Raw genomic sequence first — 271,921 nt, forward strand, 5'->3', positions numbered from 1 at the left:
TTTTTTGTGTGTGTGTGTAATCCAAAGCACTTCTTACACATTCAACTTTTGTACATTAGATTTTGTCTGTATGAATAAACTGTTTGTTGACTTGCATGCTTTAAAATTCCCTTGTGAGACATAAGTGAAGCATTTTGAATTGGACTGAAGATTGTGTGAAGTAAAGGTCGAGAAAAGTGCACAAATACAACTGCTACAACTGCTTTATCATAAATTTAATCCCAGGAAACGAGCCAAGTCAAGTCTACTTGTATTACTTTGTATGCATTTTATCTGTTTCTTGTGCTTTTTATGTGTTTCTTGTGCATTTTATGTTTTACCTCATTCCTTTCCTATATTTTCAAATGTTCCTTTATATCTGTTTTTATGTGAACCACTGCATGTAAGTATCTTGCTGTGAACCACTTTGAGCTGCATTGCATGTATGGAAGGTGCTATACAAACACGGTTTATTATTATATTATTAATGCAGGTGGAGTGCAGAAGAAAGTTTACAAATGAAATGGGTAACAGGAGGTCAAAATAGTTTGGAATGAGGGAAAAATAATAATTTAGAGTACCGGTTGCATGTAAGAGAAAAAGGCAGCAACTGCAGGATGGAAAGAGGAGGTGGCATTAGGAGAGAGGAGAAAGGAATGGATGGGGGAGCCAGAGGGGAGTTTTGTACCAAGGAACACTATCATAATTGTCACATTTGATCAGGGAGGAGCTCTAGTTAGCTTCATGGACCACTGCTTTTTTCTAAGCTCCCACCCCTCCAAGGATTCAGTAGGCTGAGCATTAAACAAACACACACAAACAAGCACGTATATCCTCAATTGTATGTCGGCACTCATGTATGTGGCTGCACACAAGCACACACATGCAAAAATACACTTCATTATACTCATATAAGCGTGCACATATGCTCATGGACAGATTTAAAGAAACAGAGTAAGTAAAAAGTATGATTTCTTAGTAATTTGGGGATGTTTTATTCAGATGTTTTTCTGCATGGATTTACCTCGGCACAACATCCCCGAAGCACAACATTCTGTTCTCCCTTGATTTGAAATATAAGCAGAGAGGAGAGGATTACTGAAGTGTAGCTCTGGAGAAGCGTGAATAGAAAAGAGGTAGCATGAAAACATTATGGTGTCTGTGTTATTTTTGATCAAAGTTGGTGCACAGGCGAACTCCAGAGAGAGAGAATAAATCCTAAAGGCAAGTAATAACTATGGACATTCAAACTGCTGATGCTTCACAGACTGCTCGGAGGTCCTGAGGGGAAAATGTACAGCTCAAATGAAATACCAGTTTGAAAATCCTTCTGTCTGTGTATGTTTAGCAACTTGTCAAAGTGACAGGGATTGAAGCGTACTCAGTTTTCTCCGATACTATTAAAAACATGAAAAACAACTGTGACAATGCAAATTCAACCCTGAAGCTTTGGCCTGTGCTCACTTTCCCTTATTAGTAGGAAGCTTATCAAATACGCCATTGTTGTGGAGTCATTTAGCCTCGACAAAATTAATCAAACACAGGCAATACAATTCTCTGACACGGCAGGCATTTTAATATTACAGAGAGGAATAGTAGAAAATTACCATGGTTCTGATTAGGGGACCTGTGGTGGAGGTTTTTTTTAGAAAATGTATGCCTTTTTACTTTTTCTTTTCTTGTGAGTATTAAAAACAGAGAAGTGTACATTCAGTCCTAGCTGCCCCAAAGGAAAATGCTTACATCCATTGCTACACCCAACCTCTTAATGATAAAGGAAAAATGCAAAGAAATAGATAGATATTCAGCATCAATGAACATGTTGGAATACCGTGTACCGAGTAAGCAATGATTCTGACACTCAGTTTACCTCCAATTAGCTCCTTGACGTTGGAATCCTGCTTTGAATGTTTCCTCCACTAGTTCATCCTATAGTGTCTATAAAGGAACACTCCCTCTGGCTACAGCAGCTGACAGCTAATCAGGTCAAGGGGCCCCATTGACTTGTGCTGACGTGTACGTACATGGTGCATTCATGGCATGCAGCTGCATGGACAGAGCCTGATCTAGCTGCTTTCCAAAGCATGGCCAGGAGAGGAGCAGGTCAATTCCAGAGCTGTGAAATTGTTATTACTGCTAAGTTGTAATGTTCATAACTGAATGTATAACAAGTAAAAGTGACAGTTGAAAGACAACAGAGTGAGTCAGTCATTTCAGTCATTTAGTTGAACCAGTGAGCTCTTTGAAAATGCTTCTTCCTTAAAATCGAATTTACAGAAACTCAGAAAAAAATGGATTTTTCCATAAATGCTGATGAATGTTTGACATTGTTCAAGGATTAGCTAATTGTCAGAGTCGTAAAACATCTGCAGATGGAAGATAATGCCTTTGAATTAAAGCTGAGAAAAATGATTCAATGTTAGTTAAAAAAAAAAACTGTCATTTCTCAAATTACTGAGGACTGCAGTACAGAATACTGTTACCCAAAAGAGGTTTTCAAAGGCTTTGTTTCTTATTCACTTTGTTTTCACTGGAAAAATCAAGAGACAAATTCATATTTAGAGAATGTTTCTTTGGTTCAATAGAATATAACATCTTATACGAAGAAGCTCTTTGTGTTCGTGCTGCCCTGAAATTGACTTATATGAGTGAGTATCTGTCTCTGCCCAAATGTAATAGTCGGCTCCATGTCACCTTTAATGTCTCTACTAAATAGTGATAGAGCTCTCCGTGGTGCTGAAATCTTCCAAGGTATTTGTGTATGTGACAACTACTCTGTTTCTCTTTTAAAAGTTTGCAGGAATGTGTCGCCAAATGATGTCGAGGCTTCGTTGAGCTCTTCATGGTGCTAAAATTACAACAACCAGCAGTTCATTCCATCATCCAGCTCCCATTATGTAAGTATTTCAGCTTCCCTTTCACTGTTTAGTTTGAGTACCAAGGTCATTATTAGGCAGTAAAACCAGGCAGGATAGCAAATGTTGTAATTCATTTGTACAGTCCAATATTACTATTAGGGCATTGTTTCAGTGGGATTTGCAGGCCAGCAGTTTTCAACCCCAACCCCAGCTCTCCAAGAGGACAGTGGCATTGTAATCCAATAATGGGGTATAATAGGCCCGATATTTAACAAGTCTATGCAGGTTTTGGTGTGAATGAATGCATCAAATTTGAATCCATTTGTAGTATTTTACTGTACTAGTCCACATCTTGTTTGTATGTGGTTTACTACAGTACAGGAGCTCATGCTTGAAGCACCTGCTAACCATCCTCATTGTACAACAGAGGGAAACATTTATAGTCCTGACAACAATTCTTCCATCTCTGCCAAGAATATTGATGCCAAACAACCCGTTCTAGTCGATGAAAAATCTCCTTTTCCAGTGATGTTGTTATTCTGAGCCCTTGTTTTGCCAGCTGGTTGATGTATGGCAATATGAGGAAGGCATGCTTGACTGATGTTTGCATACCATCCTGGAAGTTTGGTTTGGAGAGGAGTCGGAAGTCTGAGCATTGTCTGTTATGTGTTTTCTATTAGAATAGTTAACCTTATCATAATCCCGCTTTCAATTATCCATGAGAACTGACAAACTGTAAACAGATTGTTCTATCTGTCAGTAAGTAAATTAAAGGTGACAAATTGTTCATTGGTATACGTGGCAGCAGAATTACTTGTGATGGCGTGTTCTAATGCTAATAAATGAGAATGATTATCACAGTCACAGACAGTGTACCTTTTGGTCTGCTTTGTGCCTTCATTTGGTCCAATTTGGGAGCCCAACAATTTGATTCTCGGCAGAATCCTCTCAGGCGAACAGCAACATGTTAATAGAAAGTCTCTTATAAGAACTGTAGAGTGGAGGGAAATGTGACATTGACAGATCATTTGACAAAGGTACATCCAGGAAAAAACAGAGTTTTCGTTTATTGAAACCCAAGCAAATCAAAGAACATCTAACGCATGGATTCTGCCCTAACATTTCAGAGATTACAGTCATTTAATTTTCATACTGCAATATTCGTGTTAACACAAGATCATCACTCACTAATTAAAAAATGGACTTGCGGTACAATGCATGCCACTAAACTTAGGGAGACCATAAGGCTTACAACAAGAGTAGCAAAAAAGTCCAGATAGTGCACCAGGTATATTTACATGCAAGTAAAAATGTAGAGACAAATGTAGTGGCCCTTTTAAGCCACATTTTTGGACTTGCAGTACCTTCAGGTTTGGTGGTTAATATCTGTTCTCTGACGTGCTGTAATCAGCCAGACATAGTCTCGTGATAGTGTCTATTTTCTCCATATCATTTGCAGCTGTGTTCATTGAGCCCAATGGTGAGCAGCTTTCAAAGCCGGCCTGTGAAAGTAATATTGTCCACTTTTGTCTTCATAGATATGCACTTCATTTTCGCAGTGTTCTGGTGTCTTTATCTCGATGTTGACTGTTCTTAAATGAGAAAATTCAATTTGAAAAAAAGCAACTTCAAAGTGTACAAAAGATTTCGTTCCGTTTGGCTCACAGCTGCAGCACTCATCAGATCGAAATCTGGCAATCAAAGAGAAAGATTAATTCAATAAGTTTACTTGGATGACTGGTTACAGGACTGTAAGATGACTGAAACATGGATGATGGATGAATATATATACGGATGGTTAGTAATCTGCACCACTGTAGCTCCTCCTCCAAACCCATGCCTTCAGAAGAAGCACTTGAGTTGACTAATGTCCCACCACTTATGGTCATCCAAATGCAAATGTATGCAGCGAGGCACCTCTAAGTCTAATCACATCATCTACTGTATAGGGGGTGCCGTGATATAAGTATGAAATCTAATACCAAATCCAGGAAAACAATACGGTATGATAATTGCACCTTTGAATTTTTATTTTGGTTCATTCCCATTTGAAGGATCGGTAAGGAAAGAGTGCCTATTCTCTGTTTTAGAATATTTCAGGCAGAAGGTCTTAAGAAGGAACAAGGACATCTGTTAGCACTGAGATGCAGCGAGGTTGTTTTTTTTTCCAATCACAGCTACTATTTAAAGATCTGTGGATATAGTGCTAATTTGTTTAAGTTGTTGTTAACTGTGAAAAGTCATGCTCTGTATTGGATTTGGATTGATTGTGTATTAAATCAACCCAGATACATTGCAAATGTATCAGTAAAGAAGTCTAATCATTGTGAGTTGATGTCAAACAAACCGGAAAATCTGGCTCATGTTCCAAACATGCTGAATTTTTCCTTTAAAGAGCAAATGTGAAGACATCTGTGCTTGTGCACTTGCTGTATTTGGAAACTGCGCGTGCTGACGTCATTACGGGCGATGATAGTGGGGGTAGGAAAAGCAAGAGGGCGGGAGGGGGGCGTTCTGCTGTGAACGCGCCTGACGGATCCCCGGCGGAGGGCAGCGAGGGCGCGCATCTCTGTCCTCCGCTTGCGAAGCGACTGCAGGGGAGCCAGATGCCCGACTGTGAGCCGCTGCCTGTGGATACCTATCCCAAATGCCAGAGCAGGCAAGAGCACACACACACACACACACACACATTTCACCCTGTGAAAGGGAAGAGGAGAGAATAGGGGCAGTAAACGGAGTAAGAGTTGTTTTATCTTCCTTTTTTTTTTTCCACCACTCGCGCTCTCTGTTTCAACCTATGCTTCAAATGAAGAGCTTCCTTGGACTTGGAGTACCGGGCATCGGTAGAAAAAAAACCCGCTATCCCACTCTGCCCCTGCTGCTGCGGTGCTGCTAACTGTGAGCGCGTCCTCTCGCTGCTTTGGAATATACAGCGTGCCTATATGCGCAAAACCATGGAGATTATATGACGTGGATTTATTTTTTTGAACAAAACTGGACATCTACAATAACGACGATCCTTGTTTTGTTTTTTGTTTTTCCTTTTTGCTTTGCCTTTTTGCGTTCTTCTCTTCTGTTCTTTCCTTTGATCTATGGCTACTTTATGATTTCATGTCCTTAGCGATTCTTCCTTGTTTCAATTTATTTATTCATTTTTTTACACTTCTTTCCTCTCTCTTTTTTTTTTTTTTTTTTTTTGGTCCGTTTCGGACACGCAGAAGTGGGATGCCTCGCGGAGAACATTTGCGGGGAGAAGATTCCGCGCAGCAGCAGCGAGGATGAATGAATGATAGTCTCCCTCTCCATCTGAGACGTGCCATGGATGGGAAACTTAATTTGTATCCACGGAACCGATCGGGGAATAGCCGTCACATCAAATAACTACTGCTGACAGCGATCAGGTAATGTGATTTCCTCCAAAACTCAACATCTCAACATGGACTGTTTCTTTGCGTCATGTACTCTGCTTTGCAGTCTGCCGGCTTTTTATTTATTTATTTATTTGATTCTTGGCATCCATGTGTGAGGATCACTGTGTATAAGTCCGGTTTTACTGACGCATACAGTGTAAGACTCTGGCTACAGGACGGTTATTTTCGCCAATCCGGGCAGTTTCACTAGAATGAGCTACACCGGCATTAAGCCACGGGGATGTGCGATCTGTGAACCTGAACGAAAGTAGCGGTCACGGAAAAAAAAAAAAAAAAAAAAAAAAAAATCCCCAAATGCATCCCCTCATTTGAATTACAGCCAGTTAATAAGAGCACAGGTGGACAGCAGAAGCCTCCTGAATGCCGAGTCCCTCAGCGGGAGACACAGAGCTATACGATTGCTTCTAAAGCCGTTGGCAGACCTGTAACTTTGCGCAGTGGCCAAAAGAAACGCACACACACACACGCACACAAACACAAACGCACGCACACACACATTGCATATCGTGCGGACGTAGCCTACACACACACACACACACACACACACACACACACACACACACACACACACACACACACACACACACACACACACACCTACCTTAATTTCCTCCTTCCACACTGCTTCGCCTTGCTCAACACATTTACATGCTCACGTCCACCCACCCACCCCCCAAAACCCACCTCCCAAAAAACAAACACAAAACACGCACAATGATGGTTTTCTCTTTCCTCGTGTGGGGGGTTTCCACGATGCCATTTTGAGTTCGGAATTACAATAAATCTGAGCTCTCCCCGCGCCAATGCTTCTTTAACAGTGCCCCTAATGGCTGGAAATGATTGTTGGAGAGGGTATGTCTCCTCCGTGGTATGATTCACGTTTACCTTTAGGTTAGAGAGCTGATGCCGATGTTCCTTAACCCCCGTGTGCGCACTGTGCGCCTGGGTGAGTGGGTGCCTTCCCCCGTTGAATGTTAAAGAGCCAGGGATGTACCAAAGATGCCACTGAGTATGCACAGGGGATTGAAAGAAAGCTGCTTGACTAACATCCGTACTGGTATCTCACCACGCAGCAGAAAGCCCTTTGAAAGCTACCTGATCACGCTTTGAGGTCCGATTTATTTGGTGACGGCGATTTATGTGTAGGCGCCTCTTGACTGTGTTTGTGCGTCTGCCGCAGTGCTGCTTCTTGTTACCATACCTCTTCTAGTCTAGTCCGTGTTATTTTAAGTAAAATGATCAGTATGCGTTTTTTTATTTTTTTTAAATTTTTTTATCGGGTCTGAGAAAACGGTACCTCAGACGCGCGCCTTGTCTCCCCTCGCGAGCGAGCAGGTGGCTCCGGTGATGCTGAGTGAGAATGATAACCGGGACGCGACAACGGGAGTGCAAAGGAGCCTCCAAGCATTCTCTCTTTCTGTCTCTCTTTTCTACCCATCTGTTGAGCATGCAGTATGTGCGCTCTCTCCACACGCATCTCAGATCAAAACTCCCATCGCTATCAAACCCTCTTAAATAATGGAATGTAACACACATGGTAGCAGCAACCTCAATTATTTCGTTCCCCAAGTAGCCATCTGGGGTATGTTAATACATTTCCTAAGATATTGTACTAATTCCACCACTGAGCTGAGACAAACTCTGTTACAGCAGCAAAAGTAGGCTTTTTAACAGGGACTCTGGTCCATGAGAAGTCGCTGTCTCTTTGCTTCTTGGCACATTTTAGAATGTGGATTAATAGGTCAGACACAGCCAGTAGTATCACTGACATTTTATTAAGGGAGTTCAGTAGTCGTGTCATGGATTTTTAAGAAACAAATCATTAGAAATCGCTTTAGTATGACCACAGAATCACATTAAAGCAATACCGACTTTTCATTTGGAGAACTCTGCACTGTATTCCTGTTTTTACCCTGTGAGCATGGAGCAGTGAATAACCATAACCTCCCCTCCTCTTTTATTTAAACACAGTGAATAACCTTGTTTGTTGTATTTCCCGGGGCTGGTTTTGTAGCTAATGGAGGTGGCAGGGCTGCTTTTAGCCAAGATGAGCAACGCACGGATGATGGCTGATGAGTTGGATGTGAGAGAGGGCACCTTTTAAACCCTTGCTCGTCACAGGACAAAACGTGGACAGGGGCATCGGTTCACTAAAGGTTCTGCACTACGTTCACTTTGAGAACAGAAGAGACTGAGCTCAGATGAACACTGGTTTGGATTGGTGCACTGTTTTGAATTTTCTTATATGGCTTTCAGAGGAAGTTCTGAAAGCCATATAACCATTACTCAACCAATTATTTGTATTAATTATATTTGCTTATGCCTACAATGACAAAAAGTATGAGACTAAACTTCCTCTCACTTTGGTTAGTACCACAATTTTCCACCCTGTAGTTCCCTATGGAAATGATACTTGTATTCAACTTAGAGGATGTGAAGTGATGGCCAGTAGTCAGAGGACGCTCAAAATGATCCCAGATTCAGCACCATGGACAGCGATCAAGGCAGAATCGCATTAACAAAGCAGCAGACTTGGTAGTTTCATTCTGTACTCCCAGTAAAAAATGCAGGCAGTACGTTCTCCAGATTATCCAGATGGATGACACTTCTGGAAACAGATGCTGCTGTTTTCAGTGTAATTGTTTTCAGTACTGTGAGCACCGCGGTGATAATTTAATATAACTCTATTGTATGTGGTTCGGCAGCAGATTCTCAGGGACAGATAGCTTAAAGCCTGGTCAAACAAAACCAAAACTATCTCGTTTACCACTATAGGTAAGCGAGAAAACATGGTTTGCTCATTTTAAGAGAAAAGACACCATGTAATAGTGACACAAGAAATCTAATTATTAAGTGACTCCTAAAGATTGGTGTAGTGTCCACGCTAACACTATCCATCATGCTGCTATCTTAATAAGATTTATATCTGATGTAGCGTGTTTCCAATCAAGATGGATATTTTTATTTCAAACAAAATACACATGAACATTAATTGTGGCACCATTCTGTATTGATTCTGCAGCTGATGATCCTTGAACATGAATAGCGTCGTTCTGCTTCTTAAATCTCTAATTCAATGATCATGATCATTTAATGGACACGATTTGTACTATGTGCCATGTCGGCATGTACAGACCCTTAACAAAGGAGCATACTGCAGTTATGACACTTGATGCTAGTTTTCACAACTCTTTGAGTGCAGAAGTGGTGCCTCCGTCTTTGAGTTTGTGCTTTCCGTGCCAAACTGGTTGCGGCCATTGCCCACCAAGATCTGTCGAGATGTCTCTAGCTCCTTCATGAAAAGCCTCCTCGTGTGGAGCATCTTCCAGGGTTCATTTTTTCATTCTCATCGGGGCCGTGGTCCAAAATGAGATCAAGTGCTATGCTCACAATTGCAGTTTGTTGCTTGCTCATTGTAGCGCTACCACAGAGTGACATGTTGGCAATATGGCCCTAAAATATATTTTGTCCCAAGTGAGGTGTGATTGGTTGTAAGTGAAGGGAGAAATAAGGTATTGTTGCAAGAACTGGCTGTAAGTGGTTGTGAAAACATCATAAAAAATGTGAAGAAATCCTACAAATTGTGATGATCATTAGTTTTAAATTCCTGGTCGAGTGTGAAGGCAGTCAGATGAGAAAAAGAAACACATTTATTACAAGATAAAGCTATGAAATGGTCAATTGTTTTTTTTTTTACCAAAGCACAACAGGGAGGTTAAATAGCACAGGGAAATGAGACGGCGAGTAATGACTGCACGATCACGGAATGATCATCTGAGCAGCTGCTGCAAATGCAACATCAATGACAGTGTGACACATATCAGCTGAAGATGTATGAAAACCACGCAGCTCCGTGGCAGTTTTATAAGGCCTGTAAATGTGATACTAATAACATCTTCAATATCCACCCACATGTCATGCACTAATGCTGGCAATGCTAAATCTTTCTCCCCCTCTCTTTCTCACACACACACACACACACACACACACACACACACACACACACACACACACACACACACACACACACACACACACACACACACACACACACTCTAACCTCTCTCTCTGTTTCGCATCTCACTTTCGCTCATGTAACTGTGATGGGCAAATGTTTAAGAGCAGACATTAACACACACGCAGTGTGAGGGAGAAAGCACGGTACGCAAGGTGATGGTGGCCCATCAAGCCGTGTCTGTGTGTGTGTGTGTGTGTGTGTGTGTGTGTGTGTGTGTGTGTGTGTGTGTGTGTGTGTGTGTGTGTGTGTGTGTGTGTGTGTGTGTGTGTGTGTGTGTGTGTGTGTGTGCACGCGCGCGCACATGCATGCTGTTTAAATAGTGCATATGGACCGGGGGCCAGGCAACAGCTTGGTCTTGCCTGGATCACTGCACCCTGGCTGGGCCATTGTTCCTCTGACACCCCCCCTCCCCCCTCTTACACACACAAACACACACTTCCTCCCCTTCGCTGGCCTTTGCCTAATAAGCTTCTTGCTCTCTTCTCCTCCTCCCATCTCTCTTCCTTTGGTTCGAGCTCCAACACTCCGCTGTGCTATTTCCTTATTGAAATATTACTTTTCTGGTTTCAAGTTTTTCACATCTTTTTTTTTGTTGAATTCTTAAGTCTGTGATTTGATTACTCGTAGGATTTGTAGTTGTAAGGCTGAGCTTGGTTTATTATTTTAAGCTGGGCATGGCAATCTTCTTCTATCAGTGTGTTTGGCTGAACCCGTTCAAGTAACATGCCCCGACAACTAGGCTTAAGACTTTTTATCACCACATCTAGAAACTCTGCTGTCAGCTCTCTGCAAATCAGACATCACCATGCAGACTAGGCTACTGCTTAGCAAGGGAGAAAGGTCAAATGAGGAAACATTTTCTTTCATGTAATTGTAACATTTAGAGATAGATATGAACCAGTATCCTGAAGCTTCTTAGCTGACAGAGATTTGAAAAAAAAAAAAAAAAAAAAAACTAGAAGAGTTAAAAAGGGCCAAAACCAGCAAGTATCTACTTCCCTCCTCTTTGCTGTTCTCTTCCTCGTTGCATATTGTGCCCACCTACTTCGCATGCTCTGCCATGCTCCATTTGGAGTCACAGATGCCTCTGTCACTGGGGCAGCATTCATTTGGCACAGCCCCGGGTGACTGTGTCAATATTTGAGTTCCATTTTGGTTTGGGGCGCCTCGAAAAGCATGACTGGGCTTGGGCGAGGCTAAAGTTAAAGGAAAATCAACAGGAAACAAAAACCCCGGCCCTATATTGTCAGTCTGTACAATTAATTAAGCCTTTTGGCAAGAAAAGTGAAAGGATGAGCCTCTTTGGGAATAGATAGGTTGGAGTTGCAGGAGGATGAATGGTGGAGGGGAAGAGAAAACAAAACAAATTAATTGCCTTGAATTGCTGTGATAATTCACATCTCTGATTAATATTGATCGTGCGGGAGATAAGAAACTGCCACAATACAAGCATAGAGAGCGGTTAATTCAATGAGTTTTTGTATTAATAACTCGCTCTGTGCAAAGATGAACAAGGAGACTTCGCTGGGCAATGACTGTGCAATTTGAGGTTGTTACCCTGTGCGCTTGAAGCTGTGTGTTTGTGTGCGCAGGCTCTTCGTTGGTGACTGACTGTGTCCCAGCAGTAATATTTGCCTTTTATGTAATGTTTTTCATAATGTGTGGCCCATGGGGATGGAGAAAGAGCTGGAGCTGGCAGATTGTATTGATTCAAAGCATCTAAAGCTGCTGTTTTATAGTGCAGTACAGGAGGGCCCGCGAGGATTCCTTAAGTTTTCATGATTGCTTTTTTCTCAACAACTCACTGGACAAGTCTTACCTTTTCATTGTCAACCCATATGCCTCTATTACGGCTCGTATTTTTCTCTCTTCGTGTCTTTGCACATTACCATGCACACTCTCCAAAACGCCCTCTTCTTTATTTTTTGCTTAATTATTTTATGTAATGTGAAATGTCCAACTTCCCCCTTTGTTTCCACATATATGTATATTTAGCTACCCTTTGCAGCTCACGCACAAACAGGCGGTCAGTTCCACTGCTTAGCACAGTCTTCAAAGGGTACAGACTCATCTGCCTTAGCTCATTGGCTTTATCATGAGTGCAGTGCCCTGCTGTTACACCCATCGGCCCCTATTACAGCTCCTTATAGAAGAGGATGCTTCGTGTTTGCAGGCCAACAAGTCAGAAAGCTGTGCTCTGCCGTAGCAGATGGAAGAAGCCCAGACTCCTTTGTGGTGTGTTCTAATGGGATCTGATGAGTGCATTTGTGTCCAGTGTTGCATGTATGGACCGTGTAAATATGATGTCTCCTGCACCCAAGTGCTTTTAGCCAGAAGCAATGAAATATATCAAAGGTTGACCCTAGTGCGGGGTATTATTTTAGAAACTAGGAGGAAAAAACTCATTTATATTTCAGTGGTAAAACTCAGAGAAAACTACATCATTGTAATAAGTCACTACGGTGATGTTTCCATTAACTTCCAAGGTCAAAAACTTGCATTTGTTTCAACACAATTGTTAATTTTCAAGAAATATATAAATTCTAGTAATACTCAACACTTTGTTCCCTAAATGTTGCCCAGCTCTTTTGATCACTGAAAGTCCTGACTTGCAGTCATATCTAGCCAATCCAATACTTTGCTGAGGAAAACACACAAAGGCCTCCGACTCTTGACAACTCCTAACGTCTTCACACTTATGCATGGTGAAGGGGAGAAAAAAAACAACCTCTCTGACAAAGTAAGAGACAGAAATTATCTTGAATAAGGGCATCTCATCTCCCTAGGCTGCTGTTGAGACTAAAATGTGTTCTTGGAATGTGCTCAGCTTGCCTGTTTGAATAAAGGTTGAAAGGGAAAAAAAAACTCTGACAGGCATTCAGGGGTAGTAACATGCTGCGATTTTATGTGCTGCCAGTTTTCATGTTTCATTAGTTGTGTGTGAGGCTGTGTGCTAGATTTGTGTACGTTGATGCATGTGCAATTATCCATGCCTGAGTTGTGTGTTTGTGTGTGTTGGTGTGTGTGTGTGTGTGTGCTTGCGTGTACGTGGTCCAGTCGCTTGTCAAAGCTGCAGCTTGTGTGGTTTTGGAGGAAGCAAAATGGACAGGTGGAATTCCAGCCAGAGGCACGCTGGGTATACTCACGGTGTGACAGGTGTGGGACATTGACAGTGCAGAGTTGCCATGGAGACGACTTGCTGATTCCCCGTGTTACATACCTTTTATCATGTTTTGGGTGCTTGTTAAAATATTGACATGGGGACTCGGGGATTGATGGTGTCTAAAGTTTCTCTGTATGGAAATTCGGATGTCTTTTCAATGAGTCATTCAGAAATGCAGACAAAAAGGGAAGGAAATTAAAAAGATGGTGAATAAGTGAGTGAAAAGTTTGCAGGTTCACCTGTAATAGCTTTGGACTACACACGATGTTGCATTAAAATGTGGCCCTCCACAATGGTTAAAAGTCTGCATATATTAATGATGCAATTATTGATGACATTAAACAGGCTAGAGAGAGAAGAAGAAAAACCTGAGATTGTGTGTCAGTAAAGAAAAAAGCAATCAGCTGCATCCCATAAAAAATAATTCACCAATTTAATATGAATCTCAAAAATGTTAAAATTGATGCATCTTAACCACAGATATGTTTTTTTTTTCTACACATTATCCTTTCTAAACCTGATGCCTACACTACCCACAATGAAACTTGAGCCAGTTTATCAGATGTTGTGCATCTCTCTGTCAAGCTCTATTAGGATTATACTATGCACAATCTAAAAGTAACTATTATTATTGTTGGATATAGGAGTTGTATAGTTAGCAATTGTAAATTTACTCTAAATAGATGTTTGGCTACTTTGAGTTCAGGTAGGAAAAAGTGACAGATTTAACTTAAAACTGAAATGCTAGGCTTTCGAATCATTTTGCATTCAAGCTCAGCTATGTCTAACTTCCAGCTTCTCTCCAGTCTAAATTATTAGATCTCAGGTTTGTCAGTTTGCTTTTATTTTGAGAGTGTTAACATCTTTGTGGATTAACAAGCACATTTGAGTATTATACCTCGAAAAACCTGCTTTCTTTGTGCCCATAACACGTCCCAGTGCTGCATCTTCTCTGAGTCTCTGTGTGACAATCCATCTTTTATAGCCCAACACATTTAGTAGAGCTAGTCATAATGGTACACAGCCTGGAACACCTGCTTCAGAGGTGATGTCGGGGGCAAAATAATGATGAAAATATATGTAATGGCTCATGAAAGTCTTCATCTACTTCACCAGAACGTCCATTTTTGTCTGCAAGGTCCAGTTTGCAGATTATATACTGTAAGTGTGAGTGCAATTTTCTGTGGCGCAGTTCTTTTGATGAAAGTGGGCTCCCTCTCCTTTCTCATTCATGTGGTTGCTCATTTGATTTTTTTTTAGCCTGTGTCTTTGGCCACTAACATCAAGCGTGTGTGTCCCTAAATGGCAGTGCAGATGTTCGCTTTAACGACACAAAGCGACTGTGTTTGTGGCGCATGTTTGTGACAGTTCAGACTGACTGATTCCAGACTTTACAAAGAGCTCAAGTCGTTTCTCTTTTATTCCCCTCAGACCGTCATCTTCTGTTGTTGTCTCTGTACATTCATCAAGTGGAGTCAAATACTGCTTTACAGTTTGGGGTGACTACAAAATTGTGCTCAGGTTGAAATGTTTTCACTCTGAGTTGACACGTTTTTGTCTCAGATTTTGCCAAACACAACGTTTTCTGTGCTTCTCTCTGTCTGCATATGCTCGCTGACTTTGTATGCTTTTGTGTCGCCTTTTAAATTTCACTTTGCATTGTATAACGCAACTGAAGGGTGGCCTTTACTGGAGCTTCCTCCCAGGATCAGTGCTGAATAAGTGGAGAGCTGCAGCTGGGAATGGAGTGAAAAAAGATACAGTACGATCAGCAATGAAAACTACTGTTATTCCATATTACTCAAGCATACATCAAATCTAAATTTAAACTTTAATATTTGATTATAGCATCCCATCCTGTACAATTACATTATTGTGTAAAAGGTCCATCATGTTCAGGTTCTTCCAATTCACCATCTCTGTTGAAATGGTGCAAATATATGGGCGGCGAAAACAATAAAGCCAAATACAACAAACAACCTCAGCAAAACAAATTGACTTGAGCCTCGCAGCTTTAAAGACCTTAAAAAGGAATTAGTACGCTTAATAACACAGATCTGATTTTCATGGAGTACCACAGTGAAATACACGTCTTGTGGAGCGAGACTGTTGTTCTGTTCACAGATGCACTGTGTAATTTACTGTCTCCCACTAAACATTGTGACCAGAGACTGTGTCATCATGCGGCCCTCCCACTACCTTCACAGCAATTAGACAGGTAGTTGAGATGAGAGTGTTGCAGAGGCCAGCCATGTAATTAAACTTGGAGTAAAATGCCATGTGCTCCTATGAAGCAATGCCCCGCTCGCCCACACACTGTGTACAGGCATCGCCACAATCCCTATCAGGTGTGTGCTCTTCATCAAGTTTATCTCTACTGTCTAGATGCTGAGTGTGTATTCTAGTTAGAAGGAAGTGCATACCATGCATTTGATTCGTTAAAGGCCGGTGCCAAATGATGTTGGTTAGAGTGGTGAGACTGCAGTGAAACAATGTACTTAAAGGCTCTAAATCCAAAATAAGGCATTGAAAGACACTCCAGAGCCAACACCAACAAGGAAACTGGGCAACCTGTGAAGATGTGATAAGAAGCACTGTTAGATTTCCCAAGTAAGGTTGAGCTTCCTCATTAGGTTCACACACAACACTTCCAAGCCCCAGAAACCTGCATCTTTGGTGTAGCTCAAAGGAGACGTGCTGACTCTGTGAGTCCCAGAACCAAAGCTTGCAACACATTATCTCTGTCTGCAAGCCAGTGCTGACGTGAGGTTGGTACAGATGACACCATTACCGGTCTGACGCAACCCTAGCAGAGGTCTTGGAGGCAGGCAGACTCCCGAGACCTCTGAAGCAGAATTAGGGTGACTGGGTATCCCACTTTATGTGGGACTACAGAGCACTTTTATCCCTTGTCCCGTGTCCCATATATTGAGACCATGTTCCACATTTTGATTGGCTCTAGATTTCAAAAGTCAACATACGTTTCCTAAAATCTGTAAGTGTAGTTACAACAAAGACATTCCCACTGAAACCCAAAAATGATTGCAAGACAAATGAGGAAACAATAGTTGACATAACTCACTATACCAGACACTCCCAATCATACAGGTCAGCAGATTGTGGCAGTAATTTACCACCCCATAAGACCATTCGGTGTGTAACTTCACCTCCTTTTTATGCTTACTATTTCTTAAGAAAGTTGAATTCTAATAACATATATCTGTCTAGTCCTTCACATGCTTGAGGCCTAGCCTGTAACCTGCCCAGTATACTGTGTTTTTATGTGTTAAGATGGCTAGACATCTCAGCACTGGTGTTCTGTCCCACATTTGGTTGGTTGACTTGTCCAACCTCGTCCCCCAAAACAGGATGGACGGCAATCATCTGTCCTGTAGAAGTCAGCTGCAGAGGCTTCATGCACTCAGCACTTCCTCAAGTCCTTTAGACTAGACGTAGACACTGACGACCCTGCCGCTCATCGGATGGCAACATCGGAGGTGCATCAGGCACAAAAGCCTAGTTAGAAATATCTCTGCCTATACCTTTACAACTGACAGGAACTTTCACAGTTATTCAATGAATGGTTAGTAAATGAATATTGATTATTGATAGCAAGTTTAATATCTGTTACTAAACATCCACTGCATTATGAACTGCAACGGAATACATGTTTCCAATCGAACGTGCACGTACCACAAATTATGAGAATAATTATAACGTGGATCGAATATGGATCAAAGATGCATTTCTTTTCTGAAGATCTCTGACATACAGAAACATGTTGTGTATTCACAACCATGTCAGACAAATAAATCAAACCATAATAAGATTGCCACCATGGGGTCATGGGGTTTGTAGACAGTAAGATCACCAATACCAATCGGTGGAACTTTGATTTGTTTCATCATGTCTGGTATGTGCTGTGAAACCATTCCCACGAGTGTGCTCTGCTGACATGGAGCTGGTTTAGTCTACAGTAAATAGAGGCTGTAAAAGAGCACATTGAGCTGTTTGTTGGCCAAATGTAAAGGTAAAGCTTTGTGACATACCACTTGGCCAAATGGTGCTTGTCCTGTGCTCACTGGAAATTAACATGACCATACAATGTGAGCTGTTAATCAGTCAGCAGTTCGCTGCTGAAATTATAATGAGCTGCCTTAGGGTCTGGCAGAAGCTGCATAAGATTTTTTTTTTTTTTTTTAGATTTAGTTTTTACTGAAATTCAGAAAAACACAACGTGATCGTCATATGCCTTTATTTTTGAATGCATTAACTTCAGTCAATGCAGGATTATACAACATCTTACACAGCAGATGGCACAGTTAGCGCTAAAAGGGTTCCACGTGTGTGAAGGATTGGAGTATTTTTTTGTTGTTGTTTAACAACCAAACCATGAAACATGTTTAATATTCACGGTAATGGTTATTTGAATCAAGTAACTTCACCTCTAAGTTCTTATAAGGTTGTGCATTGAGGTTTTTCTGTGTTGCTTGTGTGTGATCCTCAGTGGCTATCCTGCACTTATCTTTAGGATGATTTTAGCCCACACATGTCTATCACCACCTCTTGTCTGGATATATCCTGTACCACTTATGGTCAAATCCATATTCCAGCAGTGTCACATCGTCTCACTAAAGAAAACGCAGTCTTTACATACGGAGTGGATAAGAAAATAAAAAAATCAAATCAAATCTTTTATCTTTATCTTTGTCCGACTGCAGGAAAATAACTACATGCATGTTCTCAGCATCTCTTCTATTTTCCGTTGCTGTTGTTGAAAGAACACTTTTCCTCCCAATCCTTGCACTGCTTGCACAGTCACACTCCATGCACGCTCCCTACTCAGCGGTGACAGCATCGTAAGCACACACTGAGGCACACTGAGACACATAAAATCTCATCCTGTTACAATTACACCGCAGCAAAACCATTATTCAAGAAAATATCCTGAGTTATAGTCTCTGCCAGAAGGGCCACCAGTGTCCTTCTTCCAGCTGGTTGGGGCTCCCAGTAGTGTAACCTTCTGATTCAGACTGTAAAGCTGTTACGAACAATGTACTGTGGAATACTGAAGGATGTCTTAAGATGTTTGAATGGCAATGTCTCTGAAAAGAACAGAATATAAATGTAGAAGCATTAGGAATAAAGACTAGACATTTCCCTTGGTATTCTGGTTTTAAATGTATTATCTACCTCAAACTTGACAGTAAGATGTTTTTACCTTAGTTGTGTACACTGATTCGGCCAACTTGCTAGCTTGAACTCCAACATAATCTCCTCTTTGATACATATGAAGCTTTTTAGTAGATTTTTTACTTATTACTCGGGCAGTAATACTTCACACCGCTCTCTATGTGTGCTCTAGTGAAGAAGAAAATCCCTGGTGATGCTTACATAGGTTTTATAGCTTGCGGCCCGACAGCATTTTAATTCCCCTCGCGGTTCCAGTATCATAGCAGCTCAATCTCCTGTCCCCACACCAACTTCACCTTTCTGCCGGACCCAATTTAGCCAGTGATCCTAAAACTAGCATGCTCGCAACCCTGGAGATTCAGAGCGGTTCCCTTCATGGAATAGCACCCTTAGTACCTTAAAGGAATAGACCGCCTCAGAATGTAATTAGACGCTGCCAATCTCTTGCGATCGCTCGGGAACGTAGGGGCTTGTGGGTCTCTTAATGGAGATTACTTTTCTGCATGGCCGTACTGTTTGGAAGTAGAGCAGAACCTCTTGCTTTTCAAACCAGCTAGTTAAACATCAAAGTCTCTTGTTAAAATGCCCGTTGTTCTGAATGTTCCCTGTTGGATCTGATCTCATTTACAAAACGATGCTTTGTTAAACTTTCACGTCTTGTCAAACAAATTCACAAAGTTAACAACACAGCCAGACTTCCTGCAATTAGGGAAGCACAGTTATCTGTTTTCTTCTCCAACAAATTATTTGATCATATTCAGGTTGGGTTTTCATGAAATATCTCACCTTTCTGTCACCGAATACTCATTCTGCATTTGTAAATGAGTATCACACAGCACACCATGTGCTCTATAAAGTGATAGTATCATAAGTATCTCAGCTCCAACTAAGTCATCTCATACTTCTCAACATATTTGATGACCAGTATGATTATCTGCAACGTATAGGAGCTGATGGTGTCTTAAACCAGGATATGAATGTGGCATATGGCACTCTTGCCTTTACTAAATCCACCATTAATGCTTTTCGGTGTTTTCATGATATGTAAAATGTACCAAAGATGAAGCATTGTTAAGTCCCTGCTTCTGGAAAATTGATATGCAAAGCCCTCAACCTATTGGGTAGTGTAATGCAGTAAAGACACTGGTGGAGATAGACACATCCAGCTAACAGGTGGGTGCTGTGGACATGCAATATAGGACTGGACACACTGCACTGCCTCTTCACTCAATATGTGGTCATTGTTCTTCCTAAAGGCAAGGTTAAATGGTTGTAAATATCTATTGAGCCAATCAGACTGCACGTTTGACCACATGAATGATCGTTTAAGTGTGTATGGCTGTGTTTGTTATAGTGCGTGGTTTCCACTGGATTTACCTGCGTGAGTGTGTATGAAAGCATCTGACAGTGCGGCGATAGGGCTCTTTCTGCCTCTTTTTTTTTTTTTTCTTCTTCCTCTGTATCCCATATCTCCACCGCCTAACACAGTTACAGGATTAACTTTAACTACATTTGTGTGCATGGACGGGGGTGGGTGTACTTTACGAGCTGTCCAGAGTGAGAGCCACTGTCAGCGCCGGACAGCAAAAGGTGACGCCAGTAATAAGAGGCTGCTGGCGTTATTAACCCCTCACCTGAGTCGAGTAGAACAGGCAATTACAGCCAGTCATATGGCTGTCAGACTGTTAGAGGGAGACAGCTCTAACTAACACACACGCACACACACACACACACACACACACACACACACACACACACACACACACACACACACACACACACACACACACACACACACACACACACACACAAACACTAGGTGACAGAGTGACATCCTTTACTTAGAGGGCTAACTGAGGCTTTTATTTTCATAGTTTTTATTTCCCATCACTAATAATCCCTTTGTATTCACCAAGATAATCGCTGATATCTGAAACATCAGCATCACCACTGGAGACAAGTCAGTCGAGGCAAGAAAAACATGAGCAGTAAGACAACCATGTTCTAAACAAACCCCCAATAAGACATCAAAGGGAAAACAGTAGGCCTCACTTTCATCTCCAAAGGATTTCACGGCTAAACTGTTGGCTTGTTTACAACTTGGTTTGTTTACACTGTGCATTCCACCACTGTGTACTAAGGGTTTAAGAAAACATCGATAAACTTGGCTGTTGCAAGATTATGTTTGTGACACTGTATCCATTCTCAAAAACAGTCGATTGATTTTGAATTGATATTTTACACGCAAAGATGTGTGGAAGGCGTGTGATAGATTGATTAAAACACTGCTAGGTAGCAGAGTTGTAATCAATCTTCATCCAACTCCAACATAACAACTCAATAAATCGAGACAGCGTATACTGCAGCACTGAGTGTAATATGATAAAAAAATTGCAATACATCACAATATATTGAATTGCAATCAATGTATTTTGATACTTTTTATGTAGAGAGATTGCTGCCAATAACGGCCCGACTGCGCACACAATCATGTGTAAAAAGTCTTCCCTCTACATAAGATATCTTTCCTGCTACATCTTCCCTCTGTGTGCAGCAGCCCTGGACACTGCTTCCCTGCTTCATTGCTGTTACTGTCTTATAAACACGCCACCCGCATCAACTCTTTCCTTCTCACTTTCTATTTCAGGGTGTTAAGCTGCTGAGCACGACCAAACCTGCTCACAGCAGTATATCTGTTCAAATCGATACCCATTTCTCTCTCCAACACTTTTTCTATTCTTTCCTCTCGTTTCTGACTGCGGTTAGCCATGATAGGATGATTGGAAGGTGATACATCCACTGGGTCTGTCTTGTCTTTGTGAGATGGATAGATTAGCAGGGGGAGTGGGGAGGGGGAGGGGGCGAGAGAGTAAAGATCAGCGAGAGAGATTTTCCATGCTGCACAGCAACAAGGTGTTAGCAGATCCATCAGCGCGCTTAGTGGAGGCCAACCCCAGCTCACTGGACTCGCTGGTGAAGCAATGTAACTCCTCCATCTCGCCTAGCCTTCACGTCCTTCCATTAACACCTCATGGAACCAATGATGGAACAGATTGAGATGCCTTGTAGCACCCATAAACAATCAGCATCATGTCACCCATTTTCCATTCTTTGCCTGCACCAGTTGTGTCTGTCAGATGCCCATATTTCTCAACAATCTCTTCTCACCTCTTTCTTCCTTCCTGTGTTGCCGTCCATTCGCTTCACGTTCTTCAATCTGCCACACTTGAAACTCTGATGTGCTAATTTATTTGCATGTTTTGTAAGAGCTCAATCTTTTTTTTTTTTTTATTTTTTTTAATCTTTATATTGAGCCTTTCCTCCCTCCCTTTGATGATTCTGTCCTCATCTCCCCGTGTGGAGGAAGGTTTATTATTGTCTGAGCACCAAGTAGGTGTGATACAGAGGGGTGTCAGTCTGCTGCATCTCCTTTCAGACTTGTTTTGCCCTCCTTTTCTACTGTCTTGCTGCATGCTTTCTTCAGCTGTGTTTTGATGCTTCTGCGCGCTGGCTCAGGTCCTGTTAGTTTTAGGAAAATGTGAGGATCTAGCCGCAGTATTTCATTAGCACAGCGGTCCTATCACAGTAGACTGAACACACACACACACACACACACACACACACACACACACACACACACACACACACACACACACACACACACACACACACACACTCAAACCATTTATTCATGACTCAGCCAACATAATGTGAGCGTGTGCGAGGATGTGTGCTGCCTTTTTTTCCTCCTCTTTTATGAACATCTAAAGATTCTCGGTCTTCACACACATACCTCTGTGTATAGCTGTCCATTCCCATCACTCTTACAGTCGCCTCCTAGATCTCACCCTACACTCAACACGTACTTAAAAGCTGTCTGGCCTTTCTGAAGCCTGGATATATGAGATGTTTGTTTCCCAGCATTTTGTTCGTTGTGTCTTTTAGTATTTTAATTTTGCAGACATGCTGTTATGGTTATGAGCTGGCAACCTCTGAAAATCCTGACTTTTGCATGTGGTTTTGAAACTCCCATGAGCCTGCAAACACACATACTTTTAAGTCTTTCTCCGTGTCTCTGTGTCTTCAAATCTCTTCACTTCCTTGTGAAGCCAGTGGGAAAAAAAAAAATCCGTTTGGGGAACAATAACATGCCTATCTTCTTTTTTTCTTTCCTTTTAGACACACACTGTGGAGGGCCCCCACACACCAATTAATTAGATCAGATGCCCTATAACTGGTAGTTGTACCCCAGTAGGTAAGGTGCTTTTGCAGCTGCCAGTGGGACTGCTTAACTAATCAACTCAATTAAAAGGGAACTTTATATTTTTATATTTACTTTGAAATGTATTTATACATCAAGATATCTCTGTGAAGGAAGAGTAAAATAGGCAAATAGTAATACAAATTGTCTTCTTTACTGCATTTACATCAGTAAATAGGTTCATACACCTAATTAAAACAGGTAAAACAAGTTAGCCAGTAAGTAGTAAATATGACACAATTAGCTAAAAGCAATAGATGAAAGTTTGATAGCTACCTAAAATTATGGTTGAACAGGCTTGAAATAACTTAATAGATAATTACCTTATTTAGCTAAAAGTAATGGATTTTGTGTGTATTTTGTCACGTAGAAGTTAAAAACTTCCCCACTTCGTAGCTGCTCATGAACGCATCATAAGCTGTAACCCCCAGCAGAATGGGCAGTGAAATATTGGATGAACACTTCATGTTGCTTTCTGAAAGTAAGCGGTTAAAAGCGCTAGCTAAAAGTAATGGATACATACATACAGCTTCTGTCACTAGTAGCACAAATATACACTTGAGCAAAGTAACCTATTCATGACTACTTAATTGTATGAGGCAACATTGAGCTCGACTGGCGGTACATCAGTCCAACAAAGTATGACAACAGCAGAATTAGACAACTTCATGATTTTATTAGTCATTGTTCAGATAAAATGCAAACGTTTGTCACCTTGTCTCCTCTCCTCCTCCTCCTCCTCCTTCTCGTCCTCCGTCACGACACCTCTCCCTACTTCCCCATGTGTTTCCTACCTTTACATATTTCACTTTGTCTAATGAGTCAGTGCAGGCTTTGTGGATTCAATCATCACGTATTTATGAGAAGCCCTTAAATGCACTCCAGTTCTGGAGGGGTGGTGCTGAAAGAGATTTTTTTATTTTTTTTTATCCCACTAATCCTTTTCACGGATTGTATCTTTGTTGGCCCTCATCCTCCCTATCACATTTTCAACTTTTATTCATCTAAGCGTCCTCTAATGGAACTAATGGCATGATTGAAGCATGAACCCAATCAAGCCAGAGCTCTGATAGGCTAGCTAACAGATCCCCCTTTGCTTGTTCACAACTTGGATTGACAACCTCCCGTATCGTGCTTTCAAAACGAGCTCACATTAAACGGATTTGTAGCCTTTCATTCGCGGGAACAGATTGTTGCTCGCTTTACCAGCGCAAAATTAATCTTAAATGTCTGTTATCGCTATGATTAAAATTGTTGTGATGGGTTCATTTTGTCTGTCGATAAATGGCACCCTTTTCTTTTAGGTTCCTCTTGGCTTGCTTGGGTTCTGGTGATCCGATGCATCAGAATAATGGGCACCCTAAAAGCAGAGGATGTCAGTTAAATGAGAGATGCAACCTATATATATACGGACACTAACTGTTAAAGACCTGTGTCTGTCAAGAACCATATAGTAATAACACTTTGGCAATAAAGGACAACCGTGTGTGAAATATATACAGTATATTTGGTAGAAGTTTGTTGTCTGTGTGGTGTCTGTAAGTACGACTTGTAAGAAAATTGAATATATTATCAATTATAGTTAGAAGGTGCTTTTAACATCAGTTCTTTGATCCTAAACCATCAGTGGGAATTAGCTCTGACATTTGAATTATTAAATCCAAAACTGTAAACCTTTAGTCTTAAACAGGGTTAAGGGAGAGTATAATCCTTCTCATTTAATATTAAAGTGTGAAAACAACATGATCATTAAGGCTTAAAGGAGTTAACCATTTGGTTGGGAGCGAGGTTGTTTCTGTCCAATTTACTGTTCAAGTACCCAAGAACACAAATGTTTTCTATATTTTGGTCTACGCATGTGTGTGTGTCTCTCAAGGCGATGGAGAGCCTCTGCATTGTTGGCTAATAGTGGAATTAATCTGCAAAATGAAAGCCAGTGGAAACAAAATCAAGTCTGAAAATGTCTGTGAGCTTATTTAAAAAAAAAAAAAAAAAAAAATCACTTACCCAGCGCTCACCCTGTAAATACTGCAGAGGGCACAAGCAGTATGGCAGCAGAGAAAGACATGAAAATAACTATTTTCAAAATGTGTTTTTGGCAACAAGTGTTCATTTTTTTAGTCATCATTGTCAGCTTCTTCTTTTTATTTACTTAGTAAGTCATACGATTTCCATCCCAATTGAATTTGTGAGGTTCAAGTGTTTATTTAATTTGAACAATCTTCTTGTTACTTTACTGATTTTTATTTTTACTGTATTCTTTCCACCATAACAGTTTCAGTTTCAGTTTTTTTTTTTTTTTTTTTTTTTAATATTTCCTCCAACTTTTTATCCCTTAGTCCCTTTGCTGTATATAAAATACAATTTTTATTTTTTTATTTGTTGCTATTCATTCCTCAGTAAAATTAAGATTCAGCCGAGGCCACAGAGTAATGAATTATGGCTCTAATATGCTTCCCCTGGCTGACGGCCAAATCTCATCGCTATACAGTTTTCAAGGTGGTGTGTGTGTGTGTGTGTGTGTGTGTGTGTGTGTGTGTGTGTGTGTGTGTGTGTGTGTGTGTGTGTGTGTGTGTATTTGCTGTTTAAGTGGAATGATCTTTCATCACCATCCCTTTCTCCTTCAGGGCAGACTGTTCAATCACATGCATACTGTATGTGTTTTAATGGAAATTCACCATCCCTTCACTTGCACAGTCATGATTATTACCCTCCAAAAACTGTAACCTAATCAATCGCTAAGGGTAAAGACAAATATATTTAAGCTGTAAACACATTTATGTTAAAGTAACAGATAACAATGTGTTAAATATGGTTCTCACAGAACTAAATTCATTGCATTATCACAGTGAATACAAAAAATCTGTAGGTGAAAACCTAGGACCGATTTCAAATTTGTCATTGCGTCTCAACAAAAGTGTCCACTTTTTTTCTGCACTGACTCTTTCAGCTGACCTTAATTCTTTATAACCAACATAAACCCTGACACTATGCAAGCAAATCATCTTGGCAACCAGGCCAGCTCTTCTACAGTGTGAAATATGTGCTGGGCTGCTGCTCTTCCTGGTAGATGTCTAAAATGACTAAGCCTAATTGGAGGAAAAAGGCCAATCCCAAAGTGGGTATTTAAGTCATTGGGTTCTCGACCGAAAGACAGAATGTTTGGCCGGAGAGGAGCGTTGCTGCACTCTGCTTTCATATGCCACACTCGCATCATTTAATTTACTAACTCATACAGGAGGTGTGCGATCCGGCATGTGTTGATGCATGTTTTCATTTGGGAACGCATGCGCATGTGTGTGTGTGTGTGTGTGTGTGTGTGTGTGTGTGTGTGTGTGTGTGCACATGTTTGTGTAAGAAAAGCAACCAACTGGATCTTACTTGTGTGAGCTAATGGGGGAACAAGACAGATTCATTATGTATTCCTCATAGATATTCTGCTCAGGGCTTTAAACATGAATAAACACTGACAACAGTGTAATTCATACCGTCAATTATGTGCCAGACACGTTTCTACAGGGTTAATGATTGTGACTGAGTGTCAATCATGTGTACGTACAACATAAAGAGTCCACGGGATTGCGTTCCTGTGATTTGTATTTTGTTCAGTGGACATTTTACCTTTCACTTTGATATTGTCACCGCACGAGTCCTCGTCGGACTCACGTCTCCACTTCTTTTCTTGTTTACTTTTGCAGTTGCATCTGCACGCAGGTTGCTTCCCAACAATTAGAGCACAGATTTTTTTTCCTCTCCCCGTTGAGTGGCTGACGCTAAAACTAAGAGCATGCGCAGCAGTCATTATGCAGCAACAACGATAAGGAAAGGCGAAGAGCAGAGTGTGGGAAGAACACAGCGCCTGATTTGGCTGTAGTGTTGCCTTCTGTCTGATCTTCAGCTAAAAAGGCCCTAACTCCTACAACAGGCTTATAACCCCTCGCTAATCCCCCCTTCTGACTCATTTCACTGCAGTTTGAAGCTCTCGCTTTAAATCTCGTCCTCTCGCAGCCGTGCATTTGCACGCACACACACACACACACACACACACACACACACACACACACACACACACACACACACACACACACACACACACACACACACACACACACACACACACACACACACACACACACACACACCAGAGTCGCTGAATAACAAAACCCTTCAGTTGAAATGGAAATGTCTCGCTGGACCGGTAAATTGCACTGAGAAATATCTTGAGCCAAATGTTCACACAGAGACACAAGCAGAGACACGGGCACACACTGCAAATCCATTTTGTGATTTTGTGTTTAATTATAAGTGCGTGCATGCTAGCCACCCGTGACCTTCATTACTGATAGCTTTTTTGTTTTCGTTCAGCTTGTGTTAAATGTTTTCTTGTTTCCGAAAATAATGCTTTTTATGGTAAGAGGACACCCTCAGCGGATATTCACAAAGGCATGGGCACACACACACGCACACACACACACACACACACACACACACACACACACACACACACACACACACACACACACACACACACACACACACACACACACACACACACCGTAAGGATTCAGTCCATTACATGTGTCACTATGCCTGTTCTCTCTCAGGTCCAGTCTAAAATTAACACATTTTCTTTTTTCCCTTTATGCACATCAAATTAAAAATAGTGAGCTGTTGAGTGAGTGAGGCTGTCAAAGGTTTTGAGGGGACAGGAAGTAACCCGTCCCCTCAACAGAAGGCCTTTATGTCATTATTAAAGATTAATGTTTTTACGAGCACTGGCGGAATTAGCATTAGTGACGGTTTTAGTGTCAAACGCTTGTTTCAGAGCTGTCACTCGCCCCCGCCTCCCTAAAATGAGACAGCTTAATATCATGGCACTAATAATACCACCTAATCACTGTGCCAAAATAGCAGATCACAGCCGTGGGTTTAGTGGTGGTGGGGCAGACATAGAGAAAAAGACAGGATTTTGTCACATTGCACCGTGATAGTATTCACAGGAGGCTAGAGCCACTTCTATTGATGTCTGCTTCACATTTTGTCAACACAATTGTCCCTTGATTACCGTGTTGGTCGGGATAAAAACAGATCCTCTTTTTTGCCACGCCTATTTTGGGATAAAGATAAGAAGTGTCAGCAGCTAATCGACAATTCAGCCATTTTGACAGCTTTAAGATAAATCATTTTCTTTAACATTGTTGCTGCTTATTAGTCTTCAAGTTATTTATTTGTATCTATTTATAAGAGGCCCCTGCCCTGACTATAATGCAGAATATTACTCAGCAGCTACACGTGTAAATCCACCAGCAGCTCCTACTGATAGATTGTTCTACGTATAATGTGCTGCTGCTGCAGCTGCACTCTCCATCTTCATTGCCCCATAGAATTGCATTGACCAGTCACATGTGAATAGAATGAGAATATGGTTATGGAGAGATGGATATTTACCATGCAGAACATATCACTGTCTCCGCATTTGGAGCCATTAGGCTCAGTACTCAAACAATATTTCAGCCCCTCTTTAAGGCTGACTATGACTTTTTTTTGTTTTTCTCCATATGATCCAATTACCTTTGTTCATCAGACAGAAGTGAATGGTGGTGATTCTCACTGCAATTGCTTCGCCGTCAGCCTCATGACACACACACTTGAACACAGATACTAGTATACAGTCTCCTGTGAGGCATGTAGGTTGAAAGAGTAATAGCTCAGTGATGAGGGCGGGCTTATCGCCTAACTGTATGGACCATTTAGGCCCCCATTACATACATTAATATATTGTGGGTTAAATGAGCAAAGCAGCCATAGTAATCTGTCGACTGAGATGCTGTGGGAAACTCTGTTTTTGAAGGATGGGGCCGAGCAATTCTCCGCCTTGAACCTGCATTAATGAGTGTTTTTGATCTTTTAGATTCAAATGGCTTTCGGGTTAAGGGTTGTTTGTTGTGCCTACAGTCAACCAGAGACTATCAACATTGGACTTTCGAGGTGTGCAAAGCATTTTAGGTTTAACTTTTTAGGTTACTGATATGGTTTCACAGCCCTCACATTTACTGTGTAATTGAATCTGAGCAACTTCATCAGGCCCTGATACACTTAAACCTTCCAACCAGTATGACAGTAAATGGCAGACATTAGCAACAAGCTAGTGAGTGGTGCATATAGCAAGCTGAATATGTAGTTGGTTTAGTTGGTGGGGACCAAAATTAAGCAAAAAGGCAATTCATATTTAGTGGCCAGCTGCGTAAGTAGGCAACAGGTTAGTCTCATGGCTTCATAAGATACAAATATGTTAGCAGTTGTCCATATCTCAAGTTCTGAGGTTTTGTCTACACTGTTTGACTTACTTCATTAATAATTTGATATATTTGGTGAAATGTTGGAAGTAATAATATGTAACTTCTACTCTGATATTCGTTTAACTACACTGTGTCGGCAATTTTTTTTATAACAAAAATTTTCAACAAGTTAATTGTTGGTCATTTGAAAGGGCAGGCCGAGTAAAAAGTAAACTCGATGTGCGAATTGACACAAATTTACAGCCGAGTATTTAAAAAAGATTTGTGACTGTGTTAGAGCTTTGCAGCCTGTGAAGAGTGTCTCAGACAGTCTTTTTTTTTCTATACTCAGGACAAGAAAGTTTAACGAAACACACTGAAATTGTACTCCTTTGGGGTGTGTTCCATTTAATTTCCTTCCTTGATTATTGCTAATTGTTCCCTGATTAATTGTTCCTTTTCAAAGGTAGATAACTAATATACAGTAAGACAGCTTCTGCTTAGCTTGCACAAACACCACAGAACTGAATGAGCTTTGGAGGCTTTCTGTAATTTATTATGTTCACATCCTTTTTTATTACTTTTGAACCTCCGTGTCTGCTTTCTGTCAACACCTATGCATTTTAAGTTTACAGAGGGTTTCCAGAGAAAATAGATTGTTTTAGTACACAGTACATAGATTAACAATCAGACAGATAAGCAGATTTCTGTGCTGTTAATTACATTAGTAGTGTAGGGGGTAGTGCTTTGCGCTAATTCTTCAATGTCCTTGCTGATGCACTTTGTCTAAACGACCACAATGCCTCAAAAAAAAAAATTCTGGTTTTATGCCAGGACAGTTAGTTTTATGCCAATTAGAAACTAGTTGACACCGTGCTTTTAGTATTCAAGTGGACACAAGTGATTGAGGTGCTTTCAACCAATGTCAGTCGATGTCAGTTAACAGCTTGTCCTGATTGAATAAACAGAGTAAGACGGAGGATGGAGGGATGAGAGGCTACATGTTTGATTAGCCTCTGAAGTGAGGGATGTGCCTTTAATCCCTCCTCTAACTAATCCTTCTTCTTTTGGAGGGTCCTCACAGCCTGGGTCGAAAAGTGTTGTAAGTCCTGAGTGCAGAGACAGCCATCATGCTGGAGGGCTCTTTTACCTCTGTCAGTCTTTTCATTGTCCACACTGTCTACTTTTTGTTCTATCACAGGGACCAGGATGCTGAACATTCAGTACAAAGTGGATATGTTTGATGACTGTGATCACCATTACAAACATCCACAAAGCTGTAATTAAAGTGGCGTCATTTTTAGAAATGCTTCTGGCGTAGCTCTAAGACTGGTGACACTGGTGTCCATCAATTTAGTCCAGATTGAAATATCTTAACTATTTAAAGCCCGCTGACTTTGAAGATTCCTGACTGTTCATGACATGTTTGGCTTTTAATGACATACAGTATTTTCACAAATACTAGGATTGTTGGCATAAAGTTGAGCACAAGAGATCCTAAGGACATTTCCTGTAGCATCACCCACTTTCCTCTGCTATTGTCAACCTGTTGCCCCAATGGGACCTCCGCCCCTGCCGAAAGAAAAACATACTCATAGAACTGGAGTTACATCCAGTACTATTTATTTACTTAGCTCCTGTGCACCCGTTTAACATCAGCTCAGCGTGAGAGTCGCTCATGCATTTGTCTATCATTGAGGCTCGCGCTCTAACACTGACACGCAGCAGAACAGAAGGTGGACGCAGGTTAACGTTACTTGAGTTTATAACAACTACACTTGTTACAAGACAATACAAAAGTTAAATAAAAGCCCAAAGTTAAGCTGTCAATGAACAAACCTCTACCCGATACTGCTTGACCAAAATATACAAAAACTGTTAAACGCACCCCTTAGCTGTATCGACAGAAAAGAATAGCAATATTTGAATTTATCTGAAAGGACTACTGTGCCTAAGTGCAGTCTAACAAAGGTGCAGGTGTAGGTATAGATGCTCAGCAAACGTTATTACATAAATGTATAGCCCCAATGTTTGCAATATGAACAGAAGGTGAGTACTCTTTCAAATAACAGGGGTTTTAGTTCAATGCATATATTTCCCCTGTTACATTTCTCATTCTCCTGCTTCAGAGTTATTACTTATTTCCTATCAAACACTTCTCGAGCTGCAATTACAGAACAAGGTCACAAAAGCAGTAGATGATGAACCCTCACTTGAGCCTGCACCATGTCACGAATTGGATAAAAGAATAAAAAAGAAAAGTAGTAGTACTGGCAGCTACAGCTAATTGTAATTCCCCAAGCACCAGTGGAACTTGAAACCTCAGCTTGTAGCTTTATCCTGAATACTGAGTTTCAGCTGCCTGTACCCATTATAGTCTAACATGCCAGTCCATATCTTGTGCTACACAATTCAATTTAGTCAAATGAATATCCGGGCTCCAGATAGCATGCTGTTGGAGCTATAGCAAAGCTCCACGCAGACAGCAGCTGTCATAAAGGACCGGTCGCTGCATAATGTACACCAACTCCTTCGCCGGTGGTATCAATGTGTGATCAATATGCAATAAAAACTCATTAAAGCAGTCTATGTTCTGTCATGGAAATTAATTCCGGAAGACAAATCTGCAATGTATCACCCTGGATATGATTTCAGTCCATCCATGTAGAAACAAGTTATTTAAAACCAGAAATTGGATATGAAGGGGGGGAGGCGGAGTAAGGAGAGAGATATATAAAAACAGAGATAGAGAGAGGAAAGTGGAGGATGAAACCAACCCATCTGGAAGAGAGGAGACAGAAAGAGTCCATGACAGCCCAGCATAATGAGATTCGGTCATCTGTGTGGCTTTCCATTCACCTGAAAGGGAATTAACATTAAAAAAAAACACACACACACACACACGCTATTCTCCATTCTGCTCACATCTCTTCAAATCATCATTGCTTCATATCCATCCTTCCCACTCACAGTGATTGCAGCATCTGGTGGATCAATCATCAAACTGTTTATTGCAAAAGGTGGCTTTTTACCTGGTTTAAAGGCAGTGAGACAAAAACAAAACCAAGAAATGTGACTGAGAAGTCAGTTCTAACCATATTTCACTGCAAACATGCAAGCTCATTGGATGTTTTCACCTCAAATGCTTTTTTGGTTTAATCTTGTTTAGTGAGGCCTTCATGCCGGGGCACTGCTGTGAGCTATGGAGGAAAAAAAATGCAGCGTGAGGTTTTCTGCTGGATAATCTATGTATTCCTTCCCCCTTTGTCAGTTAACAACACAAAAATACAGACATTACAAGAGCAGCTCAATCTGTATGATAAAATGTAGCTGCTGGGGGATACAGCCCCCCCCCCACACACACACACACACACTCTGCATGGACTTGTGTTTTAAGACAGGCAATAGGTGTGCTATTTGTATTTTTAGGCAGTTAAGAATACACATAGGGTTAGGGTTATGCATGTGCATTCACAACAGCCCACACTTGTACCTTCCCTCCCACTCCGTTGTATTATAATCACACATATTCTAATAATCATTTATAGCAAAATCAGAAATTGATTACCTGCATCGATCTGCACATTTACCTGCTGTAAGAGAGACCGATAATCTTCATTTTTCAAAGAGGAATTTGAGGATTGATCGAGACTTACTTTAGCTTTCATCTCCTCTACAGTACCACCAAGACAAGGCGGAGGCACACGCTTGCTAACTTATCAACGTTTCACTGGAACGTGGCTGAATGATTGAGTGGTTGTCGAGGAGTCGGGGGTCTTAGACGATTTGGATCATGTGTTAATGTGACACGCGCTAATTATCTGCTGTGCTGGAATAGTATATTGATCCGTATTACGTTAGTCATCTAGTTACCAGCTATTGAGAGCAATAACTCACGCTGGTTCCATTTACTCGTGATCAATGATTCATATGAATTACTGAATTAAAATCAATGTAACTGACATCTAATCATTACTTTAGACTGGTAAATTACCATAAAAGGCGCCAATTACTGAATAGACATGATGGTGCAGTTCCTTCTATTGTTAGTGTTGTCAATAAGCAACGTAATGATGCTCTCTAGTCTCTGCAATTTAGTTCATTGTTTGAATTGTTGTTAATTCTCGCAATAAAATGCTTGCCATTTCCTTTTAGTTTTTGTTTGCAGCATTATGCTTTTACTGTTTTTGTAATGCAGGAGGACTTGTAAGAGTTGTTAAGGCTGTATGTGTGTGTGTGTGTGTGTGTGTGTGTGTGTGTGTGTGTGTGTGTGTGTGTGTGTGTGTGTGTGTGTGTGTGTGTGTGTGTGTGTGTGTGTGTGTGCGCATGCGCACACTGTTGTCTGCTTGCTATGACTGCAGTATTTTGTTCGGAGTCAGATCCTGTGAATAGCTCGGCTAATTTTTCCATTTATCCCTGACTCTGCGTTTACAAATCGGCCCTGTCACATCCTATTCATCAGTTTCACTTATTCCACATTCTTATCACACTCTCTGGCTTGTGGTTATCCTTGAGCTCGTTTATTTGGGCCATTTAAACCCAGACCTACAGCATAGTGCCATAAAAAAAAATTGTCCAACCAAGTGGATGCTGTTTCTTGGTTTCTCTCTTCTTGTTTTATTTTGTTGTCTTCTGTGTCCCCTTTCAATCTCACCTCCTCCATGTGTAAAGTCAAGTCATTTGTTTTCCCATTTCCATAATACATTAGAATCGTTGGTCTCTATTTGCTTAGATTAAGCGAGGCCGCATGAATGACAAGCCCTGGGAAGGTTTTTAGCTCAGAAACACATGACAACGCACACCGGGTCCTCTCTATGTAAAATCACAGATGAATATTTATAATTCCTCCCATCTGTTCGATGAATAATCATCAGCACCATAATTGATTCTGACAGTGGACTTAGTAGAGCAGCCAATCACCGCCCACTTTGACTTCAAGGCCCCACAGTGAAAAAAACATATTTTAATAAGACGAGGAGAGCAAAGCCTTTGCTGTGCCCCAGATTTGTGGCTTTTATTCCTACCTGCCATCAGGAAGTTAAATATTCTTATCCGCTGCCATCTTTGTGGCTGCACATTCATGATCTTCAATATCATTCACTTTGGAAAGCTCACTGTTGGCTGGGAAATCATTGGAACTGTATGAATCACAGCATGTCTGTCTTTTTTGTCCCATCCGTCCTCCATTAGTCTGGGTTAGGACAGGGCTCAGTGGATTGATGAATGGGGGACGTGGCTTGCAGGGAATTTCCTTTACTACTCTTTTCAGCTATAGCATGGAAGCTTTGCCAAAGTGCCTTTCAACCGGTTCAATGGTTTATTGCTGCTTACCACTGAATGTGTGCATCTGTGTGTATGTGTACATGTAAACACACACACACACAAATAGACGAAAAAACACATCATAAATCTGCTGTGGTGTTTGGAGTGTGTTTCTCTAGTGGAGACTCATCGCCACTATGTGCTGGAAGACTGTTTCTGTCTATGAATAGGAAGTCTGAGTGGAAAGGCGGCTTTCTGTCATAGAAAACCCTGCGACAGCACAATGTATATGGCTCAGCTTTCACTGCCCCGGGCTTCATTTGAATTGACTCATATGCTGTTTGTTTACTCACATTTAAAAGCAGCGGGTAGCAATATCTGTCTGGTCTATGTGGTGTATTGTATCTGCTTTTTACTACCCAGCCTCTTCTTGAAGTGAATAAAGTTCAGCATATTTATCTCTGAAAGTGATATATATCATTCTCGCTGTCTTTTTTTGAAGTGAAGGTTGTAGATAAGGCGTTTAACTCTGCACTCGATCTGAGGATATTTGTGTGCATTTTTAAAGAAATATAAGCATTCTGAAGTTTATTAAAACTTTGAACTGCTATTTCCCTGACAGAAAAAAACACATTCATTTCACGTGCAAAAACTCATGATCTCATGTAAAACATGTATTTTGCCAAAGGGCAACATGTGGTTTTGGTACTTTTGTGTGTTTTGTTGGTGTAATGTGTGATTATATGTTGCCACATGTGGTAAACCTGTGTCGTCCATGTGATCACGTGTCCTATGTGGAAAACATGGGAATCCCGTGTGTTTTTTGTGTAAGGGTGGGATCCGGTCACCTGAACTAAAATGCCCCTCTCTCCTGTGTCCTGTCTTCATTCCAGGCACCGTCAGCCTGTTATATTTAAAACATAGTCATCATGTGAAAATAAAATGAGAACAGCAACAGCACAAGTTGAGAAGATTCAACAAATCAGAAAACGGATTCAGTAATGTAAGTGTTATCTAAAGTTTGCTCACCTTAGCTAGCATGAGCCACCATAAGCTACCATACCAAGTCAGGTTGCAGTGGACCACCTGAGTGCCCTCAATTCAGCAAGGGTCTTTTCTATTGCCAATGATCCTGCTTCTCATTTGTAAGACAAATGAAATGTTTTTTCTTCTTGTAAACTGCAGACTGTTGGAAATTACCATGACCACAAACATATTCCCCCAGCAGCTACTAAGCTTTGAACTATCAGCTTTTTAAAAGGTGCTGCACGACACTTACTTACTGAGTTATACTAAGCTTATTCTTCAACTGAAGTAGAAGTGCAGTTAAGAATAGCTGCTATTCATTTCAGATATGTTTTGACTACCTGTTACCTCGAAAATCTTGAACTATTCAGGATGACATCAGCAAAATGCTGTCAGTTTTATTTTATGCATCATTGTTATTTTCTACAAGCCCTATTCACTAAATAAACTGAATAAACATTTCAAAATTCCCCACGATGCTCAGGCTAGTCAATTCCAGGAACTCTTCCACTGTCTATTGTCTTTTTAAACATACTCTCTTCTGAGCCGAAGCTTTCTCGGGCTCTCCAACTTGATGGTCTTAAATGACTGGCTCATTGGCTTTCGCAGGTATACCTGCCTTTCACAATCTCCCGCCAAAACCTATAATCTGCCTGCCAGTGCTGAAAGTGTTTTCTAACCGGCATATGGCTCCACATGTTTGTGTCTGTACAGTGGGTACGGAAAGTATTCAGACCCCTTTAAATGTTTCACTCTTTGTTTCATTGCAGCCATTTGCTAAAATCAAAAAAGTTCATTTTATTTCTCATTAATGTACACTCAGCACCCCATCTTGACAGAAAAAAACAGAAATGTAGAAATTTGTGCAAATTTATTAAAAAAGAAAAACTGAAATATCACATGGTCATAAGTATTCAGACCCTTTGCTGTGACACTCATATTTAACTCACATGCTGTCCATTTCTTCTGATCCTCCTTGAGATGGTTCTACTCCTTCATTGGAGTCCAGCTATGTTTAATTAAACTGACTGGACTTGATTAGGAAAGGCACACACCTGTCTATATAAGACCTTACAGCTCACAGTGCATGTCAGAGCAAATGAGAATCATGAGGTCGAAGGAACTGTCCAAGGAGCTCAGAGACAGAATTGTAACAAGGCACAGATCTGGCCGTGGTTACAAAATAATTTCTGCAGCACTCAAGGTTCCTAAGAGCACAGTGGCCTCCATAATCCTTAAATGGAAGAAGTTTGGGACGACCAGAACTCTTCCTAGACCTGGCCGTCCAGCCAAACTGAGCAATCGTGGGAGAAGAGCCTTGGTGAGAGAGGTAAAGAAGAACCCAAAGATCACTGTGGCTGAGCTCCAGAGATGCAGTAGGGAGACGGGAGAAAGTTCCACAAAGTCCACTATCACTGCAGCCCTCCACCAGTCGGGGCTTTATGGCAGAGTGGCCCGACGGAAGCCTCTCCTCAGTGCAAGACATATGAAAGCCCGCATAGAGTTTGACAAAAAACACATGAAGGACTCCCAGACTATGAGAAATAAGATTCTCTGGTCTGATGAGACCAAGATTGAACTTTTTGGCGTTAATTCTAAGCGGTATGTGTGGAGAAAACCAGGCACTGCTCATCACCTGCCCAATACAATCCCAACAGTGAAACATGGTGGTGGCAGCATCATGCTATGGGGGTGTTTTTCAGCTGCAGGGACAGGACGACTGGTTGCAATTGAAGGAAAGATGAATGCGGCCAAGTACAGAGATATCCTGGAAGAAAACCTCTTCCAGAGTGCTCTGGACCTCAGACTGGGCCGAAGGTTCACCTTCCAACAAGACAATGACCCTAAGCACACAGCTAAAATAACAAAGGAGTGGCTTCGGAACAACTCTGACCATTCTTGACTGGCCCAGCCAGAGCCCTGACCTAAACCCAATTGAGCATCTCTGGAGAGACCTGAAAATGGCTGTCCACCAACGTTCACCATCCAACCTGACGGAACTGGAGAGGATCTGCAAGGAAGAATGGCAGAGGATCCCCAAATCCAGGTGTGAAAAGCTTGTTGCATTATTCCCAAGAAGACTCATGGCTGTACGAGCTCAAAAGGGTGCTTCTACTCAATACTGAGCAAAGGGTCTGAATACTTATGACCATGTGATATTTCAGTTTTTCTTTTTTAATAAATTTGCACAAATTTCTACATTTCTGTTTTTTTCTGTCAAGATGGGGTGCTGAGTGTACATTAATGAGAAATAAAATGAACTTTTTTGATTTTAGCAAATGGCTGCAATGAAACAAAGAGTGAAAAATGTAAAGGGGTCTGAATACTTTCCGTACCCACTGTATATTTGTGTGGTATGGTGTGTCCATATCACAACCAATCCTGGGGGTAGACCGCAGCTGTGAGATTATAATTGACTTCAGGGGGCTTGGAGGGTAGATTAGCATGTTGCATATGTGTGTGTGTATTTGCATGTCTCCGAACAGGCCCATTTATGGGGCGTTAACGTAGCTATTAATGTCACAGCTGGAGGGAAGCATCAGTGTGGTAAATGGAATTTGTTTACTTGTCTGTGCACACATGTATTTTTGTTCATGTGTGTACGTGTTTCCTCAGTGCAAGTAGGTGTTTGTTCAATGCGTACGAGTTGGGGATATGCGAAATGTCACACCTCACGGGTAGCAGGAGGGCTTTGATGTGGCGCATGAACCTTTTCCAATTTTAAGGCCTACAACTTCTCCTGGGCATCCAATCAGCTGTGAGGGGGTGAAGCGTGGGACTGGAGGCTTATGGGAAATATGGCTGGCCTTTCACGGCAGGAGATTGAAGCAGCTAGTATTTTCCACTTGGTAACACTGAGGTCTTATTACTGAGTCATGATCACTGACCACCCAACACAGTTTATACAAGGCGCACCTGAGATGTGCAATAAATCAGATTAGAGAATCTAAACCTCTTCTTTCATTTCATGATTGAAAAGTATGATGGCTGTGACAGTTTGTACGACAAGTCAGAGGAAAGTGAAATAAATAGAAAATAGGTCAGTCTGTGAAGCCTTTCACTACTGGAACATGCATGAGAGAAATGGGGATTGCACACATCCACACACACTCACATACACCCACATGCACGCAGACATGCAAACACAGTCACACATAAACATAGTCCAGCTGTTACGTTCTCTCCTCAACCTCTCTGGTGACCTGAAATGAAGTGACCCTAATGTGCTTATCTTCTCTTAAATGTATTCAACGCTCTCTGAGCCTCTGAAGTGAGTTTGTGTATTCATGCGTTTGTTTATGCACACAACTGTGGGAATACATGAGCACACGGCTCTGTGGCTGTTATAAACAATGCAGTGTTGTTGTCTTCAGACTACTGTTCCAAACTGTAAATGTGATGTAGGGGGTGATAAAAAGAAAGTGTGCTGTGTGTATCTGAAACTAATTAAACATGTCTGCATTTATTTTTTTTTAAGCTGCAGGGCCTCAGTCACTCAGTTAATCAATCAATGCTGTACATGTAACAGTGTTTAGCCCTACGACTTGGCTCTATGGAAGCTGATTGGTGTACTCAGTATTAAACATGATTTACACATGATGTATCACTCTGAATAATCTTTAGGTCTTAATTTATTTATAAAAGAGAAAATAAAACCAAAGAAATGGAACTAGCCCCTTAAAACTGGAGAAAATATACATATAACTATCGTTTTTCAACGTGTTGAAGTGTCTACAATATAACTTTTAACAGCAGCCACACACTTTGCTAAAGGTTTGTAAAAAGTTTGGTGTTGATTCAATGGACTTGGCTCAGGTCAGTACTGCAGGTGTGGTTGCATCAGTGACTCAGATCACTGAATTATTTGGATAAAAAAAAAAAAAGCACAGTTGCATCTTTCTGTCCTTTTCTCCAGAAGTCCCTGTACACCCACAATGTGCCAGATGAAAATACAGAGGCTGGCTGTATAATTTTGACCCCTTCAGCCAAAACAGAACTTTTTGCAACAATATGTTGACTTGGTAGTTAGTCTCTGTGTTTATCTTGCTAGATAGATCGAATAATTGTAGCATTTAGACGTGTTTTTACTGTGACGCATCAAAGTGACTTCACTGCAACAGGCCTAAATCATTATTTTTGGTTTTACAGTCATACTTCCCACCTGTCCATGGTGCTCTGTGGATTAAAAGATTTATTGTCTGTGGATATTGCATTTTTCATCGCTGTAAGGACCACAAATGAAAATCTGTCCACCACTATTATATGATGTCATAGACAGATATGTAAAAACCTGGTCAACACCAAACAACCCACAAGGTTTTAGACTCTACGACTACAAGTAAAAGAGCATACATATGTGGTACTTTTACTGTTATTGGTCACTGAAGTAGTTAAGCTCTTTCTGAACAACATACAAGTGCACTGGAAGTGCAGTAGTGTGAGCATCACACCACATTTCCATTGCAGAGGCCTTCTCCCTGTGGCTGTTCCGACTCTACTTATTAAAAGTCAAGCTGACATGAAGGTCCTCGGAGGTGAAGCAAGCACAGAAACGTCTGCGAGAGAGAGTGAGAAGAGAGGCGAGGGAAGAATGAAGCTGACAGTCGGCGTTCGGAGAGCGTTTTTCTGCCGACAGGTCCCACCTAGCCTAGGTCAAAAGCAGGAATTGAGATGAAAAGAAGGAGAGAAAAAGGAACGGGTGTCGGGGATTAGAACATGGTGAAGAGGTGTGTGTGTGTGTGTGTGGGGGGGGGGCATAAAAGCTGCAGCGGGAGGTTATGTGTCACACTTGTATCTCTCATTGTGGGGTATAGTCTGCATTTTGCTTAAGAACAAGCATAAAAAAAAATATATATATATATCCAAATAATAATAACTCAGCTTGATCTTATCACTCTAAGCTGTTGGTTTTTCATTTTTACAAACTGATATCACACAACCTTGTCACAATGCATTTTCCATTTTGGTGGGTGTGCCGCACCACTGAAATGTAATCCTCTCTCACAATAACACATTTATTCAATCCACAGCTAGTGGATCAGTTGACATTTTGGCTCTTATAAGCTCCTTCTTTCTCTCTGCGTCTCTTTGTCCCTGATTCCATCCTGGGATATCTTCAGCCTTCATATACATACTGCAGTTTTGTATGAGGAGTGAGTCACCTGTTACTGGTTACCTCACCTGTTACATTGGAGGAATCTTATGGACGTTACAGACTGAGTGAGTCCCAGTTGAATGAGAAGAGGGAGATGAGAGGATGGATGTCTCCAGCATTTACATACGAGAGAAAAGGGAGAGGAGAGATTAAATAGGTGTTGAGGCAAAGAGAGGAGGAAGGTGGGAAGTGAGCAGGGAGAAGACAAAAGAGGAGAGGAGGGAGGAGAGGCAGGCCTTATCAGCATTCATTCATCCCACACTGGATGAAATTACCCTTCTCTGTCTCGCTATGTCTGCGGTCACTGCTATTTGGCATGGGCTGGGGATTTGCAGTGGTCATAAATCTGTGTGTGTGCATATGTTTGTGTGTGTGTGTGTGTGTGTGTGTGTGTGTGTGTGTGTGTGTGTGTGTGTGTGTGTGTGAGAGAGAAAGTGCGAGACATGTGAAAGCACGGCTATGCTGTTGCAGGTGGGTGTTTGTGTTTAGGTGCCCTGTCGTTACGATGAAAGGACTTTGTGGACAGAATAAAATGTACGGAAATTAATCTGCAGCATGAGGAACAATCTCTCATAAATCATACCTGTGTGTGTGTGTGTGTGTGTGTGTGTGTGTGTGTGTGTGTGTGTGTGTGTGTGTGTGTGTGAGAGATACTGATATGGTAGTCAGCTAAAGCCAAAGCAAGTCCTCAGATCCCCTGCTTTCCTTAGCTCACTAATCAATAAGCAACATTAGTAACAATTAGATGTGGGTGTCTCTGTGTTCCTGGATCTTTGTGCTAGCATTCGTGTGTGTCTCTGTGTGTGTGTGTGTGTGTGTGTGTGTGTGTGTGTGTGTGTGTGTGTGTGTGTGTGTGTGTGTGCGTGCGTGCATGTGTGTGTGCGCGTGTGTGCGCGTGTGTGTGCGCGTGTGTGCGCGTGTGTGTGCGTGCGTATGCGTGCGTGCGTGTGTGCTCATTTGTGAGTGCGGATTAGCCTGCGCTGAAACACTAGTTAAAAGAGCCCTCCGGTTGATGAAATCTCTTTAGTGAAAAAGCTGATTTAATTGGGTTGCTCCCCAGTCCTTTCACCGATAAGGACGCCTTGATAAAAGATAATTCCCCTCTTTATTCTTTGCTTCATCTTCCCTTCTTGCACACCGCTCCTCATATTTTATTTGCAATGTCCCTTGATTTCTGTTTCTTCCATTCTTTCACCTTCAGGTTTTTACCTTCTTGTCTGCGTACACAGTACGTATATTCTCTCTGGCTTTCCAGCTTCCTCTCCCTCCCCATGCCCCTCTAATTTATTTCCTCTGTGTGCTGTGTGTGAAATGCTAAATTAGTAGTCGGGTAAAAAGAGGGCCTTGGAGCAAGAGACATCAATAGCTTCCTTTTCTTTCTGAGAACTCCCTCTCTCTCTCCTTCCCCCCTTCCTCTTCTCTCTCTCTCTATCTATCCTCCTTTCTCTCTCTCTTTTACCCTGCTAATAAAGCCAAATTGGCATGAAACCTAGTGGCCTCTCCCCTCGCCTGCACTCTTTTCTCTGCTTAAAGGGCCGTGCCGGTGAAGAAGCGACAATGACAAAAAAGATGATGTCATTTCCCCTCCAAAAATATACCCCGCCCTCATCAAGTTCCCTTTATCTTCACCTTTTTTTGACTCCCTTTCATGCAGCCTTATGTCTAATCTGTTTGCTTCAGGTGCCATTCTTGCGTGCTCGCCCTTTCTCATAAATGACCTCGATATTTCCTCTGCTCCTTTTGGTCTGACTTTTTTTTGGCATTCCCTTGAGAAAAGTGGGTTTGAACATTTAAAAAAAAAAAAATGTCTGAATCACTTGGTGTGTATTTAATAAGTCTGCCTGCCAGCCTTACTTACATGCCAATCTTACTGCCCCCCTTTTGAAGGAGTTGGCGCACAGCGACCCCGACATTGGCAAGGCTCTCACAGAGTTTAGATTTAACAACCGCGCTCCTTTTTTCATCTCTACGTCTTCCCTGACCTTGAGAAGCATTTTTTGTTGTTGTTTTTGTGCCGACTCCTTGATGCTTGCCTTGCTTTGTAAAAAGAAAGAAACTTCTTCAGACCCTAAACTTGGACGAGAGGCCCTTTTTAAATTCCCAAAGGGCAGGCGAGAGTTGAGCGCACCTGTCATCCGCTTGTCCTCTCCTTTCACAACTTTGGCTATGAATTATAAATACAGCGTTTCACTCTCTTTATCCTTCCCTGGACATGGAGCGTCCCATGCACACGCACGCACGCACGCACGCACGCACGCACGCACGCACGCACGCACGCACGCACACACACACACACACACACACACACACACACACTGTATTCTTTCCCTTTTGGGTTATTCATATAGTGTACATAGCAGTACTTGATCCATAGCTTATTTGCATTTCCTTTGTTCTCTCCCTCTTCTATTGCCCTCCTTTGGCCCAATCTGTTGTCATACTCTTTCTCGTTTTGCCCCTCACTTTGGCATCGCACCAAAGAGTGACATAGAGGTTGAAAAGTTTTGGATTGGCAACACCAACTTTTCCATAAAGTATGTATGACCCACTGTCACCAGTAGTGTGTGTGTTTTTTTCCCCCTTTTTCTCCGAATGATGAATTCAGTGAAGACTATGATCTCCCTTTCTGATCACGCCTCCTGGTGTTTGTGTGTGCGCCAGCGTGTTTGCATTCACCTGCTGTATCTATGCGAGTATGTCCTGTCCCTCTGGGAGTATTTACACATTAAGTTTGAGCCTGTGATTATTTTGACTTGGTAGCCGTCTTGTACTCAGAAGAGCCGAGGCACTAATATAATTGCCAATTAAATTAAGGAAGCAGGCTTTCCACACACCCCCCCGGTGAGTTTGCATAGTGGCTCCTGAAGTGCTCTACACACATTCACTGAATACTCGGCAAATAGACTCCCTAAAGTAATAAGGTTCAAAAATTGTTAGAACATAAGCTAAATGTGGAATGAGCAGATTTTTCTCTGTCAGTGTCAGACCTCTACTGGTAGAAACACAAGTTTCACAACAACACTTGATTATGAGCCAAAACCTATTTTTTTTGTGACTGAGTATGAAGCATGAACATCTTTTGACTGCTTTGAGTACAAAAATATTTTGTTTTTATTGTTTTGCTATACTTTGTTGTGTTTTTCAAATTAGAGATAGCATGTGAAGCTTTACAATCTGCAATGTTTCCAGTGATGGAGGAAGTAGATATCTTACTGAAGTAAAAGTACCAACACACCAGTCTAACAGTGCCCCGTAACATTTGTTTTAGACATTATAATTTTTAAGTATGATACTAATATCCTAAATTTACTTAAAATATCAGAAGCATAGACTGTCTATCAACATGGACAAAATCTCAGTGTCTGAAAAATAAAGCCAATGCGGGAGTGCAGTACCACTAATGCCACTAGGGGCTGGCTCCACAAACCTCTAGTTCCAATAGACTCCCATTCAAGAAGTGTCATGAATAGTCATTGTGATGTTACTAGCCAAATTCACTCCTTCTGATCAGTGTTCTGGTAGTCTTTCTGACAATGATTTCATAATTAATTAGATATTAGTCCTCAAGGAAAGGTATATTTGGTGGATGGTCAGAGATTCCTTGGGCACTCAGTCAGCTCATCCAAATATGATCGCTTCTAGCTTAAAAAAAACAAAAAACAGATAGGGAAAAACTAAATGCCAGACTGGAGTCTTCAAAATGGCAGTTCACAAACAAATGGTTCGGTTACCCACTGATCAGAAGTAAAAACACTCATCAGTGTGTAAATAGCACTGTTGTAGTTGGTTAAGATGTTTATGTAGAGTTAGGTATAGTACATTGGCTCCCAAACTTGAGGATGGTTCCTCCTCCTAAAAGTCATAATGGATATGTATGACGAAATAATGCAGAAAAGCTCAGCCCTGCTGCACAGAGTAGTAGTGATTTCCTAATTGTGTGAAATATTGGATCTTTTAACCTCTTTGTTATACAAATGAAACCATCTGATAGGTGTAGAGGGGGAATCACCCTCGGGTGCAAATGCAGACAAGTAATCTGACTCAAAGGGCCTCCCGAAGACACTGCTTTTTTTGGAAAGGCTCACAAGTCCAACAGGTTAAGATCCCGTGGTTTAATCTAATAAATAAATACATCTTGCAAATGTAGATATTATATTAAAACTATTTATGCAAAAATAAATACTTTCCTCCTACCTGTAGTGGGTAGAAGTATAAAGGTCAATAAATGTACTTGGTTATTTTCCACCACTGAATGTAAATTAAAAGAGTCAGAAGTAAATTCACATACAATGATAGTGTATATTCACTTGACACTGATGACTCCCTTTTTCCTTCTCACAGGAAGTGATTTAGGAATTCTGCATTAGTATGTGAAACATCCCCTCTCTTCAACTTTCTAAATTACACTCTGCTCTGCCCATTACTGCGAGCCCAATGGGAGCGAGGCTTGTTTAGCTCTGCTCCAATGGGAGTAGATGTTGTTTGAAGGCCTGCCATTTCAATCACGGTTGTTGTTCGGCTGTCGTTGTCTTCTGGGGAACCTGGCCAGGCTCGTCGCCAGGGGGACATATGTGGTTCATCACTCCTGTAATTGGATTTGATTTTGCGTTCTCTGCTTTTTCCTTACGTTTAATTAAGGGACTGTGCCACCGGAGACTTCTGGCCAGCGCGAAGCATCATAGAACAAAGAGGGAAGGACTGATAGGTAGCCCAAAGTGAGGTTGCTTGGTGATTAGTGTTTTGGGAAAAGTGGGCAAAAAGTTAATTAGTATATATAGTTATTTGTCAGTTTACAATTTGTTGGAGTCCTACTCGAGGGAATGGAAGCAGTTGTATACAGGCTCTAGGTGATTGTATTTGAGACCAGTATTTTCACCTTGTGTGTATGTGAGCGCATCAGTTCAATAGCAAGACTACGGGGGTTGAGGAGAGGGGAGGAGAGGCGGTGATATGCGCGAGTAGCTGCATCGATTATGACATGGCCTTCCTCTCAGGGGGAACCACGGCCAGGCCATTTGTTTGACAGGAAAAGAGTGGAGGAAGTCTATTAGCGTGGTGCCTTCATGGACTGATGACAGGCAGCTGCAGCGGCTAGGACTGAACCCACTGGGACCGACCCCTTCACCCACTCCACCCCCACTCCCTCCTGCTGGTGGTTGAGGCAAAAACACAGAGGAAGAGAGATAGCGGGAGATGGGATTTATGCTCCCAAACCCCAGGGGTGCTTTGAAGGTCAAGATCTTACAATTGCGTATTTAATGTTAAGGAGGGGAGAGGACAGTGTATGTGTGAGAAAGGGGTCATATTAATGGTTTTCACCTTATCCTTTTAGTATTTTACTGACAAGGAAATAGAAATGACCCCAGTATACGTAACTTGTTTTTGGCCTCATCTCTTACGAAGTGACTGCCACTAGTTAAAGTTAAATATATATGCTATGTATGAATTTGATGCTTTAAAGATTTTAAAGTTTCTTCAGGAGGTGCTCTTTTCACTGATGATGACTCACTACTCATAATAAGTGTCCACACTAAACACTATCCTGTTGGGATTTTGCCAGAAATATAAAGTGTGCAGAACCATTCGGTAATGTCTACCAGGGGTGCAAAATGTGTCATATTTGCTAGGGCATCAAGATCTATTAGCCCAATAACAATTCATCTGATTTCCATAGTCCTGCTGAATGAAACCTGTTATCAGGCTGATTTAAAATGTCTGGGAAGCAATGGAATAGAGAGAAAAAGTGCTCTTAGCTGAACAACTTTTGGATCTTATGTCATGCTTCCAACGGGAGATTATGTGTCAGGAGGCATGAGGTAAATAGATTAATGTTGGTAGCGCAACAAACCTATGAGTAACAGAATGAGTTACGGGAAATTTATGTTGGAAATTTTATGGATTTTTACATGGAAGTAAATTCCTTTGACTAGATTAGCTATGGATATATAAAAAAATAACAATACAAAATTAATTACATAAAATTATACGGGCTGATTTAATCTGAACACCCTGAAGTGGACGTGCTAAAAGACATGGGGAAAAAAAAAAAAAAAAAAAAAAAACATTTGTGGGAGAAAAATAAGAATGATTACATAAGGACAAATACAATTTAACTCCTGAATATTCTCCAAAATATCTTGCATACTGTGCACAAGAGGATTTTTTTTTTTTCCCACAGAAAGAGCTACCTGACACTTGAAGTTTACAACCTCATAAAGCTTCATTACTAACTACAATTGCATTGCATCAATTGAAAATAATGAAAAGCAAACAATTATTTATGAGACAATTGTGCAAACCAGGGCTTACGGCATTGTGAGCAACCCCCATCAGTCAGGCTACTTGGCTTTTGAAAATTGCTAAGCAGCTTCCTTTCTGACTGTGCAGCTTTCGCCCCAAGCTAAGGCAACACTCACTCGCTGCCTCCGCCGTCATAGATCAAATTTGAGCACTCATTCCAGCTTAGTTAAATTCCCCCACGTGATTGCCCATGCACATGAATATAGCCCTGAGCCAAGCTTGAGTTAGCAGCGCCGCTCCTGTTTTGCACAAAATGTAACGCAGCCTTCAAAAGTGCCTTGCTATTTTTCCCTCGCTGTCATCCTGACACCCCACTGCCCTCCTCGCTGCTACGCACAGCTCTTGAGTGGCAGTGGTTCGCCCACAGAATTCCACAACAATCTAATTCTGCCACTGATTGACCGTTAGAACACAATAATTATGTAAGCTAGGCAGCCATCAGCGCTGGCATACAACTGAGCACTCAATTGTGCACTTTTTGAGGCGTGGAGTAGAAGGTCGTAAGGCCTTGCTTCTTCTTTTTTCTTTGGACAATAAAAAACACCAAAGATGGAATTTTTTTTATTCTTGACTGTGCTATTGCGATACAGTAAAAATCTCACTCTCAATGTTTATAGCAGAGATGGACCTTGTTTACGGGTGTTCTTTCACATGTATGCACATGGTCCTAAAATAGCAAATAAACATGCAAGTGAAAACACAACAGAAAGGACCAAGCAACAAGTTTCACTTCAGGTTGCAGTTCAATAACAGTTATGTCCTTGGCGCCACCGTCTCTGTTGTTAACGTTCCATGTGGGCTGCAGGCGCAAGGCCAAAGAAATGAATCCATCCCAAGCCCTTGACTCTCCGAACAACTAACTGTCAGTGACAGAAGTGAGATTGATTTTTGTCCCAAAGGGGCAATTTGAGATTCGAGCAAAAACATAGTCATTTTCATTGCAATTCTGAAAGGTTACATTGCCTAAAAAGGAGCAGAATAATGAATAAATCTGAGGGCCGGTCTCTGGATAAATTGCGGCAGGTAAAGGGCTGTTAAAGAAATGGAGGGATAATTGGGCAGTTTAACAGACATAGGAAAACTGAATCTAAGCTACAGGTTACAGTTTGGAATGAAGAGACGTTGTCAGAAAAATAATGACAGTGGTAATTGATATGCGAGGACTGATGCAGGAAATAAAAAGTAGCATTTTTTTCATGGTCATTTCGACAAAGATACACTTTCTCTGTTATGATATAAAATATTTCAACTCGAGTGACATCTTCCCATCGTGGTTGCAAGATTTATGCAACGGCTTTTGCCAATGAATTTCCATATAGGTAGGCTGGTCTGTTCTGATTGAGTCTGATAAGGTTCCAGATCAACAGGGCACGGTGACATGAAAGAGTAATGAAAGTACATTTTTTTTCTTAAAGGTTTTCCTTCAGAAAATATAAAGATGTGCCTGTGTCTGAGAATTATATTTTTTTAAAGGGATGAGTTTGTTTCACTGAGGCAGACTGAGCCACCATGACACACACACACACACACACACACACACGCACGCACACACACACACACACACACACACACACACACACACACACACACACACACACACACGCACGCACACACGCACACACACACACACACACACACACACAACCATGCAGAACTTGTTACCTGATGAGAATTTTCTTATTTCTGTAGATTTTCAACGCCTGGAAGAATTTGAAGGTGGGCAAAGAAGGAAAAATGAAAGAGCAGATTGTGTGAAACTTGTGTGTGGAGTTTTGTGAGCCTCTACCTGTGTGTGTGTGTGTGTGTGTGTGTGTGTGTGTGTGTGTGTGTGTGTGTGTGTGTGTGTGTGTGTGTGTGTGTGTGTGTGTGTGTGTGTGTGTGTGTGTGTGTGTGTGTGTGTGTGTGTGTGTGTGTCTAGACTTGGCCTCCCAACTTGTCTGTAGCGAGCCTGTCATAGACTACTCCGCTCAGCAGTACTGTAATATCCACTCATTCCCTCCCAATCCTTACACGGAGCCACACACACACACACACACACACACACACACACACACACACACACACACACACACACACACACACACACACACACACACACACACACACACACACACACACACACACACACACACACACACACACACACACACACACACACACACACACACACACACACACACACACACACACACACACTTCTGCACACACACACTCATTCTCTTTATTCTGTTCATCTGGCCAATGCTGACTCAGGAAATATGGAGACCAAAAAAACAGACAAAGAGCTGACAACACCGGGTCATTTGGCCCGCAGCAAAAGGGTTGCATCGGTTGACAAAATGTGCAGCGTGCTGGCCGCAGCTCTTACGAGCACCTCATTGAGTGTTTTCATTTGAACATTTCCTATTCCTGTCTTCATCAAAAACAGCAAGAAAAGACAGTCCCCTGTCCTTTTCTGTCTTCACACTCAGCATTTCATCCATCTTGTCCTCCTTTGGCTGTGCTGTTAGTTCTATTGTGGAGGCCAGATGAAATAAAATGGAAGAAAAAGCCATTTACTTTATGCAGGGGACCTCACCAGTCAGCGCCTCCTTATCTCATCATTGATTGGCTTCTGGATTAGCCACCCGCTTTGACCAGTGTGTGGTATCGACGGGCTGCCTGTCACAGTCAAGAGACCCCTTCAAGCCAGTGAATAGTACTCAATGGACACCGGGCGGGGGGTATCGACGCCGACCTGGCAACCAGACGGGTCTTTTGGCTGATACCACAGGGTGTCATTCTCAGGGCCGCAATCAGGAATTCTGAGAAGGTGTCGGATGCAGCGGTTGGGATTATTGTTTTAAAACTGCAACACGCTGCTCATTACTCATTTCAAAATTGATATTGTTTAGGTTATTACTTCTCAGGAGGAGTCCATTCATCACACTACTGTGTATACCACCTCTGTGTTGCCCCCTCAAAATTGCCAATTGCATCTCGTATGACCTTGAGAAATTAGTATAATTCAATTACTTCACCTGTGTGAAAGTGTTCAGGGAATCCAAACAGCTTTTAATTTCCAACTAACTAATCTTCCTGCTGATTAATGAGTTGCATTTTGAAGCAAACTACCACAGTGAGCCATCTCCACTGAATGCAGCTGGACACACTGTGAAAGCAACGATGTTTGGATGGATCAAAGTTGGTGCATGATGGACAGGCAGTCCTGAAATGGTTGTTTAGCCCAGAAACATGCATGCAGGAGTGGTTGGGACAAAAAATAATTAAGATTAGTCCCTAAATTAAATTCATCTGTAGCCACTGTTACTGTTAATTATAAATCAACAAAATGCAATCCATGATTTCTTGAATTGTAATCAGAAGATTAATGAAGTAAATTATATTTTTTTTTAATTAAGAACAATGTGAGTGGACAGAAGTTGGGTTCCATCTGTGAATGAGAACCTAAACACCTAATGTGTCCAAAAAGGTTTGTACAGTCCTGTATGTCTTGGCAGAAACTGTATAAAAATACTAGTTCCATACACTGCGGCATTAATGTGCTGCTCCTGCGTTGGTTTGCAGGTGACATGCTACCTGCAGTGTGCAAAGTAGTTTATATTCTTCTCATCGGATTGCTTAAACATTTAAGTCTAGCAGGCATGCTTACTGTGAAGGAAGATATGTTGCCAGAATTATGAAAAAAAAAAAAAACATACATTCACCAGATGGTGGTGGGATTTTATTTATAACTGAATATTTTTGGAATTGGTCATATTTATTTTTAGGTAGTGCAAATATAAAAATGTAATTCAAAAAATGCAAATGCAATGAAGTCTGTGTGTTTGTGTGTGTGTGGTTTAGCGTGCTAATATTTGTGTTCATGTGCATGTTGCCTCGTGTGTCTGCGTGTAGAAGTCTGTGTATATGTGCTAGCGCTCATGCTATCAGCTCCTTGCAATCAGCAGTGTGTGTTTACAGGCTCTGCCTGCCTCCTCAATCACACCAGGTCGTCAGGCCTCTCTGGCGTGCGGCTGCCAGTCTGCAGCTGAAGATAAAGTTCTGGCCTAAAGGAGAGAAGGCAGGCCACATCCACCCTCTTTCTACTTAATCCGCCCTCTCCCCTTCTTATCCCCTCCCTTGTTCCCTCTCGCCATCTCACAATCTCTCCCCTTGCTTACCACCTCTCAGACCTGTGTCCTTCAATACGCCACACTCCCTCTCATTGTTCCCCCCCTCACTTTTTTTTTTTTTAATTCTCCCTTCTCTGCTCCCTCCTGCTGGTCTTTCAAAAAAAAATATTAAAAAAAATTCTCTCTCCATTTGCCCCGCCAAACCAATTCGATATCAGCCTCTCTGTATCTTGCTGTTTGTCCTTCTCACTTCACTACTGTCTCTGGTTGCAGTCTAATGTTGTTTTCTCCCTTCAGAAGATGAACCATTTTCACAACTGCATTCTTTGAATCGGTGATAGATTAAGTAACCCATGCAGAGGTTCTTCTCTCATTCTGTTTCTTCTTTTTGGATCATTATTCTTGTTAGTGTGTCGCTGAAAATGGTCTGATATGCTCTTGCATACTAAACAGAAGACAAAAATTCTGCATTTAGGAAATTAAATGTTTAACGTAATCCCAATTTTTTTTTTTTTTTTTTTTTTAGATTTCATTATTTTAATTTTTCATCGGGTAAATTCCTCTTCTGTCCTTTGCATGGCTTACTCATTTAACAGCCTGTAGCACAGAACCAATGTTGTAATCAAGGTTTTGTAGTGCTATTGCTGTATTTTGTGAGGGGCATTGCATCTCTGTTGCACTCATACATTTTTAACTATCAGGACCTGAAACATTCAAAGCCTTTAGTATCAGCTAAAATGTCTTCAACAATAAGAAATGGCCTCTCACTCTGAGAAAAATGAACATATTGCAGTGATTGGTATACATGATATGCCTTTAGTAAGCGTGAAGACGACTACGTCCATACTGGTGGACACATGACACAATACTAAACAAACAGTGTGGGCTCCTCAGGAGGAGGCGAGCAAAGAAGGCTCTGTTTACGTGCACTTTCTGCAAACCTGTTTTCCAGCTGCAGGGATACGATGATTTAATATTTTTACAAGCTAAAATCCCTCCAAGGCTTTGAAGATCACAGAGGAACATTTCCGTTATCACAGGCATTTAGAAATGCATTTTATTGGATTTATAATTAGAGAAATGGGCACTGATCTTGCCTATTGGGAAAAGTACAGCCTTTTCTCAAGCATGCCATTAGTGTTTACATCCGTTTTCCACCTTTCAGACTGCCATTAGATCTTATTTATTTAACTCACGGGGACTAAAATGTGTGTGTGTGTGTGTGTGTGTGTGTGTGTGTGTGTGTGTGTGTGTGTGTGTGTGTGTGTGTGTGTGTGTGTGTGTGTGTGTGTGTGTTACTGTGATGCAACGACATTCTTGTCATTTATTTCCCTTGTTGTTAAGGGTATACTCAAATCAGTGCTTTGAGAAGCATTTTTGTACAGCAGCCATCTTTTCAGTGCAACAAGCCACAAAATATTTTTTTGGGGATCTTATTGCAATGCTTGCAGGCAGCTATCACTCAAATATGCGATGTCAAGGATCTTTTGTACCACCGGAGAGGAATTGTTTGCAACAACCTTTCTAGCCCGCAATTATCTGACACAAAGTTGATGTGAAATGTGCACCTCGAGCGCGTCTCTGCAGGCGATTAAGTTAATGTTATGATAAACAAAACGTACATTATACTTTTGTAAATGGTCAGCAGCATTTTTAAGCATGTGACGTCTGCAATGTAGTGAAAAGCAGTGATGATTAGATATCTGTAACCATAGGTGATTATATAATTTGTTGCAGAGCAATATTTCAATTTCAATTTCAATGCACTAACAGAGGCACATATTTGCTACCATTAACTCTGCTGACATAACAGCTCGTGTCTGACTTCTGGATGAACTCAGCTCTCTGGCTATTGGCAGTCTCTTGAGTTTAAATGATGTTAATGCACCTCCAGCTTTCCCTTAAATGATGTACGTCTTCCAAAAGTTACGTCTTTAAGGAAGGTCTCCCCGAAACTGGCACCGAGTGTTTTTAGAATCAGAACAAATTGTGCACCAGTTTTCAGGCTAATCTGAAGCATCTTTAAAATAAATGGATCCAGACTGAGATTTGATGTCAGATCTGTTGGGATTGTTTAGTTTGCTTTCGTGACACCAATTTATTGTGTTCCTTTGTGTCCAAATATCCAGACACAGATTCCGCCTGCGTTAGGATGATTGTCCTCTGCCACTGTCATTAACATTTGCATTTCAATAGTCCTTGCTTGATTGAACACCAACAGCAGCACAAGTGCTCTGGCTGGGCAATTTCCTTTTTGCTTCAAAACAAGCATCCATACTTATTGACGTTTCTCTTTGTCAGAATCAGGCTTCAGACACTCTCTGTTGCTTTCAGTTTGTCTGTTGAAAAATATTTAATCTGTGTTTTTGTTTTCACATTTTATGTTTCCTTTATAGTTGCTTTCCCATGCCATCTTTTTTTATGATCATGCTTTTTAATGTGTAATTTCTTTCGCTATAGGGATGGAAATGTCTGACTGTCAGTCAGCAAACTCGTTGCTTCGGTCCAAACTGAAATATCTTGACAACCATTAAGTTTATTTCCATTCACTTGTGGGCAATCATCAATAATCCCTAGAAGGATGAATCCTACAGACTTTAATGACATCCTGACTGATCCTCGAGCAACAACAGGAGATCAATGTGAAATATCTTCCACAAGGATTGGCAACAAAATTGGTTCAGACATTTTAGCTTCCTGGAGGATGAATCACGCTGAGCTTGGTGACCCACTGCCTTTTTCGCTTGCGCTCAACGTGGTTTAAATGAAAATGTCTCAACAACTTTCAGATGTATTCAGCATAGACAATAGTCAGGATGAATTTGAACAACGTTGATGATCCTTTAAATTGTCATCAAGCAGCAGCATCACATTAACATTCCCTTTTGTTCAATACTTTAGTTTTTTGACCAAATGACCTACTCAAAACCAATAACTCTCCCATGAGCCTCCGCTGCACTTTGCTTTGATACAAATTATATGAATGACTTGTTGAACATATGCTTGTTAGCATTGTCAATATGTGCGTGTTAGCATTTAGCTCTAATCCCTGCTGTGCAAAAGCAGACTCCTACTCTCGTCTGTCAAAGCATCATTTCCTTTCTTCTGTCTTTTATCTCGTTTCTTTTCATGTTATATTCAGGTTTGATGAGGTTATGGCTTTGAACATGCAGAATATTCAGTCATGCAAACACGCAAAAACTTCAGAGAAAAACAGAAGATGACACGTGTTCTCGCCTGGATTCATTTTAACAGCTTCGAGTTTCCCTTGACACATGTTTTTTTGACCTCACCTTCCAAATATTTGCACCCAGTAAGTAATACCAGACTTCAGTCATGTGCGGTAAGACATTCATGCTCAGTGGGTGTCACGGTGTGTGCGAGGAGAAAAAGTGACATAAGTTTATCTTACGTATTCATCAACATCTACTCTTTCCTTATTGTCTTTACAGTGCTCTGACTGCTGTGTCTCATTTAGGCATCATTGTATGTGATCCTCATCATCAACAGTCCAGTGCCCTCGCCCGTGATGAAGAGTTCACCTCTCCTGCAAGACGGGAACATCTTATTTTTTTCCCTTTATTCTCTTCCCGTTTCCTTTCTTTAGGTTTTAGGTGTCTCTTCTCCAGTGCGCTCTCCATAATTCTGTCAGGGCATGAGGCGAGGAGAAGAAGTGAAGCAAGGAGACAAGAAATATATCTCTGTGAAAGACAGGTCTGGATAAATAAAGAAGAGGTATACTCAGCCCTACCGAAAGGAAATGCTGGAGGGAGCTGAGGGAGGGTGTTTTTTTTTTTTTTTTTTTTTTTTACCTTAAGGCAGCTGTCAGATTTTGAGAGGACAATGAACAGGCAAGAATGAAAGTAAAAAATGAGGAAAAGTTGAGGTGAGTGGATGTGTGGGCTTGGATGGGTGATAATGAGAGATGGGGCACAAAGTCAGTATTGGTAAAAGAGACGAGAATGGATGCAACATGGCATGTAACAGGCATAAGTGGAGACAGTGAGGGCAGTCTGGGGGAATGATTGTGACAGTGAAGATTTGTTATTTTACAACTGCTCTGCAGCATTGGTTAAATTATCAGTATCGGATATCTTGCATTTAAATGCTCATGTTACCTGAAAAAAATGACCAACATGACGGTGTAACCCAAATCTAATACATGGCTCCAGACATACACATCAACACCGGACTTTTCTGGATTTAGAAAGATTTTGCATATCATTTTTTTTTTTTATCCAAAAAATAAACATAACCTCAAAATGTCAGCTTTCCAGGAGCTGAAAAATAAAGCCTTCATAGTGTTAATTAGTTTTGAAAAGGTGTCTTAAACCCACTGGCTATTTCCTCGAACCTGCAGAGCAACACAGAATATGTCAATAAAAGTGAAAAACATCCACGCTAAGATTCCAATAACAAGGTGTTCACCTGACAATCACAACACAGCATGTCAAATTCACAATATATATATTTTAATGGGCCCTCATTTACATCACACTTTCAGGATCTATTTTAATGCCAAGTCTGCTCAACATCAAAACTTTGAACATGTGGAGTTAAATTTGGGCGTACTCGTGCACCTATAAGTTCTCATCTTGATCTTACTTAATTTCAGTAACTCCTTCAGACGAGCATGACAGATACTCCGCTCATATCTGTTATGTTCCGGCAAATCAAACACTACAGGTTTTATTTACAGTACCAGAAAGCAGTGAGGAAGCTAAAATCAAAGCATTTTTTTTTCTTAGAACCCACCACCACCACACACACACAAAATGGCTTTTTTCACAAGTGCTGCTTGTCAACGGAATCATCTTCAATCCATCCGCTCCAGGAGGAAGAGGAAAGCTTAAATCATGCTTGTATACTTCAAACTGACTGTGTTCCTTTGACGTTTGCTCATGGTCAAATGTACAGTAAATAAACTTGGCTTTGTACCAATGAGTTATCTGAGCATTTGGCAAATCCTTAATACATCTAAAAATCAAGCTCTATGAAATAAGTGCTCAGAATGTAGATGCAGTAACAGCACTTAAAAACTGTTATTCATTATAAACATCAAGCCTTTTGAGATCAGTCTTTCATTTCAAGCAAAGCTTTATCTGCTTACTTCCTTTCCCCACTGTAATAGTTCGAAGAATTTAGGAACCTGTTTCAGCTTTCAACTCTGCCATTTTTTTTTTTTTTTTTTTATCAAGCGTATTGGCTGTTGTCCTTATTTGGTCATAATTGTCTTTGAATGAGACTCTACTTGGCAATCTCCGTGTTCAACGCTTCAGGTTGGCAAATCCAGTTTACCCCTTTCATGGGATTATTTTCTTGAACCGAAACAGTGCAGCCTCTGGTTTCTTCCAGGATTTCTTCCTCTATTCTCAGCAGAGAACTACAGAATTGCCAAATAAGGTGTTTGTGAAAGTCTTTTAATTGCGTTGGATAACTTTTCCAGCTGCTACGATACTGCTCGTACGTCCATACTTGTATGTTTGAGAATCAGTGCAACACGATTATTTTTGGTTGCGATGATTGAAAGCTCATTCCTCATTAACTTTGGTCAAATAAATCCTAAATGTAACAAAATCTGAGTCCTAAAATTGTGGCATGACTATGAACAACACAGCCATTAATGTGTGGAGTTGTGGGATTGATTATTTTATTGTGTTGTAGTTCATTTTATTGTGAGCCTACTATAATGTTTTTCCTATGGCTGTAATTTTATTGCTAAATTACAGTGTGGGGGAGTGTTGTTATTCTGCTTGTGGTGTAAAATGGCTCTCACTTAGGCGCTTAAAAACTACAGGGCTTCTCCATTTTCTAAGCCAAATGTTCATAATTACACATTCAAGATTGAACGCAAGGTTCACAGATTTTACTTAAAGAAATACCCTTTTTCAAGACAAGAACACTTAAACGGCATTTAAACATATATGATTAAACAATTACCATGACATTTTGACAATACTGTAAGAGCCTTTAAGCGTTGCTTGTATCGTGGAGGAAATAGAAGGTCATGCTGCATTTGTATTTACACATTTTTCTCAGTGGGACATCCAAAATAGTTTTTATTTTTCAAATTAAATCAAATATAAAGACACCGCACAAGCCTTGTTGTTTTTAGGGATAATCGATGGTGACACTGAACTTTCAAAGCCCAATCAGTGAGCAGCATGTGATCACACACTCAATCATTTAATTGTAGAATAATATGATACTCAATGTGAAAAAGCAGAATAATTTAACGGTCATTACATGTTTGAATGTAATGCTGCAATGAGTGTTAGACAATGTGGACATTTAACTGTAGAGCTCGTTCAGCAGCATAAAGCAAACAGTCAACAACACACAGTATATAGTTCATCCTGTCTAAAATTAATGTACCAGACAGTGAAGTAACCCTGCACCACACAGACATATATCACACTGGGTCAATAACTGCATGCGTGCTGTGAGAGGTCAGTTCCCTCTGTGACCTTGTAGATGGTCCAGCTTCACTGTGAACACGGTCAACTTTGACCCCTGGAACCTCCCAGGTAGGGCGTGACACATGTCAAACACACACCGGGTGAAAGGTCACACACACACACGCATGCATGCACATGCTGCTGCTGGATGAATGTGTGTCCCCTTCAAGGTCTCATTGCAGTTATAACCAACATGATGGATGCTCACAACAATGGAGCATAGTGAATTTGCAGATTCAATATCACCCCCAAAATCGCAGTCTGTTATTGAGATCAACAAGTGTGTGTGTGTGTGTGAGTTTAATTTAAAATAAAATACAAGCTACAAACATGCAGCTGTACACATTTGAAGTTGTGCCTTTTATCCTTTGACTATAAGATCAAAATGAGCAATTAAACCTGAATCCCAACAATAGAATCACTCTGTAGAGGAAAGGACTCATCATTATTTCCTCCCTTCGCAGGATTTCCTTCCTTACGAAGGACAAATTGTCCACATAGAGATTTGAGTAACACAAACACACAGTCGAGAGTTGCGGGCCTTTCCTGGTACCTGCAGCGTCAGCTTTCTCTGCCTCGACTCCTGTCTTCTCCCTGATACGTAGCCCTAAAAACAAGGAGAGGAAATAGAGAGCGAGGGGAGATAATGAAATAAATACCCTGCCTGGCAACACTTCAAAGAGAGAGTAAGAGAGCCGGTCTGCTCCACTGCAGCTAGAGAGGGAAGAGATGTTACATAAAGAGAAAAGATGGGGAGATAACAGGAACCACCACCTCCACACTCTCACACAGACAACACAAGTTTGATTGCTCTTTGCTGGATAGTTCAGAACAACATGCTGTGTTCAGAAGGATTTTGAAGCCTTTGTAGGTTATATTATATAGATTTGTTTTTTAATGTAAGCACTTTAGCCTTGCACTGAAAATGAAAAAGCTATCAAAGCTGGGCAAAGCATGATTCAGGTTTTTTCCTGGTGTTGTACAAGCATGGGCTTTCATGTCATTATGTTTATTATTCATATATTCATGTAATATGTGCATACAAGCAGACAGAGGATATGTCCATTTTAAAATATCCTCAGATGTCAATAAGACCGTGTGTGTGTGTGTGTGTGTGTGTGTGTGTGTGTGTGTGTGTGTGTGTGTGTGTGTGTGTGTGTGTGTGTGTGTGTGTGTGTGTGTGTGTGTGTGTGTGTGTGTGTGTGTGTGTGTGTGTGTGTATAATGCCATGTGAATACAGTTATCTGAAACACTGTTCTCGCTCCCTGATCATGATTTACATTCACAGTTGGGCACACATATACATCACTGATAGTACATGACTGAATGTTAGCATAAACAGGTGTCCTTTATTCATAGATATTCGGAGTAAAGAAAATGTCCGCCTGATGGATGTTTTTTCTGTCAGTGTGTACACCTTAATGCAGGCACATACAAACACTCACAAATATCTGTTGTGTTAGCCTGTCACACACACACACACACACACACACACACACACACACACACACACACACACACACACACACACACACACACACACACCATCTTGCCCTTTTCCTTACATTTCTCCCTTTAACTGTAACATTTCTGTTGACACAGACAATACATTTCGCTTTGGCTGTTTTTTTTATTTTTTTTATCCCTCATCCCGAGGCCACAATTACATTAAGTACACGATTGCTTTGTGTGGCATATTGTCTTTTTAATGAATGCCTCTCCATGCAGCCCACTCGCTGCTCAATCAATGAGTTTTGGAACTTAAAAGCTCCATTAATGCCCCTGACATCCCATAAAGATGACTTGGCTTTTGACGGAAAGAGTGTACGGTATTCTTCAATATTTTAGTACCAAATCTAATTTACTATGAGCTTTGCTGTGAGGAAATCGGGCCGTTGGTGCACATTTGTCCTAATTTATATGCGGTGATCAATTCCTCGACCGTACCTTATAATTTAATCATTTGCTTGCAAGTTTTCCTTCCAACCTTGTTACAGAAGACATAAGAATCTCTTCCGAGTTTGGATGAATGTGCTCTTTCGCCAATTGAAGCTGATAAAATCACATGATTGCCATGTTCTTAACAAATTAGGTATGTTAAATTTTGATCACTCCATTAAATTTGCCCATCTTAAACGATCAGGGCCTTTAGGTGCTCAGTGACCTCGTGGTTCCTCTCAGAGTTTTGGTCACGATGACACAGGGAGTATGATACACAGACTGTAAGGTGCTCATGCGTAAATCTCCATTTGGACAAATGCAGCTTTTTCTGTTTGGGTGTTCAAGATGTGCAATTTCTCATCCGCTGTACTCAAACTGGATCGTGACTGGGAACATTTTAAACTCAAACGGAAGCAGGTTTGAAAGAGGGCTCAGATGTATTCCCGAATGACCTGCTGCTTCTTGTTTTATGGTGCTTTTGTTGGGTTATAGTTTGTCTCGTGCATTGTGTCTTATATTGCTGTGTCTGGATTTTTTTTGCCGAGGTCTGAGTGTTGATTTTTTTATTTTATGTATTTACTGTTGCGTTTGTTTCTTTTCTGGTCTTTATGTCTGTGTTGTTTAGGCATCTTACATTTCTACAGTTCGATGCATTTTACAGGCCCATCTAGGGACAGGCATCGCAAAATCGCAAATCAGCTTTAGCTATAAGTGCTGGAGCTGATTTAGTTCATGCTACGAAGTAGTCCCTGCCCAAATAAACAGTAAACAGATATAAATAAATACATTTTCTATTACTGGTTTCACTGAAAGATATATTGTAGCTATCTCTTTACTACTCTTGAAAAAGAGAGCATGAGTGTGGACTTTTTCTTCCTCTTTCTCTGACTAAAATGTCATTTTATATGCTTTTTCATCTCACAAGATAACTGATAAGTTTGTTGAAAATCTAAAATGTATTCTAAAAAGGTAAAATAAATCACACCAGTGAAAATGAAATTAGAAAATAGCTAGCAGTTCATTTTAAAATTGGTATCCATTACATTTTAGAGAATCATGGCAACCATTACTGATCTGGTGGTTATTTTTTTTAATGGTGAAACAATTTTACTACTTTTTACCCAGAAATGAATTTCATATCATGAGTTGTTATTTATGAAATACAGTTGCTGACAAATATTTATTCTTGTTCCAATTTAACAAAGCTGCAATTTTTTTCTACCTGCATAAAAACAAGTTTCAGTCCAAGTATTCTGACGGTTTCTGCCTCACACACCCTTTTTCTTTTCTTTGATTCTGCCTCTCTCCATACCATACATCTGTGTTGTCTCGAGGGAAAAAAAAGAAAAAGAAAAAGCTGGTGTAAGCTGATCTGTTGGCAGGAGTATGCTGCGGAGGGAAGCCGATCACCCTCTTCCTCAGTCTGTGATTCTCTATTTCACAATGAAAACCAGATTCCCTCCAGGCTCATCACAATACTACAAGGCCTTTTTCCAACTCTTTATTCGACAGCCATCCACATCACATGCATACTTAGACACAGATTTATGCGGATGTAGTAAATATGTTCACACATGCCAGTATGTGGTGTTCACAAAGAGATGGGCTGCTTCACTTTCAGCTTCATTGGATTATGACTGTGTGTGTGCGTGTGTGTGCGCGTGTGTGCGCGTGTGTGTGTGTGTGTGTGTTGCATCCGATTCCATCCAAACACTCAGCAGATGTTGACATTTAGGTTTCATTCCCCCCCATGACAACAAGGTTAAGGGTGTGAAGATGCTTGAACGCGAGTGTTGGGGTTTGCAAGGTCAAACCTGACACTCTCTTCAGCATCTGCTAATTTATGAGCCTCTAAGACACGCGATTAGTTGGTGCAAATGTATGCCGTTAAACACAGACCAACTTTTTTTCAGTTTGGTGTCTAAATGAATTATTCCTGAAAAGCACAAATGATGCATCACAACCGGAACATTTTGTCCTTTAATCTAACCTATTACTTGGCAGCAGAGTTATGTTATATGTAAACCAGTAAGCAGACATAAATGATGTGCAGCATGATATTGTCTTTACATTTTGCGTCTGAAGAATAAGTCTTTACAGCATGTAGCCATTTGATCTGGTATTTACCATGGGACCCTGGTTACCTTACATTTTGGTTTTATTTAGTTTATGCTACTATTGTGTAATTAAGCTGTACATTATCCTGTGGTAAATATATATTTTTTAATTCCACTTTTATTTTTAACTGTAATTTTATTTCCTAAAACTCCTTTTTTTTTTAATGGGCATCACTTGTGAGTGTAACAGTAGCAGGTGTAACGGGGGCAACAATATACTTTGGATGAAGGTCTGATGTGGACCCCAAAAGAGTCAAGTTGTGTTTTGTTTTCTTGGAGCGTTAGTATTAATTAAAGACGATTACTCCAAGAGAAACAGTAGTCCATGTGTCAGGCACAGCTCTGGGTGACTGAGTCACTTCCAATTCTTGATGCTACTCATCAGGAAAACAGGGTTGCAGTCCTATCAGCCTGAAAGTGGCTTCAACTTCACAATGATAACCTTAGGCCAGAACTGTTCTGCTAACTGAGCTTAATTGTAAGTTAAATATTTGCCAGTTAACAGTGGCGTTATTTCGTAACTGTGCAATGCCATTCTGTGTAATTCTGTGGTTTTTTATTGAAGTGTAATGAGCTACACTGCAGACTGAAGCCTCATGGTATTAAAAGCTGAACTTTAACCTGTGACAGGTGAATGGTAGCAACACTGGTTGAATGTGTTTTCAATAGACTTGTGTCATATACGCATGTCTCCTCTATGAAAGGGATATAAACATGTTAAATACAACATGTCCTCATAGTGAAACAAAATAATAGGCCAGTTTCCAATAACGCTTTTTTCAGTGACCTCTGAAGAACCAACACACCCTGATATCTAAATGACAGAAGAGCGTATTTGCCACAGTGAAGTAAATTCTGAAGAGGACCAGCAACAGGTCTGCCGGACCGCCGTCATCATGGGAACAGTAATAAACACATGGTTAACGATGTGAAAAGTTCATAGTGTGGTTCAGTCTAGGCACCAAAACCACTTACGTTTAGTAAAAGATCATGTTTTGGGTTAGAAAAGCTACATTTGTTACATAAGTTACGTTACATACGCAAGTTCAAATAAATTAATGCTCACTTTTGGTTTACTACGGGACATCATCAGCTGGGTCCTGTGTTTAAACCATCCGACCATGCCAGACCTCGTCTCCACACAGACTTAACTCTTTATAATATGTCAATTGATTTCCTCCTTTGCTCCCATAATATTTACCACGGCCACTAGAGGTTGCTATAAATTCCAAATTGGGACGTATCAAGCTGAACTGACAACCTATATGGCTGTTTTTGGGAGGACAGTCTGCTTATCACAGTAGTCACTTACATCAATTATCGGCATCTGTTGCAGTTTGGCTTTGCCGAGTATTGCCTACTTGCCTACTGAGGATAGTGAGTTTCAAGTGAGGTATAACTGTCTGACACACTGTATTTGGCTCCTGACAAAACATGTACCTGCTGTACACTGCCAATTGATGTCACATATGTTCCATTAAACTATGTGATCCACAAAAAACAACTTTAAAACTTTATGTTCCTTCACTTAGTCCTTCACTGAGGCTTTCAGCAATTTGGTTTATAAGCCCTTTAGGTTTCATTTGGTACAAATACAACTACTGGTGTTTACCTTAGAGGATATATTTACATGCAACTCTTTACATTAAAGAAAGAAAGAAAGACTAAACATATTGTCACTCTGCAAGCCACTTTGCACCTCAGCCAACAATCGTTTATTCAGTCGTGAAATTAATGGGCCTCATTATCAATATGTCCCTGAGAATGCAATATCGATCAATATTGAAGTTCAGGTTTGGAACATATTGAATAAATGTTGCATGCCAGGAAACTGTTTTTTAAAGGCTGCCGTGAGACCATGCAATAATTTAATCTATTGAACAATGCTTTTGCTCCAAGTGTAACTTTATAAAAAGTAGAAGCTGATAAATGAGGAACAGTTTTCTCAGAGCACAATATCACACTCCTTGTGGCATTGGCATCTCTTGTGCTTGTTTATTCAAGAGAAGTCACGCTCCATTGAAACAGTGGGACAACATGAAATGGGTATGTAGGTGTATAGCTTGTCTCTTTATTTACTTGAACTCTCTCCCAACATTTTATATTTCAATTATTTGCATTCAGGAGCTTAAGAAATCTGTAATGATGTCCCCGCTGGTTTTAATTTTGGGTTTTACAATTTGATTGAGATTCTATTCGTGATTCAAAACTAACAGGGAGTGCCAGGTTCTCACTCGAATGCACTGTGTCCCAAATGATTCATAATCTAGTTCACTGAAACACAATTAGCATAATTACAGACAGTTAAGCTAAATGGTCTTGATGAAGGTCACTGTCTGAAAAGTTGTGTAAGAGCATGCAGCTTTGTTTTAAAGCGATAAGAGCAACAGTTTGAAAGCTTATTTAGGCATAAGACTTGCTAGCAAAACATGTAACTCCCATCTGTCAGAGATAACTGTTGAGTTAAAAACAAGTGTCCAAATGTTTGCCTTCTTCAAAGACGAACCAGCTCTGGTCAGTGTAGTTTGAGTTCTGAGCCTTTTTCATTCTTTAAAACTTTAAAAACTTTATATTTAGAATCTGTGAAGCAATTTGGAATAATAGAAGACTGAATTACGATTCTTCCATGAATCCATTGCAGCTACATTTTTACACAAAAATAGTAAATGGAACAGCTCCACCCAGATGCCCAAATAATAGAAGAGGAGAGTATATTTCATGAGACAAATCCACAACGATGTAAACTGTAAGATGCAAATGTATGCCCCGGTCTATTATAACTGTTAATGTGACTTTTAAGCTGTTATCTTTCTATATTATAGTTTCGATTGGCAACTTTCCTGCCTTGTAACTCTGCTGTAGCTACAACTATTGAACAACCTTCCATACAGTTCTTAAAAAGTGGGTAATTTTCCTTTAATGCCTGTGTACTGTGTGTCAACGGTTGACCCCCTCCCTTCCCTGATTTAATAATGTGCAGTTCATGAATTATTTCCTGACTCACACAATTATGATTTATGCCTTGTTCTTTAATCAGCAAACGTCACATATTTAGCTGGCACAAATGTATGAATATGTATATAAGCATGGATTTGTGTGTGTGTGTGTGTGTGTGTGTGTGTGTGTGTGTGTGTGTGTGTGTGTGTGTGTGTGTGTGTGTGTGTGTGTGTGTGTGTGTGTGTGTGTGGCGTATATGCCATAGCTGGAAGACAAAATGCCTCTTTCTGTGATCGAGGGTTGTTGCGCTACTGTCTTTTTTCACAGCGTGAGATCCCCTCAGCTTTCCATTTGTGAATGAGTGATAAGGCAAAGTGAACCGACTTGATGGTGCGCTGGAGTGAGCTCGATAAAAGGACAAACAGAATAACGACTTCTAAAATGTCAACCGGCCAAAATCAGATGAACAACATTAGTTTGTCATATTGGTTTCCAAACTGACGATCATATCCAGATGAAAGATTTAAAACGGTGCAGATCTGGATGTGTGTAAATAAATGAAGTCTGACTTTGATGAAGGCTGATATTTTCAAGAGGCTGTAGCGAAAGATGAGAAGTGGCCAAGTTGAAAATTTCATGCTGAAGGCCAGAGAGAGAAAGAGGAACGTTTCATGACTTGTTAATCAGCAGTCGAGTGAGACCCCAAACACTTGGCGCAAGGATACAGACTTGAATTTTTGATCATATCGAGTTAGCATTCAAACGGGTGTGGCAGGAGTGCTTGTTTGTGTGAGCGCACATGGATTAGTTTGTGACCATCGCTTATGTGTGTGTGTGTGTGTGAGTGTGAGAGAGCTCATGTAAGGGCCACATGCTGATATCTGCTGAGAATTGCAAATGAGAAAAATACTTCACATCAATAAATCAGACAGTAGCATTCTCTACCACAATGCACTTAGATGTCGCCTCTAAGAATGAAAGATTAGGGTGGAGGCAGAGGAACTAAAAGACGGACGGGAGAGGAAGATTAGAAGAGCGTCTCATGATTCTCTATCGAAAGCCTCCCGAAATGCATCTCCCAAAACACAGGCGCCCTACCCAGGGATATTGTTAAGCCCGGTGCCCACAAGCTATTCCACTCTATTATTCTACCAGAACAAGAAAGTTTACTGCATGAAAGATACTTTGGGTTCAGTGCATGAATATATTTTCTTTGGGAGAGCATCATGGACGTTACCCGATATAGTAATGTCCATTTTAGGCTGGTCCTGGTATAGAAAGCGCCAAGATAAACAACCAATAAGTCAACCAATAAACTTCTAATCAGGTGTTCTCACTGAAAACAGCCCTGCATTAAAAAAGCGGTCATCAGGATCGGTGAATTGCTTCAGATAACTTGGGGACAATTTGATATCCAATGTTGTCGTGCAGAGTAAGAATTATTACCCAGCTCTGCAGTTCCCCTCAACTCAGCGCAGCCTTGTAATGTCTTTCAGTTCATTGTGTTGGTTTTCTAGCGTGTACAGTACAGTATATTATAGATAGCTGATGTTGCTTCAGGTTTTTTGTTTATATAACTGGCATGCAAAAATTCCTGCTGAATATTGGAGAATGTGATTAGCAGGTTTTTATGTAAACTCACTACTTAAGCTGCCACTGAGAACCTCAGGTCCAATACATCCATTAGTTATAAATACCGCTTCTCAGAGACTGTTAGACTGAGTGAAACAAATCTGATTTCTAATTATCTTTAAGTAATGATGACTTTTACTTTTAAATATTTTCTCCATTACTAACTTTATATTTTCTTATTTTGAAGGCCTAATTTGAATCAGTTTTGAAAAGACCCTTTTAATTGTCCACACAAACAAAACAGAGGAAATATCTTCTGGTTTATCGCAAGATGACTATCAACCTTCAGGGATGAATTATGAGTGTGATCAAATAAAAATAGGATTAACTTTTTAGTGTGGACTCGACACCTTTTCAGACTGCACACGTCATGCAGCGTACGAGTTCAGCAGTACATTTAGTTTCTCTCAAGTATGACATCCCTAGGCGCAGTCTGCCAGTATATTATAATGCAGTCATTCTGAGTTTCACACCATTGTTTCACAGCATGCTTCAGTGGCATTTCAGAAGCTGGTTTTCAGTCAGGCTGTTCACGGTACCAAATCGGTGGGGCTTCCAGGAACTGGCACATGGAAAATAATATAATTGGTGATTGTTTCTATTTCTTTTTTAGCATCAGGGAAAAGGATCCCACTGAATAGAAGAAATAGATGCAAAACATATTCGCAATAAATGTAGAGCAGAGTAAGAACACATTTGTATTATAGTTTTATCGCAAGAGGACATAAAAACAGCTTAAAATCAATGTGTTTTGTCTTGCAACAAAGTTAAGCTATGTTTCTCCTACACACATGTTACTATAGCACTGAAGGCAAAGTTTTTGAGCTGATATTAAAACCTAAAGCGTTGTAATAGAAATACTTGGTGAAGTAACATCTGCGATATTATTCTAAAGGTATGCAGTGTCCCGGCACTCATCTGTCCTGCACAGGTTTTACGGCGGGGACAAAAAATCAGATGAGTCATATTGTCACTCCGCTGCATTAAAGAATAACGACCGAGCCAAGAGGAGAGCTAGAGGAAAGACAGACGGGAAGTGAGGGATATACATATTTTGCCATCCTTGGTGATAACATTAATGTCAAGGTGGAAGGGGGGAAGGAAGACATCAAAGCTAATGAATATTTATAGATGCCCACAGTAAAGTGCTGTTTTAGAGTGAAGTGGGACAGAATGGCCTCATGAAGACAGCACTTTAGGGCCTACTCTTGCACAGACTGAGGGGTCATGAATATTCATTGTTCATTGTCCCAAAAACAATTTGCTTAACGCTTCTGACTTCGTTTCATCCGTAAAATGTGTGTAAATTTTACCTATGCATGGTTAGGCCGATAATTCTATCTGTCTTCACTTTTGATAGGTCAGTTACAAGACACGCGTTGATTGTTGCCCCAGTGATTTAAAAAAATGTAAAGTTTTAACTTCATTTTTATAGCGTCGACATACTATATATGCACTTCCTACCTCTGCTCAGAAAAGCAGTTTGTCATATTGAATAATCCATTTTATTCGCATTGAATTTAACAGTTCGGGGACAGTCTGTATGGATGTTATCTCGTGCCATATTTGTTTAAAAATAGTACAGCATGTCAAGTGGCAGAGTCTATAACCCTATCATATGCCAGACAGCATGATGTCCTTGAGCATATTACACAACATGCTACATTAACCTTCCCTCAGCCCAACTGTGCCAAGCATTTGTCAAAGTGTCACTGCAACCGGAGCCAATGCTGTTTAAAAAGTCTTAATGTCATGCATTCCATGTGAAAAATCGCAGGTGAGCATCCCGTGCAAGAAAAATAACTTGTCCGAACAGAGACGAAAGACCAAGATAAAAGAAAGTGGAAAAAGATACCAGGTCACGACGTTGCTATGGTTACTCGTCTCACACATCTACCAGCTCCTCCTGAGCTGCCTGATGAGTGAACAGAACTAGAGTGTCTTTATGGAGCGTAGTATGCTGTGGTGGTAGTAAACTGTATTTTCTATGTTTGTCTTTTTTACCTCCTGCTTCTGCTTTACCAACAAATGTCTCTTCACCCCAAGAGAGGAGAGGAGAAAAGTCATTTTTTTTTAAATGTGCTTTGTGAATCATCCATTTCTCGCTTTGAGCAACTTTTATTGAGTTCTTATTCCAACTAAATCAGCAGCTCTGTTCCACTGTAAAGCTAATCCTGCACTCCTTGAAAATCGACAACTATGTCCTCTGCACCGCAGGGTGAAGTACTTGTTACAGAGACCTTCCCGTGACCCCCGGTGTTGCAGATTTACAGTCCATCAGAAAATGTGTGCAGAGGTGAATTGTCCTTGAGCTTCAACGTACTATGCGCTGTATATCACTTTGAGTTATCATCAACAAAATGCCTTAAACCCCAAGCAGCTTGTTTATTTTGTCATGATTAATTCAATTTTGGGCATATTTTCATAGTTGCTGAATAATTGCAGTAAATCTATTTTACCTCTCCCTCCAACATCTCGTCCTCCATCTCTTCTGGTTCTCAACCCATCATCCGTCCTGGTTAACACCTTAAACCTACAGAGTGAGCACAAGTGCTTCTCTCTGTTCAACTGTCAGGTCACCTCTTGACATGGCGAAGTGAGCATAGTTCGGTGCCTCTTACCCAGATCTGGCGTCCAATGTTTGCGACGCTGGAGAGTCTTACATAAATCCTGTGAATTACAGGCGACTGCTGTGTTTCATTAATCTAATCCTCATGGGAGTGGAGTTGCTCTAAAGGCACACTCATGCTTTTGTATAGTGGCGCTTTGCAGTTGTCACACGTTTAGTAAAATTGGTTTATGCTTGTATAGTGAATAGCACACTTAGAACTTGGAACATATCTTTCATGTCAGAAATGAATTGCATTTCTCACATATCTGTATGTATTTTTAATGATAATGAATAAATGTTGCCCCCACTACAAGATGGTAGTGTGTTAGAGTTACGTTAGCCACTCAGACATTGCTAAGGAAAGAGTTGCTAATAATATTACAAATATTGAGTAGACTCACTAGAATCTCTTTAACCAGCTGGTTCACAACAAGATGTCACAACTAAATGTATTAGGGTTCTTCAATGTACAAAAATAGGTCATCAAGTGGTTTTGAGCGCTCCATAACTTCTCATTATAGCTTTAAAACATGTAAGAAAATGTAGCACAGACAGAAATTCACAAAATAAACAATAAGGAGCTACAGACAAGCTACACTCACAATGTACACCAAGTACACACTGTGTCAGCTCAGTGCACGGCTCGTTTTTCACTTAGGAGAAGCATACTAATAGAGAAATAGTCAATGTATGAAGATGTGTTTTCATGGCATATTCTACTTGTGTGTCTTTTGCTGTTTCTAAGTTTGATTACTTCTGTTGACAGCCCACACTTACATACAGTGCACTATGTCTTTGTGTACTTACTTGTGCATTTTGTTAGGGCAGTGTTGTCTCAAATCTCTCAGCCTATGAGGACTTCCCAGAAATGTTGACAGCAACAATTGTATGCGTTATCTGCCAGCTTTCTTTGGTCTTTTTCCTAAAACAACTATTTTCCTGCCCTTTTTTCACTCACACAACAAACATTCTGATGGCATCTATCTGACAACAGTATTTAGTGAAAAATACACACCACTTTTACTTGTACATGACAGTGTACTACACAAATATATAACAAAATCCATTGTTATGGAGATCTTTGTTCTTTTTTAAAATTTGTACTTTGTAATAGTTTCGTTATATTTTTACACAGTATGAAGCTGTATAAAAGTGTTGCAGAGAGTCATTTGTTGAATTGCAGAGCTCTGTTATTTTAGAGAAACTTGTCTGGGTTTTATGCTACAAGGTTATTGGTAGAGTGGTGTGAACATTTCCTATCTCCCACACATTCTCCTCAAAGCGCGTTTATGCAGAACCACTTGAACGTCTCAGGTGATGGAGCAGACACAGCAAGTGTACAAAAATATAATGACTATTGAAGTAGTTTTAAGCGAAACACTAAAACACTGTATGTGGAGGTTTTTCCTTTGTCAGCAGAGTGTGTGTGTGTGTTGCTTGAGTCAAAATCAGGCTGTTGGCGGACCCTCACTGTGTCGGTGATGGTAATAGTTTGCCAGAGCCTTGGGGGAGCTGCTCAGCAGGCGATGGAGTGTGTGTAAGTGTGTGTGAATGTGTCTGTGTATTTGTGTGCACATATCAGCAGGAAAGGGTAGAGCAGGCCCCACAGTGCATGTCTCAACAGCCAAGTCATCAACCCTTTTAATCCAGCCCAGCAGGGATATGTTTGTGTTTTTGACAGTGTGTATGTGTGTGTGTGTGTGTGTGTGTGTGGGCGTGTGTGTGTTTGTGTGTGTGGGCGTGCGCGTGTGCACGTGCATGCGTTTGAAGAACTTCATGACTACTGCGGCCATAAAGTTGGTTATATTCTACTCGGAAGCGAGGCAGGAATCTGTCCAATAACAATTCCCATCAGACATGATTCTTCGGTCTCGACCCGTTCAGTATATCAAAATATTTTTTTTTGTCATGTCATGTTGTTTTTGTCAGGTTGTGTTTGAAGATATCCCCGGATATGTCTAACGCCCAAACCATTCTCCCCCCCCATCCTTTTCTCTTTTCTCTGTCCATGCAGGACGAATGTCATAGGATGAACACTGCTGGTGGGGTGTGTCTGTCTGTGCTGTCCTCTCTCCTGGCTGTGGCTGGGGCCCTGGCTGCTGTGTCTGCCCTCGCTCTAGCTCCTCTCTCTGCCCTGGCTGAGGCTGCCTATGGGGCTGCCGATAGCATCCCCAGCACCGGGGCGGAGGGGGCCCCCTCGCCCGTCTCCTCACCATGCTCCAGCCTCGTAGCTGGGGTGCTCTATGGCTCTTTCTCCCTAAGGGAGCTCTTTCCCTCCAGGGCGCCGGGTTGTTCCTGGTCCCTGGAAAACCCAGATCCCACAAAGTACTCCCTCTACCTCCGCTTCACCCGCCATCCTGTCATCTGCCGGACACACTCCCCCATGCTCCTTTCCCTTGACCACCACCTGGCCAATCAAAGCTGTCCCCTTCATTTACAGACGGCCCCTGCCAGGGATCAGGAAGTCATTGATCTCTGTGGCAGCCAATCCAACTCAGATGGACCTTACTCGTTCCTACAGTTTGATAAGAACTTTGTCCAACTGTGTCTAACAAGACATCCAGCTGCAGATGAACCTCAGGTGACTAAGGAATTACTGGAGTTGAGGCTGGTAGAGGTGTTACTCATCAACAACGAGAACTCCAGTCAGTTTACCTGCGGTGTGCTCTGCCGGTGGTTCGAGGAGTGTTTGCGCACGGATCACCATGGAGACCAGGACGTTTCTGACGGGGATGGCTGCGGGATGACCCAGACAGGCTGTATTTGTCCAAATCACAACATCATGGCACCACCTATTCCATTGCTCCCGGAGACACCACACAGTTCCAGCAATGGTTCGCAGGTTCCTGACGACTGCTGCGTCACTGAACTGCATTCCAACGATGCAATCGCCATAGCGCCCAGAGATGTCCGACAAGGTAGGATCATGTTCCTGTTCCTGTGTTTTAGAGCTGCATTTGCCATTTTCAATGAATTACACATCAGCTCACTTCTCTGCACAGATAATTATTTATGTTTTGTCACACAACATGCAATTTCCAAGGCACATGATGCTTGCTCTCATTATTAGAAGGGGCAGCAGTCAAATATTGGACCAATTATTAATTCAAAATAAATATGAAATCAGTCAATCATAATCTAAATCGGAATTCTCGTATCGGAGCTCAAATCATTTGATATTCTCAGAAAGATACCACCATGACACAGTTGGGTCTAATTAAAAATGATTTATTGTATAACTTCTCACAGTAAATGATTAAATTATAGACTTGTTTCTATAATTGAGAATGTACAAATTCCTTCTGATTACTGATGGTGAAGTGAAAGAGGGAATTTGCGACCGGGCTAACAGATAAAGAACTGAATGAGTGAGATGTAAGTCTATAATGATACTTTTAGAATTCACCACCCTGAAGAAATGAACCAGCCTACTTTGTGATGATTTCGACCACGGGTCAGAGGTTCAGACGGTGTCTTTGATGAACGCTTAGAGCTGGCCTTGGCGTTAACAAAAGTACTGATTGTGGTACAGGCTCATTAAAATGGGTTGAATTAAGTACGTGATCAGTGAAGTTACTGACGTACTCTAAGACTTTGACTACTATGTGCGCTAGAAGCTTAACAAAAAGGCAGACATAGAAATGATTAAGTCAAAACTTCACCACCCTGAAGAAATGAACCAGCCTACTTTGTGATGATTTCGACCACGGGTCAGAGGTTCAGACGGTGTCTCTGATGAACGCTTAGAGCTGGCCTTGGCGTTAACAAAATTACTGATTGTGGTACAGGCTCATCAAAATGGGTTGAATTAAGTACGTGATCAGTGAAGTTACTGACGTACTCTAAGACTTTGACTACTATGTGCGCTAGAAGCTTAACAAAAAGGCAGACATAAAAATGATTAAGTCAAAACTTAATACAACTCAAAAATAACTGAAAACTCAAAGAAGAACGAAAATGAACTTGAAGGAGTCTTGAAACGAAGGAAGAGAGTAAAATGAATCTACAAGAAAACTAAAACAAATCTGAATCTGTGTGAATCTGAATGATCAGCTTGAGTCTCCCTCTTTTAAGCTGAAGAGGATGGTCAAGGATCAGGGTGTCGAATTTCACCTTATCGATACCCTGTCTCAGGGGGAGGGGGGTGTCATGAGAGCCCAAGTTTAGCACGATAGATAGAGAGGTGAACGAGGTGGAGAAGAGTGGGAGAGAGGGGCGAGAGACATAGAGGAGTAGAGAGAGTGTCCGCATATTCACGTAAAGTCATAGTTTGCGATACAGAACACTTTCTATCAATGTCACACTGTTAGCAGAATCATCAGAGTACATTATAGCAGGGTATATAGTTAGGAATCACAAAGTCCATATTTTGTTCTTATAGTTCGTTAATTTTTGGTGACCTATGACCGTGAGGGAGACGTGGATCTTCGAGATGGTCAATACTGGCCGTCATCTGGCGTCTGGAGAGTATCAACGTTGGAGTTGGCGTATTGGAGTGGTTGTGACCCAGAAGAGATTAAAAGGGATATCCTGTGGTTTTCGGCTGGCAGGATGTGGTCTCCAAAGTGACAGGTTTTATACACCTAGAAGGGTGTGGATATCGTCACCTGTGGCAGAAGTTTGGGTTTTTATGAGGTAAAGAAGGGCCAGAGCAGTTTAACAAAAGTTCACGTTTCATCACGACGTGGGGGTTGAGAATTGGGAGAGGTACATCCAGGGTCAAATGAGATAACTGGGGAGGACATGTGGTTCTGGCACATTGTGAAGGATACTTTAAAGTGGGTTCGCTGCAGAATCAAAAAGGGATTTTATCACATAAAAGCAGTTGTTTACTTGTGAACAACAGCTTGGTGTGAAAAATACACAAGAAAAGTTTGGCTTGTTATCCTGGCTCCTTTTACCACCTCAGGGAGGGCACATTCCTCTACTTGACAGATAATTAATTATTTGATTGTTGTCTTTTGTGTGTTGGCCTTTAATTAACAACCAAAGCAGTTCAAAGGAGGCCCATCAAAAGATGTGTAATGCCTGACAGAAATTCAGTCTTTTGAACTGTATTTTAGAGAGTCCCCCATGTGGCCAGAGAGGTGTGGTTCCTTGGACTTGTGTGTGTGTGTGTGTGTGTGTGTGTGTGTGTGTGTGTGTGTGTGTGTGTGTGTGTGTGTGTGTGTGTGTGTGTGTGTGTGTGTGTGTGTGTGTGTGTGTGTGTGTGTGTGTGTGTGTGTGTGTGTGTGTGTGTGTGTGTGTGTGAAACCACCTGTTGACAATGGTAGGACAAGATCAGATTTGACACCCATGTGCAAATATGGGCACATGGTCATTCATCCATCAATGAATTGAACATGAAGCAGACAATCCATTCGCACACAAAAAACATGGAAATATGGATGCATGTGTGCATCTGCATAATTCTGTGCGAGCGCCTGTAAGTAATATAGATAAGTGCTTCATCCAAGCAGAAATGGTCAAGCACTTATACTAAAGCGTTCTTAATCATTTCGCTTCATCAGTGCCACCAGCGTTTTCAATTTATTGCAATTAAATCAGACCAATGTAGATGTGCATGTAGATGTGCATGTAGATATACAGAGACACGTTGTAGTTGTCTTTTTATTTCAGAATTACATTATGTTTTTGTTTTTTTCCTGTGGGTGGCTCATAGGCATGTTGCTATCTAAACAGAGCTAATTAGAGACAAAATATTCTTATTGCAAGACTTGGCCAGCCTTCAACAACACATTAACACACATGCTAAGAGCTCTAGGGAGAGTCTTACCTTGCTAACGGGTAAGTTATGGTTCTCTGGATTCAATCAGCAGGGGACATTTTATCATCTAACAACCTCATAGAGGGAGAATGGAAGGGTCCGATGAATACATGCGGTGTGGGAGCATAGAGGAGGTGACTATCTTTTACCAGTTGGCCTTGACCTGATGTTGCTTGAGACAAAAGGCAAAAGTCAAGCGGATAGCTCTACCCTATAAATTAATTAATCAGTTGCCTGGAAGCTCTGTTTGCTTTTCTGCCTCTCACCTCAAATATGCTGTTTTTTCTTGCATATTCACCAGTAGCTGGTCACTCGCCCCTCACAACGGCTGCAGTAAACCACAGAGTCCTTGACGAGTAGATAGTCTGAAAAAGTGTGTTTATGTGATAAAACTATCTTCTTTTAAACAATTCCCTGATGCCCCAATTACCCAAAAACATCAGAATGACTACATCCAGCGTTGCGCTGTAAGAGCAAGAGCCAGAATTCTGCCTTTACCCTGCTTCTCCCATCCCTTTTCCTTACCCTCGAAAAGACAAATACTGTATGAAACTATATATGCACTTGCTGAGTCACAGACATCTCAAAAACAAAGTTTAAACGCCAGCATTCTTCCTCCATGACTCTCCATTTTCCACAGTCACCCATAACTTATTGCATGCTGGGAAGTTGTATCAAAGTTTCTATTAATGTTCTGATATAAATTTTAGATAAACAATCCATTGGATGTTCAGTCAACTGAATTCATGACTTCAAGTAAACATGTGCTTGAAACGAACAAATCGATCTAGTTACATGGAGTTTATTTATTGTATGTTACAGAGTGAGGAATAAAGCAAACAGTTAACTTTTTTGCTTTGTAATTAATACGAGTCAACACCTTATGGAGTCCCTCGTTTTCGTTGAAAAAAAAAAAAAAGCCTTGATTTGTTGTTCTTATTTAAATCTTTTACCGTAAATGCTGATAATTTAATTGTTATTTTTGTCAGAGAATGTAAATTGCAGTTTTTTTACAGGTTGCTTATGGCAGATACAGAGAGCAAATTATATTTCGCATGGCATTAGGTGATTTGTGGCGACATTAGTACCAGCCAGGAGAACCTGTTAATAAAGGAGGGTATTGAGCGCAGAAACATGTTTGGCCTTCATCCACCTTGTTGGAGGAGAAATAAATAATTTTAAAAGAGTATTTTGTAATCTGTAAGATTTGCTAAGGGGAGTCTCAAATGCAACATTGTATTTGCAATCCATATGCGTATTTGTTGATTTTGGGAAGAAAGGTTGCTTTGTGACACTTAACAGATTTGAACTACATATCAGTTAAAACACAGAAAAACAAATATCTTCTCATTTAAATATAAATTAGGTATTCAGAGGCAATGATGGCTCGATTATGCTATGTAAAACAAATCTCTTTTGCCATAAATGAAACTATATACTTAGTGAAGGTATCTTTTTCTATTCTTATTAAGCACAGACATGCATTTATCTGGCTTTAGCCTCAAAGAAGTCCAAAGATATGCTGCTTTATATTGAGCAGACTTTTAGTCTCACACCATGTACAATGAATCAGCCTCATACAATATTTAAAACGTACAATTCAGTACAAGAAGCACTGTCCATGCAGGAGCGATCAGCACAGGCCCGACTTCATTTACATGCAAAACACCACGGTGAGGGAATGTTTCATATGACAGAGAGAAAAGAAATGGACAGATTTATTATTTCCATTTATTGCATATTATACCTACTATTATGGGATGCAATCTTAACTTAACTCGAACACTGCACTTGCACGTGACCTGCAGTACATTAATCTATAGATCTGCACCACGGCCAACATGCAACACATTTAACAATGTTATGGTGAAGTTCTTCACATTTCTGTAACTTCTCAGCCCATGATGCAAGTCTTAGAAAACACATGAAATCACAACAGGTTCCACAAGGTCACACACACACTCACTTTTTGAGGTCCTGAGATGTGTGACTGGATGTCGGGTCTGCTCCTAAGAAAGACAAAATAAGTCAGATCCCACTGTCGTCCTGTCAATCACCAGCCCCTCTAACCACCCTAACACTGACACAAATCATACCTGACACACAATGTGTCTGAACAAAACGAAAAAAAAAACACTGCTTCTCATTTTCACACATTTTCTTCTGCTCAGCATGGTAACATTTTCCTTGTACTGATCTTTGCTACTTTTCTCCCCCATTGTTGACAAGACCTTTGTTTTGTTCAGCCAAATAGAATCACCAACAACATATTTAGTTCATTGTTCATTTCCTACCATCTACTTTACACATTGGCCAGATGCACTTAAAAATATAACTAGAATCACCACCTGCTGGCTTTCTGCCTCTGCCCACTCGTCAAGTTGCAGTTTACATCTAGGTCTGCACCAGTTCAGTATCCGATCAAATGTAAAATATGGTCACACTCTGCCCTTCTGTTCCTGAGTTATGCCATTGAATAATGGCCAGAAAAAGTGCTTTTCGCAGAACTTTATAATGTCACAGGGTTGACCTTTGACCACCTCATCATTTTGTCGTAATTAGTGTATTAATTCTTAAGTTATGGTTACAAAAAATGTTTTCTGAGGTCACAGAGACCTTTGGCCACCAAAATCTAATCAGTTCATCCTTGAGTCCAATTGAAATTGTGCCAAATGTGAAAAAAATTATCTCAAGACATTCCTGAGATATTGTTTTCACGAGAACGTTACAATCAGATGGACGGACAACCCCAAAAAACATAATCCCTCTGATCACAGCTGTTGTGGATGCATAAAAATGGGCAGAACTCTGAGCACTGTGCAAATGATTTTGTCCACATCACTGTTCTTATTTCTCTTGCTTGTGAGAGTGGGGTAGAGAGTGTTGTTTTGGATTTAAATTTAGAATGGGGGACAGAAACCTGGGTTTTAAAATACATCACAATTTTTCTCATTTGTGCCATTTAAAGCATGAAATTGATTGTACGTTTGATTGGCAATCAATTAATTACTCAGCCCTTCTTAAAGATAAAGAACACTGTTTCTGATATTAGCCAATTCTAAGTTGTCAGCCTGTTCAGTACATCTGGATTCAAAGAGTACAGTGCTCCTGATAAAACCAAGTAGCTGTTGAAAACCAAAGTTGATATATTTATCCCTCTTGTCGTTTTTAAACATTTATATCATCCTATGTGAGCCAACTGCTTGTGTGTGATTTTATAGTACAGTATAGTGCTTAAGTGTTTACATACTCATGTGGCCTGCATACGTGTAGACTACTGTCAATATGATGGATGATGGATGCCAGTCCTTTTCCTCCTGGGGATTAAGAACTACAAGGCGTAAGAGGTTAGAGCTGTGATCTGGGCCAAGATATGGAGCACCTTGTTGTGTCACATCGCGGCTTCCACTCCACTCACCGGTAGTTTATTACCCACCTAATCTGAAAATATCACTAAGACAGCAAATGTATCTCACTGTGGTTATATACTTTAGTTTTGTTTTATATTATCAGCCGTTATGGGCTGTAAGGACATACACATTACATTACCTTACATTTCATTTAGCTGACGCTTTTGTCCAAAGCGACTTACAATAAGTGCATTTCAACCATGAGGGTACAAAACCCAGAACAACAAGAATCAAGAAAATACAATTTCTTCAAGAAAGCCAAACTACAAAGTGCTATCAGTAAGTGTCATTTTAAGCGTTACTAGAGTGCTACCAATTCAAGGTAAAGTCTGAAGAGGTGTGTTTTTAGTTTGCGGCGGAAGATGTACAGAGTTTCCGCTGTCCTGATGTCGGTGGGGAGCTCATTCCTCCATTTAGGAGCCAGGACAACAAACAGTCGTGATTTTGTAGAGTGTTTAGCTCGCAGCGAGGGAGCGACAAGCCGATTGGTGGAAGCAGAGCGGAGGGAGCGGACTGGGATGTAAGGTTGGACCATGTCCTGGATGTAGACTGGACCCGATCTGTTCGCAGCACGGTACGCAAGTACCAATGTTTTGAAACGGATGCGGGCAGCTACCGGTAACCAGTGAAGGGAGCGGAGGAGCGGAGTAGTGGGAGTGAATTTCAGGAGGTTAAAGATCAGTCGAGCTGCTGCATTCTGGATGAGCTGCAGAGGTCGGATGGCGCTAACAGGTCGACCTGCCAGGAGGGAGTTACAGTAGTCTTGGCGTGAGATGACCAGATCCTGGACCAGAACCTGGACCAGAACCTGGACCAGAACCTGGACCAGAACCTGGACCAGAACCTGGACCAGAACCTGCGCTGCCTTCTGAGTGAGAAGAGGACGTATTCTCCTGATGTTGTGCAGCATGTATCTCCAGGAACGCGTCGTTGCAGCGATGCTGGCAGTAAGGGAGAGTTGACTGTCAAGTGTCACGCCGAGGTTCCTCGCAGTCACGGTCGGGGATAACAGAGTTACACGGATGTCTCATTTAAACAAGGAATATCTTAACACACAGTATTAAGCTAACATTGTTCTCAATCATTCATCAATCACTTAGGGGAAATTTACACCCTCTTGTATGTATTGGCTCATCCATCATGCTGCAGTAACTATCGTAGTTGTCCTTTATTTTAATTAGTTGGCCTGGACAAATTAATTTGTGTCTATAAGTGGAAGCTTCCTCCTCAAGTTTGCCAGAAAGGCTACATTTTGACTTTTTTTTTGCTGTTATCATGGCAGGATTTTTTCTTTGTATTTGGTGTTAATACTGCAGAAATTGCTGCTTTGGACCAGACTATGCAGCTACTTCAAGCTAACCTTAAACAGTGTCAGCCACAGCTTCTTCTTCTTTTTTTTTCTGTTCTTATTTCAATGAACAAAGAAATCTGTAGCTGTTCAACAGTTGTGCACAACTTATTTTGCTACTCCATGCAGGTAAACAGAAGCCTCACTGTTGTTTTTACATGTCACTGAGTACCACTAACAGCTGAAACAACCTAGCCATGAGCTCGAGTAATTGCAGACACTCTGTTGCTAAGTGACGACTATATGGACATAATAAAAGGTCTGAGATGGCCTTTTATTCTTAGAAAATAAATTATTGTGATGCTCCTATGCAAAAGCAGTTACATTCTTCTTTGTTTTGAGATGGACAGCAAGCAAAAATCTAATTGAGGAGTGAAGTGGCTCTAGCAGTGTCCACTGCCTCTGGTGCAATAGGGCTTTGTGCAGTCATGACACATTCACGTCACAGTTATAATGTCCACCAGGAGTGTTTACACATGCAGAACACAAAGACAGGTTGACTTGTATTTTCTTTCTCTTTATTTTATTATTTGACGTACGGGAAGTGACAGGGGCCCAATCAGCTAGACTTGATGTTGACGGTGACTTGTTTTATATTTTATAATACCACATTTTGGAAATAAATCTCAGCTTGTCCACATAATGAAACCTTTGTGTTCTAATTGTGGCAAAACAGCGTTTTTTTTTTTTAATGTTTTTTATTTCTTGTGTTCTAATTTAATATTTTTAAATGCTCTATTATATCAGTGACTGTAGGGCATGTTGCTTTGACAGATAATCTGCATATCTACATATTTCAAACACTGACATCTTAATTTAATGAATAAATCGTCCTGTTCCTCGTGCCGTCTTGATTTAGGGATTATCCCGTTGTCTAAATATCTTTTTGCTGGACACCTGCCGTAACCTCTTGACATTCACACTTCCCCATGACATGCTAGAAAACACACACACACACACACACACACACACACACACACACACACACACACACACACACACACACACACACACACACACACACACACAGACAGCACTTCCACAGCGATTGTTGGGAATTCTAATTAGCACAGATAGAAGGTGTGGATTGTGTCATGTGTATGAACGTGGGAGGGGCAGACAAACAGGGAGGGGGAAACAGGGACTGGGATTTGGTTGTGACTCTTGGGACCAGATCAGCCTAGCATTGAGCAGGAGCCAGTGGTCCGTCACGTACAAACACACACACACACACACACACACACACACACACACACACACACACACACACACACACACACACACACACACACACACACACACACACAAAAACACACACACCTAGTCAGCTCATCCCCTCCACATGGAATACTATCTGCTTCTTAGTAATTAGAGCAGAGACAAGGGTGTGAGTGTCTGTGTGTGCATGTGTGTGTTTTTAACAGCATGGGTGAGAGTTGTTTATTTTCACACCGTGCCGGCGTGCAGCACATACACTACAGGTGTTTTGATAACCCTTAACTCTGCCCAAACACATGCAGACACAATGAAAAATGCACACGCACACACACACACACACCATCGCTTATGACAGAGAGTAATTGCGTGCTGCACAATACAGTAGCGGTGGAGATTTTTCCTAAAAAGAATGAACCATGTGTGTGTGTGTGTGTGTGTGTGTGTGTGTGTGTGTGTGTGTGTGTGTGTGTGTGTGTGTGTGTGTGTGTGTGTGTGTGTGTGTGTATATGTATACACTTGTTTGAAAGACTGCTCAGGGTGACTGTGGCAACAGAATTAGTATTCTGCGCTCATGGGCTATGACTCTCTCATTGAACGGGCTCAGCACTGAGCCCCTTTATGCTCCAGCAAAAGCCCCTACACACACACACACACACACACACACACACACACACACACACACACACACACACACACACACACACACACACACACACACACACACCTTGTCATTTATATCCATTACCATTTTCTCAAACAGATCGCTTTGGATCAGTATGGATTGGTATACAGCACACGAGCCAACTTCCTGTTGATGCTATTAAAAATGCCATAAATCAAAATAAACTGAGAATATATTGTGTATCTTCCAATAAATAGACATCGTTGTCCATCGTTGTCCAGCTGTAGTAGTATTAGTACCACTGCCAACATCTCCCCAGGAATTTTCCTTTTTTTCTTTCATGATCGTACAATACATTTGCATAGTAGGCATGCTTGCTTGACACCTACATGTTCCACTGTACCACATGACCTCCCACAGCAACCATCCGCACAGAGAACTGAGTGTGCAGTTTATTCTCAGTTTTTAAGTTGACTGTGTAAATAAATATTCAATTAGATACAGCTTGAATATTGTATTTATGAGTGAAGTCAGTCAGAAGTGAGACACTAAAGAGTTCCAATACAAAACAGCTTATAACTGCAAGTTTGGGATATATTTAGCCTCCAATCAAAACCATCAAAGCTGAACAACTTCCACAGCTCTTCTTCAATTAATGTCCTCAGATATGTTCGCCTCATCAGAGTTGCATGTGATGTTGCTTTCACTGCACCAGTCAATCATGTGACTTTGAAGAGAAAATGCACAACATTTCAGCTTTAATTAAGAAAGAAGGTTGAATCTTTTAAGGCTAGAATACCAAATGCAATACTCTCCCAACATGTTTTTCCGAACATTGTATACTCTTACTCTACAATACTTTTCTATTTTCTATCACCCTGTCTACCTTCATCTGCTGATGACCAGAAAACAATCCTCAATGAAGTAAAATCCTTGTTTTTCTCTCAATATAAAGTAAAGTAACTGAAAGCAACCTCAGATGTCACTCGTATGGATGATGATGGCAAAATAGCCCCTCACATTTTTTGGGAATAAAGGATGTTAACCAGAGAAGAGTTGTTCCTTATTTGAAAGCCAAGTAGTGAGGGCGCATACTACATTGGGCATAAATGCCGTCAGCAGTGAGTCCCCTGTTTGATTCCCGGCTTCACTGCGTGTCATTCCATACTACATAATGAATGCAGCATTTGTTGTGCTTTAGTTCTGTTGCAATACATGTTGTATAGTTGCAGGTTCAATAATGCCATTATTTATTGGGAGATTGTTAAGAGGCTGCTGTTTACTCTCTAATTTACAGTTTTGATTTGGTGTTAGTAAAAAATATATTATCTTTTAAATGTCAATCTGGCCTGGTGATAAGGATGTGGAGAATTACTCTATTTCAAAACAACCCCAAGTGTCTTTGATCCATGGAGCCCCGAGTTGTTGATTATGTCCTTACAGTTTTCTGCAGTTACTGACTACATTTGAAGATGCTTTTTTTCATGTAGAAATTTAGAAAGATAGCCCAGTGGTTCAGGTGTTAAATGCCAACTCTATTATTTGCAGTATTTTTTTTTGTATCAAATTAACTGGTAATGTGTTACTACTAAGCTACTGAGAGCAAGAGAGCAAGAAAAAAATATATATAAATCAATTTACATAGAGAGCATACTGTATGACAAAGTACCGAATCCATTCCTATGCTCCAGACGCCGTTCAGATCCCCGGGGATGTAACTGGTTGAGGGAAAGGAATGAGGGGCAAAGGTTGGCTCTGAATTAAGTCCGTCACCGTGTCCGCACTGAATGAAAGTTGTATGATGTGAAGAGACGACCGGCAGTGAAAGCAGCATAGATTTGTGAGTAGGATGTCTTAGGAGAGAGGAAATTTACAGCGACATGTGAGCAGATGAAGTGAAGCGAGGGAGATGTGGTTAAGGCACCAGTGGGCCAAATTAGCTAACCTCCAGGGACCCTCCCATGCGCACCCGCCAACCGAGACTGTGTGCATTTGTGTGTGTGTGTGTGTGTGTGTGTGTGTGTGTGTGTGTGTGTGTGTGTGTGTGTGTGTGTGTGTGTGTGTGTGTGTGTGTGTGGAGAGAAAGAGAGAGGAAGCCAGAGTGAGTGTGAGTGCATATGATGTGTGTGTGAATGAGGGGATGACAAAAAGCTTCGGAGCTACAATGTGTCTCAGAAGGCTCTTGAAGCTCTGGAGTGGTCATAGAGCAATTCGATGATAATGGAACACAGAGATATATTACCGCATCACACAGACACACACACTCACATAGTCTATATCACTCTCTGGGCCACTGACTCCCAGTCAAGCTCCAGTGACTTCATGTGATCGATTAACTGCAGAAAGTAGACGGGCATCCCATAGTGCAGCTGTGGCCATGGTCATGTGACACACTCTCCGGAAGTCTGTGTTTTTACTTGTGTGTGTGTGTGTGTGTGTGTGTGTGTGTGTGTGTGTGTGTGTGTGTGTGTGTGTGTGTGTGTGTGTGTGTGTCTGTTCAAGTTCCATTTGCGTGATTATTTAAATAAACATTCCAATGTGAAACTCCAACCATGTAAATCTATGACAGGTTTGACATTTAGTGGGAACAACGGCAAAAAAAATGTTTTGTGTGGGACTGCACACTGATTTTCAAACACAATATCCCGCAGTGTTGTCTCGACAACAATGACATTTTTTAGTGTGAAAAAAGTGTTGACATGCAGTTTGGAGCAAAGCATTTGATTCAAGCAGCTATTTGTGGGAGCTGAGTGATGGTTCACCTGTATGAAAAGATGCTTTTATTTCTCCACGTTGCACAGGTAAACAGCTGTGTGCTGCAGTGTATTTCCAGCTCCAGTCTGTGACTGGATGAAAGATTGAAAACTTGGAGTCAATAATAGACTGACTCTATGGGCAATCAGCCTGTAGACCACTTTCAATATATATAAGATATAGATAGATACATATTTCTGACATTGTTGTGTGAAGACGTACAGTACAGCTCTCTGAAAAATGATTACCCCTTGGGCACAAGTAAGTCTAACTAACTAACTAATAAACCCATTGAAGTAGGCGTCTGTATTTCTCCCTGGTGTATCAACCCGGCTCACGGTTGGACAAAAGAGGGGAGAAGTATATTTTTACAGAACTGAAAGGGAAAGGAAACTCTATGCAAATTAAACAAAACTAAACAAGGTGGAAGCCAAAGGATAAAGAGGGACTGGCTGACTGCCATCACCTTATATAGTGGAGCCACACCAGGTGAACTGAATTTCCATGACAGGCCGACTCCGCCCACCAGACTCCTGAAGGGTTAGGTCTGTTGAGAGGCTCGTTAGCATTCAAGGCATCAAATGAGACTCCAATTTGGCTTTCTAAGGGACACTTCACATTGGTGTATGTTTAATTTAGAGGCTTTGTAAACCACTGGCATGGTGTACACCAGTTTTGCAGATGCAATATAGTCATGCTGCCCAAGCTGTTTCTATTCAAAATAGAAAAAGCTAGCTGCGCAGGTAGCCTCATTGATAAACATACCCTGCAGATATTTTTGTGTACAAACAGTTATCTTTAATTTCAATGCTTCCCACTGAAATGCATAATCAGTAACCTTTAGGCCTAACAATTATTATTTATCATAAAACATTTGTAAGAGCATATAAACCTTTATTTTTCACATCAAAATTTACTAGCAAGTAAACTTCTCTGACACTTGATGGTGCTGTGGTGTGTTGATAAGTGTAACAGCATGCAATTGTTTTAACGAGTATTACCCTGGTGCTTGTGCGTGGACACGTGTCCTTGTGTGACTGGTAGTGGCATAAAATACAAACAAAGAGTCACCCGCCAATCATTGCATTGCATAGCTCCAATAGTGATAATACATTCACTGACTGTCTTTAAAAATCCAGTATTTGATTGTCTGACTTTGCCGTGGGCCTTCATGTCATGGTCATTTTATCTCATATAAAACATTCAATTATATTCTATTCATAGCACCAAATCACAACACAAGTTATCCCAAGGCATTTACCATACTAAAGTCCCGAGAAGGGGAACTGACAACATTATAGAGTGAAACCCAACAATACAACAATTCCCACATGAGGAAAATCGACCTGTTAACAGGAAGAAAACCTCAGACAGAACCATGTTTAGAGGTGGGTGGCCATTCGCCTCAACCTGTTGAGGTGTGGGGGAAGAAAGGAAACAAAAAAGAAAAGGAGACAGCAACGTAAACTATAAAGGGGAGAGAAGGTATAAAGATACTGAGATGCAGTATTCATAAGCTTTTTGATTTGGTGTTTGTCTGTGTATTAGAGTTTACTCATTATTTGTTGGTGGGTGAAATGTTTACTCAATTAAAGAGATCTGAAGTGGAGAAAGAAGCTTAAATCTAATATTATTGATATTGATGTAATCCTTTCTTAGTGTGCACTTGGTTGAGCTCATGATTAGGATTGTCACGAACATACAATTTTAGGTGAACAATTAGGTGAACAATTACAATGAACTATTTAATCGGCTCTTGCTGTTCATTTTATGCCACTAGTAAAGTGTCAGCCTGATCAAAGTTTAATAAAACACATGCACTCTAAGAAGAGGAAGAGACATTTATTGGTGTTCAACATTAAAACATAACTACAAGTGACATTTCTGTTTGCCTTTCAGAGCATGTATGATGCATATAAAATGGTAAATGTTCTGTACAGCGCTTTATCACCTTTTGGTCTCAAAGCGCTTTAACATGGTTTTCCCATTCACGAGACAGATCACCATGCAAGGCGCTGCCATCAGGAGAACATTCACACACCGATGGTACAACATCGGGAGCAACTTAGGGTTCATTGTCTTGCTCAAGGACACTTAGGCATGTGGACAGGAGGAGCAAACCACCAACCTTCCGATTAGTGTTCAACCCACTCTACCGTCTGAGCCACAGCCTCCCTAGAGGCATATAGCTGCATGTACATGTAAATATATATAAACACTGCTTTATTATAGGATTCTATTTCTGAAATATACAAAGAAATGACTGACGATGTCAGATACCAATAATAAAAATAAACAATGTACCATGGTGGTACTAATTCTCCTCGGAAATGTCTTTAAATTAAAAAAAAAGAAGGGTGCGCAGTCAGGTCAGTCAAACCACAAATGGTGTAAATATGGATAAAATTATGACTGTTCAGGGAGTTTTAGGCAGCTGTTTTTATACGGATGAATTAAAACGATTCTAATGATGATACACAATTATTGTGGTCAGTTCAAATAATCTCGATCAAACGATTTCGTCTTTATTACGCACCTTTTATTTTACTGATTTATTGATGTTGTTGTTACATCCATTGAACTTTTAATCTACATAAAACATCCATGATGAAAGTCTCTGTGAATGAAATACCTCTTGCTAATACTGGTCCTAAAGATGTTAATGAAGAGCTGCGGCATACTGTAATGTAGACTTGTGATCAGGCTTGAACACCAATCGTTTTATTATGTTCTGAAACTAACTAGTATAAAAGTAAAAGTAACTCTGCTTTTAATGCACAGCAACATGTTTGCTCTCCATTTTCTATCTGCAATTCCTGACATGTGCTCTGTGCAATCTGAACTCACTCCTAACTCCTGTGCCTGGCATGCCAGCTTCCATATAGATGATCGTTCCGAGTGTACGTGGACTACTTATAATTCAATCATGTGTGGGAATGCTGTGACCCATGTGGTAAACAACTGGCCGGCTGAGCCCACAGCGGTTACTCTGCATGTGCTGCAGTGAAAGAACGCACATCATAAAGCGTGTGTGCATCCATGACCGAATGTATGTGTGCGTGCTGGCATGTGAGAAGATGATCTAAGTTGCCGGGCCATCAAGAAGATTTACAAGGTCAGTATAATTACCTCTCGGTACAGTACAGTGATGTAGTGTGCGTGGGACCTGTCACCTCTGAGGTGGAATGATACCGAGAGCGTCATCGCAGCTGACAACCAGCGGTTATCTAATGCTCTTCTGACGCTGCTATAGGTGCAGCTTGCATCCACTTCCAGAAGTGAGCTGATGGTATTGTCACCAGGAGAGACATACTGAGACAGACCGAAGGGTGTTATTGATACCAAGTAGCAAGGGCTGACATATTGCCTGCCATTATGTAAATGCATTTTTTATTTTTCTATTTTTTTACATCACACTATCAAGACAGGATGCCTTTCCACGCTGTTGCTGAGGCGTATCTAAGTTCAGTGCCTTGGTCTGTGTGTTTATGCAGTCTGCAGCTCTCCACACGCTTGATCCATGATACAGACATGCTTACTGTTTGGCTGTCGCCCATATCTCCTCTTTAACCTTAAGATGTCCTTCACGATAAGTGGCACAAGGACACTCTTCCCCCCCCTGAAACGTCTCCTCGGGGGAACTCATTTGTGCTCATCTGGCTTGACGTGAGGGGAATCTGTTTGCCAGACACAGCTTTACATGATAGACAAGGCTATTTATCCTAATGCAGGAAGCTCACTAAACATCCACACACACATCCACACACATGCATACAGAATTATGTATACATTCAGAGATTTGCTTGTGCAAGCCTTGCATACTGCAGACAAGTTTATGATGAAACTCCCCCCCAGCCATGAAGTATGAAGCTGTTTTGTTGTTTATTTGTTCGTATCTGGATATCGGCGTATTCGCACGTCCCTTCTAAAAGCGGATGTGCACAATGCAACCACCCACACAAACATGACACTGGATGGCCATGTGTGCTCGAGAGTGTTTCCTTTATGCCGTTGCTCTTTGTCTGCGTGTGCCATGCGTACATGTGTGTGCCTACAGTTTGTACAGTTTGTGTCGTACCTCCCTGTGAACAATGCCTCTGTTTTGTAAAGTAACAAGTGAGAACTGCAGTCCTTCTGCTGAGACCGGCTCTCGCTGGGTTAGTGATGACACCTGATGAAATACAAGATTGGGAGTACACAAACACACATGGGTGAGCACACGTACGTGCACACGTACGTGCACACGCAGAAATAAGCACATGCAACATAAACACCCACAAGCTTTGCAGCAGAGAGGGAGACAGTATGGTTACTGCGAGGGAATCTGGCAACGCAAGAGGAACACAATAGCTTGGCATGAGGTGGTTTGTTTCTGTGTGTGTGTGAGAGATGTGACAGCATCTGCATCTGGTAGCTACAGTAAAACGCCCCCTCCCTAAAACGTCACCGGCAAATGACTGTGTAACGCTGACCACTGAGTGACAGTCACTCATGCCCTTGCTAAGTCAAAGTTATACTTCAAAACAAGTGTGACTAGCTCCCTCCCACTGCCTCTTGCTCTCTTTTTGTCAGTGCACATTAGCGTCACCAGCCGGTGTGTGGCAATTAAATATATCCCTGGGCAATGAGGCCCTATTTAGAAATTATTACAAGACAAGGAAATCTTGCCCCACGAGTTTAGCAATAACACGTGGGAAAGTGTGTGTGTGTGTGTGTGTGTGTGTGTGTGTGTGTGTGTGTGTGTGTGTGTGTGTGTGTGTGTGTGTGTGTGTGTGTGTGTGTGTGTGTGTGTGTGTGTGTGTGTGTGTGTGTGTGTGTGTGTGTGATTTTGGGTGCCTGTGTGATCTTTACTTTCACCATCCGTCATTCTGTTGCACTCATCCATGGCTCTTTGCTTTTTAGATAACTCTCCTCCTCAGACAGTCTCCAGCAGTGCTGTGAAACCTCTCCTCCCTGCTTCTACGCCTGCTCCTTCCCTACATGCCGACTACAGATGATATCATCTGCATGGGAGAGTAATGGAGCAGTGGGGAGACACCATGGTCAACCACATATTTGTGGATGTGTGTGTGTGTGTGTGTGTGTGTGTGTGTGTGTGTGTGTGTGTGTGTGTGTGTGTGTGTGTGTGTGTGTATGTGTGTATGAGGGTGCTGGATAAATGGATGTCAGGCTGTGGTGTTTTAAGAAGTAGTCAATTGTGTTTTCATATTCCATTTAGCAATGTCTTTGAATGGCTGCTGTTTCTATGTGTGTGTGTGTGTGTGTGTGTGTGTGTGTGTGTGTGTGTGTGTGTGTGTGTGTGTGTGTGTGTGTGTGTGTGTGTGTGTGTGTGTGTGTGTGTGTGTGTGTGTGTGTGTGTGTGCGTGTGTGTGTGTGTGTGTGTGTGTGTGTGTGTGTGTGTGTGTGATTGTGTGATTGTTTTGTATGCACGTGTGTGTCACAGCAAGGTTCAGGATTAGTGGGATTAGTGACCCATCGCATGCAGAGAGGCTTATTTTCGAATCAGTTTCCCCCTGTTTCTATCTACTCTTACTGATATTATCATTCCTGTGTGAGGCATGCTATATGGAAATCATGAAGGAACTGTATATTTATGTATGATAATATTTGATTTGATAGTTTACACTGTATAGCTTGCACTGACGTGATAAAAAGAAAGAAAATATAAGCAATAGAACAAAAGAAAGGAATAAAAAGGTGTCGACAGTCACAGGTTTGCCTCCAATTGCAGCCTTTGCCATGAAAGAGGTTGTGTTGCTTCACTCTCTTTTTGCATTTCAAATAAACATGTTTTGCATAATTGTCTATGCACCTTTCAATAATTATCCTATTATGCTTGTTTTTTTTGTTTTTTTTTATAATTGTGAGTTGACCATTAGTGTTTTATTGTTTCTTTTTTTTTCTGATGATATAGTAATCAGCATATCTAATATGAGATTTTGAGGGGTGAACTTGTTCACTAACAAATCTTCTTTGTGTTTCAGTCAGCCGCAGTGCATACTGACATGCAAATGAAGACAATTTGTATCTAATAAACACACAACAAAGACACATACTCAGAAAGAGGAACCCTAAGGAGGCTACAAACAATTCATATTTAACACTCATATAATAATCCTTCCAGGCACCGACTAGGAATAAAAGTTTATGAGGCATATGAACCCATTAATATATAAATAACGGGCCAAATAAGTGGATAGGGAAAAAAAAAAAATCACCTCGCCTTTTTTTGTTCTGCAAGGGACATAAAGCGAGGTGTGCTTTCTTGGTCTTGCAGGAAATAAATGCGCTCAGGATTTATCGACGCACTGGCTCTTATAAGCCTACTGTCACACTCTAGCAGTTACCCATGGCGGATTTAAGACTCAGGGAAGAAGAAACACTCTTAGTCTCCATCTCCGTCTCGTTTTCCTTTTCTTTCGCGAGCCTGCTGCGGGTACGTTTATGCCACTGCAGCCAATTCTCACCCAAATGTGGTCAAGTAGAACCAGATAGGCATTTTGGGAAGCAAATTTTGTTTAAGTTTTTCAATGAGGCAATCTGCGTTGGAGCCAGCCCCTCTAATCCTGACCTATAATTTCTGTTGATGGCAACACACTTGGCGCAGAGCCACAGCTCCTCTCTGTCTCATCTGTCTGCCCCATGTGCAAAGCTGCCTTGAAATTGTGTTTTGTCTGTATGATAGTAAAATATTCATAGAGAAAAATAGCTGTTGAAGGTGTCCATATAATCCACCATAAACTGATATCTAAATCCATCTCACACACACACACACACACACACACACACACACACACACACACACACACACACACACACACACACACACACACACACACACACACACACACACACACACTCGTACCCATACACCCGTGCAATGAGAGCTGACACCCTCAAGGGCACGATGAAATGAATGACAGCAGCACCTGCATGTGTCTGTCCTGAGTGCCAAACATTTTGCTTATACACCAACGGATATGCACAGACACAGATGCCCACACACACACACACACACACACACACACACACACACACACACACACACACACACACACACACACACACACACACACACACACACACACACAGGTTCCAGACTGATGCTGCGGTTTCAGAGTTAGTATCGATCGACACTCGTCAGCATGTCCTCTATAACAAGCACTGTCCCCAAAAGGACTGCAGCCTGTCAGGGTGAAAGATGCAGAAAAATTGTGGGAGAGAGAGAGATGCGGCGTACCTGTGAAGACACAATAACAGGCTGACAGGTGAAACCTGCTGTAGGTCAATGACCACTGATCAACGTTTATACATGTAGCGTAGCATTCAGAGATGCTGCTTGTGTCTTTACCCAGACTGCATCGCCTAATTTGTTCAAGACTTTTTTTCTTTTTCCTTCTCCAAAGCCTGCTCGAAGATTATGAGCAAGGGCAGAGTGGCTGGAACCGAAGCGCGAGCCTGATGATAATGATGAAGTATCTAGCCACCCGGCTAACGAGAGCCCAGATCTGCCCTGAGTCTGCCTGCTATGCAAATTTCTCTCACACAAGCAATGAATCAAAAGCGTAGCAAACCAATGTTTCTTTTCGCAGCACTTTAGCAAAGCCATCATTCACAAAGGACGCGCCAAAGGCACGCATACATACACACACACACAGTGAGGGCACACACCAACTTCAGCACAACAGCCTCACAACACGTCAAACCACTTTGTATGCTACTATGAAATAAAACAAAATAAAAAAAAGCCCAAACCAGTGGTAATGCTTGCTGGAGCTGATTGAATCAATGTATGCATGTGTGTGTGTGTGTGTGTGTGTGTGTGTGTGTGTGTGTGTGTGTGTGTGTGTGTGTGTGTGTGTGTGTGTGTGTGTGTGTGTGTGTGTGTGTGTGTGTGCCTTCCTACTGCTGTGACACTTCAGAGGCAAATGCCCAGTAACACTGAATCGACAATAACAAGGCTCCGGAGACGAATTCCTCAAAGTTGATGTTCTTGGCAGAGAAACGCGGCACCATAAGACAGATACTCGCTCTCCCATCGCCATCTCTGACCTCACGGCACCCCGGTGTTCCCGCGGCATGGATTTTTTTTTTATGCTCAACAAATAAGTTGTGTCTTTGTTGCCAAGATGAAGACTGAGCGATCTTGGAGTTGAGGCTTTAATTGATGGATGGAGGCATGAGTGCACGCACAGAAACGAGCGTTTTCAAGTCATATGTCCTTCATTCTCTCTCCCTCCTCCTGTGCCTCTCGGTCCCTCGCTCCGTTCTCTCATTATCTTGTTGCTCTGTCAGGCTTGTAGGTTTGCCTCTGGGGTGTTGAACTGGCAGAAGTAACAGTATGACGGTAATTTGCTGGAATGGAAGGTTAGACAGGGTCGCCTTACGTTTTAAAAGGTGTCACACGGGCCAAATGTCAGACCTTTGACAGTGTGGCTAATTATGAAACACATGTAGATGAGCTTTTTTTTTTTTCTTTTTTTTTTTTTCCAACTGGACTTACAGTATGTCTTAATTGGATGTTTACACAGAAATGTAGCTCTCGTTTATGTATGCAAATAAAGAGAAATACACACATTGTTGCAAGTTCAAGCAAAGCATAAAACTGCAGACAACAAACACCTACATGCATGTGCTAACATGTCATACAAGCGTGCACACACAAACAGACAGTGACAGGCTTTTAAGCCTTTGTCAGATTACTAGCCACTTTCTCTCTGTGGTCAATAAATGCTTCAGGGAGTTCCCTAAAGGCTGCAGGATAGCTCCGTGTGTGTGTGTGTGTGTGTGTGTGTGTGTGTGTGTGTGTGTGTGTGTGTGTGTGTGTGTGTGTGTGTGTGTGTGTGTGTGTGTGTGTGTGTGTGTGTGTGTGTGTGTGTGTGTGTGTGTGTGTGTGTGTGTGTGTCTGAGCATGAGCATCTAACAGGCCTCATGGGTCAACCTGTCACCACAAAGATGGCTAAGCAGTTGGTTGGCCAGCGGGAAATCAATGCAAGGTGATGAGGCTACTGTGTGTGTGTGTGTGTGTGTGTGTGTGTGTGTGTGTGTGTGTGTGTGTGTGTGTGTGTGTGTGTGTGTGTGTGTGTGTGTGTGTGTGTGTGTGTGTGTGTGTGTGTGTTTGTTTGTCAGTGTATCCCTATGTGTAGCTGTGCACTTGTGTGTCTTTGTGCATAACCTTCATTTAGACTGAGAAAAATAGCCCCGTACCTGGTGCTGAGGTGACGGCCAATTGATTCTATTCAACAGTTTTATCTTCGAGGGAAGTTGAAATTAAGACGTACTTCCAAAATAACAGCTTCTTTCTTTTTACTTTCATTGCGATGTAAGACAACTTGAAACAGATTCGTTACACACTGTAGCGCATTAGCACAACAATGTAGAGTTGGAAAGATAATGGAGCTTCCACCAGTCACACCCACAAGGACAATTCCTTGTACTTCTGAAAGTAGTGAGGGGTCAGTATGTGGGTTTTCAGGCTTGGAGTCCTGATGCAACATGGGCTGGAAGATTATAAAGACCGGGAAGCACTGAAGCTCCTCTGTTTTTCCCGTGCTCCAGGGAACGTTGGAGCTCCAGCTCGCTTCTCCGCCAGTGAACCCTGGCTGTTTAAACTAGCCCCAGCGGTCCTCATTACGCTATCCCTGGGCAAATTCACGTACACGGATGCAGGCGTGCACGGTCGGGAGTGCACAGCGGCACTTGCAGAAAGAGGAAGAGAAGCGCATGCACGCAGACAGCTGTTGGCTTCAATGAAGTGTAACACAGCTTTATGCTAGTTTGTGATAGTTTGCTCCGACAGCTGCCCCATCCTTTCTGAACCTCGTGGCTAAAGGGGTCGTTACGGCGGTGATGGTTCTAATGATCCTTGGACTACCCAAGGGTTTGACACACGAAACACTACTGTTTAAAGTCCATGTTGATCCCCCAATATTATATTTCAATTGATAAAGCTTGAAAGGAAAAACTCTCACTTGCACTTAGTCAGCCATGTTAATTGTACACAGTAATTTCAGACGCTAGATAGAATAGAATGTGTGTGTGTGTGTGTGTGTGTGTGTGTGTGTGTGTGTGTGTGTGTGTGTGTGTGTGTGTGTGTGTGTGTGTGTGTGTGTGTGTGTGTGTGTGTGTGTGTGTGTGTGTGTGTTTTATGCAAGCATCATTGCAGTACTTCCACATTTTCAAGTGCTTAAGTGCAGCTACTTGAGCTCTCTACACCCTCCACCACTTGAGGTTTTAAGTCACCGCTTTAGGTGATCTCAGATGCACCGCCGCCCCCCTCTAGACAGCTCCTCTTCCTGTCTCTTCTTCCATTTCACATCTTGTGTTCCCTGCACTCTATGGAATATATCGGTCCCCATCTAATTCATCTGCACACAGCCATACAGGTACAGAGAGAATCGCATGTGGGAAGAGGAAAAGCGTGACTTGTCTCGCATTCGAGCTCATCTTCCTTTCTATTTGTGTCTTTGTTTCCATTTCTCGTATGATTGCTTGCACCAGCAGATACCACCTATGGAGCTGGAGATGGTGTTACATTGCTTGTGTGTTGGTGTGTGTACGTGTGGTTGTGTGTTTATGATGTCAAGCGCTGTCTGAAACATTGAATGGAAGGTGCAGTAACTATGTTGAGTGAGATAGTGATATAAGGTACCAGTGGTCCTTGAATGTTTCTGGATGTAGCAGCACACTGCAACCCAAGAGGGTTTCTGAAGAAGCAAGTGATTAAAATGCTTCTGTTGAACACAGGCTTGATATTATATTAATGTGTTGCATCACATTCTTTCTTTTCCGGAAAAAGCTCAATTTCAAAGTTGGCAGCTAAACTGAGAAAAAATACTAGTAAAGATTCTGTGTCTTTAAGAAGTTATATTTCTCTATGACTTCAACATCCCCTCAAGGGATGACAGTGTAGCTGTCTGAAAAATAGCTTTTTCCTCTTCCTTTGGGGCGAAGGGAGCTCAATGTTCTTTGTCGCTCAGTGGTGTGTGATCTCTCCAAGATGGCACGGACATGATTGACCTTCAATGGATGAGCCTTGAAGAGATGTACACTAGTCAGGACTTGCTTCCCATCTTAAGGGTGCAAAAAAAGAGAGTTCTGTTTTCTGGGAAGTTGACCGGAAAGCCATCATGTGGCAAAGTTAATCAATGTGACTATTGGCTAGAAGTAATCAAGTGATTAATCAGCTCAGCATTTAGCTGATGCAGGAAATTCCGGAGAAAGACTTATGGATACTAAAACAGGGGTAATAGAGAGGAACACTCTGGTAGACTCACATGAGAAAGCCATTAAACTTAACAGAAAATAATTGGGAGTGTGGGTGGTTTGGAAGCTTGTTCTCGAAGAGGAAAACAATACCCACAAGTTTTAATCGATATCGCATTTCAAACCGCCCAAAAGCGAGAGATCTCATTCCAATTTATGCTTTCTATCATCTGTTTCTTGGTCCTTTATTTTTCGTCTACCAAAGCACACACGGGTAGCATACACACGCCCATGTCAATCATGAGCAAAAACTGGATGTTGTCACAGGGGCGAGTACAGTGCGATGAGGCAGATAGAGTCTTCTTTACTTCAGGTAGTTTTGTGAATTTCCAGGAGATGATGCAATGTGGTGATGGCATATTCAACGGCTTTCATCTCCCGCCATTTCCAGCTGTCATTAAAAGAAGTAAAATATTTTGTTCACATGGCATTCTGTGACAGCCACAAGCGCACATTGAAATGCACCCCTTAAATAATTCACACTGTTTACCTGGTTCTGTGTAATCACTAGTTTGGCATGGAAATACAGCAGAACAACATCCTCATGTGTTTGTTAAAATGATGGGTGTATTTTTTTTTTAAACCTCATTGTCTTTACACTAAACATGAGGCACCATATGTGGAATCTGTATACTGCAAGGCTTCTTTTGTAAAAAAAAAAAAAAAAAAAAAAAAAACTACTTTGAAGCTCAGTATTGCGTCTGCTCTCTGCCATATGTTTCATTTTTCCGTTATTATTGTGTCTCTCCCAGAAAATGGCAAGACTTTCTTCCCACAAATTTCACTGAAACCATGAAGGCATTTTTTGTTCTTGAAGGGGTGTCAAACAGCCTGCGATACGCTTTGATATGTCTAAAAACTCTTGCTAAATTGGATAGTTTTGGAATTTATTCTGATATAATTCTGTGCTGTCTGCACTTTGATCCAGCCAACTAGAAAGACACATGCCTTTATTTGTGCCATGCACCAAACTAGTGTCATCTACAGCCACATGACAGTCTTTTGAAAAGTTAATTGTTTAAGACTTTAGAAGTAGGACACACCAAGTCAAGTGGAGGCATAGACAAAGGACATGAAAAAGGAGCAGAGGTGGTAATAGTTTCTCCCAGTGGCACCTTAACTTTTCCACTTATTTTTCTGCTGAGAGGGGGGGCAGGTGAAGACGAGTGTAATTGGGAGGTGATGGGTTATAAAAGACAAGGAGTAGGTTGGAGTGTGTGTGGGAGGGGGGGGCAAAGAGCCAGAGAGAATTATGAAAGTGACAAAACAATGATGGCAACAGGAAGTGATGGATGTAGCAAGCAGGTGCAAGAATGACTGATAGTGACAGAGATACTGTGGTTAGGGTGGCACATTTATGCCTTGAAGCGACAGGAGTGATAGCTGACAGTTGAGTCTTGTTATAAACATAGTTTTTTTTCCTTTTAAGAAAAGGAGGAGAATTGGAAAGGCTGACCCTTTCTGTTGGTAGCAGTGGATTTATTAATGACATAGGTGTACATTAGGGGTCTTCAACCCATTGCTACCAGTAGCATGCAAGTTACCAGTAGCTTTCCACTCGTTTCTGGGTAGCTCGCTGAAGGTTCAAACAATATGCAGTGTTTACCACACATAGACTTACTTGGGACAGCCGCCCAAAGTATATTTAGCAATCCATTTCAGCATTTTTTGTTTATTTATTTTGTATTCTTTCTGAAAGAACGACGCTTTCAACGCAATCGATTAACGAGTGGACACTCTCCCCTCGGTCCCTTCACCTGTGTCTGCTCTGCACCGTGTCAGTGCAGCAGAGGTGGAGCTCCACCCTGAGTGAGACACACAGAGATCCGAGGACAGAAACGCAGTAGAATCTCTCAGACTGGGCTGAAAAGAAACGGGTGCTAATAAATTAATCCTTATCATATTTAATGCTCATTTACAATTTTGCTGCATGAAATGTAGAATAAACACAGTGGGAAGTTATAGGGAAGAAAAAAAAAAAAAAAAGAAGAAGCCAGACTTACATAAAAGAATATATCGGCCATTTTGTATTCCAAAGGAAACGGCACATACAGTTTGGTGTATTCCATACTGCATACAACCATGCAGCTCAGTGCACACTGCAGGGCTTAGGGTTTGCCTCCCAATGGGACATGCTGAAAATGTCTTATGGTACCACAAGGCATTGTGAAGGAGAGGAAGCTCTAAAATGCTATAAATATTTTGGTCCTGTACCTCAGTAGGATGTTGGTGGTGTGCTACAGTGTGAGTCTCATTCCCCCCAAGAGGAAGGGAAAAAAAACACAAACATGAAGAAAAAGGGAAAAACACAAAAAGAACAAGAAAAAAGAAAAAGAAGAAGATGAAGAAAAAAGAAAAGAATGGTTTGAGACAAAGTTTGATGGGTCGATTCCTTGTTCTAGCAAACCAAGAAAAGCACCCAAGGATAAAGTGCCCTTGAGCAAGTCCCTCCCTCTGTGCTTCACTTATCACAGATGGTCTAAATTCAGAGGTCAAATTCATGTTGATCTGTGTATGTAATGTCATTACAGATACAAAAAAAATAATATTCCCCTTCTTCTAAAAATTATCTAAAAAAAACTCTTACCGTCGGCTGGACGTGTCAGATAAAGGGACATTCCAATATTTATTTTTTCCTTCAGACAGATAAATGCAAGTTAAACATGAAATGTCCTGGGGAAGAAGAGGCCTAGCTCTGAGAGCTACTATACTCTAAAGAGCTGCCCACAGTTTTACACCTAAATAATAGGTTCAGACTGGTCAAGGATCCAGCTATTTCTACTGACTATAAACTTGATTCTCAGTGGGATTGGCAGCACAGCAACTTTTTTACAATGCACTACTTTTGTTGATGTTAAAAATATTACTTTCGGACTAAAAAATGGTACCATGGCTTTCACATTGGTAGACATAGAAACATCTGAATATCTGATGAGAAAAAGGAATATAAATGATTGTCTAACCAACACATAAGAATTGATGCCACAGAAGGCGAAGAGGAACAAAATCAAAATATGACGATATTTCAATTTAATCACATCTCACTACAATTTCCCCAGAGAATAAATGTTTAATGTCATGTCATGTCTTGCACTTGCAAACACACACGCCTACACACACACACTTGCTGCAGCTTGAGTAACCGTACAAAAGTCGAAGACAGACTCTTGTTTTGATAATTGAAAGTAGGATCATTTAGCTTGGCATTGTCTTCTCAAAATTAGGGGTGCTAAAATTCCCACAGCAACCCAGGAGCCTGAAAGTAATAGGCAGCATTTCTCCTTGGGAAAAATGCACAACTCTGATTATCCCTGCTGACCTCCACGACCAAATTAACTCTTTAGGATGGAGCTCCCTTCATGCTGCATGACTGCACTGCTCTCTCGATTAGCCTTGTGGCCTGACTGCTCTCAGCTATTTATCCACCCGCTCGTTCTGCCCAACACCTTTTCTCTCCTTGGAATAAATTGTCTGGAACATTTTGTAGCGCGGCAGGAGAAGGATAGAACGAGCTAAGAGGCCTCATCTCAAGAATTGTTGAGTCCCTGACAGTCCTTGAGCCCTGTAAAGAGGAAGATTCTTCTCACTGCAGGCCATATATGTTGCTGTGTGTATACGTGTGTTAGCTGCATGTGGGATACTGCACACCAAGGAAAACTGAAGACATTTTTCTGCTCCAGGTCAAGGCCATAGTCCTGTCTTTGCATTTTTCTTTTTTTTTTTACCATCCCAGGATATAAATTCTGAGAGACAGAGGTTAATATTACAGGAGACTGGGGTTTGCTGGACATAGAAGCTGGAGAAAGGGATTATGGGAAGGATGGGGAGCCTCATATTATGCTGAATTTACTGAATGTATGGGTCTGAGCATGTTATATTGAGGATTGTTTCCAGTTGTAGACTTCGGCTTAATTATTTGAGCAGCTTTTAACATATCAGCATTGACTACCGTATATCGTATATTTAACTCTGGCGCCTTTGTTGGAAATGCTTCAACCTCATCGCACTCCCAGTGATTGCGGATTGGTCTGCCCATTAGAGTGGCTGAGCAACTTCAATCCGAACAAGGTTTCCAGTCTATGATCACGGTGATGAGTGAATCTGTTAGCAATGGTCAGGTGGAGCCAGGCTTGAGGATGGGGAATTGTAGCTTTTTGATTCTAGCACCTAGAGGTTTGGTACTGATGCTAAAGCTATAAGTATTTCCATATTTTACTGAAAGAAACATACCCGTAAGAGGTGAGAGGTGAGAGACCCACATATAGTCTGCACTAGATTTTGATTGACAGCTTTCACATGGGCCCGAATAGACCACGCAGGCAAACACACCAAAATTAGTTTGAAACATTTTGTCCTCTCACCTGCATTTGTCCTGGTTACTTGTGTCAGGGTTATCTCTACATTGTGAGCCATCCTTTCTATTTTATTTTTTACCACCCATAAAGCTTATACAGGCTCAAAGTTGCAATTGCAGTTTTACAGAATGCTGTCCTCTGCAGGTACAGAAATTATTCTTTCTATTACTCCAGGGGGGAAGTTGGCAGCCTACTGAGCCACAGTCACATATATTAATGCCAGATAATAATCCTCTCTGCCAAAGAAATGAGAATTATAGTGAATGAGGACCTCTGTGATTAATGCTTCACATTACAGCATACTTCCACCTTACCCAGCAGGCATTTCAGGGATGATAATGCTCAAGAGGCTCGAAGTGCACCCTAAGCAAGAAAACTGTTTTTCAGAGTATGGAATTACAGCAGGGTAAAAAATTGTAAACCGTTTTTGTACTTAGGCCTTGATTGTCCAGGACCCCATGCCCAATCACACCTTAAGCAGCTAAACTGAAGATTTTCAGGAGAACCATATAATGTCTTCACTCAGAACTCCTGCTAAGGGATATTGAGCGTTTTCATTTCATGTTTAATCCTAGTTTAAGCTCTCGGATAAGTACTACCAAATACTGATCCTTTGCACAGTAGACACCAGTCTATCTAAAAGATGTTCAGTTAGAGACAGTTACCATCTGGTTATACAGTTAAACGTGGCAATGCCTTGTCACAGAAATTGTTTCTATACCACTAATTGACAACAGTATATATAGAGAAAAATAATGGTAATGCTGTTGGTATTACATTTTATATTATTGTAACATAATGAGGAAATGCTGTTAATGCAGGTAACTGCAAATTGTTCAATGACATTTTTTTTCTCTAAAATATCTGCTTCATATAATACAATATTGACTTATGACAAATTTTTATACTTATGTTTAGGTACTCACAGCACTCAGTTAACATGAAAGACAGATTGTGGTCTTAATTGAATATTTAAGGAATTGAAATTGTTTTTACTTTTAATCATATTTAACAAAACCTACCATAGTCCCCCAAAGTTGAAAGAGATGATATTCTTTTTCTTTTCTGCTTAAACCGCACGCATGACACGACATGTCTCTCATGTCAAAGTCCTGTCCTTTGTCAGACCACCATCCACCCCAACCACCTTGTGAATTAATCCTCCTAATAAATGCATACTTAAACATTAAATCTTAATCTTCTTACACAAATCAACAATTCCAGAAGCTTAGGACATTTAGAGGAGGCTGAACGAATCAGTACAGTATCAGTGAGAAGTGTTCAGTTATAATCGCTGCATGGTATCAATAAGAATATGACTGTTAGTTACTAGTCAACTGGTTGGAAAGAAGGAGAATGAGCCAAAGAGTGTGAAGCATGAATGAAGCAACCACCTGATGCAACTGTAAGCGCAACCGCTGTGCGTCAGTTAAAGCTCCATTTTTGGCTGGATTAAAGCAGTGGGGCCAAACCTTTAACCACGAATGTCTGTCACTAAGAGACTGAGTGATGAAGTTACACCATTGGTCAGCCAAATGCCATGACTTTCTTTCTTTGTTTTGGATTGATAGTCCCCTTTTCAAATTAAAAGCCCTCCACTGTTTCATCAATGATCCAGCAATATTCTAGGTTTTGACCAAGCGGCAGCTTGCAGGAGTAACAAATTAAGCCTATGCGGGAGTACCAATAGCTGCATATCCTCAAATGGCCACTTGAGGCTGGCTCCAAAAGTGAGTCAATTCCCATAGACCTCCATGTTAAAATGCCCAACTTTACAGCAGAAATGAACATGTTTACAGCCTTGAATGGTTGCTGAAACCACCAACAAGTTTATGTTTTTTTCCACAGTCTTGGTGTTTAGGGACACCATACAATTACTCTGAGATGCACCTCAGAATTTGTAAACAGTTGATGGATATTTGCCTTAGCTTTGTAGATTCTTACTTCAGGCCTGAAGAACTCATGTGCCCATCTCTTAAGTATCCATATCCCAACGATATCTGTTTCCTGAGCACAAGCCATCAAGGTCACTCTCTACAGGCAGGAGTAAGCAACGTGTGGGTGCATGTGAGTGTATGAGTGAGTGTGTGCCTTTTACATGAGTACAAAGTCATGGTTGAGTCTGTTTGTGTGAATGGGTACGCAGAGCACACCGATGCAGATTGGACGGTAGAACACATACAGTAGTTCTCAATGTGTAGCTTTCCCAGAAAATTACAGACACTAATAGAAATAACACACTCTAGTACTTATAATATGGAAGCAAATAGACCTCAAGTGAAAGCTGTTTAAGAATAGTAGAAAATCTAGTGGAACAAAAATCTAGTGGAACAAAACAGAACACACTGTTTTTTTCTCACATGGGTTCATCCCTCTATCTAAAAAGTAAAAAAACAAAATACAACAACGGAAGTTAGGAATGATTCGGATCCCTGTCTCGCTGTAGACTGGAGTAATATCTGGCTACCGCTAAGTCAAACTAAGCATGGCTGTGAATGAATGTGTGTGTGTGTGTTTGCGTTGAGGTGCATGTTGCACTGAGCGTGAGAGGCCCCAAAGATTGCCCTTCTGTCCTGCTGTGCTGACCCATCCCGCTGATGAAAGGTAGTTGACAGAGTAGAACTAAGTGGTGTGTGTGAGTGTTTGTATACACAGGAGAGAGGTTGAGGGCAAGAGTCAGCGTGTAAGTATCATTTTTTTTTCTGCCCCTGCTACCAAGTGGAGAACCAAAGTCTGTGCTATTTCAGACTCTTCTCTTGCTACTGTGTTGTAATTCACAAAAAAAACAAAAACACCTGCCAGAGTCAGTTCTGGGTTGCTTTGGTCCACCAGTTAAGTGCCCCTACACATGCAGTTTTTGTGTACACAGTACATGTGTGTGTGTGTTTATGGAGCGCCATTTGCATGAATGCCTTTTGGGGGGTAGGGAGAAGTGGCTAGTTTTTCTCAGCAGTCATAGATTGCACACATTTTTCTTATTAGCACTGCTTTCATTGTTGATTAACAGAGAGCAAAATCAATGCCGTGCATGAATGCGCATACATGACCAACATTAACAGTAGTGCCTGTACGCACTGATGGTATAGACACTTATACATAGGTAGTAATACATGCCAACAGACCTGCTATGGTTTTGGTTGGTATCAGTGTTCAAGACAAAGCAATCTGCAAACATTTAATGGAAATTTTAATTATTGAGATACAAAGTGATTAAAAAACATGTTTAAAATGAAAGCAATAAAACAAGCTATGTAGTAATAGAATAATATATAATTCCGATAAAATGATGACAGATGAATAAAGCAGCAGTAAAAGAAAAGAAAATGAAAGGAGAGTCACGAGAGTCAACAGCACAGCAGTTGCCTTTCACCGCAGTTGAGAACAACTGTCTGCCGACTCCATTCACGTCTCTCAGACACAAGACCGGCAACCGAGTGCGGACACTGATTTATAATCCACGTCCCTCCCTCTGCCCCTCTGCAAGCCCCCCCACATGGCGCCCTCTCATCGTTCCTTTACAGCGTCAGCATGACGGTGTTGCTATGGCAACAACATCCCACTGCAGGGGCAAATGTGAGCAGTAATCTATCTTTCCGTGTGGCTGAATCAGTCCATACATATCAGCGTAATCACATGGAAAGCGTTGTGGTAAAATGTCAAGTTCGGCTCGGTAGATGTTTCAAAGTGATATTTTTGGCAGATGTGTATCAGAGGGAGAGAAGCAGAAACAAAGATGAAGGCAGGGGGCGAGCAGGTGACATGTGGCAAAGACTGTGGGCTACTGTCATCTGCCTACACAATTAGCTCTTTTCTCTTAAATTCATTTAAAGGCTTACAAGCTCTTCTGTGTTGAAAAATGACGTCATTGTTGGCCTTATAAACTTGTGTTAAACCACAAACATCAAAGTTAAATCAAATCTGTGTTGTGTTTTGGACATAACATAGTAGAAAACACTATCGTGTATTTGAGCATTAGCTTCAACCACTTCAAAAGTTAAATTTGCTAAAAACCTTTTGACTAAATACCTGCAAAACTAATTCCAATCCGCTTAGCTGTACTTCTGTTTAGAGCTAATTGCCAAAAGGTAGCATGCTAACAGCCTAAACTAGAATGGTCAACATTTGATCCGCTATTTATCAGCTTGTTATCGTTGACATTGTTACCATGTTATTGTTCACAATTAGTTTAAGATACAGCCTCGCAAAGCTGCAAGCATATGGGTGTAGACTTATTTAAAGGGATCTATGAATGATTTAATTGCCTTTACATTCACCACGTGATGCATACTGGACCAAAAAGTATTTCTCACATATACAATCCTCCAAATTTGTATCTAAATTCTACCCATTTGGTCCAGTACCTTTTGGTTTGTTTAGAAGAGTCAAATTATTGTTGGTTTTATCCCATTCGTATAGGTGGGGAGCCAGCAGGAAGGGCGGACACTAGATTGGATCAGCAAGAGGAACACTCAGCCTGTGATCTGTTGCTATGTTGTGAAAGGGTTAAGGTCGGGCTTAGGTTTAAGGTAGAGGATAAGGTCAGTGACCAGTTGACAGACAGAAAAACAATCAATCACAGCAACGTCAAATTTAGAGCATGCGTCCCTCCATCTGATCCAGGAAGCAGGAAGTTGGCCGGCTGAAGTCTGGGACACAAACACTTTCAGCTGCCTTGACTGGGGAAGGACGGATGTTGTATGGGTCAGAAAAGCCGAAGTTTGAGGAAGCTTGCACTATAATGGCGGATGCTTGTCAGTCAGTGGGGCACTTTCATAGACATGAATTGGGTGCCATCTCTGAATGTGCCATCAACTTCTTCCTGTTTACATCTTGGTAATACGGTTACCTGAAGCTGGCAATAGCCAAATGACTGGTAGGCTACACTAGACTCAATTATATGGCTGTAGTTATCACATAAGCAGTACGCCTGCAGTTATGAAACAGAAAAGAAAAGTCCAAGGAAGGAGTTTATCAAGGATCCTTTGGCTTGGTGAGAGAAGAAAAAGTTTAAGTAGCCAAGCTGAGTTTTTGGAAGGAATGTGTCTGAAATCTGAAAAGTGAATCCTGTCCTCTATAATTGGAGCCAAACCAAGTCCACCAAGCTTGAAAAACTTGCAGTACCGGTAGCCCCACCCAGGTAAAGAAAAAAAGTCCCATGCTGCCACTGGTTCCCTGCTGGATTGACAGACAGTAAGTGTCTAAATCTGGACACAAGCTATTCACCAGGTAGCTGTGGTATCTTTGAATAGCGTGTGATGAGCTGAGGCAGAGATACAAAGTGTAGCAACACTGGCTTTCCAACGAGTTCACTAAGGGCTCAAGCTTATCGCACATCGATCCATTTAACATGCTTTGAGCCAAGACTGTAAACACTGTTCCCCTTGCCTATTGTAAATGCACTATAAAAAAAACTTCCTGCACAAACATGCTGAACCATTGTCTGTAATTGATCCGACCAGTGCAATGCAGTAATCTTTGACTGAATGAATTGTTGCCTTGCTTATAGCCGTCATCGCCTTGATTCCTCTTTGATTGTAGCTCTGCAGCGTTTTGCTCAGAGTCTCCTGGACTGTAAATCCATCTAAATTCTCATCTTGCTATGGAACCGAGAGAGAAAAAGGCAGAGGTAGAAGACAGAGGGAGAGGGGGTGGAGGGCAGAACGCTAGACCAAGTGACTGCGCGGTGTGGGAGTTGGAAGATTTGAAAATATCTAATAAGAGAGAAAAAAAAAAACAGAGGAAAAAAAGAGGCATTTTGAGATTGAGAATGTAAGTGAAATGAAACAAAGCCAATTTGGCAGTTTGGAGGTATACCAGGGCTTGTGTTGATGTGTCTGTATGTATGTGGGTATGTATGTGTGTAGGTGTGAAACAAAAACACCCGTCAGCCTGTGGGGGATGAGAAAACGAGATTCTGAATCCATTTTGAAGGCACATCAATGACTTTGAGGACCCCATAGTCAGCCATACACTGTCCTGCACCAAACTGATTCAACTTCTCTCTTCATATCTGCTGCTCAGAGAGAAAGAGGTGAGAGAGGAGTGAGCGAGAGAGAGAGAGAGATGGAGTGGATCTGTCTGTCCAGTAGCTTATAAAAAGTCCATTATGGTGCACCTCTATCAGTTTGGGCTCTCCCAGATGGACCCTGGAGTAAATGGACAGCACCAGAGAGCTATAAACTCAGATTTGATATACGGCTGAGAAATAGCTCTGTGTGTGTGTTTGTGTGATTGTGCGTGTTCAGGCGAGTGTGCATTTGATCACAGACGCTTCAACAAAAGAGCTAATGGTTGTCAACTGGAAAACATTTACGATTTTGTTTTTTTTGTTTTTGCATGCCATTTACTTAACACAGCTGTTTTACCATATTACCATACGTGATCCCCCGCCACACACACATGTATACAATCTTCCCAGCAGGCTTAAATCCCAGCTCAGTCTGACAAAGGAGCCTGTGGCTCTAACTGGCTCTGGCCCAATCCCCTTCCCCAGCCTGCTGCTTTGTACTGGCTCAAAACCGCTTTACTGCCTGACGTTTATTTATCAGCCGTATTTACTTCCTATTGTGTGGATGTTTGTGTGTTATGTCTTAGGGTGTGTGTGCGCCACATCTAGGTATACTCAGGGCTTTGGTGTCATTGCTCCTGTGCGTATTGAGATGCATGTCTCTAAGCTTGGATGTGCTTGCCGAAGATATCCGACCGCTCTTCGCATTGAATTGAGGGAACTGATAAAAAGACCCTGCCTGCTGAACGACTTGTTCTGCTGCTTTATCAACTGTTTGTGATGAAGACAGAGAGAGTAACCTTGAGTGAGGCAGTGAATGGGAATGGTCAGCAGCCACTGGTTACCTTCAACTAACCAACAAACATTAAAGGTTCTGCACACTTTAAAATAAACCATCACTGTCATGGCTTTTTACTCACATTTCCCGTTTGGCTAACTTATATCAGAGGTTGCATTTTTTTTTAGAGTCAAAACGAAATTTCATCAAAAATATGTATTTCGATAAGAAGTCACGGATTTTATGAGTACTTTTATGAGTACTTTACCTGATTTTGCAGACAATTAAATGCAACAAAGCAAAGCAGTTAGTTGTTCTTTCAGCTCTAAATGAGCATTGCGCTTATGCTACGTTCAAATGGGATTGGTATTGACCATCATTTTTTGTTGGATGTCAAACTGTTATGTTGTAATTTTAGTCATGTAGAGTTTTTCTTCATAACTTAAATAATCGCCGTACATCTGAGGAATGGTGTTTTTTACAACTTAACCACTTCAACGCCAAGCGCACAGTGCACACGACTTCCCATGTCGGAACCACGAGTTCCATTTGAACACAGCGTTAGACTTCCACACGTAGGCTGTGTTCCAAATGATATACTTCCCTTAGTACACTCACATGCATCACCTGCCAACAAATCTGCTTTAATCATTTTACCCAGAAATGAACATGTTTTTGTGTCCTTTGTTGAAAGCACACACTAGACACACTGATGGCTTCTATCAAACAGGAGTATGTTGGTTCTTAGTGAAAAATAAACACTTTTGTGCGGAGTTCTGCAACAACCAAACAACTTAAAAAGTATTTACGTCGATGGCCCCTCCTTTTCCACTACGTAGCCAAGATGGCGACCAATTGGAAATGGAAAGTATCCAGTGTTTCACACTTTGGACTGTTTTGGGTGCATCATCCAATTAATTGTATGAACTGCATGTTCCCAGATGTACTCAAAATATTGAGTGTTAATATGCAAGTAGGCCTTTTGGAACACAACTATAGACTAACATCTCCTAACATAGCAGAAAAGAGAAAACCTATTCCCGTCCACAATAGACAGTAGCAGATATGTATCTGAAATCACAGCATTGTTCACTGCCATGCTGGATATGCAGTAGCTGCACCTCAGAGTCATCTTTAATCCTTTCCTCTGAACAAACTGATCAAGCATCTCTGACCACAGTAACACCTACAGCATCATAGTATCAGCCAGATCAGATGCACCTCTTCATTTGTTAGAGGAAGATTCTCAAACATGCTTTCACCTCACTGATACTTCAGCCAGATGACACAAAGCCATCAGTACACTGCAAGTAAAATATGTGATCTCCACCTCTGGTCCTGACCAATCAGAGGATTGTCGACCCAACTCGTGATCGGAGGTGATACTGCCAGCTATAGATGGAAAATAGATCCCCCGGGAGATGAAAAAAATACAGCTGAGATTTTTGGGTGGGGGAAAAGTAGGGACGAGCGAGGGCAGGACAATTTGATGAAGTGTGTGATGATGTGTCCATTAAAGTGTAGTCCAGAACATTAAACAATATAGTGGGGTTTGTAAAGGTCAGCACTCTCAGGGGTTTATCCATATTGATCTCTACTTTCAGTTGTGGTGTCCATCTAAATCCTCCTCCGCGCTGCAGACCTAACAGAGACAGAGACAAACAGCAGCAGGGAGGATAAGAGAGGGGGGGATAAAAAGAGAGAGAGAGAAAAGGTAGTCCTCACAAGTCATTTTATGTGAGACATTACTCCTCTATACCGCTTCACTAACCTCCATCTCTCCAGAGCACGGAAGCTCAGAATATACACCCACACACAGTGCTTAATTTGTGACGCAGTCTGAGAGAAAATGATTCGGAAACGTTGGCCTCAGAACACGTTTATACATTTTCTGAAGTATTTAAAAGTTCAATTCAGGAAATCTGTAATTTGATCTGGAGTGGAATTCTTGCAGTGAAGTCACCAATGAATCCTTGCAGTAAGAAGTCAGACTTTAAACCCACTGAACAAGAGGCGGACAACTTTTTTTGTTGTTCCAGAGAACCATTCTAACTTAGATAAAGTATGCAAAGGCCCACACATTGGACAACCGAAATATGACACTCATACTACTGAATTATATTAAACTATATTAACTTGGTAGATATGACAGATTGCTTTATTTGGGCCTTTGTTTAAAAAAAAACCCAATAACTTTCTGTTAGAATATATAAACTTTTTTTTACAGCTGTATGTGTCAATCTGTTGTCCTCTGAGGTTACAATGAAAATATTTACATAAAATCACCCACTAAAATGCAGTATCAACTTTTAGATTAGCCGACATCTTGCCAACTGTCTGATAAGCACCACTGTTTAGGTCACTTATGACTCGCATTGCATTATGTTATAGATATGGACTCAAAGGAAGAAGATTTTGCGATGAGGTGAAACTGTTTTAGAACATTACAGAGAAACGTTGCAGAAGCGAGAACTGCTTCGTCTTGATGGTGTCACATGCGAGCTTGTCAAGTTGTTCAAGCACAGTTTTAGCTCGTCACTTCTTTCAACAGCCAATCAGTTCGTAGCAAAGTAAGCTGGTCACATCAGTTACAAAATATCAGCTGATAGGAATTGATGGAAGAAAGAGAGGAACCCCTCATCCATTTATCTGAGGAACAGCCATGTTTGTATGACACAAATGTTGCAAGTAACTCACTCTCTCTATCCTCATTCATGTTGTAAAATGCTACAAATTATGTCCAAATATGAAAAATCCTGAAAAGCTGGCAATTAAAACTGAAGTACGGAGAGTTGTTAACAGTTAATCAAGCCATGGATTGTAGAAAAGCAAGCCATAACTATCTAGAGGTGTTTGTACTGTAAGCTGACCGGAGTATGGTTGTGCAATAAAAAAAAATGTGTTTATGTCCCGGGAATGTCTGCATGTACATCTATATTTCTATGCTTGATTGTCACATCTGATGCAACAACCTTTTTTTAAGGCAGAGGCAATAAGGCAAAAACAGAAATATGCTCATTGTTTTCTAATATACTTTTAAGATCCCTGTTGCACCATTTCCTCATTTCAGGTTGTTATAAAACAAAATAAAATCAGCAACCCACACACATGCACGCCGCAGTTCAATATTTTACCCAGGGCAGTAAGCAGCTGTAGATGCCATCTTGTCAGCAAACAAACAAAATTATTGCACTTGTTTTAGTTAAATAATGTACTTTGGCCTTTAACTACAAGTGGTCCTGCTGAGAAATATGCACAAAACAAAGAAATGGGAGAGTTAGACAGTGATAATGAAAAAGAGAGAGAACTAGAGAGTAAAAAAAAAAAAAAAAAAAAAAAAAAAAAGACGTCTTTTCTTTTTCCTGACAAAGAGTTGATTCTCAAAAAGGCCAAATTAGAGGGCTGGTTGCAATGGGTGTTTGAACAATCATGACAGAGCATCAGCACACTTCCCAGCCATTCATGCTTCTGTGTGTATGTGTGTGTGCATTGGGAGGGAAGGGAGGATGTGCTGTGCTGGTGTTTGTGTTCTTCCTTAGGTCAACTCCTTGATAGAAGCTAATGCGCGATAATTTCAGTGTCAATCACTTTTGCACTCTGTAATCTAATACACAGGCACACAATCGCATTTATGTGGATGATGTACCTTGGATACGCTGTATGTCTCTGCCTCTTGTCATAAATGCAACTGCTGCAAAATATCCCATGGACAAGAAGTACCCAAGTGAAAAAGATCTGCTAAATCAAAGATTGTTTCCTCAGCCGCGGGAGTTGATTAAGTCTTGTGTTGGTGAAACAAAGCCTGCAAATCCATTTGCGCCGAACAGAACAGTATGTGCTCATGCCGTCATATGTTTGTACCAAGTGAGATAAAACCGACTTAGATACATGTGATTCCACTTTTCGCCGCGCTTTCTTCCTCACTTATGTGAGATTTACACATCATTAGATCCAAGCTTTTTTTCTCCAATTGCAGTAGTCTGTATTTGTACAGTTTCATAATCAAGCCCCAAACTTTTTATTTCTTTACTTTGCTGGGCTAAGTTGGGAATAGCATCGCCTTGCATTTAACTATGTATATTTTTGACATTTTATGTTTTCACCCAAAGCTAATGAGCCAGTCAGAATTTAGTTCCTTCTGATTTTCTGAGATTACACGGCCGACGTGACACTATGTTATCTATGTCTGCACGATGTGTGCTGAAATGTTTCAGCATGTTCTTTAAATATTCTGATACAAGGAGAAAGCCAAGGAAATGTAGGCGTTTGTATTTTTATTTTGCCAAAGTCGTGTTTTGGATGTCCCTCTACTTGCTGTTTTTGACTTCTCTGAATAAGCAAAAGTGGATGTGGAGGGTGATGAGGACTTATTTACTATACTGTGCCCATTAACTTACTTGCTGCAGGCTACAACTTAATTATATGTAGTAAACAAACCTGGCAGCAGTTGTTTAATCATATGCATAAATTGAGCTGCCCCATGAAATGGAACAGGGAATTAAAGAAGAAACTAAAGAAAAAAATATGTCTCTCTTGTTCATTTCAGACCCATATGATGACGATCTGAAGGTGAAGACCCAAAGACCGCGATCAGCTGACCAGCCAGGTGTGTTTCAGGCACAAACAGGTGAGCATTATGACTGTGTGGTGGTGTTTTCACAGCCCGGAGCAAGAGAAGACAACCAGGTCACTGTGCAACTGAAAATAGTGGAATCCTTATAAATTATTATTATACATTCACCGTTTGAAGCATTGAAGAAACTCAGGGCAGCTGCCATCGTTGATCATTATGTGAGTAGGTGAAAATGTGAAATGGTAATTGTGTGAGAGTTACATAATTAATAGGATTGAAAAAAAAAAAAGATTGAATTATTCATAAGATGATACATTAAACATATTACGAATGACACATATATATGAAGAGGAATCTGCCTTATACGTACATTACATTACGTATATTTCCTGATTCACACACACTAAGAATAGGTACTAATTTGTGCTTACACATACGCTTCCATATTCACGACTGCATGGAGGAGGGTGTCCCTACCGCGAGGGAAACCCCTGGCTTACTTGTCCTTCTCCTCCTCCTCTCCCCCCCCCCCCAGTCTCTCCTCCCCTTCCTCACTTCTCCCCATTCTTCCATTCCTCTAGGCATGTGTGATGAGCTTAAGCCCCTGACTCACAGCGTATTAATGAAGATGTAATGCGATTAACGGACATGCAATTAATTTGATTTCCTTCTTTGCCATGTGATGACGCCTCCATCGAAGGACACGGCGCACATAAACAATTTAGAAACACCGAAGCGGAATGACATGACTCGTAGCTTTTGCTTTCAAGGGCGTAACTCGGAGGGAACAATGGGACACTCCTCGCAGCAGCCTGGAGAACTCAGAATCAGCTGCGATCGTGTCTGAACATCCGATCTTTCTTTCGGTGCTCACATGCACAGCAACACACACTCAAATAAGACGCCCACACAGGCTTTTGTGCTTAAAGCCCTTCAGCAATATTTGTTACCATAATTCCATTAATATTTAGAAAATCACCCGAAAACACATTCCTCTAACATGATCATCATCCTTTTGAATATTCAGTCAAGATTTAATGACATTAAGACACCTTAAATGCATTAATGACCCCCCACAAAACACGTATTGTCCATATTCATATGCAGTGCAGGAAGATCTTTCTATACAGGATGGATATAACATCAAACCAGTCCATGTTAAAATGATACACTGTAATGATCTACTGTAAAACAAGAAAACAAGTTTTTCATTCAGAGAATGACGAACCTGAGCTCTCTTAGCTTAACTAAATATATCTGTCACAGTCGGGACAAATAGAAACTGTTTGTTTCGTTATTGAAACCACAAAGTTATTTCATCATCTGTCAGACAATCCCACACTTTCCTCTTGACAATTGTGCAGATTACAATTTTGTTTGTCTTTTTTATTGTGGTAATATTGCAATGGTGTTACTGCCATAAAAAAAAAGACATTTTCCTTATATTTCAGTAAAGGAAAAGAAGAGCAGAGAGTCGCCAGCAACAATCAATAAAACAAACAGGTTTTAATGCTTTCTGTTCTGTGAAAATTGGAAGAGAAAATGTAATTCAGAATTGTCAGACATCTCCAGTAACAGTTCCCTGCTGCTCTCTTGTGACTTTTTATGACTGTATCTCTTTACAGTGGTACAGCATCAGAGTTGTTGCAATTACCCCTCATGAACAGGTTTTTGCACTATTTTTACGAGGATGAAACGCACTTCAGAGAAGCGAGGTCACCCTTTCTGTTGACCTGCTATCTTTCAGAAACATGAGAGGCGTGAGACTCATATACAGCTGGGATTGTTGAGAATATATAGATCTGTCTTCAACTTGCTCCTCAGGTGATCCTGCAGCAGAGGAGTGGTCGCAGTGGAGCGTGTGTTCTCTCACATGTGGGCAGGGCTGGCAAGTGAGGACAAGGTCGTGTGTTTCCTCTCCGTATGGGACGCTGTGCAGCGGTGCCCTGCGGGAAACGCGCATGTGCAACAACACAGCTTCCTGTCCAGGGGAACCCGGAATCACAGGCTCAGGTACGTCGACCATACTGTCCATTGGCAGCCGTTCACTAGTGCTGAAGTTTACGTAGTACACATGCAAGGAGTACATATCATGCCATAACTGAGTCTCTGTGAGCGCTAGGATTTACAGGGTGCTGCCTCCCTGCAGTTCATTCTGGGATACACCCCTTCCTTGCCTTTGTTTGGTTTGATGTTGAAAATGTGAAATTTGATGAAATGCAGCTTCAAACCAAAAGCTTTCTTTCTTAGCTTCTCATTCAACGATGCAGCATTTACTTGTCTTTTTACAAAGCGTTAAGAAAACTGAAGGAAATAAAGACTGTGTGAGTCTCTTTTGAGGAATGTGGGTGGTATGCACACACACACACACACACACACACACACACACACACACACACACACACACACACACACACACACACACACACACACACACACACACACACACACACACACACACACACACACACACACACACACACACACACACACACACGTCACGTGGGATCGGCTCAGCCAAAATATAATGTAACTGGTGCAGCAGAAAAAAACAAAACAAAATGAGAATGTCTTTTTTTGTCACTTCAGTTCACATTACTGGGCAGCTGAGAGAGAGAGAGAGAGAGAGAGAGAGAGAGAGAGAGAGAGAGAGAGAGAGAGAGAGAATGATGGACTGACACTTGAGCTCGATGTCAGCAAATCTATTAGACCTGCCAAATCTTTGAAGTTCATACTTCCTGGCCTCTCTATCTTTAGCTCTGCTCTGCTCTTTCACTCTTCTTTCAGCATTGTTCTCATTCCCCTTTTCTTGCCCGTATATTTACAGATAGCACGGCGAGGAAATTGATCTAAAAGAGCACAATTAGCCAGCAAACCTTCGAAGATAATCACCTGTACGAAGATGTTATTTTCATTACATTGATAGTGCATAGAAAACATTCAAAATTATAACATTATTTTTTTTTGCCTTAACTTCAGTGGAATTAGTATCTCATTATAGATGCAATGACAACTCCAAATATATATTTAATCAGTCAAATTACATGTTCATATGCATGCATGCTCTGCTAATCAGGCTGAGTGCAGTCAACCCAATCTGCTTGCTGCAAAAAGGGCAGCGGCAAAATGAAGAGCGCCTCCATACACATTCATTTTATTTTTCTTCAGCAACACACAATAGCACAATCAAGCCAGATCAAGTCGCCGAGGGAAACCCCTATACAGCTCATCCTGAATATTGCAGGTCTGCTTTGCTTTGATTGTCAGTATCGGTCTTTACGAGATTAAATTGTGGAGTGCTGCCTGCCCAGAACTGGTTTGATTGGCCTGATTGCAATGGAGGCAAATTCCTGTATGGCACTGGCTTTCTCCTGACTGTCCCCCTCTGCCGATCCACTGCGAATGCTGACAAAAAGTCAGTTATGCTTGATAGAACTGCAGTCAGCACATCCTCTATTGTCATAGTGGACATCTGCCATCCTTACCATGACGTTTGCATCAAGCTGCTGCCCTTTAGCCTATCTGCCATATCTGTGGTCTTTAGGCTGAGGCTAAGGCCGCATAGCCCTTCACAGCCCAGTTTTATTCCCACGCTTGAGGAAGTCTGGGAGTGTTTGAAGGCTTTTTGGTCAGAACCTCTTAAGTAGGAGGTTTACTTTTAAAAGTTAACAAAAAGAGTAAAGGCATTATGATCTTCACCACAGTGAATCGGGTAACACCTCCCTGTCTGCTGAGGTGCTGTTCTTTTACAAAGTAGATTACTAGTAATCTGTATTCTATTGTAGCAAGAGCGCCTGTTTAGAACCTCAATCCTGCAAGGCTACTCAGTAAAATCAAACGATCAAGAGAATAAAGGCAGATATGATATCTACCAGCTTTCTGCACCATAGGTAGGTAGGTAGGTAGGTAGGTAGGTATATACTTTATTAATCCCCGAGGGGAATTTTTTTTAGGATGACGATGGGAGTGGTAATGATTGTGTCCTGGCTTCTAGTCTATGTGGCTATTGGAGAATGGCTGTGGGTTTGTCTATGGAGCATATCAAATTAAAAAAAAAAGTTAAAAACGTACATTGTCTCTTGACTGCCCGAGAGGAAGCTAATGTGGCTTTCCATTCTGGCTGACAGGCTGGCGTTCAAGGCTTTCTGAACCCAATGATAGTTACGAGATTGGACCACTGTCATATGGCAGCACACTACTACATACACAGCATTTTAATATTCTCAGTTAATAATGGGAGTATTTGTTTGACAACATTGTTAACTCAGATATCAGGGCAGATAACATTCCTGGGGAAACTTAATAACTGAAATAAGTAATGTTTGGTTTGATTGAATGCTGAGTTCTCAATCAAACTTATGGAGCTTTGACGATATGGCCACATACGAATCCTGTCCATCTGTGGTGTCACATTTCGGATGCCCCTGTGGACTTACAACTTCGTACAGCATATGTGTTCATTCCCCCTGTGTTTGCATATGCTCAAAGGTATTTTGTATCCACGTACACTATGTTCACTTGTGTTTGTGACATGAATGTTTTTTCTGCTTGTTTATTTGTGTCTCAACATAAAGTATGGGTGTTGTTCTGGCATTGGTCATGCCACCAAGTGTTGTTGGTCATTTTCAGTGCTCCTTTTATTGCGTGAGCTCTCCTTAAAGTTTTCCATAAAGTGTATTTGTTTCACACTCTCACATCTGAGTTAGGAGTGAGTGTTTACTGACGCATCTCATCTCACCATGAAAAACTAAATGAAAAAACAAGCAAAGCTAGGGGAACGTTTTCCTTCCCTGTCAGTGCATATGCTAATCTTGTTTTTATGCAAATGTATCGGCCCGATTTGTATGTCTAAGTGTCTCATTTTTCATTCAGTGTCTATATTAATATCCTCAGTTGCTCCTTTGATGGGATATTGGTTGCTGTGTTATGTTCTGTTTATTATTCACCCCCCCCTCCCCCATACTCCTCTGATGTTTTCTGACGTTGTTCTGGAGGGGCATGGGGGCACTCCAGGGATTGCCTGAATGGAATCTCACCCAATTTAAGCAGACTGGGAATGTGGGGGTGGTAGCAAAGAGACATTAAAGTCTTTAATGAACTTGAAGTGATTGACTTTTTTTTCCCAAGTAATTTCCTATGTTTTTTTTTTTCCTTTTGGGGGATAGAATTTGCATGCTTGTTTGATTTGTTAATCTCTTTACTGCTAAATTGAAGCCCTTTCTATCTCTGCTCTGATGATAAGTCATAAACAAACATATAGTACAGTGCACACAGGCAGAAAAAAGTACACACACACTAATCAGAACCGCAGTGAATTGGATGTTTAAATCAACTGATGTTAAAACGTTATTCTCCAAGTAATTAAAAGCATACTTGTACATTGACAGTGCTAATAATCTTCCCAAAAGGATCGCTGAAAAATACAACTTTCTAAATTTAAACACCTCTACCTTAAATTTTGAGAGAAAATTAAATAAACGTAGGCTGGCAGAGCTCGAGGATGCAACAGTGGTGACTTTCCAACCTGCTGCTCAGAAAATGACGGCCAGCTGTGCCAACTTCTTGATTAATTTGTTTAAGATATAAGTGCAAGTATACAAAGCACACTGGCACAATTGAACACGCACACTCTCAGCTTCTCCCAAAGTATCCTGAGGTGGGGAGAGTGCAGTCTGCATACTAAATTTAGTAGAAGGAATTGCCAGAATTGTCTTTCTTTGTTTCCATCTTTTACCATTAATTTGTGTTTGTGGACTTAGAAGTATGGATGTGTTATGAGTGTGAGTAGATATGTCTCTGGGCACATCTGTGTGCATGCCTGTGTGTGTGTGTGTGTGTGTGTGTGTGTGTGTGTGTGTGTGTGTGTGTGTGTGTGTGTGTGTGTGTGTGTGTGTGTGTGTGTGTGTGTGTGTGTGTGTGTGTGTGTGTGTGTATGTCTGCGCAAGTTAGGAAACATCAAAGAAAAGAAGCTTGAACAGAAAGCCAATGGAATGAAAATAGACATTTTTGCTCTTAGTTTTTTCATTGGTAAAACTCTTAAATTAAGGTGATATAGGTAATCAATTTTAAGTAATGGTCCGGCTCTTGACAAAGCAAACTAGGCAGTAATTGGTCCAGCAAATTCACATTTCTTTCTTTTTTTTCTTTTTGATTATGCAATGAAGTGTAAAGCTTTCATACCCCAAAGCATACAAAGTGAAGTAGTACCCACACTCATGTTCTATTTAGCTACTGCTCATTTACCATAGATTCAATGACATTTAAAATGTGGAGTAGAACAATGGTGCATTATGAATACAGTATGTGTGGGTTAGTGTGTTGTCAAATGTTGCAACAACACACTTGCAGCAATCATTCAAGCAAGAGACTCAGTGCATCCAAGGATGCAGTCATGAACTTGATGCAGATGGCTCACAAACTTGCACACATACGCACACACTTGTACAAGGTTATGTGTTTGGTTTGTTTGTTTGACTGTGTTTGTTTGTTTGTTGGTTTACTCATCAGCAGGATTATGGAAAAACTACAAGCTTATTTTTTATGAAACTTGGTGGAAGAGTGTAGCCTGCAGCACGAGAGGATTGAAATCACAAGCTGGATCCATGATTATTTTTCACTTTCATTAACATTGCGAGATGGGGCATTTGGCCTACTAGATGCCCTGCGTGTTAATCCTGGATCCTGTTCGTCACGTCTGATGTTGCAGTAGCCGTATTGTGTCCCTTCCTTTTGACAAAGCGTTGTGCTGTGCTGCGGATCACGGATTTATATTAGCTCATAAATGTGACGAAACCATCACTCAATCTTTCTGTGCAGTATGTTAAATTGTAACACACGTAAGCACCTGTGCTGCAAAATTTCTTGATAATTTCGTACTAAATTTTAGTTCCACTAGCTGAGCAATGACTTTTTTCTCCGTGTCTGCTTCTCCTTCTTTCTCCCACTCAATGTGTGTCGTTTTTCCTCTACTTCCTTTTGTATTTCCAGTAGATGTATTTGTTTCACTTCATTGGAGGTGATGCTTACTAAATTGTAAACACAGATCCGCACCACAGAAATCAACCCATTAGCTGCACTAGATAATTGGCCCCAGTAGCTGTTGCGGGCCAACCCAATAGTTTCCCCGGTTAGCCATCCCACAGCAGGTTCCGAGTACCCGGGAAGCAACTCTCAATGGGTGACAGTACAAAGAAAGCACAGTGCTAAACAGTAGCCCCGTGGTAACCGTTCGAGACAGATGGCAGCGCACCTCTGACATTGGTTCTGTCGAAGGTTCCTTATTGTAAAAAGAGAGTTTTCTCTCCCCATTTTAGCCTAATACTCACTCATATGGGAATTGTTGAATTGTTGGGTTCCTTTGTATAATATTCTAAGGTCTTGCTCAGGAAAAGGTGCCCTGGGATGACCTGTGTCGTAGTTTGACTTTCCTTAAATTAAATGAAATTGGATTACCCACTAGATGGTAATTAAGTTCAATCGTGATTTAACCTAAGTTTGTCTAGAAATTTGATGTCTCTATCACAACCCACATGTCACTACCAGTAGTCCTCTAGGATACATATGTTCTTAACTTGATACAGCAAGCAGTTGGTATGCTGTCCACGAGTACTGGCGGACAATTATTTAATGGGCGAGGTGTGCGACTTCAGCTGGGCATGAGCATATTTTGAGATCTTTAGTTTCAGAAATATACTCAGACATACAAAGTGGTTGCAGTTACAAATTTGCATATCATAGGAATGTTGGCCTTGGTGGAGGCCTGCATTTTCTTAGTGTGCTTTGAGTTTTAAATATTGTCACCGAGCTGTCTTGTCACCCTAGACGAAATCGCTGGTAATGATGGTCTTCCATAGAATCAATATAATACACGTGTCCAATTAAAGCTCATCTATTTCAAAGGTAGAAATTAGAAATTTGATATTGTCATACAGAACAAACTGTTGTAAGTAAGTATTTTTAATAGCTGCATAGATTTTAAAGACATATATAGAGGGCATGCTTCTTTATTACACACAAGCTTATTCAAGTTGGTGCTGTGAATGTCTACTCTGTGAATGTGTGCATATTTTTAAATGAAGAAGCATAAGCACAGACTCCTCTTACTGAGCTTATTTAGATATGCATCAGAAACCCAAGCCGGTGCATGTCAGTCCATGTGCTTCCTCTTCTTCAGCGCACAACACAACAAATCTGTAGTTCATGAACTTTATTATTTTTGACCACGTTATGAGGCTCAGATCTGTCATGCTGCTGTTTGATCGGCACTGATCCGTTTTTATTCAATTCTTTTTATCTGTGTTTGCTGTTGTAAACATGTTCTTTTCCACCTCCCTCTGTGACTGCAACCCTCATAGCAATAAACTCCCTTTTAATGTGCTAAGTTGAACTAAAAACATGCCGTATTATGTTAATTCAGTTTTTAGTTTCAAGAATGAATAAATATTTGAAGTGAATAACCTGAGCTGCTTTGTTGGTTGGAAATATCCCTTCCTTCCAATATTTACCTGGTCAGGTGGTGTAGTACAATCTCATATTTTTGATTTTACATTGGTTTATCTGCTTCTACATTATTTTATTTTACTGCCCTCTTTTTAAGCAATATTTTCTTCTCTAAGTGTCTCGAAGCTGCTTCAAGCTTGATTTTATAGGCGAATTGATTGGATTTGCGCAGTCAGACTTCAGCTACACTTGTTCTGAGCTTAAAAGATAGAGATTCAATTCAGATAAATAAGTAATGTCTTACAAGCAATCCTGTAGCGTGTTCAAAAATATGCTAAACAACAGAGAACTGAGTGTAGTGTAATTTTTTTCAGCTTTTCCCTGCTTGTTATTGCAGTCTGTTTGCCTCAGCCTCCTAAAATTGTTTTTGCAATTCAGAATGAGAAACCCCTGAGAAATCTGTTCAATGCCAGTTATATATATATATATATATATATATATTTTATCACCATGATGTTGGCCCATTTTATTAAGTATTTTCAGAAATGTTGAATTTGGAAGTTCTTTTTCATGTTTGAAAATGAAATATTTAGATTGACATACTCTGCAGCATTAAAATACCACCTGTTAAATTTGTAAAAACCACTACATCCACAGCGATCTCTGTTGCGCTAAGGTGCAGTTTGACAGCTCAAAAGTCTCTTTCAACCCTGGAATGGTGTGTTTAAAAGAAAAAGAAAGAGTATGCGTATGACTCATCAATCCAAATTATATTTAAAGTTGATAATTGTACTGCCGAGCTAGCAGCAAGCTTGCCTTTAGAATCCTTTGTAAGTTCTTCTCCTTGATAGTTTCTAACTCATAATGTTGTGGCATTAAAGCTTTAGAAATGTCTTATCTATTCAAAATGAATATACATTTATCATAAATATTTATAGTACTATGTCAGCTGCTAGGGAACATCTGTAGTGCTAAGCATAAGCTAACCTAACTGACGCTGATTGTTATTTGACTTTTGTTTAATGTTATTGCCATAACGTTTGTGATTTGTGGGGCATTGCTTTATTTGAAATCATTATTAAACAATATCAAGTATCCTCTCAGATTCTCTGTCAAATATCAGATTTCAGATGTAAATGTCGAAGTATATTAGCATTGTCAGTTGGTTCAGTTAGGTACATGAAGTTGTTGCCTAAAATGTTTTAACCAGGCTTTAAGTCAAAAAAGGCCGTCCAGACATGTAAAAATATCCTGCTTTGATTAATAATTCCTGTCGAATAGTTTTCTATAAAAACAAAAACTGCAATTACCTGGTTATAAATTAATAAAATTACACGTATGCATTTGTGCTCATTGGAAAACCCATAAATATTCAATTATTTTTCATTTTCAAAAGTTGAATCATTCATTATAAGATGTCTCATTCATCACTGAAAGCCCGGTCTCATTGTATGTGCATTGCAAGCTTCCAGTTTGCACATCAGACTGGTGTAAGTTGCCTATTGGGACAAGGAGGCCTCTAAACTAGTTGTAACGTCTCAGATCCTGTTTGCGGTTGCTCCCCTTTTCTCTGTCAAAACATGAATTAAAAAAAAACAACCTCCTAGTGAATACTCTGCACATACATCATCCTGTACACTGAAGCTCAAACATCCAAGAGAAGTAATATTTACCAACTGGCTCCAGTTCAACAAGGAATGAGATTACTTTAAAAAGCATTTCATTAAATGTGCAGTAAGAAGGAAACAGATCTTTATCAATGCTTTACCGCGCTTGTAACATATATCCACTTTGTAGAGCAACTTAAAGACATACAGATACCATGTTTTTCTGAATTTAAGGACCTCTCATTATTTACCAGCTCTCCATATCTCTGTAGTTTTTAATACCACCATCTTCTCCCTCTCTCTCAGCCTTTTACTCTTGCTCCTCTGAGCCCTCCTTCACAGAGTAGACTTAATTATTTATCCCCATGATTTATTTAGCTTTGCTCAACACAGGACCAGCAATCTTCATCCTGCTGTCTCTTAACTTTCTCTCCACTCCCTCTCTCTGTCCCTCCCCGTCTCTATATGCTGCTTTCTATCACTCTCGCCATCTCCTCCCTCGGTCTTCCACCTATTTCAGCACAGTTTAATCATCTCTGGTCTCTCCGTGAACATTTCAAAATAAACCCCTCCTTTTCTTGCCACCTGTTTTTCCACTCTATAGTCGTCCAAACTTTATTGGCACAAATGTTTTTGGAGTTCTTTAAATTTCTCGTATCATATTCCCACCTCTTCATATTCTCTCCCTTCTTGACTCTCATTAATCAGTCCTGTCATTCATCCTTTCCCTCTTTGAAGTCTCCATTTTTTGTGCATTATTTTCCATTTAATATCTGTCTCTCCAGAATTACTCCCTTTAATCTTAGGTCAGACATCTCCAAATGATTTTATGGAATTATTTTTCTAAATGTGTGCATGCAAATGTGTGTGTGTGTGTGTGTGTATATTTTTCTCTTTTGCATGGCAGAATCTGCCACTGCCACATGGATCAAGTAAATTCCTACAAAGACTGGCACTTAGCTTCATTATCTGCAGAGCTCATTTATTCTGTTTTTATTTATTTCAACTTCATTTTTTGCCAAAATGAGACAAGATGCGCAATAAGGAGGAAAAAGAAGAAAGGAAGAATCCTTGGGTGGCTGAATGCTGTTGTAATTTCAGAAGAAAACTTTCTTCATTCATTTCCTTGTCTTGACTTCAGCTACGTAACTGCATGAGATCAAATACCAGAGTGTCCATTCCTAACTTCCATTTTCTGTCATGTAGTAACATGCAGCCTCATACTAAGTGTGTCTTCCTTTGTAACTGGAATGTATTTTTGAGGTCAGAAGGTCACCTCCTTCATTTTTTTTTTTTTTTTTTTTTAAAGGAATGTGCTCATACTCATCTAATCTCTTGTTTTTCTCATTCTCTAACCCTCTTGCCTGCGATGGGATGCTCCAACCTTCCTCTTCCTCATTCCTCATCCCCATGTCGTGGGTGTGTTGTGCGTCGTGTTTGTGGGTGTTTGCAGTGCATGGGCTGTGGGAGGAGTGGTCGTCATGGAGTCTGTGCTCCGTGACCTGTGGGCGAGGCTCCAGGACGCGAACCAGGAAGTGTGTGGACGGAGCCGCGGCCGTGGCTTGTGGACGGCCTGAGATTCAGACCAAACTCTGCAACATAGCAGTGTGTCCTGGTTAGTACCATCCCCATTAACATGACACACCAAGTCGCTCTCTCTCCTAAGCATGACCTTTTCTTATTTTCCTTCCAAGTCACATAACCAAAAACTACCAGCTCACTGTCATAGCTCTTGAACTTACATGCATTTGCATTTATGTTTTATGTTCTTCCATTATGGCACCTCTGCTGACCAAATGTCTCTCCTCTGTTAAAATGTGGCCTAATGCTGCGTTTAAATCACAACATCAAAGCATCTGAATGGGAAAAACTGTATAGCCATGTCAGCACTGTGGCTTTGTGGAGGTCTTTTTGTTTGGTTCCGTGGTTAGTTAGTCAACCGCTTCGATCCAGACTACAATAGCTCAAGAATTACTGAATCGATTGTTCTGAAAAGAGACATACTTCCATGCTCCACTAAGGGTGAATTGTAATCACTTTGGTGATCTGTAACTTTTAATACAGGTAAAAAGTTGAAATAACAATCTTGAAGATTTTCAATTAAATGTCTGTTGAGTCACTATGTGTAGGTAAGGGAGGTAACATAATGTTGAATTAACCTGAGGCGCACTGATTTCAACCCTTTTATTTGCAGTATTACAAACTGATGAGCTGGATGCCTGTGGTGACATTCCTGGAAAAAAATCACAAGTAGCGCACAGTTAGTGAGGTAGTGTAGATGTAGATGTGAGTGTAGGCAGAGTTGAAACTGCTCTTCAACTACAACAGTAACTGACTGACGTCACACAGGCAACACTGTTTGGACATCTGGAAAGTGAAATCCAATAACAGCTGTGATTACAGCTTATGGCCATAGGTGTCACCAAACACTACAAAATGGTGATCTGATTGGTCGTCAGATTTACTTTGTTCCTTGTGCTCAACTAAGATGGTAAACATAGTGATATTTGCTGCTAAATATACCTTTGTGTCCTTTGTATCTGGTTTCACTTATTAACAACCTACTAGACATGTAACACACACAATAAAAAAAAATGCTACATGTGGTTTAATTTATATTAATCTAGTATTACTACAAGGCTAGTAATTGTAACAGAATATTGTGTTAAACCTTTCTACTCATAACATTGGAAATTTCCCCCCAATCTTTCCTACAGAAAATAATGACCATCTATCCTGTCTCTTCATTCCCACGTTCTCACTACAGTTTTCAGTTCCATCTTCATCTGTGGTCAGCCATGGGATCCATGCCACTTTTCAAACTCTCGCTCACCTACAGAGCTATAGCCTCGCAAAGCCTATGGGTTGGACGTACTTGCTTCTTCCATGGTTGGCTTGGTTTTGATTGCCAAGGAGTCTTGCTGTGCAGCTCTTCAGTTATTGTCTCTGAGATTACCTATTAGGCCCATGCCTTGTCAAGAACGGCAATAAGTCACCGGTGCAGCCCCATCTAATGCCACTGTCGAGGGTACCTCAGGACTTTATTCCAATCTGGCTCAGACTGTCCAGCTGAAACGTCTTTATCAGGCTGCCACTGGAGTGGAATAGGACCAACCAGTGATTGAAATACAGTCTTAATACAGCCGACTTTGAAGAAACAGTGGGATAAGATTTGAACAACGGTCGCTGTAGCCTGTCACAGAGCAGCTTTCTAGATAGAACCGCCAACTGAAATGTGAATACTAGCATCTATGGATTATGTGATGCAGAGTCCTTTGCTTTTTTTTTTAAGACTTAAGGTATGCTTTAGGTATATGCATTGTCTCTGTGCACTTTTAATTTTGTATTTCAAGTGTCTCTTTGAAAAAACACTTGCTTTGAAAGCACCGACGTTAGAAAAGAATATTAATTTCAGTGATTTAATTTGCTCTGGCTTTCTGTGTTGTCAGACTATAAATGGATTATATGTTGGAATAAAGTCATTAATGGACGCACAGACATTAAAACATAAGACAGTTTATTACATAAATTCTGGAGGCTTTCTGAATAATAACCTTTTTTTATTCCTAAATAGATTTCAGTCTAAGTGAGAGTGTGTTTGCTTAGTGTGTAATCACTCACAGAGTAAGTGCTTTTTATTTAATGCAACTAAGACAAATCATGCTGTATATTTTTCCCTGGACTGAGAATACATACGCCTTTACATTTATGTGCCTCTCTATTTCCTCACCCTCCCCACTGACATAATATTTTTGGGCATTTTATTTATTTAGCTTTTTGTCTTTTTATAATTTCCCAAGCAAATATTTTGTAAGGTTAATATTTAAACAAAACAAAACTGTCCCCATTGCCTGACAAAGAAGCTGCAAAGTTGTGTCTCAAAGTGAGAGGAATAAGGAGACGTCATAATCTAAAGCATGGCCTCCGGGATGTTTTGCCATGCTGTTTTGGGAACAGCGTTGGAAAGAGAGGGTTTGGGAGAAAGGGTAGGCTCTTCCTTCGAGGGCCTTAAGGAAATCTGTGTATGTGTGTGTGAATCTATCACAACAGATCCAGCTTGCTTTTGGGAGTTCAAAGGAAATGGTCCTTTGAAATGATTGAATATGACTACCAGCATAGGCCTTTTGGCACAAAACGACCATGCATACACACATACATGTGTGTGTGTGTGTGTGTGTGTGTGTGTGTGTGTGTGTGTGTGTGTGTGTGTGTGTGTGTGTGTGTGTGTGTGTGTGTGTGTGTGTGTGTGTGTCAGCCATTTGATCCCACTGCAAACCACCTCTTTAAACCTTCCACTATATCCTCCAGCATGCCATGCACTGTCTGTGCTACAGGATATTTAACTGATGTGCATTTTAATTTATTCTAATTAGACTCTATACCTCTCTTCACAGTGGCTTTCCGCTTATGTAGACACATGCTAAGCTTACATATCAGAACAAAGCATGCGTACCGAACATGGGCAGAATTGCAAATGTTAATGTTGGAGCTGTTGCATCCAATAAAGACAATCAACAAGGGAAGAGTAAAATCAGCATAAATGCTATATATGGATAATTAACTTAGTCAAATCAGACCATTTTGAGCTCATGTCATGGAATACAAAAAAAAACCCACTTATGTAGGCTGAAGAAAACAGATGTATGTATTCCCTGAAAACTCACAATATACGCATTTCAGTTTATACATACATTTTCAGGAATGTTATAATCAAAGGCAAAATGGTAGTTTGGAGCTTTGGCAAGAAAACAGCTTCCTTTTAGAGAACTGCCATGCTACATCCCTACTTTATTACAATCATTGTGAATATGCTCTTTGTATTTTTATATGCTCACATGGAACTATTTTTGACTGCCGTGTGGTTGCCCACTGCTCCAAGATGTGTGTGTGTGTAGAAGGTGTGAAGAGGATCAATTTCCCCATGGGCATCAATAATGCACTAAAAAAAACCTGTCTGAAAATGGTTTGTCTTTGGTTGCTTCTTTGTTTTTCTTAATACTGTTTTGGACTTGTCGGTTTTCATTAATCAGGATTACATGCGGGAAGTGTCACATTCACACCCTTGTATGCTTGTTCACAATTCACTCTATGTATGTCATCTCCCCAACACAGTGTTGGTCCAAGCTAGTTGGAGCACTGCACAAGTCACACACAGCGTGATTGACCGCATTAGTGAGGAGAGTTGGCAACGCTTTTCCACTTGGGAGAACCAGACAAATACATTTACAGCAATGTGCTTCACTTTTTCTGCTACTTAAAGCCCCTGTGTGTTGAATGTGAGCCTCAATACATCATCCTGAGCTGAAACAAGATGAGTTCTCACTTTGAATTGCTATTCTTGTTAAAACACAGACAAATAGACCACTGGAAAAATGTACAGCACATACACAACAGCTAGGTATGTAGCATTACCATATATATATATATATTTTTTTTTACTTCAGCAGCAGCTACAGTTCAAAGTATTATAGTAACTTTTTATAATGTTTTATTAGAATTGACCAAACTTAAATTATTTCACAGAAAACTACTTATTTATTTTCAGCATATATAGAACCAACATTTTGATTAACAGATCTGCTTGGCTTAAATGAAAATCATATTAAAGTAATGAAATAATAATCCAAGTTTGAATTATATTAGTTATGAAAATCTATAGCTGCAGTGCTCAATACTTTTATATTAACAATTGATCAAATGTTATGTGACACTTGCAGTGGTGAACACAGAGTTCTCTTCTCTTCTTCTTTTAGCTATATTTGACCGTTTCTGTTCAGTTACCTTGCTCTCATCCGCTTTGTTATCAGACAGCATTTTAAACAACAGGAAAACTTTGATCTATCCACAGCAGGTTACTAAAAATACTTCCTCTGTCCTCTGAGGGAAGCAAAACAGAACCAAAAGGACCATGGACAGTAGACGTGCATTTGTTATGTGGCCAGAAAGGCAACTCCAAATGAATGCTAATGCAGCTGTCAGTCTGCTGGATGTGTAAATAGCTCATTTTTTCCAGCATTTTGCTTTTATTCGATAAGAGCAATAAGACAGACAGGAAATAAAGGGGGTAAAGAGAGCAGAGGAATGACGTGCAGTAAAGTCTGGCTGGCCGGGAATCCACCGGGGGACTCACTACTGAAGGTATTTGTGCCCATGTGATATGCACCCTCAGCCCTCTGCTATCAGGTCGCCCCAAACAGCTCATCGTTTTGACAGAACGTACCCCTTATCAATCTTCTTAGGTGATGATTTGTCAGTGTTGCGTTGACAGCTTTAAAACCAGAAACTGGCAAAAAAAAAAAAAAAAAGAAAGCTATTAATGTGAATTGAACACTTAAGCACATTTTTAAAAGGCAGCTGTTAAATCATTACTAATTGTTCACAATTCAAATTTGTGCTGAAGTCAAAGCAACTCCGTAATAATCCAGCTAGAGGCAACCACTTGGGTTAAGTGACACCGCTGCCAACAGCAGGAGGCATTATTATCTCAAGAAACTCTGCGTTTGTGTGACAGTATTAGAAAAGCTAAACGTATTTATTGGAAAATTACTATTGACTATTCCATGCAGTTAATTGCTATATAAACCAAACAGAATTGTTGTGACAGTGTGGCTCTTTAATGCCACTGCTACGGGTCAAAAATTATATTGTCCCCTTAAGACGTGTAACTGAAGTAATAAAACAGTCAGACAGTCTATTTACTACCAGTCTTTTTTTACCAGCAACCAGAGTGCTTTTGTTATTATATTGTCAGGATCTTAAAGGTCGTGAATTGTCTATTTTCAAACCAGTTTTTGGTCCACAAGGTTTTGGTAATTGCTGTTGCGACAATAGTATCTAAAAAAGTAACACTTTAATGAGTCCCTCAATATTCTGACACGTATATGGACTTAAATCAGGAACTGGTTCTTCTGTCAGGTTTTTGTTACAAAGATTTCTAATCAAGACCATGTATCCAGAACAACGAATAAATAAGTATAAGTATTCTCTGACAATTTGGCAAAGATCGGACAGTCAAGCACTTCCTCATTTTATTTTTTTTTTCTGTGACGCAGATTCTCAAAAATGTCTAAGCTATTCCTTTAAAAAAAAAATGTTCCCAAAAATCGAATCTGCCTGTTTCATAATTTCGTATGAGAACTAAAGTACTTCAACAACACTCTTCTCTGCCACCTATTAAAATGGACAGAGGGGGCTTTAATTACATTGGTGCATGTCATCAGGCTTTGGTTGGGCTCTTTGTTGTTCATGCATCGTTTGACAGGCGGTACTGCAGTATACCTAAATAATAATTATTATTTATTATCATTATTGTTTTTATCTATTTATGCACATACACCAGTCAGAAGTTGAAATTCAGTGCCTTTCTAATAACACTGTGAATGAAAATCCAACTGAATGTACTCTGCGTGAACTCTTTAAAACAAAGCATGAAAGGAATAGTAATCAGCTATTTCATAACAGATTGAAATATTTAAAATGTCCATAGACCAGTGAAGTGTTTTGTGTTTGGTTATTGCTATTTATGGAAAACCAAATAGCCTCTGCAGTTTATTTGTTCTCCATCCTAACAAATTGTATATTCTATTTTCTCATAGCCAACTCACTTTCTCTGCCCTGTCTCTCTTTCCTCCCTCTGCACCTGTTCCTTTACTTACATTGTCTCTCCTGTCCTTCAAAACTCTGCATCAATTTATCCCCATTCCCCTCACGTCTCTCAAATTCTCCCTCTCTTCACCCTCATCCATCCCTCTGTCTGTCTGTATCTGCCTCCATCTCTCTCTGACGTCCCAGTGGAGGGCCAGTGGTTGGAGTGGGGCCCCTGGTCGAGATGCAGCGTGACTTGTAACACGGGAACCCAGGAGCGGCAGAGACGCTGCAGTGCGTCGGTGCACGGCTGGGCCGAATGTAAGGGCCCCCATCAGGAGAGCAGAGAATGCACCAACCCTTCATGCAGCGGTAAGGCATACAAAAGAACGCAAAGTATTCACACTAACACGCTCTCAAATGCCATTATGCAAACAGAGAACGTGCACTATTTAAAGGCATCTTCATGCTCGTCTCTGATTCACGTTCCACGTACGAGTAATCTGTGGGTCGGGACCCAATTTGGCTTTGTGAGATTCGACGGGGGCCCTGAAGGACATAAATACTAGTGTGTTTTAATGAGCGTGGGCCCCAGAATCGACTCGTGTTGACTTAATGTTGCGTTTCTTATTAAATATCGACAAAAAAAAAAAAAAAGTTTTAGTTGTAAGTTAAATTCACTGTTTATCAACAAATCGCCGTACTTGCTGCTTTTCCCACACCTCATCCCTGCTCCCGAACCTCTCACTGGTGGTGCTTTGCCCCTGTGCTAGGTGGAGGTAACTGGGGCAGCTGGAACCACTGGAGTCTCTGCAGCAAGACATGTGACTCTGGATGGCAACGACGCTTCAGGATGTGCGAGGGCTCGGGGATACAGGGCTACCCCTGCGATGGCTCGGGAGAGGAGGTCCGGTCCTGTAACGAGAAGAAGTGCCCTGGTCAGTGACTCGAGTGTGTGATGTCACATGTGTGTGTGTCACAGGCTGAAATAGAGATGGAGAACTTCAGGATACTGTATGTACTGCCTACGTTATTCAAGCTTCAAAGGTCCATATAAACAGTTTTTACCTTTATTTGTTTCTGTGTGGATACATTCCTCTGCTTGTGCGTTTGGAGTTTGAAATATATGCGTGTACGTGTGCCTAATCTACACATACACAGTATTTGTCTGGCAGAATGCAAGTAAATCCCTGCGGTTCACACCGCAGCCAAAGTCTCAGAACGGCACTCTTCTCATCTTTATCTGTCTCTCGTCTGTCGCCCTGTCAATTCACATCCCCATCCATCTTTACCTCCTCATTGATTTTGCACATCTTTGCCTTATGGAGCTTTCTTTTTATGCACACTGTTTACCTGTGAGTTATTCCATTTCTGTTCATATTTCTCCTTTTTAACATTGTTTTTAACTCGCTAATATCCCTCGCTTTCTCTTGCCTTCTTTATGTCTTTCTGTGTTTCTCTCGCTGCGAGAGGAGAAGATGTTCAATGGTCCGCTTGGTGCTATTTGTCAGTGTCAGCCACTGCAGGAAATGCTGTGGTTTAATAAGTGCGCCTCTTGACTGAAGCCGTGTGTGTGTGTGAATATGCAAGTGTATTTTCGGTACAAGCCTGAGTGCCACATGTGAGCGTGTTCGCTCTGAGCTCTGACGGGCTACAAGTGATACAGTTTTGAGAGTAGCCTCCACTATGACCTCTTTTGTTTTCAGCAGCTCTCAAGCCTCTTTTACACAAGACAAGAACCTTGTCTGTTGGCATTGCAAGGGAACATCATATCATATTTTCTCTCCTTCTGTCTCTCTTTTTGCTCTTCGCTCTCCGTCCTCTTCATCTCTGTACATCTGCTTCTGCCAACAATCGTCTGCCCCCTCGGAATATCTTCAGAGCGCTCTCCCCCGTTTTTTCATCAGGGTTATGAAAGAGAGGGAGGGAGGGAAAAAAGATGAATAAAAAGAGGGGGTAAGATGAAGAGGGAATGAGATACTACTGAGGCAATGACACTGGCAGAGAGTACTGAGAAATGTACAAGGGAATAAGATTGGGAGCTTCTGCAGGGGAACATTGATTTGAATCTTGATTTTTGTGCTTTTCTGTCTCCTTTTCTTCCCTTTGCCTGATATGCTGTGCTTCATTTCACTTGTTCTATGCCTTTCTCACCTACTTCTGCAGCTCCCCACGAGATATGCAAAGACGAGAACCTTCTCTCTATGTCCTGGAAGAGAGCCTCAGCTGGAGAAACTGTCTACAACAAGTGTCCAACTAATGCCACTGGTCAGTGCTCTGAGCTAAAAAAAACACTTTTAGTGAGCTGATAGCACATTTTTAATTGTGTGCATTAGTTACATTTTTGTGCGTGACAGAACGAATACAGTGTTTACACAAGTTAATGAAACAATGGACAAGAGACCGGCAAGTCTTTACCCGACATTAAAAATGTCCATGTGACCCAATAAATATTCAACAGGAGAAACAGAAATTAGTTTATCCAGTGAACTTATATAAGTGCTTGGTGCTTAGTTAGAGCAGAGCTACCGAAGCTCCTGCTGACACTCAGTCCTTTACAGAAAATGTATTGGACGTAGCTATAGAAGTTTGTTTGCCCCATGGACATACGTTAGCACAGAGATTGGAGAATGTCCAACAGGGGCAACAGAAAAAGTCAGGTCTACATACAGTATGTACATTAGCAGCAGGTACGTAGGACGAGCTAAAGCATAAACCTAAATGAGTTAGCTCAAGAGAGAAAATAAAAATGCTCATATGCATGTCTAAGGCGCAGGCACATATTTGCTCTTAAAGGTCCAGTGTGTAGGATTTTTTTTTTTTTTTTTGGCAAATCATTTTTTCATAATTGTGTTTACTGTCATATTTGTATATTGAAATGTCTATAAACACCCGGAACTCAACAACAAATAAATAATGCATATATGCAATACCCACACTTACATGCACGTAGACAAAAAAAACTGCTAAAACTACAACCGACAAGGACGTTGTTCAGCAGGTTAGAGTAAAGTGCTTATTTTCGATCCGATTAAAGTGATGGGAGAGAATACAAAATGTCGTATAGGTACATGTAAATGGTTTTGCTGTTTTGAGTTTTGATACACAGCAGCCATCATAACATTTCCAAGTCATGTATTATACATTGTGTGCCTTTAACTAGTACAATTGCTTCAATGCAGTACGACTTTTTTTATATTACACTATCATTTTAATCTAAGCTGTACAGTTTCTCAAACTGCAGACTTTTTTTTTTTTTAACCCCCACAAGCATAAAACAAGAACAAACTCCAACTCTTGCTGCTTCTGAATTAAAGTCGAGTGGATGTGCTTCAGAAGCTCTGTTATATAAACGTGTGTTTTTTTCATACTCGTCCTGTAGTATTGGCTCCAACATCAAAACAAGAATTAAGTAGTCTGCACGTAAACATTATAGCTTAAATAATTTCCCATGTAATCTTTATTCAAAGCGTTACATTTACTTTGCAGTTAATTACGATTGTGATCTATGACTACTCACAGTTCAGTGGTTCATGTTGATTTGGTTCAAAAGGTTTTCTCTTGATGCAGTATTTTGGCAGCCTTCAGTTTACCTCCTTCCTGCCAGGTGAAAACAGCCAGCAGCCAAACACTGTAGAGTTGCTGTGACTAAAATATTTTGAAGTTGGAACAATCTGGTATTTATTTCACTCCAAGAGAAGGCACGAGCAGATTTTGTATTTATAAGTGTTAATACTTTACATTAGGGGGTTTCCCTACATCTCTTAAAATACATTGGGCAGACACCTCTTTTATTAGCCCTGACCTTGTGATGAATGGGCTTATTGTTTTTGGTTTCAGAATTGAAATAAGATATTTACGTATGTGTTTTGTGGCAGCAGTATCTTTAATAAGTGTGAACGGCACGTCACATTTACATTAAGTTTAGATAATGATGAGTTTTTGGGCGGATTTCATTTCTAAATTTGTTTCACCCTGTTCAAAGTATTTTGTGTCTCTCATTTATGCCTAGGATCTGCTAGTCGTCGTTGTATGCTGGACAATAATGGAGTTGCTTTCTGGGGTCCTCCGAGCTTCGCCAGATGCGTCTCACTTGAATATAGATATTTACATTTATCTGTAAGTTCCCTTTTAATGAATAAGTACTGCCAAACCGAGAAACTCTTGCTGATAGTAAGTCTCCTCAGTGAATTTAGTAGAAAGTGAAATTTGTTTGTGAAAGTTATTCTCTCTTACTTTTCCCTTTTTTTTTTTCTTTTTTTTATCTATCATGTACCTCTGTTCAACTTTTTTGTTTTATAAAAGTTTACTCAAAATAGAGGAGGGTCTTCACTCAAGGCTCGCCGCTATCTCTAATTAGCTTTCCCAGAGCTTTGTGCTCACACTTATCAATTAATGAACATTGCTAATGAATGTGTTCATCAGCGAGACTGTTTTCCTGCTCTGTGAACTTCAACCTTTTCCATCTCCTCGATGATGGCGGAAGGAGATGGGGGTCAGGGATTGTGCGTGACAGAGCTGATTGCACCGTTAGCTTCTTTTCCAACCTTTCATTAACACCAGGAGTCAATAATTAATTTTCTGTGATTGCTGTTATCTTCTGTTGTTCCACTCTCTCCCTTTCTCTCTCTCTCTCTCTCTCTCTCTCCCACCCTCTGTTTCTCTCTCTGCATTTCACGTGCGCGCCTAGACTTGCTTTATGCATGTCTTTCTCTGAAGTGATGAGATCCAGTTTCTGCCTGAGAGCACTGCTGGGCCCTCCTTTTGTTTCCTTATTTTAAGCACAAGCACCAAAAATTCAGCCATGTTCATATATACTCCTGTCTTGAAATACCCCCCTTAGCTCACATCCACAACATCTCTGTGATTTCTTGTCAAAAACACTATCTCGGTTGTTTGGTCTTGCTGTTTCTGACATTTTTTTTTACCAGCTACATATTTTGAATAACAACACAGTTGCTACAGTAAGTGCCAACAGGCTTGTGTTTAATCATCTTGACTATATCACGCAGAAGTGAAACCAGTTAACTTTTCTAAATTTCTCTCATTCTTCACGCTGTAGTTACGAGAGCATCTCGCGAAGGGTCAGAGGACCCTGGCTGGGGAGGGCATGTCTCAGATCGTACGGACTCTCCTGGAGCTCTTGCAGAGGAGGAGCTACTACAGTGGCGACCTTCTCTTTTCCACGGAGATCCTGCGAAATGTGACGGACACCTTCAAAAGAGCAACCTACATCCCAGCTCCCGACGACGTGCAGGTAAAAGGCAGAACCTCTGAAACTTCTCACAAACCATGCAAACCAAATCATGCTGTCATAGACAAACTCTCACACAGACATACACTTAAAATGCCTTGACATTTATTCACTGTAGAAGCTCCAATTTCGACTGCACAGGGTGTGCATAACAATGAAGTACAACTGCAGTGTTGCTACGGCCTCAAAGGTGGATTTTTTTTTTTTTAAGCATTTTTCTCTTTTCCCTGTCTATAAGAGAGAGCAAAATGCTGCTGTCTAAATCAATCATTTGACAGACATTTTTTTTTTTTTATGTCTTACAGCATGTGTAGACTGCAAAAACTACTATACTAAACTTGATTGAGAATAAATTGCAGTGTTGCTGCAATGGTTAATGGGTTAAAGATAGATATATGATAAGAAACACTTGTGTGATGGCAGTGCTTTAACTTCTAAACACATATTTTTCTTGCGTCTAGAAATTCTTCCAGATAGTCAGCCACATGTTGGACATGGAAAATCTGGAGAAATGGGAGGACGCTCACCAGGTAAAGCCCTTTATGTATGTGGGTTAAGTGTGGTGCTTTGGGTGCCTGTGGGTGCTTCAATACAACTGTTTTGCATTAATTAGTGTCTATCTGCTGCTGCACAGTGCCCTAATTGCATGTGTGAGTATTTTTGCGTGAGGGTGGGCGTGACTACATCCCATATTAACCCTTCATTATTAGTCATAAAAGCACACCTGTTTACAAAAACACTGCAACAACACAACTACCCAAATCTAATATTATATTCCACGTGGTTACAATTACCAACCCTGGAACACATTCAATGGTAATGCTATGAATAAAGATCTGTCAATGGGTGAGACATGTTTTATACAAAGCTGACTGTGGACTATGACATTATAATAATTGTTCTTTCTCATCCCTCCATCAACAGGTCGCTCCCGGTGCTGCTTTGCTGATGAGGATATTAGAAGATTTCATTCACCTCATCGGAGAAGCCCAGAAGCCTTTCCAGAGTTTCCTATTGGTTACCAATAACCTCAGTGAGTGTTACACAAGTGCTGTCACATCCCAAGGCGAGACAGATAATAGATGGGTTTTACACCAATGACATTCACTAATTTCATGGAGTTAAGGTCAGAATTTGTTTGTGAATTTTTACCATTCTTCATCTTTAGTAAAGTTCAGCCAAGATCTTCTTTTGTCATGTTCAACTCTGACTTTCAAATCATTTTTTCACATAAATCAGGACTCTCTTACTTTTTTCTTGAACTGTTATTGTCTCACTTTACTTGTAACCACTGTGTTTAAGGCCGTTTTTCGCTGCAGTGAGTTTCGAGTGTTTTTGGCATCTTTTCCAGTGATAACAATCCAGCGAGAGCCGGTGTCAGCAGTTTCCAGTGATATCAACTTCCCCATGAAGGGCCGGAGAGGGATGAAGGACTGGGCCCGTACTGCAGAGGATAAGCTCTATATCCCTAAAGAGGTGTTCACCATCCCAGCTGAGGGTAAGAGAGCTGAGACACACATCCACTGCTCAGGGATGGTCTAAACGTTGGGCTTTTTTGGTGCTAATATCTACTACTCATTGTGTAAGGTGGTCAGGGCCGGCCCATATACATAAAACACAAGATTAGTTGTATTTCTTTTAAGGGTTTTTCACAGAACAATTATAATTAATAATCAAATGAATGAATTAAACCTGGACACCATCACTGAAACTGGCTTAAAGAGGAAGGAAACAGCAGTGCCAGAAGTGTAATCATAATTTGCTTCAGTTGTAGTTGTCATTCGTCTTGAATTTCAGACATATGAGGATCATCCCACTCTACGTTTTTCTTTAGCCAAGGTTAGACCATCTTGTCAAGAAGAGCTACCACCAGTGTGAATACACATACCCCGATATGTGTCTCATTAAAGCAGATAGAAGGTTTCTCAAGGACGTTAAAGGGTAATGTTGAGAAGGATTTGGACTGTAAAGAGGCCCTGGAGGGCTTCTCAAGAAGATGCAGGTCTTTCATCTGTGAAGAAGTGTGCTGCATCCCCTTGAGATCACCAAGTCCTTGTGCAATTTTGAAAGATGCCTATTGACTTTGAGCAACAAGAGAATGTTAACGTTAAGAGAATGTTGTCATTAGTCCAAACTGATATCCATTTTATAACCCAAGAAACAAGAGAAGATATTGTCCATACGCATGCCAACAAATAAAGAAGGAGAAAAGGAGGAGAAAGAAGACGTTACCAAAACAAAGGAGCTGAAGTTGTAAAGAGGAAACAAAAGGACGTAAAAGAGGGGGAAGATAAGAGAATAACTGTGGCAGATGTGATCCACTGCCAACAAAGGCAAAGGGCATATCCCACAGGAAATTGTACTGGCAGACTTTCTGCCTGGCACCCCATCCCATATCCAAATTAAAGTTCAGAGGGGCTGCAGGCCAAGAGAGTAGAGCTCCCTCTGACCTCTGACTTACGCTGATGATACAGATTCTCTTTGATTGACGTTCAAGATGTCAGGTGTGCCAGCCACAGGGAGCTTCACCTCAACTCACCCACTCTCTGCCTGTTTATCATGCACATTGTAATATCCAAACCACTCCGCAACAAGTCATCTCCCTTCTGTAACAGATACTGTTTATGAATTGTCTTAATCATTTTTTCCAAGTTCTTTCCACATTTTATGGAACAGTAAATTAGGATATCCGAGAGGATGAATACTCAGGTGTCAGCAAGAGCAGTTTAATATTGCTGCATTGCAATGTTTTCCTCTTTCTTATTCTCCGTGTGTCATATATTTCTGATTTACTTTGCTGCTTTTCCTGCCCTTTTTCCCCAATCTCGATTTTCTTGTCCATTATTCTCATAGTTTGTGGCGGTGCATGTTTTGTCTCTCGCAGTGCTTATTGTGCAATAAAAATGACCAGCTGCACCACATTTGCACTGGGTGTTCAGCACATGCCATCGCCATTTTAGCATATGCTATTTGGTGAATTGTTTCATCCAAACCGCACATAGCCTTATGAGTTAGGACATTATTAGTACCCTTTGCCCCTATGGGAACTCTGCCTCTTCCCATTGGCAGTCCATGAGTTGAAGTATTCAGTTGATTGCTATCAGTTTGTTTGGTTCATTTACCCCGTAATGAAAGCCTATTTCAGATGGACAGCTTAAACATGCTCATAAAGGCCCATTGGCACCTTTTTGTGTGTATGTGTGTGTGTGTGTGTGTGTGTGTGTGTGTGTGTGTGTGTGTGTGTGTGTGTGTGTGTGTGTGTGTGTGTGTGTGTGTGTGTGTGTGTGTGTGTGTGTGTGTACGTGCGCGCAACTGTCGCACGTACAATTGATAGGTTCATGAATCGCTTCAGTGGGCAGAGGCTAGAACTGCTCTTCACTGATTTCCGAGGTGACAAACACCCCCTTCTCCCTCCACCGTCTTTCTCTCTCTCTCTCTCTCTCTCTCTCTCTCACCAGCATCCATACAGACAGCACACTATGTCTCGCAGCCATGCACACACTTAGATGCAGAGATGCAAGTCAGAAGTGACTTCATATTTCAAATACAGCATTGTTTGTGCATGCACGTGGTTACGCGTCGTTGGCGTTATTTGAGCAAGAACACAAATCAAATGATTTCAATGTCAACTGGAGTTGGGAATTTGCTGATGTCAAGTCAGTAAGTGTTGCTAAAACCAAAGTTGTGTCTTTTTTACGTGACTCACCGTCTTGAGGAGAGTGAAATGTTAAGAGTGATACCCCATTTATTTCAACCTGGTGTATTTCTTAAAAAAATCTGGCTATAGCAGCTGCAGGAGTCATTCTAACTTGTTAAATTACTTTGAAAAAACTTGAATCCACAGTGTGTTACCAATTTAATTTTTATTTGTAGGCTCAACACTTTTCTTTTTAAAGTGTATCTTTACAGTTACCAACTCTTTTGTTGACATTTAGGAAAACAATGACTCAATCTAAACAATGCAAGTCTCCTATAGCTTTCCACATAAAGCAGGATTTTTTACATTAATCATTTAGTCTCTTTGTCTGACCAAAAGTAAATAGAAAAAGAAGCTGCCTGGAGCTGCTATGATACTAACTGCATTAGGGATTTACAGGGAAACTCAATAAACAAATTGCTAAGGCGGATTACACCATGGATTGTTATGAAGACAAGGCATTTCACTTTGATGGTTCAGTGTGTTCATCCGAACTGTGGTAAACAGACAAAAAGATACATCAAGTGGAAGAGGAGAAACCGAGGATGGAGGCAGAGACAAATAGGCTAGGTCCATCCTGAAAGACAACGTATCTCAGGAAACCGGCGATGTTTCTGCCCACAACTTTCCACAGTTGACTGGGAGGGAAAACTTGAATTGGGACAGACTTGGAAAGTAAAAAGGATTTCAGCATTGAAATTGCAAAAAATTGCTGTCCTGGATACTTTTAATTAAATTCCTGAAATTGGACTGAGGAAAAGGAGGCTCCCTGCATGACGAAAAGCTCAGCTCTTCAAGAAAAGTGATTGCATGATCTAAAACAATAGGCTAGTGTGTGTCTGTCCCGCTAGCTATAAACCCAAGCATCTACCGATATTCCTTGACCCAATAATGGGCCAAATGGTTGTCACCCATCTAGCTGGGCAAACCTAATCCCCTCTTGGCTTCAGCTCCGCACACATCTGTGCTATTAATTGTGTCATATACCTTTTTGTGAAAGAAAAAAAACATATATGCATCCCAAAATGTCCAACTATAGCTTGATCAGCTCAGAATAGCTAACTAAATTGAAATAAATGTAGTAGGGAGTGAGTTAAATATAAGTCAGTTAGGTGCTAATAACAACATCACTGATCATCAGTAATTAAAGCATTGTAATAATTCATTATTTTCCGAGTTTAAGAATATTCTCCTGCCATTATGTTCATGTGGGTAAAGTTTAGACGTTTCCTGTTTGTGTACAACAGTGAAAGTGTAGAAGAATTCAATAAGAAAGAAAAATAATCCCTCCCAAAGAGCTTGTTTGGATGGAGATTTTGACTTTTGATTAAAACAGTAAATTGTGGCCGAGCATTAACTGCAGGCATATATTTTCCTGATGAATGGCACACTAAAGTTCACAGCTGGTGACTTGTGGTTTGCCATTTTGCTGGATTACAGCTGACCACCAATCATTTAGATGTTCGGCAAAAGGGAGAGTAACGAAAAGTCTGTTCGTGGGAAATTAGAGTTTTGTGATTGAGTGCTTTTGTGGTATTAATCATCCTGGAGTGGAGGAGTGCCACCCCCTCACAAACTGATTTACCATTTACCCATAATACACTGACTTTCTCATTTGCATGCCTTTGCAGACACTGTCCAATTAGGATCCATCAAGCTCACAGGCTTTCTCATGCTGACTTTGATTTTTTTTTTTGTTTTTTTTTGTGCTTCCTCACAGTTTCCGAATTGCTCTTTTTTTTCTCCCCGTCGAGATCTTTTTGTCTCTTCCTCTTTCTCCCCTCTTCTGTCTCGCATAGCTATCTCTTTTCCTGAGTATTACCTCTTAGGCAGCAGACAGACAGATTTTGGATGAGTCACCCTCAGCCCCCTCTGCCTCTTCCTCTCCCCCTCTCTCTGTCTCTCTGTGCCGATGTTCCTCCGTTGCTTCTCACTGCCTAAAAGGGCAAAGAAGGGAGTGGCATCTCTCAACATGAACTCTTTCCCTCGTACTTTCCCTTTCTGCTTCTTTCTGCCTCCCCTCACTTGAGACAAAGTGACATTTACAGAGGGACACTATATATCCTTGGGAGCCTCTGCTCTTTTTGGCAAAAGAACACTGAATAGAGTGATGGAAGGCAAGGGTTTTTTTAAGAAGGGCCACTGAAAAGGGTGGAAAAGTTGAAAAGTGGGCCGGAGAATAGAAACAACAACAGAGGAGGAGAAGTGTTGAGGGGGAGGATTTGAAACAAGTGAGAAGAGAGAGGGATGAGGACATTGTGTGAAGAGGCTCGAGACACCGACACTTTATTTTACTCAAGTTGAATACATATTGGTGTAACGTGTTTTTTTTTGTTTTTTTTTTTTAAATGAGGCCTCTGCGTTACACCTGCAGTAGATGATCAGTAGGCGAGATACTAGCTGCTCAAAGGCAAACAAAAACACATACAGTGTTTCAAAGTTTGAAACTACAATCATGCAGCTAATTAGCCTGAGAGTGGAACATGTAGTTGTCGAATGCTTCAGTAAAGCACTGCAATTTATTGACTTCTCCTTTTTGGATGTAGTCAACAGAGCATTTCTCAGCGACACCTGAATAGTGTGTGTAAATTAGGCTGAAATTGACGGTGAGAAATTGAGAGGAGAAATCTGTGCTCGTTTGCGTCACCAAGTGCTATGATGGATGGATTTAGTTCATCAGTGCAGATTAGCTCAAATTGAATCAATCATAAATAGCATCACAACAGCCTTAATATAAAATGTATTAGGTCTAGGTAATATTGCGCAGAGATTTTGAGGTTTTTTTTAAGCTGTCTCTTAAATTTCCCTACTTCCCTCTTTCTTCACAACATATTTTTTATTTTCTATTTAAAATTAATATAAAGTTGTGGCAATGACCCATTTACATGCCAGAAGAGTATATAAAGACAGTTTGTTTCTTCTTTTTTGAATAAACCAAGAAATATGGATTTGTTTCCATTTGCGTAGCATCGTTTGTTTTCAGTCTTCAGCAACTTGCACCTTTGGACAAGATTAAAAGGGGTATAAAATGGATTGGTATACCTGTAATTGATTTTGAAGGTGTTCTGGGCAAACTGCATCTGGTGCTGATCAGTTGAAAAATGTTATTCTCTTTCAGAGACAGAAGCGGACTCAGAATCTACAATGTACTATGTCATTGGAGCCGTCCTGTACAGGACATTGGGCATCATTTTACCTGCACCAAAGTGAGTACTTAATTACTATTTTTTTTTTAAGGATTTGAAACAGTTTCCTCTTGTCCCTGTCCTTTCCTTTACCTTTCTGCAACTTGTCAGACTTGTAACATCCCTTGTATTCTCTTTTACCTTTCTAGTTTCTTTTCTCACTATATTTGTTTTATTTCTGTGCACTTTCTTCTGTGGCTCCTCTCCTCTACCTAATTCCAACCTCCATTTCTTCAACTGTCTTCTCCCTTATAATGTCTCTGTCGCTTCTCTCTTATCAGACAAAAAAAAGTACATTTCCCTAGAAATGCTTCCCTTTCTTCTGCATTGTCGGTGTATTTTTGGAAATGTACAGTGGGATTTGAATGAGTGCCGTCTAATGGGTCCTGAAACTTGCAAAAATAGAAGTTAGAAGAAATCATGAGGTTGTCAAAAGGCCACTGTGATATGGTGTTTATGCTGGCCCTGGGCCCTTTAATTCAGGTCAGTGCTCTTGGATGTGGTTGAGCTGGATCTGTTAAAACCCTTTTCTCTCTGTAGCTCTGCTGAATGTTAATAGATCCAGCACACAGTTTTTACTCAGGCGTTCTCTTTGGCTTTTCTACTCCTTCATTTGTTTTATTTTGTGTGTATTTTTGCAAATCGACTTAAAAAACGTCAAAAGCATCACAGTAGACATGGTGTACACATATTTTTGACAAAGAGCAAAATAAAGAAATCAGTGGCATTATATTATTATCATAATTCTTTTTTGCCATTGTCCAAAGTCGAAAACTTGGTTTAAGCAAAACTTGTTGAAGCCAAAATTCTCAAAAAATAACCCTCATTTGTGTGTGTTTGTATCTTTGCAGCCCCCCCGCAGTGATCAACTCCAAGATCCTGACAGTGACAGTACGACCAGAACCACAACCCAGCGAGCCCATGGTGGTGGTGGAGCTGTCCCCGCTTTTAAATGTAAGTAAAATAAATCTGATTCAATAGTAAGAACAGTAAGAATCGCCAACACGTTCCCAGTGCCTCAAATAATGACATTTACCAGGGCATCGAAATACTGACGCTATATGAAAGATTTTGTCTCATTTGGACGCACAAGTTGCCGATCAACTTTCATTTTAGCACCAGAAACAACGTGGTTGTGGTTAGAAAAAGATCAGGCTTTGTGTTACTACAAAGAAATCCACCGACTTTTCCACCTTTGCGCTTCGTCACTTTTGCCACACTTCAAAAACACATGAAGTACCTTGTGCGTACGTCTTTGAAACCAAAGGGCACCTTGTGTGTATCTGTCTGACGCCAACAGCTGTGACAAAATGGCAGTATTTGAAACCCTGGGAATGAGAACGGTCTGGAACCGCACTGTTTTTCTGTGATACAAACACAGCCAATTATCCAGGACAACAAAGCTTATGCTATTGACTGCTTCTGTTATGAGTCTTCAAGATCTTGTCTGTTTCAGGTGTAGGATATTAAGGAATGAGGAACATTCCTTCAACTTTTATCACCCAAACTTTCCCAACCACGATAGGACGACGTAAAATCCAGAAAATTCACTTCATTTTCGCAGTAATATCAAAGTGTGTCACATGCAGTAAAAAACATATTCCAAAGGAAGCACTTTTCAGTGCAAGCGTTTGCAGTTTTTATTACATACTTATAGATTGGTCAAGAAAATACATATTTTTACAGCTTCAAAGGGATCCACTTCTCCCAGCTGACCCATGTTTCCCAAGTTCAGATGAAACACAAAGTGCTGCATGCTATAAAGCGTTATAGTGCTGGTCGAAGTGCCGAATAAACGCAGACCTTTTGGGCTTTCTTATATCGCACTGTCTCCTGATACCTATTCAATTTATATTACAGTAGAGTGTGTTATTATAACCGACTCGTGGGGTGTCTTCAGTGGAAAAGACTAAGTGCAAGTTTAATGAGAGACACACTTCACGACCTCAATAAGATGTGGATTTCATTAGCCATTCTGCTGTGCAAAGGTGGACACAGTTCTAAAAAAATAATGTTGAATATTTAATGGTTCTCTCCAGACAACGCAAACCCACACACACACACATATAGATATACATATACGTGCATATTCAAATTTTCCAATAATATCAGTATCTTGCTGTTTCAACCAAGTCCGAAGGGTCCAAATTATTGCACAGTGTTTCATTAAAAATACTCCGTATTCATTCTCCATCCCCTGCTACTCCACCCCCCTACTTTAAACCGCTGATTCACAACATAAGTATGGCATTTCCTTTATACGCCTCTATCTTTTATCTTCCTATTATTCTGCTTTTTAACACTTTTGGCAAAGCAGCGGTAGTGCAGGTTGTACACCCTCTGTCCATAGGATGATGTTTTAATGCTGATCCCAGCGTGGTGCTCTGTACCACAAACCGGAGGCTCCCGCTGAGGACAGCGCACAGTCGAGCACAGGGCAGATGCAAATTTGTACACCCTCAACCAGTGGTTGGGAGGTCATTGTAATCCCACTTAAAAGGGCGCTTAAAGGATTTAGTTTTACACTTCCCAAAGTTCAGGGGACTCACAAGAGAATACTGAATACTGAAAATGGATGCAGCACAGGCTGACATGCCCGGACTTCCTGGCCCTTCATATGTGTCATGCATCAAAAATGCTGTGTCCGACATTTCACGTTAAGCAGCTGAACTTCTTAAGGCTTCAGTCTGAAGCCCCGGGAGGAAGGTAAATAACAACATAACGATCAAGAGGAATTAGTTAAAACTACACCTTAAAATGAATACATCTCTGTCATCCAATAAGAATCACATGATTACACAAGATTCAAATGATTAGAACAATGTTATTCGGAGTTTTCATTATTTTTATTTATATGGTTTCATTTGAGATGTAAACAGTGCTTATGATATTAATCATAACCACACACATCCATTATAACAACTTGAAATAGATTTGGGTTTCAGCAAATCCTAAATGCAAAATACAGCAGAAAAAAAAAGAAAAAAAAAAAAGGAAATCAATCATATCTTTTACAACCAACATAAGGCTGGATTTGGATGGTAAACAAAAAACAAACAAAAAATCCAACTTTGAGTATCTGTTAAGCATATCTTCAGACAAAGCCACCAGGCCAGCAGCCAGAGAGCTGGTTGGTTCACCAGTCTAGGTGCTGACGCTCGAGCTGATCTTCATCATCAAACTCCCAAGACAGAGAATGAGCATATTTTAGAATGTCGAACCATTCCTGCAAAACACAACCCAAATTGGAAATTCAGATTACAATTGCAGTCAAACTACATTAAAATGAAGGGTAAAGTTGCTTGAGTATATCTATCTTGAGTATTTTCTGCTTCTCAATTAACTCCCCACAAGAAGGACATATGTTCAAGAGAGCAGAATCTCCTGTCATGGGCTTCAGCTGTAGTTGGTGTTGACCTTGGTTGGAACATCCAGCTGCAGAAGCAGCTGCCTCGGGCTTTGCTCTCATATGAGAGCGTTGAGGGCTCTGCGCAGGGTCATGTCTTCACTGAGAGGGCATCTGTTCCAGTCAGACTCCCCACATATCTCCCTGGTGCCCCGATGCGTGCGTGCGTGCGTGCGTGCGTGCGTGCGTGGGTGTGTGCGTGCGTGTGTGTGTGTGTGTGCGTGTTTGTGTGTGTGTGTGTGTGTCTTTACTGTTGAGTGGGAAGCAGGAGGCCAGAGAGCTCTGTGTCCCCACAGTAAAAGCAGTACACCATATGCCACTCCCTCCCTTCAGCCATCCTTCATGTAGCCGTTTCAATTATAAAAGGCAGCTCTGGTTTGCCATGCAGACGTGAGCCATAAACCTTTCTGGTAATTTCACTGTAATCTACTGTAGGTTACTTTCATCAGTCCAAAAGGCTCATCCAGGTTGCTCCATTTCATTTTCTAAATCTATAATCTTGGCTATAAAGTGGCAGGCTTTCAAGACTCCCTGAACCTGCGTGGTCCTATTCTGTTCCATTAGTTCATTTATCTGATTAGCTCACCATATTCACATCCAATATTCATTACCACATGTGGTGTTGAATACCTTGAAGAAAAAAAAAAAAAAAAAACGTCTTTTCTTCTCGAGAGGAAAAAAGAAGACAGAAGCTATTAAGGTAGATGACATTATTGCTGTCCATAAATGCAGCTGTTAGAGTCAGACTTGCGCTGCTCCCAGTGAGAGGCATCAGTTGAGCAGACGCTGTCATTATGGCGGGTATCGGCGCTAAAGAGGAAGCAGCCATCGTGGGAGTACACAGGTGTCACTCCCGCTGTAGCGAACAGTCAGGCGCGATGCCCGCTGATTGATAGGTGAATGCTAACGGAGCTCGCCACGCTAATGCACGCCGGGGGACAACTAATGCCGGTGACGGCGGTCGGCGTGAGGCAGAACAAAGCACTGTCATCCATCAATCCGTGTCACCTCGTCTCTGATCCTGTCTATATAAACGTTGCATCATCCATCCCGTCCTCTCCAGGCCGGTCATGCAGAGACCCCTGGAAGCACTGATTCATGGGAGATCAGTTATGAACTGCTCAGAGAAGGAAGGATGACCTTGCCTTTAGAGGAATACATCCTCACAGTGCAGACTTGAACGTGCATCACCTCCTTCTCTCCCGTTTTGGCTCATTTACAACCCCATTGATAATCAGAAAAAATAGGTTTGTTCTTCACCCAAGAAGAAGTAATTAATTAAAATTGTCCTCAGTCATCATCCTTTGTTATAATGGACACAGCAGTCTGGCTGTGGAGTTACTGCTATAATCCCCTTTGCCATAAGGGGGAGCTCAAAGGCAAAGTGCTTAACGCAGGACTCAGGAAGCACCAACTTACTGGTACAGAGAGGGATCCATTTTCCTCTGCATCAGCCTAGTTGAACAAATGTTTTTTAGATGCAGGTACTCAGCTAGAGGCCCGACCACCCCGACTTTAAAGAATCCGGAAAGACTGAGATCAGAGGCGCTCATTTGTAAGCTCTATAAGGCACCAATTTGAATCTTTTCACTCTTTGGATTTGGGAATAAATACTTTGTGTTCGATCCAGACCAGATACCCACAAAGTTCACCTAAACTCAGTTACAATCACAAACCTCGTCCAGGTCGAAAAGGGCGCAGACGATCCATTTAAAACTAATCAATGCAGAGATCACTGAAGATCACCAGTGGAACAGGTTGTGATGAGTCAGTTAAAAATATCGATCCCCTCATTGATTCACTGATAGAGTCATAGCGAGTCTTCCTTCGCCACCATGCGCCAGTGATCTTTGATTACCACATGATTCACCTGCCGTTTGACCCCCAACGATTGGCTTTTAGCTCCAGCGAGTTGGTGGATTAAGAGCGAGCTGACAGCAAATCACCAGGGTTTAGTCCCCTGCGGGGAATAGCCTGATATTGTTTTTTAAAATGATTTTAACATGTTTTTGACTTTTAGTCATGTGAGCTCCTACACACTATGAAAGGACCACTGCTTTACTTCTTATACTTAAATATAGTTCCCTGCTTCATAGTTGTTTAAATGTACCTTCCTACTTTCCTCTGTGTTTGTATCGAAGTAAAGGATTTGAAAGCTTTTTCACTACAAGATGTTTATGACCCCAACAGGTATGCGTATTACTGTCCATGAAATAGCTTTTTTCTTTTTGTCTCTATACGGCTCTCAATTCATAGCTTACACACCTTTTCTCTTTCTGCAGCAGCTATTTGCCGCTCTGTCCTCTGACAATGACTCTTTCTCCATCTTTCCCTCCCGCCGTCTGTTTCCATCCTTCTCTTTCATTGTCTGTTTACCTCTCTCCATCGCCCATTCAGCATCGCTCTTTCCCTTCTGGCAACGAGCTCTTCTGTCTTCCCCATGCCTCCTTCTCTCACGCATACTCTCGACTGGCAATAACACCTTATCTTCTCTTCCCTCTTCCCCCCTCCCCTCTATCTTGCAGGGTACATCAGATCCTCAGTGCGTTGTCTGGGACTATGGCAATTTGTAAGTTACTCTGAATAATTCTGATACTCGTGTGCATGTTGTGTGTGTGCACAGTGCAGAAATGGTTGTGTGTGTGTGTGTGTGTGTGTGTGTGTGTGTGTGTGTGTGTGTGTGTGTGTGTGTGTGTGTGTGTGTGTGTGTGTGTGTGTGTGTGTGTGTGTGTGTGTGTGTGTGTGTGTGTGTGTGTGTGTGTGTGTGTGTGTGTGTACTCATGCGCACTCAGATTCATTTTATTAATGAACTGAGAACAGTCTAATGAAGTTTTCTGTGTTAGTGTTAATTAAATTCATCAACGAGAACAAACACCATTCTCTCTCTGTGCCGTTAAGAGTTCAAAAGTAACATCACTCAGGACTCCTCTGTGGAGCAGCGTTTCCTTTGTTGTCCTCCTTTCTTCCCGTGTTTACCTTTTCTGGCAGTTTAATTTGCTTTATTCCATTCTGAACATTCAGTTTAATTTGGACAGTTACATCAGTATCTTGAAGTGTTTGTTTTTACCGAATACTTTTCTCTCCTTTGGAGGTCACAGACTATTTGATATTCTGTATTGTGGACCAGCTAGTGAACTGTATAATATAAACCAGCACAATTGATCATACTGCTATAGCCATTAACCCACATAGTGGTTCGACTTTGTGCCAATAACAAAGTCAAACTTGTTCTGAACCATGAAACCAGGCTTTGGTTCCAGGTCATTGCCTCATTGCACTAATTATTGAAAACCACTATCTGTCAATGTCTCATTTCTACCAGTCCTGGTAAAACTGACAATATTCAATCACGAGTAAATATAAATGCTGCCTAGAGAATTTTTCCGACCAGTATAATGTGACAGCTTTACACTGCACCAAAATCATAGGGAGTACCCTTAATGGTGTGAGATCAGTGTGGTTAATATTACATACAAAATACTAAACATGTTGTTAGGTTTTCGGCATTAAATAATTATTTCAGTAATATTTTTTAGAAAAGAAACTAAAGCTCCATTTCGATGGAAACTTGCCAAATCAACAAAATACAATGAGAATGCTTTCTTTTTGCTCAAAATACCATTCTGGTATCACGCCAAAGCGTGTAACACACCCGTCAGTCCGCTAGAGGGTACCGTGTCAGTGAAAAGTATCTGAACGTGTGACCATAGTGGAAGAGGAAAGTCATGTGACAAAGAATGATCAAGTTTGATTACAAACGGGGTTGGTTCATTAAACAACAGGTTTATGAGTGATTAAGAAAGCAAAAGTTGGCATGAATTTATTCTAAGTTACGTATGGAACATAACATATTTAACTTACATTAAGCCATGTTAAGTCATTTATGTTGTGTATTTTATTTATCCCTAACAATGATTTTAATCCAGACCCTAACCACATAGTTTTGGTGCCGAACCCTAATCAATTAGTTCGGATGCCTAAACTTGACCAAATTGCGACTGACGTTCAAATCAAATAGATTCTGATTTTGTTTTCTTCAATCTAACCTCAATTCTTCAACCTAACCTCCTATGGGAAGGTGACACCGACACGGTGTCTTCTGGTGGACTGATGTCTGTAGTGTATGCTGATACTGAGGTGAATTGTCACATTTACTTGATTTTCTTAAGCCGGATAGTTCATTTTTCACATTGGAAACAGCAGTTGATGCAACAATTTTTACTCATGGTCTACTTACTAGCTTTTAACCTCATTACATGGTTTTCATCAGCGGATAAAGTTCAAACTCTCCGTTATGCCGGGCACTTTTAGGACCTTTCTCCCCGGTGGCTTAAAGGTTGAGGTTGACAGTTCACTCATCCACAGTTCCATGACAGAGCAAACTTAATATAGTGATAAAGATCCAGAAAGTACACATTTTATCATGCTGGCATTCGTTTTCCTTCAAAATGAATTTGCTAATGTAGATGAGTTGTGAATAAACATCATATTTAGGAGCAAAATTTAACATGACGCTTTGACATAGCAAAGGGCTTTGATATGAAGTGAACTCCACGTTTAATGTGACAACAAGACGGATGATAGAAAAATTCTGGTCAGCTCGACTTCCCCCCTCGAGATCACATTAGTTCATCCAGTTCTGGAGGAGTCCTCTCCAGTGACCAAAACACACAATGGGAGTGTAGGTTTGCAGGGAGAGGAGAAGACATTACAACTTATCAAACTACCCCTTCTCCATCAAGGTAGGGAGGAACAATTCTCGGCAAAGTCAATTAACTAGCGGGCAGATTACAGCTGCAATCAAATTAAATTTGCAGACATGACGAGGGCAGAGAGCCAAACAGAATATAAAGTTGCGAGGTGGCAGCGATGTTTATCAGCCAGACATACCCAAACTGTGAGGAATGTGGAAAACATCCAAATGTTGTTTGCCAGGGGTTAGATAACGTGTCTGCAGACATACAGAGAGGAGGACACATCCTGACCAAGACCGAGGTTAATGTGACACATGCTGGCGTGCAAGACATTTAGTGTTTAATTAAAGTTAGTTTGCTGTATGATTGGTTTTGATATCTTGTAGAAAGAAAATACCAAAAGTAAAAAAGAAAGAATGTTCCAACTACAATCAGTGAAGTTAGCTGGGCGATTCAGCAAGTGTCTGCCTTTTTTATGCTCATGTAAGCTATTCTTGCTTTCCTAAATTGACATGAATAGGCTGTTCATGAGAACTGAGGGTTGTTTACATTTTGAGCTAATGCACAGATTTAAATGCAGTATTGTAAACAGCCTTAGGTCATCACAACATCCTGCTCAGCTGCTTTTAGAGAAGAGGGAAAGGTGTGAGGCAGCAAATTGGTGCATTTCACTCAAAAGAAGCCATGAATTACATGTGAACTCACAAACGTGTAAACCATGTAGGGTGCATATGGAAAGGAATGGACAGGCACCTGCATAGCGACCAAAATATGCATATACTGAACAGTATTGGTACTCCAGTCCTCCTTCATTTGTCTGTCCGTGCCGGGCAGCAGATACAGCAGACTGTAGCTGGGCACGAGATGATATGGACAGAGAACATGTTGTACCAAGCAGCTGTTTGTTAGCTGAAGGATATCACCTCTCTCAACCTGGCTGTCTCTCTGACTGAGCCACAGGCTTCGAGTTTGAGCAGGAGGCAGACAAGAGGTGGCGAGTGCAGAGATAGCAGGGTGGCAGATGCGGCAGCAGCAGCAGTAGCTGAACCAGATAGGGACGGAAAAGAAGTTGAGCTCAGAGATGGAGACTGCCTCTCTGTGACCTGCCTGTGGAGCCCACATTTAATGCTCACAGATGCATCCCCATGCAAAACCCAGATTATGCTCTTTGTGTGTATCTTTTCCTCTTTAATTGTCATACCGTGTGCATTGGTAATGTAAGATTACTTGGATTTAGGGATCACACAGAGGCTCAAATCTGTAAAGACTGTTATTATGTCCATCACAATTGTCTGTGTGCAGGTTTTGTCTATTTAGAAATCAGCAAGCAGTTTCAGTGGCCATTTGCTCTCTCTGTCTCTCTGTCTCTTTCTTTCTCTCTCTTTTTTTCTTTCTTTCTTACTTTCTTTCACTTTCTCTTTCTCTTTCTCTTTCTCTTCCTCTCTCTCTCTCTCTCTCTCTCTCTCTCTCTCTCTCTCTCTCTCTCTCTCTCTCTCTCTCTCTCTCTCTCTCTCTCTCTCTCTCTCGTGCTCTCTCTATCTCAGCTGGCTAAGTTGGCCAACAGTTTGTGGCACTCACAGTTCATCTCAGTATTTATGTGTGAGTGTTTATTTATTTATTTAGCCCCTAACAGGCCCATATGTCGGCACCATCTGCCCACCCAAATCATCGAGCTCGCCATCCCTCCCTGTCATCCCCCATGCGCATGTCCCCACAACCAACTCCCAACCTGTTTTCATTTGCCTGAGTAGATGCCGTCGCATTTAACCCGTTTAAAAGTTACACAAAACAGTGGGAGCTCAGTTTAACAAATGCAAAAGTGGCTATTGGCGGTATACACAGAGTTGAGATGAAAGTCAATACTGACAAGACCATCTTTATGTTGTCAGATTTGTCTACCTTGAATCTTCACCTGGTAATTTCTGACTCGCTCTTTTTCCTTCTCTGTTGTCTCTCACTATGTCTCTCTCTCTCTCTTCCACTGGAATGATGATGTGTGTTCAGGTTGTCTTTGCTCTGCTTGCTGACCTTGCCTCTGGCATTTACTTTGACCCTCACTCGGCCTCTGAGTGTGGGATATCTGGCTAAACCCCCTCTGACGCACACAGACACACACATCCTCTCTCTACCCCTTATTTGTGCAGCTTGTATCACATATCTCCTGCATTATAGATTACTGTGGCCCTGTTAGGATTTTCTGGCATCTTTAAAATGTACTTACCTTTACATTCTATCCATGCATCTATTAGCTCTACCTGCTTAGAGGTTGACGCGGGGCTGGAGCCTGTCCCAGCTGACATTGGGAAAATGGCAGAGTAAACCCTTAACAGGTCGCCAGCCCATCAGAGAGCAACTTCCGTTCCATTTTTAATAAGCAACTCGCTATCATACAAATGACAAAGCTGAAATAACTACGCATCACAGGCAGTCAACTGAGCAATCTCATTTAAAAGCAAGCTTAAAAATATAACCCAGTAGTGACAGATAAATGTAATATACACTTTAGATGGATGGATGACAGCCAGTTTGGGAAGGGCTGAGGGTCATTTAATCCTGTTTCTAATCCCCACGGTCTCTAGCTTGATCTGGGATCAGTGGTTAAAGACCCAGGCACCCCACGTTACCCCCCACCGCCCATCACTGCCGTAGAGTAATAAAGACCTGGTGGGCAGCGCAAGTCGCTCTAACATCTTCAATCTGACACGGTAGATTGAGGTCTGGCTTTGGGCTCAGACTGATCTGGCACAACTATCAGCTGTGGCAGCGGCAGGTCTCAACCCTAAATGAAGTAAAAAGTCAAAGGCATATTCCGAGCGCTGCCAAAAAACTAGCTGGGCACAAATCTGGCCAAAATGTAATCGCATTTATTTTTACAAAATGGCACGGCGGCGAGTTGTGACCTTAGCCAAGTGTGTGACACTTTTAATTATCATATTGGCAGCTGTGTGGCCAGTCAACTACCAACTATTACTCTCCTGTGAAATGAAACAAACAAGTGAATGAATGAAGGAATTAATAAATGAATGGTGGTCCCTCTTGGATCCAACACTTGATTTCCAAAGTCTGTTATGGCTTTTATTAAAAGACTACTACCTCAGCTTAACAGTGCACCTCTATAACCCTGTCAGACTCACAGACAACTTTTAAAAAGTCTTCTTTTATTGTGAACACCTAGTGCCTGCATTACCCTCAATACAACTTTCTCACATATGCTAAATACAGTGTAACACAGGGCCTTAGTGATCCTCTAATATGACAATTTATGAAGGTGTTTTTCTGTATTTGTGTTAGATCCTGTCCGTAGTGTGTACCTCAGCTGCAGCCCCAATGCATGCTGGGAAAGGCTACACCTCTGCAGTCTAAAGCAGGATGAGAAAGCATAGAAAATGAATTTGATAGACAGTAAAAATAGAATGAAATTGGTAGCTATCCCTGAGAAGATGGAATTATTTAGCTGTAAATATATATAGGCTCTACATAAATCTACATGTTTTTGTCTATACAAGGTAACAGTCTAACATTTTACAGCATGTCATAGCTAATAATACAGTGCCAATAATCAGTCAATTACACAGGGGATCTGCCTATGTCTGTTTTTGGATCTGAGCAGAAGCAACAGTTAACAGTTAACATTATATATTTTTGAAATTGTACAAAAAAAGAAGAAGTTTGTACGCAATTCTTTTTAATGACTCCTCTAAAAATGCATCACTTCAGAACATTTCACATATGCATATTGGTTTTCACCCTTTATTGCAGACAAACACTTAAGCCGCAACACATGCACACAAACACACACACACACACACACACACACACACACACACACACACACACACACACACACACACACACACACACACACACACACACACACACACACACACACACACACACACACACACACACACACACACACACACACACACACACACACACACACACACACTTAACAGCGTAGCCACCAGGAGGAGAGGGGGTGGATGGCTGATACGGCTTGCTCCACTTTTCCATCTGACAGAGCAGAAGGGATCAAGACTGTGTCAAACAGCGAGTCAGCACGGCAAGAGGGAGTCGGCCAGTAGTAGGGCTTATCTGGGCTCTGTCTCCATTGGGCGATACAGACGTGGTCAGGCTCCCAGCTCGTGTTCCCCTGCTATCACTGAAATCCTTCACGTGGTAGCTTCAGTTATCTGTGCATACATCTCAGGGGCTGGTTGAGGACAGTCAGGTTCAGGCTACTTTTGATGCCTTTAAGAAGCTTTTCTTTGTCAAAATCAAGTATGTACATGTCTTTAGCTTTGGTTTATTTCTGCTACTGGACTGCTTGGATATATGTGGGTGGCTTTTACGGAGGTAAACATTCTGCTGTTTAACATGGGTGAATAAGTTATGTAAAGCAAGGTAGGGTTGTTTATTCTGAGGTCGGTCACTTATTTTACTTAATACGTTATTGTTATTGACTGCATCATCATGTGACCTGCGGGGGTGGCATGGAGCACTGTATCTAACTGTACATACAGAGATAACCTTTAGAACTGGTGCTTTCTCCTCTGGGCATCATCTTAGATGAAGATGATGTCAGACATTTCTAGAGTTTAGTATTTAAGATTTAGATTAGAATTGGTGAAAAAGAAAGACCCGCTCTTTGCCGACTGTTGGAATACATTGCCTCTTCACTGCTGGACCTGCAGAGCTCAAGAACAACCGGGTAAGTAACTTCTATACCCCCCTTTATGTCTATGGGAGGTCATGTAGTTGCTGTTGTGTTAAGATGTCCCAACAATTTTGCATTGCAAATACTCGCTCACAGGATCTTATGTGTAACCTTCTGTCAAGTACAGTATTTGCCTTCTGTTTATCTTGTTGACTCTCATATTATCCTCTTTACTCTTGTGTCGCTGGAAGTAGGCTGAGAGAGCACTGTGTTAGTGCTTCATGAGCACATGGAGAGTTGTTCCTTTGGCCTTACAAGTCCTCTTTAAGCCCTTTTTAAGCTCTATGTCAAGATGTTTAGAACATGTCCAGTTGCACAGCCTGTCACATTTTCCTTATGACACATTGTATGAAAACCTAGTTGCAAATATGTCCCCCCCTACAAAAAAAAAAAAAAAAAAAAAAAATGCAAGCTCTCTACAGTCAGGATTTATAATTCATTTTCTAGAGGAGCCACTTTCTTCATAGCTACAGTGTGAGGCATGTCCATGTTAACAGAACGCAGGCAGGCAGAACGGCAGACCATTTACGGCTGAAACCAAAACCTGTATCACTGCTTTTCCTGTCCGCTTGCACACGAGGAAGAAAGATAATCCTGGGAAAGAGGCTTATAAATTAGCCCAGGGCGATGCCAGCGAGCAGCAGATTGGGACACTGGAGGTCACTGACAAAGCATCCTCCTCACACGAGAATCAGGGAAGAAGCGGAAAGGACGGTTTTGTGTGACAACCTCACATGACTTGAGCCATGAGAAAGACAAGTAGGATTAGGCAAGGACAGTAGATTTGTGCCTAATAAAGACCTATTCAAATGTTCTTGTTATAGTGTGCAAATGCTGTGAACTGCCTTTGCACCATCCTATAGATCTATTTCTTATTCATATCTCTTGCCTTGTGATAGCTACTTCATTTTTTTTCCCCCCCGTTGATCAAGTCAAAGAAGTGATGCGTGCATCAGAAGAGATGCCTAATTATTGTTATTCTCTGACTCATTACATAACACATGGGACTCGCATTGATAAATACTTCAGTTACCTCGGTAGAGATGACATTCAGAAACATAAGTTTGTTCAGTCTTGCACATAAACATCACAAGCTTCATATGATCTCAGGGCATGTTTCAGGGAAAGCTTTATTCCTTCAGATGGAATATCTGGGTCAAATACATGTATGCATTAAGACACACGCGCACACACAACAACTCAAGGCCTACATTGTGGTATAAATATGTGATGATCAGTCCTGTGTAATAGGTGTTATGTACTGTACAGGGTTGACTAGATCCAGATGATTTGTGTCATGTGACGATTTGCTTCAGTGCGCTCTAGCTGTATTGAGCGGAAAAGGCCAGCGCAGTATGTATATACTGCCTCTGGTAAGTGTGCACTCTGGCTCCCTGGTCGTCATAGATGTGATGTCTGACCAGAATTGATGCCATCAGCCAGAAGAGACCATCTCTTCACATTTTCCCTTCCTTCATTTCAGTGGCTTCAATCCTGATTGACACTAAACCCCAGGCATCACGACGCAGTCGCTATACAGTAAACTGTATGTTGACGAGACAAATAACCCACAGCACGTCCTTTGAATGTGAAAAACTTAAAATGTTGGAACAATCAGACACATCCAGAAAGTGTAGTCCAATGGTAACAAGAAAAAAAAAAGATTTCTCTTCAGCACTTTGACCAGACAAATATACCTCACACACATGGTCATTGACAATGTCATTGACAAAGGGATGAAATTATCCTTAGACACTTAATACATTTATAATTATATTTGAAATGTAAACTAACTACATTTATTAATAGAAATATATTTTTGTCACAATTACAAATCTGAGCTTCAGGGAATTCGGGGAAAGAAAGGTATTACCGTAACCAGGTTATAATCTATTGATGTCGGAGTTGACATGGTTACAGAACGCTGGCCACCAGGTTGACCCTAGCCTTTTGTTCTCCTGGTAAAATACAGGAAGATAATGAAAACATGATTACAAAATTGCAGTTCATGACATGTCGGCACAGAGACTTTAGAGGTCATTCCTGACATGTTATGTATATTAAGAACCTCAACTTAAGCACCTTGTAGAAGTAATTCCCGTATTGGGAGACAAGGGAAACAGATATTTTTTCTCAGTAATTAGAGGCGCAGATGTGATGACTTTTCTGTTAAGTAATAATATTGATGATGGCTTTTTACCCAAGTATGCCACGACAGTGTGATGCAAATCCAGGACCTTGAAATTGTACATTAACTATCAACCTGTAATCAATAACAGCAAGCATGGATCACAGCAGGTACAGACAGAGTTTAGTATAAAGTGTAGAAACTAAAGAAAATAACCATTATACCCATGCACGCCAATAAATGAGCACATACTTGATTGAGCAGGCATGTTGTTATTATTGCCTTTAGGTGTCATTGGTACTGATGTGCTATGATGACTTTTAACACATTGGTCTCACTGGATCAATGTCTTCTTGAGGCCATTCACCTCCATGATCCTTAAAATCCTTGTGTACTTCCACAGACGCTCTCCTTCCTACTAGTCCCACTGTCTGTGACTCATTAGCTGTCTGTCGCCGCTGTGTATCACCAACTCGCACTCTTGCCTTTGATGACAGCACTCCCTCTTCCCTTCAAAAATGGCATGAAAACACTGGGTTTCACAGTATCTGTGGCAATTTTGTCACTGACTTCACAACAAATCATGCCCTGAATATTAAACCTGGTCCTACCGTCTTCTAAAGACTTTAGAGCAATTTCATTTGAAAGTATTCCTCTTGTAACAATGACAAAAGTCTGTGATTTACATGCTGCTTATTTCCATCTGTGCGTAAAATTCTTTTGTCATCCCCCAATGCTTCCCTCATCTCTACATTTTATTGCTGTTTGTCTTCTCCTGTGCATATTTTTAGTTTGGTGTAGTATCCTTGCTTGTCTGTGCTTTTTGACCACTGATGACAGAAGATATTTTGCACCGTTTGCCAGACATAAGCAGTGGGAGGTGGCGCAATTAACACGGGGCATGCAATTTACTAATATCAAGTAATAGTGGACTAAACTATTTTTTGTGACTACAATCATCCCCGACATCAGTTTTGACAGCATTTGCCAGCAGCTAAAATTAGCTGATTATGCTAATCCTTATTAAATCAATGACGGCTGTGTAGAACAACATTTTCTCATGTAAAACTGGTTTAAATGCATTGCAGTAACTGTATGTTAAATGTTACTTATTGCTTAAAATAAAATATAAGAGCAAGTGAATTTGAACACATTACAGCGCAAAGTCTGAATATTATCAGACTTAATGTGCATTTTGTTCTGTATTCTCTGTGCTTTTCCTTTCAATTAGGATCTCTCTTGTAAAAAGCTAAATACTTTTTCAACATATTAGACAAGCAAATATTTGATCCCCTTAAAAAAAACATGCGGAAAAGCAAAAAAAAGCTTTTTTCAAAAGCTTATCGAACAAACATATCAAGAGATCTAATATTCTTCTGTGGAAAGAGTAAGTACACATTTGGTCTCACCGGCTAGTATTCCTCCCATCAGCAAAAGTAACTTCTTAAAGAAAAAAACGCCCTTAAGAATTTACTTTTGCTAACATAAAATGTAACATAATGCCAAGATCTTAAGAGCTCTCCAAAAAGGGGTTGTGGAAGACAAGGAGTCTGTCAAGAGATTTTAAAACGATCTCCAAATTATAAATATGGAAATAAATCAATCCAATGTGAGTAAAATCCTCCACAAGTGGTGCAGATTTCAAAGGACTGCCAATTTGTCCAGTACTGACCTCACCAGAAAATTCAGCCATTTTGTCATCTATTAATTCTGCATTCTCCCAAGACATGGTGAAATTTGAAATGGTATTCAAATCTGGGCTTCGACTAGACTAGGCAGTCCATGCAACAACAACAACAAAAATCCATTATACAAATTGTACATATTTGACCAGTCTTTGCAAAATGTCCTTGTGAAATATTTGATGTATTTTTTCCACAACCCTTTTTTGGAGAGCTCTTAAGATCTTGGCATGATGACACCACATTTTAATAGCAAAGAGAACACCAAATCCAGGATGTCAGAGGTTTCAATAAGACAGGCTCCACATGTCACTCTTTATGGAGGGTCTTATCATTGGCACCAAATCTAGAACTCCGAATTAGAATTTTATGAATTTGAAGGTGTGATAAATGTTGGGGTTTACATACTTTTTCCATGTGGCTCATCTGTTTTTTTTCTTTTAAATTCAAATAATGAAAATAAGTTAAAAATGACAGTTTTATGTATCATTTGTCTCAGTATACCACTTTTATCTGTAGCCACAGTTTCAAAGAGGATCAAATGTTTCCTTGTTCAAACATGTCAAAAAAGTAAACATTTTATATGGGATGTACTTATCATTTTTTGTACATGACTCTAAAAGGTTACTTTGACTGAAAGACACGGGAAACGTCATTAATCGTGTGTCTGTATGTGAGGCAGATGGAGGGAAGCTTTATAAGTGGCTTTACTTGCATACAGCAGAAAGCGCTGCACTAAGCCTTCCAGTTTTAGGAATTCAAAGCATGTTTAACCTTTTTTTCATTTCCTTTTTCCTTCTTAACAGGGGTCAATTGGTTTTCATAGCCCTGCCCTTTTAGTCAAGAGTTGGTGCCAATTTATTCTCAGTAGACATAAAAGGTCAATTTACGTTGTTGTTTGGGAAGTATTTTTCCAAGCCCCAACAACATTCTACCAGCAATTAGTGAGCATATTGAAAAGCATTTTAAAATGTTCCTGCCGCCGGAGGTGCTTTTACCTTTCTAGTAAATTATTTCGACAACTACAAGATTGATTGACTTAAACTTGTTGTGTGTTCTCATGAAGTTTGTGACCCCCCCCCCCTTACTTTTGCACAAATTTGCTTTTTTGCGTGAAATATCTCAACTCCAATCGTTTGTAAACATATTTAGGTACCCCGCAGTATTAAATCGATAATGGAGTAGGTGATCTCTAATCCTTTGGATTATGACCACACACCCTTTGGCTTCATATGTACTTTGTGTTTGACCCTAACAGCCACATTTCAGACCATGTTCAAAGATGATGAACACGGAGAATGAAAGAACAGTGTGTGCCGATGACAGCATTAATCTCAAAATAGCACATTGCCTGCGTGCAGCCTTACAGAGGCACTTCCCTGCCGTACACACTCTCAGTCTTGTTGAGTTATATGTGTTGGGTTTTGGCTCAGGTGGTTCAGAGTACCCTGTGTAATCACCATGTGCAATGAGGGATAACTACTTGTCAAAATGAGTCCAACTCTCACATTCATTTAAAACACTTTATTCTTTGTCGGAGTCAAGACCAAACAACAGATCTGTTGATTATCGCAATGCTAGCAATCTGTATATTTACACATCTCACAGTTGTTATATATAATGCCAGGTTGACAACTTTGCTGTATACATTTGGGAGCCATAGTATGAAAACCAACCATACTGATACGTAGACCTGTTTGTACATCTGGTACCTGTTTTCTGTGATAAGAAGAGTCGACAGCAGCTTCGGCTTCACTCAAATACTTGAAAAAAAATAGTCAATTAAAAGCCGTGTCCTTTTAATCTTTCCTCACCAGCTAAGCCTGGATGATAATGCTTCTATGAGCCCAGCGGGAGCCACAGCAGTATCCCTAACCAATGTAGATCCGCAATAAAAAAAAAAAAAAAAAAAGATCAGGCAACTTTGTGGGTGACATAAAATGAAACAAAAGTCAAAGCTTTCTTTTTTTTCTTTTTTTAACCGAAAGGCATAAAATCTAGCTGAAGTAGATGATGGCCAGCAGTCAATTAAGCTTGAAATTCAGCAGAGGAAACAAAGCGTTCACAGATATGGTGCATTTGTGCGTGTGAGCTGGTGTTATCTTCGGCGACTCCCTGCTGGGAGCTGTCAGACAGTTTCTCATTACATCAACTTCCTCTTTGCTTCCAGGCTGGCGTATAGAGTACTTAATATGTATATTTGTGTCTGTGTTGCATGTCATGCAGACCGCTTGCGACAGTAAATGAAAGGCTTGAAGGCTCTCACTGGAATGTGCAAACCTACATGCATAAGTCAGTCAGGACTTTCCTCTATCTGCAACACACAATCATTAATGCACGTGTCGTCCATACGGCCGTGTTTTACTTGTGTGAGCAGAACCTTTTGCAACTACTTTACTTGACATCTCTTGGGCGTTCACATACAAGGCACATACGTTTTTAATTCATGTATGCATATAACCTATCGTAAATAAATCCTCCGTTGGATCAAGATGTGCATATTTTCTTCAATAAGAAATGTAAATCAAACACTGAAAAATACCGCACTAAATTTACACATTTCAGAGGATTTCCTCAAGAAAGGTAACAAGTGCACATATTTCTTTTTCTCACGCTCCCCTTGTCTTTTTCATCCATCTCTCTCTCTCTCTCTCTCTCTCTCTCTGACACGCACAGAAAAACACACAAAGCCTCGCACCATGTTGCTACCTGTCAAGCTGTCTCAAAGCTTCACTGCTGTGACTCGTTTTCCAATCTTCACTCTTTGAAGTGTCACTGTGCAGATGATGATCATCAGAGAATTGTACTCGCATCTCATTACTGGCATTATAAATTGAGGGTGTATGTTTTTTTTGCCGTATGTGTGTGTGTGTGTGTGTGTGTGTGTGTGTGTGTGTGTGTGTGTGTGTGTGTGTGTGTGTGTGTGTGTGTGTGTGTGTGTGTGTGTGTTTGTGCGCGCATTCCATCATGTTCAAATGTGCTTTTGAAAGTCAATGTTGATACATTCTTGTCATTTAGAGTCACACTGATCATGTCTGAGTGGCCTGTCACCGCAGAAGCATATTTAGTCTTGAGTGATGTGTTTGCACTATACTGAGGTGAATGCGTTGTCATTGACATGTGATCCACTTACTTTTTTTTTTTTTTTACTGTTTGCTTTATTTGATTGACAGCAGCTGAAACTGCAAAACAACTGCATGTTTCTTTACATTACTAGTAAAGATACAGAAAAACAATTGTTAATTTGATTTAGTTGTAGTCATATTGATTTTTCATGAAGAGAGATGTTCTATTGACATAAGGCTCTTTTTGGGTCTAACCTTCAAAATAAAAGCATGCTTTTAATTGATATATATAAATCCTACTGTTGCGTCTATTAATAAAGTTCTGAGTGAAATTGCTAAGATATATTGTGCACTACAGAGCAGTAGGTGCCTATAACTACAACATAAGGAGCATACAGTTAACAATAGTTGGAAAAGTTTGAAATGTGTGTGAACAAAAGCACACTATTATGTGTTGAGTGTGTAGTTTGTGTCACACATATACTATAATGTGTGAAATGTTCACTTGGTTGATCTCCCCATATTACTGGCAGTAGTATATATTTCATTTGGAGGAATTGACTACTCGTACAATAGGGCAACTTGAGCTGTTTTCCATATATTGTTTTATTTTATTTATTTAAGATAAAATAAGTAATACACAGGAGAAGGGTATGTTGGAGTTCTTTTTTTTAGATATTAAACTTTCTGTCGGTTATTTCTCCAAAGGCTGGATAAAATCCGATGTGCTCCTAAAGATGCCATAAATATAACAAGAATCGGGCCAGTTTATAATTTTTCATAAAGTGAAACTTTTTCCAAAGCCCTCCCTTGAGATTAAAATGGTGCTCAGATACACCGTTTTGACAGTCAAAGCCCACATTTTTAGTGTATGGAGTGATTCGAAGATTGCAAATTTTATGCAAATCCTTATATAGTGAAGTCCTTATAAACAACACCATTTATATCAACATTTATCTCCCCATCCGCTGCTGAGGGTACTCATTGCTATTAACTTGGGGTGAAGGTAATTAAGTTCTCCAACAAAGCTTTAGGGGCGGAAGAATCGTGTACACGGTACCATCTACAGTATGATTGCATTTCATCTTTTCTGCTCCATCAATGTTTACAGAAGAAAAAACAAAATGAACAAGCACAAGCTGTATTTTGTTTATTTCGTGTCCCGTTTTTAAATGTTGTCATTTTCAGTTTGCAGCATAAATGTGATTCTTTTTATTGGTGCCAACTGTTTATTGCCATGATGTAGAGTACATTGTGTTTCCTCTCACACAGATCAGACTCACCAGATATGTTTTCATTACCTTAAATCAAAGATTAACCCTGTAGGGAAGCATTTCTTGTAAACACTCTCGTCCCTCCCCAAGATCTCCCTGCTCCCATGTTAAACACCCACACACTGAAATCAGCAGCTTCTGCAGTAATGCAGCAACAGTGACATAAGTCATCTGTAACTTCCAATGGATAATTTCCTTTTTTTGTTTCATGCGGGGCTGAAGGCAGCCGGGCTTGAAATCAAACCCGGATCTCTTGTGGTTAGGATGTCGTGCCTGTGTGCTACCTGTTCATCTCCAAAATTCCTTTTTGCCCTGCAAAAAAAACTTTTAAGGGATATTTGTCAGATCAGCTGCTTCGCTGCGGCGATCAGAAAAGTCTTTGTTCGCTAAATGCTGAAGAGTATTAAGTTTTATTTATTGAAATGTTTTAAACAGCTTTTAATAAACCCTTCTTACATTTAGAAAATGTGACTTCCTATATTGAGTTTTTCACTGTAATATAAAAGAATTGGACTAAAAAAAAAAAAAAAAACTACAGTTAAACTCCGATTCGGTTACCTCAGCTAATGGGTTTTATCGGGACCCTTTACACCTATTTCAAACCAATGAAAAGAGCACAGAGAGGATCAAAAGAAACACAGAAATCACTAAAACACTGCGAGAAGTTGAGGGTCAGCAATCAGTTAAATATTTCTTGACGCCTCTTTTGCGTTGAAGTTAACCTTCTTGACCTCGTCAGCATATCTCTGTAGCTGCTCTTATGTCTCCCATTATGCCTCAACCTGTCTCTGGTGACTGGAATAGAAGTATATGCGGGGTTAAACATGAGGTTAATGTGCAGTGTGAACTGCCGGGGTAATTAGTTCAGTTAGAACCTTATTGATCAACCTCTGCACTCAACCTTCTATTGGAAGCGTTTAAAACGAAGTGAAAGGTATGAAGCTGGGATGGAAAATAAAGGGAAGAGGATAGAGATGCAGAGCAATGAAGTGTATAAGGTTTCATTGTACGGGATTCTGGGCGCTCGCTTCTCCAGTAACGTGTTGAGTGTCAAAGCAATTGACCATTGAGTACCGCATAACCTCCCATCCGCTATTCAAGCCACATTGTTGTTTTTTTTTGCCAACTGTTTGCTAATGCAACCTTATTCATTCTTCCTCAAGGCTTTTGGACTGTTAGGGTATTCTTCCAAGTGAAGGGAGATGGTCTGGAGAGAAGAAAAGACGTGAAAGGGAGTGTTTAGGGTACTGAAACATGGAAAAGAAGGAGTGGGGTGGCATTGGTTTTCTAATTGCAACGGAGTAACAGAGCCTGCCGGCGTGCGTGCGTGCTGATCTCTGAATGTTAAACCTACAAAGTGAATGAGTGATCTCGGTGAACTTGATGGTGAAACTCTGTGTCCCTCTCTGACTGCTCCTTTCAGCTGGAGCTTCCTATAAGGTGTTTATAATCATGTGAGAGTTTTTGTTGTTGTTGTTGTTTTTATTTCTCTCGAAGTCACTGTTTATGTCCCCTGTGACACCCCCCGCCCCTTCACCCCCACCCCACCCTCTCTCCTCTCCTCTCCTCTCTCCACCTCAAGGGAAACTGGCGCGGAAAACTGGGGCACAGAAGGCTGCCAAACGCTCCCGTCAACCACTGTCCACACCAAATGCCTGTGCAGCAGGATATCCACCTACGCCGTGTTAGCGCAGCAAGCTAAAGACCTGGTGAGTCACCAATGCATAGTGCTCTGTGGCACTTGTGTGTGGGGGGGAGGGGGGCGGGGGGGGTATCAACAGGGAACTACTACCAGGGGCCAGGTCAGTGAGCTGATGAGTTTCAGTATTAATTAAGCTGGTATCCCCTGTCAGATGGATTTTTTTTTTACTGCAAAATACAGCAGCCTCTTAAGGCTGTCATTTGTTGTCTTTATTGCTTTATTGAGACTATGCATGGTGGATGCTGATGTGGCTGGCATAGCGTGAGGTGTCTTACTTTATAACGAGCATCTTTTCTTGCATGGGTACGGCTCTAGCCTGAACGCTGAGGTCAATTTCAGATTTCGTCACGATACTGCGTAAGATGCTATTTTGATCTTTGCTTGTCTAAATATATGTTGATTGGCTGTCACTCCACGCATTATGGAACATTTTTTGGAGCTGCAATTCGGTAAAGGTCCGGTTTCATTCAGCGAGCTTCTCCCATGTGATTCGGGAGAGAAGAATAAGGAATATCTTATTGTGTCTGTGTGTGATTTTTGCCTGCAGCACATAACCTGCGCTTCTATATATAGTTCAAGGGGCTTGCAGTGTGTGTTTGACATGATTGAAAAAAAGGTTTTTAGCAGTTGTGGGTAATGCCTGTTCTGATACCTTGACCCATTCTCCTGTGTTGCACTAATGGTCATCCAAATACCTCACAGCTCTTAGTTCAGCTTCCTCCCAGAGCCATCTTCCTCATCAAAAAGACCCTCATTCATTTAACACCTTTATTTCACATTTTCTTCCACACACACACCTAATCCAGTTTATTATTTACACCCACCGTCTTGCTTCCCATTCTTCTTCTTAGCCATGTTTTCCCCTGATGTCTCTCATGGGTTTTCCTTCTCTTGCTCCTTAGCAGCCTACTTTTGTCACATCCTTTCCACTTCTTTTCACCTTGTTAACACTTTCAGCTTTTGTTCTCACTTTACGCTACAGCTCTTTGATTGCTGTGGTCACAGAATGCTCCGTTTAGCTCCGGCTGTTAATTTGCCTCCACGCTTACTTGCACGTAATGCCCGCGAGGACAGCGATTACATTAAATAATCAGGCGGTGTAAGGAGATGAGGTTTGGCTACATTTTGTTGTCACACTTTAAAATCTAGGGGATTTATTTATTTATTTTTTTTCTTTTTAATTTCCTCTCTCTTAATGGTTAGTTTAGAAAATTGAGCCAGCAAAGCTGATCCCCGGTAAGTGCTGGAAGGTAACTCCATGTGTCACAGAAATGGAAAGTGATTGTGAGGAATGAAGGATTTTGGGGGAGGAAAATGTTCAACCAAAATGAAAAGGCAGGCTGGTCTCAGCTGGCGGTGAGCTGAGAGGGAGACAGAGACAGACAGATGGAAAGTGGTGAATGTTGTCTGCGTTGTAGTAATGCATTAACTACGAGTGTCGATGTGATAAAGAGCTTTACGCTTACGTGCACATCTATCCCTGAGTAACCTTTGCAGAGTAAAACATTGCTTCTGTATCGCACTCACTGGTGCTGTGAATTTTCTTTTTCAAATAGCAGCTGTTTTCCACGAGTAGGCTCTCTATCACTTGTAAACTGTACCATACTTTATCTGTACACGACGACATTGCAGGCAAAGTTAGCGACTAGCAGGCGAACACAGTGGAGCATTTATGTCCATAGAATCTCCACAGAATTCTACCTTTGACTTTTTAATTGAAGAAACTTTCATTTTCCAAGCGTTGCAATTGTTCAGTATTTATAGATGATTAAATCAAGAATGTTTCACGCTCATCCAAACTGTGAAAATGGTTCAACTGTGAGTCACTTACAGCTGTCTGTTGAGAAAATCAAGTAAGCCAAGATGGGGAAGAATAAGGTCATTCAACTTCACAACTCTATGATGGTTATTTGTGATTATAGAGAGCAGAAACACAAGCTTGTTTTACTTATTTGATTTAATTTTCAAGAAGCATTCTCTCTCTTTCAGTTAAGTTTGATCGGTTTGGAAATACTGCAGTGGTTTCAGGTGACAGAGTGAGGCTACATGACTGCAGCATTAAAGGTTCTAAAATGTTTTCGATATTGTGAAGTACTGTCTGGTTTCCTACCTTATTTAAAGCATTTCACTGTAAAACGGCTGGATGGAGCCTTCCAAGTAACAGCTGTCTTGAACTTTTGCTTGGAAGGACCAAGTCATTCAATCCATCCAAACATGGTTAGGCTAAATTGACACTGCCTTAATGTTTAGATGACCTGCCTATAAAGAAAGTAGATGATAAAATATAATCTCACTGTAAATCGTATAAACATTCAATCATCAGTTGGCTTGTACGACTACAGATCTCTGTACCATATGGTCTTATTTTATTCCCCTCTTCTCGGCCCCCCTGCAGTCTTAGGATGGTCATAATAAGGTGATGGCCTTCATGTGAGTAACTGTGGTTATTCATTGTTTTGTCCTTCAAAGCTTAAATTACTTCACAGGGGCCTGGAACCCATTACAGAACTCGGGGAAACATTAATTCCCATAATATGGAAAAATACAATGGCTCTGACCTACAAGCTGAACGGGTCATTCTAGGTGCTGTTTCTAGTTCCTGTGACGCCTCTTCCACCCGAACGGTATTGACTTTTCCCTCGTCACGCAGCAAGCAGGTCGGCCGCGTTGAGTGAAAGAGGGCTAGGAGGGAAAATACATTGACTTGTGTGGCATTTGTGACATCGGTGGAGAGTGTTGGAGTCATTAGCGATTCCTCATTCAGCGCCCCAGTACCACCATTAGACCCAGTGCAGAGGACCCGAAGGTATGGGTCAGTGTTTTTGTGTCAATGGCTTCAGTCGGAAGCTGTTGTGGCTGGTGCTGAGTGCACTTTGTAGCTCTAGGGTGCTCCAGAGTTAGCTTTTTACTCCAGCAGAGATTGGATTGTGTAAAAGAAGAGGGAGATACAAATGGAATTTGGCAAAAGATATATATCTATAAAAAAAAAAAAAAAAACAATATCCAGACATGCAAACCCAGGCAGCCATCGACATGGGTATGGATGTAAAAACACTTTCACACGCAAGCATGCATGCATACAAGTCTGCAGACACACACACACACACACACACACACACACACACACACACACACACACACACACACACACACACACACACACACACACACACACACACACACACACACACACACACACACACACACACACACACACACACACACACACACTCAGACGCTGTGTCCAGCCTGTGTGGCTGTTGGAGCAGAGCTGAGTATCAGCAGCCCAGCTCTGACAGCTTATCCTGGGCCACGGCGCTAGGGACAAGGGAGGCTGAGGATTAACCTCCATGTTTAATAGAAAAGGGAGGGAGGAGGGAGGGGTGAAAGAGATGGAGGGATTTAGAAGCAGTGGTGCCATTACAGGCCGTTTACAGTGGAGCGAGGGATAGCGAGTTAATCCTGTTTACTTTCTATAGCCTCTGAGATTTCCGTGTGTGTGTGTTTTCCTGCTGCACGTTGCTTGAGTGTCTATAGAGAGACCTTCACTATCAGACTCAAGTCAGAGGTTTTCACTTTAGAGAAAACTGATGAGCAAGAGAGGGAGGGAGAAAAGGAGGAGTTGATTGAGTGAGGTCATGAAGCAATATAATAGACCGAGCCACTTAATTCCTAAAATGACTGCAGTGGGGATACAATCCCCACAGATATGTGTGGACTCATTGGCTCCACAGTGCTCATAGGGGTCATGGGATTTGGAGTTGAAGGAGGTATTGGCTTTGTAAAAGTCTGTTTAACATTTGGTGGAGTCAATAAAGTGACTTCTACCTCTTTGCTTCAGTTTTGTCAGCACATTGAGTGCCATCCAAATCGCATTGACGTGGGAAATAATTACAGCTTCCGAGTGCCCCTCTTTTCATAACTTCAGTGGGATTCATGGCTCGTGCTTGCCTAAGCAGGTAACCAGAAATGTGTAGCGGAAGGGTCAGTGGTTCAAACAGCACCTGAGACCTTGATTCAGTCAGCGTAGTTGAGTTCACAAACACCTTGAATAAAAGGAGAAAAACAACCACAGCCGACATGGAGAAAGGAAAAGGGGTTTTCTATAATATATTTATAATCCAATTACTGTATCAAAGTCATTTTCTCAATAGAACACGATCGGAAATGATGTCTTTCTCCTGTAAAGGAGTTCTCGCTGCTACTTTTGCCTGCCACACCAACTGCTTTTAGGCCAAATCATTCTCAAAATGATTGGCTCTACTTTAGATGAATTGAGTCTGTTTCATTGGCTATCATTAGTGCCTAAGGCACCTAATCAGAATGGAAATATTTCAGAGCTGGGTCTATCATTTAGACTGTTAATGGCCACCGTGCCGGATTTGACTGTGGAAGGATGATAGGGATGACTGAGGCACTGCGAGATGGCAGCTCATTTTTTAACTTATTATAACCGGACACAATGTTTAAAAAGGAAGCAAGGCCAGTGTGAGATGAAGCAAGACCACAAGGTTAGAGTATGCAAATATGTTGCTCTTGTCAACTGTAATTAAAGGATGAGAGTGACTAACATTTATGAGGGACTCGGAGCGAAATTGTTTTGGAACCTTTGAATATTTTGTGGCATTAATTGAAGGCTAGCTAAATGACAGCTGTGTTGACTTGATAATTAGAGTTGAGAAATTGAGTGGAAAGTGTGTCCCTCTCAACAGTGTTGTACGAGGTGAAGATGTGATGGATGCGTGTGTTTTGACCGACTTTATTTTCTATTCTTTTATGTGAATTACAAAATGTCTGTGACACATGGCAGATAAGATTATAACCTCCTACAATTTGATCCTTTGTGAACCCACAAGCCCTCTTACAGTGTACCTACGACTAGTCCACAGCAGGTGTCTCCAGCCTTCTTTCCTTCAACATCTACTTTGACAAAATGAAAGTGTCTGAGAGCTGCTCATGTTTAGTAACATTTATTCACATAGTTGATCTCCACCCAAACTAGCTGAATAATCTTGTGTACAATAACAAATTGATACTCACCACACACATACCTAAACAGTTACTGTGGGAGACACAGCATTCGTAAAGAAATAGCACATCTTGGTGTTACTGATTTTGAATTTGCACGTTATGTTGAAGGCCTTTGTATTCTGGCTGATGTTCTACATTTTGCATCAACAAGCAATGTAAGTCTCCAACAGGATGCAACAAAAAAAGCTACAAGTAAGGATAATGCCAGAACGTGATAGGAAGACTTCACTTTTCATGTCAGCCTGTCAGCCCTCCAGGTTGTAACAAACTGAAGGAGATGGTTTGTCTCGGGGCCTCTGAAGTCAGAGCGTGTCAAGTTGAACCCTCGAGGGTTTTGTGAATTGATTCAATTGAAGCGTTTCACAGGTACTATTTACCTGGCAGCAAAACAGGCAACCGAATTGCTGGATTGCCAGTTTAGCGAGATGTCGACTTTAACGTCCCTGCAGTGGCACATCCCTCCTCTGTGTAGTGTGTTTGTATGTACCTGTGAGAGGACAAAAGGAGCAAATGACTGAAAATGTCACCTCTTCCAGAATTATTCAGCATTTCACAAGGGGCATAGCATTTCTGTAGCTTACAAGGGACGATGAGACACGCTGTAAAAAATGCCATACTATGAGAGGTGATGAATACTCACAGATTTACACATATTGAGTATTCAGAGCCTCAGCTTGGCCTTGCCAGAAAACCGGCAATATTGTTTGTGTTCAAATGCATAAAGTGACCTTCAGGATGCTTGCCTTTTCCTGACAAGGTCCTCCTGAGGCCATGCCCATCATTATTGTTGTTACTCTACCCTCTGAAGACCTCTTTGAGAAGGACTGAATGGATGGCTTAAAAAGCATGTGTCTTTTACATGCTGTTTGCATCCCATTTTCCACCTACATTAAAACATTTGTCACCTACATTTAAAAATGTTTCCCTAAATTTAAACCTGAATTGAGTGATTTGGTTTTTTTGGCCACTTTGGGGCAGCAGAAACAAACTACAAATGCAACATTAAGTACTCATGTATAAAGTTGATGAGCAAGAAACATGTTTCTTAATTACACATCCAGCATTCATTTGTAGTCATGTTCACAGCTCCTGAAAATTTGACATCCAGTACTCAGTCCCCTTTTTGCTCTGATTTGCTCTCTGACAACTCCAGAGGAAAATCCACTACGTAGCTTTTTGGCGCCGTCTGTCATTTGGTGCCGGTATAAAAATGGGGATTTGTAAAACCTTCTTTCTGAAAACAGCTGCATGTTCAATCTGTATTCTGTACAACATTGTTAAGAAGAGGGGGGCTGAACTTCAACAGTTTATTTATGGGCAAAAACAAAGAGCGGGAAGCTGTTAAAAGACCCAGTAGAGCTGAAAACAACTTCAGAGGCTATAATTACTTGTGGTAGAAGCAAATTATTTCACATATACAAAGTCATTAGACCAGATGTTTATATAGAACTATTGATTACGGCAGCTTAAATTGTCGTTGGTGTGTGACGAAATACCTGCAAAATGAATCACGTTCCCTTCAACCTCTGTTGATTTGTGTGTTTTTTGTGCTTGTTACCAAATGTTTACATGCTAAATTAAGATGAAGTGAATGTGAAAATTAAACACATTATACATTCCAAACATCAACATGTTAGCACTGTCTTTATAAGCTTTTTAGCTGCCTATTTTAGCAATTACCGATCTGTGATCAGCAATGTGTGAGCTATCTTCAACCTCAACAAGACATTTTAGCTGCCTGATGTAACCAAACCTGAAAACAATAATGATAATAATAATAATAATAATAATAATAATAATGCTTATACAAACCTTTCATACAATAAATCAGCTCAACGTGATTTAAAGCATGACCATTAAATGCTGTAAGTGCGTCACAAAAAAACAGATATTAGGAAACATATCATCTCATTAAATGCTCTGATGAACAGTAATAAATGCCCTTTGTCAAGCAATGACGTGAGACCAATGCTACATTTTTGGTATGAGAACATATTTCAAGGATTAACAAAAAAGTCTTTAAAAGTATACAGCAGACTTTTCTGGATTTATGAGACAACCTATAGACAAACAGCCAACAGAAGATGGGACCATAAGACAGGTCACAAACCTGCTGCATGAGTGGAGATAAATACACAGAAGGATACACACACTCAGTGCAAGTTCTCTAGTAGCCCTCATATCAAGGATGCATTTTTAAGAAGTGCAGCATTGTGTAATCTCAGCACGTCCTTGCAATAGACAAGGTGATGAAAGAGTTAATGGAAAAGAAGCAGAGAGGTACCGGTGGACGTGGAGAGAGAGAGAGAGAAGAAAGGGAGCCGCTGGTGTGCAAGAAGTAAAAAGGGGGAGTGGAGGACCAGTGTGGGAGGGACAGAGGGAGTGTGTGTGTGTGTGTGTGTGGGGGCGGGGGGGGGGGGGGGGGCAGGATAGGTAGGAGTGGAGGGTGGAGGAGTGTCAGTGAGAGGAGATAAGTAGGTTAAACTTCCTGAGCTGAAAATAGCCATCTTCTCCATCACATGGTAGCCAAGCTGCCCAGGGGAGCCTGGCCATATACAGCACAGCCTCCGTACGCTCTTTCTAATCTGTACTCTCTCTGTCTGTGTTTTTCTCCCGTTTTCACACACATGCTGTGAACCCACCAAAACTCCACACACATCTCCTCCAACTGCGACGAGGTATCACTATAAGTATCTATTTGGGGCAGGGCATGTGTGTGACGACACTGAAAGCCTCGGGCCTGATCTGTCATGTTTGTGTGGGCGTTTCCTCTTTTCGTTCCCTCCTTTGTAGCATCATTCCACATTATGAAATGAGACACTTAATCTCATTACACACACACACACACACACACACACACACACACACACACACACACACACACACACACACACACACACACACACACACACACACACACACACACACACACACACACACACACACACACACACACAACCTACCCATGCCAATTGTGAATCCGCTATTAGACAAATTGACACTATGAAGTGCTGAGGGACAATTTGTGGATGTATATTGAGTACATTACAAGTAGGAGTATAATTCATTGTATTACCTATTAGGAAAAGAGACAGAGAGAAAAGGAAATGCAATAGGCTTGTAAAATGTGTGGATGTGTGTGTGATTGTCATTCCACATTCATCCCCCATGTTAGATCTGTCAGACCTCAAAAAAACACAAATGCCTGTATATCCTTTGACCTTCCTCTGTACATAAAATCAAACACAATGAGCCTCTGTTGTCTCTCCCTCCCCTCCCAAGCCTTCCTTTTTTCCTGAAGCAGATGCTTGTCATATGCCCTCTTTCTCTTTTTTGCGGGTCTCTCCTTTCTTATGAGGCGGTTTTGATTATGTTTCACCTCCATTCTCCTCCCAGCGTGTTTGTGCGTGTGTGCCGTATTGGTATGCCAGCCTATTCGGCTTTCCTCTGGAGAAATTGGCTTGCTTTGATGGGCCAGGGAAAACCACTAAAAGGGAAGCTTTGACTTTCGTTTTTTTTCTCCCTCTCTATTTTTTTTCCACCCTCCTACTCTTTGCTTTTGCTTACTTGTCCTTAACTCTTCCCACTCCATCCCTCTCTCCAAATTTTCTCTCCTGCTCAGTCTTTTCATGTTGAATTCTTTATTCCTCTCTGAAGGTATAAAGAAGTCCTCTTTCTGGCTTCTGTCCTCTGCATTCAGCTCATCTTGAAAACACATACACACACATATTCACGCAGCTTAAACACTTAGTTTCAATTACTGAGCACATCTGCCTGGACATGCCTTTGTGCGCGAGTATGTACTTTATTTACAGCAAGAGACACCTTGCACAGTGTGTGCGTACAGTGATAAATCTTTGGGATGAAAGGGAAGGCTATCCACGGTGGGAGGTAAATTGAAGTAAATTGTGTGATTGAGAACTTAAAAGCGGGCCAAACATCAAGCCCATTTGGGACGCGGCGGGGTGTGTGCGTTCCATGCAGCTTCGTTTGTCTGTTCCTCATCCTTTCAAAGGCACACCTCGAGAGCAGTGGTGCGCTGTACATCATGACCTAAATTGCTTAATTAAGCGCTATGGTCCCATGCTTTTACCCTTGTACACATGAAATCGCAAAATGGGTGTAAAGGGTTGCACAGCGGGTGCAGATGAAACATTTCCTGTAAACCCTGTAACCACTGGACATTCTCTTCCTTGGCACTCGGCCATTTGTCTCTCGTCTTCATGTGTCAGTCATAGTAAATAACAGTTAATTGAGACTACAATTATAATTATAAGGTGTTTAAGTAACCGTGTAGAATTTCCAAAGGTGGCAGCGTAGTGGTGAAGATAGTTTCTGCGCTAAATGGAACTTTCAAAGTAAGTATGTGTCATTATCCAGCTCCATTTACAGTAACAGACTCTTGTAATTCTAATTAAAGGTAATTGCATGTAATTAGCAGCTGCTACCAAAGTGATTACAACTAAGGTTGTGTAAGAGTTAATAAATACTGCTAGTGCAAACCATGAAATCTATCTATCTATCTATCTATCTATCTATCTATCTATCTATCTATCTATCTATCTATCTATCTATCTATCTATCTATCTATCTATCTATCTATCTATCTATCTATCTATCTATCTATCTATCTATCTATCTATCTATCTATCTATCTATCTATCTATCTATCTATCTATCTATCTATCCCACCCACCTTCACATCCATCCATCCATCTCTTTTTTCCCCCATGGTAATTGATGATTCGTTTAGTGAAAAATGCTTTATATTACACCAAGAAACATTGATAAGTGTCTTCACATACCGGAAGCCTATGAGAAGCTCCTCATGCATTCACTGTTTCTTCAAATACCCTGTGTCCTATTAGAATAAGTTGTGCTTTGTCGACAAAAGGAAAACAGTAGGGTTTATTTTGTACGCTACATCTATGTGGTAATCATTAACTTTCTATTTCCCCCCTCTCTCCCTCCTGTTTCTCTTCTTTTTACGCCCATCAGGAGATGGGTCCCACCAGCATGCCCTCTGTGCCACTTATGGTGGGATGTGGGGTTTCCTGCACCGCCCTGCTCATCCTGCTGCTAATCTACGCTGCCTTTTGGAGGTGAGAACACACACAAACACGCACATGTATACACGCATACACATATTTGATGCTGTCATGCCAGTGTCAATACTCATACATCCCGTGTGTACACAGTGCTAGCTTTCTCACTGTTGAAGCTCCAACCAGCACTAATTCAAAAAAAGCCTATTTTGTGTGTGTTCACTGCTGTGCCAAAACTGGAATGAGGCCTAATAAGGAAAAAAAAATGGTTTAACTACAGCAGGGGGTGGTGATTAGTTGTTTTATTTGTTTGTTTTTTTGGTAACACATGACAGATGGCAAAATCAAGCTAATGACTGTGTAATGTCCAAAAAGTGGCCGTTAAGTCCATCAGTCTGTCACCGATGCTTATCTCACATGTCTGTCCTCTCGCTCTCTTTCTGTCCTTCTCTCTGAACCGCCCTACTTCAGGTATATCCGATCGGAGAGGTCAATCATCTTGGTGAACTTTTGCCTCTCCATCCTGGCCTCCAATTTATTGATTTTGGTTGGACAATCTCAGACGCTTAGCAAGGTAAAGCACAAAGAAAATTCTTCTCACAGTGCACAGTGTGCACAGTAACAGTTGCTGTTGACCGAGCCTCTTATAATGCAGAGAAAAAAAAACTGTCAAACACTCACAGGGTTCAACAGAAGACGAGGTTCATACGGTGGAGTTCTCAAAGAGCCACGCTGACATTTTTGGCAAACAGCACTCTTGAGTTTTCTGACTAAGCAAGGCTGCACTATGTGGTGGTCAGTATCGATCAAACTGAGGAACACAGCAGAGCCAGATTGAACTCCTATACTTTTATACTCCTATACTCCTATACTGTGCGCTTTATCAGGCTCCCTTTTGCCGTTCGTCCTCTGTATTTTGTGGAGGTTTCATTCTCTACTGCTGACTACCCCTACGAGATGACTCATTACGACACCTCGCAGTAAACTTGTTTTTTATTTCACTTCTTTATAAAACATCTCCAACTGACTGAATCTCTCTCTTCCTCCGTAACTCAGGGCCTCTGTACCGTGACTGCTGCCTTCCTGCATTTCTTCTTCTTGGCGTCCTTCTGCTGGGTGCTGACAGAGGCGTGGCAGTCCTACCTGGCCGTCATTGGCAAGATGAGGTCGCGGCTTATTCGCAAGCGTTTTCTGTGCCTCGGCTGGGGTGAGCACCCACACGCAAACACACAAACACACAACACTATGGCGTTCATTCTGGCACCTGGTTTGTGATTTAGTTTTAGTCTTAATGCATGCTCACCAGAAAGTGGCACAGCAACATTCCTTTGCGTGACATTGAATGTGGAAGCTCAGTGATGTACTGTAGGAACTACGTGCAGTGCTTGATTTCTAAGTACTATAGCTGCTTAGGTTAACGCTATCACACTAAGAGGTCAACATGCACTAATCTGTCACAACAGCTCCCAGAATTTCTTCACATTTTCTCAGTACAATCAACTGCTGCCTCCTAACTCGCACCAAACTGCATTGGTTCACACGTAGAGCCCATGTCACCGATCTGTGGCGATAAAACTGACTCGCTCTCCTCCATAATTACAGTGTTCTTCCCCAAACTCTGGCTGTTTGAACAGAGCAGCTGGCACTGCCACGTTCTTGTTCACCTGACATTATTTGTAGTTACCTTTGCTCTATACTAGAGAGCAGAAGCTACATTCTCTCACACAAAATAAAATATCTACAGGAGCAGCTAAAACATATGAGTGTTAAAACAGAAGCATTCCTTCAGCTAACATCTCAGAGAAAATTTAAATAGTTGACTCGGTCAGTTGTCAGAACACGGTGCTAATGTTAGTCAGCATACTGTATGAGAGCAGGACTGAAAAGACTGAGTCTCCAGCTGAGACTCAGTCAGGTAAAAATATATCCTCGTAGTACACCTCAGATCACTCATTAGGGTTATGGCTCCAGCTTGATCTACCTGACAAGGTGTCTTTGGGTCATTTACTAACTAATTTAATCCTGGTAGTTTAAAAAAAAAAAAAATCCTCTCGCAATTTTACATTCATCTCAAGTGTCAGTTGTTTTCCCTCTAAAGGGGGCGGGGACATGTTGCACCCAAAGTTTACGGAAGTGCCGGTCTCATGTACACCTCGAGATTTTCAAGGGTCGCTTTTTTTTAATAATAATTTAGTTATAGTTTTGTTTTTGACATAAAAACATATTTTTGACACAATCTTCGATGACAAAATGAACACTGCACCTCATATGTCAGTCAATCATTTCATCTGGTGCATTGTGTCAGAAGTCTTTTGTTTTTATTCAAAGTGCAGAATGCAGCCCTGTTTATATTCAGTCACATAGTGGCATTCACTACACTTAGCTTCTAATACAAGTCTCCGCTGGTCCTTTTGCTGAAAATATAGGCCTTCCCTGTGTGTCAGAGAATATTCAGCATAACAAATGAAGACGCTTTCATGAATTGGTTGCTGATTGAACCACTGTTGTGTGACATGCTTTGGTGATGGAGAGCAGCAGGACAGGCTTATTTTACATGAAAATGCACCAGCTTATTATGTTGTAGTGTTGAAATTGTTGGCTGTGTTGTGCTTAGCAATATTAATTTGCTCCATTCTCATTTATATTCCAATTTGTCTTTGCTGTATGCTATTATTTGACACTCAAATTCCCAAAAGGCATTCATTACAGTTTCTAATATATTTTTATCTAATTCGCCCAAAGCTAGATATGGAATTTTATCAAGCGTACGCAATCACGAAGCGTGTCACACTATACATTCAGAGTACAGCTAATCTCACTCCCCTTTGCCATTCAGCTGTACATCACCTCTTCTCCATTCAGCCTGTATGTCACTGTATTATGCTGTGCCATCAATGTACAACAACCCGATGCAACAGGCACCACGGATGTTAGAGGATAATCACAACATACGATAACATCTACAGAACACCGGCAAGATGCTTGGAGATAGCTACTAGAAATTACACCTGCAACCCCCCCACCCCCTCACACACACACACACACACACACACACACACACACACACACACACACACACACACACACACACACACACACACACACACACACACCGTCACTACACGCCCACAGCACAGTCTGCTCATTCCAATTGATATCGATCCCACCGGTCTAATCTGCCAAGTCACTGATGCCCTTACCTGATACAGACGAAGGAGAATGTATAGACTGTTGTACAGTGCACAGATAGAGAGATACTGATACTGTGCGAGTGTGTGTGTGTGTGTGTGTGTGTGTGTGTGTGTGTGTGTGTGTGTGTGTGTGTGTGTGTGTGTGTGTGTGTGTGTGTGTGTGTGTGTGTCGGGCGTACAGTGGCACATATAGAACGATTTGACACACTGACAAATGCACATGAAATGCATGAAACAGTGCAGCAGAGTGAAGAGGATCAAACAGCTTATCCTCCTCACGTCCATTTCACAATTTTCTCCCACAAATGATGTGATTGAAATCAGTTGCCATGGAAACAGGAGCTTTGGGGTGTGACTGGATCTGTGTTAGATTAGCAGCAGAGTGTGCGCGCCCAACGTATAGATGTGTGTTTACGATCGTATACGTCGATAAATGCTCGATTGATGTTGTTGTTGACTAATTGAAACTTTGGGCATGCTAGTTAGTGGACCGGCCTGGCTTCCCACCATCTTATTTGTTAATGTTAATGTGACTTTTTCTAATTGCTTTTCATTTGCAGCCATAATCACAGCTTTGTTAATTACATGAATATTTCAGAGCCAAGCTCATTACGGGCCCAGCATATTTCCTTCTTTTTCTGGCACACACTCTGCGACACTCAGTCTCACTCTCTTTCCTTCTTATTTGCACACACACACACACACACATGCAGGCATATACAAATTGCTTGGTTTAGCTAATTAATGCAGAACTTATAGACCACTTCAAGCTATACCTCACATTTGTAGAGACTGCCTCTGATTCTCACATGCTCACAGTGTTTCCTGCATAGTGTCACTGCATGTGCGGCTCACCTGTGACGGTGTGACACCGCAGACGAACAGAAAAAAATCCGTCCATCCCAGCAACGAACTGGGATCCGAGCTTGATTTTCACGCCTGTAGCTAGACCTTATGTCAGAGGGCACACGGAGAGCACACAGGCTCACCTGCAGAGCACTCGGTCGGTTTTAGGATGTATGCACGTTACGCACTATTGCATGGCTGCTTTAGAATGTCAATGAGGAGAACCGTATGGAGTTGTTCACACTGGAGGATCCTATTTGGCCGACATGCTTCATCGTCCCCATTAAGGCTTACCTTTGTCTCAAGCTTTTGATCTTCCTCTTTGTGTTCGTCCGCAGGTCTTCCAGCCCTCGTTGTAGCAGTGTCGGTGGGTTTCACCAGAGCGAGAGGTTACGGCACGGCCAGCTAGTGAGTACCGCTTCTAAACCTCCTGCCTTGACACACACACACACACACACACACACACACACACACACACACACACACACACACACACACACACACACACACACACACACACACACACACACACACACACACTAACCAACCCTCAATTTGAATGGCATCACTCGATACCACTTCTGACTTGTGTTCGGATGTGCTGGAGGCACAGAACCATTCACTGGTCTTTTTTCTAAGTATTCAAACTCTGCAAAAGTTTCCCTTTGTTTCCTGGATGTTTTCAAGCTAAGGTCTATTTTTTTTATAGAATCGCAGAGATGTTTATTAATTTAGTAAATCCTGACATTATAGTATATACTATAAACAGCTAAATTTATGAACTCTGAATGTGTGTTTCACATTGTTTATATCAACAAAACAGTTTTTCATTCATCTATCAATCCGATTTCTATACCCACTTCTTCCTATTCGGATTCCTATTGACTGTCCCTGCATGCACTATGTGAAATACACAGCACATCTTAGGTGCTCATTTAATGGTCAAGGCAATACTGCCAGTGCCATTTACAAGAGGGGTCATCAAGATTCTACTCAAGACCCATTAAATTCCCTGAAAATTAGGTTTTAAAACTGAATTATCTCTATATAACTTTAATTATCCGTAACTGAATTCACCAAAATCCAACTTTAGGTTGGAAAAAAAAAATCCTCTTTAAGTGTTTTTCATAAATATTTTAACAGTCAAAAACTAATGAAGCTGATTTGCCTCATGAGTACTTTTTTGTGGTTCTAATCAGATTTAATGGCCAGCAATGGCACCATAAGCAACAATTTCACAGCTGTCAAACATTTTAATTGCAGTGTTCCCTAAATTTGTGAATAAAGTTACCAAAAATAAAAATAAAACCTTTGTTTCTATCACTTGAGTAAGAAACTGACTAAAAAATAGTTTGTCAGGACTTTAAAATTATATTTATTTCTTATTTTTAGCCTCAAATGTATTTTAAAAGCTGTTTTTTCTTTCTTAAATTTGTATCTCCAAATGGACAGACTGTCCAGATGGACAGTGACGATTTTGTTTGCAGCCAGAATCAGATTCAAGGCAAATCATGTCACACGTTTCAGATGTTTTGCTTACATTGGAGCAGAAAATGAAAAGCGTGGGCTGCTGGGCTCAACGCTAAACAAGACACAAAGAGCTCTGCCAGATATCCAATCAACGGTGTAACTGATTCAATGAAAACACCTCTTAAAAGATATTTGCAAGTGTATTTCCCGTTACTTTACTCATCATTCCTCTATTTTAGCTTTTGGGCTGTGTTTTTTTTCATCTTTTCTCTTTATTGAGCTCCAATTAAGATGACAGAGGGGGTTTCAGTACGCTCTGATGACATCACTGGAGGACACATTTAAACTCATTAAGTCTCAATAGTTTTCACACCCATGAAACTTACAGTTAGAGGACATGTTTTAGCTAACGTACATAATGAATTTGTTCAGCACTCAGGGCATTACTTACAGAAACAGGCACTTACCCAGAACTGGTTCATCCCTCACCAAGGAAATTTGAGTAAATGCGATACTTAATTGAATGTGTACTTGTTGTGGTTAAGTACTTGGCACTCACTGCGAGTGAAATGTGAGACCTGAATGTGGTGAAGTGATGTTTTACACACTGCGATTTTGCTGTGTTTTTGTGCTTAAAACACTTGTCCTTCTTTTTTCTTTTTCTTTTTATCTCTAGTTGCTGGTTATCCTTGGAGGGCGGTCTGCTTTATGCCTTCGTTGGGCCGGCTGCTGTCATCGTGCTGGTGAGTCTGTCCAACGTCTGCTCTCGTGTCCCTAGCTCTCGGATGAGCCGGCCTCCCTCTCTACCCGGTCACGCAGCGTAATCCGACAAATATTTTGCCAAGTTAGCCTCCGAGCTCCGAGCTCTGAAACGACTGCGTGTTGACCACTGAGGATTTTCCTTTCCCCTCACTCCCACATGCACATGTGAAGCATACACACCCGGGGTGTACACGACAAAATGATGAGTTGAACCCTTTGATCCTTGAGTTTTAAAATGTCAGCCCACAAAAACAAAAAATATACTCCAGCAGACAAAGAGCTTTCGGCGATGCAGCAGAAGTCTGGACTGAATTGTAGGCCGATTCTACCTCATGTTTACTTTCAAAGCAAGAGTCACTGTACCCACCGCATTTAAGGCTGAAACTTTAAAAAAAAAATTCTAAATACAACTTTCAGACTTAAATATGTGACTAACTGTGCACCGCACACATAATAAAGTGCTTTGTGTTTGTTTTGCCCAATTACTTTAAAACAGACATTTGTAGAAGCAAATGTAGCTCTATATTGTTCTACAGCAAAATTGAGTGCATTGATTGCATCTCAGTGGTGTTTTAATCATCTGTTTTTGTGTGCTGCTGTATGTGGCTGAGTTAATTTCCCCTAAATGAATCCCGAGGTGGATATTTCCACCACTAAGCTTAATAAGTCTGGATGGGGTACTAAACTTCACTTTGGAAATTGGTCCCACTGCTGTTGTTGTGTGTGCCTGCTCGTGGGTTGGCGGAGGTTTATTTATTTGACTTTTTTTTATTTTTGTATCGTTTTTCTTGTTGATTGCACACTTGCTATATAGTGCATGTCAGATATGAAGCACAGATCAGACAGCGTCATGGGTGTGCAGAGTGATATGGATGTTTTTGAAGTCAATTTCTGACAAGAGAAAAGCAGATTGACAGTTTCTTCAAGTTGCAGTCTGAGGTGTAAGGGAAGACAGGATTATATGCTGCTGCATATTCATGATTATGATAATATATGCCACTATGCTTTAGGTAGGAAAAAGGTAAAATCGTTAGAAAACATTGTATTCAATCTCAATCCAAAGTAAAAAAAATAGTAGATGTTACATTTGAAACTGTGTGACCTGCATGTTCAAATACACACAAGGCTGATGCCCTATCTGAAGAAATGCAAAATACTGAATCTAAAATAGAAAATTAAATTCATTTTAATTTTAAATTAAATTAAAAAATTAAATTAGAAAATTGTCTCACATTATTTGCATGATAACACAAGGCATTTTGGGTCTTCGTGTGTAAAATCCAACAAAAGTGTTGCTTCTCAGTTATTTTTCAGCATTTCTTGGTATGTTTCTAACTGTCCTCCATTTCTGCCTCCACATTGTTGGCGCACACTCCACACCCCAGCTGCTATGTGGTACCTGGCCCCCCGGTGTTGTTGCAGGGGCCCCACTCTAACAAACAGCTGTAATGAGAGTGGAACGTCGGGCAGAGAAACATAGACCTTCCCACAGGACTCTTCTCTAATTGATGAACCTGGCCATGGGCAAACAGCAGAGCAGTATGATGCTGACTCACAGAGCTGGGGCCAGACCTGACTGGCATGACAATAGCGCTCTCCCGATCGGGCACATCGTCGGTAGTTGTCAGCTTCAGCAGACTGAAAGAGATCATGGAGAGGACGAGTTTTTAGAAAATTGTAAAAACTGCCAGATGTGCCGCACTGTAGATGTACCACCGGGAATGGCTTCAAGCAGAAATCCAGCTTCTGCAAAAGCTGCAGAAATTGAACTGCCCGCATGAAAATCTGACTTTAACTGCTCAGCCACTCAGCTTGTAGGATTTCTTGCAATCGTGATTTGAATATATAACATTTCTCTTCTTAACCAGCAGCTACCCTGTGACAGCTGAAGGAGGGAATCCAGGCAGATATTCAGTTTAGGAGCACGATCAAAATGCCAGTGCATTGCATACACAGTATATGTATACACGTGGATATGAATATCACTTGTCACTAATGCACCTTGCTGCTGACATCCCAAGGAGCACAAGCAGGTGAATTATCAAACAAAGACTCTACACAGAAACCCATTGCTGGTGGAAGAAAGAGTTTGGATGAACAGTGGAAATCGTGAATTTTGAGCGACATGTCACCAGACTAGAAAATCTCCCAGATGGGCAGGATTTCAGAATAGAGCGGGTCTACATGTGGAAAGCTTTGGCTCATATCAGTGGGTGAGTCTGCCTAATAGAATCTGTATCACTGGGTCGCTATAACCAGACGTTCGGCAGGCTTAACTACGGACTCGTCATTCGTAAGAGAAGCCATGATAAGAAGCAATCAGCCCCCTCCCCTCCCCTCGCCACCCCCCACACACACCCCGCCCCCAAAAGCTTTTTAAAAGTATTTATTAGAAAAAGCTGTTTCAGGAATGTTATGCTGTCCTAACACAGATAAAGGAGCCACACAGAGGGAACTTTATTGGCTCAGTAATTCAAAAGCGTCGCTAGCCAAGAAAGATAAAGATAATGGTGAGCTGACCTAATAACAATTGTGACACACTTGTAGTTTGAACAAAGTTTGGTTCATAATGCTTTAAGGACATTTCCTTACACATAAAATAATTACAAAGATCCATTTTAAACATATTCTAAACCCGAGACTGTTTGCATCCATGATGAATCGCTATGGACTCTTCTTCTCCTGCAACCTGTGGATCAAAGGCGGAGTGTGAAACCCCTGACGGGAATGTGTATTGCTTCGCCTGTTTGCTTGTGCGTGCTCACGATAAAAACAAAATGGGAAGCTGTTTTGCTGCAAAGTGGTCAAAAACTCTCGAAAGGGTAGTTTTAAATCAAAAGATGCCAAATAAGAGTGTTGCTCAGCAGTGTTGCACTCAGTGCTGACACTGCTGGTTGGAAAAGTAACAACTTTTGCTCCTTTCGGAATGTTATTGCAGAAAAATACCTCAAATCCACCTAGTTATTGAGTTGCATTTGTCAGTGTGACTTCTTTTGATGATGCTACCTTCCTTTTTTTGGTGGCTGTGAAAGAGATTAAACAAAACAAAACAAAAATCTGGAAATGTAATAGTCTATGCATCCATGTGTAGCCCGTCTACTGTCCAAATCGGTAGATAGGGCCCTGAGTTCTTTACTTAATTTAATTGTGGTTTTATAACTAATTATCTCTATATTATTCTTCCTGGATCAATACAGAAACCTGGTACCGCACAGATATAATTGAACAGACTGCTGTACTAATGCAACTGCTAAATGCATGTACTAACTCTTTTAACCTTTGAAAATAACAAACACACCCAGAAACCGTTTTAAAATTACATACAATAGTGTCCCACTTTAATCTAAAACAGGAAAATACATGTATTCTTAACTTCTTGTCACACTATGCAGCACTAAACCAAATAACGTTCTCTTTACACACTTTTCACTTTGACTGTGATTACACAAATACACACGCACACCCCAGTAATAACACTTAACTATCCCGGCAAATTAACCTTTAAAATAACAAACGTTGCGGGCCTGGTTCGATGCTCGGGATCGTGGAGACCAAAAACTTCACGGTCGCTTCACTCAACTGAGCAAAAACAAATGAGACAGGGCGGTGCCTTACGTACAACTTAAGGAAATATCACACTTTTCCTTACCACTTTGGCAAAAACTCTGCCAAGCCACCGCTTCGCTCATTAACCTCTCTCTCTCTCTCTCTCTCTCTCTCTCTCTCTCTCTCTCTCTCTCTCTCTCTCTCTCTCTCCACACACCTCAGCACAATCATGTGACCACATACACAAAGCAAAAACGGAAACATAAAATACATCAATCAATGCACTTTGAACATTCTTATCCACGGACTTCACATTCTATCACGCACAAATGAAATATGTAGTTTAATCTCACTTTTTAATAAACTGTTTTCATTTATCTATTCATTTAAACTATTTATTAACCCTGGATTTATGCATGTTTTTTTTTTTTTTTACCTGGGCTACACATGGTATCAAGGGTTATCATTCTAAACATACTTCCGTAAGTCGAGGTGCTGTAATCAAAGCACGACAGCAGTTTAAGGAACATGCCATCACAGATATGTATCGGAAATGCAGATTCTGTTTAGCAAGTCAAGGAATTATGTCCCACTTTGTGTTCAGATATCTCAGCCTTGAGCCTATGACAAAGTTATAATAGAAATCGGTGTGTGATGTGTATAATAACTCACCGGGGGAAGATGAAAACAAGTCAGCCCAGGAGACCCTGACAGAAAATAAAAAAAAGTAAAAAGTCATCTTCAATCCGTTGAAACATTGGAAGGAAACAAACTTCAAAACTGTTATGCAGTTATTGCGACGGTGATCGAACTTTCCTCTCTTTCTCTCTCAGGTGAATATGCTCATTGGAATTGTGGTGTTTAACAAGCTCATGTCTCGAGACGGCATCTCAGACAAGTCTAAAAAGCAGCGAGCGGGGTAAGTTAACTTCCGAAAACACTCTGCGCCTCGCACACATGCGCGCGCACGCAGAGCTCAACGCAAAACGCACACTCGCCGACAAACGCACACCGCTTACTCATCCATCCACACTGTTCTTGGTGGAAACAGGCTGCAAATGTGCCGCACGAGGTGCGTTTTTACCTTCCGTCAGACAAACTTAGGAAGACAGCGTTTTGTGGCAACGGACTCAAAGCTGCTTTCAAGAGTCTCTGCGCACACACCTACGCGCCTGCTCCCCCACTAGATGTAATCAAAAAGCACGATCCAATTTGGCAACAAAATGACAACACATCTGGTATGTTGTGTTGCTCTGCGAAATGTATCAGCATTTCAGTAATGCTACACGGATACCACCTAGTTTTGTGTGACTTCGATGAATGCGGCGCACAGAACGATCGATGGCTGATGGAACTCTGGTTGCAGACAGTTCAGCAATCGGATTATGTGGATAAGACTCAATGCGCTATTGGAATGCCCCCCCCCTCCCCCCCGTCAAACCTGCACACATGATATGTGCATTCACGCAACACACGCGTGCATATTCACGCACCTGCCCCATCACGCCTCTTTCAGCAGCCGGCGCGGGTTCCTCATTCTAACCCCGAGCGGAGATCTCCTTCGCTCTCGCAGCCAAATCCATGGTTTCATTTTCCCACCTATTGATTCCACCGTTTTCTCTCTCAGTTTTTTTTCTCCGTCTCATCGCATTTCCGCCGATGTCTGTCTCTGGCACAAATGGATATTGATAATTTGTGTACCGCCGCAAGGGTTAGCAGCGCAGCAGAATGGCACGCTGGGGGTGGGCGGGGGGGGTTGATTAGCTTTTGTTAACCAGCGATGCAACTGAGATTAAACCGGTTATTGTGCACAAACAGACTCGGGGCGCGCATGCGAGTACACACAAACAGGTGTATCCTTCTCCGCGACATCAGGGGTCCTCGGCCTTATCCGAGCATTGAGCGCATTTCCTCTCAGATTCCCAGAAGTGTGTGCGCAGAGGGGAAACACGCATACTCTGCGCGTTCCCACACACAGTCGTTGGTGGTGTTGCTAACAGGACAGGCTGTCATTAGCGTAATGTATTTCCTTATGAAGCCACGGGGATGTGGCTGGCACCAAGGCAATGAGCTGTGATGGGACGCTAATGTAGCATAGCCCGCGCATTGGCCCCATCATTCTCCACTCGTGTATACAGTATGCTCTCACGCGCGCGCGCGCGCACACACACACACACACACACACACACACACACACACACACACACACACACACACACACACACACACACACACACACACACGTGGCGACAGGTTTTCTCTCCATCTGAGTAGCCAACTGTAAGCAAACAACCGAAGCAGTCTTTCTCGTCTCTCTCGCTCACATAAAGCCTCACTGTGCACAGTGACTTGTTCACATAAATAACACACACACACGTACACACGTACACACACACACGTACACACAAACAAACAAACCTACATGTGATGGCAGCAGAATAAGGTGGCTGGTGTATATCCTGTATGTCACTGTAATCTGTTAACCCACACAACTGCTGTAACATTACAATGTCCGTCTCTCACGTTCTCTCTACTTGCTCTGAATCAATCTCTTGTTCTCTGACTGTTTTTCATTGCTGCTACTTTTTTAAGATCTGGTTTTAATTTGCCTTTCTTTCTTTTCTCCCCCCTTCCCCCTTTTTTTCTTTTCCACCACTCCCTCTCTCTCTCTCTCTCTCCCTCCCTCTCCCTCTCTCTTATCTTTTCTTTTGTTATTTTGCAACTGTGACACCCGCACATTCACCTGTTGTCATAACTGTGTCCCCCCCTGCCCCCCACTCGTCCCCTCCCCTCCCCACATGGTTGTGTATATGCGTGTCTCTGTGTGTGTGTGTGCGTGTGCGTGCACGTGTCCTAAAGCGTCCCGGCGGAGGCGCGTAGCCGACTGCTCCTGAAATGCTCCAAGTGTGGCGTGATCTCGAGCGCCGCTCTGTCCAGCTCGACCGCCAGCAGCGCCATGTTAGTCCATCTTCATCTCTCTCTCTCTTTCTCTCTCTCTGTCTCTCTTCCTCTCTGTCTTTTACTCTCTCCGCCATGCTCACTACATCTTCCTCGCTCTTCTCCATCTTTTTAATCTCTGGCTGTCGGTAATGATGCAGGGCAACGTTCCGAAATGTCTGGATAGAAAACACAAACTAATGAAAGGGAAATCTCCGGCACTGCCAGCCGCCGCTGTTTAATGAGAGTGTGTTTTGATCCAAAGCCGGTTTGTCTCAGGTCGCACCGAGCAAATCTGACCTGTTTCTAACAGTGTTTGTGAACTATTTTTGGCGGTTATTTAAACTTGTTTATAGTACAGTAATGCAGAAGCCTCACATGAAAGCGCAGTTCGGTGTCAGGAAGGTTGTCAACCAGGAAAACGTATCGCTGTTTTAAGCACATTGCTGTAATTGTTTCAACTTGGCTCATTATATTTGAACCGCCTCAAACGGGTGGTCACAGTGACACATCGAATATCAAATGGAGTTAAATATTAAAAGGAGGAAAAACTGACGGGGATAGAACAGACAAAGATGAGAGAATTTTTGTCCGATTTTTTGATGTGCCATGATTTAAAAAGTAAATTTACAGACTGCTACACAGTGTATTAAAAAAAAAGAGTTATATAACGTGTTTGTCATGTGGAATTATATCGGCCTATTCCCAAAAGGAGCTTTTGGCAGAAAGTTAAACATTATAAAAACCTACTGTTAATTATATCAGACACATACCTGTTGGCTAAATCCTGCTGGTGAGAGCCGTTTGCCAGAAATCTCAGTGGTCAGTTCTTGAATTGCCACTGATATGGTGCTGTTCTGCTGGGTTGGTCTGGACTCTTTTCAGCACATATATCCAAGATTATGGCTCTCTGGAATTTAAATTGGCCAGTTATCGTTATGGGCCAGGGAATCTTTGTGGTCCTTTGTACACTCGTTCCATCCTAAGTCATTCATGTGCATTGCAGTCCTCTAGCAGTGCCATTATATCCAACCTGCAGCATTAAGCACCAGTGGCACTGCAGTATTTATATAAGAAAACCACTAAAGTGATGCAATCTCTCAAATGTGGAGTTAAATATTGATCTACAGACAAACTTACTACTTACTTGGGTTGTGGAGTTTTAAAAGTTGAACAAAAAATTGCCACAGACTTGTATTTTGGAAATTGCAAAACTAGTTTTGTAACTTTAAGTCCCACATCAAGCTGAGGATATGTTGGCCTCAATTTTGAATCAGTTTGTATCAGTCGTGTTTTATTCAGCCGTTCACAAATCCCTCAGCTTCGTGTGCTTAAATTAGAGGAATATTTGTTGTTTTTATTTCTCTCTTCATACTTGCGAGAACACATTACTCAAGCAATGCAGCGGCAAAAGCCTCTGATGAACAGAAAGATGCTATAAGAGATCTGAACCAAGTAAAGTCACGCTAAGTATTTAAAACACATGGAAGAGACAGATTTAGATGCAGTCGTACGCATTTTTTTCCCCTCACAATCTCCATCCTACCATCTCCTACTTTTAGAACACTGGATTGTTGCTCTCTTTGAACATGGTTGTCATGGTTCCATGATCAGGGCGGACGGTCTCTGAATTAATGACCTTCCTCTTATTTGTACTCTTTCTAACCACAGTATCCTGTGTTTAACTATGTCCTTGTGCAAATCTTTCATCATGGCTGTGTGTTTATCTTGGAAAACGCACTCAGTTTAAAGCTGCAACTCTGGTGTTAGTTGTGTTGTTACACGATTGGCTGCTATGATTGGAGTTAATGGGGCGAGATTGCTTATTTGCAGTAACAAGTGTGTATCAGTTTGGTTTTTTTCTGTGTTTTCAGGGCGAACACTCGAACACTGGCCGCTATATATATATATATATTTTTTTTTATCTGCCTATATCATTGCTTTAGACAAATAGAGTCAATCATTGCATATAGTCTATTATATTCACCTCACTTCCCTTCCTCTCACTGCTTGCAGTCTACTATCTGTTTAGAAGGTGCTTAAAATAATCGGTTCAAAGAAATTCCAACTTAGGAATTTAGGTCTAAAATTATATAACCGCCACTTCATGTTTGTGACAAAACAACTCCAAGCTTTGCCGAATTACTTTTTAGCACTGTCAAATGCAGGCATTCATTAAAAAAAAACAGTTATAATATATGATGAGGTACATTTGAGGTATGTTTTGTTTTCTAAAGTTGTTAATTTTACTGTATTGGAACATATTGTGTGGTTAAAACCACGATCCACAACAGCTACTTCAGACATGAACAAAAGGACAACACAGCCTTGACTTTAATGCTCTTTCTTTTTGCCCCTGCACCTCAACAGGGACATGCATGTTTCTCAGCGTAGTTAGGCAGAGACGTCCGTCTGTCAGACTGACGCTTCTAAAACCATGAATATGTGCTCAAACAGCATGAACATTTTAAATTGGTGTCTGACTCTGTTGAGTTACAGCACACACACACACACACCCACACCCCGTGTCAGCACTTGTCAATGCCTTGTCTTCACCCTCCCTATCAGGCCTCTGCCTATTGACACACAGTCTACCAGCATGACACTTAGTGTGCATCAACCATGTAATTGTGAGCAATTGCCAGTCTCAAAACCATCTACATGATTACACATCATCTTCCACTTATCAGTTAGAATATTAAGTCTGAAACAAACCTCAGTGTGCCAGTCAGCTTCAGATTGCCCACCGCTGAACCCCTGACTGATCTGTGTGTGTGTGTGTGTGTGTGTGTGTGTGTGTGTGTGTGTGTGTGTGTGTGTGTGTGTGTGTGTGTGTGTGTGTGTGTGTGTGTGTGTGTGTGTGTGTGTGTGTGTGTGTGTGTGTGTGTGTGTGTGTGTGTGTGTGTGTGCGTGCGTGTGAGGAGTGGAGTTACGTGACTTACTGGAGCCGGCCTGTCTGGTTTGAGACTGAATCCCTTGTTCCTTCTCCTTCTTTCCCCTCCTCTCTCCCCTCTCCTCCCCACCTCTGTCTCCTTCTTCCCGTCTGACAGGGCGTCTCTGTGGAGCTCCTGTGTAGTTCTTCCTCTGTTAGCATTGACCTGGATGTCGGCGGTGTTGGCCATAACTGACCGGCGTTCCACACTCTTCCAGGTGATGTGTCTCACAGCACTGGACTCACACATTGCGAAAAGACTGCTTTCAAATGTTGGCAGGCATCAGAAAGTTCAGCATACAACCTGCGTGTCACAAAGACAGAAGCAAAGTTGCAAAAATGACCAATATGTAGACTCATAAAAAAACATTGTGTTTTGATGCGCATCATACATTTGCATTGTTTGCTCCCTGTTTAATTTCAGTCACTTCTTTTGGTTAGAATTTCACCTACTGGCTCTACAATATGTTTGTTTTTTTCCCAAACTGATGCTCAGGGAGCCTTGTTTCTTAATATTTAAGTAGATAAAGCCAAAAAGACTGAACCTTAATAATAGCACGTATAAATAAAGAACAGGGCAGTGGGAAAATAGGACAAACAGTAGAATAGTGTTAAACAAAGAACAACCACCGATTCCCACTGTCAACATCACAAGTAGAAACACAGACAATGAATGGAAGTATGAATGACTGTGATGACCGTTTATGACTCAGATGACTCATCTCATTCTCTCACTGTTTCTCTAATGATTACTGACTCATTTCACTACACTATTACAGTAATACAGGGAATATTAACACAGTGGTTTCCAAAGAGGGTGCCCCGGCAGCCTGCGGTGCCTGAAGAATGTTCAAGCATCCCACAATATTTATTTCAGGGTTTTTTTTGTGTGGAGAGGAGAGGCTATAGCCGTACTACACTAGAGTGTCTTTTCAGCAAAGAAAAACAAACAAAATAATTAATCATCTTTTGTGCTGCTCTGGATGGTGAAGAATGATTAAAGTAAAGGTGTTAAGTCTTCTTGTTTTTGTAAATCAAAATCTGAAATGTAAGCTAAATGTACTTTTGAAGACAAAAAAATATTTTTACATTTAGCTAGTAATTCAATTTTTTTGTTTGGTCTCATCAAATTTGGCAAACAATATAAAACAACTTTGTTTTTTTGACATTGAAGCCTTCACTTGACTCGTCTGGCATGTAACGCATGAGGGTGTGGTTGGTGCATTTGATCACTATTAGAGGGTGCCCGGTTTTAAAAAAGCCACTGCCATAATAAACCAATGTGCTCTAACTAATGATCATCAATTATTTCTCTCCTCCAGGTCCTCTTTGCTGTGTTTGACTCCGTCCAGGGTTTTGTCATCATTACTGTCCACTGCGCCATGCGCCGAGAGGTGAGTCCAGCTTCCTCCCTCTGGTGAACGAGCAGCGTGTCAATCCTGCACATTATGAACTCTTTCGCTTTCTTGCTGCACCACGCGGTGACCTCATTGACACTCGCTCCCTTTGCTAGGTGGGATTCGTCTTTGTAAATGCCACGTTAGTTTCCGGGTCAGTTCGAAGTCAGGACAGAACACAAGCGGATCAGACACGGGAGGGATTAGCATGGTATTTATGTCCGTGTTGTGGCTTCTTCTTCATAATGCACTGTGATAGTGCAGCATTGTCCGTCTGATCCAAGTCTGCTTTAAGGAGCTTAATAAGATGCTGTATGGAATAAGACGATAAGTCCTTAGCTAATAGCCCCTAGCGCCTATTGCCACAGGCTTTGCGGTGCCCCCGGGGATCCTGAATTCTAAACTCATTATGCACATACATGCATTCGTGCCCTTGAGACAGACACTGACACACATACATTTTGGACCAACTCACAATTGCACTAGCCACAGTTAATGGATTTACAACGTCATCATTGTTCCATCAGTGTAAGTGTGTCATCTGTTGCTGATGCACGTGCACCACACACACACACACACACACACACACAGCTCTGCCTCTATCCAAGAGATCATTGTGATAGTGAACGCACTGCATAGTGTAAGTGAATTTTTAAATGCTCTGGATGCTCAGCTGCATTAAATCAATATCACAAAAGCGGAAGGCATCAGGGCAAAGTAAATCCAGGAATTATTTATTGTAAATGTATGAAAATCCCCCGCAGGAGACTTGAGCGTAAATCCTTGGTAGCTGCAGAACAACAGGCAGAGGGGAATGCCGCACCGGAGGACGGGAGCGGGGAGGAGGAGAATCACCAAGTGTTACAGTGCAAAACCAGAGAGAAGGCAGTACAAAGTGTGATATTACGTAAAGTAGGCTATACAGACTCAAAGCGTGCCAGTGTAGCGTAGCGATCAGTGATAGCGTCTGCTGTATGTGAGATGTGGGTGGAGAATAAAAGGACCACAGCGGCGCATGTGACCCGCTGAGATCAACCGAGTAGAGGCGAGACTGTGAACACATGCGACGTCGGAGGGGTTGTGTTTTAGGAGGCAGCCGGAGAGGAAAGCAACGGAGAGATGTGAAGGATTTAGTGGAGAGACTTAGTTAAGTGAGGAGGGAGAAAGGAAAAAAAAAAATTGCATGCAGAGATGTGAGTAAAAAAGAAAAAGAAAAACGTGATTCAAGAGGGAAGCAGGGGATGATAGTGGGGGAGGAGGGAATAGAGAGGAAGGTGGAGAGAGAGGCAGCTACCCACACCAGGGTTTTTCACTTTGAAGTAAGAATGAGCTGCATTGGGTGCCAGTACGCACACACACACACACACACACACACACACACACACACACACACACACACACACACACACACACACACACACACACACACACACACACACTAAAGGAGAATAGGGAACAAATGCCACAGAGGATGAGAAATGAAACAATGGAGCAAATACGCTAGTCCATGCAGTATTAATCAGACATGGATGCAATCCACTCCGTTTGTAGCAGTGCACACAAACACACACACACACACACACACACACACACACACACACACACACACACACACACACACACACACACACACACACACACACACACACACACGGATACGGAGACCTCCCAGTCAGAATGGAACTTTTGTACCACCACTCACACAAGCACACTTGGTTCCACCAGTGATATTGTTATGGGATTTGTCAGTGGCAACATTGACAAATGATGTTGCTTCTCAACAAGTAACGGGGACATGTATAATACAGAGCCCGACGGAGGGAGAGAATCTAAGGAGTTGGCTGTGAAAGATAATGCACAGGAACGCTTTTGATTCGATCTGTGCTACGACAAGTGGCCCTTTGACAGCGGGGCTGGTGTGTGTTTACTTAGATGCCGTATGTGAAAGAATAACGAAAAACAATATGGCACTGGGAAGGCCGGCTGGAAAGGTTAGAACATCCATATACCATGCTGTTGGTTTTAATTAGAACTGTGAGCTACTGTTCCCACAAGGCTCAAATAGGCCACTTTGAAGTTTCTATACCACTCCACTGACTGTTATATAATGTACAAGCCGAGCGACTTTGTGGAGAATACGGGTTTTTCCATTTATTTTGCCACTCTCACGCAAATTTGTATTCACTGTACACCTGTCATTGCAGTGATACAGAGGAAGAATATGCAATGTCCCCATGCTCCAACATTTGTCAAAGTAACTTAAATAAAAGTACCTCCACTAACTTCTTTCCTTTGCATCATCTCTTGCTCTCCCTCATTCCCCCTCCCATCTTTTTCTCTCTAACACCCCTCCCCCCCCCCCCCAGGTGCAGGATGCGGTGCGCTGTCGAATGGGGGGATGTAAAGACGACAGTGAAAACTCACCCGACTCCTGCAAGAATGGACAGGTGCAGATCATGGTGAATAGCATTCCATTTCATCCCGCCATTTGCCTCAAACTAACATCAACCAGGCTGGAGCTTTTTCTGCAAAGCTTCAACCCCCAATAGAAAGAAGCATTAACCAAGTGCTCAAAATCATACCTGCTTTTTTTTTTTTTTTCCTTAACCATTTTTACCTCAACGGGAATTAATTCCTGTTTATGTATTATACATTTTTTTTTTTTTTCCAAAAAATCAGTGATTTCATCCCATAGCAATGCAATTTCACTCTAAACCCTCCAGTTCCTGGCCTGGAACTATCTTCCTGTAATGCCACAACTGAACAAGCTGTCAACTAATATTGCTTAGCAAAACAATACACAGCTATTATATCATATTATGATATGAAATGTCATGACATGTTATGACAGCTTTTTTGACATCTTTATAGTTAATCCAGTATAACCTAAAAACTCGTTGCCCTTAACACTCTAACCGTGTCTTATCAAAACAGGCACTTCAGCACTTTTATTTACATTTAACCTAAACTTTTTCATCTTTATTTAAAGAGCACAAAGCTCCCGTAAGGTTATTGTGTGGAAATGTGGCTAATAGTGTGATAAATCATGGAGACTTGAAGTGCCATGCCAATGTCAGTACGGTCACGCCACGACTACGAGCACAAGCTGCCCACATCTCTTATTCCCTTTATTTCTCCCTCAGACCTGTTTGCAGCAACGATTATGGGTCTCTGAACGCTCCTCTGAGGTTATCAAGATTAAACTTTGGAGCCATCACTGCGCTTAATGAAGACATAATGACACATTCTCATTTTCTGTATTCGTTTAAGTGTGCTTTATTTGATTTTTGGTTAAACGTATTGTAATCATACACAGAGCTCACAGTTTCGACTGGTTTCCATGCCAACTATTGCACCCAAGGAAGACAGTTGATAAACGTTCTTGTTTAATCCAGTTTTCTCATCTCAAACGTGCACGATTTTGAAGATGTCTTTTCAGACTGCACATATGCACGGAGAGCTGTTATATGGGAGACACAATACCCTTGAGAACATTAATTGTGATGGATAATTTGGTGGGGCTGCCACCAGTTATATCAGCATCATAATTACAGAGAACACCATTCTCTCAGGTGCTCTTGCTGGATTCGTAGGAAATCTCATTAGCATGTTAAACCCTTGACATTTAGAGACATCATAAAGATGTAGAAGTGTAGCTACACCTTCTTGTTAAAACTGAATTAAAGCCATCTTTAGGAAATCATTTGATTGGTTAAACGCTACAGAACTGGTTAGATGTCCTCCTCTAACATTTCAACTTTATGTTTTCCATTAATTTTTTTTTTTATATCATCAGAAGTGTGCAAATGTGAGCCCCTGTGGACAGCAGTGTGGCTCTCTGCGTTACGGCACACCCCTGTGCCTGCCGGGTTGCCACCCGCAGCCGCTCCCACCAGCAAGCCACCAAACATGCCAGCAAGCCCGTTACAACAGTCTGATCCGCGACGACCGCAACTATGGGCTGGACCACAGCCACGCTCTCGGCCACGCGCATGAGCACACCCCCGTACTCAACAATACCCACAACCATGTCCATAACCACGGCCATAATCACGTCAGCGGTCACTCAGTATGTCACCCGTAGAAAAGGCAAATGAATAGTCAAGTACAGAAATGTTAAAGGTGCAATCTGTAAAGTAACACTCCACATCAAATATGAATTAACAAAAAAAAAGGGAAATAGACAATATAAATGTTTTTGCTGACTGTTAGAGAAAATTGAGAAAATGTGTAACACCCTCATGTCTGTGAATTTAAAGCTCGTGTCAATACTCGCTTAGCTTGATACTGTCCTAAAGTAGGAAAAATGAGCAGGGACAGGGACTTTCAGGAATCTTTCTGTCACTGTGAGGTTGTCAGACAACCAGCAGCTGAAGTCCAGGAAGCATTGCTCCAAGCTAAAAAAAAAAAAAAGTAATACAGCACTTCCACTTAAAACCACAATTTGTCCTTTTTACACTTTGGGTCCAAATGACAGATTCTACATGTTCATTATTAAGCTCCAGAGGTGTTAACGGGTGGACTTTGTTATATGCAGTCACTTAATCTAGCTATTTCCTTGATTCTTGTCTTTGTGCTAAACTGAGCTAACCCGCAAAATTCTGGAACTTAATATTAGGCATACAGACCTGAGAATGATATCAATGTTCTGATCTAACTATCAGCAAGATGACAAATCCAGAACAAAAAAGTTGTAGTTTCATCCGACTCAGTTATTGATTACATATTGCACCTTCAAGTGTAAGTAGGAATAGCTGTGATGTATTAGAAACTCGCTAAATGTATAAGCATTTCCATCGTTGCAAAGTGAGGCAGAATTTCTCAGTCTCTGGTATATTTATGTGTTTCATTTCAGCAGTAACTTCAACCTGGGGTCTACGCTACAGCGTATTTCCTCAGTCTGTGCTGCAGTCTGATGTGGTATTTACGTAGAGTTGTTGTTGATGACTCACTGTACTTAACCAAAGAGGGTGTGTAATGGTTCAAATGAAGCTGATTTGTTTTTCTCAGTTTGGATAAAAGAGAGAGAGACAGAGAGGTTTCTTTCATATCCTCATTCGTCCATTTAGCCGAGACCCATTTATGTTGCTGCGGCTGATTTGCGTACTAAGAGCTTTTCTGCTCCTCAGAGACCTTCGCACACATTCTCTCCTTCTCTCTTTCAGCTCTTCCTCAGCCCCCCCCCCCCCCCTTCTCTTCTCTTTGCCTCAAACTGTCTAAAATCTGTAGTTGATTATCCAAACAAAGGCTTTTGTAAGTGAATCCCATGGAGGCCATGAGGAGCCTCTGTGGTGAGAGAAAGGGAGCACCACAACTGCATAGTAATGAGCTTCAATTTCACTGAAGTTTAGAAAAACTTAAACGGTGGCCATTTTGGAAAAAACAATTCTTCATTCAGCTCGCGGCCCTACAGGTTTGGGGAGAGTTGTTGTACCCTACGGAGCAGCGCCACCCTGCATTCCTCAAGATCAAAATAAATAAACCAAAGTACCTTATCCACATAACATTTGAATAGAGAGTTCAGGTCAAACATGGTGTTGTGTGTATGTCTGTTTCTTGGTCACCCGCGTGAATGAATCAGAGACAGCTTTTCTGTCCCCACATTGTATATTTTTTCCAATTCGTCTGGGAGACGGCAAAGTTTTGCTTCAGCTGGCACAGCAGATAATAGTTTTGCTGCTGTGTAAATTTCTGTCCCTGTTTCCATTCAGACGACGGCGAGGCAACTGATGAGGCGTGCAGGAGCATTACGTACCTCGCGAACGCTCCACAGCGTTCTGCTCGTCTCTCTCTCTCAAAGTCTGTATTCGGATCTGCCGCTGTGAACTGATTCACATCATGAACAGAGTAGCAGCAGTGCAGGCCGCGCACACGATTCTGCTATTTTCTCGGTTCTTTTCTGGGTTTGAAAAGGCTTTGGACAAATTTCATTATCTTAAAGCAACATTTTCCCGCTCTTGTTCTTAGAGGGCATCGCTAATCGGCTGAGTCTTAAAGTGTCACCATGGCAACAGATCCTATCCTTTTCTATAGAGTTGAAGCAGAGCATAAGAGTCATTGGATACATCATAACCACTTGAGATCCAATCACTCACTGGGCCTATTCTGCCACTGATGTAGTGAATGTACTTGCTCATTCTCATTGTGTTTCCTCTCTTTCTACCCTGCTTCCCTTTCTCAGACGGATTTTGAGAAGGATGTGGACCTGGCTTGTCAAACAGGTGAGCTCTCCCTTCCACCTCATTTATCTTTCTCCTCTCCACCTTTGTTTTATGCTCCTTTGTACGACTGCATTGCAGGCTGCTCCGTTCTCAGCTCGCTGTAGCGCACGTTGATTAAATGACAGGAGATGATGCGCTACATCTCCGCACAATTGTGTGCAAATTATTATGCCTTATCAATCACACTGATTCTGCCCAATACGTTTTCAGCAAGCATATGTTTGGATGAGACTGTGTTTAATTGTGCATGATAATAACACTCCTCGGTGTGTTCAGACCTGTTTCACTCGTTAGTCGTTAGTTGTGTGGGTGTTTGAATGTGTTACAAATGTACTACAGTCTGGTGTGTGTTGTGCTTTGAAATATTAACACAGAGTCACTTTCCCCCTCCACCCTTGCAGAGAGAGGACACCCATGTAAGTGTTGCACCCAACTGACCTACTTAACTCTGCCTGATCTGTCCCTAGACTTCAATAATTCCTATAGACGAATCCGGGTTGTAGGCTCAAGTAAAAAGGTCACCACTCCTTTTTAAGCCCTTCTGCCAAGAAATTCTAAATATAGCAATTAATTCCATTAAAATACAGGATGTAATCTAAAACTTCAGCTGCTCTAACACTCAACTCAAACCTTTAATTTCCTTGACTTTGACTGAGCGCTCTGCCTACACATGGAGCCAACGCCCCCCCACATATCTCAGCTGAGATTTTCCTGGTCAAACTTCCCCTAATACAGTATCCCAGCCCATTAATTTCAGATTAGTGCTTTGAGATTATTTAACTTCCACATTTGCACCGACTGCTTTCATCTGTCGCAGCGGGGCGACTGCCGACCGTGATCAATCCAAACATCTCTGCTCTCATTTTCAGCTCCACTCTACTGCTGCTGTAATGGCGGCACTTTAGAACACGAAACAGTGTCGGATTCGTCTATAGGTACCTCTCTTGGCCACCTCTGTTAGATGCTGAGGGCATCGGATTGGTCAGATTTCCCAAAACCTGTCCAATCCTGTCAGATCCATTCACACCAACAGGATGGAGAAACAGAAAATTGAAAGTTCTGTTCTCAGCCAGTATCCTTGCTGATGTGTTCACTCTCAGCAGAATCCAGCTTCCATTTTTGATCAAGCATGTAGCCTGACATTTTGATACATCACTGCAGTTTGCGTGAAAACAGTCTGTGCTACAGGGTTTGGTCTAGAGTTGGATTTTTGGGCCGCCGAGTAAATACGTTTTCTTCTGATGGTGACCGAATGAGCATGATATCTGGCATGAGCTTCCAAATGGTTTGATTTGTATTTGGTTGTGCTGATAGATTGATGCTAGTTCATTTTGGAGTAGCTGTTCTAGAAATGTATAGTGCCTGTAGCTGATCCTGATCAACATGCATGCAAACTAACCCGAAAGCAACTGCAAGTAGTTTTGTGTTGTGTTGTTGATAGTATTGTGACATATATTTAAGTATTAGAACCTAAACACACACAGACCTGCACTGATATGCGACAACAGGGCAGGGGGAAATAAGCCTCTGAGCGAGATATGGGACAGGACACAGTAGCAAGGGAATTTGGCTCCATTTCATTTGAAGCACACAGCCTTTTGCACCATGGCACTTTCTCCAAGCTAATAAAAATACTGGCTCACCAGCAAATCTGGAGATGGAGCAAAACTTAAGGTCACAGTGTCAGACACAAAACTCATCTTGGTTACTGTAAGCCGCATAAGCCAAAAATGAGAGGAGAAACTTTTCTGTAGCGATGCAATCTGTCTCCCAGCTGCATCAAAAGCTGTATCAGTAACTAATTCATGCCGTCTGTCTCTGTTTCGCCTGCTTCTCGTCAACTTTCCTCTGTTTGGCATAAAATATCTGATTTTTTTTCTTCATCCATTCCTCTTTCTCACTCTAAATATTATCTTTCTCCCTTCTATTTTCTTCACCCATAAACTCTTGACCTCTGATTTTTGTTTTTGTTTGTCCTTTCAACAACTACCCGTACTCCTCTTCCTCTATCTCACTCCTACCCTCCACTCTGTTTCCATCTCTCTGACTTATTGCACCTCCCCCGTCTCCCTCCAGTCATTTTCAAAGAGGTGAACACCTGTAACCCAGCCACCATCACTGGGACCCTATCCCGCATCTCCCTGGACGACGAGGACGATCCCAAGCTGGCAGCCCATCAGGAAGGGGGAGTGGGGGTCAACTTCAGCTCCCTCCCTGGGAACATCCCCCCTCCCAACCTCATTGTACAGGTACAGGATTGAAGTTTGTACTGACTGACAGGTTATATTATCAGTGGGGTGCAGTGTGGTCAGCTTTTCTGTCTCAAATTGGAAAAAGATTAAATAAACAGACCTAAATATAAAACATATTAACTGCCTATAAGGCGCAATGTCAGACCTTGGAGTTGCCCAATAGTGTCAAGCCACAGAGAGCATTGTCAATGGTCATTTTGGATTTTTAAGTAATTCTTCAGAATAGATTAAAACAAGTGGCTTTAAATTGGATTCTAAATCTAGTTAAATAGAAAGCAAAAGACAAAATGTGTGTTTTATTATGAAGCCTAGCATCATCGCTAACAAATTAAAATGTAATTCTATTTAACATTATCCAAAATAATTGTCTTGCTTTCAGAAATTTCTTGGGCAACTGAAATTTTCTTATTTTTATCCACAAGGTCCCCCCCCTGGGAGGCCTCAATGAGCTGAGTGAGACTCCCCTGAAGAAGGAAGTGAATGTGGACCAGCAGAGACAGCAGGGGCAGCAACGCAGCGGCGCTCCAATCTACCTGTGCACCGAGAGTGGCCTGGGCTGGGCTAGACCTCCGCCTTCCTCCAACACCTCCCAGGACGGAAGTGCCGGAAGCGGAGGGAGTGGAGGAGTAGGCGGGAGCGGCGGAGGCGGGGAGGGAGACTACATGGTCTTACCCCGTAGGACGGTCAGTCTCAAACCTCCAGCGCCCTCCTCCCAAGGAGGAGGCCTGGGACTGGGGGGCGAGGACAAGCCTCTCAACATAGCGGTGGAGGACCCACCGTTCCCCCCGCCTCCCTCTCCCCTGACCCTCCACCCGGCTGAGAGCGAGGCCTACCCGGCGGACTTTGTGCCATCCAGTGTGGGCGACATGAACATCGCTATGAACCTCAACCGCTCCTATGGGACGATCAAAACCATGCCCCATGGGCACGGCCACTTGATGGCTCAGGGTGGTCTTGTGCACTCCCACGGAGGACACATGCATTCCCACGGGCATTCTCTCCAGCTGAAGCCCGGCCAGAGGCCATCAGTCAGACAGATCCTGACAGGTGGAACTGCGGTGGAGAGAACCAGGACCCTGCCACGCAACCTGGGCAGCACCAATGCCAACACCAGCCTCTCAGCAGGATCTCTTGAGGTGGGTCAGAGGGTGAGGAATGAGGGAAGGAAGGGTTCCCAATGGTGGTAGATTTTTTTTTTTTCACCTTTCACCTGAGCTCATGTTTTATAGTTATGGATGTGGTGGTGTTATATAAGATATGGTGGTGGATTGTTTAGAAGCACTCTGAAAAAGAGGTCCAATTATATAGTATACTGTCTATTGAAACACTTCAAACTAAGACAAACGCAAATACTGCAATACTATTTGCATCTAATGTGCATCAGTTAAAGAAAGCTATTAAAATAAGCTGATTTGCATCAGGAAGAAGTCCAACCATTGTATCCAGTTAAAATGTATTTTTGCCTCGGGGAAAAATGGGAAGTAATTTTCTGCTCTAGACTAAATAAGTTATTCTGTCATGAATCTATCGATACAAAATGTTGTGGTTGGCGAAAGGAAGTCTGACTGTATGCCTCATATTTGTATGGCCTCTAAACAAGTCAATGCAAACTTCAAACAAGATCGTTTCTAATTCATGTTGTCTATCATACACAGCAACAATCCATCCTCTGTGATATTAACACAGTTGTGTGTCAAAGAAAAAGTCTGTTATAATAGCTGCTATTATATTTCAGCTGAGTAGTATTTATTGCTGCTGACTGAGACAATGAGCGTTGAAATGAGTTATTCTCATAATGACAGACAGCTTCTTATTAGTTTAGCGTCTCCGTGTGAGTGAGTTTAGTATGTGTGTGATACTCCCTCCTAATGGTACAAGGTGGTGCAGCAGATGGACTGAGACAGACAGGATCAGAGGAAATACCCCTGGTGAATGTCTTTCAGCCCACCTTAATTTTACACACACACACACACACACACACACACACACACACACACACACACACACACACACACACACACACACACACACACACACACACACACACAGACACAGACACACGATCATATACATCCACAGAAAAACAAGCACGGACACATAAACACACACACTTTGGATCTTCCTCCCGATGGCATCTTGCTGACTCACGAAGTTGATTAAAGAGATGGAAACGACACTTTCACCGAAAAGTGCAGATGCTTCATTTAAGGCCGAGGACGTTGAGGGCGAGTCATTAAAACTCATAAAAAAAAAAATCACTGTCAGAAGAGCTATGAGTGCACTCATGAATACCAAGGTAAAAAAAAAAAAAAAAATCTGCAGAGAAACCAGCTGGATGTAATTTACTGCTATAATTTCACCCTGTTTGAATATGCTTGATTTGGAGATGGATATCAGAGCGTGCCTCTCAAGATTAAATCACAGCAGTGTTTTACTCCCCAATTCAAACACGGTTCTGCCATAATGAAGGGATCACGCAAATGTACTCATCGTGTTCATTTCGCTGTTGATTTTTAGTTAGAAGCTTACAAATTAAAACTCCAAATGATGTAGACAAAGCGTGAAAAAGGTTCACTGGGCATATTATCCCATCATCGTGCTGTAGATACCAGCAGATTGAGACGTAACATAGTATCTTCTGTGCTTGTATGCAAACAAGTGAAACACTAGTGTTCGACTGGATATGACTTTTGGACCATTGTGCCATCATAGCAGAAAATCATAGAGGGATAGGATTCATTGTGAATTTTGTATGAGCGTGTAAATGACTGCTTTATCTGTGTCCCCACCAAAACATGCAATATACTACACAAGTATATGCATGTTGCATGTCTGCCATATTACAAAGCTAACTCAATCACGGAATGTCTCTGTTTAAGGTAAGGATTCCCCCTTTCACCAAGGGAGTGATTGCATTTTGTTTCCGAAGCAGTGATGGGTGAATTCACACAGCGAATAGGACATCTCAGAGGAAACTTACCTCTCTATCTGTTTGCATTCCCTTACGTGTCTAAAACCTTGGCTGCCGCAGCATCAGATCAGCTACTCTGCCCTTTCAAAGAATGAATACAGCTTTTAACTAACTGTGGAGAGGAGCTCCTCTCCCTGCCAAATGCAAATCTGGCAGACAGCAAGAGCCAGATAGCAAGTCAGAAATGGAATGTAATTCAGTGCAATGTCAGGGCCAGATGAGTTGGAAATGTCTGCAGCTGTTAAATTAAGGCTCATGTGCCACTTGCTATAGCTTTGGAGGCACTTAAGATGAGAGCAGCAGGGGCCAAACAAGATTAGAGGATGAAAAACATTTCTCATATGTTTGTTGCAGCTCTTTTAATCGGAATGTATCCAACAAAGTCTCCAAAAATAGCAAAGGGGATGATTTATGCCAGAGTTGTAACGATTATATATATATATATTTTTTTGGGGGGGGGGGGGGGGGTGTATGTGAGCCGATAAATTATTATTTTATTGTAATTCTGGGTTATTCCACTTCACTAATCTCATTACATTGAAATAGACAGAATAATTTGCTTTTTGCCTTTGAAATTTATAAGAATATCTGTATCATGTTGGGCAGCCAGTGCATGCCCTTCTCTTGTTACTGAGCAACAACACTCAGAGCCACAAAGAGACTGAGATGGAGAAAGTTCACTAGTGGTCCAGGGGTGGTCATTGATGCTTTCTTCTCTCCCCTTGCCCCTCCTCTTCCAGAGGAAAAGAGTACGGTACTCTGAGCTGGACTTCGAGGTAAGATCTCGGACCTTATCCCCTGTCATCAGCCTGTCTCTGCTTTCTTGTGCTTCTGCCAGGACTTGAGTAACACATACAGGAGCAAACAGCATTGCTAAACCCCTCCCTTCGCACCCGTGTCTCCCTTTGCTCTTAGAACAATGAACTGTTTCAGACATACCTTACATAGTGCGCTGTTTCTCCAACAATGGCCTTAAACATGTCCCTACATACTGTCTGCCATAAAGAATAGGCTCATGTGTAAATTCATTACAGCATCAAGGAGACAAAAACATCCCCCCCGACATGTAGATTTAAATCTAGACGAGGCGTGTCAGGTCATTGTGAGGTCCTGGTTGAAGAAACAGCAAAGTAGTGCTTCTTGTGTCTGGGTAAATACTAGTACTTCCGTTCTGGGTCGACACGTTCAGTATGTGGCCGCAGTTGATTTTGCTGGTTATATCTGTTGGAACGAGATGGTTTGGCAGTGTGTGTGTGAGTATGTTTATTTTAGAATGACCTGTGAATCTCCAGTCTCTTGTAAATATACCTCGACGGTAAAACCCAACTCGTCCCTTGACATTGCTGCTCTTGTTTTTTGGGTAGAGCTCCATTTCGTTTGGACTGGCGTAAAGACTGGACATTCACCTCCCACCACGGAGACATGTCATTTGTATACAGGGTATGAGCGATGGCAAGCTACTAACAGTGATTATGGCTGATCATTTTACTTATCTGGCAAATTTACTGGAGAGACATCTTTGGCTGCCTCATGAACAAGGAGACTAGCTCTCCTTGAAATCACCTCTTTTCTCATCAATTGACTTTTGAGAAAAGTGGTGGTATAGAAGAACCACTAAAACAAGAAAGTGCACACTTCTGTGACTCAATGGAAGGTAAAGCCATTTTCAACCCCGTTTGTTTTCCCCTTTCATTAAGTTTGGCCATCCCTTTAAACTGTCAAAAGTTAACTTTTCAAGACTATACAACATATCCTCTAACAACAACAAGTTTGAAACTTGAGTTATAGTCTTTTAAGGGAAGTACCTTTCTGAAAATTCGAAGGTGTACTCCAGGGATTTAGTATTGCACTTCAAGGTAGAGTGCTTGCAAGAAAAATCTGAATCTCTGCAGCAGAAGTTAAAATATTCCATCTTTTGATTCCAGATTGTTTATGGATCAAACACCAAAAGTGCTTGATTCTAAATTTTCTATCATTTTCATCAACAGTGTTTGCATTGTTGTTGAGTCTTCTATAGTTTTGGACGTTATGACGACCACCTAAAGGAGGTCATAGTTTCTTCAGTTTACCGTTCAATGACAACCAGAAAAAAAAGGAAATTAGCTGAGCAGAGATGAGATTGCCCACTCTGGAGTAATTGGAGCCAGTGCTAAGCGCCAGTACTGGCCGGTAAGTGTGCGGGTGTGAGTCCTGGCATTTTGCCCCTGTGTCACTTTCAACCTCACAAGCTGCTTTGACGATTAGCTACTGCCGAGCAGCCCCGGCACTGCCCATTAGCACGGAGAGACAGCAGAGGCACTGACAAACACTGTTTGCTGTCAGAGAATTGCAGATCTGGATTTAGCTGCGGACATATTCAGAACCCATGGAAAAACATTTTTGTTAAAATATCCTCTCTGTAGGGCGATAGTTACATTCCAGTCCATCTGTTAGACGTTTAATGAGTTTGACAAAAACCTGAGTTCCACCCGTTTGCAGGCGTCAGGCTGTGACGATGGCATTTTCGTCAGTTATTTTCACCAAATTTTCATTGAAAGGACTCCTCTGCAGTACTCCCAGTTGCCAAATTCTGATGGATGAGCATGAGCCAACAATCGATCGATCTGTCGGCGGCGTCCCTTTCTAACCCCTTTTCATGGCTGGCATCACTGCAGTCCCTCAGCCTCTTTACCCATTTCCATTCCCCTGCCTGCCCCTACATTCCTCCCTCCTCATTTTGCTTTGTTTCTATTTGCTTCATTTTTGCTGTCCCTTCCTTTCTTCCCTTCCAGAAAGTGATGCACACTCGCAAAAGACATTCTGAGCTGTACCATGAGCTCAACCACTCGTCCAAGTTCCACACCATAGACAGGTATAGCAGGGACCCAGCCATGTCCACATTCAAGGTAAGACCATTGTCTAAAAGCGGGATGGGAACCCGCCATATACCCATGCACCGCCACTCCCTCCAGCACGTTGTCACAAATCCTTAAACCCCACCCTTTTTAGCACACAAGAACTGGCACCGGAAAGCAGATGATGATGGCAGTAATGCACTTCACAGAAAGTGGTCAGCACCGATTAAATGTTTCCAGCACTATGGTGACATTGTATTTACTTGTATATGCAGCTTTCAAACAATTAGAGTCATAAAAATTTGAAGCAACGCTCCCCGTCATTGACAAACAAGAGGTACCTGTTTGTTTGAAAGCGGCTGTTTTCATTATGGTGTCTTTTTTCCAGCCAAATTGCTGCCTTCGACGTGAAAACATTGTTTGCTCTAACAAGAGAATTCAGAAGTAATGTGAATACTGTATATTTTTTTATTGCCTTTTGATTAATTCACTGTTGTACTTATTATCACAACCTTGAAGAATCGGACAATAACTCCCTCATAAATATTTATTCAGAGGCACACTCTGTTCCATCTCTCATACTGTAAATTACTTTTATACCTGATATAATTGGCCTGAGCTTAATTTATTTCCACTTGTGGTTGGTCCCTTATTAAATAGCTCTCAAAAAAGTTGATCACATGAGCAGCTAGCTGAGGAATAATTAATCATAGCAGGTTAATGAAATCCAAATTCTGCAATTGAGGACCTGTGAAACTATTTGTCACTCTTACCAAATCACCTTACCATAATGAATTGCTGAAAGAAATTCCCCCACACATCTGCCTGTACACACAAGTGCTTTGTCTTTACCTGTGTCAAACTGGCTAATGTGTCTGTATCATTTTTTTATGTACTGTATGTGACTGTTCTCTCTCGTGTGTGTGTGTGTGTGTGTGTGTGTGTGTGTGTGTGTGTGTGTGTGTGTGTGTGTGTGTGTGTGTGTGTGTGTCTGCGTAGAAGGTGAGGTGGGTTTGTGCCTGTCTGTGGGGGGTGCTTGGGTGGGCACCTGTGCGCATGAGACACAGAAGCATCTTTGAATCATTAATACACCATTAGCAGCAGATGAAAGAGTCCCCCACTTGCTTGGCACTGACCTTCAGAGGGCCACTTTCATTAAGATTTAAACACGTGCTCACACGTTCACACTGCACTCATCTGCTGAGCTTCAGTGCGTGGCGCCGTGATGAGTTAGCCAGCCTTGATAAGGTGTACTTTCCCCTGGCATCGGCGGCATGCTGGTTCACATCTAATTTACACCGCCAGTGGAGGAACAGAGGCCAGTCTGACATCTCTCATATTCCCAATGCTGTGTAGCCCCCCCACACCCCCCCCCCCCCCCACACACACACACACAAACACACACACACTTGCAAACATGCTGCCATTTCCCAATGCCAGACCGGCAGCCTTATCCTTCACTCCTCATTTGCTCAATGTCTTGATCAAGATTTTCAGAAGTGCTGGCAGAGTCCCCATTCATTCATGCCAGGCAAATATTTTATGGAAGGGAAGAAAAATGGCAGGCTGTTTGCAAAGGCATGAGCCATATATTAGAAGCCTGTGGTCCTTAACAGTTGCACTGCAGCATGCTAATGCACTTCAGAGGGAGCTCAGGTGCGCTTTGAGATTATGGCCAAATATAAAAGGAATGAAAGGCCAGTCACAAATAATAGATAGTCTGTATTTAAACTAATTAAGACAAATTGGAATACATATTTCCTCTGGGTTCATGACGTCACATAAGTTAGCAAATGAAAGGGCAGCATAGATATGGCTTACTCATCCAAATCCATTATGTTAAAAGTAAGTAGGCAGTTCACTTAACTGTGAATAATTGTATGGATAATGCTATCAGTGTCAGGCCTTTGACGGGTCCCAGCTTGAGTTCAGCTCTGCTGTTGTCAACATCTCACTTTGAGAGTCACCCCCAGACACGGACATGCTGACTGTACAGTAATTATGGAGATGAGAAGGGTGTGTGTCTGTGTGGGTGGGTGTGCATGTTCGTACACTTGCATATGAGAGTCCCTACGTGCGTGGCTGCATGCCTCTGTGTGTGGTTGTGGCCATAAGTGTGTATGTGTTTGTGTGTGTGTGTGTGTGCGCGTCCATTTGTTCCATTTTGTTTGTGTGTTAATCTGTTTTATGTTTGACATCACTGTGTTGCAGTTGCTTGTGTTTGGAGCACATAAACTGTGTTTAAGAGACAATTACCACACGAATAATGATATAAACATTTCATAATAACTTTAATAAGCTCCTTTCTGTGTCATACGACAGACGCTGACAGTGAGTTTCACATATACCCCATGAGTGATTTAATAGCAAAGATAACTGCATTTCACTCAGATATCGTCTCACGGCTGGACACCCAAAGTACTGTGGACGCTGAAACACACTTCATATGGCTAATTGACTTTGTTACTTAAGGACAGGCACTATTGAGTGCCTCACGTTTTAATGATAAAGGAAGCCGGCCAATTCCAGGCAAAACGAGAAGCAGGAAAAGCCTCACTTCCCCTCACCTGCCTGAGGATGAGTCGTCTACTTGAGGCCATACCTCAAAAACTACTTAACCTCCTTAACTTTTACAGGCCTCTCTCTCTCTCTCTCTCTCTCTCTCTCTCTCTCTCCTCCAAAGTGCCTAAACATTATTTTAAACAGCACCCTAAACACCCTGTAACCCTTCTAACCACCATGGCTGGTGTTCGTCCACCGCAGGTGCCTCCTCCCCCACCGCCGAGGCAAAGCACAGAGCCATCGCTAGTGCGCAGAGCATCCCTTGTTTACAAAGAAAGTCAACGTAAGACATGCTAAAGCCAACATAAAACCTCATGCAGCAGAGCCCCTCTAACTCATGCTGAAGTAGGGCCTGAATCGATGCGCTACATGCAACAATACGTATCTTATAGTTTACCACTGTTTGTTCTGTAGCTGTTTTAATGCAGCAAGAGATATGCAATTCCCATGTCACTGTTAAATCCCTCCTGTGACTGTTCAATCATCGATGAGTAACTGTAACTAGGCCTGTCAAGCTCTGGATTCCTCCACGTGTCGAGCTGTGGTGTGTGTTTCTGTGTGTGAAGTAGGAGCGATACTTTGCGGATGGTGTCTTTTTTTTTTCTTCTAGCTTTTCCAAGACCAAACGCACACAGGCTAAGGAAGGGATTACATGATGTGTTTATCTTCTGTAGTATAAACTGCAATCATTGGCATGGCTGGTTCACTTGTTTAGTATTTACAGTCGGCTGCAGCTTAAATCTGCCCACGTCGGGTAACAGTTCAGCTGACAAAATTAATGGCTGCCAGCTAGAAATGAAAATGTGTTAGCCACTGTTAGCATACTAAACTGTACATGTTGTGAGAATGAAAGTTTGACAGGCCCAGCAACATAAACTGAGGGGGTAGAGCTTTGCAAACTATATTCAGAGTATGGTACTTCAGTATAGCATTTGCTTCCAGTGTGTAAGCCACACACACAAAAAAACCTCCTATTTCAAGACAATATGGTCTATAATTACAGTAACACAAACAGTCTCAAACTATACATTTACTTCATGTAGTAGCTCGTTTTCTTCCTGTCTGTGCTGCCTCATCGTGAAGTGACTGTATTTGACAAACCTCAATATTTTATATTAGGTCCCCAAGTGGTGTGGTGGTGTAACTGTTCAGTGCATCATAGTTTACACCCATGGTGCTACAGCATTCATGTAATGAATGCTAATTCCCTCTTCCTTTATCAACCCCTGTGCAAATTCATATTGAAATACACAACCTGGAGCCACTACACCAGGGGAAATGGATTTGTATGGTGGTGCGATTCAGGAGTGTCTTTTTTATGCTGTTTGGGTTTGTGTTTTTGGCGTGACGATCCATTCAGTCATTGTGTCCATTTCGGTGTTAAACCTTGTGATCTAAACACCATAACCAAGTGATGAATCCGTTGATCAAGACAATGACCCATTGTCCAAACCGATTTATAATTACCTCATAAACCATTATATTCTGTCCGTAAACAAGTTCATTGGCACTGAAACAAAAAAGCCAAACTATGCACTTTGTATGGGTGCTGTAAGACTCAAAAAAATATCATAAAAGTGTAATGGCTCAGAAGAGACCTGATCCATTTAACTCCGGAAAGGTAGGATCTCTGTGTTGGCTGTCTTGAGGAGATGAGTGGATATCAGAAAATGTCTCTGACTGAAAGACATGGGCACATTTTTTTTTTTTCCTACTTTCAAATCTCATCCAATTTTCTGTGTAAGTGCAGTGGGCTTGAAGGGGTCTTGGGCATTACATGTGCCATCGATACAATCCACATCCTTCAAACTCTTGTTTTGCTTTTCTTTGTCTTTCCTCCTCTCTCTCGATCCCACCCACTCATATGACCCGCTAACTGGTAATCTCTATATTTACCACACGGATAGCTAGATGCTGTGACTTTATGAATCAGTGTTATTCTTACTGGATGGAAGTGAAGGGGAAAGGCATGACCGGACAGGAAGGGGGAGTCAGACAGTATAAAACAAGTGTCCCCATTAACCTCAATGTTGAAAATCACCTTGCCTGTCTCTTCTATTAGGACGCTGAAGCTGGCTAGAGCTATTCCTGTCATCTGAAAATAAACGTAGATGACGCTCTTTGTAATATATTCTGATGTTATTTTTTTTAAAACAAAATCCATATGCATGACCTTTAAAAACCTATTAGCAAAATGGCTCAACTGTGGCTAAGAAAGGTCAGCTGCGGGCTGAGACACAGACATATATGTCTTCTGGATCTGGGTCGTTGGGACTTCCAGATGCATTATAAATGCAGAAAGACATATAGTAACTGTTTTGCATTCAGAAAATAGGCCCCCAAGTCACACAGGTCCCCGTGTGCTAATGTGAGAGTGTTAGCCAATGAGTTGCTGTGTTGACATTAAAACAACAGATACTGACCTGAATTCAAGTGGGCTTTCTATACAGTCGTCTGCCCCCATATGAGAACGAGATCTGCAGTGATAACACTTGTAATACACTGTTGAAGTGGATAGAAAGCAGGCTTCACTATAATGCTGAAAACAAATTCGCATCCTCTGCTTTAAGTACAGTGGATGCTCTGGCAGGGTCCCCGCGGCCAGCAGATGGATGGAGTCCATTTTCATTGTGCATCTCATAATGGAGGCATAATACAAATGGAGTCAGTGGGGTTACCCGAAGACAGAGAGCACACAGTGTGTGTATAACACAATATGTATTAGCTTTAGCATCCGCACTATTGTTTAGCTCTGCTGCAGCTTCTTGGCCTCTGTGACTGGAGTCAGCCTGTCGTTTCCTATCCTTTTCACAGAGTTCAGAAGGTCATAACACAAATTTGCATGCCGTGCCCAATGAAGCAGTGTCGTGCATCGCTGTGTGTGGGATGGAGTGTGTGTGTGTGTGTGTGTGTGTGTGTGTGTGTGTGTGTGTGTGTGTGTGTGTGTGTGTGTGTGTGTGTGTGTGTGTGTGTGTGTGTGTGTGTGTGTGTGTGTGAGAGAGAGAGAGAGTTTGCGTTGCATAATGGCTTGGCTGATGTAATTTTTAGCTCTCAAATGGGATATATTTCCATTCCCTTGTCTTCTGTGTTCTTGATTAAATGAAGCGTGGATTGGCTTCCTTCTCCAGATAGACAGTGAGGAGTTGTGTACGAAGGAGAGAAACAAAAGAAACAAGTCTACTTTGTTGTCATTTCACTGATGCCAGATCAGAGCAGGAACGGCGAGCAAATTTTTCATTATGAAAGATGTATTAGTAATTCAACCTAAATGGCTGTAGGCGTGTGTGGGAATTCTATGATTAAATCATTGTCTGTTAGGCTGCATATGGAACTCTATTGTGATGTAGACTGAGACAATTGTTCTTCTGCTTGCCCCATAAAAGAAAGGTGTGACTGGGGTGCTGTCTTTATGCATCCACAGTAAACATTAGTGGCTGTTATTGATATTCCACCAGTGTTTTCTGGCCGCTGTAGAGAAATTTAGCTGAGGTAATGTATATGCTTTGCGGATCTCTTATGTAAAATGAAGACGTATAATTCTAAGTGACAAAGACTTTTTTTTGTTGTTGTTGACTCAGTGAAGGTAAACTGCCTGCACTGGCAAACCCCATAGGTCTTGATAGTCAATTTGCTAAGCGGTATCAATTTCACATTCCAGCAATAAAGCAAGTCCTCCCCTCCTCTTCCTCTTCATATCTCACTCTCCCCTCTATTCGTCCTCACAGCTGGACATTTTCTCTCCCGCCGTCTCCCTCCCTTCCCCATTTCTCCCTCTAAACTCAGTCCTCGGTGGCACGTTTGAGGCATTAATTGAATAATTAATTCCTCTCATTAGCTTGTTTTTAATTATTTCCTTGCCCCCTTCTCCGTGCCGAGTATAAACTCGTCAACTGTTTTCATCCTTCCACATAAATTGCCTATGAAAACCGAAGGCTGGCGGAGTGCGTAGCTTTAGCACACTGGCTCTATCAGTGGCTCCTAATGAGGGGACGGGTAGTCCAGGCGGAACAAGCCTAACACTGGCTCCGTGCGCCAACAGGCGCAACACTAATTTAGCTCATTTAGTGTCCTTGGGCCAATTAAAGGGAGGTGAAAAGGTCGGAATTGCTCACTGAAACTGTTTTCTCTACAGGAGCGCCGGCCTTGAAATGCACAGGCCCAGACAGCAGCAAACCAAGCCTGTGTGTCTGATTGCTCGTTTGTTTGCAATGTGTTGCACTAATGGAATTTATTTACCCTACATTCACCAGATTTTGCTCCTTTGAAGGGCCTTATTACTTGTGACACATATTCCTTCCCAGCTAAGGGGGTAAGTGGTGCTAAAGACTGCTATGCACGGTCTATTTTTGTGCCCCTTAATAAATTATGCCACTGCTGAATAGGCAATCTAGATTCTATCATTACCTTGATAATATAATGAGATAAACCCGCAGAAACCTCAAAATAGGCTGGCCCTGGTTCAGCGACCCAAAGCCCACTGACAGCTGTAGAATAACCATCCCATTCTGGCATCCACTCAATCTGCCCCTGCATTGTTTGATGTCACTTTCATTTTGCTCATGTATGAATTTGATTTAAGTTTGTTTCATGTGAACCTCACACTCATACATTTTATTGATTTCTGCTTTTTTTTTTTTTTTTTTTTTTCCTTTGTTTCCTGTTTTATGTCCTTTGTTTGCTGACTGGGCCTTGTGTTGCATGTTTGTTGTCATGTCCCAGTTTGAATGTAGCCAGACAGTCAGCAGAGCCATGGGCATCCAAGTCAACAAAGGTAAAGTTAACCCACTTACTCACAACCACCTGTCCTCCCCCGTCATCTCCCAAAGACAGCCTGCCACATTGCTCACCCACATCCAGACACTATTTCCAATTCCACAGTCCAAATGAGGGGGACTCTGAGTGGCAGCGAGCGGGCCTCCTCCACCAACACTGCAGCACAGGCTTCTAGAGATGGCTTTAGATGTTTGTGCTGTAGCATCTTTCTTTCTAGTATGTACTCTCCCACTGAATCCCTACAACTGTTCTCTTCACTTTGCTTTGTCATGCTTGCACCTTGTAGCATTTTCCCTCTTGTAGCTTGCCTGAAACTTTAAGTGCAGGACAAAAAAATTCTGATTGGGCTGACTGTCACCCCTTTATCCAGCAGTAGACAATGTATTTTGGGGTCTGATGGTGCTTGCAGCAACATGAGCAAAATGTTCCCTTGTTGAATCTGCAAAGTATAACGGAAAGGGTTTTTCGGAGCACAGTAATGCCTCGTTAAAAGCTGCAGTGCGGTACTGCAGGTGAGTTTTAAATGTTTAAATGGTTGAGTTTGCCCAGGTATGATATCAAATAAAAACCCATATTGTTGATACAAGTGTTACCACTGACAAGCACAAACTGTGCTTTTAGAGGTTAATTGTTTATCCATGTTTGGTGCTTGGGCTGCTGATTAGGCATAAATATAAAAGCTCCCGTGATGGTGATTGAAACAGGCCCAGAAAAACAAAATCATAAATTCAGCTTTCACAGATGGCTGATAATGTTCATCCTACAATCCAACCCTGATATCGTTGACTTTTTTTTTTTAGAGGCTTTTGATATGTTGGAAAGAACGTTTTTTTTTAGCAAATACGGCATATATTTGCACATAATAGTTCATGAAATAAATCATAAAAGAATGTGTCATTAGGCTGAAAAACTGCTTAATTCAAGAACTCCATCTGTTTTGTCTGTGTATCTTATTGGTGGAGAAAATGTCTTACATACTGTCTATATGTATGCGTAGGATGATTGGAGGGTATAATTAGATGCATGGCACTTTACTTTCTACATAAAGTTCTACATAAATTCATTATAGAAAAAAACAAATGACCATCCCATGTTTTCCACATGTTGGTCACATGACACATGTTACATATAACATGGGAAAAACGTGGAAACTTTTTCACACATTACACCATGAAAATGTTCCAAAACTATGTTTCCCATTCCCATGAGAAATGAATGTGTTTTTTCTTTAAAATCCTCTATGGATATAAAAATGGTCAATCAAACTTTTTTAGCTTCCAAAACCAACTAAACAAAGTTTATCTGTCTCTTTTTCTACACTCACACACATCAAGAGACCTGCACAAATATCTCGCTTAGAAACAATAATGTGCCGTTCCACCAGCTGCTTTTGACAGAGAGAAACATTTAATAAGGACATCAACTTTCAATGTCCTGTTTCCGAAACTGTTTTTTTTACAATAACCTGTAAAACTTCTCGCCGAAACGAAAAAGAAAAGAAAAGCTCCGGTCCATGCAATCAATATTAAACACTGTAGGGAATCTATTTGGGGCCAGGCCTGAGGCAGACTGGGATTTAAAAAGTACAGATGACATGACTCCCGAGCATGACACACACACACACACACACACACACACACACACACACACACACACACACACACACACACACACACACACACACACACACACACACACACACACACACACACACACAGCTTTATGATCTCACTGGCCAGTCAAGACATGCAATAGAACTGTGATATCCGACACTATCAGACTTGCTATTCTTTCACCACTGGTGTTGCTGACTCATCACCAGTTCCCACTCTGACCGGCCCACTGGTAAACACCTGCTACATGTTACACTATGCTACATGTTGTGAGCTATAGACTACATGTTGTGAGCTATAGACCACCTACAGAGAAGCAAGCCACTACAAGTAGTGGAAGAGACATTAAACAAACAGGAAGGATAGATAATAATGCAGCGGTACAGCAGGGGAAATAGGGTGTATGTGTTCAAGCCAGAGGCGTAACATCCAGAGTCAGCAGTGTCCACTTTATAGCTGTGCTTTAACTATTTAATGTGTTATGTTAACACATACAGTACAAAATCAATAATGCAGATAGTGTAGATAGCATTTCCATGCACTCATAACTAGATTAGTTATCTTCTTTCAACATTATTTAGAAAACATGAGCTGCAAAGCCTGCAGCACTGCACAGTCGATTCATTGTTAGGGTTTTAAAATCAGATTACTTTACACCCGTGTGCCGTCCCCGCTTCTCTCCCCCTTTTTTTTTTTAAAGCAGCTTTTAGTGGTGCGTAGCTTGCAGAATCTTTTTGACCACTCTGTCCTTGCATTCTCAGTTTTCCTGGATCTTGAAAATACAGCCTCCAACAGCTCCAACATATTTCGAGCATGCGTGTGTCACCGTGCTGACATTGATCTGCGGAGTTTCTGTCCATGTCTTCATGTGTGTGAGTGTGCACGTGATCGTTTATTTCTGCTGTGAGATGGTGAGGGGGAACTGAGAGACGCAGAGAGATGGGGTAAGGTGGAAGCAACAACTGCCTGCTCACCCGCCGAAGGTGTGGGAGCAATGCTGTTGTTTCAGGGCAGAGTTGTCAGTGACTGTGATCCCCCTCCTCCTCGACATCCCCCCCCCCTCCTCCTCCTCTTCCTCCTCCTCCTTACCCCCTTCTTCTCTCTCTTCCTGTCTCTCTCACACCCGTCTTCCTTGTCTTGTCCCTCTCATTTCATCACCACAGAGGGAAAAGCGATGGAGCATTTCGTCTGCCGGAGGTGAAAAGAACTCGTCGAGTGTAAGTAGAGGGGTTTCTGGCAGAGAGAGAGAGAGAGAACGAGAGAGAAAGAGGGATGAGATGGAGCTTTGGGGGCAAGGAGGCAATGGAGGCAGGCAGAGATGGCGAAAGGGAATGGATAGACACGCAGTGGCAGCACAATCGCGTTAGCCCGGTCTCCCAGGGATAAAGTTGGGCTTAACTGCAGCATTACCCACACTCCTGCATTACAAAATGTTCCTTCGCCAGCATTTAGCATGCAAATTGGCTCCCAGATTATGGCTTTTGTATTCATTTTACCAACTGTCAGGCTGTGACGCAGGGAGAATGATAATCAGGCAGATATTGCCCCCTAGCGCTTCGGTGACGATCACCACACACTGCAAAAGGAGAGGGGGAGGGGTGGGGGGGGGGGTTGCTGCTGTAGATCAATGAGTTGTGTGCGTCAGATGAAGAGGTAGACAGGGGCTGAGGGTGTGTATGACTCAAAGTGAGTTACATGTGAGTCTTTTAGGACCGATGAAGCAATGAAGCAAAGATTTTGAGAAATGAATGCAGAGAAAACAACATGAAAGAAGGAGCCAGCGGAGAGATACGTTTGAAGAGCAGATGCAGTTGTGCTCTGGACTCTGACTGGTTAGCTATGTACAAATAGGCACATAGGATTAGTAAGCACATTTGGTATTTTCACTGAGTCTACTCTCGAGGTGAAAATCCTGTGAATATTCATCTTCTGAACACTCATTTAGAATATGAATATACAGCTCCATGTCGTCCCTAAAAATGTTGGGTTTCACTGTGTCTGCGGAAAAGCAACACAAGCAGTACATTTTGTATCGTTGCGTCTTCGTATGTTTTTTGCCCCACCGAGAGTCATCTGGGCCGGCGATCCCTCGTGTCTTTCCCCACGTATATCTGTGAAATCATTCTGTGAGATTTCCACCAGATAACGAGTCCAATCTGAATAATGGCCCCCTACCTGATGCATAATGCCACCGTTAATTCCGGTTTGGACTAACCCCCTAACATGTATTTTACATGCATGGTGGGCACATGTGTCGCCCGCATGCAGCGATCACAGACCCCGAGCCCTGAGGGTCTCACACTTTTATCGGTTCATTTGAGAAGTTACTAATTGGGACGGTTGGAGATGAAGGAGGACAGGTTTCATTTGTGCAAATCAAAGAACAGACGCGGTTTTCTTTCATAATAGAAAGATGGAAAAGTGCCTTGAACTACAGGTAGGTATTGTGCTGTTTTTTTTTTTTTTACTATGTATGAGGTTAAATATCGTCTAAGAAATGTCTGCGACTGGCTGGCTTCTCTGCTTGCATGTTGACATTTGTAAATGTTAGAGACACAAGATGAAATTCAGCCTCTGTGAGTGCGTATTGTTACGTATCCATCTCCAAATCTGTGTGCAGGTTAAATAAATAGTTCCCTTGTACATCGTTTAAAGTGAAACTGCAATTTGTCACAGCGTTGGTCTTATATTCATGGTGTTGGCCATCATTCTTTACCTGTTATAACATCGTACCGACCACAAATAATTGCTGCAAAGTCCAACGTGGTGAGAAACACCAGCACTCAGAAGACCAGATAAGTGGTAAACAAGTCAACAGTTCAGTCTCATTATCTAAAGCCCCTTTTTAGGTAGGAAAACCAAAAGTGAGAGCCTCTTCATGTCGGTAATGATCATTTATTTCACAGGTAAACTGTACGCACAGCTATGGTGAGTAAAGAGGGTCAAAATTGCAGCAGGAAGACACGGACAGCACATTTAAAAATAGAAACTGATCATGTACCCTTACCATCAACTAAAAGAATTCAAGAGTTACCTTTTGATGTCTTTGGACTGAATTTGTTTTTGTTATTTTTGTCTACACAAACTAGATAATGTGGGAGATTTAAACGTGCTGATTAGTGGATTTGGTGACGTTGGATCAGCTATTTCCCAAAAATATGTTCTTAAGATAAACTAACCGGCTAACGGCTGTAGCTTGATATTTAGGAGCAAATATGAGTGATATTACCCCAAACTCTCCAGCAGGCAGCTAAAAAGTATTTTTTGAAATGTTGAACTATTCCTTAAAGATGCCAAAACATGCATTTCAAACGCAGGTAGATTACATAAGTGTGATAAAAAATAATGGTAAAAAAAAGTATGCAGCAGGCAAAAATCAAGAAGGAATTATGTTATCGATTCCATGTTTATGGTGCTTTGATGCATATTGAAAAGTGGATTTGCATTTAATTGAATTCCCACAACAGTTACTGCACAGGTAATCCAATTTTGAAAACAGAGGGTTTAGATAAATCTGCGATTAGTGTCTGACCTGGTGATTCGAAACACTGCGTGAACATAACTGTCCCTGCTGTTAAGAGTCCAGATGAAATGAACAATGAACGAAGACTTTGTATCCCCTCCAGCTCCATATGCCATCTTCATTTGGGGGGTGCACTTTCCAAACATGTCTCTTTTCCCCTTTGTCCTCCTTCTCCATCAGGACAAGTCAACCCCGGAGGAGCAGAGCTCCTGGGACAGCTTCAAGACCATGACCCCCGAGCTGTCCATCGTGCCTGGGGAGCAGAAGGACCGGATGGAACTGCACAATAAGAACTGGGACTCCTCCTCAGCTAACACACCCGACTCATCCGAGGGAGACTTCCAGACTGAAGTGTGAAGACACGCAGACGTACACACACACACACACACACACACACACACACACACACACACACACACACACACACACACACACACACACACACACACACACACACACACACACACACGCGCGCGCGCGCTCATGCCGAGCTACAGATGCACAGAGATACTGGACTTCTGAAAAGCTACACATGGGTACATGATGTTTCGCAAAGGATCTCTCACACACTCTGCTCCCCGTCTCCTGCGATGTGCTCTGTCGGATCCCATACTGTATTTGTTTACTGCTGCAGCGGACAGACGTGGAAAGAAGACTGTTCTACTCTATATTTTCGCAAAGACTATTGAAAAGAAAGAACAGGGGCTGGACACATCTGTGACTGACCAGAAATTTTTAAATGAACTTAAAGAAAAAAAAAAAAAAAAAAACATGAAAAACTTATTCCTGAGAAAAAAATGTCTTGATTTTATTATGGAGAAGAAAAAAAAAAGAAAATCTCTTTCAATTGTTTGATGACTTGGGGGAGGGTGGGGAGAGAAAAAGAAGAATATTTCTGCACCGTTCAGTTCTTTTTATAGCAAGGGGAAAAAAAATCTCACTGAGGTTTCTCACACTGGTAGCCCCCCTAGGCACCTTTCTTTCATTTATTTCCTCCTACCTTCTAATGGATGACGAAAGCATTCAGTCGCTCAGTCTCTCCTTTATGTTTGCTCTGTTTTCTCACGTTTGGATGGATAGGGAGTGGGGGGGCAGGGACAGCGCTGCTCACTGATATGTGCCATCCTCTTTGCTTGTTTTCAGGTTCCAGTTCAACACTCCTATCCATCCATTCCTCTCACATCCTCTGTGTCAACACTGCATTCCTTCACTTTGTGTATTTTCTATGGTTAAGTTAAAAAATAAATGTCCTCCCCTATAGTTTGAAACTTTCAAAGAAAAAAATAATATGATGGAAAGAAATGACTCCCAACTGCGTTGTGTTCGATGGTCTAACTGTTCAAGAATAATCCATTGAATTCTAGACTGGTTTGGTTCGTGCTTATGCTGTTTTTTTTTTTTTTTTTCCTGTGAGAATTAACAACACAAAAATTACTTAGGGCACACAGCACATACATGTGAGCTTGCTTTCTGAGGTAATGTGCGCCGCCTGTTATCCCCCCCACGAGGGAGAAGACGGATAGTGATCGTCATGCAGATTCTTGCATCTCTTTTGTTTTTTTGTTGTCTTTTTTTCCGGGCCAGCGCTTAGAGATAAAAGTCTTTAAAGATTTCAGCATCTAAATCCATTTCAGCCATCACCAATCACAATAAAGCCAGAAAAGAAGATATCCCAGTCACTTCTGCCCAAATAGAATCCGTGCGAGCTCTGTTTAGCATCTCTCATTCCTCAAAAACTTGCCACTTCGAGTGAAGTATATATCGGTTTTAGCCGCTGACTCGCGCTTCCCTGTGTTTCAGAGGAAATACTCTTCGCTCCATGTGACCTGGGGAGGTTTTTCATGCCAATAATATGTAAAATGAGACATCAGCAGAGCCCGAGAACAACCATCGTCGATTTAAGGATGATTCCAAGAAACATGCTTCCCGTTGCTTTTAATCTACCACCACTGTGTTCTGCCCACCCAGCGCTGCGCTACCAGGAGGTGTGAAATCTTAATGTTAACAGTGAAGCCAGATACATACTTCCTCTTCACGTGGATCCCTCTCTGTGTGATTTGGTCCTGCGCTTGTGAGAATTAGCAGTAGCAAAAAAAGACCAAACAAAACAGAAAGACAGGGAGGGAGACAGACAGAGGTTATAAGGCTACAAGGTGTTGGACTGAAGAAGAACCGATGGTGGTGCTTCCTGCTTGACAATCTACATCTGTACTTTAGTCGTTACAAGAGGGCGACTGGTTTCCTGCTGTTGCTACATTAGCACGTGAGCCCCCCACACGTCGACAAAGAGGAAGTGTCAAGAGTGCAGGATGGATTCAATAGATAGCGCAATGACTTTTATGTCTATGTTCAAAGCAGTTGCCATTAATCTGACAGTCTGGAGAAAGAGATGACACGCAATTTATAGGTGGAAGAAACAGAGAGATAATGGTAGCCAAGAGAGAAAACCCAAATATACAATATACATAGCAAACAAAAAAGAAACAAAAACAAGCTCGAGGCAGGCAAAGATGCAGAAGAAGGGGAGTGCTCAAAACAGTAATTGTCCGGGGATGGCGATTTGTCCTGACATTTTCCAATGCAGCCCTCAAACCATCTGTTTAACGATCCCTAATGTGGTAGTCGAGCAGCACGGCGCAGATGGTGAGACAAGAGTGCGGCCCTTCTAACCTTTTAAGCTAATCAGTTGATAGGCGAACCTACATCTCACCCTCTCTCAGAGGAGCGAGAGAGTTTTGATCCCGGGTTGCCAAAGCTGAGGTCGCATTCACCTGACCTTCTGCCGGGGCTCGGTATCCAGATCAGCTGCACAGTGTGTTCAACAGAACAAAGTAGTCTGTCTGTCGGACACACAACCGCACTCAGAAGGTATTATTATTCCCATCGTGTTTTTTCAATATAAAAAACTGGTCACTTTAAGAGAAAGCTCTAGATGGATTCTACACAAAGTCTTGTTCCCATGGTAACTTATAAATGGTGTTTGCAGGAAGAGAGAACTTTTCAGGTTTTAATTTCAGCACAGTGTGAGATTTTCTTACTTTCCTCTTCCATCAGTCAGATTTCTCATATTTTTACTCACCTTATATGAACAGTTTTGAGCTCAGTTTTATCTTCCACAACAGTAAGTGCGATGCTGCTTGACTGACTGAAATTGTGCGTCTCACGTCTCGCAACTTTCAGTTTCCTTTTCTGCAAGGAACTCATGGTGTTATGCAAATTCTAGCACAAGATGATGCTGGTCAGGTGGTCAGTGTCATTTTTTTTTCCTTTTGGTGTTAGAAGCCCGCCAAACTCAACCGGCCATAAAGAAACATGAAACACCGGAAAGCAAATTTTGCAACACGTGGAACTCAAACACCTTCGATGCTCATCTTCACTCTCCATCTTTCAGCCTTTGATGCTTAAGTGTTAACCAACTGATACGACCATCCAACATTCCAGTTGATTTATTACTTAAAACCCTCCCTTTCCCTTTCTCCTTCATTTTGGTTCTTTTTATACATAAGATTGTACAAAGTAGTCCTCTAATGTTTTCATAGTGTCTTTTTATATGAAAATAAATTTTCAAATTGATCTCTGTCTCATATGTGCATATACGAGCTGCTTCAAGGCCATCTATGGATGAGCACAAACCTGCTCTTTCTTGATTTGCAGTGTATTCACGATCCCATGTTTCCATAATACCACTCTGGGCGTCGGGCATGACAAACTCTGTTACCCAGATGCATTGGAGCCGAACTGTGACCGATCAGAGGCCCCACTGGCCTGTCTGAAAATGTAAGAGCAACAGTTCTGTGGGTTTGAAGTTGTGTTGCATTGGAATAACCAAAGGGGGGAAATGTCGAGTCAAAGTGATTATTTCATTAAAAAATGTATCAACTTTGAGCAATATTCATGCTAATAACAATCCTCTTTCAGAGTGGAATTTCCCAAAAAGGGTTTCGTTATGTAACATCATCATCCACTCAGTGGTGCGGGAATGAAGCAACAAGAAGAGAAGGCGGACTGATGTGCGCATGTCGCAGTGTCACTACGTTCGCCCTCCAAGGGGCTTATGGGTAATTAAGTGTGGATGAGTCTGCCCATCGAGCTGCCATCATTCACCCTGGAGAAAGGCCACCAACTGGAGCTTTCTCAAGGGAGAGAGGGGGATGAGAGAGAGGTCAGAGGAAGAACAACATAGAGAAGCCCGCCACAGGGATGAAATGCATGGTGACAGAGTAAAAGCAAGGAAGGGGCTTTCACATCACCTCTGGCAGAAAGAGTCACAGTGATAAGAGTACCTCTTGGTTATTTTTCCCAAAGGTTTGTGGGTAATTAAGCTGCGCTGTGTCACTAGTGACCTAAGGAGGGACCCTGCTGACAAATAATACAGGGAGACAAAGTGAAGGACGGACAGGCATCAGATGAAAGATAATATTTTAGCTTTACTGAGGCTGTGTCCACCAGGAAGCTCTTGTCAGAGCTGTCTTTTCTTAGATATTTACAATAAAGACGGGACACGCAATTTTATATCCCGGACAGCGCTGAGGGATTAGCCTGTTTTCGGGTTTCAGTGCTAAGAACAGCAAGTCCTAAAACTTTATTATAGTTCGTTTAAACAGAAGAGCAATGCAAAGAGTGGTACTGTGGGCTTTGTGACACAGCAGGGACATGCAGCATTAGACTTTTCATGCATAGTGAAACTGATAATCCACAAGATTTGTTTCTTTTGTTTCTGATTGTTGTCCAGTTTTGTCTCGCTATTCCCAGGGATCACTGCACTAAAGGATGGCCAGTACTGTAGCATCACCCCTTAAACAAACAAGCACGGACTGCTCCACAGAGGCCAGGAAACTGGCAAAAAAAAAAAAAAAGGCTGGAATCGTCCATGCAATATTGATTTATCTGACACGAGGCTGGAATACCAAGAACTGCGAAGCTGGCAGCTACACAAGGGTGACCACAAGATCCAGTTTCAATGTGTGCCACTGGTTTCAGGTAATTTCAGTATCAGCTAGGGTGTGTATTGCACTAATACCTCATATTCAAGGCCTGTTTCACAGAGGCTCTGTGTCAAATTGTTTTGAGACACTTATTGTGTTCACATGGTACATATTCTTACACCTTTCCTGACTGTGAAGCCACTGGCTTATTCACAAAAACAACATTAAATATATATATATATGCATCTCTAGAACAAGGACATGTGCAAGTTTATTTATTATTAATGTTTTTCTTATGATGCTGTTTTTCGATTAATAGCAATATTGTTATTTTCCTTGCATCATTTTTTTATTAGGTCAATTATGTTATTTTCTAATTGTTGACACCTCTGGTTGACGACCGCCTCATTGTTTGTTTGAAGACACATATTTGTCTTCTGGGGGCTTCTGTGTGTGTTTCCTGTTGCAGATTTTAATTCAATTGTTATGAAAGATATACAACTATACAATTTGATATTTGCAAATACTGTCTGTGCTTTAAGAAAATGTGTCTAATCAAAACGTCCTGGGAAGCTCAGCGGTGTCCGGACACAATAAGATTTCACTTTTTGGATGAATACTTTTTTCATCTCCTACGGTGGGACCAAGTCTAGTCTACACAGTGCAGTAGGTGGTGGTGGAACTGACAAGAAGAGGTTTGTCTGGCCAGGGTGAAGTCAACATTATATTATGATAACTACATCTGGAATGTTCATACTGTCATTTCACAAAGACACATTTTATGATCACTTCTCTTAATAAATAATAGTCATGAAGTTAGCATTAACAAATAAATGGGTTCAATAAAAGAAGATGGGTGGGGTGGAGGGTTGTCATAATTCTGTTTGTGGTGGTGGTAACATACAAAGAAGTGAAGCAATGTTGAAACAAGGGCCGTAAAGAAATATGCAAGCGTACAAGCATGAATATAAAAAGTGCATATGCTGTGCCTTCCAGTACCCATACTAGTAGAATATTTAGTATGACAGAAAAATATTTAGTATGTCCCAAAACACAGTATGTGAAATGCAGTATGCTGAAAATAAAGTATGCTCTGGTTGCCCGGACCCACAATCTTCTGTGCAGCAGAAGATACATCACATTGGCTGAGCCGCTGAAAGAGTTGAGCATTTTCAAGGATGTATCTGGTGTATCCTCAGGGTCCTCAAAGCACCGACAGTCCTACACGCACAAGCAAGGGCAGGACCTTGTAGAACATAAGGACTGAATAACACAGCAATAAGTATGTGTGGATTTGTCTGGTGTCTTGAAAGACCCATCCCACCAAGGAAGCATCCTTCAGATTGAAAAACACCCATCATTTACCCTCTTCATAGAATATGCTTTGCAAATGTTTTATGAGGACAGAGATACATTCAACAGGTCTGTAAAGTCTAAAAGAATAAGGAAACACACATTCATAAAAAAAACAACACACATTTGAAAAGTTGTATTTATTTGTAAGATGAACCCCCATTGCACACTTTATTAGGTATAAAAGCTCTCAAACAAGGCATAGCTAAGCTAATGCATGGTTTTGTTTTTTTGCAGAAGATTAATGAAATCATCTAAAAATGAATTTGTTCACAAAAGCATGGAATACCAAACATTTTTTTTTACCAGCGGACACAGCCTCAGGCCATTTTAGCCCTGCAGTTAGATATTTTGGGCGAGAGCAAAGGGAGATAAGGAGTGAGAAGAACTGAGATTGACACGCAAAGTTAAAAAACAAGCAAAAGAAATGCTACAGGGAGGTGAAACAATGCGCATCCTCAAAACCTTGAGGAATTTGTGTATGTGACAGCGTGAGGTACCTCGGGAATACCAACCTGTGAGTGGAATAACATGTCTCACTTTGACACTGCAATGATGTGAGAGTGCGCCGGGTATGCGAGGATGAAGTTTTAGTCCCGAGACAGGGCACAGTAGAAATTCATTGCTCTAATGGTTGTAGCATGTCTGGCCGTCCCTCATCGGTGGCTGACAGATGGTTCGGTCCCACAGGCTCCGGGGCCATGCTGCTCAGAGAGGACACTGAGAAAGGAGCAGACTGATATATTGGAACAGAGGGTGGAGTGGACAACAGCTCTGATAAGCAAAGTCAAACTTTACGCTGAAAATGATGTTGTAGGTTTTTCTTCATATCATGGAAAGTAGAAGATTACAAAGGATCTTCTAAGACTTCTAAACCAAGTTAGGGCTGTTAATAACCCTTTTGGACAATGTCATAGACATCTCTTATTCTGATGTTTGACTAAACAGCTTATTCTCATCTGTGATGTTATGGATCAGATCCCTGACTGCTTTGCAACGGCAGTATTTCAGTTTTGGCCCAGATCTTTGGCGGTGATGGCACTGCCAGACTCCTCTGAGACTGCATTTCAACAGTGGCGTTAGATGGCTGTCCATATGAAATGCCCTCGCTGTCCCTCATGCAATGTTAATCCATCGAGTGTTTCCATCTCCATCATACAGACTGGGATAAAACACAAGTGGTCTTTGACATTTTGAGGGTGATTTATTCAGAGCTGAGGTAAAGAACTCATTGAAGCTTCTTTTGGCTCCACCAAGCTCTCTCCACAAAGCACTCTTCACATATCATGGCAACCTACATTTAGCCAGAATGAATTGCCTCTCCACACTGCCAAGGGCTTCTCGAAACACTGGCATAATTTAGTGGTAGGCTTAGGCCAATCCACGGTCTCTCCCATGCCGAGAAACCCAGAAATGCGAAGCCTGGTGCACGCTAGATGTTTAACAGCGTCTTAGCCCTCTGACGTGGCACTGGAAGGTGAGAAAATGGAGGTAAAGAACAGGATGAAGCTGTGCAGGCGACCGTAAACCTCCAGGCTGTTTGTCAGAGGACAGCGTGTTGGGGCGGACAGGGAGGTGAGAATTCGTGATGTGCCCACACACACCTCTGATTGCAGGGATGAGACAGCCATGGCGGCCTTTCGAACTCCAAATGTCCAATAGCGGTCAGTTGTGAGTCCAGATGAGGGCGACCACCTCCATTCCTCCTACCGGCACTTTAGTCTTTCTGTTCAGCTGTGTGTGTGTGTGTGTGTGTGTGTGTGTGTGTGTGTGTGTGTGTGTGTGTGTGTGTGTGTGTGTGTGTGTGTGTGTGTGTGTGTGTGTTGAAGGTTGTTGCTCTGCTAGCTAAATCAACATCATCCATTTGAGCTGGATTAAGATCCAAGGAATGGTTCTTAAAATACAAGCTTAACATTATTTTAATAATAATTGTATAATTTGCTGTGTTTGTGAGAATGGGAGGAAAAGATTTATATCAATCTCATGGTGTTGCGCTGGAGTTAAGGACGTTGGCAGCTTAGCGTAGCACTGAGATCGATGCTGCCCTAAGGTGGAACTTGGGAGCTTGTGCTTTCAACGTGGGAAGTTGTGTGCGCTGTATGCTTGGTGTCTTCAGTGCTTAATTCGTAAGAGCAATGCTGCCAATCAGCGGCAACGTAGAAGGAGTCAAGAAGCTACAGAGCAAATCATTTAGGAAGCTGACAGGCCGCTAACGTAGTTCAGGAAATGCAAATGCACAGAGGGAAAGTGAGGCCATTTGGGAAGATCAACAGTTTCCCCTGTCGTGGGCTATTATCGAAGTTATGAAGAAAAACTCGACATGACTAAAATTACAATATATTAGCTTAACATCCAAAAACAAATCCGATAATGAACTCCAACGGCTTCGACAAACACGTCACAACTTGGGGCTTAAAAAATAAATTGTAGAGTTCTGTTGCCATGAATGCAACAAGAGGACGGTGTTTACATGGATTCTTCTTGTTGACATGTAAACACACCCCCATTTAAACGCAGCATGAGAGCAGGCGGAAACCATTTGACTGGCCATGTCTAAAGTTACAAATTATGCAAAATGACACTCATTTATATGCTGTATTGTGTTTTTGTTGTTGTTAATCAACAACAATATAGGTTATTTTGTGAATTTACAGGGAGTTAAGTTTTGTTTCCATCAGAAAGCGCAACCTGGGCTACATGAATATGTATGGTGTTGTGATGTCACATGACAATAGTCAGAGCATATGTATGTTGACTTAAAACTCAGAGAAATACGCAGTCAAACTTTGTGTTAGACTTGTGTGTAAAGCAACTAAATGTGTCAATACGTTTTGGGGAATTTTCAGAATATACAGTTGTACAAAAAGGTTAAGTATTGATGTTGTGCCTGTGGTACAGTGACAAATATACATGTCAGTCCTTGTGTGAGCACAAAAGATCCAAACAGGATAGGGACCCACTCATCAAAGCGCTGCTCCGAATTGGAATAGATAGGTGAAAAGAGTCTGTTGATGACTGTACTGAGACCAATGCAGTGTTTCAATGTGGTTTCTGGTGCTTTCAAGCAAAAGCAAAAAAAAAAAAAACATTCTGTATTGGCAGCATTTCTTCTGAAGCTCTGATATTTTTGAACCCTGCATTGAGCGGGAATGGTTTATTTTTATGTTACAATGTGTGTGTGTGTGTGTGTGTGTGTGTGTGTGTGTGTGTGTGTGTGTGTGTGTGTGTGTGTGTGTGTGTGTGTGTGTGTGTGTGTGTGTGTGTGTGTGTGTGTGTGTGTGTGTGTGTGTGTGTGTGTGTGTGTGTGTGTGTGTGTGTGTGTGTGTGTGTGTGTGTGTGTGTGTGTGTGTGTGTGTGTGGCTGGAGTGTGTTTGCATGTAATTTCATGCCACAGTCATGCATGCTCAGGATATCTACCAGTATTTCCATTATGTAGGTAGCGCATCGTGCTCCCATTCATACATCACTGACACATGTTCCTCGTTTTATCCCTCAAACAAAGTTATTGGAAAACAAATATACCACATAAATACTATCACCAACATACAGAAAACATACAGTGGAAGCCTCATTCTCACATCAACTAATTTCCATCCCCCTTTTCTCCTCGGTGAGGCTTGAAGAGTGGCCTGAGATAAAAGCAGAATTCGATCAGGGACCTCGTCTCACCCCTGAGGGAGAGGAAATAATATTTGATCCCACTCAAAGAACCTCTCTATGCCAAGTCAAGCCAACCCACAGCAATACAAGAATAGATTCCTCTATCTCCTTGCCGGAATCCCTATCTATCGTCCCTCTTCATGAACCAACTCGATCAGGAGACTCCTTTTTTATTTGCAAAACAAACGCAAAAAGCGTCTTTCCACAGTGTCATTATGTAACGAGCATGAACATGAACATATATCTACAAAGTAGACGTAGCTTCCGGGACGTAAAACATCCCATGTGCTGACATTCATTTTTATCGAAGTGATTAATGTTGTCATTAATGCACAGAATTTGTTCTTATTAGATTCTGCTCTCTCACCAAAAGAAACTTGTCCCAATGACTTCATTAATCATTCAGGAGTTAAGAAAAGCATTCTGTTGAAGTTCATATAATTGTGCTGAAAAGAGAAGAGAGGGAGCTTTTCATGCACTTTTACTTCCAGCACTGTGTATGGAAAATTACCAAGCATCACAGCCATTATCAGGAATACATTTGTAATTTGTTGTTGGTAAAAGCAACGTCATTGATCATGTTGTAAGTTTAGCATTGCGATGTCTTGGATTCAAAATAATGCACCTCCTGCACTGTCCTACATGTTTTCCATTATACATAAAGGCAGGAATATTTGTGGACAATACAGGTGTGAGACTTTTAAATACACAATTAAGAAAGACTCCATTAAAAGAGTTGCTACCCCACTGGTTTGGGATTGTACTTTTATAACATTATTGCACTCTTGATGGACAGGGTTTTTTTTTAAGCCTGAACCAAAGATTCAGCCCTTTTTATTTCATGCATTCTGCTTTTATTTTCAAAACCTGGTGCCTACATTAACCACAATGAAACATGACTGCCAGCAGTTTGGTTGGAGATTTGCACAGGCTATTGATGCCACTAGCAGACAACGAGTCAGTTACTTGTCAGTGTCAGCAAATCATAAAAAAGTCAAAAATAGCAGGACTTACAAATAATTTGAATATATATTTTAATTAAAAAGGTGTTTTGTGGAATTAAAAAAAGAAAACAGATCAATTAAATGTCAGCATTTTCCATGTCTGGCACCTCATAAAGCTATTAGCCGATATGCATTTAAACAGCCTTTTAATTAGCTGCCTGAAATAACCTGTCAGAAACGTCTTTTTTTCCCCCACTGAACTACAGATGCTTTGGAAACTAGAAGCAGTGTTTGCTTCTTTACGAATTTGTTCACAAAAACAGGGATGTTTTCAAAGGCCAATTTGGTGTCTGGTTCAATAAGCGAGCAAAAGGAAACTGTATGAGGCACATGAGAGATATGCTTCAGCACAAATTCACCTCTCTGACCTCAGTCCAGACCCTGTAAGGAGTGTGAAAAACAGCATTCACAGTCAAATGTAAAGGTGGCAGAATTGAAATGTTTATTTCGACCTTGGCCCACCAGGTTTATTTAGTATCTGTTCTGGGGCTTTCAGCCATATCGGAGTCCTCTCGAGCTGCTTTCAGTCTACTCAACTGCTTTAGAACTAGATGTTCAAATTTCCACTTCAAGGACTTCTCATCCATGTTGACAAAAAAGGTGAGGCAAGTGAAAGCTGCAAAACTGTCATGAGCTCTGTTCTGAATACATATTTTGTCTTTTTAGTGCGTACTGCAGCCACCCTTAAAAAGAATGTACTTTTGCATGTAGTATGTATGCAATTGGGGCACACTGCTTTATCATTAAAATGCCTCTGAAGTTTGACCCTCTATGAGATATCTGCTGTTACCTGTAGCATGACATTTAAAGAAAATAAATAAATAAAGGATGGGATTTGGAAAGAGTATGCTTCTTTTCAAAGCCTCTTCTGTAAAGCATTAGCGCCACCAACTGTCTCAGCGGCTCAGTTATTGTGACGCATGTTTCGCTGCGCAGACGATTGTTGGTCAGAACAGGTCGAGATGCATGCTGGCCTGTATACTGCAAAATTCGGCCAGATGCAGTCTGGTACTTTTGGCATATTACGTTTAACAACTATGTACTGGGACATACTGGATACTGTATGTTTCTGGCATACTAAATAGTATAGTAGTATGGATTTTAAAACGCAGGGTCTATTTGTCTTCATGCCTGCCACCTGTTTCCACTTTCCCAATCTGCCCCGGCAGCAGTCACTCAGCAATCACCCCGTTTGTACATATTCTCACAATGTCAAGTCCCCCTGAACAATGTTTTAGTGTTCGTTTAAGTTGTGATATTCCAAATCTCTCCTTTGGCTGATCTGTTTGTTTTTGGTTAGGCCTGTAGACTATGTGGTACTTGTTGTTTTTGTTTTTTTTGTAAGTGAGGCTTTCTGTTAAGTACACCTGCCTCTGTCGTTACACTTGGGTCCTCATTTCTATCAATCTGTGTCATGACTAAACTAACTGCATCTTGAAATTCGAGTCTTAATTCCGTCTTAATCTTGCTGATCATGTCATTGTAGATAACAGCAATTTATCATTTGTAATCATTAGAGGTCTTGAAGGAGGCGCAGCATGAAGGCTGTACTGCATCAGAGGTTGACCATATTCAACGACGTGCAGACATAACAAGTGCAGAAAAAGAGCCCAGACCCTGCACCGCTAATGTTTACCACCAGCTCACATGGTAAGACGTTTAGCACTCACTGATCATTGTGCTTAACCACTCACGCAGTTGCGTCTTCACAATGATTTACACCGTCATACAAACCTATACACGCACACACAATACTGTACATCATTTCTCCCCCACCCCTGCTCTCGGCTCCGTAGCGACTGTGAAGCCTGCAGTAGCTGCTGGTGCTCCTGCTTCATCAGTAACTTCGTTAGAGCAGAAATTGGAGCTTGAAATGTGTTTATTAAGGAAACACAATAAGCCACTCAACTTGCAAGGAAAGAACCCTCAGAGCACAGGATGTTTAAAATGAGCTAATCTCTTGAGCATAAGAATAGTATTATAACAGCATGTGTTTAAATTGTTTTCACTGAAAAGGTGCAAGAATAATGCAAGAAACAATTGTTGGGTTATAAAGATTAGAAAAGATTTGAAGTTCAGAATATCTAAACGTGTAAAGTAGAAAAGGTACAACTTTTGGCTCAAATAAAAGAGCTTCCACTTTAAAATGCAAACCTATACCTGTAGATCTGTATTTGCTCAGGGGGCCTGCAGTTTGTTCACCCACTATAGCTGTGAGCCAGTATCAACCTTGAACAGCTGCCTCTACAAGACGAATGCAGCTGCTGCTACGCCTGCCTCTGTGTCTGGCTGAGCATCCTGGTATTGTGAGCATCACAGTGACCTCGTGCTAATATGAATATACTGAAGGTCTTCAGTTAATGTTACCAATGAGTGGCTCAGAGTTGATCCATTATACAAACAAAAGACCTTTATCTCTGGGGATTGCTCCATACAGCTATTTATACAGCAATCACTCATTCTTTACTAATAAATTCACATTTATTTACTATCCACTTGCCTTCCATCCAAAGTTCCTCACCACTTCATGATTATCTGACATCTTCCTGCCCCTTTTATTTGCCCCTTGAATAAGATATCATCATACTAAGCTGTTATATTTATAAATAAATATTCTGCCGAGGGCTGCACGCCAGCCAGCTGCTGCCGCTTTGCGTGCCAGTGTCAGCAGGGACGTCATCCTGCCTCTGCCACACCAGGATAGTTATCAGGTTCCCTTTTGTAAGAGAAAGACCAAAGTGGAGTGTCCCACTCTTCTAGTAAAGAAATTGCACAACAGAAAGCAATTAAACACTTTTCTATGACATGGAGCCCGGTGGGTTGATGTAACATTTGGGCTCCCAGCAGGTCTGGAGAGTTAGCATGTACAATAGACTGCTACAGAACTCCTGTGAATCAGATTCGCTCATTTAACAGGCTACTTATAACACCACAGTTTGGTTTAACCAGACAAAACCCTGATGTCAGGAAATAAAATGCTACAAATTAAAAACTGTTCATACACGCAAAGCTGTAGTCATTCTGTCATTGTTACTGAGACATTAAAGTGAGGAAAACCATTATGCTATAAAGTGATAATGTTGACTAGGATGTTCCAAAATAAATATTACCCCCTCAAAATTAAATTTAAAAGATCTGTCAGCACATTTCATACCTTTTATAGAACATCTGGATCCAGTGATACAACTCCAATAAAGTTCAATGCTTTTCGGCTCAAATTTAGGCAGCATATTTTCATGAGAGCAAACAATGCATTATTAGAAATGAACATTATTTTTCAAATTGCTTCCCAGTGATGACACAGAGACTTCTAATAACATTTTGTTTATCACACATTTTTGTTCTGCCAAATTTGCACAACATTGAGGATAATTTGATGCATTTGTAATTGTTTATTATGGTGTGAATTAAAGTTTAGTCAAATAGACATTGTAATAACTAAAATGTTGTTTTTGTTTTTTCCTCTACACTTTACTCATACTATACTATACTATATTAACATCATGTCCTAGCTATGTTTTCACTGTCATATTGCCAAACATTGTGTTGTATTTTTGCACAATGACAATAAAGGCTTTCTATCTAACACAGTGCAACTTAAGAAATTTAAGTAATTCAAAGTTTAGACATTTGAAACATGTCACAATGTGATTGTGTTATGTGCAAACTGAAATTCCCTTTTTTCCTCCTATCATTATGTTGATGAGAGAGACATACACATGCAGCCTGCTTGTCCCCCAGACCTTCATGATATTTTGTGTGATATATGGGTCGACTGTGGTGGTTGATACAGGTCATAAGAATTAATCAAATGCTTTAGAGGCCACTGTGAAATGATGCCTCTTTATAACATGTCCAATGACAGGTCAATGACACTGAGATTTGTCCCAGCGGACCTGGGATTTAAACCCCTGGACAACATGACGGCACATTGATGCGCCTCTGAACAGCCAAATACACAACGATATAAAAGTGCATAGCCCATTCACTTTCTCTGTCTGTCTGGCTACTGTCTCACTGTTTGTTAATCACTCTGGTTTTGTGTTAGTTGCCTTGACAACAGTCTCTTCCTCTCCTTCCCCGTCACACTCTCCCTTGACTCTCGTGCAGTGCACTGGGTGGTTTAGTGGATGGTCTTGTTGCAAGCAATACAGGGGATAGATTGCAGATGCATCTCACGGCTCCCCAGTGGCATATTAATGCTTAAGTTGTCCCTCAGGTCAGAGAGCTGTAAACACTTCTGAATGTGATGAGGCGCTTCAGCCATAAACCCGAGAAAGGCCAACTGGATTTGCGGGATTTTAAAGAAGACCAAAATGCCAAATTGCAATCACGTTGTTTTATCCTCTATTTTATATCTATCCCTTTACATCTGTATTAATGTAAATTTATGTTAGATACACCTTATCGTATTTGCCTTTCCCCAATGTTTTGACTCCTTTGAACTTTCTCCCTCCCTGCCTTTGTGGTGTCTGCCAGTGCGCTCTGTGGTTAGGGGGCTGCTGTTTTCACAAGTTAGGGGAAGGGCACGTCTTGCAAATGGCCATGTCATGTGGAGCAATGCCCAGCCAGTTGCACTATGAGAGAGCCCAGGGGCCCCGAGCAGAGCAGCCAGGCTGACACAGAGAAAGAGGAGAACTATCTTTGCCACGACGCTCCGAGGGCCAAGCTGGATTCATGGAAGAGAGGGGAACGAGATGGAGAGAGGACAGAAAGGAAGTCGGGCGGCGTGGCAATGTTTTTGTTGATGGCGCTGGAAAAATACATTTACAGCATAAAAAAAAAAAAAAAAAAGAGGCCTTTTTGGACAATGATCATTCAATTTCTATGTTTATACTGTATCTGCAAGTTTATATGTTGTTTTTTGTCTAATTGACAAAAACAAAATGACAAAAGTGGCCATTTGTTATCGCATCATGGATAACATTGTTACTGCCTTCTGAAACTGTTCATGTGGTTTTTCTCTGATCTGCTACCACCATGTTTAACTCTGCTGATGTTTGTCACAGTTTTGGTCTTTCTGTCCTGTATCACTCCCTCCACCCAGCAGAGGTCCCCACTCTCTCTCTCTCTCTCTCTCTCTTCCCAGTCTCCTGCCAGCCACGCCCACCTCACCTTCTCCCACTTCCTGATTCTGCTCACCTGCAGCCACTCTGCCAGTAAGCCCATTCAGTGCATCTACTCCCAGTTTCCCATGACTGGTTGCCACATCTTGAGTTTTTGGCACATGTTTTTGTCAATAACTTGCCAGCTTTGGACCCTGCCCCACTGGCTGTTCAGTTCTTTGTAAGTAAAGTTTATTGTCGCTTCACAACCTGCCCCAGTGTCATGTGCTTGCGATACTGAAAATGTTTAGGCACAAAACTATAGGATTAAAACTGTTAATCTTTTTTGATCAAATTAAAATCCATTTTATATCTGACATTTTAATCTGGTTCCAATAACAAAGTCAAGTCACTGATTATCTTAAAGACAAGTCATAATGCATACAGCCACAGGAACTCATCAATGTTAGACCACCACAGTTTGTTTAAGCCAACATCTGTCTTTTTCTTGAACATTTTCAATCTGCCAAATCCTAAATTAAAAATATTTATAATAAATATCGAAGTGGACCAATCAAGTATTGATCAAATGATAGACAGGCCTGAAGGAGAAAAGAAAAAAAAATGGATGGGGGGAATGTCTAAAGTATGGTAAAGCACATCAAGTGGAGCAACCAAAGGTCTACTGAGGTAAAGAAAGGAGACGGGTCCGGGGCGGGGAGAGCGAATTCAGCCAAGTGTATCACTTTAATGAAGTATCATGACTCCCTCACTGTTCGCCTGTCCTCCCCCTGACTCTCCCTTGACACCATGGTGTCATCCCGACATGGAAAGTGTTGCTGTGACTGCAGCCAGGCCTCAGCCTATCTCGGTGGAAATTCGGAACTAATTTTGGAAACATGACCCGGGGTCTGTAGGGCCCGAAATGGATTATGGAGGAGGCCAGGTAATGTGATTCTCAAGCGTTTCCCCTGGAATTAAAATGTGTCTCTGTGTTATTAATACGCATGAGATAGAATCAATATGCTCCATCTATTTCTCAATGCTCACATTGTGGCTTTGTCCAATCCGTTATTCTCCTCACAGCGACACACATTCTCCCTCTATAGGCCCAGCTCTTTCTCTAGTTAGATGATTATTATGGTGTGGATGTTATTAATATAACATGATAAAGAAATAGCTGAGTGAAAAGGAATCCATGTAATATTCTCTTATTACACGTCTGACTTATGTGAATGAAAAGCTTCCATCCTCGCCACCATTGCTGCTTTTTTTTCGAGCAGCAACAGGCAGATGAATTCCCCAAAAGCCCAGCCTTTATAATATTAAGCGGAGCTGAATAAAAAGCAGGCGGCCCCCTCCCCTCTCTCGCCTAAATGTTGTGAGCCTGCCTCTGTGTGCGTGGTTCAGATCTGCGTGACTGTTTGAGGCCATGATTGGATGCTCTTAAGGAAGTGAAGCGTTACGCCAGCGAACAAGAGGCAGAGAGAGCCAGAGATAGAATTTGAAAAAAAAAATATAATGGAATGAGAATGAACAGGAGAAAAATGCCAAATGAAGAGAGGGTGACACAAGGGAAAAGGAAAGCCACTTTAAATCAAGCACCTTTTAATCAGCACGCTCACAATTGGGGACATAAAAATAACAAGGCAGAGAAAGGATCCTGTTGGTTGTCCAGGCGGCTAAAGTCAATGATTCATGGCTATCTGGAGAGAGTCCTCTCAACCATGTTAAAGCCAAGGGCCTGGCAATAGGAATTACATTGGCAAGGCTATCTCCAGAATTCAGTTATGAATTAATCTGGGATTTTGTCTCCCAACCTGCTGGTGGCTGTTTACATCTGTCCTTCATCAACACCTCCACCTTCACATGCACTGCACAGGAAATCATACCATTAAATGTACTATTTATTGTGTGCCCAGGTTCTTAAATAATGTCCATTGACAGCATCACTATTTGCAACATCAAAATGCAATATCCTGTGGTTGCATTGCATAATCCATACAATATAAACCTTTTCTATGATGAATGTCTCCCTGGATATGTGTTGAACTTCAGAGCAAAATTATCAGCCTGTCAATATTTTTTGATTCTGGCAGGCGAATACAAAAACCTTTTGCCTTAAACTCCTTCAATAAATCACACTGCATGTTTGATTGAGGTGAAAAATAAATTCCTCAGAGTCTAAATACATTCAAGAATATGTTATTTAGTTCACTGCTCCTATTGGACATTCCAAAAAAACCTCCATTAAAAAGAAGACTCTTAAATGAACTTTAACCTATACCTTATTGATAGCATATATAACGGTAAGAAAAATCAGTAAACACCCATAAATACATTATACACATGTAGTATTTATAATAGTTAATGTAGCGGGAGAGGACAGTTCGCTTTAAGGTCCATTGTAATGGTTCACCATGGAGACAGATTGTGGGAAGAAGCTGTATGTGCCGTGTATTTTTTGACTGAGATCTGAGACACCTGCCGCAGTGGAGGAATTTGAATAGGTTATATGCAGCGTGTGAGGGGTCAGTGATGATTTTATCAGCACCCGTGCTGACTGTAGAGGTGCATAAGTCCTGGAGGAAGAGTAGGGGGAGACCTGCTGACCTCATAGTCTATTGAAGTCTGTTCTTTTTTCTGTGTGGCTGCAGGTTCAAACTACACAGTGATGGAAGAGCAAAGAAAAATACTCAATGGCAGCAGTGTAAAATGTCCTGGGGAGATCCTGTGGGAGTCCGAGGCAGGAAGTGAATCCTCTGCTGGGTTGATTTTATCATGGTGTTTTCGTGTGTCTCCCATTGTAGAGCCTGAGAATTGGCAGAGCCCGGTAATTTAAGACTGCAGCACAGACGGTATCGTGAAGCTCCAGGTTGTTTGAGTTGTACCAGTTGATCTGTATGTGGACTCATCGTTGCCCTGGATGAGAACAACGAGCGCTGTATCATCGGCAAACTTCAGGAACCTGACATACGGTGGAGAGCATGGGTGTCCAACCTTTTCTCCTCTGAGAGCTACGAAAGATAAAATGAAATTGTCCGAGCTTTGCTCATGTAGCGTCAGCTGAATAAGCATCTTTACGTGAACAGTGACAAATTCTCAACACACACACTCAACCAGTAGCTACTGGTTGGAGATCCCTGGTGTAGCTGGAGAATAGCAGTGAAGAAAGGAAGAAGCCCCAATCGGGACCTGCGCTGATGGATGGGGCAGTGGATGTAGTCCTTCCCAGCCTCACCTGTCTCCGCAGTTTGGGCCATTTCTGTTGGAGAATGACTGGGATGATTGTATTGAAGGCCGAGCTGAAGTGCACAAACAAAGTCCTGACGGAGGTCCTGAACTTCTACGATGTGATGTAGCCCGATGTTGTCTGCATCTTCGATGGACCTGAGATTCTGTGATGTCTTTCAGGTGAGACATTACTAACCTCTCAAAGGTCTTCAGGACCACAGATGTCAGGGCAGCTGGTCTGTAGTCATTGAGACTAGTGATGTTGGGTCTTTTGGGGATGGGAGTGTTGGTGGAATGTTTGAAGCAGGAAGGGACTTCACACACGAGCTAATGGAAATTTGAGTATGGATGGATGGATACATACATACATACTTTATTAATCCCGCAAGGGGACATTTTGTTGGGTGTCAACTGTTTAGCACAGGCTTTTAAGGAAGATGAAGTGATCTTGTTTTGGCCTGGTGCTTTGCGGTTCTTTAGTCTTTTAAAAAGCCAGCAGACAGGCTAGATAGAACACATTGAGGTCATTGACAAGTCAACTACCAACATGTGTCGGGGATGTTCTCTTAGAGCTGGTGATGTCCTGCATGCACTTCCAAGCTGCAGCAGGGTTGTTGGTTGCCAGCCAGTCTTTTTGTCACAGTAACTTCTTTTAGGTACTCTACTTTCATTGTGTGCTTTGCTTTATAGCTATGCTTAAGGTTGTGGTTGAATCGTGGCCTGTCATTGTTGTAGAGGCATCCCGTTCAGTTCAGAACATACTTGTCCTTTCAAAAGCCGATCTATGATGTCACAGTTTGAGACTGCAGCTGCTGACCCAGATGATCTGATTAATAAACACTCCAGTCTGTGCAGTAAGAACGTATTTGGAACTTCCACTTTGCCTCAGTGGTATCGTAGTTCTGTGCTGCATGTCTCAGGTCTGCCATTAATGGCCCCACCAACAGTCCATTGTGTTTGATCTCTATGCAGTTCTTTTCTCTCTGTGCTCTCCGCTCACCCCAAACGGTCGTGGAAGATGGCCGCCCAACTCTGAACCTGGTTCTGTCAGAGGTTTTTCTTTCTATTAAAAGGTCGTTTTTTCCTCCCAGCTACTCACGTGGGAATTGTGTAATTGTTGTTTTTTTTTGCATGATATTCTAAAGCTCTGTTGTTAAGACTTAACTATGTTAAGTGCCCTGAAATACATTTGATGATATTTTAGTCTCTAGTTGTAGACGGTAAGGAGATGACATGACAGTGGCTTTAATGTTCAAGAGTGTGCATGAGGTGAAGAGAGATAGAGTGATCTTTTATCACTGGGTAGCAATGGTCCAAGACATTTCCCTCTCTTGTGGGGCATTTTATGTGTTGTCTTTACTTAGGTAGTTCATGGCTAGGGTTCGCTCTGTTAAAGTGCCAAAGAATGGTAACAGGATAGTCTGAATGTCTCCTTTCTAACTTCATAATCTAATTGGCCAGGTGATGCACTGCCTCACTCACTTCATGTCGCAAAATGTGCGAGTGATAAACCTAGTACCAAAAGCTATCAGGACCACCGTAGCTATGCTTATACTTGTAAGATCCGGGGCTGCATACGTAGCCAACATGTCTTTTTACTTCTAGTAAAAAAGAAAGAAACACCAACAAAAATATGGATGTGGAAAGACTGGGCCGGCAAAGCCAGACCAAAGGCCAAGACCTTCTTATCCCAATCTGGGATTGGTGTTGCTTTAAGCTAAATGTAAACATCAGCATATTCACATGCTCTGTACTTACCGTTTACACTGTTTGCATGCTAAAATCTGCTGGTATGCACAATGGTTAGGATTATAAATGCCAGACAATTTATAGTTTTGACCTGATGATGGAAGGACACATTCTTTACTCTGTTACAGTACATTTTGCTGTTGTTGCAAACGCAAAAATTCCTCACAAAATGACTTTACTTTACTGCCTTACATTTATAAAGAATAAAAACAAGACTACACCACAAAACAACATTGTTGCTGTTTTGTGAGTTGTAATGTTTGATGCCTCCGCAACAACCCTGTGCAAATGATATGCTTACGAGAGAGTGACACTTTTTACAGAAATAGTTCTATAGGTTTTATATCTCAGAATGTTGTCCTTGACTGGTGCATTAATATTTTCTATATCCTGGTTTGCTTTTGAATATGATTCTTTATTTTGTTCTATATGTGCAGGAAAAAGTGTGTGACAACTGTAGAGTTTTATTTATTGGCTATTTCATTCATCTGAGTAATGAACTCCCTCCAAAGCTGAACCACAATATGGCTGACGCACTGTTCGTGGACTTACAGCAAGAATTCAGAAAGATACATTTTTAGACTTCTTGAAATCTGTTGCACATCATGGAAAATGTCTTCAAATCTCAGTTCTTTCTCCACTTGACTTGGATGATGCAGATTTTGTCATTACCCCCCGCAATAAACCTCTTTCCCTCTCTCTCACATACTCCACCTCCGTCTCTTCTGCTGTCAGCACTGCTCTAGGTGGTCTGCTCCACTGCAGACAAACACATCCATGCCTTTGGGCAAAGCAGCAGGCTCAACATTTCCTCTGCAATAATTCTGCATTGTGTCTGAGCAAGCACTTTTGTCTCTTCCAAATGGAGCACATGGCCTTTAAGCAACTAACCCGGACATAATGATGTCTGTGAGGGGGGATATGGCTCTGAGTGGGGTGATGACTGTTGGAGGAGTGCTCAAGTCCTGCAGCTTCAGTTTGGGATGACTTGTTTGCTAGCTGTAGGGGCACTGCTGTGCTCTTGATGCTGTGTCCTGTGGTGGCACATCTTGCAGGGCGCTTGCTCCTGTTTCATATTGCATATTTCCATTTTAAGTCAGTGACTGACAGTGTGGTATGTGTTTCTTGACATGTTTGACTACCCAAAGGGAAAACGTGTGTGTACGTGTTTGTGTGGATGTGTTTGTGTGCATCGGACCACAATGTTACACCCACTGCTTTTCCATCTTTTCACTTTTTCCTCTCCCCAGACATTGCTAGTGACTCTTTTCAGCCTCTCAAATGGAATTTGTATGTTTCCCAAGTAATATTCCACCGACTAAATACACTGGGAAAATGGAAGAAAGCAAAGCTCTTGCCAGCATTTCTCACCATTTCATAAAGTTGAGTTTTATTTTTCAAAAGATTCCAAGCTAAAATGGTGTGCATATCCTCATCCATTTACACATTTGAGGACTTTTTTGTGCAAAGGTGTGTGGAAAAAGAGGAGGGAAAATGGTAGATGTAGAAGGAGCCAGACACACAGAGGGTGTTGTAATGAAGTGATAATTCTTTTACTGTCCACTCTTAGGAAACTCTCCCTGACTTTGATAGATGTGTTCGGCTGAATAATATGACATTTCCACACTGTGGAACTCAACTTGAAATGTCAGACTCCCGACTGCCCCTGCCTCTGCCCTCACTTTCCACTTTTGGAGCACTTTTTCTTATGACTGCTCGTGCATGTATGTGTGCACATATATACTCCACGTCATAGCAGAGTAGAAAGTTAGGTACCTCCATCACGGAAAATCCAGTATTTTCTCTGCCCTCTGTTGTCTCGTGGTTTTGTCTTCTTTTTGTTTTTTTTAAATTTTCCTCTGACAGCTGGTCAAAGCTTGTGTTTGACTTGTCTTTTCAACACCATGTAGTCCATCAGTTAAGTGTCCGTTCACCCAAGTTTGGTAGGGAAAAGCATTAGACAACCTTTTTTCTTTTTCTCCAGAGTGTTGCTAGAAATGACAAGTATTCTGATAACTGCGTAGGTTAATAAAGGGAAAATGAAAATTAATTATGCCCGCTTATCAAAACAAACTGAGGGCCACCACTGGTCTCTGCAGAACATTTTCAGTGACGAATGTTGGCTTGCTTCAGTTGGGTATTGATTTTGAGCACACAGAGCTGTGCTGAAGCCAACACAAAAACTTAAATGTGATTTAACGTTCTCCACACTTTGACCCAGGTCTCTGTGAAAGCTATGAAAATCCTGAATCAAACTTGGCTTGCCCAAAAAGCTTTATTTTTCCTTTACAAGATATAGCTACTCAACCGAATGGGCAATGAAAGGAGTTTTAATAAGTAGACCTATAATGAGGTAAACATGACTCGTGACTTCCCTAGTATTGGGATTTGTTTATCCTCCAATTTTTAAGTTCATTACTGAATCGATATTTAATTATTTACACTGAGCTAGGTAATAAACTATATCAACTAATAATTAGCCTGGGATCTAGCCAGTTTTTATTATGCATCATGTGTGCAGTTTTCTATTGTAAAGGTGATATGTGAAAAGGCTGTATGTGTTGCCATAGGCATTATGACTCAGCACCTCCACATTATTGTAACCATGGTCACACTGACTGACAATATTTAGACATTCAATTTTAGCGGACATGCTGAAATTAACTGAACAAGCTATGTTTTCCAAATGAGAGGGATGACTTTCATTTAGCCTAACATGGCCACTTTGGCTTACAAGATGTCGGCACACTCGGGCAAAGACAACAACCTTAATTATTACTTGGCATCCTTACTGACATAACTGAGGAAATGACTCAAGGTCAGGCATCAAAGATGATGGCTTGAACCATTTGACAAGGAGTGCTTGCAGCCAAAGATGGCAAACTGTTCAGCCGTGTGATGGCCACTAACTGTAACTGCTTTGGCTAAAAACAGTCCCTTAATGACTGAACAACTGAGTAAAAGCTGAGCATGTAAATGATAAAAAGCAGCCATGAAGTCAAGCTTCTAGAAAGCAAAGCAATTGATCTGGTGATGAGACCGTATGCAGGTTTTCAACTTCTCTCTCAAGCTCTCTTTTTCCTTCCACTTTTAATGTTTACAACTAAGTGCAGTACTTTTAATGCCTTCAAGGAGAGACTGTTTGAGCTTAAGTGTGCCGCTGTTTATTCTGGTTTGTTACATTTTGCTTCTGTTGAAAAAAAATATGTGGGCAATTTTGCCAGTTGACATGTTTGAATGATGCTGTACTGTTTTATTTCAAGAAAAATAAGCCATGTGTTCTTACACAATGTACACATTTTTCAATAGATTAATTTTCTAGTGACCAATTCCGCAGCTAAATAAACATATCCTGATAATATAATTGAAGGTAATATCTGGACAACAGATCATTTTATTTCTAGGCATACCGCAAGCTGTTTTTTTGTATATTTATTTCAGATATGTGACGCCCTGTAGTTTACAATTTGCAAATACGCCACAAGTTTTCTCTCATTTATGAATAGGGGCACAGTTTCGCAATACCATTGTCATAAAAGCTTACATTTATCATACAACATACGTGCAACAGATTAGATCCACAGAGGAGTCCATGTTGTTGTATTTGTTCATCTTGAAAAAAAACATTGATCTGGATGTAAGAAACAAAGCCAAATGGAGTCATTTGCTGAAGTTACAGTACTCCTTAATAATTGTCTGGCAGTCCGACAGGCAGGTCTCTGGTGCAGTCAGTTTGCCGCTATAGGTGGTCGGGGGTAGCTTCCTCGGGTTCCCAATCAGATTGAGTCAGATTCACTGATTGCTTCTCCCCGTCTCTTCAAAAATGGTCACTTCTGGCTTCAAAGTAGCATGATGGTGGTTGGTTGCTACTTGGTGACAGCATCGTATCCATCTCTCTTAATACATCCATGCTGTGTTTCTCAATCTCCAGGATGCGTTCTTGATAGGACAGGTCCTCTTAAGTCAGGTCCTTCAAAAGCTAGATAAGACTCACGCAGGTGTTTATCATTCTTCTTCTTTCTTTTAATGGCGAACCACAACCAGGTTGAGCATTATCGCCACCTGCAGCTGTGTTACAGTCCTTACATTTTAGGTGTTCATTATTGTAAAGGTCCCACCTTTCTATGCGTGAATGATATTATGATATTATACTTTAAGGACATACCTGACACATCTTTGAAAATTATCTTAACCAAGGACTCTTTCTTTGATAGAATATACATTAAACATACTAGACTAGAAATGCAGCCTAAGAAGGATGGATCGTTAAGGTTGAAAAAACCCATTGTTACATTGCTCTCAAGCTGGAGGGAACCACAAAGTCTGATCAGATAGGGGTGTCTCTGTGTACCGGTCAGATTTAGATATAAAACTCCAGAAATGCCCCTTGGTTTCTAAACTTTATCATTAAATCTAATGACGACACTTGACGTAAAAACAGAATTCAACAACCTGCATCGCCTTCTGAAAAAAATCTGAGGGGCCACGTGTCTCCTCAAGTTGAATGGGCCTCAATTTCCTGTATTTTTCCGTTCAGTTTTAGTGCATTCTCAGATAATTTATTTTAAACAATTTCCACAGACAATTAAAGTAACAATTACTGTTGTCCACAACAGCCTCGGTATGTTATTTTTCTGTTCACATACTGTGATAATTGTCTTCCTTTTATATTTTCAAAATCAAATTTGATATAATTTATTTTTTTCACAAGTGGCAAATACAAAGCAGTTTTCTTATTCATCATGAGCTGCATATTGCTCTCTGTATGTCTCTCCCACCTTAAATTCCACCTACACTCTTCTTTTCTTGTGTCATATACGGGGGAGCCCTGTGAGGCATTGTGTGACACAGATCCAAGCTGACAGCTTGAAATAACAGTTAACAGTTCTTCTGCCCAGCTCTCGCTGACAAATTCACAGTGCTGCAATGTTAAATGAAGTGTACCGCAAACCAGGCATAGGCGCAGGCGCTCTCTGACACTACGCTGACGTTACCTTGATGCCCCTTTCTTCCAGCCATCAATCTTACATCTCGCCGACCCTCCTCTTTCCACTCATGTCATGTTCCACCATGTTAATTGCCACGCTATGGCGCCTGCCACCTTCTCTACTGTCATGTCTCTGCCATGACTTATCATGTTTTCCTCATATTTTCTGGTAAACCTGATTGGTACCTTTCAAGAACTTTCTGATAGAGGAATGTGGGTGAGTTCCGTGTCTTAGTTTAAAGATGATGGAAATTCAAATTCAACAGAATTAAACTGTAAGTTTTCTTTCCTTTACAGCATATGGATCACCTTTGTAAATGACATGCCCTGTGCTCAGCTTGGAGAAAAAAACAAAATCCAATAATTTAGATTTCCCGACAGCACCCCGTCCGTGTTAATGTGTCAAGTTAGATGCAAAGGATGTACAGATGTAGATAACCTATCAGATCATTTAATTTTAAACTGTACTTGCAGAGAGCATTAATTATCTTCTTTCTGTCATTCCGTGATGTTTACTTACAGCCACAATGTTGAACTGTAGCTCACAGTTTTCGAGATGATGTCTCTAAAAGTACAGACTTTTCTTGAGACCCTGACTAATAGAACATATGTTTACATAATAATGCTGCCTGGCTGAAACATTAATGTATTTGCAAAAGTGTAACACGATGAATTAAACATAGATAAACATGTATTGGTAATGTCAGCTTTCAAGCTGGTTCGCTAATTAGCAAATCCAGTAGCATACATATGATCATTTTTAATTGAAACTGGAAGAATCGCAACACAGTTGTATGTCTCCACCAGCCAGTCAAGTTGCAATTTACATCAATGTCTGTCCACCTACGTATAATATATGTGGTGAAGACTTTTAAGGAATTTGGACAGTAAAGCTGATCATGATAGAACACAAAGTTGACAGTGAGACAATGTTTCAAAAAAAGGATGTTGTTGCAAAGAAGCTGCAAACTCTAAAATGTGTATGATTCACACATGTTTTCAACATTATAGCAGATAAAATATGTACAACTACCACAGTTTCAAGGTGAACACCCAAGATTAGTTTCACCAATTCAGTAGTTGACCAAATGGGACATATGGTCACAATCTCCCCTTCTGGTCCTGAGTTATGGAGAAGAATAATGGCCAGAGAAGTGTTTTTGCAGAACTTTATGATGTCACAGTGAAGTTGACCTTCGACCGTTTGCATTTCAAATGTCATCACTTTGTCATTTTATCCCATTAGATATTTGTGTGAAGTTTTGCCTTAATTACCACGAATGTGTTTTGTGAGGTCACACTGACCTTTGACCTTTGAACACAAAATTTAAATCAGTTCATACTTGAGTCCAAGTGAACGTCTGTGCCAAATTTGAAGAAATTCCCTCAAGGTGTTCTTGAGATATCAGTTCACAAGAACGGGACAGATGGACAGACAACCCGGACACGTAACGCCTCTGGCCGTGGCTCAACTAAATAACTATATTCTGTTACAGCCTTCACAACAATCACCTCTATTAAGCTTCATTTTGTTCCATTATCTTTGTGTTTCTTCAACGCGAATATGCTGAGGCTCAAACAAAATCCCAACCGCTCCATCCTTTTGTGTCGCATCATGCATACTTCTGTTAAAAATACAATAATACATGACCTGTGTGTGCAGAGCATTTCTCATCAACAGAGCCATTGTGGTGGAACCCACCTGCTCTGATTGTTTCCCCTTCTATTTCTTTCATTTTCTCCAAAGCTCTCCTCCAGCCTGCCTTTTGTTTCAAAGCAGCCACTTTAATTACTTTAGCCCGCAATGTGAGCTTTGCATGACAGCTTTCGCTCAAGCTTGGCATCGGGGAATATTGGTGGAGATGATTTGTATTAATGATGGGTGGCGATGAAGGGGGAGATGACAAAAGGGAGGAAAATTATGAGACAGACGGAGAGAAGGAGCTGTCAGGAAAAATGTGGCTGATGAGCCACAGATCATGGCTCAAATGAAGCTCATCCAACCTTTTACCTTTCAACCCATTATCAAATGTTTAGACGTCCATCAGGATGATTTTTGAATGCGTGGGTGGGATCTTCAAAGCTTAGCACATTTTCCATGTATTAACCCAGAATATTAAGCAGTGAATATGTGCTCTTTTTCAATAAAAAAAAAAAGTATGCTAAACTAAGTGTTTGCAATTTGCACTTGACTTGACTTGAGTGCCAACAGCATGTCAGCACAGATAAAAGCTTTCACATGTCCATCCCTCCATTTCTGTTTCACCACACATGAATGCTAACATGCATTAGCTGCAGGCATGTCAAACTGTGAGGTAGCGCATCGATCGGTGCTGATGCGAATCCACAGCATGTTAACAGACAAGGAGGTGAGCTCGCTTGTTCTCTAAAGGCTTTCAGAACGTGTGGGCCTTCACGAAGCGCCGTCCAATGGGAGGTAAGTGTTGATCAATGCAGCGAGCGAGGGGGGGCGGGAGTGAAAACAGAGGCGAGAAAGGCCACTGCTATCGCTCCTCCATGACACTGAGGATCTGGATCTGCTGGGCTCCCAGGCTAAATTAAAACAACCGGCGTCCCATTGATTCCCGCACTGACAGGGACCATACATCACCCTACAGCCAGGGAAAGAGGAACGGAGAGTAAAGAGAGAAAGGAGAAGCGGGAGAGGGGTAATAGAGAAGCAAAGGACACATTCAGGAAAGAAAATGATTACCAAAATGATAGAAGGAGAAAAGAAATAAGAGGAGAATAAAAGCGGGAGAAAGGATCATAGAAAAGATGAAAGGTAAAGGAGGTAGATGGTGGAAAGAGTAAAGGGAAGGTGAAAGGGAAAAAGATGGCAAACCAGATGTAAGCAACCATCTACTGACAAGTTAATTTATTTCCTATACATAGCTTTCTAAGTAGCTTAGACATTTTTGGTAGAGAATCGGAGGTGGAGAAGAGGCAGAAAGACAGCGGTTGCAACTCTTTTTAGTAAACACAAAGCTGATGAGACGGACAAAGTCCCCATAGTGGGAATAGAAAAGAAAGCTATAATTGAGGGTTACAATAAATTGTAGTCTTTCCGATCTATTGAGTGAATCTATTGACTTCTTATCTCCTATCAATATAACATTCTCAATCTATCTCACCGACTTTCTTTACTTCAAATCTTCTTCATCCTCTGAACTCTATGACAAGAGGCATTTCACTCATTGTCTTGAAGCTGGCAGGGTTATTCCGCTATTGTTCTTCCTCGTCAAGCTCTTTGGTCGAGTGTGGGTATCCAAATGAGGTCTTGCAGCGAGAATGAGAGTTTGACATGTGAGGTGAGCTTCGTTGTTACAATGATAATGTTGCATTCAATAGGGTCTTAAGTAGTAGAGGAGAACAAAAACACGTAAATGATTAGATATAACTGCTTTAATTATGCTGTCACCACTGATTTTCTGTATGAATGAATACATGGTGTTTATTTTTTTCTTTCTAATGGTCTAAAATGCGTACATATTTTTTTTTCTGTTCATTTAACTTGCTTTAAATTTCTGCGAGTTGCGTCATGGCACACTAGAGTCACATGTTGTCATAAATCCTGAATTGAGGTGATGGATAGTAACACATTAGGGTTATGCAATTACTTTAATTACATGTCATGCAATTTAATATTCATATTTCTACCAATCCCTGTGATGCTCTGTCAGTTTGACAGTCGGGGTTCAGCTTGTTTTTGCCCATGTTTGGTGGTTGGATGATAAAAGTTTGGTCTCTTTGCATTCGGTGGACAGACTGACCCGATGCATGCTATCTTCACAATGTCCGCATCACCCTGCCTCCAGGAATTAGCCATATGCTCTGACACTGACGAAAGCCCTCGTCTTTTTCTGCCTGCTCTGCACCCTCTCTGAGTCACAACTCACTCACAACTGCACACACGGACATGACAAGCATATTTTTTAGATTCAGTATGGTTTACACTTTCTGAGAATATAAATACTGTTCAGGTATATTATGTATAAATGTCCATAAATATGTTTGAAAACCCAACAAATCAGATGCTTATCACATGCCTGAGAATTTTTTTGTTTGTTTTTTTTGTTTTTTTGTTCTATTAAAACAATATAGTGATAGTTGTCTGTACATCTGGGTACTCTGCAAAAAAAAAGTGCTAATTGCTAATTTGGCATTTATTGAATGTCAACAAAATATAAAAAATGATATGCTGAAATACCACGGCTTTAAATCTATTCCGGGATGAAAAACTCTTTTAACTTTGCTCAGGTTGCTTGATTTGCATTATTGAGACCATGTCACATCAACTATCCCTACAGTACCTTCAGGAATCTGCTTCTTCTCTTAAACACAGACTGATTTGTAGTCATTTTAATGCACCTTGTGCCTTTGCAGAGGAATGAAATTTACCAAACGAGTAGTGTAAAGATGTACGTGAATGAGTTTTTAGAAATACAATTTAATTCAAACCAGTACTAAATCCATGCAGAGAACAGCAAGCCAACATTAACGCCACTTCACGTAACGTTGGCGTGACCTGCGAGTGCAATTCAGCTTTACCCCAGAACGTATTGTAAGTATCTTATTCATTATGAATAAGTGTTGTTGTCCCCCAAATAAATGTCTTGCATTTGCTGAATTTATGCTATTATAAAATATTCAATGAGGTACAGAGTACATATGAGAAAACAGCTGAAGTCACTATCGGTCGGACAGGTGCTGTGACTTACTGTATCTGGTACAAATGAAAAGTTTTTTTTTTTCCAAATTAAAAGCCTTCTAGCACTTTACTCATAATCCAGCCATATACTCAGTGTTGACCTTGACTGAGTCTTGTCACTGTAATAATTGAAATGGTTGTCGCCTTGATTGAATAAATGTATGCTCTGATCGTCAGCAGTATCGCCTATTATATTTTAGTCACTGTAGAAATTCAGACTGCAATACTTAATGATTTGCCGCTATCAACCACCCGACACACCAAGTCACCGTGTAAAAAGGTGGAGTACTGGCACTTATCTTTTTTTTCCCACCTCAAGTACTGCATTCCCCGCGCCAGAATCTGTGGACTCGGCAAACTAAAAACACAGAGCACCATGTACATCATTTGCCAGAACTCATCGCCATTTCAAATGATTAACTCTAATACAGTTATCTACACTGTTTAAAGTTTGCATAATTGTGGACCACTTTTGAAATGGGGGGCAAGTCCCTCAAATTAGAGACTCCAGATGGAACTTACACATCATTCCTGCTGCTGGAAAATGGCTGCAGAGTTTTTATAAGCTGAAAGGGAGGGAGCTCATAGATCGCAGATACAGATGACGTAAGAAGAAACCACTGATGAACCCAGTACAACTTCTACCATATGGTTTTGTGTATTATATGCCTGAAAAAGGATATATAACATCCATGATAAGTAGTGCAGTACTTGCATGTGGTTCTGGTGTGTTTCTGTGTATGTGCATAATGAGGAAAACACTGGTGTACCGGACTTATCAGCAATGTTCCAAGCTGTACCTTCAGCGTACTACCACCTGAGCAGGGACTTTTTGGAGTAAAACAACCTCTCCAGAACCTTATTGCAACCCTGGTTCCTCTTTCAGAGTAAATTAGTTCCTTATTGATACAGTATATATACATATACATATATATATTATATATATGTATATGTATATATATAAACATATACATATATATATACGGTCTCGCTGCTTATATATGCATCATGCATTGTATATATAAATGATATATTTTTGCATAAAATAAAACTAAGGACTATGGTTTCTATTTTGATATCATATTCAATCTCCAAAAGAACTTTCCACAGGGACCAATAACCTTTTGAGGAACTCATTATATAATATAAATATATAAAAGTGGATGTAGCTTGCTCGTCTGAAAAATTAGGAAAAATGCAGAAGTGCCTTAAACTGCAATGCCACTGAGGGCCACTAGGGGCTGGCTACAAAAAGCTTCTTGCTCCATATAGCTCTCCAAATTATCTCATGAATTACAACATCGATGGATGATTTCCAAGTGTCAATTTGGTGTCATTTGCCAAAGTCATTCTTCTTATTAGTTTTCTAGTGGCCTGGTGGCAGGTTAAATCAGATCCCCCTTTGCTTGTCCCCAGCTCATCCAGATATGGTCACTGTTGGTTGTTGTTTGGAGAAAATGTATTCTAAAGTTGGGCCAAATCTAATATGAGGTTTAAGCTTTCCAAGATTGTCAAATCTTCCACAGTGTTAGACTTGCCACTGCATCATTTTGTCTTTGTTTCCACACAGTTGCATTGCTGGAACAAAACAAAATGATGAACCTACAAGTGACTAGAAAACTTTTTTTGCACAGAAATAGGAGTATGGACTTCAACCACATCATTTTATACCATTTAGTATGGTGAAAATGCATTAATTGTTGCCAAACAGCGTTGTCCAAATATGCAAACTATGTTATTCTCCAACAAGCTGCTGTTGGTTTTTGTTTGTATCTGTAGTCCTGGATGCGAGTGACACACAACGAGGGATTATAGAAACTTCAGTGATCTGTCCCACCACTGCATCACTCTTTCATGGTCAGTTTTTAGCAAAAGCCTGTTGAGCCTCCGGGCGAAATTTCCCGTCACTGGTGTAAATTAAACTTTCTCTTACATATTCTTTCTGCCACATGTCTGTCACTTCACTTCCATAGTTCTTCACCATTAAAAGTAAAGTTGCACTACACAAGAATCAATTCATGGGCAGTGTGAAGAAAAGGAGTGATTACAGCGAACTCTGTCAACGTACATTAATGATTCTATTAAGACAGACTTGAAAAGTTGGATTATAATAGACAGAAGCAGTGTCTGCAAAGTGAGTTTTACAGTGGAGAAGCTGATGAAACTAGAATAATCCCTCAGTAAGAGCCGGTGTGAGTGGCAGTTCTTCCCTCAGTCAGAGTGTTAGAGAGAGATCTTTGTAGGAGAGGTCTCAATATTTCCATGTGTCTGTTTGAAACCAAAAAACTGAATTAATACAATAAATTACCAGATTTAATAAATAAAACAATTATTATTTAATTCAAATTCCTCCTCTTTCCCTCTGTTCCTTGCTGCATTGGGCTCATTTTCATCTCCATTCTTCACCCTGTGCTTCTTCTTCCTGCCATGCTCCCGGACTGCTTCACCTCTCATATTCAATGCTCTCATATCAGTTGCTTAGTCAAGGATGTGCTTTGCCCCTTCTCATCTATCTTCTCCCCTCTCTGTCTCTGTCCTTCCGCTTTTACTTCAGTTTTCATCACATGACCTCCATCTATCCCTCTTTTTTTCTTACTTTTGACTTGTGTTATTGTATTTTTAATTTTTTTTTCGCTTTTCTTCACCATTTTAAAAAGGTGGTGTGCATTCACATGCTTATTTCTTACTCTTCCTACTTTTATCCCTTTGATTTTATCTCCTGTTCCCACCTCTTTTGATTTGATTCCTCCTTTGAAACCCAGCTCAACCTTGTAGCTCTGGCTGTAAAAGAGGCCTCACAAATTTGCAGCTGCGGTGCCTGGGCATGTGTGCGTGTATTGAACTTCCTCCATAAAATATAATCTTGATCTGGTGTTCGTGAATCATTTACAATGTCAGATGTTTTTGAAGTTTGTTAAAGAAAGAATTCCGATATCACTTCAGCTCTGCACTTTTAAAATATGTATTTGTGTAGCTGGATTGTTTCTCTATTCCTATTCTTTTCCCAGATTTTTCTATTAATAAGATTGAGATTGATTGAAAGGGAGATACGTTAAGAAAAAAAAAAAAAAAAAAGTTAAAACAGTGAATTAATTGTAACCATGTAGATATGTGAGAAAATACAATGAAAACAATAACACAATCCAACATTTAATAATAGTAAGATGATACCTTGTGTGTAAAAACTGATGGCTAAATTATTCATATTGCAAAGCAAACAAAGACTGTAGAGATTAGTTTAGTATTTCTTAACTTTTTCCCATAGGTGTCTGACAAGGAAGCACAAACCACAGCAGATGAGTGTGATGAGCTGACATCTGTCAATCAAATAAATTAGAAGAAGGCTTCTTTTTCATTTTGTATTTAAAAAAAAAAAATAAAAAAAAAAAGCAGTGGACTTTTCATCCCCCGGTTAGCTGCATTGATGGTGCAGTAAAATTAGAAAATATAAGAACCCAATGCAGCAAACGATGGAGAACTTGCCCAACTTCATTGTGTTCAGAAAATCAGATTGAGATTGTTGCAGATAAAGTAGAGCAACTTAAAAACGGGACAAGCTCTTGTGTAGCTGGTAGTCAACAGTGTGTAGTCGTTGTTAAATTTCTACAATTAAATAATGTCAACCTGTAATCCACCCTGAGTGAAATATAGACTTGTCTCTGAGTGAAAACCTGCCTGTCCCTTAAGGCTAAACATATTTCACTGGGTTTAGAATTATCACTCAGATGGTTAGATGGTTAGGAAACCGTTATAGAAAGATAAAATGAAACAGAGAGGGATGGATACAAGTTATACAGACACAAGTCAGTACGCAGACTAGCAAATGAAATGATCCTTAACAAATCTGTGACTGCTTTGATGTGGAACAAAGTCTGTTTGTGCAGACCTGAGCACATGAAAAACAAAGGTCTCTACCCGACCTGAACCAGCTGCTCGCGTTCTAGTCCACGTGCTCTTTGCCTTAACTCTGGTTCTCTGCCAAATGGGGATTGAAGCTGACAGCACCCAACAGGACCCACGAGTAGAATCTTAAAACCCAAACAGCACCTTAAATTATGGGAAACACAACAAATTACAGACTTTAATGTTGCTTAATCATGCCAATTGTGTAATTATACTATGTTTTAAAGTCTAACAGGTATCTTTTTCCTTATTTTGTCAATTGTTGAGTGTACAAAAGCTGTGATGGTGGATTACCCAAACTGATCCCTTCAATTTCCAATTTAATCCACAGATTCAAAGGAAAAATTTAAAATGGACTCGACTGTTGTGGCATGGAATCTCAATCTCGATGTGTAGAACACCAATGAAACACCACTGAAAACCTTCAAAAATATTAGTCCAATAGTACTGTACTCTCATGGCAGACCCCTGAAAGAACAGAGGCATGGAGCCAGCAGAGAGCCATCGCTTTAAAAACTGTAGGTTTTCAAATTCACAGTGACCAGTTTATGATGCAGTATAGATGCAATAAATCTGGAGATTTGGAAGAGCAGAAACATTTGATGAAATGAACAGTATGTAATTGTGGAGTGCTGCTTTTCTCCGAAGATGCCTGACCTGGCTGATATGATGGCACCTGTCAGGAGCTGTTATTGGCTTGTGAAAAAAAATAAAAGAATCTGGGAGACTTGTAAATAAGATGGATTTGTTTACACAGCTCCTGTGATTGGTGCTGTATTGTTACAGATGCCAGTTTAGGCTTAAATCCAGTAATTGTAAATTCAGGCTTAAACCTTTACTTTTCTGGTTTGATGGAAATGGAAACGTGCCATTGGTCATCACGGTGAAAGCTATTCCAAAGCAGTTGGATGGCACTCCGGGGTGAAACAACAACCCCCCCACCCCCACCCACCCTCCCTCCAACCTGGCCCCATTCTCTCTGAGAGACAGGCAATATGGTAATGAAGAGAATGAATAGTGAGTCTCTGGGAAGGCTTTCCTTTGCCTGTGTGTGTGTGTGTGTGTGTGTGTGTGTGTGTGTGTGTGTGTGTGTGTGTGTGTGTGTGTGTGTGTGTGTGTGTGTGTGTGTGTGTGTGTGTGTGTGTGTGTGTGCGTGCGCGTGTCCAGCTGCTCTCTTGGCCGCTGCGGCCATTACTGAGCAGTACCAGGCAGCAGAGCATGACACACACCAGCTGGATTGGTACACACCTCCACTGAGAGAGGCGGCCTGTGCCAATGAGACAAGGAGGAAGAGAGGAAGTGGGAAAGGAGGAGGTGGGTGGGTGGGTGGGACGCGGGAGACAATGGCGCTACAGCCGAGGAGACAAAGGAGAGGAGAGATCCACCCTCCCGTTAAGATGAAATAGATTTTGACACCGATAAAGTCACTGACGCCAACAACCAATCTTTCACACAATGCAGGAGAACACGCCCCATACAAAACACATCATTACCCCGACCTCAGTGTGTGCTGCGTGTACGGTATGCATCTGGGACAGATTAGTGTGCATGTGTTGGTGGGCAGCCTTTAGGCTGACAACTGTCCACCATGTCATATTGTCATGGTGACCAACAGGAGAGTCATAAAGGCAGCTCACACCTGCAGCACCGGAGAAAGTCCAGCTGCGCGTGTGTTTGCACGTGCTGCGTCGCCCCCTCGACATATTGAGGGTGCCATCATCCACGTCTGCGAGGCATTTTCTCTCGCCCTTCCTTTGCATCTCACTTTCATCCTGCTACTCCCGTGCACCTTTGCCAGTGATGGAGAGGGGGACAGGGGGGCGGCGGGGTGAGGGTGGGGGGGTGGGGGTGGGTTGCACTGGAGGATGGGGGTGGCGAAAAAGATTATTCATATGCCAGAAGATAAATGTATTTTCCCTACTTGCCTCATCCCCTGCCCTCTCTCGGAGCCCTTCTTCCATCTCCTCCCCTCATTTCCTATTCTTCGGTCCGGGCGCGTTACCCCCAGCTCCCTCTCCTCCTCGCCGCTGTCTGGCCGGCTGACACACAATGATAGAGCATTCTGTCACGGTGTTTCGAACATCACTTGTCAGCTGAGGGACGACAATGGCTGGCATGGAGCGGAGGGCACACGGGCAAATGCCAGACATTCTACTTCAGCCTACTTCCGTCTTTGTTTAAATCCCATTACAGGCAGACTGGAGTCCTCTTCTTCTTGGCAGGAAGTCAACGCCTATCTCACTTTGTGCTCAAAATATTTCCTTCTCCGCGATAGGCAAGGAATGCTAATTCACCAAAGCCTCAGCTATTAAAAAGAGTCAAATGCATCTAATATTGTTTGGCACTAAAAAAATTCCAAAAGCTTCTTAGAAAAGCCACTTATATTGATTAATTGTGAAGGCAAGTAAAGCAAAGTAAAAGACAAGATATTAGTTTTTCTTTCTAGTGTGCTACGTTATCGATGTAGTTCAGAAACTAATAGAGTTTCGATTGATCCTGAGTGCTGCTCTAATATAAACTGTTTTACATAGTCTTCACAAACAGGTATGGGAATTGTGTGCGATTGTTTCTAATTGTGAGCTGGAAATTTTGAGATAAGTTACAGTTTGACAACGTGTGATGTCAGGTGCCATTTAGACTGTGTTTACGTATGTTATGAAGTGTTTAATGGATGTCTGATATATGTATAATATGTTGAACTGAGAAATACAATCTGTCTGGTCTCTAGATCGTAGCACTTAAATTGGTTATTAAAATGTTTTTTTTACAGAAAATTTTAAATATAAACGTTTCAGAAGGCAAATTAATTTTCCTTTTCAGATGTTATGCTTATTTTACAAGTTTTCAGATGAGATATTCTATTTCGTTTGCATGATTGTGCAGTACATGACTGAAGGTTCCTCAATAGAACTACATTTTAATACCCATATGCATTTGCTTTTTTATACTGTATATATATATATATATATTCTTGCTGCAGCAAAAGTTGATTTGTAAAGTTGGATTCAGAAATAACAGCTACAGCTCTACAAATTGCTCCTCATTCCAGGCTCCATTGTTTTCTGATGTTCAGCACTGTAAGCCTTTTTCACAGCAGAATCTTTGACTTTTCATAAAGCACAAGTACTATTAAAAACATTAACAGCTCCATCGTATTAAAATGTCTCTGGAATCGCTTTCGCCCCTCGGGCAAAGCTGGAGTTGAAAATAACACATTTTAAAATGTTGTATCTTTGGAAAGTTGATATGGCTTACTTTCAGGGCTGGGTCTTGTTCAAAATCTTCAATACCACTGCTGATACCTTCAATCCTTTTTTAGATACCAATTTCATAATCAAATTTAACAAAACTGCAGTACATGTTACAGTACAAATCTTTAGTTAGTATGCAGTTTGTGTGTGTGTGTGTGGAGGGGGGGGGCTGTAACCCAGGTTATTTTCTCTAGCTACAATGAACAGATGTCCCCTAAACACCTTACATGGAGGACAGCGCTAGACTCTACAAGTTCCTAATGTTCCCTAAATCCCTCACACACTATCAATAGATGACACCTTGCCAACTGCACACTGAGGCCTCCTGTCATCGCAGCACACGCAGCTCCGTGTTTTAGAAGAATGAATTAAAGGATTCTGATGGAAGATTTATTTCAGTCAGGATCAAGTGATTGTATCCACATGGGCGCGTACAGTAAAGGCTATGGCTCACACCTGTGTTAACGCAGCTATTGTTACAGGTTTTAAAAGCAAAATACATTGGTGTCAGTCTGGCGTAGCTTCGTAATTTGGTACCAAATGACAAGACATTTTTCAATACAGTAGAAAACACTGAAGCAATTCGGTGAGTACCATAAAGTATTGAAGATCGGTACCCGGCCCATTTACTTGGGAACAAACCACTGTTGAGTGGGAGCTGTCTTGTGTAACTTCAGCGATGCGTGGCCACGTCTGCATGGTGACTAACAACAAAACCACATGTGGTCTGCTCTCTCCCTGTGTTGCCCCCCCTCTAATTCATTTTCTCATCTCCCTCTCACCTATTTACCTGTTTCGATAAGTTAGCGGCTAGTCGAGTGGAGGCTGATGCTCCTGCCATCTGTGTCAGTCAGGAGTGGCCTATTTAGGGCAGCTAATTCATCACGGCCTGAGAGCTTACATACGGTACATGTAATTACCCCCCCCCCCAACGCAAACAAGACCCTCTCAGTCCCTGTGATTTATGGTCGTGTCAAGGGAGAGGAGACATGGAAACAAGGAGGAGATAGGCAGGGGAGGAGGATGAGGAGGAGGAGGAGGAGGAGGAGGGAAGGGGATAAGGGTGAGTCTGGTGCAGGAGGGAGGAAATGAAGAAGAGGCTTTTTCTAAGAGGACAGGTGAAAGCTCGGCAGGCGCAAAGAAATATGAAACGTTCGGGCGTGGCTCCTCGGGTTAGACAACGTTAAAACTAGTTCTGCCTCTCAAAGTCAAAGATTTCCTCTCTGTACCTTTTTTTTTTTTTTTTTTTTTTTTTTTTCATTTTTATGCCTCCCAACCTATTTCAAAGAATTATCGAGGCTTCACACCGCTCATATCAGTCACATCCACTTTGACTCCCGAAGACAGTGAGATTGCCTTTTTCTGTCAGGACGACGCAGCTTCGGTCCTTGTTTTCGCAGATACCACCCGGCGGTGCTTATTTTAAAATGCATCACTGGCCCGCTTCGCCTGTGTAGAGCTGAACGCCCATGAAAGGCCTACACAAGTGAAAATGAACACCAAAAAAAAAAAAAAAAAAAAAGGAGATGGAGGAGACGAGAGTAACAATGAAAGATTCATGACAAGCATTGAGAGCAGCCGGCGGTTTTATCAGCCTATTATCAACCAAATCGCCCCCACTGAGATGTAGCACATATACTCTGTTCTGCACACTCACTGTTCTGTATCCCCACTCACTCTCCTTCCAGATCAATGCCGTACAACCTGACTTTCTCATCCTTATCTTCACTCTTTTACCTCTGCTTTAGTATTTGCTCACCTCTCACCTTCCCCCCCCACCCCCTTCTTCCTCCTCATCTCTTTGACTTTATGTCTCATGTTCAGTCAACCCTCTTGCCTTTCTTTTTCTCTACCTCATTCTTGTCTCTCTGCTTTACTGCTCCCACTACCCTCCTCCTCCTCCTCCTCCTCTTTCCCCTTCCTTGCCTCCTTTCCCTGGCAGCTGGAATATTTTCTGTCTACTTTGCTTCCGCCGTCTGCCCCCCCCCCCCCCACAGCCCGCCTGTATATCAGCCTGCTCTCCGTAACCCATGAGGGCTCTTAATCAATGGCAGTTCACCCTACCTCCCCTTTTTGTCTCTCTCTCTCCCCCTTTCGCCACGTCCTCCTCCTCTGCTCCAGCATCCCCCCCCCACCCACCCATCCCCCCTCCCCTGAGAAAATCAAGGCACCTAAGGGTGAACAGGTTAATGTTCTGGCAGTTTGAGATACGCTTGTGACATTTCAATCCGGCATCTGTTTTTATCGCAGCTGATTTAAGAAGTGCGGGGGTGGGCGAGGGGGTAATGGAGGGATGAAAGGAGGGATGGGGAGAGGAAAAAAAGAGGAGGAGAAGGAGGAGGAGGCGGCGGCCCATGGGATTGTACAGCTACCCAGAGACTGTGGAGTGTGTATGAGGCACAGCAGGGGCTGCGTGGACCTGCAGTTGCAGATCAGTTAATGAATGGAAGCATATGGTCATGTCGCCCCCAAGTGGCAAGCAGCAGAACTCTTGGAGCAGGGACAAACTGCGGCAGTGCATCAGGCAAAAATAAAATAACACAATGTATTCTTCAAGTTCTGAAGAAAGAGCGAAGCAAAACCGCCAACATGCCTGAAATAAGTTGCTATTGTGTAGGCAGACTACTATAATCTGTACTCCTTGCCCACAATCGTGACCTTTTGGAGGGAATAATGAAAATATCCAAAGTGTAGATGAGGCTGTTGCATGCAGAGAAATGGTTGCACAAGAAATGCAATCTCATATGAAGGGGGGGAAGAAAAAAAAAGCAAGTGGCAGAGCGAGAGGACAAATGCAGAGTGGTGGGCGAAGTTGAAAGAAAAAAAAACTGGGATATATATACCCTTGTGATACCAGCTTTCGGCGAGAGTAAAGCAGCCAGAGAATCCGATTGGGAGGGTGGTTGGATGGTGGGATTGCTACATCGCACCGTCAGCCAGCACTTTCTCTGGAGTTCTATTTGATATGAATTCAATAAGCAGCGGCCAATCTCCATGCCCTGGGTGTAATTACCGGCGGAACAGCAGGGGCATTGTGAGCTTCGTCACCGCCTAAACGCTCCCCTGCTCGCTTGCAGGTCAGCACTGATCTTGTCTGAGAATGTCAATTATCGTCTTAAACGCCGTCGGAGGAACAAGGGAAGGAGAAATGCAGAGTGTGTGTGTATGTGTGTGTGTGTGTGTGTGTGTGTGGGGGGGGGATGTTTGGGGCTGAGTACGATGAACAATTGCTGGTAAGGGAGGAAATGTTTGCCCAACGTCGTTGCTCCAGAAAGAGAGGAGGAAGAGTATGAAAGATAAGGCTATGGGCTAGAATACTAATGGGGTCCTTTTCATTGTTTAATAGGAGATAAGAAGTGAGAGAGCAGAGCACGCTGTATTCATTGTGTCACTTTAATGTCCCATCATCTCGGGCCCATTGTCACTATACGTGATACAGCTGAGATGAAGCAAGGGCGAGTTGGAGGCAGCGACTTGTGGTCTGTATGCAACTTGGCTTCTTAGGAATTCTGTCCATATTGGATATTTGGACACCATGTGAGTCACTGGATGCACGCATGAAGCATATAGGGCAGTGGTTCCCAACCTTCTTTTTATGATGTACCCCCGACAGGCCTTTCAGATGGACTCAAGAACCCCTTCATCAACACCACCTTACATGATCAAATGTCTTTGTTTCAAGTCATTATAACCTGATTATATTAATATCATTTTTCCTCCAGTTGAGCTGTAATTAAAGTTAAGGTCAGTCCGGGTCTACCGGTGCATTCACGAGCAACTGGAAAGTCAGAAAGTTCTCACCACCTGAACTTCAGCATGTCGAACTAAGAATATCCCGCTTGGAAAGTGGGAGGTCTTTGAAAGGTTTCAGAAGTAGTTAGCCTCGGCTACAATACCTGGTTCATGAGCTGTGTTAAACAGCATGAGATCAAAATGTGTTGAAATGTTGTGGACCATAACGACCTCTTGAGCTCGTCTTTGTGTTGGTTTATATAGGTAATGACGGGGTTGTGACTTTTCTGTGTTCTGCAAGCAGAAATGAAGCACATTTTCTGGGGCCTGCCATGTTGCCTGTTTATGAACTCTCAAATCAGAAGTGGGATGTTTCCAAATGGGAACTTTCCCAATTTCCATGCTGCTTGAATGCGTGATACTTTTAGCTTACCATTTACCAGTTATTGGTTAGGTAACTGTTTTAACATTATATCCACATTTATTTGCAAAGCTCAGATATTTGAAATCTCTTATTTTCCCTACTCAGTATTTTTGTCTGTCCAGGAATTCCTATCACCACTTAGTCATCCACTGTATTCCTTGTGGAGGCATGCTCAATTTTGCATGGAGATGATGTACAACTTTCTTTGTGTATTCCTGATTGCATCATCTATTCATCTTCAACCTCTTTGTGATGATTCTTATTTTGAGTCCAATTGTAATCTTGTTCTTCATCCTTTTTTTCATGCAATATTTGTCCTCAGTTTTCATCCATTCACTTTATTCTACCCATCATGGTTTCCCATCGTTTATCCTTTGACAAAGCACTCTCACTTAGTGACCCTCAGTCTTGATGGTAAATTCAAAATGATTGTGTTAACAGTGATTGCTCTTCAGATTTACTGCTGTGTGTTCTGAGCTTTCTTCTTCGCGTATATTCACTGCTGAAATACGGATGTATGTCTTTAATATTGTTTAGTCTCTTCTGTTGTCACTTGCCGGTATGATTTTTTTTATTTTTGTTTTAATTATAATTAAAACACGTGATCAGTAACCACATGAAATTCATGTTTTTTCTTTGAACTCAAGCAGCAGGATTTTGCAATTCTGCCTGTAACGGTAATCGTAGCGAAACATATTCGCACATGTCTGTTTTTATCCATCTAAGCATCCATCACTGAATCCATCCATCAATCCAGCCTTGTAGAAGCTCATTCATCCACCTCTGTTTCCTTTCCTCGCCCCCTCTGTGCCCCCCCCCCCCCGATCCTCCCTCCCATCCCCCATCTCCTTCTCCCTTTTGGTGGGTGCCAGTGGGAGTGGTCTGCCCTTGATCTGCTCTCAGAACAAACAGCCTGGTAAACATCATGAAACATTTAGAAGAGGCAGAGCAGCCTTCTCTCTAATTCACACTGGCAACCCGGAGATGCACAGAAACAGCTGCTCCCCAAACTCACCCTTTGCAGAGGGTTTTTTAAGTTAAAGTGGGAATGCCTGTGATGTGTACGCCTTTTACATATCTGGCAATTTAGGTGTGTACGTGCATCATGCATGTGTGTGAGCTAGTGATATGTCTGAGACATTCCAAGAAAGTGCTCCTTAATCCACAATCCAGGACCAAGTCAGGGGTCTTCGTTTTTCCGAAAATCACCCTCAAAACCCCAATGTAGAATAGGTGTGCATATTTGTTTAGCTTAACGTGGCAAGTACCTTGTTGGGAGGGAACAAACGATCGGATTAGAAGCACAACTCACTCAGCTGGAGGTCTGAGTCAATGCCTTGTACACAACAAAAGCCTTTTTACTGATTCCTTCTAACGTTGGCACAGGAGACTGTCTTCTGCTCAACATTTATAGCTATTTGTAAAACCGGATTGCGTGCGCTGTTGAGTAAATGGAGCAAGGCTGCTTTGATATCCCACCTGTATGTAGATATTGCAACTCAGATGTTGTACCTCTCTTAAGACCACAGACATTAATGTCCTGTCAGATTGTGGTCTCCCATTAAATCCGTTTCTTTCTTTGTGTTGTACAGTGTAATTCCAAATGTGTTGTTGTCAGTCACAAATGAAAAATCTGAATTTGTTGTAGGTTTGAGCCAGTGGACAGTTTTTCTCCTCGTTCCCTGTCTTTCTCTCTGTGAAAAAAAAATCCATTAAAATCAATGAATAATGAGTAAAGGCGTGCAGCCTCTCACTCCCTTTAATAAAATGTAGCAAGCGGAACAGCTTATTCAGTAATGTCACGCATAATTAGCCGTGCTGCCTAGACCACCTTCATGCGGTAATCTTTCGAGGCCTGACCTGCATTCTGTCTCTGTTCGTTTTTTTCTCCCCCTCGTCATCCTTCACTCATCTCTGTCTCCTCAGTCACAGAGATCTTCCTGTCTCCTTCTCTTTCTCCCCTTCCCTCTTGTTTAGCTTGTTTGGATTTTGTGCTGAGATCATAAACCAAGAAGATCCCTTGAAGTGTGTGGCTCAAAGGACATACATGTTCACACATTCATAAACACACACAAACGGCAGTCCTCAGATAAAAACAACAAACAACCAGGTGCGGGTGAGCACTTGCAATGATAATGGGCCCCCCGTGTCGCGCAGACTCCCATGTGGTGTATCTTTTATACGTTTTGTGTATATATGAGGGGATGCATGACAAATCAACGCTGTAACACTTCCTTTCAGACATTTGAAATAGTGAGGACACCTCCATGATATAGGATATCAAAAAACAGGTTTCACTGTATCAGTAGACCAGTGCTGCGGTGCTGTGTGGGCTTCAGTGTAAGCCACAGCAAGGAAGCTACTTACACTGCGATCAATGCTACTAGGCCCTGTTAGGAGGGAATCGATCAGCTCAGGACTTGAACAGTCGCTTTCTCTCTATATCTTTCTCTTACTCTGTCTGTCTTTCTCGATTTGCTCCCTCTCTGTTCCCTGTCTCACACCATCATTGATCCGTGGCGATGATAGCGAGCATATCTTCTCTGCAAGGGGGAGGAGGTCAACTCTAAACCCTCCGAGACTCTTAATGACCAGGGACGACATGAGGGAGGAAGTGTGGCGGGGAATAACAGGTGCGGCGGTCCAACCTGAGTGAATCTGCCCGAGCAACAATTAAGCACACAGAAATACACAAGACTCCAAGCTGATAACATCATTCGTCGACCTCACTGCTGCAAAAGGTTGGGCTGAGGCTGACTTCCCCACAGTGGGGTCTGACTAATCTAAACTAATTGTAAGAAGCACTCATGCACATGAAAGAGGTAGACAGGGTGTGAGAGAGAGCAGGTGGATAGATGCCAAATGAAAGGTAACATCTCCTGCTGGTGCTACTTTCTGACACTTGAGGAAAGAGAGAAATATAAGCCACAGTCTCAAAAGCTTAGAGCATTTTATATATATATATATATATAGAGGTTTATAGTACAGTATATATGTGTTTATTTTTTTGCTGCACTGCATTTCCAATCAAATTCAAATAACTCAGACAACATTCATTCAGTTTGTTTAATTTATATTGCTCAGTAGAAAGGCATCTGACCTCGTTGCACATCACTGGTGCTTAGTGGTAACAACTTTTTCAATAACACAAATATCTAATTAATTTACCTGGTTACATAACATTTCGCTCAGGCTTTACTCGTCTACAACCCGAAGCGTCTTTGCTGGCTCTGAATTATGTTTTGGTCCAGTTTATGGCTGTAACTTTATTGTGTATAGGTCTGTGACCGCTGCCAAAAGGCTGCCAAGTTTACAGCCGTTATATAAATGAAGAATAGTCTTTCAGTTTTAGATTTAGTTTCTGGGGGTTCCGTAGCTTTTGTTTTGAGGAGGTCCAGGAATTTGGTTGTAGGAAAATTGGAATAGAAACCATTGTTTTTACCACTAAGATGACTTCAGCTACAATGGGCTAAAAAGGGTGAGGTCACCAGAGCTTCCCATTGGCCAAGAGCCAGTTACAGTATGTTGCCCAGGAATTAAAATGTGATCATCTCCATTCAAACAACAAAATGCCTTGGTATCTAATCCTCAGAATTTAATTCTGCCTTGCTGACAATTGTCAAAACTACAGAGACAAGTCAATTAGAAGATCAGAGAGGTTGCGGTTCACCAGATAGCCTTATGGATATAGTTTTGCCACACAAAGCAGATATCTGGAGGATATTTTATGTTTTTACCCCCCAGAACACCTGACAAACTTAACAAACTTGAAATGCCTGAGGCAGAGGCTATATGACACCTCAGCTTCAATGCCCTGCAGGCTCCACTTGTCAATGCTGCTGCAGATTCTCTCAGCGATTTGTCAGTTGCAAAAATAAGAACTTCAATAGTTCTCTTGTTTTCATTTCGGGCCATTATTTACTTGGGAAATCAAAGCTAGAGGAAGAAAATATAGTGTGCGAGTCTATCTAACCCACTTTAAAATCTTACCTGTTGTGCCTTGACACACACACACACACACGCACGCACGCACGCACGCACGCACGCACGCACGCACGCACGCACGCACGCACGCACGCACGCACGCACGCACACACACACACACACACACACACACACACACACACACAGCAGCCTAACATAAATAAAAAGAGGACGGCAACATAAGTGATGGCAACATAAAGTTTGTTTTGTCTGACAACAGTGAATCAGTGTCAGACAAGTACTTTGATGCAGTTTTGCAGACTTCAAAACAACATTTAACGGGTCATTAATCTAGACATGAAATAATTTTTGATTTGCAAATGAAATACATTTAAAGCACATTCCCACTTGTTTATCCTTGCACTGCAGATATTTACACAGAAGACAAGGAAATGTGATTGAGAGTTTATGTGACACACCGACAAAACAAACACTTTTCTTGAGGCCAGTTGTATCAACATTGGTTCTATTTTTTTATACTATGGCACATTTTGTTAAAGCTTTGTTTATACTGCAGTCGTAACATTGCTTGAGCAAAATGTACAGCTTCTCTGAAAGGAGGACAACCCGACCCCTCTCAGCGTGTGTCCCCATCATTGTCCAACCCAAACTTTTTCCGGGATCCATTATTAGGGTGGATAAAGTAGGTGAACCTGCAGCCATTTGATGCTTCGTATCATTAGACCTGCTGATAACATGCGAGCGAACTCCAAAAAACAAACCTGTTCAAATAATCTCTCAAAATGTTAGAAGTTTTATTGTGCACTGAAGCCAATTAGCCATGGCTGTGGTGGATTGCTGTTGAGATAACGAGCCTGGGAGGGACAGCATGTGGGCCGCTGCCTGAGCCCTATGTTAATGAGCCAACACTTTCATTAAACCTGCCACCATCAGCTGTCAGAAGTATCCTGAACTCCTGGTGTGCTTCGTTTACCGGGCGGACAGTTCGATTAGACTAAAAGCCTCCGACTCGGGTCTGATTTACATTTCCACTGTCTATTTTTTGGGATGTAGACCTGCAACCACTTGATTCTGATCCTAAATCTATCCACCTTGAGGATGACTTACTCTGACATTCAGAGGCACTCTACACTGGCAAATACAACTTCTTTGTTGGCATTCTGGGACGAGGCTTAATGGAGTCGACTGTATAACAAACAGGCATGTGGCAGACACAGCACTGAGGTTACTCAGTGAGGCTCAGATACACAATGCTGATATTGCTCATATTGATTTAGTTATAAACACCCTGTCTGTTTGTAAGTCAAAGCAGAAATGTGCGTGGACATCAGCCAAATGGAGCATACTGGTATTGATTTAGTCAGGCACTTGCTGCAGTATGTGTTTTGTATGTGCTTTAGGACCTCCTGTAATTAGCTCTAGAGCCACTGGAGAACACACCCATACCTCCATTTGCTCTTCATATTGTCTTGTAAAACTAATATAGTTTTGCTTCTGCTGGGGGAAGCGTTTTTGCATGCCAAAGTGTTTACCTGCATACCCTGTTGTTACAGTACGTGCGTGTTAGGGACGTGGATGCACCACGCTTTTGCCAAGTGGAGTTTGCTGATAAACGGGGGGGAAGTCTTGGGTGACGCTAAATGGTGATATGTATTCCAGGTGTGTCTCTGTAATCTCTTAAAGTGCAGTTTTGCATTTGAAAGCAGATTGCATGCCCATGGAGCCCCTGGGCAATTAGGAGGCAAGTGTCAACGGTCGACCTTGGCCAAGTCTTAATGCTCCTTTGGCTGTCTCCATCCCTTGAACAAACGACATCACTTCCTAAGTCCTCAGAGAGAGCAAAGTGAAGAGGCCTTTTTTTTGCAGAGCTGCTTGGCTCCCTTGCAAATCCTCAATATTAAATCGATTAAATTCGAGTACAGATGGAAAGCAGTACACTTCAAACAGATGATTGTTTGCCCCTTTGACAAGGAACCAGAAGAAGTATTAATGATAATGATCTTGAAACTCAGTCGTCCATTTCTGTTGAATCAGAATCTGGACCTCACATGCTGTCCCGCCAGGGTTGGATGGGAAAACAGAAACAGAGTAAAGGCTCAGTTTTAGCTGTCACATTATAGTGTTTGAAGCTATTTATTATTAGGTCCTTTGTATAAAATTAAAGCTTAATTACTTGAAAGATAATTCCATAGAATTAGCTAATTAGTTAAAGTCCCTCTGCACTCAAAAATTGGTCTTCGACAGTAGCAGGCTGTTTGCAAATTCATCTGCTGAAAGTGGAAAGTTTCCCTGACTCCAAATAAAATCTGAGTATAAGACATGTGCCTGAGAGCAGGATTTGTAATATTACAACTAGTTGAGTAAAACACCCATCAGTCCATTACATACTGTGTCTGTGTCACATTTTGATTTGCCTACATTAAAGTCCCTTAAATTTAGGGACCAAAAACTGCTAGATTAGGTCTAGGAAAACACCATAGTCTCGGTTAAATGAGACACAAATGCAATTTGGCTAGGGAATTGGTAACTGCATGGTTAGGGTTAGGGATAAAACTACTTTGTAAAGTCAGGAAAATATAGTAGTTGCGTTACTTAAAAGAAACCCACATTGACTTTTATTTGTTACAGACTCTAAAACATCTTGATTACTGCATTTGAATGACTTTTTAGATATACCAATGCAGACGAATGGCATAGGTATGGCGATGTCAATCACTTCTTTAGTAGATCCACCACTTTGGACATTTATAGTTCCCTGATGACAAAACCTGTTAACGTTGAAGATTCCTGGACTTCTGATCGAGGACCAATAATGAAGCATTTGCTAGTGAGATACCTTCAATTTGGATTACAATGAATTTTGCTACAAATATTTTGTGGTCTCCTTACGATGAACTTTGGTGATCCAGTAACTCATCATCTAGTGCTATTAGGTCAAAATGTTATTCTGGTTTATGGTACATACTTGCTAAACTAATAACAGTCCCATCAGCATCAGCTGTACTTTATGTTTAGTGTTAGCAAATGTTAGTACGCCAAAGCAGCGAACTAAAGTGGTCAACATTATGCATGCTAAATTGTTAGAATTGTCATTGTTAGCTGTGCACATGTATTCATGTTAGCATACAAATGTGTGAGCATGCCGGCACTCAAATTTTGTTACAGACACGGCTGTGCTGTCAATACAGTCTCACACCGCCGCTAGCATGGCTATAAAGTCTTGCCTTTGGGTTCAAGAAATTAATAAATTACTTGGTGATTCTAAATGAATGTATGTGTACCATAATGTGAATATTAGGAACGGAACAAATTACATCAACATATGTCCAAACATATCCACGCATGCTTTGTATCTGTTTCATGTAGGAACAGATAAATGAACTTACATGTACATGTATCGGCTAAATACAGGAAATGTTCAAGCAAGTCATCAGTGGCTATTTCTGATTTCGTGAGAAAAGAAAATCTTAACAATCTCAACAAAAGAGGCATCTGTGTTACATTTTATGTGGAAAACTTAATTTGACTTGCAGGCTGTGGGACTTAGGTTATGCAGCATGTTTGGAAAACTTGGCAGTCAGAAAATCCTCCTCTTTCCAAAGTCCTGGAAGCAGAAGGGTCCCATCAACTCCTGAGTAACGTGGCGGTGGTGATCATGTGACCACACATGCTTCCGGCTCCAAGTGAGGGGAGCGCTTTCCAGACTCCAGTGGAAAACTACTGCTGCAGCTACTGTATATCCTCCACCTCTCTCCACAACTTTCTGCTCTCTCTCTCTCCTTCTTTGTATATGTGTCTTTGAATCCCCCCCCCCTCCCCTCTTTGGCTCTTTCTCATTAGCCTGTGTCAGCATATTCTGCCAACCCATCCCCCTTTTCTGCCTTTTGAACCTTTCGTCTGGATGGAAAGACTGAGTTGAGAAGGGGGGGGGGGGGGGACTGTTGTTGGAATATGTGTCAGTTGGACAAATAGGCTCCACATGCTTGTCGACATGGTGCAGGATGTGGCACACTTTGTCTACTCCTTCTTCATCTTTTTTTTCTTTCTTTTTTTCCCCCTAAACCTCCTTCCCTATCTCCCCTAAGTAACTATCTTTTGCTCTTTTCTTTATTGATCTCATTCCTTCTCTTTATGGTGCTCTATTTTGTGCTTCTCCCCGATGTCACGACAGGCAAATTAGACTTTAGTAACGTATTACGGTGTCTGGCTTGAGTCTTAAATCCAAAGTGCACTCAGTGTGAGGCGATGTTGTAACTTAAGTTGCTAGTTTCCTGCAGCAGTGGGAATACTTCAGCTCAGTTCCTGGCAGTTTGACTTTATTCCATGGCTTATTGTGGCAATAATGCAGACCAGTAAACTGAAGAGCTCTACAAACACACTCACCTGCTCTTTTTTTTTTTTCATGCTAAGCTGATGTTCCCGGTTACATTAACAGTCAACAAGACCCGGTGTTGAGTATTAAGCCAATTTACTGGTACATACAAGTGTACTGAGGCTTTTAATGACTATCAAAACAGGAGTTCCTCGCATTCATTCACTGGTGTGTACTGGAGGGTGTTTTGTGCAACTGCCCATCTATAAGCATTTATGGCTATCTCTTTCCTTATTGATTGACTGATTTATATCGGCACTCATGCTTGAAATAGAATCCACTCCACTGCACTGAAAATGCAAAGACCTGCAGAGCACACTGACTGCATCTTCTCCTCAGCTGTGTGTGTGTGTGAAGGTTCACTAACTGTGCTTCTTTCTTTCTTTCTTCCTCATTCTATCTCTCTCTTTCCTCAGTGCCCTGCCCAACTATATCTAAAAGACGCACATCCACCCATCCTCTCTACTCTCTTCTTTCAGTGCTCCCTTGCTCCCCAATCCCTCATCCTCTTAGGGGAGCATGGGAGCATGCAGTGGAAATAACTGAGCCAATAAAGACACTGCCAGGATCCATTCCCTCCCTGTGCCTCACATAGTTACTGAGGGAGAGAAAGAGCAGTGGAGACGGGTGTAGGAGGGGGGGGGGGGCAGGGGTAGAGAAAAGTCCATCTCTAACATAGTACGGCCATGGATGAAGAGGGTGGCGGGGGATAGGAGGCGTGGGCTTGGGAGAAGATGAATGTGAAAGGATGGAGAAGGAGGGCAGGGTAGAATGAAGATGGAGAGACTCATATAGATGCAGGATAATCTGGGAGAAAGCATGTGCACACACATATGAACCCCCTCTCCCTTAATGCCTCTGCGACAAAGATTGTGGCCGGTCCTGGAGTTCCCCCTAGAGGGCTTGGCAACAGGTGCGATCCCTTCCTGTTTCCCAGCAAAAACTTGAGACTCGTGTTTGTTTCCTGCAGAAAGCTCAAGAGTCCTCAGCTGTAATCAGACTGGATTACTTGTCTGCTCATTTTTAATTAGAGGAACTGAAGAGAGCTTAAAACGAGAAGACCTACTTAATTTTAAAAGCTGTGTCCTGTTAATGAACACGGAACAGGTGCATTTAAAATAGAGGTGGCGAGCAGAGCTAAGGTTGAACAGAAGGTGAGGTGAAACTTTGAGTGCTGACAGAATAAAGCTAGTTAGACCAAGGCATCGCATCTCGTAAATCATGGAACGTTTTCAGACCACCATACGATGCTGGTTGACTGGCTCATTGATCCTCCTTTTCAGAGATGCTCCCCAGCCGAGAGCTGGAACTTGGCCAAACCCACCCACCATGCACAGTATGTGTGATTGTAATAGATCACACCATCACATACCGTACACACACACACACACACACACACACACACACACACACACACACACACACACACACACACACACACACACACACACACACACCACACACACACACACACACACACACACACACTCAAAGCCTGTAAAATTTGGCCCAGTCTAACCAGGCCGTACTCTGCAGCCTTATGTTCCCCGTCAATTTGTTCAACACCAGCCCAGACAGTGATTTGAAGTGAGGTCTATTTCGTCGGAAGCCCTTCTTCCCCCTAAGGCTCCGAATTTTTACGATTATATCTCCGTCGATCTTTCATGGCAATCTATTATTTTGTTTTATTGTCTTTTGTTTCCCCTTTTTCGTTTTTTTTTTTATGATGAAGCCTTTATTATCGTGTCTCTCAGGGTTGTCATCACAATTTAGTCCCACCAGGCAAAGATATGAATGGCTCATATGCATGTGAACTGGAGCATTTACATCAATTCTCATTGAAACTGCAGTCGCACGCAGCGCCGTGGCCTGATTTTCTTGTACTCATCGTAGAGCTGTGAAAAACTGGGAGAGAAGACAAATCTGTTAACCATATGTAGCTCTTGGGAAGCATCTGAAACAGCATCCTTTCATGTATAATACAGGGACTTTCAAAATAATTGCATCTTTCTTGTCAAACCTTTCTCTTCTTCTCCATCTGTCGCGCACAAACACTCAGAGCACCTTTGAAGGAAAGGTCTAGTAATTATCATCGCAATTCTCCTCTGCATTGGCACGTTTTGATCTGAGCACTGTAGCAGCAGAAAACTTTGGCAGAGAGATTATCTCTCCTTCGCAATCGGGACATTTATTGATGATGGCAAAGTGGAACACATAAATAGCTACAAGTCGATTATGATAAGAGAGTGTTTGTAAAGCATCAAAAAAGAGGTGTACCTGAAAGAGTGTTTATGTGTTTGTTTGCATGGGGACATCTTGTGCGTTATGATGTTCTGAACTTACAATTACTATGGCAACAATGACATCTTTCTTACCAAGGTTGAGGGGCTTTGAGCTGATGCATTTTATCTTTTAATTATACATGAGTAAAACTTGAATGGATGGAGAGGAAAAAAGGTTGTGAGTGATAATACTTTTAAAGTTTTTATCTCTGAAATATTTAACTCTGAAGACGTATGTTTAAATTCAAGTCGTTTGAATTCTCAACTATGAATTTGATAGATTGCCAACTTAAAAAATTTTATTCAGTCAAGCAGAAGATGAAAGCTCCTGATATTTGAACCCATCCTCGCACTGCAAACGGCAGCATTGGTCGATCACTGAAGGGTGTTAAAACATCCTATATTTATGTTTATTGCTTCCCCTAGTGGTTGTAGTCGTTAAGACTGGAGCAATAGAGGAAATCCAGTGATATGTATGAAGAGTCTCAAAGTCCCCATAGAGAGGCAAGTCAGGGCTGGTTGGATGTCCTGCATGAATCCAAAAGTCCCTGTTGGCTTGCTTTAACACATGTATGTTTTTTAACCTGCGTCACGAACATAACGTAACATAGCTACGTACAAAATGTACTTATGCTAATCCAAACTGTGATCTTTTCCTAAACTTTACCAACTACTTTGTGGCTTAAATCTAACCATACTGCAATAGTGTCACAACCATGTTTTTTTTGTTTTGTTTTTTACCATGGTGACAATGGTTTAGTATGCTTGTTAATGGTACTCTTTAACAGTGAAATGACCGACTCTTTCATTTTGCTCCTACAGAAGTCACTTAAAAAGCTCATACATGTCGTTTTGGGAGTCAGTGGAAATCAACCCTTTGTATAATTTTGTTGTGAGAATGTGTTTCTATACTCACACGAGAGTCTACTGCCATGTTAGCTGCTCTTTTTCAGAGCAGCTCTGTGAGAATGTATTCAGGCATAGCAGTGCTTAGAGCTACATGCTACATGTCATAAGGTCTAAATAATATAAAAACAAACCTGATGTGTAGCACCTATACAGTCCATTAATCTCATTTTCTAATGAGCACTAAGCACAAAGTACATCTGAGGGCGATATGCTTCTTAGCCCTGAAGGAATTTGGACAAAAACTAAAGCCAGGAGGGTTGAACAGAGTGCTTAGGATTCATCCTCTGGGGCACCATGGATATTTGAAATTCCATGGTAATACATCTCTAATTTGTTGACATGCGGTAAACAAACATCTCCATCCTTGTAGCCATTTTCAAAAAAATGTTTGAATTTAGTTCAGATCAAAAACGAGGTGAAGTTTTGAAATATCAAAATGGTCTAGTAACCTTCAGACTCTAAATTTCAATATGGAAAATGTCAAACTTCAACATCGTGGCTGTAAATATATCAGATGACTCCAGTGACTAGAATTTTTTTTTTCTTCTTTTAACCATTTAACTTAAGCTGCAAGAGATTTCAAAGAGGGGAATACAAATTTAACAAATTCTGATTGTCGCCTTTCTTTACTTCCATAGCGCGTCACCAGCACATACAAATACTCATACACACACACTCGCACACACATGCAAGCACACACACACGCACACAATTGTCAAATGTCCAGATGTGTCACATGCAATTGTCCAGATGTCCTGCAGACAGTGTCAGACAAACACAGACAGGCAGTCACAGTGACATCTGGATGACCTTGTTTCCATCAGTTTTCTTAGCTTAAAATGGTCTCCTCCAGGTGAGCATGTAGTTCAAAGCATTTTCAGCAGTACAAGCCAGCTGCAGAAGTCATTGATGACTTTGAGTGGATGCTACTCAGACTTTTTTTTTTAACTTGTTTTTACTGGAGGTTAAAGCTAATGAGAGAGTGAAAGATAATGACTTGGTAGAGAAGTTGAACTCTCAACAGAGGGCACAAATAAATATCTCGAAGATGTGAGCACACTTATGGACTCATTCAGCCATACCAGTGGGGGGAAGCATGCATAAATCAAATGGCAAAGTGATATTTACTCGCCTCCTGAACTATTTACTTACTGACAATAAAGGTGGAATTTATGTGGCTGTTAGGAGGAGTGTTTCTGAATGGTCAGGGGCTGCAACCAAGGCCACTTTATGGATTGGATGCAATAAAACCCAGTGATAAAA

General features: G+C 41.4%; 1 protein-coding gene across 1 annotated transcript; it reads left to right on the forward strand.

Moving 5' to 3' along the window:
* The first annotated feature begins 5,391 nt into the window (after window positions 1–5,391).
* Window positions 5,392–220,745, forward strand: adgrb2 (adhesion G protein-coupled receptor B2). Its single transcript, XM_069699156.1, has 36 exons — window positions 5,392–6,238; window positions 70,750–71,653; window positions 110,806–110,886; window positions 112,657–112,845; window positions 122,332–122,493; window positions 128,670–128,834; window positions 129,236–129,400; window positions 130,629–130,730; window positions 132,475–132,581; window positions 133,525–133,719; window positions 134,178–134,246; window positions 134,641–134,749; window positions 135,068–135,214; window positions 140,532–140,619; window positions 141,450–141,552; window positions 146,530–146,573; window positions 163,147–163,273; window positions 173,296–173,399; window positions 173,814–173,916; window positions 174,399–174,549; window positions 177,718–177,787; window positions 179,526–179,592; window positions 183,991–184,076; window positions 186,017–186,115; window positions 189,145–189,244; window positions 190,349–190,420; window positions 192,790–192,882; window positions 194,220–194,492; window positions 196,605–196,644; window positions 197,046–197,060; window positions 198,721–198,893; window positions 199,319–200,032; window positions 202,608–202,643; window positions 204,639–204,752; window positions 214,813–214,866; window positions 217,353–220,745. Exons 2-36 carry the CDS (start codon window positions 70,765–70,767, stop codon window positions 217,527–217,529), a joined length of 5,283 nt encoding a protein of 1,760 aa, XP_069555257.1. The 5' UTR covers window positions 5,392–6,238; window positions 70,750–70,764; the 3' UTR covers window positions 217,530–220,745.
* The last annotated feature ends 51,176 nt before the right edge of the window (window positions 220,746–271,921 follow it).

This window comes from Brachyistius frenatus, unplaced genomic scaffold (assembly GCF_029030835.1).
Source record: "Brachyistius frenatus isolate BFR_SWC_R1_liver_20210118 unplaced genomic scaffold, ASM2903083v1 Contig_2, whole genome shotgun sequence".
NCBI classification, from domain to species: Eukaryota; Metazoa; Chordata; class Actinopteri; family Embiotocidae; genus Brachyistius; species Brachyistius frenatus.

Excerpts from the sequence above, each read along its gene's own strand:
- adgrb2 (XM_069699156.1), top strand. The coding sequence starts at position 70,765 with ATGAACACTGCTGGTGGGGTGTGTCTGTCTGTGCTGTCCTCTCTCCTG. Across the intron at positions 184,077-186,016 it reads TCTAAAAAGCAGCGAGCGGG|CGTCCCGGCGGAGGCGCGTA; the intron begins GTAAGTTAACTT and ends CGTGTCCTAAAG. Across the intron at positions 200,033-202,607 it reads TCTCAGCAGGATCTCTTGAG|AGGAAAAGAGTACGGTACTC; the intron begins GTGGGTCAGAGG and ends CTCCTCTTCCAG.